At 43.5% G+C, this 228,437-nt stretch overlaps 13 protein-coding genes, 1 long non-coding RNA gene, 4 other non-coding genes and 3 pseudogenes across 44 annotated transcripts; 7 read left to right on the top strand and 14 right to left on the bottom strand.

Moving 5' to 3' along the window:
- Nucleotides 1-8,485: 8,485 nt before the first annotated feature.
- Nucleotides 8,486-12,857, bottom strand: LOC101030394 (ribonuclease 8-like). Its single transcript, XM_003924374.3, has 2 exons — nt 12,658-12,857; nt 8,486-9,777 (listed from the first exon to the last, which is right to left on the bottom strand). The coding sequence occupies exon 2, from the start codon at nt 9,735-9,737 to the stop codon at nt 9,267-9,269; it is 471 nt and encodes a 156-aa protein (XP_003924423.1). The 5' UTR covers nt 9,738-9,777; nt 12,658-12,857; the 3' UTR covers nt 8,486-9,266.
- Nucleotides 12,858-20,987: 8,130 nt separating this feature from the next.
- On the top strand, nt 20,988-21,450 carry RNASE13 (ribonuclease A family member 13 (inactive)). Its single transcript, XM_003945257.3, has one exon. It carries the CDS (start codon nt 20,988-20,990, stop codon nt 21,447-21,449), a length of 462 nt encoding a protein of 153 aa, XP_003945306.2. The 3' UTR covers nt 21,450.
- A 1,331-nt stretch (nt 21,451-22,781) lies between these two features.
- On the bottom strand, nt 22,782-25,399 carry TPPP2 (tubulin polymerization promoting protein family member 2). The gene is made up of 4 exons (XM_003924372.4): nt 25,313-25,399; nt 24,864-25,105; nt 24,455-24,608; nt 22,782-23,711 (listed from the first exon to the last, which is right to left on the bottom strand). Exons 2-4 carry the CDS (start codon nt 25,034-25,036, stop codon nt 23,526-23,528), a joined length of 513 nt encoding a protein of 170 aa, XP_003924421.1. The 5' UTR covers nt 25,037-25,105; nt 25,313-25,399; the 3' UTR covers nt 22,782-23,525.
- Nucleotides 25,400-30,353: 4,954 nt separating this feature from the next.
- On the top strand, nt 30,354-39,258 carry NDRG2 (NDRG family member 2). 16 transcript variants are annotated; one of them, XM_039468686.2, is made up of 17 exons: nt 30,354-30,423; nt 32,011-32,077; nt 32,804-32,884; nt 33,207-33,248; nt 33,619-33,724; nt 33,920-34,040; nt 34,213-34,275; nt 35,246-35,306; nt 35,501-35,587; nt 36,089-36,145; nt 36,323-36,426; nt 36,903-36,947; nt 37,224-37,275; nt 37,535-37,582; nt 37,804-37,839; nt 38,002-38,053; nt 38,278-39,258. In XM_039468686.2, the coding sequence occupies exons 3-17, from the start codon at nt 32,810-32,812 to the stop codon at nt 38,442-38,444; spliced, it is 1,116 nt and encodes a 371-aa protein (XP_039324620.1). In that variant the 5' UTR covers nt 30,354-30,423; nt 32,011-32,077; nt 32,804-32,809; the 3' UTR covers nt 38,445-39,258. The 16 variants fall into 16 exon arrangements, with proteins under 16 accessions (XP_039324620.1, XP_010333416.1, XP_074249284.1 ...); XM_074393183.1 differs by lacking the exon at nt 30,354-30,423 and adding an exon at nt 30,605-30,707; XM_003924367.4 differs by lacking the exon at nt 30,354-30,423 and adding an exon at nt 31,011-31,095.
- A 12,107-nt stretch (nt 39,259-51,365) lies between these two features.
- Nucleotides 51,366-55,685, bottom strand: SLC39A2 (solute carrier family 39 member 2). Of its 2 annotated transcripts, none has more exons than XM_003924373.4 (4): nt 53,671-55,685; nt 53,361-53,491; nt 53,068-53,118; nt 51,366-52,296 (listed from the first exon to the last, which is right to left on the bottom strand). In XM_003924373.4, the coding sequence occupies exons 1-4, from the start codon at nt 53,783-53,785 to the stop codon at nt 51,664-51,666; spliced, it is 930 nt and encodes a 309-aa protein (XP_003924422.1). In that variant the 5' UTR covers nt 53,786-55,685; the 3' UTR covers nt 51,366-51,663. The 2 variants fall into 2 exon arrangements, with proteins under 2 accessions (XP_003924422.1, XP_010333419.1); XM_010335117.3 differs by having other exon boundaries at nt 53,068-53,113.
- Nucleotides 55,686-55,747: 62 nt separating this feature from the next.
- METTL17 (methyltransferase like 17) lies at nt 55,748-62,930 on the bottom strand. The gene is made up of 14 exons (XM_039468689.2): nt 62,660-62,930; nt 62,356-62,509; nt 62,141-62,275; nt 60,555-60,636; nt 60,138-60,219; nt 59,555-59,628; nt 58,723-58,817; nt 58,154-58,224; nt 57,865-57,972; nt 57,626-57,694; nt 56,831-56,881; nt 56,481-56,573; nt 56,064-56,248; nt 55,748-55,989 (listed from the first exon to the last, which is right to left on the bottom strand). The coding sequence occupies exons 1-14, from the start codon at nt 62,732-62,734 to the stop codon at nt 55,884-55,886; spliced, it is 1,380 nt and encodes a 459-aa protein (XP_039324623.1). The 5' UTR covers nt 62,735-62,930; the 3' UTR covers nt 55,748-55,883.
- Nucleotides 62,931-63,348: 418 nt separating this feature from the next.
- LOC141583538 (coiled-coil domain-containing protein 107 pseudogene) lies at nt 63,349-65,047 on the top strand (annotated as a pseudogene).
- Nucleotides 65,048-71,718: 6,671 nt separating this feature from the next.
- Nucleotides 71,719-129,819, top strand: RNASE1 (ribonuclease A family member 1, pancreatic). 7 transcript variants are annotated; one of them, XM_039468912.2, is made up of 4 exons: nt 71,719-72,488; nt 72,707-73,452; nt 116,514-116,725; nt 128,259-128,383. In XM_039468912.2, exons 2-4 carry the CDS (start codon nt 73,252-73,254, stop codon nt 128,344-128,346), a joined length of 501 nt encoding a protein of 166 aa, XP_039324846.1. In that variant the 5' UTR covers nt 71,719-72,488; nt 72,707-73,251; the 3' UTR covers nt 128,347-128,383. The 7 variants fall into 7 exon arrangements, with proteins under 7 accessions (XP_039324846.1, XP_039324845.1, XP_074249280.1 ...); XM_039468911.2 differs by having other exon boundaries at nt 71,719-72,580; XM_003924377.4 differs by adding an exon at nt 129,086-129,819 and having other exon boundaries at nt 71,799-73,452; nt 128,259-128,386.
- LOC120364153 (small nucleolar RNA SNORD35) lies at nt 82,990-83,048 on the top strand. The gene has a single exon (XR_005579496.1). It is a non-coding gene; the product is annotated as a small nucleolar RNA SNORD35 (small nucleolar RNA).
- On the bottom strand, nt 88,308-89,297 carry LOC101031542 (non-secretory ribonuclease). Its single transcript, XM_003924376.4, has 2 exons — nt 89,202-89,297; nt 88,308-88,968 (listed from the first exon to the last, which is right to left on the bottom strand). Exon 2 carries the CDS (start codon nt 88,961-88,963, stop codon nt 88,487-88,489), a length of 477 nt encoding a protein of 158 aa, XP_003924425.1. The 5' UTR covers nt 88,964-88,968; nt 89,202-89,297; the 3' UTR covers nt 88,308-88,486.
- Nucleotides 129,820-137,641: 7,822 nt separating the features above from the next.
- Nucleotides 137,642-138,391, bottom strand: RNASE6 (ribonuclease A family member 6). Its single transcript, XM_003924382.3, has one exon. It carries the CDS (start codon nt 138,389-138,391, stop codon nt 137,924-137,926), a length of 468 nt encoding a protein of 155 aa, XP_003924431.1. The 3' UTR covers nt 137,642-137,923.
- A 628-nt stretch (nt 138,392-139,019) lies between these two features.
- LOC141583537 (large ribosomal subunit protein eL8 pseudogene) lies at nt 139,020-154,181 on the top strand (annotated as a pseudogene).
- On the bottom strand, nt 145,684-146,533 carry EDDM3B (epididymal protein 3B). The gene has a single exon (XM_003924380.3). The coding sequence runs from the start codon at nt 146,531-146,533 to the stop codon at nt 146,039-146,041; it is 495 nt and encodes a 164-aa protein (XP_003924429.2). The 3' UTR covers nt 145,684-146,038.
- A 565-nt stretch (nt 154,182-154,746) lies between the features above and the next one.
- Nucleotides 154,747-157,229, bottom strand: EDDM3A (epididymal protein 3A). The gene is made up of 2 exons (XM_039468914.2): nt 156,837-157,229; nt 154,747-155,204 (listed from the first exon to the last, which is right to left on the bottom strand). Exon 2 carries the CDS (start codon nt 155,176-155,178, stop codon nt 154,747-154,749), a length of 432 nt encoding a protein of 143 aa, XP_039324848.1. The 5' UTR covers nt 155,179-155,204; nt 156,837-157,229.
- Nucleotides 157,230-165,243: 8,014 nt separating this feature from the next.
- Nucleotides 165,244-185,643, bottom strand: RNASE4 (ribonuclease A family member 4). 3 transcript variants are annotated; one of them, XM_074393178.1, is made up of 3 exons: nt 185,553-185,643; nt 180,011-180,095; nt 165,244-167,007 (listed from the first exon to the last, which is right to left on the bottom strand). In XM_074393178.1, exon 3 carries the CDS (start codon nt 166,988-166,990, stop codon nt 166,547-166,549), a length of 444 nt encoding a protein of 147 aa, XP_074249279.1. In that variant the 5' UTR covers nt 166,991-167,007; nt 180,011-180,095; nt 185,553-185,643; the 3' UTR covers nt 165,244-166,546. The 3 variants fall into 3 exon arrangements, with proteins under 3 accessions (XP_074249279.1, XP_010333423.1, XP_003924434.1); XM_010335121.3 differs by lacking the exon at nt 180,011-180,095 and having other exon boundaries at nt 185,553-185,642; XM_003924385.4 differs by lacking the exons at nt 180,011-180,095; nt 185,553-185,643 and adding an exon at nt 179,534-179,617.
- ANG (angiogenin) lies at nt 171,543-185,636 on the bottom strand. Of its 2 annotated transcripts, none has more exons than XM_003924384.3 (2): nt 185,553-185,636; nt 171,543-173,425 (listed from the first exon to the last, which is right to left on the bottom strand). In XM_003924384.3, the coding sequence occupies exon 2, from the start codon at nt 173,405-173,407 to the stop codon at nt 172,967-172,969; it is 441 nt and encodes a 146-aa protein (XP_003924433.1). In that variant the 5' UTR covers nt 173,408-173,425; nt 185,553-185,636; the 3' UTR covers nt 171,543-172,966. The 2 variants fall into 2 exon arrangements, with proteins under 2 accessions (XP_003924433.1, XP_010333422.1); XM_010335120.3 differs by lacking the exon at nt 185,553-185,636 and adding an exon at nt 179,534-179,623.
- Nucleotides 185,644-186,224: 581 nt separating the features above from the next.
- Nucleotides 186,225-186,296, bottom strand: TRNAP-UGG (transfer RNA proline (anticodon UGG)). Its single transcript has one exon. It is a non-coding gene; the product is annotated as a tRNA-Pro (tRNA).
- A 651-nt stretch (nt 186,297-186,947) lies between these two features.
- Nucleotides 186,948-187,036, bottom strand: TRNAY-GUA (transfer RNA tyrosine (anticodon GUA)). Its single transcript is given in 2 exon segments — nt 186,948-186,983; nt 187,000-187,036. It is a non-coding gene; the product is annotated as a tRNA-Tyr (tRNA).
- Nucleotides 187,037-187,419: 383 nt separating this feature from the next.
- Nucleotides 187,420-227,521, top strand: LOC141583536 (uncharacterized). Of its 2 annotated transcripts, none has more exons than XR_012516187.1 (4): nt 187,420-188,439; nt 191,729-191,804; nt 197,228-197,394; nt 227,206-227,521. It is a non-coding gene; the product is annotated as an uncharacterized LOC141583536 (long non-coding RNA). The 2 variants fall into 2 exon arrangements; XR_012516186.1 differs by lacking the exon at nt 227,206-227,521 and adding an exon at nt 217,081-222,369.
- On the bottom strand, nt 188,540-188,612 carry TRNAT-UGU (transfer RNA threonine (anticodon UGU)). Its single transcript has one exon. It is a non-coding gene; the product is annotated as a tRNA-Thr (tRNA).
- LOC141583535 (large ribosomal subunit protein eL27-like) lies at nt 202,169-202,655 on the bottom strand (annotated as a pseudogene).
- Nucleotides 227,522-228,437: the final 916 nt, after the last annotated feature.

Below are 228,437 nucleotides of genomic sequence, written 5' to 3'. Positions count from 1 at the left end.
ACGTGGCTAGCTCGTACGAGCATTCAGTAACTGTGAGTTGAACTCAGCCATTGCTCTGGTCCTCACATTCTCCTTACTATTTATAATACAAGGAATTTCAGTTGAATAATTTCTGAAATGCCCCCTGATTCTGACACTTGTGTGACATAAGAAGAAACATCAAAGTGCTAGTAGCCAGCACCTTAGTAGAATGAAAGAAGGTGCCTTGAAAGAAGGGGATAAGCAACCATCCCCCAAAGACCAATTCTTTGAGGATACCCCAGGAGGGGTGGGTGACGGTGCCAGAGGAGTTTTCCTGGGTTGTTGGCCTGAAGGACAGCAGCACCATGAGGGTAGTTTTTGAATTACAGGTGCCACACCCACAGGGTTTTTCAAGCTTCAACCTTCAAACAGCCTCCTGGTGGTGAGAGACCTGTGGCGTGGACCCTGGTTTATGGCTCTGAGCCGCCATGGAATCCAGTGGCCACACTCCTTTCGGGAAGCCCTGCTCTGTTTCCAGTGGCTAACCTTGTCTCCTGCCAGGTCCATTTTTCTTTTCGATGTAGTCTTTGAGGCCTTCCCAAGGCGCCCATTTGTACTGTGAGCTTGTCTCTGTGGATGGACTGTCCACTGTCCTTTGCCCCCTCACTCCCGGATTCATCTTCACAAGGGAGAGGATGTAGTCTTCAACACAACCAGAGCTGAGGCATGTGGCTCCCTGGATATGCCAGCTCCCCTCATAGGCTGGCTGCCTTTGTAAGATCTCTGACTTCCCACAACAAGCCTGCATATGGCCTTCAGCCCGCCCAGGAGTGATAAGGACCACAATGATAACAACAATCACAGTTAACATTTACTGAGGATTTTCTATGTTCCAGTCACAGTTCCAAGTGCTCTATGTCTATTTTCTCATTTTTCAGCACGAGAATGACCTTTCCAATGCCCCAGCCCCATGACTGTCCTATCTTCCTCACCCAGTTCTTGAAAAGATATACTGGTCAGAGATAGAAACGCACAAAGAACAAGTTAAGGAAAACATTAAAGCCAGTGTACTCTATCCCAGGTGGAACATAGATGTGTGCAGAGGGTACCCAAAGTCACGAGATAAATGTCGTCTTTACAATTTTACTAAAACTATCTTTTTAGGGGGTGAGGAGTAATTTAAGGCATTATTATTATTATTATTATTTACAGGAAATAACATTGTATGATAGAAAAATTCAAGTGAATTACATTTTTTAAAAATTTTAAGTATTTCCACTTTGAAGTAATTTTAAATGTATGTAAAAGTTTCGGAAAGTGCACACAGAGCTCCCCTATATGCTTCACCCAGTTTCCCAGTTGTTAACATTTCTGACCATTTTCGAACAAGTTACAGACATGATGCTCATTACGCTTTAATACTTCAGTGACTATTTCCTAATTACAAGTACTCTTGCCTGCATAACCACAGCGCAGCCACCAAAACCAGGAAATCGACATGGGTCCATTACTGTTACCAAAAATGAAATTTTAAGATAGTGTATGAAACACTCATATGCATGGCTATTTTAAAAGTATTAGTTAAGCGAAAGAAGGAGACTTCAGAGAGCGCCCAAGCTCATTGGGTACTACTTTGGGTGTTTTAGTTAATCTTCCTCTGCGGTTACTAGCACTTCAGGGGAAATTCTGGGAAACATTGCTCTTCAGGTTTTAGTAGACCATGAAGATCCTGTTCTGGATATGCCAACTTCAAGGGTAAAAAGTGGTAACCCTGACCAAAGATAAATGCTTGGGATATCTCAGGTCCACCTGGAGCTCCACCAAACAGGATCTCTGTAATGTTTCACCCTGGTCCTGAATAGCACATAAAAGGCCCTTTTTCTTGTTGCATATCCTTATTTATGTTTCCAGCAGGCAATGGCATGGCCAGGGACATGCTTGACTAGCTTGCCATCAATTACTCATGCACTTTTTTTTTTTTTTTCCATCTCAATACAATACGAGCATTCAGGTGGAGGTCAGAAATGCAACATGTCAGGATTATGGGCACTAAATACTCTTTTGAATGAACACGCTTTTGCCTCAAATCCAGGGGTCTGCCCATTTGCAGATCGATTTGCCAGTCCATGTATGGTAAATTTGATCTTGAAAAATATCTGAGATCCATTTGATACTATTAGTTGGAGTGCCACTTTGGAAATATCAAAGAGCTCATTCAAAAAAAACCTGAGTTCTTGCCTAAATTATCCATGTAATCTTGGGCAAGGTGTTTAAGTCCTTGGGGTCTTACTTTGCTCATTTGCAACATGAGGAAGACAGGACTAGATGATCTCTGAGATCACTGGACAAGATGTCTTGCAGCATTGAATTTTATGATTATCTACTTGAAAGAGCCCTAAAGCCATGCAGATAGGAAGTATCATCTTGTGCTAAATGCCATGACCCAAGCAGGAATTGATACTAATTCACACCACAGTTAGTTTATGTTGTAAATGTGTAGGTTCAACTAAGTTTCTATGAAAATAACCACAGAAAATAATGACCACAATGTTTTTCTGCTATAATCAATCCATTGGACATTAGTCACACGCATTGGTGGAGGTTTTGTGTGATGGAAAATGAGCCAGAAAATGGAGCTGAATTAGAGGGTGGGAAAAATATAAGAGGTTTCCACAATGGAGGTGAGGAGATAGTAAACCTTCCTTAGGACTAATCTAGATATCTCGCGGGGGAAGTTGGAAATGTCACTAGAGCTCTGTCTCCGTTGATTGCTACAATAATCAAATCCTTTGGATGGGAGGGAATACAGAGGGCACCCTAAAAAATTAGTGGTTCTAAATCCTCCAACTTATTTTCTTATCTGTGGATTCATAAATTCACAGAGGGTGGAGAGGAGAAAAACCTTCCTTAAGTAAAGTAATCTTAATAGAAATTCTCCAAAGCCTTTACTTCCCCTTCAATCCAAAGTACTCGTTCCTTCCTCCCAAATTATCTTATCTAGAGAAATTAATATGTATTGTCCTTTTTGTCTGCCCTTGAACTTTATCTACTCTTGGCTAGGAGCTTTTTGGCAAGAAGAGGGTGAGGAGTCTGGCCTCCCTTGTTTAAATCCTTTGTTCTTCTGTCACGGAAGTCAGGCCTGCTCCATTCATCACAGGTTTGGCCACTCAGCATCTGACACCACAATGACAAATATAAATGCTAACACCTCTCAAACTTTCCCTACATGCTAGTCACTGTGCTAAGCACTTTATATGTATTGTTACTTTTAATCCACATTATAGTCCTGTGAGGTGGTAGTGAAGATCCATGTCCCTGAACGTATTCAAGCCCCAAAACCATCTGTTGGTAACGTTATTGCCAGGCACATTGGCTCACACCTCTAATCTCAGTGCTTTGAGAGGCTGAGCTAGTAGATTGCTTGAGCTCAGGAGTTTGAGACCCGTTTTTATAGTTGGGGAAGCTCCCATCTCCCTAAGCTAAGAGGGCTTCTATCACAGTGTGTATTTTCATCATGACCATACATTTTTCTTTACCCCTCCTTTTATGAACTATGGACTTCTTACAAGATCTCATTAGCAATGGTGGGCCTTCTCATGTCCCTGTGGCTCCGTGGATGTTCCCAAGCTTACTGGTTTTGGAGTCTTGCACAGGTAAGCATCCTGGTAAAAGCTATAACTACTCTTCTTTTTGCCCATTCGTGGTGGGGTAGGGGTAGATGTAGGAGGAGGACAGTTGTGCAGGCGCATGGGAGAAATGTGATAAAATGAGTCAAAGCTCTCCTAAGGAGAAGAGAGGCTCCCTGGATGTTGTTGCTACTGATATCTTTTTTGGTGCCATAGCTTGAGGGTTCCCCAGAGCCCTAGACACTGTGAAGAGGGCCAAAGGGTCCTGATCTTAAGGGCAAGATGTAGGCAGAGGAAATCCCTGCAGCTAAGGATCCTTCTCTTCCCAGTGATTCTGTTGGCCCTCTTCATGGTGTCTGGGGCTCATCTACTTCAGTGTGTGGAGAGTTCTGGGAACCAGGGTCATGTAGAAAAGTCTCCTCCCCAGTCTACCCCAGACAGGCTCCCTCCTAGGAGAGCCAGCTCATCTGGCTCCAGGTCTTGGGTTACTGTCTTTACTGAACTCCATGTCCGCTCCTTTGGTCCAATGTTGAAACAATTCTCTTAAGTCCATCTGCATAAGACTTGGCAGAGCTCCCCTGGACACCATCCTCTTCTCTCCGTGCTCCCAGCCCCAGCAACAGAATATCTTATAATTAAGCATTCTCCTTTTCCCATTCTTCAGCTTTCAAATAGGAAGGCATCACAGTTCAGCCGGCCTTGGTATTTGACCTAAATTATTATTTTTTTGTATCTCAGCTTTGGCTTTTGGAAGGCTGAGTTGCCAAATTCCTATTTCATCACTATTCCTGGCATCCTTAAACTTGGCTGTGATCAAGATCACGTGAAGGATTGAGTGACTGTCAAATCTAAACAGGTAAGGCAACAGTAATGAGAATAGGCCAGATCATTTGGATTTATTGTTAATATCAGAATAGTTACTTCCAAATATTTGTGAGCATTCTAGATGTAACTTGGTGTGAAATTTTCCTTGTGAACTTAAAAAAAATTTCTTATGTTGGAATTCTGTCCATTAGTGGAAGTAAAAATGCATATTATTATTTTAAGAAAGATGCTATTATTAATGGTTGTAAAAGCTTATATTATATATGAAATGATTATCAAAAATTTCCACATGGTTAAAAAATAGGAAATTAGTTGACAGGTAATATAAAAATAGGAAATTAGTTGGCAGGCTGCAGTACAGATCATGGCTCACTGCAGCCTCGACCTTCGGGGCTCAAGAGATCCACCCACCTCAGCCTCTGGAGTAGCTTGGACTACAAGCATGTGTCACCACACCCAACTAATTTTTGCATTTTTTGTAGAGATGAGGTTTTACCATGTTGCCCAGGCTGGTCTCAAACTCCTGGGCTCAAATGATCTGCTCTGGTTGGACCTCCCAAAGTGCTGGGGTTACAGGTGAGAACCACTGTGCCCAGCTGACCCAAGGTATTTATAACAATTTAATAAATAGCACAAGTAGTATTTAATTTAACAAACAGTACAAAGCAGAACAATGGAAATTAAATCTTATCATAATTCTATCAATGATTTAATTATATCATAATCTTTTTAGAATTGGTTGGTGTATTATTTATTATGTAAATAAAATAATTCCTTAAGAAATGCATATTTTTTAAAGATTTTTTTTGAAATTGAGGTATAACTTACGTAAAGCACACAAATCTTTTTTTTCTTATTTATTTGTATGACCACTTGCTGCTTCTTGAAACAAATCTTAAGTGTATAGTTCAATGAGCTTTCACACAGGAAACATAACCAGTCCAAGAACGGAATGTTTCCAGGTCCTCAGAAGGCTCCCCCATGCCCCTTCACAGTCAGTAATTCCCCAAGGCTACAACTATTCTGAACTCTATCACCACAGACTACTTCAGGACTTTCTGGTGATTTAATGCTATTTAGGTCATCAGTCTTTCAAGAAAAAAGTTTTATTTGGAAATTCTTATTTTGGGAAGATGCATTAAAGGCACAATTTTAGCCACTTTAAATTTTGTGAAAAACCATGTTATCCACAAGAAAGATCATCAATACAGCAGATTGTGAAAAAATAATAAAATGAAGAGAAAAATCGGCTGCCTCAAGTATCTTGCTTTTCCATGCACCTCAAGTGAAAATCATCCCTTAGAATGGTGAACGTAGTGTAGTGATCACAGGAGTTCAAAACAAATTCAGATTTTAGATAATTCAGATTTATTCAAGAATCCCAGCAGTCCATTCGATAATCGCAATGTTCTGTTTCCAGGTAGTAATTATTTTTACGCTCAGTCGTTTGGCTGTGGTGGCCAACTCATCAACTTATTGGCCCTCATTCTGTTAGAATTGTTTAATAATCTGCTCTCCTTCTTTCCTTCCGTCCTTCCTTCCTTTCTTTCTTTTTCTTCTTTCTTTCTTTCTTTTCTTTTCTTTCTTTCTTGTTTAATGGACATTTATTCCTTTAGTGGAACAACTTCTACACAATCAAAATGTATAACTTAAGATCTTTTCTTGAGAAGAAATTTAGGTCTCAAGAACTTTTACAAACTTGCCATGAGTACTTCTTGGAAATCAATTAGTGAAGCCTTCTGAAACCCCCAGAGAAGATAGGAGAAAATGGGTTCAGAGAAACGAGCATTTAAATTAAGTCAGCAAAGGCAGAATTTGGAATTGGGCAATTCCTTGTCTACATTTTCTTTATACTCAAATTCACCCTGGAAAACAGTAGCTTAGTCTCCTGAAAGGCATGATGCAAACAGAAATGCAATGTGGTGGTACACTTACAGTGAAAGTGGGTGTATAAATGATGGCACAACTCTGCGAAATGGTAAGGATTTTGGGGGTAGTTTGGCCAGGAACAAGAGAAATTACTGCAGAAAACACATATGGCTGAAAATCATGCACTTGTATGACTTTTCCTGAAGCCTATGGGAGTGGACAGAGTGGGTAACCCAAGATATTTTTAAGACTGACTGGACTAAGAATGAGGTATATAGTCAACTACTTTCCCCCCTAATGTAACTGAAGGGATTCATAATGATCACAAATAAGTGTTAGGCTTAAGTATTTTAGGGTTGACTACTAAGCTCACACTTGAAAGGCATTTATCTAAGGCCACTGGCTTGCCAGCTTCCCACTCTAGCATTGATCACTAGCGTGCCAATCTTAAGGCTAATAATTTTATCTAACATTCAGTTTCCAAATATGCCCGTGTTTATACCACTACCTCTCACCATTGAATGCCATGGAGCCATGACAGTGAACCAGGAGCTGTTAATTTTATGTGAACTTAAAATGGTAATGTGGAGACTGAAGCAATTTTCCTCAGGCTAACTCAGATTTGTGCCCATAATTTTCTAAATATAATCATGACATAGTTAAGATGTCCTCCTCCCACCCTACAATTTCTAAAGCAAAGTGCAATTTAAAAAGTCTGCACCTGTCAAACTAAAAAAACCCTAGGCACTTGAAAGTAAACCAGCAGAGCATTGACCTCACCCCAATAAAGCTACAGATTTCATCACGTACACTAGACAAATCTACAGGGCTAGTTCAGTACTCTTCTTTTAAAGAGTTTATTTTAAACCTATTACACCACAGTGCGTTTTATACACTGACATCTAACTCCCTAACAAGATAAAGCAAAGACAAAAAAGTTTCTTATTAGAAACAAGATACATCATCACATATTGTCTTCAGAGATTATTGCACTTTAAATTTCTTAATTTAACAAAGCATTCACGAAACAATCTGTAGACTAGTTTTAACAATTAACACCTGTAAGCAGACATGACTGTCCTAAATTGTTTACTAGGTATGAATTTTACAAACTTTACTTATATTAGCAGTAATGGTGGAGCTGGGGAGTATCATGTCTTCTCCAAGCTTCACCAGTGAGAACCATTGGTGGTACTTACGGCTCTTTCCAAGGTCACAGCTCTCTGGGCCCAGGACTCTGTCTGCAGGCTTGTACTCTAATCCACTCATGAACAACACTCTGGAAGAAGAAATTCTCTGGGGAAACCTTAGTGGGGAAGTTTGCCTTGGATCTGCATGCTTTCCAAAGATGGATATTGCTACTATTAGTTATCATGATCTAATGCCTGTCAGTACTTGGGGCTGACAAGAGCTTCCTAGATACCATTTCCACATCTTTATCTGCAATCCTGTTTGGCAGGTAGGATTACTCTCATTTTGCTGTAGAGAAACAGACCAGCCAATCGCTAGAGGCAGGGAATCAGGATTTATACCTGATTCTGTCTGGCTCCAAAGCTTACGCTGACTCTGGTCAGTAGTGAAAAAGCACAGGAGCTGGTGGGGAGGGATCGGTAGAGTGGATCCTCAGCAGGGCTGGGAATGTCTTATAATAAATTTCGGTTGGAAATAGGGTGGCGGACACAATGCTTGTTTGAGACTAAGATAGAGGAAGAAAGAAGGGGATGGTGCTGGTCAGGTAATGCTGGAGGGACCATCAGTACTGGCCAATACCAAGCCAAGCCTTCTCCGCCCCACTCACCAGAGAGGGAGAAATGGTATCTGTAGCCCGGGGGGACAGGGAAATGGCATTTTCGCATCTCAACCCCTCAGGCCTTGGCAGACTGCCAGAGTGGAGAGCCAGGGAAGCAACAAGGCAGGGGAGATCATTATCAGGAGGAAGGAAGCTCTGGCAGCTCCCACCAGCCTGTTTGTGACAAGCAGGCTCAGGGCCACGGAAGTCCCTTAAGGTCAAGGGAAATGTGATCCTGGATCTGGGGGCTGAAGCTGAGACACCCACTTTACCTTATATCTTCAGGCCAAGGGGATCTAGCCAGAGCCAGGCCCAGGGCCTAGGTTGGAAGAGCAGTGGGCTAGAGAAGCGGGAGGGGCAGTTAGAGAGAGGAGAGAGAATGAATAAGATGCCAGAGCACCTCATAAACAATCTCTTGGCTAGAGAGGTAATGAGCTTCATTGCAGCCAACACAGGGTAACTGGCTCTTCAGAGCACTCATTCTTCATGGGTGAACTCTCACCTAGTTCCCCTCTTGCTCCTGTAACAGAATCTGCTTTCTTGCCCAACTGGTAGAGTAGAAAGTATGCTCTATTTAAGTAAGGAGACCTAGGTTCCAGTCCAGGTTCTGCTGCTCACTGATTAGACAAGCTATTTAATTCATTAAGCTTTCTAAAATCTCAATTTCCTCATCCATAAAGAAGGCATACAATCCCTGTCAAGTCTATGTCACAAGGGATTAGAGGGTTCACGTGGAAGCACTATATAAATTTGAAGTGGTATTTCTTTATATTTTTCTTTGCTTCAGGTCACCTCACTACCACGTCAGAGCTGGGGCAGACTTCTAGTTCAGGAACAGAAACAAGCTCTATCCACAAATCATAGGCCCCTTTTCCATGTATTTCCTCCCCTTGTCATGCTGCCATAATGCCAGAGGACAAGGGAGACATGTGCAAAGGCAGAGACCAGGGAACCCACAGCCTTGAGCTTGCTCAGCCCCTTTCTTGGGATAAGCATCTGGGAAAACAGCGACAAAAAGATGAAAGGCCATGACTCTAGAGTTCAGGTCACCAGAGTGTCAGCTTCAGCCTCCCAGCAGAGGCTGAACCAGAGTCCCAAGAGATGAGGGGAAGAGAACGCTCTGGGTGTAGGAGGAGTGCTACAGAGCCCAGGAGAGGGACCTGAGGCTCAGCCGAAGAGTGAGGAGATCTGGAAACCTAAAGGACTCTGTCCAAGTGCACAGGAACCAGGTGGAATTGCTGAGGGTCCTTTTTCTGGTGAGGGTCACAGGCCACTATGTAAGACTTGTTCAGGTGCTCCTCTTTGTACCTGCAGTTCGGGTACTTCCCTGTGGTGAGCCCACACATGGTCAGGAACACGGGCCTGTGGCTCTGGTGGCAGTTTTGATGGTTGTTCTTGCAGGTTATGTTGGGGGTCTGGCAGGTGGCGGCCATGCTGGAGAAGGGCTCGTGCAGGAAGGTGTTGAGGTCTTTGCACCGTTTTGTGAGCTTGTTGATGTCTCTCATGGCTGAGTCACATGCTTGAGGGCTGGGCTGCACATGCTGAGTTTTAAACCACTGAGATGGGGTCATGCCCTTGGGCTTGGCACCGACTAGGATCTCAGCCACCCACAGCCCCAGCAGCAGAAGCAGCAGAAAGGGAAAGTATCCTGCTCTGATCGGTGCCATCTCTCTTAGGGGGAGCAGTCAGAATAGAGGGCAGGGGTCACTGGGACAGTGGTCAGTCGAGAAATTAATCCTCCTATACCTGCTCATATGAGCTAATCACCCATCTCCCTACCCACTTATCTCTTTTCCTCCCTTTGTGTCTCATCTCTGCCTCTTCTTCTGTGTGTTCACATCCACTGGGACCCCATCTCTCACCTTGTATTTCTCCTCCCTTCATTCTGGCCCTGCTGCCTGTCGCTCTGTCCTCTCCCCTTTCCCTCAAGTCTCATCTCTTTTGTGTCCCCATGTTCCTGTGTCTGTGTCTCATCCCCTCCCCATCCGCATTCCCATCTCCTCTGTGTTCTCATTCTTCTTCTTCTTTTTCTTTTTTCCCCCAATTATGTAGTAACTTTCAGAATAGGTGCAATATGATACTGAGAAAAATGTATGTTCTGTAGACCTGGGGTGGAGAATTCTATAAATATTCCCTGAGTTTACTTATTCCAGGTCTAAATTCAAATCATAGATGTCCCTATTAATTTTCTATCTGATTGATCCGTCGAATGTTAACAATGCGATGTCAAAATCTTCCACTATTATTGTGCGGGAGTCCAAATTTCTTTATAAGTCAATAAGAACTTGTCTTATGTATCTGGGAACTCCTATACTGGGGACGTATATATTTATGATCATTAACTCCTGTTGTTGCATGATCCTTTTACCATTATATGTCCTTCTTTGTTTCTTTTGGTCTTTGTTACTATTAAAGTCTCTTTTGTCAGAGACAAAAGTTACAACTCCTGTTTTGTTTTTTTTTTTGTTTTTGTTTTCGTTTTGCTCTCCATTTAGTTGGTAAATCTTCCTCCATCCCTTTATTTTGAGTCTTTGTGTGTCATTGTGAGTTAGATCTGGATACAATGTACCAATAGACTTTAACTTTTTATTCCATTTGCCTGTCTGTATCTTTAATTGGGGCATTGAATCCATTTAAATTTAGGATTAATATTTGTGAGTTCAATATTGTAATTTAATGCTAGCTGGTTATTTTGCCCATTAGTTGATGTAAATTCTTCATTATGGAGATACTCTTCACGTTTTGGTAAATTTTGGGGATGACTGATACTGGTTGTTCCTTTCTGTTTGTAGTGCTTCTTTCAGAAGGTCTTGTAAAGCAGGCCTGGTGGTGCTGAAATCTCTGAGTGCTTGTTTGTTCGTGAAAAATGTTATTTTTCCTTCATTTATGAAGCTTAGTTTGGCTGGATATGAGATTCTGGGTTGAAAATTCTTTTCTTTGAGGATATTGAATATTGACCCCCACTTTCTTCTAGATTGTAGGGTTTCTGCTGAGAGGTCTGCTGTAAGTCTGATAGGCTTCCCTTTATGGGTAACCTGACCTTTCTCTCTAGCTGCCCTCAGAATTTTCTCCTTTATTTCAACCCTAGTGAATCTAGCAATTATGTGTCTTGGAGTTGCTCTACTTGAGGAATATCTTTGTGGTGTTCTCTGGATTACCTGGAGTTGAGTATTGTTCTGCCTTACTAGGTTAGGAAAGTTTTCCTGAATAATATCCTGAAGAATATTTTCCAACTTGGATTCATTCTCTTCATGACATTCAGGTACACCTATCAGTTGTAAATTAGGTCTTTTCACATAGTCCCATATTTCTTGGAGACTTTGCTCATTCCTTTTTACTCTTTCTTCTCGAATCTTGTCTTCTCATTTCATTTCATTAAATAGGTCTTCGATCTCTGATATCCTTTCTTCTGCTTGATCAATTTGACTGTTAAAACTTGTGCATACTTCGTGAAGTTCTCGTATTGTATTCTTCAGTTCCATTAATTCACTTATTTTCGTTTCTAAATTATCTATTCTCATTAACATTTTGTCAAACCTTTTTTCAAAGTTCTTAGTTTCTGTACATTGGGTTAGAACATGTTCTTTTAGCTCACGAAAGTTCCTTATTATCCACCTTCTGAAGCCTAAATCTGTTAATGGAACGCACTCGTTCTCCATCAGGCCTTGTTCCCTTGTTGATGAGGAACTGTGATCCCCTGTAGAAGGAGAGGCATTCTGATTCTGGGTATTCTCAACCTTTTTACGCTGGTTTCTTCCCATCATTGTGAGTTTATCCACCTGTCATCTTTGTGATTGCCAACTTTCAAATTAGGTCTCTGAGTGAACGTCCAACTTGTTGATTCCCATCCCGGAAATTTGAGCAACCCACTGCGCTGGCTAAAACGGCAGCATTGAGATTCGTGGTGAGATAGCATGGGGAGAAATGACAGATACAGGTGAGGGGACGGAAGGCAGCAAACCACACTGCCAAGTGTGTACCTATGCAACAATCTTGCATGTTCATCACATGTACCCCAAAACCTAAAATGCAATAAAAAAAAAAAATTCGTGGTGCTTTTCTGCCCGGGAATCTCTGGTCTGGCTTCCCTCTTGAATCCGTTTTCAATCAGGTGAATGAGCGACTCTGCCTTCCCAGAGCTCCAAACGTCGACCAAAAGGGGACTCAGTCCCGTTTACTCTGCACCGAGAACCGCGGCGCCGAAGCGCCGGCAAAACCACCACACCAGCCACAGGAGTTGCGCTGGTGACCCGTGGGGCTCCTCCGCTGGGAATCTCCTAGTCCATGGGCAACAAAAATTCGTCTGAGAGTTTGGCGTCCTCTCTGTGCGCTTTCTCTGGGAGCTAGAATCCTGAGCTGCTAGTAGTCGGCCATCTTGGATCTCTCTCCCTGTGTTCCCATTCTTTTCCATTTTTCACCTCCATCCCCAATATCACTCTCCCTTTTCCCCAATGTGTGTCCTCATCTCCCCTAAATCCAGTCCCTCCTTTATCCATTTTATCACTCACTCGAGTGTACTCTCATCTGATCAGAACCCATCCCTCCTTCTCCGTCTTCACTCCTCCCCAGCTCCTGCCGCAGCCTCACCTGTGCGCTTGGTCTTCTTGCTGTGACGCCTGCTCAGTGGGCTGGGGCTGCATCCACACACTTCTAGGCTGTCAGAACTCTGCGGGCCTCTTCTCACTCCTGAACTCCTTAAGAGCTGGCCTGGGCTGTGCTGCCTCTGTTTGGGGGCGGGCTGGGGAGCATCACCAGATCAGGAAATGAATCAGGTTCATGCCTCTCCACTTACATGTCCCAAATACATGGATACCTAAGGACACCTGTACCTGCCTAAACATGTTCAGCAATGAGGAAGCTTGAATCGTCACATTCAAAGACTATATTTATCCTCTGGTCACATGATTTTAATGACTAATAAAGCACCTGACCCAGTGTCAACTGAAATCAATTTCAGGAAGAGTTGTCATTTATGTCCTCTCATACACACCTCTAGCTCAGGATCCTGAGAAAAGTCAGTCGCTGTGGGGCTAAGGGTTGCTTCTTCTCTGATCTGAGGTACAGATAGAATAGCCTAGGAAGATGCTTTGTCTGATTCCTTGTCATGTGAAGATATTGCTTATTTTTCAGAGGAGATGGAAGAGACACGAGGGAAGTGGATGAATCATCACGGTCATGATACCCAGCACTGTCCCCAATAGCAAAGCCATTCCACAGCGATTCATTCCTCCTCACCTGTCCAGTTCCAGGTACCAACCAAGGCCACACGGCTTTACCTGGAGAAGGCAGCTAACACCTCTCAATTTCACTTGTTCCCTTCCCTCTTTATTGAAAATTCCAAAACTTTCATACTGCTCAAATGTTTGTGCTTAGATGCTGTTGGTGTTGCTGCTCTCGACATCCTGCCTTAGTGCTTCCTTCACCTTGTATGTCCTGTTCCTTGTGGTGGTTACAACTGTGTGGAGTGTCTGGGTCAGTGCTACTCTGGGGGCTCCTGTGAGCTTGGAATATGACACTCAGGAGAACCAAGACACAAGGCAGAGCATCGCCCTCTGTGGGTGAGAAGGCCTGTGAAACTGAGGTGAATAGTATTTTTGTTTTCAGAATTTACCTGTAACTAGTAGATAATCTCAGAATCTCAGGCATGCTTCATTTACATAGTCAACAAACATTTATCAAGCACCCACGCAGTGTCAAAATACTTGGGTTAGATTACTGAACAAAAAAGGCAAAAATGGTCAGGCACAGTGATCAACACCTGTAATCCTAGCACCTTGGGAGGCCAAGGCAGAAGGATTGCTTGAGGTCACGATTTCAAGACCAGCCTGGGCAATGTGGCAAAACCACGTCTCTATAAAAATTTTGAAAAATTAGCCAGGCATAGTGGTGCATGCTTGTGGTCCCAGCTATTCCAGAGGCTGAGGTGGGAGGATTGGTTGAGCCCAGGAGATCAAGTCTGCAGTGAGCCATGATTGCACAACTGCACTCCAGCCTGGGTGACAGAGAGAGACCCTGTCTCAAAAAACAAACAAACAAACAAACAAACAACCACAACAGCAACAAAGACAAAAATCCCTGCCTTTGTGGAGCTTACATTCCACTGGAGAAAGACAGTAAAAAAAAAAAAAAAAAAAAAAAAGTATACTTTGCTCAAAGTGATAATTGCTAGTGAAAAAAGTAGGACGGGATAGGAGTTGATGGTCAGTAATTTTATGTAAGATCATTGAAGTTGCTGACTCTGGGGCAGAGACTTGAAAATAAGAGTGAACTTTGATTATCTGGAGGAAGAATGTTCACACTGGAGGCAGTAGCACTTCCAAAGCCCCAGAACAGATAGATGCCTAAGATGCTGGAGGAACAGCAGTGTGTCCAGAGCGTCTGGAGTAGGTGACTGAGAGGTCCAGAGAGGAAACAGAGACCAGCATGGGAAGACTTAGAGACCATTTGAAGGCCTGTGACTTTTCCTCCAAACACCATAGGGAACCCTGGGAGGGTTCTAAGTAGATGAATAAAGAACTTGTCCGCTTAAAGGATTATCTGACTGTTGTGTGGATTATAACAGTGGAGAAGTCACACAACCCATGCTGATCATAAGGTCGTGTTCTGGTCCAGAATTTATGATTCTGAGTCAGGAGGATGGGGAGTTTGTTTTGAGACTAGGAGGACATTATTTCAGTAGATGGACAGCACAGCTGTGGACTGCAGGGTCAGGATCTTTAGAAGAAAAAGTGATGTTGGAGATGAGAAATGCCACTAGATGGCAAAAGAGAATCGAGAACAAGTTCACACAGGCCTCTGGCTCTTCTGGTTTGCCCTCAGCCAGGCCTTGGCTGGGGGAACAGCTGTTCACTTCTTTGTTAAGGTGTCTGAAGCTTTGCAGGCTGAACTTCTGGATAGAGAATTATACCCCTGCTGCCGCAGAAACATGAATGTTAGGAGAGAAAAGCCACGTTTTAAAGTAGACTGTGTATCAATGTGTATCGGCACAGGCCAGTCCAGCCCTCGAGTGGAGGCCGGGTGGCAGGCTGCTAGCTCATCTGAATGCCTGGCTTGGCCTCCTTTCCACTTCTCATTATCCTAGAGTGAGATGTTTTCAAGCCACGATTTTAACTTCCCTCTGCACTTGTGTTTTCCTGTCATTATAATTATCCTAGTTTGCTCTTCAACTCCAGTATGCTGGGCTGTAGAGAAGGCTGCCTTGAGACTGTGTGAAAGTGAAATAAACATGGCCCTGCTGCCTCAGGTCAAAGGGAAAAGAGAGTAAAGGTTTAAGTTTGCACATGAAAATCAAAATAGTGTGGAACCTACCGTATGTGCAATTCAGCTGAAACCTTTGCTTTGCCTCAATTATCTGGATAAGGGAGGTGATTTTGTTTGTGTGCCTAAACCATCCAGCTTCCAAGACCTACTTCACCTTGCACTTGGTAGGCTAATTTTGCTATTTTGCCTTCACCGCATTCATGGGGCAACAGAAAAAGATGGAGGAAGGGGAATAAGGTTAGGAAGAACAAAAAGATTTAGGCCTCAGGCCAGAGACTGTTTCAGGAGTTTCACAGGAGAGAGAAAGAGAGAGAGAGCAAAAGCAGAAGACAAAATGGTGAGAGAAAAGACAGAAGAAAAGAAAAAGTCCCTTTCACCAGCAGTCTCTACCCCTGCTGCCTTCTCACTCTATCACCGAAGTCACTGCTGTTGGCCCAACTTCTCCCTGGGCTGCTGTTTTGTGTGTGTGTGTGTGTGTGTGTGTGTGTGTGTGTGTGTTTAAGTTGGGGCGGGTGTTGTGAAAATCCCAACAGTGCCAGGTGGACCTCTGCCTGTCTTCCCCACAGGACAACAGCTGCTGCTTCCTCTTGCCTGGCTGGGAGGGAGTGAAGGGGGAAGGGAGGGAGGAGGGCTGGGCCTGGATCGGTGCCTACCCTTCGGAGCCAAGCCTCTCTGTCTTCCGGAGTTCCACACAGCCTCTGGATACCAATGGAAAGCCCATGAAAGTTTCCCTCCAAGCAAGAGCAGATCCAACTTCTGTCATCCTAATTTTGTCGATCCTTTGATAAACAAAGGTAATGGGCTCATTTTTGTAGACTGGGAAAGTGAAACATACACAAGTTGAGGTCAGATGTGGGACTTGCTTCAGGTCCTTGAATTCCCATGACCTTTCCTGGAACAGCTGTGGGTCAGGAGGAGGCAGCACTGACAGAAGTTTGGAATCCTTGGCTCCCAGGTCAATGCCTTTAGACAAACCAGGATGGGGAAAAGAGGAAACTGATTTGGGGGTGAGAGGCTTCACTGGGGCCTTGTCTCTCAAGCCCGCCCAGCTCCCCATTTATGTACAGAGTAAGTATCACTTCCTTAGCCTGGTAATCAGTGTCTGCCATAATCGGGCAAACCTGTCTTTGCAACTTTATTTCTGACTTTTCTCTCACTGAGTGCCTCAACCCCAGCCAGACTGGTTTCCGCCCATTTCTCAAGCATGTCTTCCATAACCCTCTTTATCTCCACTTAACTTCTAACTTCACCATGAGACCCATTCCCAAGCCAGGGTGACCCTTCAGGTTACCTTTCTCTGACCCTCCCAATTCAGAGACATCTTTCTCACCTCTAAATTCCTACAGCATTTACTGACTTCAGAATGTATAATTTTTTCTTCCTTGAATCATTGGTTATTTCTTCATATATATGTATTCTTTTTCTCTTATACTGTCAATTCCCATAAGACGAGGAACTCCTGTTACACTTCTTTTGCACATTTCACAGTACATAGCATAGTACCTTGCACATAAGTGACCCTCATTCAACTTTTAGAAGGCATTCCGTCTACTCCTGAGTGATCCCAGTTGAAGGTGGGACTGCTGCCAACCCACAGAGATGGTTAGCAGATGAGGAACTGACGGTGCAGCTCCTGGACTTCAGCCCTGGGTTTGAGGTGACACTATGGGAAGGAGGTTGAGATGGCTGAGGCAATCCTTCAGGTTCAAGGACAGCTCAGGAACTGTCCATGACACAGTATGTTATTTGAGCAACTTGAATTGGACAGGGCAAAAGTAATGCCACTGAGATCATGGCAAAATTTGGGGGTTCTCCTCAGTCACAGGGAGTCACTCTTACCCCTGCCACCCTAGCTGGTTGTTCTGCAAATGCTTCCCACTGGGGAGGGCAGGGAGAGAATGTGTAAATGATTACATGCAGAGGGTCATCGTTACAGGAAAAACAACTCTGTTATTGTTTCAATGGTGAACTATCAATACACATTTGGCTGGTAGAATCAGCACCATCACAATCAAAATCTGTTTAACAAAATATTTTGAAGTCCCAGATGTTTGTCAATTCTTTTTAATACATAAGACACAAGTAAGTCTGCTTTTGTTAAGAAATTTGATTAGCTAATTATTTAGACCAGGGCTTCTCAAACTCAGTGTTATTTACATCTTGGTCTGGGTAACTCTTTGTTACGGAAGCTGTCCTGTGAAATGTGGGATGTGGAGTAATATCCCTGGCCACAGGTCAGTAGCAACTCCTGGTTGTGACAACCAAAAATGTCTCTGGACATTATCAAACTGTCCCTGGAACTACTGAATTAGACATATGACCTTAAGCAAGCCACCGTCCCTCTAGAACATAGTTTTTTATTCCTAAGGTAATGCTTGTGTATGTAAGGCCCAGTGTAATGGGGTAACAATCCCACAAATCTCAGGCTTGGGGAGCACATGAAACCATGATGAGGATGTCAGAATGGATGAAGTAATCTTATGCATCAGCACCTCTAGGATAGGATTTTAGGGAACAGATCACCAGGATTGCAGTTGGTAACCCAAAGACTCAACATTATTAAATCATTTAAGTCCTGAATGCATTCCTCTATAATGTGCTGTTCAGTTTCTGTAATTGCGTATGCCAAAGTGAGTGGTGGCGGATTGGGGGAGTGAAGAGCGGTGATGGGCGGGTGGAGAGTGAAGGAAGAGGAAGGCCAAAAGGTATAAAAAGTCCCTTTCTATTCTCAAGGAAGCTGTAGCCTTGAGGGACCAGGGAAGAAGTGGCACGATTCAAGGCAGGAATGACAATGCTGTTGGCTTCCTCAAAGCCAGGCGTCCCCAAACTTTTTACACAGGGGGCCAGTTCACTGTCCCTCAGACCGTTGGAGGGCCGCCACGTACTGTGCTCCTCTCACTGACCACCAATGAAAGAGGTGCCCCTTCCTGAAGTGCGGCGGGGGGCCGGATACATGGCTTCAGGGGGCCGCATGTGGCCCGCGGGGGGCCGTAGTTTGGGGAGGCCTGCTCAAAGCAAAGGCTTGAGTCAGCCAGGCTCAGGCACCACCCTGCATTGGTGCCCACCCAGTGTTGCCTTGCTGAGCATCCTGAAGAATATAGATAAACCACCTGCCCGTGTGGGCTTTATCCTCCCTTGCTTGACTGTGCCCACTTCCTTGGAGGTCTGCCAAGCGAAGGCTTTCTAAGTGGCACCTCTGGGTTGACTATTTCTATGAGCTAGCACCGTGGAAGAGATGAAGGTAAGGAGTGGAGCAGCAGCAGCATTCCAGGTAGCGGAGACAGCAGGAGACGGGGCGTGGAGGGGGTGGGGGACAAGGTGGGAAGCAGGCACGGATGCAGATGCGGCTGCACACATGGGCAGGTGCAAGATCATGGGAAGTCTTATGTCCCGTGAGATGTAGTTTGCACTATACCCTACAACAAGCTTGTCCAACCCATGACCCACAGGCCACATATGGCCCAGGATGGCTTTGAATGCAGTCAAACACAAATTTGTAAACTTTCTTAAACATTACAATTTTTTTTTTTTTTCATTTTCTAAGCTCATCAGCTATTGTTAGTGATAGGGTATTTACGTGGCCCAAGACAATTTTTTCAATGTGGCCCAGGGAAGCCAAAAAATTGGGCACACCTACCCTATAAGAAACGAGCTATTGGAAAGTTTTAGACAAAAGAAGGGACTACGTTTTTTTCTCTTGAAGTTGTATAAGAGAAATATTTGAGTTGAGTCTTACTGGAGTTGGAGAATGTGTGGTGTCCAGAAGAGGCAAGAGCATCTACTGAGGAAGAAATAGGAATGAAAGAGATGGGCTTGGGAAAGATTTAAGGTTGTCAGGGCTGCGAGACTGATGAGCTCAGGCTCATATTGAAGACCCACCATGTGCCAGGCACTGGGCTAAAAACTCTTGATATACATCTTAACGAATCCTAATACTGCCGTGAGGTAAAAAGTACTATCCTCATAAAAGATGAAACATGGAAGCTTTCAGTGGGTTAGTAAGCAGATAGATGGTATGCAGCATGTAAGCTGCAGAGCCAGGTTTCAATTCCTGGTCTGTTTTACTCAAAAGCCTTGATCTTAACCACCATGCCGAACTGCCTCCCAGTAGCCGGGATTGGGGAGGTGGAGGGGTCTAGATCACTTTCTGGTTTCCTGCATAGATAACTGGGAAACTGAGACACACAACAAAGGAAGAGAAACAAGTTGTGGGGAGCATGGATTTCATTTTGGACTGTAGTTTGTGCTGTCAGAAAGTGCCAGTTTAGGGGGCTGTGCATGAGGAACACCAATCTGTCTCTGCAGCCTTCCTCCCTCCTCCTGAGCTATACTGGGGGTCTTGGAGCACTCAACTTTCTGTGTTCTGATTCCCCTCTTCTGCTGTCCGGCAAGAGTGAAAAGGCTCTTCTAAGAGGAAGCCCAAAATCTGGAAGACACACTGCAGACAGACAGGGCTGAGTGACTTGTGGAAGTCAAGGGTGAGGGCTAGCAGGCTCCAGGGGGCCAGCTCTTTGATTCTGATGAAAGGCGAGATGTTGATGAAAAAGAGAGGAGTGTGGCCCTTTCCCCAGCATGGCAAACCACTCAGAGACAACCCAACAGCAAGAAATGGATCACCCCAGCCTCTGGCATCCACAGCCCCTCAGGTTCAGGTTATACTTTCAAATCCAATCTGCCAAGTTTGAGGCTTCAGAGTCAGCATGCAGAGATATCCAGCAGTGCTCAGACTCTGACAGGGCCTGAGGTCGCAGGTGAGTGCTGTGGGTGTGACAGGAGTAAGGCTGGTGGGGGCTGTGGGGAGTTCACATGGAGGTCTTTGATTCTCAGCCCAGCACCTTGGTGGGAGGCCCCTGAGTACATGCCCTCCTGGGCTCCCATGAGTGGGATGACAAAGTGGCGAACCCTCTGTTCTCTGAGGGTCAGGAAACATAACAGTGCTTTCCTACTCACCTGACCACGAGAGCAGAGCCTATGGAACAGAGAAAACATCAAAGGAAGCCCAGGCACTTCAGAAGTTTTGGCAAGGAGGTTGGAACTAAGTGTTCTAATGGTGCCGGAGAGGAGGAGACCAGACAGCAATGCCTCTTTCCTCCCACCCATCCAACCCCCTCAGCACAGGGGCCCATCAAACTCAGGGGACACTCCTCCTCCCAGACTGATCTTTACCCAGAAACCTTTCTAGCCTCTCCTCATCTCTTGGCTGTCCTGGCCTCAGGCAAAAAGAATACCTGTCCCCAACCAGCTGTCTTCAGCACCTGTCCTTCCTCCCAGCTGCCAGAGAATTATCAGGTCAGCCTGCTCCTTCTTTCCTCTCTTCATCTTTTACTAGCAGGGAGGCCAGGGGCCCAGGGATAATTGGGAAGAGTCTCTTACCCAAGGGCCAGTTAGAGCTCTTACTCTGCAAATGTTGCAGCTCACAGATTCTGCAGAGGCTGAGATTCTGTGGTGAACCAAGGGCAGGAAAGGCTGAAGGTGGCTGGTTGGCTGGGTGGCCTTGGGCAAGCATCTTCTCTTTCTGGGTCATGAGGACTGGGTTATGGGAGAGCTGATCTCTGAAGTAATGTTGGGTTGGGGATGCTGGAGGCTCTGGGATGGGGCAGACAGCCACTCTAGGCCCACTGCTGTCTCCAACCACCTTAACTCTACCAGCAGGAGGAATGGCACCGGCTGTGACTCAGCTCCTTTTCCTCCAGCTTGTTCTAGGGCCAACTCTGGCCACGGACATCAAGATGCAGTTTGGCACCAGGAACTTCCGTATCCTAAACATCGACTATCCCAAGGTTATCTACCCAAAAGGTTTCCAGGGCTATTGTAATGGTCTGATGGCCTATGTGCGGGGCAAGATACAAACTCCACATTGCCCAAAGATCCATTATGTGATGCATGCCCCTTGGAAAGCCATCCAGGAGGTCTGCAAGGAAAGTGAGAGCTTCTGTGAAAACTACAATGAATACTGCACACTCACCGAGGATGCCTTCCCCATCACAGTCTGCTCCCTGAGCCACCAACAGCCACCCAACAGCTGCTACTACAATAGCACTGAAACCAACCAAAAGGCCTACCTACTTTGCTCTCGCAAGTATGAGGCTGAGCCAATAGGTATCATTGGTCTCCATTAGGGCATTTAGTTCCTGAGCCACTCCACAACCTTTACCACCACAGGCGAGCCTGTCTCCGTTTCCAACATTCTGATCCCTGTAACAAGACTTCCTTCCTGACTTCCAAGACAGGCAGGGTCCCCTCCCAAGACACCAGGTGGGTAGGAAAATGTCCAGAGCTTTGATCACCATGCAAAGTGGTGCTGTCTTCTAGGTTCTTTCCAGCTTGTTTACCCCCTCTTCACTCCCATCTCCTCATCATCCTCCCTCTCCCAGAGACAGTAAAACCCACCCAAGAAGCTGACTCTGTCCAGTTGGCAGTGACTGTCCACCCACTGAGCCAGATCCTAAGTCCTGGATGGAGGCCCAGGGCCTCAGCTCACACCATGGCAACAGGCACCAGCTCTGAGTCTCACCTCGCCATCCCCAACACCCTTCTCATCTAAGGCGCCCCCAGTTCCCTTACAATTACCTCCACGAACCCACTTACACAGGGGGTATGGCTATCTATAGGAACCTTCCTGAGGCCCTTAGACTCATATTAGCCTCATTTTCCCACAACCCCCAGTTTCCAGCCTGCTTCTCTCTGTGAATTCATTGCTTCTCCCTTCATATAACTGTCCTCTCCTCTTTCCTCTTACCACGGAGCCTAGGGCTGTCTCTCCCCGACACTCTCAACCACCTTAGTTACCCTGCCTTCCTTTTTCCAACTTACTTTTCTTCCAGTCTTCTTTTTTTTTTTTTTTTTTTTGAGACGGAGTTTCGCTCTTATTATCCAGGCTGGAGTGCAATGGTGCCATCTCGGCTCACCGCAACCTCCGACTCCTGGGTCTAGGCAATTCTCCTGCCTCAGCCTCCTGAGTAACTGGGATTACAGGCATGCACCACCATGCTCAGCTAAGTTTTTGTATTTTTAGTAGAGACGGGGTTTCACCATGTTGACCAGGATGGTTTCGATCTCTTGACCTCGTGATCCACCTGCCTCGGCCTCCCAAAGTGCTGGGATTACAGGCTTGAGCCACCGCGCCCGGCCTTCTTCCAGTCTTCTTACCTTGGCTCACTGGCATTTCAAGGTATTGTCTTTCACCCATCCCCCAGAGGTTCCTGCTTCCCTTCTCTTCTAGCAGCTCCTCCCAAATCCCCCAGACTCAAGAGTCTGCCCCTGGCCAGGCAGGAAAAGGAGGGAGGCCCAGCTCTAATCAAACATAAATTTCTAAAACCACATCTGAGTATGTAAGATGTAACCATTGAGGGAAACTGGGTGAAGGGCACACGAGACCCCTCTGTACTGTTTCTTTGTAACTTCCTGTGAATCCATAATCATTTCAAAATAAAAAGTTAGGAATGCACATCTGACTCTGTTGTGATTTTAATTCCTTTTTCTTCAGTGCACCGGAACTCCTACTCTTGGAATCTTGGCAGCCTCCCCCGTCTGGTCATCTTCCTGGGCTACCCTTAGCAGTCACTAAGATCTTCTGTCCCATGTACACCATGATGGAGGTGATGTGGAGCAAAACTCAGTGCTGGGCTGGGTGTTGAAAATAGACTCTCCCCTTGCCCCAGCTCTGGAACAAATTTGTAACAGAAGTCAGGCCATGTTAGCTGGCTTCTACTTCTACCCCAGCAAAACCTGAATTGCAACAGATGAGGAAGGTGGCGGGACAGGGAAAGGTCTAATAGGTGGTATCTTGTTCATAGTCCATCACATCAGGAATTGCTACACCCTTTTGGGGGGTGGGGTGGAGAGGTGAATACCAGTCATGTGTGAACACAAGTAGCAAATACTTTTATCTCCACAACTGGTTCAACTCTTAACTCCAAATATATTCTTCCACCCTGTTCTTGGAAGCAGCTGTTGAGGGGGAACGCTAACTGATGGCTGGTAGGCATCAGGCTAAGCAGAGTGAAGGGTGTGTGGTTGAGAACCCACACTCCTGCAGCTATCTCTTCTCCCTCTCCCTATACCGGCAGGCCCATTTGTCCCTCATAGACAGAGTTTTTAGCTGCTGCACACACGCAGATGTTTATTGTTTTTCAAGCTCCCTGGTGTTAAACATGCAGGATTAGGGGGCTAGCAGGCTAAGATGAAGCTCCTCTCTACTTGGTCTTCTTATCATAGGTGCCAGCACCCTTGTAGCCACTCACGTAGCCGGTGTTGTCAGTCGTCTCTTCCCGTCCCGCAATGCCCTTGCCCTTGCCGCTCTCATCAAAGCGCTCCTTGTGGGTGCCGGTGTACTTGCTGGTGTCTGTCAAACGGTCCACTGCACCCACTGCTGTTGCTTTCTGCAAGCCAGAGGACAGATTTGAGCCCTCTTCCTTCCCTTACACTGTCACATCCCTTCCCCAAAGATGGCCAGAGATACTTAGAACAAGTGCTCGGAGCTCTTGCTCTGCTGCTGGCATGGGTGCTGCTTTCTTAGGGCCCAGATGCAGCTGTGGGCAGGAACTCTGGCAAGTGCCATTCACTCACTGGGGAGAGGAGTGTGGTATGGGAATGAGTGTGGTGTGTGCAGAGGGAGGGTGGGTTTTTTTGTTTCCAGAGGAGTTATTTTGACTAGGTTGCTGCCAGAGGACTTATTTTAATTAGGCTGCTGCCAGAGGACTTTACCTCCAACCCCCTACCCAATATCCATTGTAGAAAGAGCTTTTAGTTCAGAGGGGACAATTGAAAAAGGGAGTAGGTGAGAGGCAGGAGGCCTGAGATTAAATCCTAAATAAAAACTGGAATAGGAGTGGACATCAGGTACCAAATCCTCTACATTAATGTCCTCCAAAAGCCACCAAGCCACCAAGCATGGCTCAGCTACTGGAGACTTGGGAATTAGTCTAAATCCATTATTAAAATAGCCATGGACCTTGGGCAAGTCACTTCCCTTCTCTGAACCGCATTTTCTTCACTTCTGGGATATCTAGACAATCTCTAAAGTCTGTTTCTGCCCTGTCTTTACAGTCACAGCGAGGCCAGACTGGAGCAACAGGGATTTAGGGAAGTGGGTCAAGGGGTAGGGATGAAGACTGTTACTCACAGTAGTGCCAGCGGTGGCTGGGTCCTTGCCCCCCATGAGTCCGTAAATGTTCTCTAGGACTTCATCCGGGCTCTTCCCCTTGAAGCGCTTCTGGCCCAGTTCCTTCATTGCCTCTTTGAACTGTTGAAATGTGATGGTCCGGGCGTTCTTGGCCCTGGTCAGTTAGACAGAAATCCAGAAACTTTAGAGCATGAATGCATTACCTTCCAAGGTCCAAGTCATTCCTCACTCAGATTTGGCCCTTCTGTCCCATCAGTGAGTGTCTCAAAGACTAAGAATAGCACAGTGCCAGGTACCGTGCGGTGCTTGCTCGGTAGGCCCACTGCAAGTGTTCCGCCACATGAACCCTTCCAGAGCCAACTACCTTGCACGTCCTCTCACCCCCACCCCCATAGCTTTGGCTCCTCACTTGACTTTGCTGAACACGATGTCCACATCCGTGGAGGTGACCGCCTTGCCATCCATGATGCCACAGTCTTTGCACAGCTTGGAGAAGTTCTTGTTGTTCATTTCAGTGCCACTGCTTGATGATTCTCCGAAGGCAGCGAACCGATGGAATGTTTTCTCTGCCTCAGATTCCATGGTCAGCTAGAGGTGGAGGAGGGCGGTCGTGGGAAAGACTTGGGGGTGAAGGAGGAGAGGGAGGGAGAACTGTGGAGTAATGAGGACGAGTGTTAAGGTAAAATCAGTCAGCAACAGGAACAGCTCCCCTCTTCCCTGTTGCTGTCTCCTCTCTCCCTCCCTGCTCCCATGGCACCTACACAGCTACAACATGAGTCTCCCTTTCTCAGCACTGGAGATAACAGTGTGAATCCTACCTACTGAACGGTCCTCTCTTCCTCCCTCTCTTTTGTGTACCTAAGAGTACCTGGATGGTGGTCCGACCCTTCCGGCCTTTGTATTTAAGTGCGTGCAGATATGTGGGAGCCCCTTGGCTGTGGCAATGAGGAGACAGAGGGAGGAGAGGGAAGCTTCTATGACCTCAGCAGTGTTTATGTGACATCACTTCTGGCCCCAGCTACAGGCCTTGCCTTCAAAGGAGGGAGCTTTTAGTCTCCCTACCTTGCATGCTGAATTGGGCAAACTGCCAACTTTCTGACCTTTTCAGATGAACACATTTCCATCATTTCAGCGCAGCTTACCCATCCTCAGGGTGCTAGTCAAATTGCCTATGCTCTGCCCCACCACAGAAGCTGAGGTGAGCCCAGGGAAGGTGTTTCAGTCTGTTTGGGCTGCTATAACAAAGTATCTTAAACTAGGTGGCTTATAAACAACAGACATTTATTTTTCACAGTTTGGAAGACTGAGACGTCTAAGATCAAGGTGCTGGCAGATTCAGTGTTTGGTGAGGGCTGCTTTCTGGTCTACAGATGGCACCTTCTTGCTGTGTCCTTGCATGGTGGAAGGGGTGAATGAGTTCCCTTGGGCCTATTTATAAGGAATTCCATTCAGGAAGGCTCTGTCCTCATAAAACTTGATCACCCCCCGAAGTGCCCCATCTCCTAATACCATGACTTTGGGAGTTAGGATTTTATTTTATTTCTTTCTTTATTTTGAGACAAAGTCTTGTGGTCTGTCATGCAGGCTGGAGTGCAGTGGTGTGGTCTTGGGTCACTGCAACCTCTACTCCTAGGGTTCAAGCGACTCATGCCTCAGCCTCCTGAGTAGCTGGGATTATAGGTGCCTGCCACTATGCCTGGCTAATTTTTGTATTTTTAATAGAGATGGGGTTTTGCCATCTTGGTCAGGCTGGTTTCAAGCTCCTGACCTCAAGTGATCCACCTGCCTCAGCCTCCCAAAGTGCTGGGATTACAGGTCACCTGTGAGTGAGTCACCGAGTGAGTCACCGTGCCCGGCTGGGAGTCAGGATTTTACTATATGAATTTTGGGAAGACATAAACATTCAGACCATAGCAGTTAATGAAAACAGGTTGGTATTTTTTTCCCCAGTCTCCAGGCCCATGTATAGTGACCAACATGGAGAATCCCACTGGCTTTAAAAGGCCAGACTCAATGGAAACTTTAAATGGCTTCCAATGTTGGGCCCAGTAGGCCTTGGAGTGTAACGGATGTGGACAGATCAGGATAAAACTGGGTCAGACTGAGAGTGAGGCTCAGACTCTGAAAATCTTCAGATAAGTTTCTATGCAGGTCAGAGATGTTCCTCAGGATTTTCTCTCTTTGGCCTTTTCTCTGGCCAGAAGCCCTACAGATAGACGAGCCTCAGGGATCCTAAAACAGAACGAGATTGGTGACTCTCTTCCTCTTCCCATCTAATAATGCCACCAATTTCTGTTTTTTTCTTTGTCTTACAAATCTATTCCTTTCTTTCTATTCCTGTTACTTCCACCCTTATTCCAGTTCTTATCATCTCATATCTGGATGACTAGTCTGGCTTCTAAATGATCTCTTTCCAAAATCTAATTCTTCACTCCCACCCACCCATAATCCATCCCTATTACCTCCTCCCCATCAGATTAATTTTTCACAAAATAGTATTTGTTATTACTCCTGCTCAAGGATATTCTATGGCTCAAGATATATTACAGCTTCTCATTGCCAAACCTTTTTGCTTAGCATTCAAGGACCTGTACAACTAACTAGGCCCCAATCTACCTTACCAAACATCACCCACCTCTCATCAACATTATTCTTGGATGGGGCATGGTGGCTCATGCCTGTAATTCCAGCACTTTGGGAGGCCAAAGTGAGAGAATCGCTTGAGCCTAGGAGTTCGAGACCAGCCTGGGCAACAAAGTGAGACCCTGTCTCTAAATAAATAAATAATAAAAATTAGTTGGTAGTGGTGGCATGCACCTGTAGTCCCAGCTACTCAGGAGGCTGAAGTGGGAGGATTGCTTGAGCCTAGGAGTTTGAGGCTGCAGTGAACTAGGATTGTGTCAGTGCACTCCCACCTGGCTGACAGAGTGAGACCCCATCACATAAATAAATAAATAACAAAAAATCTAAGAACCAGTTTATTCTTCAGCTGGGGTCATATGGCCTAACTGCTACACACTTGACAGGCTACCTGGTAGTGGAAGGAGCATAGTCCCTGCAGTGGAATGGATCTGGGTGGGGAAATAAATCCTAGATATGTCATTTACTAGCAGAGTGGACTTGGGCAAGTCCCTAAGCATTCCTGAGTTTCCATTTTCCCATCTGTACAGTGAGGACAGTAACACTAACGTTATGGTCTTCGGGGATAACATATGGGAAGCTACTGTTCAGTTCTCCAAAGTAACCTGGTGTTTCTGCCTCCACACTGTCCTTCATGCTCTCTGTCTGCCTGGATAGAAGGCCTCTCACTCCCACTCAAATATTCCATGGTTGCACTTCTCATCTGGGTGGTTCACCCTGGGAACAAAGCCCTTTTCCTTCTCTCAATTATAGTAAGATAACGGTTTCTAGACTGTGGGCCACAGCCTCCTGGCGTGAGGATTTCTGAAATCTTGCAAAGGGCCCGAGAATCTGTATGTATAAAGAGCGAGTGTGAACTGAGTAAATAATATGCCTTGCATGTGTAGGTATTACTACATTTACAGGTGTTATGACAGAAACTTACTTCAAAGTATTGATGAATTCATAGTTTGTATTTTCTCCATCAGGAGATACTAAAACTATTATGTGAGGATAGAAGTCTCTGATCTCCCACTTGAGAAGGGTGGGAAACTACTGCTATAGGACTTATTGTCCAAATAATTGATCTTATATATACATACTTTTTTTTTTTTTTTTTGAGACGGGGTTTCGCTCTTGTTACCCAGGCTGGAGTGCAATGGCGCGATCTCGGCTCACCGCAACCTCCGCCTCCTGGGTTCAGGCAATTCTCCTGCCTCAGCCTCCTGAGTAGCTGGGATTGCAGGCACGCGCCACCATGCCCAGCTAATATATACATACTTTTTTTTTTTTTTTTTGGAGTCTCACTCTGTCACCCAGGCTGGGGTGCAGTGGCATGATCTCAGCTCACTGCAGACTCTGCCTCCCAGCTTCAAGCCATTCTCCTGCCTCAGTCTCCCGAGTAGCTGGGATTACAAGCCCGCACCACCATGCCCAGCCAATATTTGATATTTGTATTTTTAGTAGAGACGGGTCTCACCATGTTGGTCAAGCTGGTCTCCAACTCCTGCCTGCCTTGGTCTCCCAAAGGGCTGGGATTACAGGCATGGACCACTAGGCCCTGCCTACATAATTTTTCTTAACTTGTCCTGTGTTTGTACCTTCTCTTGACTACTCCATCACAAACATCTAGAGGGGGTGTGACAAGACTCACACTTTGAATTTCATCTACACGGTGGCTTGCCCATAGCAGATACTTAAAACTGTTGCTTAGCCAAAGGTACAGTTTGAAGCTGCTCTGGCCAAAGAGAAAGAGTTTAGAGAGAGAGAGAGCTTGTCCTTTCGATACTTACACACTGGTCGGGCTGGGAGCTGCCCTGGCATGGAAGAACCCTATCTTGGGGTGGTACCAGCCTTACTTCTGCCTGCAGCAGGCTGGGTGAGACCCCTAGGTCTAGGAAGCCAATGGATCTCAGTGGAAATTTCCCACCTCCTGCCCGTCCCGCGCCCCCGCGTGGTCCCCTTATCAGGTTCCCCCTGAGTCATCCTGACCCAGAGACGAATTTAGATGCTGGAACCTTCAGGTCCTTCCCTCCCCCACTCTAAGTAAGACTACTTTCCGCAAAGAAAAGCCTGCAGGCAAAAGCCCTCCCTCGAGGCGCTCCTTCTCCCCAGGTTCCTCGGGGGGCTGGTGAGATCTCTCATGTCTTGCGCATCTTTGGCGATGACCCTCATTCCAGCAGGCTTTTCCTTGTCCTTGTCCAAGAGAGTGTTAAACTGGCACCCAGAGGGAAGAGGGGACTAGGAGAGGAGCCAGGGTTCCCAGCTTCTGTGCCAGTTTCTGGGGAAAAAGTTATAAAGGGAGTGGGAGAAAGGAACAGAGGAAAAGTTGGATTCTCCAAACTGGGGGACGTAGGGGGTCTCCTTAGATTTGGGGTTGTTGAAGGCTGGGTTTTAGCCCGACCAGTTCTCCTACTCTGGGTCACCTCCTCCCTCTTGGCCTCTCCTTCTTTCCAGTAGACCCTGCCAAGTGGGGATGAAAGGGGCATTGATGTTCCTTGGATGGGAGGGGTATCGCGGGTGGTGAGGGTGGCGGTGGGAGGGTGGTTCCCAGGCAGGAGGGGGCAGGGAAACTTGGGGGTCTTGGGGGGGCAGTCGGTGCTGGTGTTGCAGTTGGCAGCTCAAGTTCCATTGGCCATTGTTCCTGACTGGCCTGGCGCCCAGCCCCCGAAATGGCAACTCAGGAACCAGGCTGAAGGGGGATGGGGTGGATATGATCCTGGGACTGGGGAGCTACAAGGGGGACAGGTGGGGAGAAATTCCCTCAGGTTTCCTTTCGCCTAAACAGCTTCGAATTCCCTTAGCCACATCATCTAATCAACTATCCCATTCCAGGGAGCCTTCCTCTGAGGGGCACAAGGAGGACTCATCTGGGGTGGTGTGTATGTGTGTGTGTTTGAAGTCTGGAGTGGCATACCCACTCAGGCACCGAGAGGGACGCGGCAGTCCCTAAGACCATCGCCTGGGCTTTGCGATTCAGCGGGTCTGAGCTGGTCTCCTTTTCAGGGCCGGACTGGGAGGGGTTAGCGGCGAAGCCACAGGGTCTCTTGGGTCTCAGCCCGGGACACTGCGTTCTCCCCAAGCCCCTACTCCACCCCCGCAGGGTTAACTCCGCCCTTGCTCCTGTTTACCCAGGAGTCAGAGCCTCTGGGGGTCCCCGGCCCCTCCCCTGTCCCCCCTCGAGGCCTTGACCTCGGAGTCCCCGTTGGCCATCCTCTCCCCCACCCCCGCCTGCGAGCGCCCTCTATTTATAGCGGCCCCCCTCATTCCCCGCCCCCCCGCTCTCCTTGTTGTCCAACGTCTCCCGGAGCAGCCCGAGAGCAGGCGTTGGGACGCAGCAAAGAGAGGAGGTACCAGGACTCTGGGCACTAGGGAGTCGGAACTTCTGCGCCCTCGACGTCCCCCCGTGCCCCCTTTCGGCGCCGGCACACCTGCCCTTGCCAGCCGGCGAGACCCCAGCCTCCTCAGCGGCGGTCCCGCCCACCTCCTCCTTCCTTAATCTAGCTCTCGGTGTTCGGGAGGGGGGACTCGAACTCATGGGTTGTCAGTACCCCGGGTTCGTCTCCCCACTACCGGTTCCCACCGCTGAGTCGGGTGACGAAGGAAGGAGCCAGAGTGCGAATCCCAGATCCAGGTCATGGGTGGGGGCGGTGCTGAGGGCAGCCGAGGGATCCCTCCCCAGGCTGAGGGATCCCCGTCCTCCCCACACCGACTCGGTGCGCGCAGCGCGGGATGGGGGGTGGGCAGGATGTTATGGTGAGCGCCGCGGAGCCTGGAAGTGTCCAGCCGCCGGTCCCCAGCCACCCCCCGGCCCCAGCACCACCCCTCCCTGAGCTGCAGTCTGGGCGGGGTGAAGTGGGGGCGTGTTTACTGGGGGTCTGGGGCGGGTCTGCAGGGAGCCCTGCGCCCGTGGGCGGGCTGGGGAGGCTGGGGCGGGCCGGGGGCGGGTCTGCGGGGATCCCGAGTCTGGGCGGGCCCGAGTCAAAGGCAAGTGAAGGTGGAAGCGGCCGCCGCGGCAGCAGGTAGGGGGAGGGGCAGGCGAGGGGCCACTGGGCCTGGAAAGCGCCAGCGGGGCCGGTGGGCTGAGTGATCCCGGTTCCCCTGGAGCTGACGGCTCGGGGGAAAGGGCCCGCACGGAGGAGGCGCTCGGTTGATGCGCACAAAGGCTGAGGCTCCGCGAGCGGCAAGGCGTGTTTGGGGTGCGCGCGAGGTTGTGTGCAAGGTCCGGGTCGCTTGGCACTGGCCGCTGAAGGGTGTCTGTCTCCACGCGGACTGGCAGCCTAGGGACTAGTAGGGACGGGTTCCGGGTGCTGGGCCCGAACAGCCTCCTCCGTCCCACCCATCCCTTCCCGAAGGCGCTTGCCCTCGCGGGCCGTCGGGGGAGACCGGGAGGAGATTGTAGGACCGCCCTCCTCTCCCTTTCTCCACTCGTGGGACCTACACAGAGACTGCGTAGAGGAGAGAAGCGACGGCACCAAGCTTTTTGTTTGTTTTTAAGTGGTGGAGGGAAACAGCCATGCTCTGCTACCCTCATCTTACTGGAGAGCTGTCAAAAATTTTGGGGATCCCCTAGTCCCCCGCGTTTAGTCCCCCTTCAGATAGAAAATTGAGGCCAAATGTAGTAACTAATTGGGGCAAGGCCACACTGGGAGTGGCAGAGCAGGGATTCGAATCCGGAGGTTCTGACACGGCCACCCTCTTTCCTCCACATCAGCACTTCCTTCTCTCCTCCCCGCGGCCTGAACTGATGCCCCTGCAACCTGTATTGATTCCAGTTCGAGCCTAGAGAGGACGTGTTTTTTGTAGATATTGGGGAGGGTTAGTGACCCCGGAAGGTTGGTGACCCTGGCAGTCTGGATTTTGGCTGAAGCTTTCTGTCCCTAAAAGACCCCGGGTCTGTCTCCCATGTCATTCACCCCGTTGCTGTGTTTTCTCAGACCCCAGAGTCAGAAGGAGTGAGAACCCTGACCCCTAATCCCACTGCATCCAGCCAATAGGAGCCCAGTAAGTGACCCCACCCCCCCAGGCTGCAGGCTTTTCCTGTGCAGGTCTGTCCAGGTGCTCTTCTCCTCACCTGCTCCACTAATGTTGAACTTAACGGGAATTTATTCAGGGTTGGGAGGAAGAGTCTTGGGAGGAAGGGAGGCATTGGGTTGGTTGGACAGATGTCCCTTTTATGTTGTCTTCCCCACCTCTCCCATTGGTCATGTTGCTTTGGTCATTTTTAGCCCCCTTTCCTTTAAGCTAACGACCTTGGGGCTTTAACTGAAGGTCATGTTCAATTGTGAACTCTCACAATCCTGTCTTTTGGTACCCTGTCCTTTAGAATACTCAGTCACTGAGCTACGAGTTTCACTCCCTACCTGAGAATGTGGGGTGGCCCCCTAAATATAGCCTAGGAAATCTGAGCTACACTGCTGCCCCACCCTGGTGTTTTGGTCCAGGACAGAGGAGGGAGGGGGTCTGGAGGTGTGGGTGTTGAGGGTGGCAGTGGCGATGGTGAGTATCAAGAGAAGCGGTGTCCTGATTCCTCTTCCAATGCTTCCTCCAATCGGCCTGGAAAGGGAGCTGGGGGCAGGAAAGGCCCTCTGTGTGTTCTGGAGTAGTCTTCCACCCCTGGGTCCCTCTGCTCCCTGCATCTTCTCGTGCTGAAAGAGGAAGCCTGAGGTTTGAGGAGATGTGGGGGTGTGGAGACAACCTCCCAGTCCCGTTGTTTCTTCATCCTGCCAGGCCACCATGGCGGAGCTGCAGGAGGTGCAGATCACAGAGGAGAAGCCGCTGTTGCCAGGACAGACACCAGAGGCAGCCAAGGTTATCAGAGGCCTTTTGACTCCCAAGCCTCAATTCCAGACCTCTAAGCATCCCCCTTGCCTCTGACGTACTGATCTTACTCTAACCCACACCACCGCTTCCTCCACTTCTACCCTAGTCGCTCTCCACGGACACTACAATTGGGAGTCAGGCCCTTGTCCTGTCACTGCACTAACCTTCATTCTTTCCATGTCTCTCTGTCAATCTCTTTCTGTCTTCGGTCTCTGTTGGTCTCTCTTTACCTGCCTCTCTTCGTCTGTCTTTCCATCTGTGACATCACATGGTCGTGTGTTTTTGTGTGTATGTGTGTGTGTCTCTCCAGGAGGCTGAGTTAGCTGCCCGAATCCTCCTGGACCAGGGACAGGTAACAGTGTGGGGGCAGTCCCAAGGTAGGAGGAGGGGCTCTCATGTTCCCCAGTAGAGGACTGGCTCTGCTTGGCCCTTTCTTCTCTGTTTACTTTCTTCCTTTCTATTCTAGTCCTTTCCCTTCCCCATCTCTCTCCTTTCCTTCCTTCCCCTCCTCTTCTCTCTCTCATCTTTATTATTCTTTCTTATCCTCAAACTCATCTTCCAGTGTCATGTTTTCCTCAATTCTTGCTGATGCTGCTTTTAATTCTTTGTTCCATTTTCCCCCTTGCCGGCTCGCCCCCAGCTCCCTGAGCTGGGTGTTGCTCCTTTTCTGGACTTGTCTCCTCTGAGCCTAGCTCCTACCTGATGGTGCCATTTTCCTGCAGACTCACTCTGTGGAGACACCATATGGCTCTGTCACTTTCACTGTCTTTGGCACCCCCAAACCCAAACGCCCAGCGATCCTCACCTACCACGATGTGGGACTCAACTGTAAGGACCTCCATTCATCTCCACTCCTGTCTGGGAAGATGGTGGGGGGAAGGGTAGAAACCCAGAGGGAGGGGAGAAGTGAGAAGGAGAAGTTCTCTCCTAGTCTGACTGTGGCATGAAAGAAAGGGTGAGTTCTGACGGGGGACATGTTTCTGTGTCTGATTCTATTGTTGGGGTGATGTGGGTTCTCTTTAGATAAATCTTGCTTCCAGCCACTGTTTCAATTTGGGGACATGCAGGAAATCATTCAGAATTTTGTGCGGGTTCACGTGGATGCCCCTGGAATGGAAGAGGGAGCCGCTGTGTTCCCTTTGGGGTAAGAATTAGCTCTTTACCGCTTCACCAGACGGTGAGGCAAAGGGGAAGGTTAGACTGGGGAGGAGGAAAGGGAGTGCAGTGGTGATTCCGGGAGAGAATGAGTAGAACATTCGAAGGTGGGGGATGTGAGGGCAGCTTGGTATCTTCCTTAACATGCCTCTCTTTTCCAGATATCAGTACCCATCTCTGGACCAGCTCGCAGACATGATCCCTTGCATCCTGCAGTACCTAAAGTGAGAGGCCTGGGAACCCCTCCAAACCAGAGTTCTCTTTCCAGCACAAGGAGACCCCTAGAACTTGCAGGTTCACCATAGTTCCTGAGCCAGTTTCGGCTTCTGACTTCAATATATCCTCTTCCTTCATGATCCCACCTTGATTATTGAAAGAAAAGGTGGTGGGTTTGGAGACCTGGCCAGAGTCGCAGAGTAGCCCTAGTGGTTGGAGGGAAGGAAAATGGTCCATGCTTGGCCCTGCCTCAGGCTGAGGAGGGTCTTCTCCGATCAGAAAGCTAGGGAGGAACGGAAGGGGGTGACAGCATCCCTGAGGAACCAGATAGACCTGCCTCTTTCCCTCCCACTCCTTCCTCCTTCATGCCCACACCTGGTGGATGGGGAGCTCTGTGGGTGAGAGAGAGTGAGGGAAGGAAGAGAACGCCAGACCAGGTGTCTTTGGGATTCAGAGGGAGGTGCCGACCCCTGGGTGCTGTTCTTAGCTTGGCTTCTAGGCAGCAGGGCTCAGCACCTCTGGTTCACCTCTTTGCCGCTCTTTTCCTTATTCTCTTGATTGTTCGCTAAAGTTCTGTCTGTTTTCACATTTGCTTTAAGTTCCATTCTTCCCATTCCTGTAGAGGAACCAGGAACTAAAGCAAAACAAGTTGAACCAGCTCTTGGAAATTGAGAATACACAAAGAGCTGTCTATGTAGGAAAACAGTGTGTTGGTTGGCTAGTATATGGGTGTTTGTTCTTAAGACAATAGCTCTCTGGGAGAAAGCTGGGGATAGACTTCGGGAATCTACCCTGACTACCCATGCCAACCTTTAACTCCTTGGGCCCTTCTTTTTTACATCCTCCAAAGAAAGGTCCAGGTCTGCCCTTCTTTGTGCCCATGGACTCAGAAGGGAGGACGAAGAGTTTGAAGGGATGGGCTGTGGCAGGTTTTGAACAGCAGAGCCCATGAGGCATATATTTCTTTCTCTCTCACAGTTTCTCTACAATAATTGGAGTTGGTGTTGGAGCTGGGGCCTACATCCTGTCGAGATATGCTGTAAGAAATAAAAAGCCCAGATGAGGGAAATGAGGGTCCAGGCTGATTAGGAAAACCTGTTTATTAGTGCTGTTTGGGGGAGGCAGTGGGCACAGGGTGGGGAGTCAGGCCCTGTGGGAGTCCCAAGAGTGGGTAGAGCTTAGTGGGGAGGACCATGGCCTGCTTCTCATTTCCTTCCTTCTGCTGTCCCTCAGCTTAACCACCCGGACACAGTGGAAGGTCTTGTCCTCATCAACATTGATCCCAATGCCAAGGGTTGGATGGATTGGGCAGCCCACAAGGTTTGGAGGGGCCTGTGTACTGAGATCTGGGGTGGCGGTTCCCCTCGTATGGATCCAGTTAGGCTCTACCAAAGTAACTGATGGACTCTGAACTTCAAGGAGGGAGTGAAGGGGCAGGAAAGTGAAGCTGTCACTTTGCCCAAGTCTCTTATAATATCCTGAACTAACTTTCTTTTTTTTTAAATGGAGATGGAGCCTCACTCGGTCGCCCAGGCTGGAGTGTAGTGGCGTAATCTTGGCTCACTGCAACCTCTGCTTCCTGGGTTCAAGTAATTCTCCTGCCTCAGACTTCTGAGTAGCTGGAATTACAGGCGCTTGCCACCATGCCTGGCTAATTTTTGTATTTTTAGTAGAGATAGGGTTTCACCATCTTGGCTAGGCTGGTCTTGAACTCATGACCTCGTGATCCACCCACCTTGGCCTCCCAAAGTGTTGGGATTACAGGCGTGAGTACCACACCCGGCCAATATCCTGAACTTTCTCACCTGCCTTTTCTCGTAGCTGACGGGCCTCACCTCTTCCATTTCAGAGATGATCCTTGGACATCTTTTCAGCCAGGTAAGTGGTTGTAGAAGAAGTGGAAGAGTCGAGGGGAACAGCAGGGAACTTGAATGCTTGGGGTAACTTCCTTAGCTGGGACAGGATTTGGGGAGGGAAGAAGGCTTACCTCTTTTCCTCTGGTAATTGTTGGTTTCTCTTTCCATCTGTAATTTTTCTCCTTGCTCTCTCCTTCAGGAAGAGCTCTCTGGAAATTCTGAGTTGATACAAAAGTACAGAAATATCATTACACATGCACCCAACCTGGATAACATTGAATTGTACTGGAACAGCTACAACAAGTGGGTGGGCTGCGTGTGTATGCATGTGAGAGAAATGTAGAAGCAGTAATCGGGGGTCGTGGGGAGGCACAGAGGAGGAGAGGGAAGTCTGGGTGGTATGCAATGTGCAATGAATGCAGGATTTAGTGTGCAACGCAGGCGGCTTCAGGACAGAGCCAGTGGGAAGGATTGCGAGGGGTTGTCCCCCTTCTCTTGTTTACCTCTTCTGGATTTTTGGACTCCCAGAAAGAAGATGAACTTGTATCCTGTGCCCTTCCTCCCCCTTTGCTGCCCTCCGACTAGGGACTTAGAGCACAAGTGACTGTAAGGGCTGTGCATGGGGCCTGTCTGCCAACTTCTCCTTTGGTTTCCACTTTTAATAACCAATATTTGACTGTAATTTTGGGGACGAAGGGTTTCCTCATGGGGGAGACAGCTTGTATCCGGTTAGATAGCCTTGCCCACCTAAAATTCCGACTCTTTTTACCCCTTTCTAGCCGCCGAGACCTGAACTTTGAGCGTGGAGGTGACATCACCCTCAAGTAAGACTAAGAAATAATGCATTGCCCGTCTCCCTAGATCTTCCCTAGGAGCTTGTATCCCTTAGAAGAAGGAGGATCTTTTGCCAGGGAACTTCCTTGACATGTCCCCCATCCTATTTGGTAAATCACTTCCCTCTAGGCCTTCCCCCTTTGAATCCTCTTGCTGGTATCAGCAGGGAGATACGGAAGGCTCTTTCCTCTTTGGAGCCAGACATTTTTTCCAGCTGTACTTCTAGGAAGAGGCTCACTGCCTTCTCCTCAACGCTATGCCTTTAGGTGTCCTGTGATGCTGGTGGTAGGAGATCAAGCACCTCATGAAGATGCAGTGGTTAGTAGGGAATTTTGGGCTGAGTGAGGGAGGAGAGTTGGGGTCCTAGGGTGGTGGTCAGAGAGTATCTTGCCAAGGGGGAATGCCCTGTTTGGCACAGGGAGATCAACTTTGGGGCACTAAGAATTTGATTCCTGGTACGGAGGAACTGGGTAGGGAGCTGATAGAAAAGGGACTGGGGTTTGGATTCCTGGGTCCCTTGCAGGGGAGGGGCCACAGTAGGTGTGACCTCATTCATTCAGCCTCCTGCTTACTGCAGGTGGAATGTAACTCAAAACTGGACCCCACCCAGACCTCATTCCTCAAGGTCAGTAACCTGCTCCTGGCCCCCTGTCCCTCTAGAGCCATGTATCCTCTCTAGATTCAGCTGCTAAGCCTCCAGGGCCCTGCGTGGGAGCAAATGGGGTGAATGAATAACAAAACAAAGGGGCTAGAGTGAAGAAGCTAGGAAAGAGAGACCCTTCCCACCTCTGCACATGGCTCATTTATGTATGTATCACTTTTTCTGGGTGGCGCTCTCCTGAACAGATGGCTGACTCCGGAGGTCAGCCCCAGCTGACTCAGGTGAGTACCCCTGCCGTCCATGGGATGGGGACGCGGCATAGGATACAGGTGGCACTGAGCTCTGCCCTTTGCAACACACCCCGTCCTCACACTGCCTCAGCCTGAGGCTCCAGCTCTGCTTCTAACCTCATCTGTCTCCCTTGCCTCTTCTTACCTCTATAGCCAGGCAAGCTGACCGAGGCTTTCAAGTACTTCCTGCAAGGCATGGGCTACAGTGAGTATGGGGACAAGAGACTGCTGCACTAGAGGAGAGACGGGCACTGAGTGGGGTGGAATCATTTTAGGTTAATGCCTGGACTCACCACCATCTGCCCAATTGAGCTCATTGATCCCTTGGCTTAGTTATAACTAGTCATAATCCAAGGACTGTGCACTGAGTCGCCAGCCCCCCTTCCCCTCTTTCTCTCTGACTGCTTGTGCCCCCTTCTGTCTCCACAGTGGCCTCATCCTGCATGACTCGCCTGTCTCGGTCTCGTACGGCCTCTCTAACCAGTGCAGCGTCCATTGATGGCAACCGGTCCCGCTCTCGCACCCTGTCCCAGAGCAGCGAGTCTGGAACTCTTTCTTCAGGGCCCCCGGGGCACACCATGGAGGTCTCCTGTTGAATGACCCTTGTTGCCCTAGTGTGGGTCCCAGCCCTCACCTCCCCCAGAACTAACCTGGGAGGTGCTGAAGGGGTACTGGGCCAGAGTAAACAAGGAAAAAAGGGCAGATCATGTGGGGAGATGACCTTGATCTTTGATTGCTACCCTAACCTTGACCTTTAACCTGTGATTCCCCCCAGCTCCTGGGAGAGATGTCCTAATATCTCTTAGGGACCCAGACCCCTAAATGATCCTCCTCTCCCATTCTGGTGTTAAGGTGGAGAGGGCATGTATCTTCTGTCCTGATCTAGGTGTCTGTAGATGAGGGATAAGAGGTTGTTGTAGCCGTCATGGTGCCTCCATCAGATTCTCCCTGCTTTCCCCATATTTGCAAGGGGAGAGGATTGAGCTCCGTTCACCAAAGCTGATATGGCTTCTCATTAACCCTTTAGGACTCTGAAGGGTGTGGACCTACATGAATGTGTGTCAGGGAAGACTTGCTGGTGGGTTAGCGGGCCTCAGGATGTGATAGAAACATCCAGTGTGTAAAAAGGAAGTTGGAATGGGAGGTGGTGGGCAATGAATGAGTATGGGGGAAGGATTGGTGCTGGGGCAACAGGAAGGGGCCTGGGGCCATTTGGCTGCACTAACTTTGGTAGCTCTCAGCATCTAGAGTGGGGCTGGGAGGGAGCTAAGCTTGGGCTGGGCTGCTTGGGGCTTGGCATAGGGGTGGAAAGGGCTACCCTTGGGCTCTGACCACACTGTGTTATGTGTGGAGGGTGCCCTCCTGTCTCCCACAACTTCTGCTCTAACAATAAACTGTAGAGGAATCTGAGTACCATTATTCTTCTTTGTCTAGGTATGCCTGCATCATGCTATCCTCTCCCTGTCCTAGTGTCATGTTCTGTTCTCAAAGTGATATAAACCCTGGGGGGCCTTCGTGGCATAGATACTTCACAAAATATGACCACATAGAAATAGGCCCTGTTCCAATACAATGGTGTTGCCTTGATATTGTTAATATTTTTAAGATTGGGAGAGAGGAACCATTTAGATCTTAGGAGACTTCCTTACCAACTATGGGTAACTGAGAAAGGCCACAGGGTTTCAGAGATGCCACCAACATCACAACCTTCGAGAAAGAATTGAAGAGGGTGGACATGGTGGCTCACATCTGTGATCCCAACACACTTGGGAGGCTGAGATGGACAGATCACTTGAGCTCAGGAGTTTGCGACCAGCCTGGGCAACATGGTGAAACCCTGTCTCTACAAAAAATACAAAAATTAGATGAGTGTGATGGTGTACACCTGTGGTTCCAGCTACTCGGGAGGCTGAGGTGGGAGGATCACTTGAGCCCAGGAGGTGGAGATTGCAGTGAGCCAAGGTCACACCACTGCCCTCCAGCCTGGATGACAGAGACTCCATCTCAAAAAAAAAAAAAAAAAAGTTGAAGAAGGCTGATGACAGAAGTGCCAGGATATCTTGAGATTCACCTTCCTGTAGAATCTTCCCTAGGGGGTCACCTAGATTCCATTTTGGATGTTTCAGTCCAATCAGTAGACCAGGGCACATGAACTTATTATAAGGATTGGGCTGCTCATAGTTCATTCCGATCTGAAGACTCTTTCAGGAAAGGTGCAGCAAAAAGGGGATTTCTCTTGGGAATTCCTCTTCCCTCATGGAATCCAAGGGATCTGGGAGCTAATTAAGTCTATGTTTGTGGTTTACTAAGAAGCTTTTTAATAAATGCGAACAACAATCAAGAGGAATTCATATTTTGCAGCTTGATCCTTAGGATCTGGAGGCACAAGAAGTAAAAACGAGGCACCTTGTAGCATTATTGGCAACACTACTGTGAAGGAATATTTCAAGGTCTTTTCCTGTTTTATAGAAACTCCACGGGCAATTACACCCTTGCCTCAGTGAAACTGAGCTGAGGACTAATGCAGCTTGAAGCCTGGTGCCGACATACTAATTGACCTGGAAATAGGACATGGAATATGCTCTTGATTCTTGAGCATTTTATCACTATCCCCCATAGAACTGGGTCTATATTAAATGTGGTAGGCCAAGGTCAGAAGGGGAAGTGGAGGTACTGGGTAACAAGGAGGGTTATGGAGCTCGCTATTGGATGGTGAGGGTTCGGGGTGACCACAAGCAGGGCAGGCAGCAGAGTGCTGAAGTACCACACTGAAGAAAAGAAGTGGCATAATTGGAATCATTGGGGACCAAATAGCTTTTCAGAAAAACACAAGGAAAAGGCAAAAAATTACAACCAGCATCAATCTTTGCTGGCAATAGCTGCTCTTGTGTATTATGGACGGGAAGGCAAGTCTTTTCTGCATATCTGCCTACATAGGTACTACTGTCAGCAGGACAATCTCTGGAAATGGGGGCACATTACATGTATGTGTACATAGCTGAGTGTGTGCATACATATGTATCATGTAGGTGGGCGTGTCAAATGGGTGATGGTTGTGTGTGTCTCTCCTGTAGATGTCTCTGCATAAGAAATCTGAGTTTTGTAGAAAGAAAGATGCCCTCTGCTGAGAGCTAGTCGTGGGGTGGGGGTTTTGTCCCTGACTGACCTCCCTACTCTGTTGGAGAGTGACGAAATGCTCAAGAATCAAGAGCATGTTCCATGTCCCATTTCCATGTCAATCAGCTGAACATTCTAGTTTAGCCCATGAGGACACAGTGCCCCCCTGTGGTTGACATGGTTCTTAATAACTTTCTTTAGTTCCCATGTCCCTTGCTGTTTCCCCAGTCTTACAGCTGCACTGTACTTTGTGGTTCTGTTTAGTAGCTCTGTGGGAGGTCCTAATATCATGGTTGGAGTCTCCTGTCCATTTTCAAGATCAGAGCCCGAAGGCTCAGAGGAGAGGGGAGGTGATTTTACAGAAGCAGAACCACAGACTCCCTACTTTTTGTCTCTGCTTTAGGCTTAAGACTCCTGTTTCTCTCTTACCCTTAATGTAAAGGAATTTGAGCATTTCCCAGACTTTAGGAACAGAAGTCAAAGATAGCTAAGAGAAGATTCAATGGGAAAGAGAAAAAAACAAGAACAGAGTGATAAGAGGCTTATAGTTTCAGCTTAAAAATTCTGGATCTCATAAAGAGATTTCAAAGGGTGAGTCTCTGAAGGTACACACTAAACAATGAACTTGCAGTGGGAGGGATGAATGTGAAACATTAGAGAGGATATAAGGGTGGGAGACACCACCTTTCTTTCTTTCTTTCTTTCTTTCTTTCCCTTTCTTTCTTTCTTTCTTTCTTTCTTTCTTTCTTTCTTTCTTTCTTTCTTTCTTTCTCTTTCTTTCTTTCTTTTTCTTTCTTTCTTTCTTTCTTTCTTCCTTTCCTTCCTTTCTTTTTTGTTGAGATAGAGTCTCACTCTTACCCAGGCTGGAGTGCAGTGGCACTATCTCAGCTCAGTGGAACCTCTGCTTCCCATGCTTAAGTGATTCTCCAATCTCAGCCTCCTGAGTAGCCGGGACCACAGGTGCATGCCACCACACCTGGTTAATTTTTTATATTTTTGATAGAGACAGGTTTTCACCATGTTGCCCAGGCTGGTTTTGAACTCCTGAGGTCAAGTGATCCACCCTCCTCAGCCTCTCAAAGGGCTAGGATTACAGGCTTGAGCCACTGCACCTGGCTGGGAGACACCCCACCTTCCTTCCTCCCTCCCTCCCTCTTTCCTTTCCTCCTCTCTCTCTCTCTCTTCTCTCTTCTCTCTTCTCTCCTCTCTTCTCTCTTCTCTCTTCTCTCTCTCTCTCTCTCTCTCTCTCTCTCTCTCTTTCTCTCCCTCTCTTTCTTTCTCTCTTTTTTTGAGATTTAGTCTCACTCTGTTACTCAGGCTGGATTGCAGTGGTGCAATCTCAGCTTACTGCAACCTCTACCACCCAGGTTCAAGTGATTCTCCTGCCTTAGCCTCCCAAGTAGCTGGGAATACAAGTGCCCGACACCACTCCTGGCTAATTTGTGTGTGTGTGTTTTTTTTTAGTAGAGATGGGGTTTCACTATATTGGCCAGGTGGTCTCCAACTCCTGACCTTGTGATCCACCCGCCTTGGCCTCCCAAAGTGTTGGGATTACAGGCGTGAGCCACCGCGCCCGGCAACATCCTACCTTTCTAGAGCGATTTTAGGACTAACTAGAAAGTGAGAGGCAGTTCTGACTAGAGGCCAGCATATGGTGAGGGCAAACAGTGCCCAGAGCAATGTCATTTGTACCTTCTCACTAACATCAGAATTTCCCACAAATTGGATAAATATATAGTAAAAGTAGAATCCTTTGTGTATTTGACATTCAACAACTCTAAAGACAGTAACAAAGAGCACAATTTAAAATTTTAAAAAATCAACAACAAGCCTTTTGTAAGCATTCCCATACTGGTGCCTGGGGGCGTCATCCCTCTCTGCACCTCTTTTGCTTCCCCCTTGCTAGTGGCAATGGGCTTCCCCTCAGGTCAGTGGGGGAATGTGAGGGTGTCTGGCTGGTTGTCACACTCCCATATACAAACTCACTCAAACTCTGGCAGCTGTTCCTTGTACCTTATCAGACCAGAGGTAGGAGCAAGGGACTGTTTCCTGTGGTGAGGGTGAAGTGGCACAAACTCTCATAAGAGTTTGTCTGGGGCTTTTGGTTTTTTGTTCCGAGATGTGTCTTGTCCTTGTGTGTTGATCTCTGACTGACCTCCCATACTGCGAGAAACTCTGGTTTCTTGCCGATGCTGTTCCCCATCTCTCTTTCTTTACACATTGTCATCCTACAACTGCAATATTCAAATCAAACCCTCAGCTTGAAAGCAAAGGGAAGATGAATTTCAAAGGGTTACTTTAGAGAAAAAGGTACTTGTGGCAGAAAGGGAAAGCTGGCTCTAGGAGGGAACTGGAGGTATCATTGTTCTATTTTCTTCCTCTTTTAAGCATATACAAAATACACTGTGTGGTGGAGAATGAGGGGTAGGGATGGTGGACAGGGATTGCGGAGACTTGAGAATTGCTCTACAAAAATCCTCTCCTATTTCAACTAGTTTTCTCTCATCCCTTTTCCCATCTTGCATGCCCTTCCTCTGATTATTTATTTATTTATTTATTTTTGGGAGACAGAGCCTCACTCTGTTGCCCAGAATGGAGTGCAGTGATACCATCTCAGCTCACTGCAACCTCCATCTCCTGGGCTCAAATAATCCTCCCACCTTAGCCTCCTGAGTAGCTGGGACTACAGGTGTGCACCACCATGCCCAGCTAGTGTGTGTGTGTGTGTGTGTGTGTGTGTATATACACACATATATACATACATACATATATACATGTATGTATATATGTATACATATATACATACACACACACACACATATATATATGTGTATATATATATATATATATATATATATATATATATATATATACATTGCCACGTTGCCTGGGCTGCTGTTGAACTCCTGAGCTCAACTGACACACCTGCCTTGGCCTCCCAAAGTGCTGGGATTACAGGTATGTGCCACTGTGCCTGGCACTGTGCCTGGTCTTTTCCTTCTGTTTTTATTTTTTCAGTGCTCATCATTCTAGTTATTCTTTGTTATAATCTATCTCTTAGGGCTGAATGAATCAAGGCTTACTCCTGAATCTGGTTTGTAGTCACCATACCCCAGGCATCTCAGCTCTCCTTCCTGTCCTATGGTTCTTATGCCTGTTCTTATTCCAGCCTTTCTTGTTTTAATCTCATTCAGAAATCACATTCATCTTCTGTTCCCATACAGCCCCCTCTGGCTCCTTGCTGGGAATTCATATCTTCTGAAAACAATCCAAAGATTATTTCAGTTTCCTGGTCCTGATGTTCTCCTTGATATTCTCTACATGGAGCTGTTCTCTAGCTCTGTTCTAGCTCTTAAAACAATATGGTTCAAACTAAAGATTGTTCTGTTCCTGGTTGGTAAGAATTTTTGGAAAAGGAAAGGAAATAGCCATGGAAAGGAAAGAAAGCATTGAGGGCTGAGGACAGAGGAGGCTAAAGGGGGAATCCAAGTGCTTCTGGGATAGAAGGAGGCAGAAAATTCATAACTCATCCACCTATGCTTGACATATCCCAAGCTCTGCCTCATTTACTTCAAATGCTGATAGCATCAGTGACTCAGAACATGCTGAAGAGCTCCAACAGTCTAATGTGCTTCTTCTTAAGTCTCCTTTCTGTATCCATACCAATCCTCTGTACTAGAAATAGCTCTCTAGCTTTCACTTAAATTTGTACCTTTCAATTCATCCCTCCCAAAGTCCTAGTAAGGTCACCCAAGTTGAAAGTAGCAGAGAACGGATGGTACATGCAACATCTTCTGTTTGCCCCTTTAGATCTGGGTACTATGCTCTGTGCCCTGTGAGGCTTACCTGGCTGCAATGCACCAACAGATATTTCCATTATCTGGCTTCTGTTTGGGTTTGGCAGGAGATCAAAGAGTAGAAGAGTCAACTTTTTCCCCTGGTTTGTGCTTATTGGGTCCCTGCAGGCTGGCTGCATCCCTCTACTGAAGGCCACAGTCCTTACTGGCCGGCCTCTCTAGTTTCTGACATCTGCTTCCTTCTCCTCAGCCTAGGTAATAGCATTGTTTTTATTCAGTCCCAGGGTGTTGCCCTGTGATTTGTTGCTCTATTCAAACCCACACATTCCTAAATATTCCCTTTATTAATCTCAGCTCAATCATCTAATGTACTATCTACTTTCTTCTGGGATCCTTTCATATAGGTTGGGGAGATGGTAAGGAAAAAGTAAGGAGGGAGAAGAGAATCTACATTGAATCTACATTAGAATCACAGAAACATGAGCTTGAAACCCAGCTAGCTATATGACCTAATTTTTTAACTTTTCTGAACGCCAGTTTCCCTGGACTTACTGTAGAAGTAATGTCTACCTGTTGGGGTTATGAAACATTGAGTCAATCAGGTACCTTTGGGCATTTGTCCATCCATTTACATTCCAAACCCCCAGATACTGTGGATTGCCTAAGAAAATTATTGCTTTCTAAGAGTTTTAAATAGTCTTTCACAAGAATTAAGGCAAGAAATGAGTGTGTAGCTGTGTGGTATTTAGCATTCTATACACAGGGGATTATCCCCTTCTTTCATTATTTTATTTTAGTTCTATTTTTTTTTTTTTGGAGACAGGGTCTCACTCTGTCACCCAGGCTGGTGTGCAGTGGCACGATCTCGGCTCAGTGCAATCTCTGCCTCCTGGGTTCAAGCACTTCTCCTGCCTCAGCCTTCCAAGTAGCTGGGACTAAAGTTGTATGCCACTATGCCTGGCTAATTTTTGTATTTTTAGTAGAGATGGGGTTTCACCATGTTGGCCAGGCTGGTCTTAAACTCCTGATATTGTGATCTGCCTGCCTCGGCCTCCCAAAGTGCTGGGATTACAGGTGTGAGCCATCACGCCCGGCCCCCTCCTTTCTTTAAATAAGCACCTGGTTTGGTGTCATTCTCAATGATAATGTATGTGAAAGCAATACTATAGTGTTTCTGGACCAAACTAAGGATCAGGCTGCCATTTCTTGTGGCCCAATAATGAAATGCAGATGAACTGCGGAGAAAGAGAGTTTTTATTTCTGTAACCGGTTACAGGGAGGCCTGGAAATTGTCTTTCGGATCAACTCAAAATTGCAGAATTTTTCAGAGTTTGTATACTTTCTAAGCTATAGAAAGTGGTTTTATAATCAGCTATAAAGCTCTAACAGGGCTAGGCATGGTAGCTCATGCCTATAATCCTAGCACTTTGGCAGGCCAAGAAGGGTGAATCACCTGACGTCAGGAGCTCGAGACGTGTAAGTGTGCATTCATCTAAAGACATAAGTGATTAATTTCTTTTAATCTATAACTAAGGATTGAGTCCTGAAGACCTACTTCTGGAGCCTCAGGAAGTTTACTTAATCTAAATGGGTCTAGGTGCTGGGGTGATTACCCTTATCTTGCCTCCTGCTAAATCACAGAGGTTTGGAGAGTTCCTTCAGAGGTCCAATAAACTTGTTTGTGAAGGCCTGTAACTATGTTATTGGTATGTGTTCCAAAGTTATGGGAGATTCCTACAATTCTGATATATCTTAGTGTATGTTATCAGTAATAATTATAATTGTTATGTTAAATTATTGTGTGCTATAGAGGTAACAGATTTCCTTGTCAATTGCGTTTCTTTCTCTTTTTTTTTTTGAGACAGAGTCTCACTCTTGTCACCCAGGCTGGAGTGTAGTGGCATGATCTCGGCTCACTGCAACCTCCGCCTCCTGGGTTCAAGCAATTTTCCTGCCTCAGCCTTCCAAGTAGCTGGGATCACAGGCATGTGCCACCAGGCCTGGTTAATTTTTGTATTTTTAGTAGAGACAAGGTTTTGCCATGTTGGCCAGGCTGGTCTTGACCTCTTGACCTCCTGATCTGCCCGCCCCAGTCTCCCAAAGTGCTGGGATTACAGGCATGGGCCACTACAGCTGGCCATCAATTGTGTCTTTAACTATGGCTACCCCAAAACATTTTGTTATCTGTAAACAATTGTCGTCTTGTTTTGATCCTCTTTAGAAGGTGGTTTTATAATCAGCTATAAAGCTCTAACAGGGCTGGGTGCAGTAGCTCATGCCTGTAATCCCAGCACTTTGGGAGGCCAAGAAGGGTGGATCACCTGATGTCAGGAGTTCGAGACCAGCCTGGCCAACATGGTGAAATCCCATCTCTACTAAAAATAAAAAATCAGCCAGGCGTGGTGGCATGCACCTGTAGTCCCAGCTATTCAAGAGGCTGGGACTTGTTTGTGAAGACCCTCAATAAGACTTGTTTAATCCTAAATGGGTCCTGTTAAGAATTTTTTGGTTATTTTGTTATGCTTTAAGTTTTGCCAGGAAAGGTGTAGGCAAAACTCTTGATGGGCTTTTGTTACATTACAGCATTTGTATAAGGACATTGGCTTTTAACACTTAACTTAACCACCCAGTTAGTACTAAAATAGTTGTGATAGAGGCCTGCATTAGTGAAGCCTGGCCTGCCACAATCCCCACTGTCAATTTGTGCATGATTTCTATCATGCTTGTATTTTTGTTTATCCTGAGGATCATAGGGAGATGGGGCATTATAATCTTTCTGGCTACTTCCTGCTGAGAGAGGGTCATCGATATGAAGACCAAATGCAGCACTGGAGTGGAAGAGGTCTATTTGTTCCCAGTAGCCCTGAATGTTTTTCCTCTATTCTGATGTCACTGTCTCGGCTCACTGCAACCTCTGCCTCCTGCATTTGAGCAATTCTGCCTCAGCCTCCTGAGTAGCTGGGACTACCATGCCTAGCCACCATGCCTAGCTAATTTTTATATTTTTAGTAGAGATGGGATTTCACCATGTTGGCCAGGCTGGTCTCGAACTCCTGACATCAGGTGATCCACCCTTCTTGGCCTCCCAAAGTGCTGGGATTACAGGCATGAGCTACTGCACCCAGCCCTGTTAGAGCTTTATAGCTGATTATAAAACCACCTTCTAAAGAGGATCAAAACAAGACGATAATTGTTTACAGATAACAAAATGTTTTGGGGTAGCCATAGTTAAAGACACAATTGATGGCCAGCTGTAGTGGCCCATGCCTGTAATCCCAGCACTTTGGGAGACTGAGGCAGGCAGATCAGGAGGTCAGGAGGTCAAGACCAGCCTGGCCAACATGGCAAAACCTTGTCTCTACTAAAAATACAAAAATTAACCAGGCCTGGTGGCACATGCCTGTGATCCCAGCTACTTGGAAGGCTGAGGCAGGAAAATTGCTTGAACCCAGGAGGCGGAGGTTGCAGTGAGCCGAGATCATGCCACTACACTCCAGCCTGGGTGACAAGAGTGAGACTCTGTCTCAAGAAAAAAAAAGAGAAAGAAACACAATTGACAAGGAAATCTGTTACCTCTATAGTACACAATAATTTAACATAACAATTATAATTATTACTGATAACATACACTAAGATATATCAGAATTGTAGGAATCTCCCATAACTTTGGAACACATACCAATAACATAGTTACACAAATATAGCCCAAAGAAAGCCAAACACTATTTCATATTTGACAATGCTTCCTATATAATTTCATACCAAATAAGCCCAATTTCACCTTTACTTCAGTGTACTATTCATGTCAAACCCAATTCTTAATAAATCCTTATAGACATATTTACCCAATTTTAATGTTTGACCATAAGGTAAGATTTTTACAGACTTTTTATAACCCTTTACAATTTTTGTTAGAGAGCCAGTTAGTGCTCTAAGAGAAACCCATTGTGCTTTTATTTCAATGCCCAATTTACAGGAAAACTGGATGATACCCCTCTAACTTTAGCCAGTATGTTTTATACACAGAGTTTTCTCTACAATTAACCTTCTACAACTTGCTTAAACCTTTATTGTATCCAACTTAAAACAATCCTTTAACCTTTTAATCTAGGCAAAAATTCACATTCTCATGCCTCCTTATAACCTTTTTTTTTTTGAGATGGAGTTTCGCTCTTGTTACCCAGGCTGTAGTGCAATGGCACAATCTCGGCTCACCGCAACCTCCGCCTCCTGGGTTCAGGCAATTCTCCTGCCTCAGCCTCCTGAGTAGTTGGGATTACAGGCACGCGCCACCATGCCCAGCTAATTTTTTGTATTTTTAGTAAAGACGGGGTTTCACCACGTTGACTAGGATGGTCTCAATCTCTTGACCTCGCGATCCACCCGCCTCGGCCTCCCAAAGTGCTAGGATTACAGGCTTGAGCCACCGCGCCCAGCCTCCTTATAATCTTTTACTAAAAAAGCATATTTTACTTTACTTACACACCTTGCATATAGATTATTTCTTCAGCAGTCCCAAATACATGTTACGTTGTTAACTCTTAGCAACCTTTACTATTGGTGAAAACCTTGGTAAGTTTGGGATTTTAGCTATGTACTAGGTATGGAGCCTAGGACCGAGACAGAAGTGCAGATAAGGTCTGACTTATTCCAGCATCTAACTCCCATGTGTCCCAGGCCTTACCTAGCTGTAAAGCAGGGGTGAGTACCCTTACCTTTCTTTTGAGAGAATTTCACTCTTGTAGCCCAGGCTGGAGTGCAATGGCAGGATCTCAAATCACCACAACTTTTGCCTCCCAAATTCAAGCAATTCTTCTGCCTCAGCCTCCTGAGTAGCTGGGATTACAGGCATGTGCCACCACATCCTGCTAATTTTTTTCTTTTCTTTTTTCTTTTTGTATTTTTAGTAGAGACGGGTTTCTCCATGTTCATCAGGCTGACCTCGAACACGCGACCTCAGGTGATCCATCCGCCTTGGCCTCCCAAAGTGCTGAGATTACAGGCGTGAGCCACTGTACTTAGCCTCTTTTAGCTTTTAATACTTAACCACTCAGTCAATACTGAAAGTTTTGATAGAGTCCTGCATTAGTGAAACCTGGCCTGCCACAGTGGTACCTAGCACATAGCAGTTGTTCAATGCAGAAACTATTACAATAGAAACTACTACACACTTGACAACTGTTCTGAGTGTATTACATGTTACTGCATTTTTTAAATAGAAAACAATACTTGGTACTTTAGGGAAATGATTTCCAGTGTTAGGCATTATCTATCTATCTATCTATCATCTATCCATCCATCATTTTTGCCTGAACCTTGCCTTCTTGCTGATCTCTGGGTGTGTAAACTGGGCTTGTGAGGAGGCTTGTATTTCTTACTTTGTAGGGAGGGGAATAGTATCAAAAGGAGACAGAGACTGAGAAGAAGAATGAATATCCATATTAAGGCTACTTGGACTTTCATGCTAAAAATACTAGAAAGGGCCAACTTGTGGGGGTAATTGAACTCACAGAACACACTTTCTCTTTCCCCATTTCTCCACTAAGTTTGAAATATTCCTTCAACTCATGAGCTGGGGGCTACACAATAGCTATCTTGTTCCTACTCAGTTTCAGCTAACCTACTTTCGTATTTGTCCTCAGCAGTTTTTTTTTTTTTTTTTTTAGATGGAGTCTCATTCTGTTGCCCAGGTTGGAGTGCAGTGGCATAGTCTCGGCTCACTGAAACCTCCTCCTCCTGGGTTCAAGAGATTCTTCTGCTTCAGCCTCCCAAGTAGCTGGGACTACAGGCATGTGCCACTAAGCCCAGCTAATTTTTCTATTTTTAGTAGAGATGGGGTTTCACCATATTGGCCAGGCTGTCCTTGAACCCCTGACCTTGTGATCTGCCTGCCTCAGCCTCCCAAAGTGCTGGGATTACAGGCGCGAGCCACTGTGCCCAGCCATCCTCAGCAGTTTTTAAGGGAAGTAACACATTGTAGGGGTTACTCAGATGGAAAGACAATTTGTAAGGCAGACACAAAGAAAGCCAATAAGTCCTTCCAGAGCCAAGTAATTGCCCCAGGACTTTATTTTAATATCTGGCACCTTTCTCCCTCTCCAAACACACTGCTTTTTAACCCCTCAATACAAGGCAGCTGGAAGGAGATAGAAACTCAGAGAACAGCAATAGTGTCCCTGAGGCCACACAGGGCTCAGTGTGAAGAAATAGAAACCTGATGCAGATGGGCTGTATTCCGCCTGATCTCCATTTAGCCTGGACGTGTCATGGGTGGCTGATAGTAGGAACTGGGAGTGGAGTGGGTACGTTAAGTGTAGGAACATAATCGATCCACATCATTTTGGTTTCTAACTTTCTTTCCTTTTAAATGCTGGGAACTGGCTCATTTTCTCAACTACAACGGGTAAGGTGGGAGGAGGTTGTTGGAATTTTAGCAAGGCTCCATGTCTGGAGCTGTGGCTGGCAACTGACAGAATGGCTAGGGGTTCTAATTCCAGAAGAAAACACTACCTTCAACATTCATTCTTCCCATTCCCTATTCCATGGCTTCATGTGCCAGATAGCTTCTAGGCAACCAGGAGAAATAAAATCCAAAACGGCTGAAGGAGGGAAAAATGGGCATTTTATTACACACAGTAGCATAAATGGACAAGAACAGAACCTGAAGGGTCTCTGTACCAATGCTCCAATTCATAGCTGCTCAACCTAAATATCTTTTTCTCAGTCCTGGGTGAGAAATGGGATCTCAGGTAAAGGAAAGCTGGGGTCCAGTCCAATTCTATTGAATGTTATTTAGTCTCAGTAAAGAAATGTCTGAGGGTCAAAGCCATTTGGGAGGTGTCCCTGGGGATAAAGAGGTCATCGCATCGTAAGTAGGTCCATCAGAAAAGCCAGGACTCTCTCACGCCCATAAGGCAATAAAGGCCATGAAGGCAAAACCAGCGGCTACACAGCTCCACTTAGTTAGAGGGGCCTCAGGACTAGCTAGCTCCCGTGGAAGAATTTCTAGGAAGGTGACATACAGGAAGGTGCCAGCTGCCACACCCTCTAACACAGCCTGGGCTAAGCCCCATCCTCCTTCAGAGTCCCCTCCAGTCACAGCCAGCCCTATGGCTAGACCTAGGGGAGACATGAGAGCTAATAATAGTATGGAGAACACAGCCCATCGTGATCTAGTACCTAACTGCACCAGCCGCATTCCTACACCAAATACCACAAGCCCCTTATGAGCCAGGACCGCAAGGCAGAGCTGCACGGTAGCTGCTACTGTCGGCTGCAGCCCCACAGCTAGCCCTTCAAACACTGAGTGAAAGGAGAGTGAGAGCAAGAGGACAAGGGCTCGCAGGGGACTCTTTGAGGGTGAGGGTATATGTCCATGGCTGTGGAGTTCGAAGATATGAGCCCCACCCCATTCTTCCTCCTGCACTGTTGATCCTCCAGCAGCCCCAGGACAGCACTGCAATGCCAGTGACTCCAAAAAGAAGACAAAAAAGAAGCCCAGGGAGATGATGAGCTCTCCATAGGGATACTCCGTCTAGGAATAAAAAGGAGGGCTGTGAGATGAAAAGGAAGAGTAGGCAATGCATTGGATGGACATGGAATTGGGAGATTGAAGAGAATGAGACAATGTGGTAACTGAACACAAAAAAGAATAGGGGAAATAAAGCTAAGAGCAGACATGGACATGCAACAAGAATGCCAGAGTGGGCAGGACACAGTGGCTCACGCCTATAATTGCAGCACTTTGGGGGACCGAGGTGGGCAGATCACTGGGGGTCAGGAGATCAAGACCAGCCTGGCCAGTATCGTGAAACCCTGTCTCTACAACAAATACAAAAACTAGCCGGGCATGGTGGCATGTGCCTGTAATCCCAACTACTCAGGAGGATGAGGCAGGAGAATTGCTAGAACCGAGAAGGCAGAGGTTGCAGTGAGCCGAGATTGCATCACTGCACTCCAGCCTGGGTGATAAAGAGGAGATTTTGTCTCAGAAAACGAACAAAAACAACAAAAGACCATCAGAGGGACTCAGGGACACAATCTCAATAGAGTTAAAAATATGGGAAAATGATGTGAGGTGTAGCAGAGGATCTAGGGAAAGAATGAAAGAGTAAAGCAAGAGCTTTTTCTAGGGTTCTATAAACTCAGAGGGATTGCGTTTGCTGCCCTTTTCCTCTACAATTTCTGAGCTAGGGAGCAGGAGGGATTCTTGGTACTCCTCACGTGATCCTCCCAAAGGGGTCTGGATATGAAAGGCCTCTCTGGTTCTCCTCACCCTCCAGAGGGGATGGTGAGAGGTACTTACCTGAGCTGAATTGGCATCACCAGAAGAATTTCCCTCACTTGCTGATCTGTTCTAAGGAGAGAACGGCAGAAATTAGACTTGGGGTGGAGCAGCGAAGCTTCCTGTCCTGTCCCTTCAGCAATTCTCTTTTCCTTAAAGCCTAATCTGACTTGCTTTCATCATTGCACACAAGAGCTTCATCTTCCCTGTCGTTCCACCCATGTCCTTGGCTCCATCCCTTTCCTGCTCTCTTCTCTTTGTTCTGTTTATCCTTTTGCCCTCAGAGGTCCGCAGCTTGGCATCTTTGCTCTCACCTGCACAATGAACTTCTGGATCTGTGATTCAATTTCTTCCAGGGCTTCAGCAGTCATGTGCATGAACCCTGCTCCCAGGAAAACACCAGCAGAAATACAGCCCAGGAGTCTGAGGACCCGCCTGCGATGACCTAATAAAAAGCAGAAGTTACAACCCACCTGGCACTGAGGAGACAGACGAAGGTGAGTAAAGAGCAGCAGGCAGCACTCAATATCCCAAGGTTGGGGGTGGTGAGAGAATCAGAGCAAGGTATCAGGACAGGGTTGAGGTGAGACTCAGGCTATGGAACAAAGATGGGTAGAGCTGTACCTCCGGCTGCATCAATCTGGAACCATTTGAAGCAGATAGGAATAAGGCCACAGCCCAGAGTGAGAGCCAACAGGGCAAACAGGCAACCAAGTTTTACTCCTAGTAGTTGCTCCATCTCTGGGGTATAGTGTAAGTCCAGGAGTCAGAATGACAAGGGAGTTGTCCTCTTTGAAGCAGTATCTTAGGTGGTCAACACTGGAGTGTCCACTCTTGCGAGTTTCAGGAGGCTATTGGTATCTTCTGTGTTGCTTCTCCTTGTGCAGCATTGCAGAGCTGATGGGTCCTGCCCCAGCTTCCAGCCCTCCCACTGCATGGAGGCCCCTCCCCTGGCTCCGCCTTCCCGAGCTTAGAAACCAGAAACTCCGGACTCCCTGTCAGGCACAGCCCAGTGGCGTCTTCTCCTCCTCCTCAATGCCATGACTAATCCAGGGGCTATGGATAGTCTCAGTTCGTGTGCCTAGGGTTGGTCTAATCCAAAATAGGAAAGTCTATGGTAGCTGCTTCCCAGCTATTTTGTATTGGGGACAATCTGGTCCTGTCTTACTCAGGACATCTGATCTAAGCCTTCCATACCCTCTCCACCCTACCCCAAGTCTTACAGGTTGCAATGCTGATACTTGAACCACCCCCTTTTATTTGGGGCCACCTGGATTACGTTTTCTTGTAACCAGAAAAATAGCTCCAGGCATGGAAATGTCTAGCGGTACTGATTTACTTTTTCTTTCTCTTTTGATTGGACCAGTTTTGAGAGCGATGAGTTATTTCTGGTATTACACTGATACTGTCACAATTTCTGATTGTGCCTGTTTCCTGCTAAGAACTGTGGAAAAACAGACATTTAAGTTTTAAGACAAAGGAAGCTGCCCTAACCCTGAAACAGCAAGGCCTAGGGAAAAACAAATGAACTGAGTAAATGGGAGGATTCTACCTGGATATAGAGGGGTCGGGGGTAGAAAATTCAGTTCTGATGGGAATCATTCTTGATAGAAATGTATGGGAGATTTCCCATACATACTCTAGGGTAGCTGAGGAACCCCGGGAAAAACAGAAGGGAAGGCAATAGTAAAAGACAGTCCAGGCAGCTGCTGATTCCCCTATTCAGGTGGCCCACATAACAACCCTGAGACCTGTTGAGCCAGTTCTCAGAGCTCTGGAGGCGGCTTTCCTTGCAACTCCGGATTATCTTCCTAGGGAAGTCCTGGCCTATGGTAGAAGCACTATTCTTACAGTGTTTCTGGATGAATGGGGTCCAGCTGCTTGTTCTTGTGGTCTAATAATGAGATGCAGACAGACTGGGAAAGAAGGCAGTTTATTTCTACAACTGATTACAGGGCGAAGGCTGGAGTAGCCCACCAGACCAACTCAAAGTTACAAGTTTTTCTTTAGCTTATATATACAATTAACTCTATTGTACACCTGTGGGCATGTTTCCTAATCTATACAAACTAGGGATCTGCAGATAGAAAGGTTTATCAATCTTAAGTTGGTCCTGGTATGGGTCTTATGTGCAGGACTGCTTTTATCACTAAACTAGATCTGAGGTCGATAAAGTACAGGTGGGGCTTGCTTTTTTTGTATTCCAGCCCTCTTATTCAGGCACTTGATTTCCCCCAATTCATTATCCATTTTCTTGCTTCTGCTTTAATGTACATTCATCATTACAGCAAAGGGCTTATGGAAATCTGGTTTTTCTCCTTCTGCTTGAATGATGAGCGTATACATTCATCATTACAGTGAAGACCTTACAGAGATCTGGCCTGTCACAATAGGAGAAGGTCAGCTTGGGATTTGTGTGGGAAGAGTGGCACCAAAAATCTGAGGAAGCTCTTCATTACAGGATAGGCCAGGTTAATTAACTACACCTTTTATGTATTCTTCTTCTTTTTTTTTTTTTTTTAAGAGAGGAGGTCTTGCTGTGTCACCTATGCTAGAGTGCAGTAGTACAATCATAGCTCACTGCAGCCTTAAATTCTGGGCTCAAATGATCCTCCCACCTCAGCTTCCTGAGTGGCTGGAAATGCAGGCACGTGCCACCATGCCTGGCTTCTACACTTAAGAATCACGAAATCCACTTTCATTCTTTAAAAATTTATTATTTATTATTAAAAATCTCAAACACAGACATATGGGGATGCCAGCATTCCCCTCCTGGATACCAGGTAGCTTCAGCCCTAGAAGGCATGATAGAAGAAAATACTTGTTACACATCCTTGTCAACTCTCAGAGGGATCTTGAGCAGGGGACGGAGGAAACGCAGATGGAGTAAACACAGGTAAAAGATCTCCCCAGGAGCTGACTCGGGCACAACGATACAAATCCCTGTGGAAATGAGATGTTAATGTGGGCTGCAGGGTCTTGCCACATCCCATTAATTTTGGTCACATCCCCTATACCTGCCATGCCGGCGGGCTGTGATCACAGCATGCTGCATATGCCCATCTGGACAGCACAAGTGACAATGCACATGGCGAGGCCGTTTAAGGACAGGTTGAGTGATACGGGGCCAGCGATTAGCCTCCTCTGGAGACCCCCGAGCAAGGATCACCATAGAGAACTTTTCTTCCTTTGGTTTGTTGTTCTAAGATAAGGAACATAGAGACTGCTTAGAAGAAAAGATATAGGGAAAAAGTTTGTAAAGCCCCCGTTTTCCATTCCTGCAGTCCTTTTTTACAATGTATAAATCATATACATGTAGGCCCTAAAGTCTGTAGCCTGTTCTATTAATTATTCAACTCCTCCTAACTCTGATTCTTTTTCTTTCTGTTTTTCCAGGATGTTTGCTCCCTGCTGCAATAGCCCCAGGTACATACCCAGCTGAAGGGAATGGGATGGTACGCCTGTGAGAAGCTACAGGCCAGGGGCTTAGAGGTTGTCAATTGGGGACAAGGGAGTTCATGGGGACACTGTGAACACAGAAAAAAATGAGGTAAGACAAAAGAGCCATCAATCACAAAACTTAAAAACTAAGAATGATAGAGTCAAAAGGCACCAGGGAGAAGGGAGGACAGGAGCAGAGGGTAGGAAGAGCCAGGGGAATCATTAGGTAGGAACTGGATAGGAACACAAAGTAGTGGAGAATGGCTTAGCTTTACCCTTTTACTTTTCCTGGCCACACCTGAGTTCAGATCTGTGTGGTGGGACAGGTAGAAGTAATACTCACTGGGGCAAAGACAAAACCAGGTCGAGGGTCCAAAGGTGACTTCTCATTTCCCTGAAATCAAAGGAAATAAAAGAAATAAAGCTGGGCCAGGGGTCTATTTTCATAACTCAATCTCTGCATTCAGTAAATTGAGGACTCCTGTAATATTCAACACTAATAACGATTAACTATGTCCTTTGAGTTAAGCTGGCTGCATCTTTAATACTCTGAACAAAGAACTTTCTCTTTGCTGTAGGAGAAAGGCAAGAACTTGGCACATAGTACGGTGCTCTTCCTTGTCAGCAACCTCCACTCTCAAAAAAAATCCCACTCCAGGACAATTAAATTTATGATTATACACCGGCTCATACTCTTCCCCCAGTGACAAGGTTTTTAGCTCAGCAATGCCGTAGATTAGGAGTCAGCAAACTTTCTTTTAAAGGGCCAATAAGTAGGCAAAAATCTCTCTCTGTCCCTACTACTCAATCTTGCTCTTTGTAGTTTGAAAGCAGTCACAGACAACAGAGGCACAAATAAGTATGGCCTATATAAAAACAGGTGGCAGGTCTGATTTGATCCACAGGCTCTCATTTGCCAACCACTGCTCTGTATCATATGACTTTATATGCTAAATTTCCTGAGAGTTACCTTTGCCAATATATGACAATCTCTTTAGCTTTTTCTTTTATTTTTTTTTTTTCTCCAAATCTCATCTTGAATTGTAAAGTCCTGAATTGTACAATCTCCTTAGTTTTCAAGGGAGTAATAGTAATTGGTGACATATGGGTCGCGGAGTGAGGGAAGAAGCAGCCTTACATTAAGGACCAGATCCCTGGCATCCATGAGAAGGCTGTGCCCAGCTTTTGTTCCATTCTCCACCAGCACCTGTTTACGAAAGGGAATAATACGCAGAAGTCTTAAATTACATGAAGGTGTAAATGTCAGTAGCTCTGTAAGAATAAACATAGATGGAGAATGAAGACAATGAGAGAAGAAAAGGCATGAAATCCATCAAGCTGCTTTAAGACTTAAGGGAACAAGGAATTTTAACTCACCAGGAAATGATGTGTCTTACGCCATAAGGTCTGAACTACTTCATTACGGTCAGCCCTGCTGGGCAGTTCACTTAAGGAAAAGGCTGATACGACTATATCAAACTGCACCTGAGGACCAAGACAAGGACCATGACAGATCCAACTTCTCTGCATCCCAAGAATACAACAAAGTCCTAGCCGCTAAATTTCTTTTATCTTCTAATACTCAGTGTGGGGTTGCAAAAACTCAAGCCACAGTTTTCTATCTGCCACATTCCACGTTTAGAATATTCTAAGCACTGCCACTTGCCTTGGGTGATACAGGTAGAAACTGTCTGAAAAAGACCCCTGGAATATAAGGCTCCCCAGATTCTGAACCACCTGTGGAGAAAAGAAGAGGCAACTGTAGTGTGTAGGAAGTTACATATAAACTGAAGAGATATCCAGGTAGGAAACATGGCCCCAAGAATAGGGAAAGTGTATATCAAAAAGGGCAGAGATGAGCTAGGCATGGCGGCACATGCCTATAATCCCAGCTACCCTAGAGGCTGAAGTGGGAGGATGAGGATGGCTTCAGGCCAGGAGTTTAAGACCAGCCTGGGTAACATATGGAGACCCTATCTCTAATCTAAAATTTAAAAAAGTCCAAAAAACCAAAAAAGGCAGGGAGACTATTAGGCTTCCTGTCTTTTGAAACTTACCCAACCCATCCTCAGTCCAGCGGAAACCTCTAATACCACCCTTTGCTTGACCATAACTTTAAAATAGCCCAGATTCATCTTAATTTTTACCCTCTTCTCTAATTCCCAGTAAAATGCTTTTACTAGTACCCCTGTGCTTTCTTAACTCCCTCAACTGTGGAAGTGCTCTTGCACTCACCTTTCAGTAGCTTTTCTGCCAAAACCAACATGGCAGTTGATCTGTCCACACACATATATTCACGTAGGGTCTGGCCCCAAACACTGTGAGCAGCCCTAAGATGGCAAAATTATTATAAATCATCAATTCCCATGACCAAGAGTCATCTCTACAAGAGACCCATTTATACCCAACCCCATCACTGGGAAAAGAGAGTGTTATGTTAAAATAGTTGGAAAAACTAAGTGTTATTCTCTTGTTTTATTTATAACTCCTTAAAAAAAAAAAAGGTAGACTTGGTTGGGTGCGGTGGCTCATACCTGTAATCCCAGCACTTCGGAAGGCTGAGGTGGGCAGATAGCAAGGTCAGGAGTTTGAGACCAGCCTGGCCAATATGGGGAAGCCCCAACTCTACTAAAAATACAAAAATTAGATGGGTATGGTGGTGGGTGCCTGTAGTCCCAACTACTTGGGAGGCTGAGGAAGGACAACCGCTTGAACCCAGAAGGTGAAGGTTGCAGTGAGCCAAGATCGCACCCCTGCACTCCAGCCTGGGTGACAGAGCAAGACTTCGTCTTAAAAAAAAAAAAAAAAAAAAAAAAAAAAAAAACTTTGAAAATTCCTTTTCTTTTTAATTTTTCTAAAAATGGGCCTTTTTTTTTCACTTGACATTAAGCTCTGGCCCCAATTCATATACCTTCTTTTGCCTTGCCTAATTTGATGGAAGAAACATTATAGATTCCCAAGTTGCCTATTCTCCCTCTGGTTTTCCAGTCTCTTGATTTTGGAGTTGTGTAAGTATGGTTTTCTAGAGCTAAAATTGACCAAGACAGGGCTGAAGAAAGTTACTTACCAGGTGACAGAACCAGTACCCGAGCCAAAGTCCATTAAAGTTTGTGGCTGAAATGTTGGATTTCGAGCCCGGATCTGAAGAAATATACAACATCCCACAGTAGGGTAATTAGATACTTATTTAGGACCTTGGTAAATATGAATTAGGAGCTATCACAGAGGATATGAGATGTAAATGCCTTTTGAAATTCAATGTAAATATCTCATGGAATAAGAATCTCCTAAAATAGTGATTCTAAACCTTTCTTGGGTCACAGAATGCTTTCACAGGATAAAGAGAATGTCTTTATTTTGTATTTTTTTTTAAGAGATAAGGTCTCACTCTGTCACCAGGCTGGAGCACAGTGGAGATCACAGCTCACTGCAGCCTCAAACTGGGCTCAAGAAATCCTTCTGCCTCAGCCTCTCAAATAGCTGGGACTACAGGCAGGAGCCCACCATGCCCAGTGAAGATCCTCTTTAAACAAACAAACAAAAAAACCAATGCATATGCAATGTCCCAAGAATTCCCATCCCAGAAAACTACTTTATGAATAGGGAACTGATGGTCAAAAAGTTCAGGTTGGAAGTTAAGGGACTTTCACCTCATGGAATGCTCTGGAGACTGCTGCAAAGCCACCATCCAGTCTTGCTGCCATATATACCAGGCTCAGTCCCTCACTGTAGCTGCCATTAAAATCAGAGAGTCATATATACTGGTAAATAATCTTAATCCCATAGTTACCTTCTAGATTTAGAAAATGACATCTTGGAAAGGGCTTTTCCTGCTCAGGCCTTTCACTCCCCAATACAGAAGGGTCCTGGGGAGCCTTACAAATACTAAATTTTCAAACTTTAATGTTCAAAACTTTGAACTTTAGCTTTTTCAAATACTAAATTGATCCTTTTAAGGTCAGGTGATTAAAAAAAAATACTACATTGATTGTGTAATTGTATTCCCCCAACTCTCTTTCTAAAGTCCACCTTTTCCTTCTTGTGCACATTTTCCAGTCCCCCCTTACCTCAGTTCTTGCCAATGGTAGGTAGTTTTACGTAGTGCATGAAGCACTGCTTCACGAAGTTTCGCCTCTGTCTGAAATAAGTCTGTGGTGAGAACAAGGACTGGAAGTCAGGACCTAAGGAGAACAGGGTTCAGATCCAATATTTGAATATACTGCCCACCCAGTCTTCCCCGACTCCCACCTAAGAAAAGCCTTAAAGCTCAAGAGAGAAGACAAACCTAGAGAAAAGCTTCAGGTAAGAATTAACAGTAGCAACTACCACTAACAGAATGTATCGGATAGCATTTTGCTTCTAAGAATGGTTTATTCAACTTAACCAATTCTGTCCCACGGGTTTGTTTTATATTAAAGGAAACTATGATAAAAATTTAAAGGGTAGGACAAGCACATTATTTTTTGGATTTCCTCACTTCTCCAAAATTTACGGTTTTAATGTTCTCCACTATTCCTATGGAGAAGAAAGGAAGCTGAAAATCTAGGTCTCATGACTGTGTTCAGTTCAGTACAGTTTATGAAGTATCTACCAATCACCTACTGTGACCCAGGTACTGTGAGGTGTGCAGGGAATGTAAGATGAATAAATGGCAGTTCTGTAGTGTCAAGGAGCTCACAATCATGAAACTAATTGATGAATTATATTTATCCTCTTATCCCGGAAGAGGGTTTCAGTACTGGGCAGGGGCCATCCAGGGACTTTATTTCACCTGAATAAAAACTTAGAAGGTCCTAATCCAGTAGACTTGCAGGAAAAAAACAAATATCTAGATTTTAACAGTATATTGGCTGGGCGCGGTAGTTCAAGCCTGTAATCCCAGCACTTTGGGAGGCTAAGGTAGGCAGATCACCTGGGGTCAGGAGTTCAAGACCAGCCTGGCCACCATAAAGAAACCGTCTCCACTAAAAATCCAAAAAGTAGCTTGTAATCCCAGCTACTGAAGAGGCTGAGGCAGGAGAATCACTTAAACCCAGAAGAAGGAGGTTGCAGTGAGCTGAGATTGAGTCGTTGCACTTCAGCCTGACAACAGAACAATACTCTGTCTCAAAGCAAAAACAAAAACCAAACCAAACCAAACCCAATATAGTGGGACACTCTCTAGCAATCTCTAGAATAATCTACCTTCTTTTATTAAGGAATCATTGTAACAACTGCTGCTGTGGTCAGAAAGTCAAATAGGGACTTCAGTATCTGTTTGAGAGACTATTTCTTGCATTTCATTTCTCACTGATATTTCTTTTCTTTTCTTTTTTTTTTGAGACGGAGTTTCGCTCTTGTTACCCAGGCTGGAGTGCAATGGCGCGATCTCGGCTCACCGCAACCTCCGTCTCCTGGGTTCAGGCAATTCTCCTGCCTCAGCCTCCTGAGTAGCTGAGATTACAGGCACGTGCCACCATGCCCAGCTAATTTTTTGTATTTTTTAGTAGAGACGGGGTTTCACCATGTTGACCAGGATGGTCTCGATCTCTCGACCTCGTGATCCACCCGCCTCGGCCTCCCAAAGTGCTGGGATTACAGGCTTGAGCCACCGCGCCCGGCCTCTCACTGATATTTCAATCTGGCCTACCTTTAAATAATTCTTAAGTCCTACCTGGGTTTTCTAGGAATTTTTTCTCAAGATGCATAGCCCGTCTTTGCAACTCCTCTGGCTCTACAGGCAAATGTCTGCTCCAGAGATAATTGGTCAGTGCTTGCACCTGATTTTCCATATTGGGCTCAGCGATCTCTGTGGGCCAAAGATTAAGAGAGGAATCACTTATATGCAGGTCCAGTCCTGTTTCTTCTCCCTTTCCTGCCGTTACTCACCACGTAGCAGTAACTGGGCACCGTTAGACAGTGCCTGTGGCAGCCGCACGTGCGGTAGTTTCCGGATGCCAGGGTGCTGGCGATGGGGCCTCTTCTGCAGGAAATCGGACTTGTTATCTACCTGGGTCACTCCAGGTACTACGGCGGCGAGCGCCTGCAAGGAGATAAAGAAAGGCTGATTGCCTGGCAGAAAGGCAAGTTGCGGGCGCTCGCTAGGGCGGGGACTGCTGGGAGCGCTCCTCCTCCGCGCGGAGATGTCTCTGGAGATCCAGTCTCTCCGAGAGCAGGGAATGTAGGCACTCACCCGGGTCTGGGGAACTACTCCAAGGCCGGGGAACAATCTTCCTAATGTCGGTAGATACCTCAGAGTCCCCGCCATGGTTCTGGAGGCGAACCGGAAACGGAAATATAGATGTCCGCGACCTTCAGTCCCAACGCCGCAAGGACCAGCCTTCGCAGAACATCTCCCGGAAGTTTCAGCCAACGAGAAGAGCGAGTGTTTGCCAGCAGCCAATAAGCAATGGCTATGTAAATATTCTTGAGGCGGAAACCATGTTTGGGCTGACTTGGAGGCTGGGTTGGGCCTGGTAGCCGGCGCCAGACGTTAGGAGGATGGGGCGGGACCGGGGCGGGACGGGGGCGGGATGGGGGCGGGATGGGGGCGGGATGGAGTTGGGTTGCGAGCAAAGACTGGCAGATTGTTTCTCGGAGTACTGACTTCTGTGTTCTTTGGCTTTCCTCCGCGGATAACTGAGTCTTGGGTTGTTTTCCCTGTGTGAAAAGGGAGAATGCAGTAACGGAAAGAAGAAAAGAGGAAAATCGGATTTCAGCGACTGAAGATAACAGAAATTAATAGTTAAATAATTATTGAATAGTTAATAGTTTGATAAATGTTAAACCCAGTTAATAGGTTTATTTTTTAAATATTTGTTATTTTCTCTTCAAATTAGACCAGTCTTCTTAGTAATAACATAACACTTACTGAGAACACCTATGTGCCAGGTACTTCAGGGAAAGGGAGTGATCCTCATTTCACAGAAAACATGGTTCTGACGCGGAATCTCCTGCGTCTGCTACTAGATCAGACTGTTTCTTCCTGTCCCAGGATTTCTACAGATGCCCTCTTGACTACCTGAGGTGCAGAATCCCAGGTGGGTTCAGCCACTATTGTGGCGTGATAATGTAGCATAGAGGAATGGTCTCCAGGGTCTGCAAGCCCATCAACACCTTCATTTACCAGAGCATCAGTAGGATAAGTGGCATATGTAAGGCCATACCTACTTTCGGAATCTGGCAGTGGACAACTGCTACCTCAGTCTCTGAATGCTTGAGCTCACCCAGTGTGCGATCTCTCTGGGGTCCTGGCCCCTTAATTTCCATTGCATGTTTAGGATGTTCTCCCAACACATCCACTTGAGCCTTACGCGTCTCATTGACTAATAAGTTTGTGAAATGATGTGACAACCTACTTCCCAAATCAATGGTAGAAACAAGGTGTGGTGCCTTATCTACTGATCAGAACATTCCTGGAGAATTTTATTCTTCTCACAGAACTGCCTTAAGAGCACTATATGTTGAGTAAAGCAACCAGAGAAAACTATGCGAAACGGGGCTGACTGAAAAGACTGAAAATATTAAACCAGAAAAAGAATCAGGAAAGGGGGCAAGGGTATGCCCGTTGTCTTTAAATTCCTGAGGAACTATCATTTTGAAGAGCCATTATTTTGGAAGGCTCTCATCAGCACTATGAAAAGAAGATACATGAAGGACAAATTTTAGATTTGTGCATGAACTGTCTAACAATCAGAGCTCTATCAGACTGGAGAGAGCCGCTCATTCCTGGAGGTGTTTCGGCAGACTGAATGACCACGTGTGGGACATGTTGGCATGTTGCTTCATGTGCTGGGTGAGGAACCACACTAGAAGTAATTTCGATTAGCTGAGGTAAAAACTTAATAGCTTTCTCTACCTTAAATTACACCCCTCTCCTTACTGGCTTTGGAGACTGAGGTGATGGAGCAGAACTATTTTGCTGCAGTATTGCCCTTTTCTTCTTCCACAATAGGGAAAGATGAAGCTGCAGTTCTTCCAGAGGAGACAGGCAAGAAATGACCACCGCAGTTGGAGCAACAGCTGATCCAAATAGAGCAGCAGCTGGACAATTTGATGGCCCAATTGGACCCTCTTTTTGAGTGAGTGTGTGACTAGTCTGGCTGGAGCTCAGTAGGAGCTTCTGAACATGCAGCTCCGAACCATGAAGCTGCTACAAGATAGTAAACCAGATAAGGGTATGGTGGCCTCAGAACCAGAGGCCAGCATACCTTTTCCTGAGGACTTCATATAAAGGAAGACAAGGAGGAGGCTGCTGACGGTCCGACCTGGAAGGAGCCCATAAACTGGAGCACAGAGACATGGAAACTAGCTACTTCCTGGCAGGTGGAGCAGGTGCTAAGGAGAAGATGCAGCAAGGCTGTGGCAAAGGCCAGTCACAGCCCCAGCTGGGAAGGAGGGACAACAGCTGAAGGTTTAGTAAAACAGAGTCTGTTTTTTTTTTTTTTTTAAACTTCTGTTAATAGGGTGCAAAGTTCAATAAAGTTTGTTCTTGATTAAAAATAAAAAAATGAATATCTAATGTATAAACAACTCCAACTTAGGTTTCCAAACTCTTGCATTCATTCACATTTGTGCTTCTTTTTACACAATTGTCATTTACATTCCTAGTACTCGAATTTCATTATTTAAAATGGGAATTTAATCTTTGTAAATGAGGCATTTATATAGTGTGCACTCTATTCCTGAAATGGTGTTAGTCACTGGGTATGTTAAGATATGTGAAACATAGTATTGGTCCTCAAGTAGTTTATGGAGAAGCAGAGAAACTAAATATGTGATAGAAGCAATACTACTTATATAAATATGGCTTTTTGGGAGCACAGAGACAAAGGAAGTTACTTTGCCCATTGGGTCTAGGAAGGCTTCTAAGTCATTAGGGTGAGTAGAAGTTTGCTGGGGCATTCAGGAAGGGATGGACATTGTATGCAAAAGGATTGGCATGGGAAAATGCACAGAGGTGGAGAAGTGTATCGAAGGTAAGGAAGGCATGGTTAGAGGTGTTAAATCACTGGGTCAATTTCTAGGTGAGAAACATTGGAATTAGACCCTTGAACTGATATTATGTCATCTTCCAACAAAAATAATTCACATATTTTTTCACTATCATTTTACATTCTTGTCATATGCAAATGCAATGTTATTGTTGATGCCCTTTAATATAAATATGGATGCAAATATTGACCTGAATAGAACTGAAGGCAGAGCTAACAGAACTTAGCCATCTCATTCTGTGGCATTCCTTAATTCCTTAAGTTATTAAGCAAGTATTTATTTGAGACAGGGTTTCAGCCTGTTGCTCAGGCTGTAGTACAGTGGTATAGTCATAGCTCACCGCAGCCTCAACCTCCTGGGCACAAGTGATTCTCCTGCCTCAGTCTCCTGAGTAGCTGGGACTATAAGAGCATGCCTCCATGCCCAGATAATTCTTTCATTTTTTTGTAGAGATGGAGGTCTTGCTTTGTTGCCAGGTGTCTCAAACTCCTGGCCTTGAGTGATCCTCCTGCCTTAGCCTCTCAAAGTGCTGGGATTACAGGTATTAGCCACCATACCTGGCTGCAAGTTTTAAAATATATGTTGTGTGGGATGCAGTTTTACGGGTGAGGAGGATGTAAACAGGACTTAGATGTAGTGTGGTCCCTCTGTGACGCATATAGTTTCAATGGGTAGAACGTAGACAAACTCTGCTTCTTAGGAAAAAATAAAATAAAATAAAAGCCAGGCCCAGTGGCTCATGCCTATAATCCCAGCACTTTGGGAGGCCGAGGCAGGCAGATCACAAGGTTAGGAGATCAAGACCACCCTGGCTAACACGCTGAAACCCTGTCTCTATTAAAAATACAAAAAAAAAAAAAAAAATTAACTGGGCGTGGTAGCATGTGCCTGTAGTTCCAGCTACTTGGGAGGCTGAGTCAGGAGAATCACTTGAACCAGGGAGATTGAGGTGAGCCAAGATGGCGCCACTGCACTCCAGCAGCCTGGGAGACAGAGTGAGATTCTATCTCCAAAAAAAAAAAGAAGATGACTTAGGAAATCAAATATATATTCTATCTCCAAAAAAAAAAAAAGAAGATGACTTAGGAAATCAAATATATACTGCTAGGATGTGAGGATATGGCTCACATGTAATTTGAGCTATTCCTATTTGATCACATAATGACACAGTAATGGAAATATAGTTACACAGATTTTCATCTTCTAGAGCAGTTTTTTTTTTAAAGTGATTTTGTGGTTTTGAAATTTCTAGAGATATTTTTGATAACAATAAGTGGGGAGGAGATCAGTGCTAGTATTTAATGGATAGGGTACAAGTCTGCTCAGAGTATAGCAAAGTAAAATAAAGAATTAGTGAGTGACCTACATAACTTATCATTTTTTTTTTTGGCTACTGATGTTGGTAAGAAAACAGCTTAGAGTTGCCTGGGAGGAAAAAAAAGGAAAGAAAAGAAAACTGCTTAGAATCATCTGAGCTTCTACCCTAACTCCTTTTATTTTGCATGGTTTTAAAATGCAAAGAGTTTGCTGGTTATGTAACTATCACGTAAATTGAGGAAAATCATGCCTGTCTAGGTCGCTGGAAGTTCTTTTATAGACTAGGGGTGGCTGGCAAGCAAAGGCCACAAAACAGGTTTCATCTTCCTTTTTACCAAGTCCTCGTTTGGTTGACTTGAGATAGGTTAGTCATTGGCCCCTATTTGTTGGGAACACTTGCTAAATCTCAGACAGAGAAAATCACTTCTTTGTTTATTTTTGAATTGAGCAGCCTCCTGAGCCCTAGTGGACTCAGAGAGACTCCCAGAAAATCACCTCCTTTTTTTTTTGGAGATAAGAGTTTTGCTCTGTTGCCCAGGCTGGAGTACAGTGGTGTCATCTTGGCTCACTGCAACCTCTGCCTCTTAGGTTTAAGGGATCTTCATGCTTCAGCCTCTTGAGTAGCTGGGATTACAGGCATGCACCACCACACCTGGCTAGTTTTTGTATTTTTAGTAGAGACGGGATTTTACTATGTTGGCCAAGCTGGTCTCGAACTCCTGATCTCAGGTGATCCCCCCACCCAGACCTCCCAAAGTGGTAGGATTATAGGATTACAGGCGTGAGCCACCATGTCCAGCTGGAAATCACCTTTTAATATACTATTTTATTCAAGGAATCAGAGCAAAGAGGAAAAACAAGAATTACTTCTTTTGTTAACTCCATGAAAAATATGAGCAGTTGTCCTAGTAAGCCATTTGATCATTTTCACAATGATGTGTATATAGAGCCTGCCTGTTTAACCTTTCTTTTGAACAGAATTGGATAAATATGACCAAATCTTTGGGGTTAGGATTCTTTAATACTGTCCTCGGGTCCTTTACTGTGAAAACATTTTCCAGGTAGAATTTTTTAAGTTAAAGTTCAAGAAAAAGCTATATGTGAAAAAATGACACACGTACATCTGAAGGTAGGTGAGATGACCGATGTTAGGGCACACAGATACCCATTTAAAGTGCTTATTGTTATATATTTATTTTAATGTCATAAAATCTGTGGTTTCATGAAGAATTGCTTGAGCCTGGAAGGTTGAGGCTGCAGTGAGCTGTGATTCCACTACTGCATTCCAGCTTGGGCCACACAGCACGACTTTGTTTCAAAAAAAAAAAAAAAAAAAAAAAAAAGACATAATCAGAGTCTGACTCACAGCTGTGAATTTACCTCACAACCTCAGACTCAGCCCTTGTTTTCTCTTTTCTTTTTGAGATTGAGTCTCACTCTGTTGCCCAGGCTGGAGTGCAATGGCATGATCTCGGCTCACCAACCTCCGCCTCCCGGGTTCAAGTGATTCTCCTGCCTCAGCCTCCTGAGTAGCTGGAATTACAGGCATCTGCCACCACACCCAGCTAGTTTTTGTATTTTTATTAGCGATGGGGTTTCTCCAGGTTGGCCCGGCTGGTCTCTAACTCCTGACCTCAGGTGATCCACCTGCCATGGCATCCCAAAGTGTTGGGATTATAGGTGTGAGCCACTGCTCCAGGCATTTTCTCTTTTCTACAGTGGAAACATTAAAACCCTTCACAATATATAATCATAAGTCTGATGGTGGGTCACTTTAGATCGTGAGCACAGGTGAAAGCTTGTATCAGCTCTAGAAAAATATGGAGAGTGTTACCTACAGGACAATGTTGTTGTGAGGCTTAATCCCATTACTTTATATGAAATAGGTGCACCAAAGAGGGAGTGGCTTTCTTGTTTATTTCCAACACTCTTTGCAAAACCATGGGGGATAAATGGTTTGAACGATGCTGAGATATTTTAGGCTGTTAAGCACTCATCAAAGTTTCCTTTTAGATGTAATGACTTTTAGGTCATTAAATGAGGTAGGTAGGTTGATAGAGACAGCTGAGGATGGGAATGACTACATTTATGTTTGCTGATTGACTGATATCCCCCAGTGTACTAACTTCAAACCTAAATAGTCTCAGAGGTGTAAGATCATTCTATTGTCTTTTGTGGTGACTTTTTCTCTTGCTCTATTGAAGAACAGAAAAGAAATGGAGATTTCTGTATTGACTGAAATGTAATAGTTAAATGTTTTTCTTGACAGTCTTAAGGTAGCAACAACAATAATAAACATACATACATACATGTATATCTAGGACAATAATTTTAGTTAATCGGGTGATTTTTTCTAGATTTAGGCATATTTTAAGAAAAACAGATTTACATTGAAAAAATTTCAAAACTGTAGATTGCATTTTTCATAGACATTCCTCTACACACACATACATACATACATACACACACACACACACACACACACACACACACTCACTCCTTTTCAGGGCTTCAAAGAACTACAAGCGTCTGAGCTAAAAGGAATTTGTGAGGTCTTTTATTCCAAGTCCTTCATTTCATAGCTGAGGATCAGAATGGTAGTGAGCAGAGAAAACTAGTTCTAGAACTGAGAATTAAACATATCACTCTTTAGTATGAGGATTTCCTTAGTACTGTGTGGCAGTTAAAAAAATAAGGTGGGTCTGTGTGTAAGCTGTGGAGCTCTCCAGGTGAATGTGCACTCAGGGTAGAGGGTGGAGGCATTGGCGCCAGGTGCGTCAGAGGAAGGAGGACCGACAGAGTGAGTTCCTCAGGTGAGTACTTGGAGGAATGAGGAGCGATGGGGAGAATGTGGTCCTGAGGATCTGGGATCTGGGAAAATGTCTGGCAAATCAGAGGAAGGGAGCTTCACTTCATCTGAAAGGATGTAGATGCCCTCCTCTCCATCTCTTCAGTCCCTCCTTTAGAACAGATAACACAGCTCATATGTGGGCCCTTTTTCTAATCATCTCCTGGACAAGATTCTCTTCTTCTAGGTCCAGCACTTAGAAAATCTTCTCAGGCTGGAGACGGTGGCTCCTGTAATCCCAGCACTTTGGGAGGCCAAGTTGGGAGGATTACCTGAGGTCAGGAGTTGGAGACCAGCCTGGTCAAAGTGGTGAAATGCTGTCTCTACTAAAAATACAAAAATTAGCTGGCTGTGGTGGCACACACCTGGAATCCCAGCTACTGGGGAGGCTGAGGCAGGAGAATCACTTGAACCTGGGAGGCAGAGGTTGCAGTGAGCTGAGGCTGTGCCATTGCACTCCAGCCTGGGCTACAAAGTGAGACTCTGTCTCAAAAAAAAAGAAAGTCTTCTCAATGGACTCCCCAGCCTCCTCAGCTCCATCATTGGCAGTTATGAGGGTTATGGGGAGCACTCCTTGCATTGGAAGTAAGACCTCCCACTTCAACAGGTTGATTTTCCACAATCAGCAGCATTAGGCACAATGGATCATTCCCTCCTTTTTGATGAGGCCGACCTGGGAATGAGGCTTTTTGTGACAGAAATAGGGATGAAAAGCATTGTGAGATCAGTCCTGGTCCCTCAACGCAGGCAGTCATGTCGAGGCTGTGTGATGGTCTCTGGGATGCCCCTGTCTCCTGGCTCTTCCCTTACGATCCAGACCTTTCATTCTCAGGCTCTTCACACATTTTTCCTCTTGTCTCCGGTAACTTGATGTTGGAGGTCCCCAGGAATTAGCCAGGGTCTCCTTCTCTATCTGCACACAATCCCTTGGTGATCTTATCCAGTCTCAAGGGTTTAAATGTTGGTGATTCTCCAACAACTCCCAACTACATACCTCCAGCCCAGCTCTCTCTCTTTGGATTAGTACCTCGGACTATCTGACATCTTCACTTGGAGGTCTAACAGACCCTTCAGACGTATCATGTCCCACATTAGCTGGGTGTGGTGGTGTGTACCTGTAACCCCAGCTACTTGGGAGGCTGACGCACAACAATCGTTTAAACCTGGGAGACGGAGGTTGCAGTGAGCTGAGATCGTGCCACTGCACTCCAGAGATCGGGCCACTGCTCTCCAGCCTGGGTGACAGAGCCAGACTGTCTCAAAGGAAAAAAAACCCTACCCATTGCTCCCTCATTCTCCTTTCTGCTTTATTTTTTCCATAGAGCTTATCACCTTGACAGTCTGTGTAATTTACATGTATGCTTATTGTCTGCGAGTACAGGTTATGTGTCTAAGTCACTGGAATGTGACCTCCGTGAAAGCAGAGTTTTTTTTTGTATGTATGTCCTGTGTTCTCTGATGACTCCCACATACCTCTAACCGCGCCTGGCACACAGGTACTCAAGAAATGTTTGCTGAATAAGACTCCTCAAATCAAGAGCCCCTGTAGGCCCTAGGAACGCTGCAAAATAATTGTACTACAGGCACCCGTTTGTGGGAATACTCACAGCACTAAAACCTTTAATTAAGAGGGATCTGAACACCCTAAGACGTTTCTGCAAAACTCCAGGCAGCAACTCCGCAAAGCACCATGGCCGCCACACACTGTCCCTGAGATGTCAGAGTCACTGACGGATTTGGGCTCCAGGACAGCCTTCACCAAGATGCTGACGTCGCTGAGTCTCCGCCCACGACAGGTTCACCACTGGCAGGTTCACCAAGGTGTGCAGACACCCCCACTCCTCATGTGACAAGTTACTGGTGGCCCAACCCCTGTTTATCGGTGGGAACTTCAGCCCTCCCTGACGAAGCAGCTGTGAGAGAGGCCGCTGGCTGAGGTCGGAGAAGGCGGGAATCCTCACCCCTGTCCGACCTCAGCCCGCGCGCGGCCCCCCTCACAGCGGCTCCAGCGGCGGCAGAGCTGCGCCGGCGGCCCTGGAAGGTGTAAGTGCGCCTTCCAGCCAGCAGAGGGCAGGAGCGGCCGCGAGGTCCAAGGCCGGGCTTGCGCGGGCTCCGGCCTGGCGCCTTTCCCCGCTGGTTCCGCCTCTCCCCTCAGCTCCCCGCTTCTTCCTGGGCGGGAGTGAGGGAATGGAGGCGGGCTGGGGGAGTGAGCGTGTGCGGGTGTGGAGGTGTGCGCGTGTGTGTTGGTGTAGGGAAGCCTGTGCTTCGGGAAAGCTTTCCCGGCCGGCATGAAGCTCTCTGGGCTCCCGGGTCCGATTTTCCCACAGCAAATGTCTGTACTATGCGGACATTGAAATAGAATAAGGTCTACTCACCACCCGATGGCGGCTCACAGGCTCTAGGGAGGGGATCTGAAGCCACTCCACCGAGCCACCCCGCTTCCATCATAGAGACAACCCCTAGACTCGCCTGCACCGCGCTGGAAAGAGCCGCCTGGAGGGAGGACGCCGAGCGGAGGCAACTCCTCCGGTGCGGCCCTTTAAGTGCTGGGGCCGATTTCAGCCGCCGCCACGGTGGTCGGCAGGGGACGCTGAGCCGCCGAGACCCCGCGGGCCGAGACGCACCAGAGCTGCGTCTCCTGGTTCTTAGCCGAGGCGGACTTGAGCTTCCAAAAGCCTCCTTAAGCACCGAGGAAGCAGGAGAATAAACAGCCTTCAAATAATGAGCACCTGCTGTGTGCCGCGAGCTCTCCATCGCGGAAGTGGCTGGGTGCGCAGGAGGGCAGGGCGGTGAAGGAGGGACGGCGGCCCCACTCGCCGCCTGCCAGCCGCGGGCTCTGCTCAAGTCTATGCTGCATCGCTAGGTTAGTTTACAGTTGAATTTCAGAGCTTCATTCTTTAAACTTTCTGTTATCAGAGACCATTCCTTAGCAGGCGCAGAAAGGGCTACAGTGAGGTAGGCTGTTTGATTTTTCTTTTACATATACAGATATGTTGTGCATACAAACGGCAGAGGTAAATTCAAACACTGGGAGAGCAAATGTAGCGAAAAGGTTGAAGACATGCTACTTGTCTTTTCCAGATGCAACACTTTGCAGTGCTTTGATATCCTTTTACAGTCTATGCATAGCTACACGCTATATTCATAAGCTCATTGACATGTATATAGATTAGTTTTTATCTCCCATTTTCCCCCCACAAATAGTAACATTCTATACACAACATTCTACAACATTACCTCTTTCCCACTAACAATGTATTTTAGACATATTTCACACCAGTAACAAGAGTATACCTCATTCTATTTTAACGTCTGCATAGTGCAGGCAAACCTCAGAGATATTGCGGGTTTGGTACGAGACTATTGCCATTTTTATTTTTAAAAACACACTTTTTTTTTGTTTCCCAGTGCATGTAACAGTTATGCTGAAGGTGGCCATTGAGACTTGAGAACTCACAGGAAATAGAGTTTGTACATCTTGTACATTGGCATTTGTGTAGACAAAAACTTCCTTGGCGCAGTGCTTGGATTATGGACAGTGTTTTGAGGGTTCCAGTCCTAAGTGTATGATACAAATCAGTCAGCCTTTATAAGCAGGTAGGGCACAATGGACTGAGGGTGAAGCTATGGTCTGGGCCTGGGGTATCAGTGCAGTGATGGAAAGGCACATACAGGGAGGTGACTGGCGGGGTCAGTTTGTCGGACAGGGACTAGCCTTAGGATGCTGGCTTCCTGGAAAAACAACAGAGGAACTCAGACATGATTCACAAGCCTGGGGCCATGGCCATCTGGAAAGACCAAGCAGAGACTGGTGTGGTCCAGTGAAGGTAAGTTTGATGGCTGTGGATGCAGCCACAGGGGAGTCCCTTAATCCCTCCTACAGGTCACGGAGGAGAACTACAGTAAGGCATTTCAAGTAGTCACTTACCGAAGACTGCTCCAAGCAGGTCACCCTGCCATTAGCAAGGACATGGAAGGTAGGGTGGGTCAGTGGCTCGGCCTCCCTAGGTAAGGCTGTTGCATGGGAGGCCTTGTTAGAGACGTCTTGGGAATTTTTCTTGCCAGTTTTTCATCATTTCCTATTGGCCTTTTTTTGGGCAGAGGTCACATATATCTGAGGTAATGAAATGTGCAAGAATAGCCTGCAAAAGCAGTATCATTCTCCATCCCATAGAGCTTCCAAAGACTTCTTGATCTTAGTAATTTTTTGTAGGAGGAAATTTCATTCATAATTAGCTAACTGCATTATTTTCTGCAGTTTTAAGAGAACGCCAGGCTTGAATGTCTGTCTAAAGCACATTGCCTTTATGAAAGGACACATGGGAGTTAGAATGAGAGTTCTGCTACTCACCAACCACATCACCTCAGACAAGGAGCTTGCCTGCTCCGTTCCACCAAGGAAACACTAAAACCCGTTACGAATGCAGCAGATAATAAGCCTGCTGTTGTATCACTAGCATCTTGAGCACGGGTGAACACGTGTGCCATCTCAGTAAAGATGAGAAGAGTGTTATCCCCCTGGACCATACCTTTGTGAGTTTGAATCCCAATTGCCTTGTATGAAATGGGTGAACCAAAGTGCTGGTGGTTTCTTTATTTTTAAGCCTCCTTGTTAAACCATAAGACACAAAAACAGTGAATAGTGTTGGGACCTTTTGACGGTTTAGCACCTGCCAAATAAATCTTCATTTTAGGTTTAATGAGTTTGATGCCTCTTGTTCTCCTGAAACCAATAGTAGGTTACAGAAGGAACCTCATTAGACACGGATATGGATGGGATGCAGTATGTGAATGTCTGCTGACTTAAAGGTTCTCCTAGCATACTGGGCAGTCCTCTGGTCTAGAGGCATGACATTACTGTAGTCGTTTGTGCTTGCTGATATTTTCCATTGGACAATTGAATGATAGTTCTGAGGGACAGTCCTTGGTCATTCCCTGCAATAAAACTGGTTAGTTTTTGCTGGAAAGTCTTAAACTAATTATGCAATTTGCGTGTAGCAATAATTTAATCACACAATATTTCACTTTATCTAAATCCACAATATTTTAAGAATATTTGACTCTCAGGACCTATCAGCACAGAGATATGGAGGACATTACATTTTCTGCAGAGAGTTTGCCACAGACAAACACACGCATAGGCACACACCCACACCCACACCCACAACCACATCAGGAACTCTGCGGAACACAGAGAGTCTGAGCTGGGAAGAGGCTGAGAACACTTTTATTCTAAGCTTCTCCTTTTCCAGCTGAGAGAAAGATGAGGTGATCTGCCAAGCTCCCACAAAAATTAATGGTAGATTTGGAATTGTTCACCTGTGCCTTTCTCTTCAGGATTCTATATGGACTAAGTGGAAATAAAAAGCAAGGTGGGCCTCTAGGTGTTATGAAATGAATTGTGTTCCCCCAAAATTCGTATGTGAAGCCATACCCTTGGTAGCTCTTAAAGTGACAGTGTTTGAGGATGGGGCTTTTCAAGAGGTAATTAAGTTAAAATGAGGCTTTTAGGTTGGGCCCTAATCGAGTTTGATTGGTGTCCTCATAAGAAGGAGAGATTAGGACACACAAGAGACACCCAGGATGGGAACATGCACAGAGGAGTGACCATGTGAGGACACAGTGAGAAGGCAACTGTCTGCAGGCCATGGACTGAGCCCTCAGAAGAAACCAGAACTGCCAATGCTTTACTTTGTGTGATGGTTAATACTGAGTGTCAACTTGACTGGATTGAAGGATACAAAGTATTCATCCCAGGTGTGTCTGTGAGGGTGTTGCCAAAAGAGACTGACATTTGAGTCAGTGGGCTGGGGAAGGCAGATTCACTTTTAATCTGGTGGGCACAATCTAATTAGCTGCCAGCGAATATAAAGCAGGCAGAGAAACAGGAAAAGGAGAGACTGTCCTAGCCTCCCTGAGCCTACATCTTTCTCCTGTGAGGGATGCTTCCTGCCCTTGAACATTAGACTCCAAGTTCTAAAGTTTTGGGACTCTGACTGGCTCTCCTTGATCTTCAGCTTACAGACAGCTATTGTAGGACCTTGTGATCCTGTAAATTAATACTTCATAAATTCCCACACACGTGTGTGTGTGTGTGTGTGTGTGTATCCTTAATATTCTGTCTCTCTAGGGAACCGTGTCTAATACACCTTGGATTTCTAGTTTCTAGAACTGTGAGAAAATAAGTTTCTCTTGTATAAGCCACCTAGTCTGTATTTCATTCTAGCAGCCCCAGGAAGGAAATAGAATGGGTAATCTACAGAGGTCTCCACGAGAAAGGGCAGGGCAGAAGCGGGGGATTAGAGAGAAGGAAGGTGCTGGAGAGGGGTGCTTGAGAGGGATGGAAGAATTGTTAAGTAAGTTGAACTGATGAGTCTGTAGAAGAGTGAGGAGAGATAGAGACAGCCACAGTTCATTTGAAGTATTGAGCTGGGGTAATGGAAAAGTAGGACCAGTGTCTCAGGGGAAGGGAGACATACATGCTCTATTCTCCTCCTTTTCATTCCCTCCTCTGGGAGGAAAATATGACTCTGGGGTGGACCCTCTTTCTTCTAACCTCCTGGACAAGACTGTCTTCTCTAGGTCAAGAACTTTGAAAATCTCCTGAATCCTCTGCCCAGACTCCTGTCCTCCAATAATTTGAATCATAGGAATCCCTGACATTTGGAATGAGACAATTTCCCCCAGCCCCAGTCTCTTTCTGGGTCAATTTTCCATTCTTACTTTACTGATCTATCACAAGCATTTAACATAGTATCACTCCCTCCACCTGGGATGATCTGGGAATGAGCTTCCTGTGACAGAAACAGGGATAAAAAGCATCATAAATTCAGTCGTGGTGCCCTCAAGGGAGATAGTCAGGCTGCCTCTCAGTACGCAGGACACTTCTATCTCCTGGCCTGTCCCCCACCCTACAGGGCTTTCATTCTCAGTCGCCTGTGTGAATCCCTTCTCTTTCCCCTGGAAACTTGTTGTTGGAGCTCCCTAAGGGTGAATGGTGGGCTTCTTCTTGATCCGTATGATATCTCTTGGTTTTCATCAGTGGGATCAACGGATGAAATGCCATCAACTCCCAAACCAATCCCAAATCTGCAGCCCGGCTCTCTTGGTTGAGCTATAGACTCTTGCATCCAATTTGTTATTTGATAACACCACATGGAGGTATCATATATGTTGCAGACTTTTTACACCCAAGTGGAAACACTGAACTTCTCCCAAAATCTCATCTACCAGTTCCTATCTCAGTTGAAGAGAATTCCATCATTTTCAGTGAAAACCAAAGTGGTTTGAAGTAATCCTTTATGATTTCATTCTCTGACATACTCCAGCTAATCTCTGGAAAAAGACTGTTGTACCTTCAAAACGTGCCTGGATCTGATTACTGATTCCTGTTTCCACTGCAACCACCAAGTCAAAGACACCAACACCTCCCTCTGGCAGAACTGCAAGACCTTGTCACTGTGTCCTGCTTTCATCTTCACCGCCCACAGCGGCCAGAGTGATCCTTTACACCATAACTCAGGTTCTGCAGCTCTGCTGCAGGCATTTCACTGAATAAAAGCTGGGATCCCTACAATCTCCTGTGCCATAAAGTAATCTATCTTCCTACACACTTTTTAGGACACATCTTCTATTCTTTTGACTCTCAATCACTCCCCTCTAGTTTCCTGACCTTTTGCTGTTCCTTGAGGACACCTGGCATGTACCTGCCTCATGGCTACTTTAGCCCACCCACCTGCATGTGCCGGGCTAAGTTCTTCATCCCCTGTAAGTCTTTGTTCAAAAGCAATTTTCTCAAGGAAACCTATATAAAAATGCTTGTCATATTAAAATGAACAAATAATGGAGCATGGACTTCTATCTTAAATTCATTATAACTTCTTTCCTGATTTTTAGCACCCTGAAACACCTTCCCTCCAAGTACTTGGTCTTTCTCATTACCTAAGAATCTGAAAGTACAGTTAAACTGTTGCAAGCAATAAGGGACAGTTATGGCTTAATGAGCAGCTTATCAGAACTCAGATGATGGAAAGAGAACCCAGTTACTCTTTCTCCATACCCCTCACTGCTCTATCTTGGTTCACTTTTCAGGCATATGTCCTTTACATATTGGCAAGATGGTTGCAACAGCCCCAAACCTTATATTATCTCAGAAATAGGTAGAGGAGAAAAAAATCTCCTGCTTTATTCCCCCAGCATTCTCAGCCAATCTCTCTAATTGTTTCAAAGTCGCATCTCAGAACCCACAAGGACCTCTGAAATGGGATGAATGCTCTATTTGGTCAAGTGTGGCCCAAGAATGCTGGTGGTCTTCAAACCCTTTTTGGGGTATCTCCTTTCCAACCACTCATTTATGTGAGGCCAGATTCTCTTTCTATAATTCAACAAAACATCGTAAAAAAGATTGAATACCAGGCAGACGTGAACATCCAGATGTCTATATAGACTCAGACATTAAAGAGATTTTGAAAATGCAAAACAATGCCATTCCTTTTTAATTTTTTTGTTTTAAAAAATAGGATTTCTCTTCAAAAAGTGTGATCTTTATGTGTAATTATATGAACTAATTTATGATTAATAATTAAAAATGTTTTAGTTCTAATTTCTAATGAGAAAAATATGAATCATCAACATAAACGAAGGTTTTTTTTTGTGGTTCTTAGAGACTCTCAGGCAGTAAAGTGATCCTAAAGAACGTTGGGTGGAGGGTCAGGGTGTGTGGATGAGGTGGGATTTGTCCCCCACTAAAACAGGAGTCTTACTCACCCTGCAGCTGCTGCTCTGCTTTGACTTTGTGATGGATTGTCCCAGTATCGGGCTAATATTTTAGGCAGTGGGAAGGGAATATTGGTTGGATTGATTTATCATGTCAAAACATCTGCATTTGGTCACTCAAGCAATGACCCAGAATTATTCCTCAGAATCTCAGAATGGGGCTCTCGTACTAAGTGGTCTTATAAGGTCACATTGAGTGAGGATTTTCTGTTTTATCTATTAAGATGCCTTAGAAGAAACTAAGCCTATGTGGTGACAACTGATAGATCATTCTAGTGTTCGACTCAGTGAATCTTGCCTATGCATTTGCATTTAGCAAACTGTAGAATTTGAGATCCAAAGAAGTGTTTTCTGTTATTGCCTGCCATCTCTACGTATGAGAGACATCTCATTTATGATGCCCCCTTTTTCAATCATCACTTTGATTTTAATCTATTTTCTGTATGGTGAGTAAGCCCTGTTATAATTTGTAACATCAGGTGCTCAGAGCATCCGTCAATAGGAATCCAATCACCTGCTCGACTGGGATCAAAAAAGTGAGGGTAGAGTCTTTAGTGATAAGAGTTGAACTTAAGCAGGCTGATTCTTGGAGCCAGAGTCAGTATTCTTGCCCTATGCTATATCCATCCTTCATTGCCAAGAGAACCATAAATAGAGCCTGTGTTGAGAGGGACTGTAAAGTAGGGCTGGGGTGCACATAGGGTAATGCATAATAACATATCCATGGTCAGACATGCTAAACAATTGGTTGGACTCAGTGCAAAATAAAAATCTGAGTTCTCTTCTTTAAAAATTTTTAGGAACTTCAAATGATATTGGAACATGAAATCAAGCATGGGCTCCTTCTAAGTCTGAAGCCTCATGTGACTTCACTGTTCACACATCCATGAAGTTGACTGAGTTGTTGCAAATTATTACAGAGTGGCCCCAATCATTAATGCCTCCCATCATCCATCCCTTTCGGTAATTTTCTGTAATCCCTTTCTGTAATTCTCTTGTTACAATGACCCTAGCCTGGCTTTGTGACTTACCCGGACCAAAACACTTTGGAGTTGCTTTGACTTCATTAAAGAGTGACCATGTACACCCCTAAGTATAGTCCTTGCTGCTGCTTGGACTATTCCAAGCTGCCTTGGCTCCTTGAGCAGCATGTAAAGGAAGATGGGCTCTGTTACCGGAGGGACCACATGGAGGGAGAGGCTGCTATGGTTTGGATGTGGTTTATTCCTGCTAAAACTCATGTTGAAACTTAACTACCATTGTAATAGTATAGACAGGTAGTGGGTCTTTTAAGAAGAGTTTGGGTCATAGGGGCACCACCCTCATAAACGAATGAATGCATTTTTGGAAGACTACGTTAGTTTTCCCAGTAATGGATTAGTTACTATGAGAAAGAGTTTTAGTTAGTTTGTCTGTTTTGAGACAGTGTCTCACTGTCTCCATGCCAGAGTGCAGTGGTGTGATCCCCCTCACTGCAACCTCTGCCTCCTGGACTCAAGTGTTCGTCCCACCTCAGCCTCTCAAGTAGCTGGGACTATAGGCATGTGCCACCATGCCTGGCTAAGTTTTGTATTTTTGGGGGCAGAAGTGGGGTTTCAACATGTTACCAGATGAAACTCCTGGGCTTCCAAAGTGCTAGGATTACACGCATGACCACTGCACCTGGCTTCAGAAAGAGTCATTATAAAGCCAGGTTATAGGGCCGAGCGTGGTGGCTCAAGCCTGTAATCCCAGCACTTTGGGAGGCCAAGGCGGGTGGATCACGAGGTCGAGAGATCGAGACCATCCTGGTCAACATGATGAAACCCCGTCTCTACTAAAAAAAAAAAATAAAAAAAAAACAAAAAAACAAAAAATGAGCTGGGCATGGTGGCACGTGCCTGTAATCCCAGCTACTCAGGAGGCTGAGGCAAGAGAATTGCTTGAACCCAGAAGGCGGAGGTTGCAGTGAGCCGAGATCGCGCCATTGCACTCCAGCCTGGGTAACAAGAGCGAAACTCTGTCTCAAAAAAAAAAATAAAAAAAATAAAAAAATAAAGCCAGGTTGTGCCTTTTGTTTTATCCCTTTTCCAGCATGCTTGCTACCCCTTTCACTTATCTGCCATGTTGTGATGCAGCATGAGGTCCTCACCAGAAGCCAAGCAAATGCTGGTGCTATGCTTTTTGAACTTACAAGCCTCCAGCATCCTGAGTCAAACCTCTTTTCTTTTTAAATCACCAAGTTTCAAGTATTCTGTTATAGCTGCAGAAGAGTCTAAGCATAGGCTCTGGATGGTGAAGATAGAGTAGATGGAGGCCCCAGTGTTCTGGTCATCCCTGTAGATCAACTAGACATACAATGAGGTTCTCTTGAAATCTGTAGCCCAGATTACTAGATTACTACCTGCTGTAGTCAGTGCAGCTGATACTATGTGGAGCCAAAGCAAGTTGAGTGAGCAAACCCAGAGAACAGTGAGAAATTATATGATAGACTTGGTGTACTAATGGCATTTTCCTACTCTTTGTAAAATACCATTATCTTTTTAGAATCTTGGTTACTCCTTCAGAATATCTATTATAAATTGTTTGACAGTAGCTGTATTTTTTGTTATGCTTTGATCTTTAGAGATGGAGTCTCACTATCTTGTCCAGGCTGGAGTGCAGTGGCTATTCGTAGGCATGATCCTACTACTGATTAGCACACAAGATTTGACCTGCTCTGTTTCTGATTTGGGCTGGTTCATCTCTCCTTAGGCCACTTGGTGGTCCCTTCCTGCTAGGAGGTCACCGTATTGATGCTTAATCTAATGTGGACACTCCCAATAAGCATACTTATAGCCCACATCTCCTGGGCTCAAGTGATCATCCTGCCTCTGCTTCCTCAGTAGCTTAGGCTACAGAAGCCGGCAACAACTGTCTTTTGACTGTTCAATCCAGTTCCCTTGATTATTATTTTTTTATTGCATTTTAGGTTTTGGGGTACATGTGAAGGACATGCAAGATTGTTGCATAGGTATACACATGGCAGTGTGATTTGCTGCCTTTCTCCCCATCACCTATATCTGGCATTTCCCTCCATGCTGTCTCTCCCCAACTCCCTTTTTAATTTTTAAGTTTTGTGTGTACATAGTAGGAATATATGTTTATGGGGTACATTAGAAATTTTGATACAGGCATGCAATGTGTAATAATCATATCAGGATAAATGGGGTACTCATCCCCTCAAGCGTTTATCCTTTGTGTTGTGAACAATCCAGTTATACTCTTTTAGTTATTTTTAAATGAACAATAAAATTATTATTGATTATACTCACTCTGTTGTGCTAACAAATGCTAGGTCTTATTCTTTCTTTCTATTTTTTCCTCTGCATCACCCCATTACCCTTTCCAGCCTCTGCTAACCATTCTTCTACTCTCTGTCTCCATGAATTCAACTGTTTTCATTTTTAGCTCCGATAAGGAAGTAAGAACATGCAGTTTGTCTTTCTGTACCTAACTTATTTCACTTAACATAATGGTCTCCATGTTCTATCCATGTTGTTCTGTCCATGTTGTTGCAAATGACAGGATCTCATTCTTTTTTTATGACTGAATAGTACTCTATTATGTATATGTATCATATTTTCTTTATCCATTCATCTGTGGCTGCACCCTTAGGTTCTTCCAAATCTTGGCTATAGTGGATAGTGCTGCAATGAACACCAGAGTGCAGAATTTTAAGACTTTTTTTTGTGTGTGTGACCTAACACATGGTCTGTCCTTGAGAATGATCCATGTGCTGAGAAGAATGTGTATTCTGCAGCCATTAAATGAAGTGTTCTATAAATATCTACTAGGTCCTGTTGGTCTATAGTAAAGATTTGACCCAATGTTTCTTTGTTGATTTTCTGTCTGGAAGATTTGTCCAGTGGTGAAATTGGAGTGTTGAAGTCTTCAGCTATTACTGTATTTGGGGCCAATCTCTCTTTTTAGCTCTAATAATATGTTCTTTATATATCTGGATGTTTTAGTGTTGGGTGCATATATATTTACAATTGTTATATCATCTTGCTGAATAACCCCTTTGTCATGGTAGAATGAGTTCTTTGTGTCTTCTAATAGATTTTGTCTTGAAATTTATTTTGTCTGATGTAACTACTCCTGCCCCTTTTTGGTTTCCATTGGCATAGAATATCTTTTTCCATCCCTTTATTTTTCAGTCTCGGTGTGTCTTTATAGGTGAAGTGTGTTTCTTGTAGGCAATAGATCACTGAGTCTTGTTTTTTAAATCTATTCAGCCACTCTATATCTTTTGATTGGAGAGAATAGTCCATCAGCATTCAATGTTATTATTGATAGGTAAGAACTAACTCCTGCCATTTTGTTATTTGTTTGCTGGTTGTTTTGTGATCTTCTTCCTTCTTTGCGTCCTGTCTTTCTTTTAGTGAAGGTGATTTTCTCTGATGGTATAATTTAATTTCTTATTTTCAATTTTTTTAGTATCTGTTGTATATTTTTTGATTTGAGATTATTATGAGGCCCCCAAATAGTATCTTATAACCATTATTTTAAACTGATGTCAACTTAACACTGATTGCTTAAACAAACAGACCAATAAACAAGCAAAAAGAGGCAGATGATGTCCTTATCTCACGATGGTCTGCAGATGTCCCTGTGGGAATGTCAACAAGCAAAAAGAAAATTAATAAGAACCCTACACTACATCCCCTCACTTTTTGCCATTTTGTTTTTTTCTATTTATGTCTTATTGTACTGTGTCTTGAAAAGTTGTCATAATTATTTTTGATCAGTTTGTGTTTTTTCTTTCCACTTACGTAATAGTGATTTATATGTCACAATTACAGTGTTATAATATTCTGTGTTTTTCTATGTACTTAACTATTGCCAGTGAGTTTTATACTTCCAGGTGACTATTGTTGCTCATTAATGTCTTTTTATTTCTGATTGAAGTATACCCTTTACCATTTCTTGTAGGAAAATTTTGATGTTGGTAAAATTTCTCAGCTTTTGTTTGCCTGGGAAAGCCTTTATTTTTCCTTCATGATTGAAGGATATTTTCACTGGATATATTATCCTAGCATTAAAGTTTTATTTTATTTTTTTCTCAGCACTTTAAATATGTCCTGCCTCTCCTGGCCTGTAGGGCTTCCACTGAAAAGTCTGCTGCTAGACATATTGGAGCTTCATTGTGTATTATTTCTTTCTTTTCTCCTGCTGCTTTTAGGATCCTTTCTTTACCCTTGACTTTGTGAATTTGATTATTAAATGCATTGATGTAGTCTTCTTTGAGTTAAATCTGCTTGGTGTTCTCTAATCTTTTCGTACTCAAATATGGGTCTCTTTCTCAAATATTGATAGCTTTGGGAAGTTCACTGTTATCCCTTTGAATAAACTTCTACTCCTATCTCTTTCTCTATTGCCTCTTTAAGATAAAGAACTCTTAAATTTTCCCTTTTGAAGGCTATGTTCTAGATCTCATAGGTGTGCTTCATTTCTTTTTTTATTCTTTTTTGTTTTGTGTCCTCTGACAGTATATTTTCAACTCACCTATCTTTAATCTCACTAAGTTGTTCTGCTTGATCAATTCTGCTGTTAAGATATTCTCATGAATTCTTCAGTATGTTGATTACATTTTAAACTCCAGAATTTCTTCAGAATTCTCTGGATTACAAGACAGAGACTCTTGTTTTCTTTCCTCACTTTCTCTCAAACCAGTGATGTCTCTCTCTGTGTGTTGAGCTGTCTGGAGCTGGTGGTTGGGTGACACAAGCACCCCTGTGGTCACCACCACTGGGACAGTGCTGGGTAAGACCCGAATCCAGCACAGCGCTGAGTCTTATCCAAGGCCCTCTATAACTACTACCTGGCTATTGCCTATGCTGCCCAAGACCCTAGAGTTCTACAATTAGCAGGTGGCAATACCAGCCAGGCTTGTGTCCTTCCCTTCAGGTTGATGAGTTTCTCTAGGCCCAGGCATATCCAGAGGTACTATCTGAGAGCCAGGGACCGAAGTAAAAAACCTGAGAAGTTTATGTGGTGTTTTGTTGTACTGTGGGTGACTTGCACTCAAGCCATGAGACGGAGTCCTTCCACTTTTCCCTTACCTTTCCACAGGCAGAGGAGCCTCTCCCTGCAGCTACCTCCACCACAGGCCCAAAGGGAGTACGGCCAGGCTGCCACCAACATTCCCTTAAGGCCCAAGGTCTCCTCAGTTAGCTTGTGGTGAATGCTTCCTGGCCTGAGACTCATCCTTCAAGGCGGTAGTCTCCTCTCTGACTCAGGGCAGGTCTAGAAATGCCAACCAAGAGCCAAGATCTGGAATTGGGGACCCTAAGAACCCGCTTGGTGCTCTACCCTACTGTAGCTGAGCTGGTATCTAAGCTGCAAGACAGTGTCCCCTTTACTTTTCCCTCTGCTTTTCTCAAGTAGAAGGATTCTCTCTTCATGACTACCACAGCTGTGAATATGGTGGGTTTCACCTGAAGTCAGTATATCTGGGAGTCTCACCCAAGGCCAAGGGAGTGTACTACTGAATATTGCTGCTGGTTATTTAGGGCCTGAGGGTTCTTCAGTCAGCAGATGATGAATCCTGGCAGGACTGGGTCCTTTCCTTCTAGGCAGTGGGTTTTCTTCTGGTGCATGGTGTGTCTAGAAATGTCCTTCAGGAGCAAGGGCCTGAAATAGCAGCTTCATGACTGATTGGTGCCCTATCCTACTATGGCTGAGCAGATGTTTACAATGTAAGACAAAGTCCAAGTTACTCTTTCCTCTCCTCTCCTCAAGCAGAAGGAAGGAGTCACTTCCATTGCTGTAAGCTGTGCTGCCTGGGTTTTGGGGAGGGGTTGGGCAAGCAGTCCCTTAGCTGCCCTGACAGGTGTCACGCTAGTGGTATCCGAGTCCACTGGCTCTGAGCCCAGCGCAGCACTGAGACTTGCCTTGTAGTTGTAGTTCTTGTGGCCTAGATTGCCTTTCCAATGTATTTAGGACCCCAAAGCACTTTATCCTGCTGTGGCAAGGCTTTCCCAAACTCAGGTTCTGACCACTGGGATAGGCAATTCCCCTTTGGCTAAGGTTGGTCTAAATGCTCCCTCTGTGGGTGGGCTGTGACAGGACAGCACTGAGTTCAATGCAGATTTCTGGAATTGCTGCATTCTCCCTCCCCCATGCACTCAGGTTCTCTCTCAGCTCCATGTGGTGGCTGCTGGGAGATGGGGGAGTGGTGGCCTTAGTGATTCAATCTTGTTTTCCTAACCACATCAGTGCCTCTTTCAGTGATATGAAGTTTAAATCAGATACTATGATAGTTGACTTGATTTTCGTTTCCTATGTAGGTGGTTTTTTCGTGTGTAGACAGTTGTTAAATCTGGAGTCTCAGTTGTCCAGACACAGGGAATGATTCTGCCAGCACATAGTTCACATGTTATCATAATGAAGCTATAGCCTCCTCAGGTGGAAACTTTAGCATGGTAATGAGGAAATTTCGTGGCAGTTTGTAAGTTGCTGGGTTATGCCAGGAGTTGATTCCCACCAGCAAGCCTGTAAAACAGGGTGATTGCTCAAGTTGGTTAAATTCTTATAATCCCTGGAGACCCTCCCTGCCTACTTATACAACAATTAACTGCATTTACTCCTGCAAGACTTCCTGAAAATTTGATATTAAAAGAGTTTTATAAAATCAGACATTGGAGGTTCAAGGAAGAGAAGTGGACTCCAAGGATCATGTCTTTGGGATGAGGACACAAGGTGGAGAGGGTGTGATCCCTCTATCCTATGGTTTTAGACATGAGGCATCCCTGACTGTGATCTGGTACCTGAAGCGAAGGTCTGCTCCATCTTTCTTTACAGGAAATGTGGCTCCAGCTTTCAGTGTCCCATCTTCTCCTTCTGCCACTTTGAGCTTCTGAAAAGAGTGGACTCACTTCCTGACATGCCCTATTTTACCTACAGTCAGTGGATTCTGTTGGGCACTGGGATTTCCTGAACCCGGTATCCCTGTGCAAACTTTTAAGTTCACAGCCCCTCCTTGGAGAAGCAAGATCTCAGTAGCTTCTCCAGAGGAGAGACTTAAATACAGCTGCTTTCTGGTGCCACTACTGACACGGAGTCATCCGAGGAATGGAAATTACTATTTCTGAGGGTCTGGAAGAGGAGCAAGAATATAGAAGTCAGAAATCGCAGACTGAAGGACCAAGATGTAGATCTGATGGCATCATATCTCTGTTGTATTGTGAGTCAGGCCATCCAAAAAGACCCACTCGGTCCCCAAAACAATCACTTGATTGCTACACTTGTCTATAACTTGCAAGAAGGGGCTTTCCCTAACTGTTACTCATGGATTCTTGAGTGAAGCCCTGTAATGGAGGCCAGGGCAAGGGCTCTCATTATCCATTTCTTCTCTCTCTGGGTCCACAAATCCCTAATTTTAGAGGCTGTGCTTTCCTGACAGGCGTTGAATGAACCCCTTGACTCACCATTGGGGACAGCTGTGGAGGGCAGAATGGGCAGGAGCCAATCACCTTGATGAGTGCTTGCAATTCTCTATCCTCCTCCTTCCCTTTCTCCTTCCCAAGTGACCAGATGCTCCCCATCTCCGGGACATGGAAATTTTGGAAAAGATGCCCATCTTTCCTCCAGGCAGTATTACAATCTGTCCATATTGCTGTCTGAACAATTTATCTCATTCCACATTTGACTCAAATGCTGGATCCACCTCTAGTACAATTGCTGATAGCTGGAGATTTGAAGCGCTCATTTAAAAGAAATCTCTCTGAGGCTAAACTTTTCTTAAATCTTGGTTTTACAATATTTAAAGCATTCTTGACTTTTTCTGCTTTTTTTTTGTTTTCTATCATAATGTTCAGTTCCATAAAAATGTATTATTCATAATCATAATCAAACACGTGCATTTTCAGTTTATTCACTGCAGCCTCTATATCTCTTGGGATAGAAATCATGCCTATAAAAATCAGACTTGTACCATAAAGCATCAAATGGGACCTCAGTATCAAATTGGGCTTTATTCTGGAATACAACTAAAACAAGTGGAGATCTATACACAAGTTATAGGTGGGTGTAGGGGGAGGGGTCAGTGGATGGAAAATTACATAGAGGAGATATCAAGGCCAGGGGACCAATACTAAGTTGACTCAATTGGATATATATATATATATATATTTTGAAGGCAGACCAGGAATAAGGTATCACATGGAGGATGATGGGGGAATTAAGGAATTTGGTCAGATATTGAGGGTGAGAGATTCATGATAAACCAAGTTAGGAGGACTTCTTTAAAACCTGACTCTTGTTAGGCACTGGTAGCTCATGCCTGTAATCCCAGCACTTTGGGAGGCTGAGACAGGCAGATCACCTGAGGTCAGGAGTTTGAGACCAGCCTGGCCAATATGGTAAAACCTGGTCTCTATTAAATTGCAAAAATTGGCCGGGTGTGGTGGCACATGCATATAATCCCAGCTACTTGGGAGGCTGAGGCAGGAGAATAGCTTGAACCCAGGAGTCAGAGGTTGTAGTGAGCCAAGATCTCACCACTGCACTCCAACCTGGGTGACAAAGCAAGACTCTGTTTCAAAAAGTAAATAAGTAAAAATAAATTAAAATATAAATATAAACCTGACTCTACAAGAAAGGACTAGGAATGAATGACCTAGTTGTGGAGAGGGCTCAGAGGAGATGACTAAAGTTTGGTGAAGGCAAGAGTCTTGGACAGTTGGTAGATGTCAGTTGAGACCTTAGTTTTTCAGCCTAAAGCAGGGAGAAGGATAAGTCCGTGCTGCTTCATGACAGAAAAAAGTCTCTTATCCTGAAATCTATTTCCTGCAAATCTCAGGTTAGAGGAAGGAAAAAATCTCTAGAGTAGATTGTCAGTAAATGACAGCAGAGCAGCTGGAGTAGACACACAGACACTTCCAGATGAATTTCCAATGCAGTTTATTGCGAGGTTCACAAGGCACTTCAGCTCAGGAAACCTGAAGGGGTATGGAGACTGATGAGGATAGATGCTGATACCCAGGGTACATGGAGGAATGGGATCTTTGCTATGATTGAAGAGCTTGGTAGATGAGTGATGATGAGGAGTGCTGATACAGGAGCTTAGATGATGGTATCCAGGTGAACCGGAACCACTGGATACTGTGGAGAGTCTCGTGGATCTCTGTTGTCACATGCAACTACATAGAACATGTTTGCTTGAGTCGAGGAATACACACAGTTTGAAATAGTCGGTGGACCTGTGAGGTTACAGTAGGTTAAAGGCACCTGGACTCTACTGTGATGACAATTGTGGAGAGATGCATTACGAGGGCAGGTCATATTTGTGTTACCACAAACATTAACTACATCAGCAAAAGTTGTATGAAGAAAAGTATTTTGGTTTTTGCATCGACGTTCATACTTGTTAATTGCCCGCATTGCATAGGTGCAGCGGAGGGGTGCCATTTGGATGTGCTGGATGCTAAACCACTGAGCCCAGGAAAACTGCCGGGGTTTGGCATGGAGTGAGCCCTCCACACCCAAAAGCCCCAACAGAAGAAGCAGACAAATTTGGGAAGTGAACAGTTTTGGAACCATGTTTCCTGTGAGAAAAGAAGAGAAGAGAAGTAACTACTCCCTGATCTGGTCTCGGTTATGACTCACTGTGGTGTCTCACCCCACAGGCCCCTCTGCTGCCACGTGGGGGTTCCATTTCCTTTTTGTTCTTGTCTGCAAAGTGTGCCACATCTCCTAAGCCCTAACTTCAGTTCACCTCTCCCTCAGTTGCTGACCAATCGCTGCCCCTCCTGTCCCAGCTTTGGAGATGTTGACTTACCCAGTCTCTGCACTGCAGCTCCTGCGAGAACTGATCCAGTTGGTCTTTCTGGGGTTCGGGGGCAGCTGGTCTTCCCTACTTGGAACTGTTTAAATAAAGCAGCTCTTGGTGGATTGGGCCAGCAGAGCCAGGAGGGAGGGTCTGACTCTTGGCCATGCAAAAACCCGCAGATTGGCACATGGTCTACTGTGCAATCAGCCTTTTTATCTGATGACTTGGCTGAGCAACAGATACCCAAGGACAGCCCTATTGCTCTTTCTGCCATAAGAACTCTAATTCTAAGTCATCCTGTGTAAGACAGAGTTTTACCAGTTGAATTTGGACTCTGGATGAAAACTATGCTGCCTGCAGAATGACCACAGATTTTGTAACTGTCCTTTGGGCAGACCGCTAAATGAACAAAGTACATGAAGGAAGGCATAGTAGGGTAGAATAAATAAAGCCACAGAGGGCTGTTAGCCCAGGAGGAACCCAGCTTCCCTTTGATTTTTAGCAATATCCTTGCTCTCTCTCACAAATGCTCCCTATCTCATTCACCACTCTTTGCTGGAAACTTGAGCTATTAATTTCTTGGGGCAGAAGAATCTGTAGATAATTAAAGCAATCTGCTCCACATATTTGAGGGATTTTTTCTTTACTCTTCTTGCATTGGATCCACTTTCTCAGTCTTGCCCTGATTATTGCTTTCACTTCGTGTAAAGTTACACAACCTAAAAACACACAGAGGAAGGTTGTAAAATCTGGAAGAGAATGAATGAACATTTGGTGTCATGAAAGATTCCAATTTAGCACTCACTATTCCTGTGTTCTTTTCAGTCTATGGTATTTTCTACAAAACAGTGTGTTGTGGGGTTGTCATTTATCTTCCTGGTAAGTTTCATTTTTGTGATATTAACAAGAAACTGGTTCTGTATTTACAAAATGAACATTTAAGGACAGAGCACTATATTTCTGAAAGTATAGAAGTCTTCCAAGTTAAAGTGATTCTCCTGCCTCAGCCTCCTGAGTAGCTGGGATTACAGGTCCCACCAAAATGCCTGGCTAATTTTTGTATTTTTACTAGACATGGAATTTCACCATGTTGGCCAGGCTGGTCTCAAACTCCTGACCTCAGGTGATCCGCCCCCACTGGCCTCCCAAAGTGCTGGGATTATAGTCATGAGCCACTGCTCCTGGCCACTAAAATTGTATTCAGAACATGCTCATAAGATTTTTATGATTGTTCCTTGCATAGATTTCCTATGTACACTTCCAACTACTTCATTTGCCTGTAGAACTAGTACAAATGACCTACTTTGATATTTGTGACCTTTGGGAGAAGACCGCTTTTTATGAAGCAGGAATAAAGTATAAGCCAATGTTAAGCAAAATTCTCTGTAACTTCAGCATGATTTTGTCTTTGACAGACACAAGCCACTTCTTCCAGGTTCTTTATTTTATTAGCATAACTTGTCTTGCAGCCTAATTTAATGACACATTTTCAGACCTGATCCACACTTCCACTGAGAGGAATAGTCAGAATTAAGCCCTAGTATTAAGTGCCCTAGTATGAAGTCATTTTTTTTTTTTTGAAAACTGATGAACATTGTAAAATATTGTCCCAGAAAAAGACTTTGCATTTGTGGTAAAAACCTCTGTTGAGGCTATACTTGCAATTTCTTCAGCCCCAGGTTACCCTTGCAATATTGCTTTTTTTTTTTTTTTTTTTTTTTTGAGACAGAGTTTTGCTCTTGTTGCCCAGGCTGGAGTGCAATGGCCTGATCTCAGCTCACTGCAGCCTCCACCTCCCAGGTTCAAGCGATTCTTCTGTCTCAGCCTCTGAGTAGCTGGGATTACAGGCATGTGCCACCATGCCTAGCTAATTTTTTGTATTTTTATTAGAGATGGAGTTTCACCATGTTGGCCAGACTGATCTCAAACTCCTGACCTCAGGTGATCTGCCCGCCTTGGCCTCCCAAAATGCTGGGATTACAGGTGTGAGCCACTGCACCCAGCCAGTATTTGCTCTTAACCTGCTGACAGGGAGGTACCAAACCATCAATACCTTCCTGTACACAGATTTCCCTAATGCAGCAGTGGCTATCTATGGGAAAGACAATGCACACTATTTATTAGGTTGGTGCAAAAGTAATTGTGATTTTTGCCATTAAAAGTAATACATGATTGTCATAATAATATGGTGCAGGTTAATTAAATTGCACAAATGGAGTAATATTTAACTTAGCTAAGTTCTAAAGATATTTGGTGTACTGAGCTATTCCTGGTCTCTTGAACCTCAGAAAGATAGTCTTAACCCTTCCTTCCTGTGTGGGACCTCCTGCATATCTCCTCTGAAAGCCATTGAACAACTAGATCTGATCCCTTTGATCAAGTTTCTGGCATGAAAGAGGAAAAGACTAAGCCTTTCTTCTTTTTCCTCAACTATAACAAGTTCTTTCCCTCCCTGGAAAGGGAAGAAATGGAAATAGAGCTCAGATGGAATTATGGAGAGGTATGTCTTAGAAGGGATGAAATAAAGTGTGTTTTCCAAGAAACTGGAAAATTGCATTCATGTCCCATTGCATATTTAAAAAGTCTTTCTTCTCTTCTTTCCTTCCTTCCCTTTCTCTCCCTTCCTTCCCTACCCACCCCTCCTCCCTCCCTTCCTTCCTTTCTTTCTTTTTCTTTCTTTCTCTTTCTTTCTCTCCTTCTTTCTTTCCCTTCCTTCTTTTCCTTTCTTTCTCTTTCCTTCTTTCTTTCCTTCTTTCCTTTCTTTCCCTCTTTCTCTCTTTTCTTTCTTTCTTTTCTTTTCTTTTCTTTTTTTTCTTTCTTCTCTCACTCTGTCACCCGGGCTGGAATGCAGTGTTGAGATCTTGGCTCACTGTAACGTCTGCCTCCCGGGTTCAAGCGACTCTCCTCCCTCAGCCTCCCGAATATCTGGAATTACAGGCATGCCCAGCTAATTTTTGTATTTTTAGTAGAGACAGGGTTTTATCATGTTGGCTACATTGGTTTCAAGCTCTTAAACTCAGGTGATCTGCACACCTTGCCCTCCCAAGGTACTAGGATTACAAGGCATGAGACACTAGGCCCAGCCTTACTTCTTTTCATTGATACATAATGGAGGTACGTATTTTCAGGGTACAGGTGAACATTTAATACATTCATATAATGTGTAAAGATCACATCAGGGAAATTGGGATATCCATTACTTTTCCTTTATGTTAGAAAATTCAAATTCTTGTTTTCTAACTATTTTGAAGTGTTCAGTAGATTATCATTAACTATAGTCATCTTCCTGATCTATCAAACACCAGGCCTTATTTCTTATACCATTTCTTATATTTATACCCATTAATCAACCTCTCTTTATCACCATTGCATTTTGAGCACATAGATGCATTTGCTGAGATTTCAGGGCTCACAGGAAATGAATTATTATATAGGTTAGTGTTTCTATAAATGAATTTATTATATAAGTTTTGTGTCACAGTGATGTCGGGTGTAGATTTATTATAGTCTTGTCCAGATACCAGCTCTGACTTTTTCTATTTGAGATTCTTACCATAAGAGTTGTCCAGGGTCAGGAGCAGTGATTCATGCCTGTAATCTCAGCACTTTGGGAGGCTGAGGCAGAGGTATTACTTTAGGCGAGGAGTTTGAGACCAGCCTGGCCAATATAGTGAAACCCCATCTCTATCAAAAACATAAAAATTAGCCAGGCATGGTGGCATGCACCTGTAATCCCAGCTACTCAGGAGGCTGAGGTAGGAGGACTGCTTGAATCCAGGAGTCAGAGGCCGCAGTGAGCTGATATCGTGCCACTGCCCTCCAGCCTGGGAGACAGGGCAAGACTCTGTCTCTTAAAAAAAGAGTTGGACAGTTATTCATCCTCTCTATGCCTCTGTTTTATAATTTGTAAAATACAACAACACATACATTGGTTTGTAGGGGAAATTTGATGTGGTAATTTGTGTGTGGGGGGGGTATGAAATAATGAAATATGTAGCATAAAACATTGCAAAAGGAAAAAAAAACTTGATAAGGATGATCAATCTTAGGCATCAAGGTGTTAGTGTAGTATGTGTTACTGCTTTATCCCCTCTGTGGTGTTTACAATCAGACAGTATGCTTGCTTCTTTTCCTTACTCCCCAAAGTGAAGGCACTGGAACTAGAACTCAGAGTTTTATCTTTTTTTGACTAAGCGCTACTTAGGTGGACAGCAAGTCATTTTGATAGAGCCTCTGTTTCTCAGGAACCCTTACCCAAATTGAAATAGAAAAAAAATCGCCTTTTAACATCTTGCATTTACTTGTGAAGTCAGAAAAAAGGGAAATAGATCATCATAAAAATTATATTTTCCATCAGTTTAGTGGTAAATTTGAGAAACTGTCTTAGCAAATAATTAGAGCAACTTTTCATGATAACAAAATATAGTACCTGCATGATTTAGTCTCTTTTTGTACAGAATTTGATGAATTTGGCCAAATCCTTGACCTTGAGCTTCATTTTTTTGCCTACTGTCCTTGGATCCTTTATTCTTCTGTGAAAATATTTTCCAAGATAGAATTAATTTACAGCTCTAGATGAAACTGCACACAAATTATGAAATATGTACAATACAACAGGTGGAAAGTGAAGTGACTGATATTAGAAAGTACACATAAATATTTAAAATTGTTCCTTGTTATGCATTTCTTTTAATGGGAGTGAATAATTAACACATTAGTCCATAATGTTATGTATATTATTGCTTAGGGCTATGGTTGTATAAATGCAAGAGTTAGTGAAACTGATAATATTAATTAATAGCACAAGGGCCATGGTTCAGGGATGCTTGATGTCTGGAAAACCCTGAGATCAAGAGTCAGGCTTGCTTATGTCAACAGCCTACTTGTCTAAATTTCTCAATTTGTGATAATTCATTTATTGCTTGTCAATAGTCACTATGACTGACATTTTTAGTAAATGGTACCTTTTCTTCAAAAGGATTCTTGGCCTCTTACCCTGTCAAGATATGCTCTTCCTTTGAAACCAGGATATTTCCTTCATGGAGCATCATCCTTTACTCCATCTATTTGAATCTCCTATTTGGCTCACATCCTTCCCTTAAGAGGAGCAAGCTTGGTTGTCCATCTAAAGTAATGGACTTAAAAAAAAAGATTAGAGTTTGACTCCAAACTCTGCTATTCACCAACATGTGACCTCAAACAAGGCACTTATCTTCTCTCTTCTACCAGGAAAATGTTAAAATTCTTTATCTCTTATATCACAAATACACAGACCTAATAAGTCTGATGGTGGCACACCCTGCATCCTGAGCACAGGTGAGAGTCTATGATGTCTCTGAAAAAGTAGAGGCAAGGGTTACCTAAAAGACATTCCTGCTGTGAGTTTTAATAACAATGCCTTGAATGAAATAGCTACCCCCATGTGGTGTTGGGTTCCTTTTTTTTTTTTTTCCAAAGCTCAGTGAAAAATTACAATGTATGTAAATGTTGAGTGATGCTGAGATTTTTCTCAGCTAGATAGTACCTGTCAAACAAAGCTTCCTCTTGGGTCTAAGGAGTTTTGGGCCCTTTGATCACATATTAGACTAGAGGTAGGCAAAGGGAAGGAAGATAGCCAAGAAGAGGAAGTACTACATTATTGTTTGTTGACTCCCAGGCCATTAACCAGTCCTCTCATCTAGATCTCAGGGGCTTGAAATTATCCCATAGTCTTTGTGCTAATGTTTTCTCTTGCTCCATTAAATGACAGTTCTAAATGTCAGGACCTCACATCTTCTCTACAATAAAATTGGTTAGCATTTTTTTTTTGCATAGTTTAAAAGTAATGATGTAATCTGTATGTAATAATTTTATTTCAGACAATTATGCTTTTTTCTGCCTAAATTAATAATGATTCCAGAAAATCAGATTTACATAAACAATGCACAAATGTCAACCAAATTTCCTTTACATCTTTTCCTATGCACGCATGCACACATGCATGCATGCACACACACATACCTATGCTGCAGAGTATCAGATTTCTAAATAGTCTGAGCTGGAAGGAACTCCTAAAGACATTTATACCAAACCCCTCACTTTCCAGCTGAGGAAGAGTAATGGTAGAGTGATCTGTTAAGCACACTGAAAAAATTAATGATAGAACTGAGTATTAGAAAGCATCTTTTTGCGGCTGGGCACGGTGGCTCACACCTGTAAGCTTAACACTTTGGGAGGCAGAGGTAGGTAGATCACTTGAGGTCAGGAGTTTGAGACCAGCCTGGCCAACATAGTGAAACCCTGGCTCTACTAAAAATACAAAAATTAGCCGGGCATGGTGGTGGGTGCCTGCAATACCAGCTACTTTGAAGGCTGAGGCATGAGAATCACTTGAACCCAGGAGGTGGAGGTTGCACGAGCTGAGATCATGCCACCGCACTCCAGCCTGGGCGAGAGAGAGAGACTCAGCCTCAAAAACAAAAACACATCTTTTTGCTTTGAGAATTATATTAGTACTATGTGTATTCTATTATTACAATTCAAAACTGAGATGGGTGACCTCAAACCATCTGGAGGATTTGGAGATGTAGATGTAGTGTTTAGCAAGATGACTATAGTTAGCAATACTGTATTGCATACTTAAAATCTACTAAAAGGGTAGACCTCATGTTTTCTAACCATGAAAAAGAAAAGAAAATGGTAACTATGTGAGATGATAGATATGTTAATTAGCTTGATTGTGATGATTATCTCACAATGCTTTTGTATATCAAAAAATTGACTTGTATATCTTAAATATATACAAGTTTTATTTGTCAATTATATCTCAAAGCTGTAAAGAATGAGATGAGTATATCTGTAATCTGTATAAAATTCCAAGAAATCCTGCTGGGGCAGAGTAGTGAAATGGGAAGAAGGAAAAGAGAGAGGGGCCAAGTGTGGTGGCTCACCCCTGTAATCCCAGCACTTTGGGATGCCGAGGTAGACAGATCACTTGAGGTCAGGAGTTTGAGACCAGCCTGGCCAGCATAGTGAAACCCCATCTCTACTAAAAATATAAAAATTAGTTGGGTGTGGTGGTGGGCACCTGTAAACCCAGCTACTCAGGAGGCTAAAACAGGAGAATTGCTTGAACCTCGGAGGTGGAAGTTGCAGTGAGCCAAGATGGTGCCAGTGCACTCCAGCCTGGTGAGAGGGCGAGACTCCTTCTCAGAGAGAGAGAGAGAGAGAGAGAGAGAGAGAGAGAGAGAGAGATGACTATGTAAGAGGGAAGGAAGATGTGGTGAAGTGAGTTACTCAGATGGGTCCTTAGAGAAGCGAAGAGAGATGGAGACAAATGTGAAAAGTACTGAGGTCTGGGGTGTGGTTAAGAGGAGGACAGTATCTTAGGGCAATGAGACACAGATGCCCACTCTTCTTCTCCTGATTCCCTTCATGATGAAAACGTGACTCAGATGTGGACCCTCTTCTTGTTCACCTCCTGGACAAGATTGTCTTTCTCTAGACCCAGAAATTTGAATATCTCTTCAATGAATTCCCCAGACTCTTCCACCCCATCAACCGTCGTCATGAGGGAAGCCTTTGCACTTGGAATAAGACATTTCTCCCCTGACAGAATTAACTTTCCATGCTCAGCAGCATTTGACAGAGTTGATTGCTCCCTGCACCTGATAAAACTGACCTGAGAATGAGCTGCTTGTGACAGAAACAGGAGGAAAAGTCTGGTGAGCTCAGGCCTGGTGCCCTCAAGACAACAGTCTCATCAAAGATGTCTGCTGAGTTAAAGCATCCCACCCTTTCCTATGTCCCTGTACTCATGTTCTCAGTCTTCTTCATTAGTTCTTCCCCTTTCTCTCCAGGCTGTTGATGTTGGAGATTCCCAGGGGTTAACTATTCTTTCTTTTCTATGAACACATGCACTCTCTTCATGATCATATCTAATCTCACGGCTTTTGCTGGACTTCAGCATACTATACTCCAAAGTATGGCACTTTGGTATGCTGAATGCTTTGAAATAAAGGAGACTGGAAGGGCTCAGATGCAGCCTCCAGAACCGTCTCTCTGACCTTCTCCTGGCTTCCTGTCTCTTGTTTCCCTCTCCCCTAAATTGGTCATAAAACCTAGAAATATTACTCCAGTTTTCCCTCTGCTGTTCTATGTAGGATCTGGCCATAAAGAAATTATCTGACCTACTTTATCTGATAGTAGGTCACAAGACTGATTCCAGAGGGGGTCTTGTCCTATAGCTGGGAAGGAGAATTGCTATTCAGGGAGACCAAGAAAAATCTAAACAGACAGTCCATGCCAGGTTCCTCCCTCAGTCTATTACTATCAAATCATACCCTTTTTGTCCAATTATGTTGCTACATGGCTGTCTATCCTACATTGAACCTGAGCATAAAAATGGACAGTTTTCCCTGGATCTTTGAGTCTTCATTTCTGAAGTCACATAAAACTTTAAAGTTTTGTTATGCTTTTCTCTTGTTAACTTGTCTTTTGCTATAGGAGTGTCAGACCCTTATGGTGGAGAGGAGAGATACCATACTTCTTCTACCTTTATACTTTTAATATCATCAATTTTCTGACAATGCCCAAATCTTTACTCACTTCTCTCTCCTGAACCCTATACTTGTATAACAACTTCCTATTTGACACTTCTTCTTAAATGTCTAATAAGTATGTCAAATCTAGCATTCCTCAGTAAATACTGATCATCTTTCCTATTCTTCACCTGAAATTGTTCCTCCCTCAGTATTCCTCATCTCAGAAGGTCCATTGTCTCTAATTCTTGAAGAGTCTTCCTTTCTCTCACATCCCACATCCAACCTGTCAGGGAAGTCTGTTTCTGCCTTCAAACCACACACAGAGTCTGACCACTTCTCATTGCTTTCATGGCTATCACCATTCTGAGCCACCATCACCTTTCACTAGAATTACTGGAAAATCATTCTCATTGGCCTTCTTGCTTCATCATTGATAGCCCAAGCAGCTAGAGGGTCCTTTTAAAACATAAATCAGATCATGGAACTCTGCTCAAAATCTTTTAGTGCTCTTTATTTTGCCTTGAGTAAAAGCTAAATTCTTATAAAATCTCATGCACTCTTACATGACCCATATTCCCAAATCATTTGCTTTTCAGAACTAATCCCTTACTCTTCTCCTTCCCTCTCAGTTTCCTCTAGTTCCCTGGCTTCTTGGCTGTTCCCTGACCTCTTGGCTGTTCCCTGAAGACACCAGGAATATCCCTACCTTAGGGCCACCCTAGCCACATTGCACCCTCAATGTGCATAGCTAACTTCATCTGTGTCTCTCTCAGTCTACTTAAAAATAACTTTCTCAAGGAGATCTATTTTGAATACTTTATTTTAAAATGCTACCCATGGCCAGGTATGGCGGCTCATGCCTGTAACCCCAGCACTTTGCAAGACCAAGTCAGGAGGATCACTTGAGCCCAGGCGTTCAAGACCAGCCTGGGCAGTATAGCAAGACCTTGCCTCTACAAAAAAAAAAAAAAAAAAAAAAAAAAAAAAAAAAAAAAAAAATTAAAATAAAGGCTACCCATGTGGAAATAAATAAATTACACTCATGGATTTCTAATCCAAAATTTACTAATCCAAAATTACTTCTTTTGGCCACTTAGCACAACTGGTACCCCTTACCCTGAGTACTTGATCTTTTCTGATGGCCTAAGAACTTGAATGTACAGTTAAACTATCGTAAGCAATAACGAATTGTTATGGCTTAGTAAGCAGCTTATCAGAACTCAGATGATGAAAACAGAAGTGGGTTTCTCTGTATTTTCCTGTTTCTTTCTCCTTTATCATAGTCCCACTATCAGGCAGATGTTCCTCATATATTCTTAAGATGGCAGCAGCAACTCCACACCTGACATTCTCTCAAGATGAAGTCCTGCCTCCATCTCCCAGTATTCCAAGCAAATGTCTCTGACTGGGTCAAGTGCCCATCTCATTTAATGAGACACAAACACAGAGTAGCTCATTACTGGAGCTAGGGTGGAGCCAGTCCATCCAAGCCACAAACTGGAGCAAGGTGGAGAAATGGTTTTCCACTGTTGTCCATAAAGTTCTTGTTTATCTTTTCCTAGTTTTTCTCCTTATGAACTTAATATTTTTAATAGTATTGCAAATTGTATCATTTTAACATTTCAGTTTCTGCCTGTTGCTGGTGTAGGGCTCAGAAGGCACCACTCCAAAATATTCCTTTCTAGCATATTGATGACTATTTATTTAGAGAAACTGCCAGCACAGAAGTTAGCTCTGAAAAGCTTCCCTTTTGTAAAAGAAACTTAGATCTATAAAAGAAATTTTCATTGGTAAAGATGTTTCTGATCAGGAAGAGAGATGCTCCAAGACAATTTTTATCACATGAGAGACTCTTATCTGCATAACAAGGACAACCTTTGTTTACCATATATTTGCTACATATTTCCTCCTCTCACACTCCCGTAACTTGCACCACCACCCTCCAGAAGCCCCAAGCTCTGTTTCTTTCTGTAGCTTAAGATGCTTTATAAGCTTTGTTCATCTGTCCCTTCTTTGAGTCTTATATCTGTGTGGGACTCCTATGTATACATACATAATTAAATATAGTTCTTCTCTCGTTAATCTGTCTTATGTCAAATTAACTTGTAGCCCAGCCAAAATACACCTAAAAGGGTGGAAGGAAGTCATTTTGTCGTCCCATGTGCTGAAATACAAAAATAAACTATATGCCAATTTTATATCTAGCAGTTATTAATCTAAAGTAATTTGCATGCGTAGGGGCAAAGGGGAATTTCCCTTTCCCTTTGAAGGTTTGGGTCTGCTGAAATAAACTGACGGTAGATTAACTGGAGAAAAAGTGAAGTTTGGCCAGGTGCGGTGGCTCATGCCTGTAATTCCAGCACTTTGGGAGGCCTAGGCTAGTGGACCACAAGATCAGGAGTTGGAGATTAGCCTGACCAACATGGAGAAACCCCATCTCTACTAAAAATACAAAATTAGCCAGGCATGGTGGTGCATGCCTGTAATCCCAGCTACTCAGAAGGCTGAGGCAGGAGAATCCGTTGGAGGCAGAGGTTGTGGTGAGCCAAGATCGCACCACAGCACTCCAGCCTGGCATCTGGCAACGGAGCAAGACTCTGTCTCAAAAATAAATAAATAAATAAAAGAGTGAAACTCCATCAAAAAAAGATAGAAAGAAAGGAAGGAAGGAAGGAAGCAGGAAAGAAGGGAAGGAAGGAAGGAAAGAAGGAAAAGAAAAAGGCAAGTTTATTGTATTCATGGGGGAATCACGAAAGAGTAACTACCCAATAACCCAGTGAGGTTCAGAATCTTTTTTTTTTTTTCTTTTTTTTTTGAGATGGAGTTTCGCTGTTGTTACCCAGGCTGGAGTGCAATGGCACGATCTCGGCTCACTGCAACCTCTGCCTCCTGGGTTCAGGCAATTCTCCTGCCTCAGCCTCCTAGGTAGCTGGGATTATAGGCACGTGCCACCATGCCCAGCTAATTTTTTGTATTTTTAGTAGAGACGGGGTTTCACCATGTTGACCAGGATGGTCTCAATCTCTTGACATCATGATCCGCCTGCCTTGGCCTCCCAAAGTGCTGGGATTACAGGCGTGAGCCACTGCGCCCGGCCAGGTTCAGAATCTTATACACCCTTCTTTATAGGAGAGAGAGAGAGAGAGATGGGGGAATGTAGGCAATTTGAGGAGTAGGAAATTATTTTTACCCAATAACCCAGTGAGGTTCAGAAACTTATATACCCTTCTTCATAGGAGAGAGAGAGATGGGGGAATGTAGGCAATTTGAGGAGTAGGAAATTATTTTTAGGAGAGTTGAATGGGCCCAAAGAACAGACCATAGTTTGTAAGTTATACTCTTTGAAAACTCTTTGGGATATGACCAAGGAATAGACAACAGCTTCTGACAAAGTCTGCCTAGGTGTGGGGACATCCCTTAGTCTTACTTTCTGCCATGAGTTTAATCTTCCTTGGTTAAGAAAACCTCAGGGAGTTGATCAAAGACTACTGGGTTCTTTCTGGAGGAGCTTCAAATAAGGTAACTTCAGAGAGGAAGAGTTTCATCTTGCACGTGAGGGCAAAACAGGAGAGTTAAGAAAGTCCTTGATTCTGAGGCTGCTTCTAACACCATTTAATTTTCTTTAGTTCAAAGTGCTTAGCATTGAAGGGTGAGAAAGAAGTGAATGGTTAATGGGTAAAAAAAATAGAATAAATTGGCTGGGCACAGTGGCTCACACCTGTAATCCTAGCACTTTGGGAAGTTGAGGCAAGCGGATCATCTGAGGTCATGAGTTCAAAACCAGCCTGGCCAACATGGTGGCCCATCTCTATTAAAAATACAAAAATTAGCTGGGTGTGGTGGTACATGCCTGTAATCCCAGCTACTTGTGAGGCTGAGGCAGGAGAATCACTTGAACCCAGGAGGCAGAAGTTGCAGTGAGCCGAGATCATGCCACTACACTCCAGTCTGGACAACAGAGCAAGACTCCATCTCAAAAAAAAAAAAATAGTAATAATAATGAATAAGATTTAGTATTTCATAGCACAAATATAGGGTGACTATAGGATACAATAATTTTATTGTACAATTAAAAACAACTAAAAGAGTATAATTGGCTTGTTTGTAACATAAAGGATAAATGCTTGAGGGGATGGGTACCCCATTTACCCTGATGTGATCATTAGGTATTGTATGCCTGTATCAAAATCTCATGTACCCCATAGATACATATACCTACTATGTAACCACATGAAGTTTTTAAAAAAAATTTAAAAACAAGTAACAGAAAAAGCCCACAGTGCTCAGCATGCCAAAGCACCAACTTTGGGGGATTGTTTCTGAGTTCCGACACATGTGCTTTCAGATTTTTCAACATACACTATTATATCTGTAAATAGTGACAGTTTTGTTCCTTCTTTTCCAATTTTAAAACTCTTATGATGGCTGGGCGTGGTGGTTCATGCCTGTAATCCCAGTACTTTGGGAGGCTGAGGCGGGTGGATCACCTGAGGTCAGGAGTTCAAGACCAGCCTGACAGACAGGGTGAAACCCTGTCTCTACTAAAAATACAAAAATTAGCCAGGCGTGGTGGCTCATGCCTGTAGGCCTAGCTACTAGGGAGGCTGAGGCATGAGAAACTCTTGAACTCGGGAGGCAGAGGTTACAGTGAGCCAAGATCACTGCACTCTAGCCTGGGCAACAGAGTGAGTTTATCTCAAAAACAAACAAACAAACAAAAAACCTCAACTCTATGTGTTATCAGAGAGGGATATAGTCTTATTTACTTTTAAATGGATCACCAATATTCTAAGTGCTATTGATTGGACAATTAATTATTTTCTCTCCAGTTAGAAATGCCACCATTATGAGATTTACTAAATTGCCATTGTTCGTAGTTTACTTCTGAAGACTCTCTATTTTAATATTTTGTCTTCTGTGCTAGTAATACACAGTAATAATGGTAAGGATAAGCCAGTTATCAAAATACTGTATAAAAATTATTTAATCAGAGTAAAGAGAAGCATGTGGCCTTGAGGGATGTTTCATCAATGCCCTGGAAAAGCTTTATGAACTAGCCCATGCCACAGTGACCAGAAAGCTGAAGGCTGTCAGATACAAGGTCTCTCTCTTTCAGATAGTGTTGGACAAATACTGTGAAACTGCTCTATAGAGTCTTATTCCTGCTTTCATGACAAGTCTCTCTTGAATGGATTGGGAATTTCATTGAATGTTGGGATTATATGGTATTTTTCTTTAATCAGTTAATGGGGTGAATTAGCTTAGTTGATTTTAGAATACTAAGCCAACCTTGTATTCCTGGAATGAACCCATTTTGGTTATATGGTATAATCTTTTTTATATAAGACTAAATTTAATTTGTTAATATTTTGTTAAGGGGTTTTTTTTTTTTTTTGCATTTATGTTCGTGAATGACATTGGTGTGTAATTTTTTTGTACTGCTTTGTTGAATTTTTGTATCTAGGTTATATGTTAGCCTCCAGAAAGGAATTGGGGAGTATTCCTTCTTTATTTTGTAACTGGAACAGAACTCACATGTGAAGTCCTGATATTTTCTTCTTTTTTGAGACTGCCATTTTTTTTTTTTTTTTTTTTTTTTGAGATGGATCTTTCTACATTGCCCAGGCTGGGATGTAGTGGCTATTCACAGGTATGATCGCAGAGCATACCTCTAACTACTGGTCTAAGTGATCCTTGAATATTTGGTCTCAAGTGCCTCAAACTCCTGCTCTCGAACTTCTGATCTCAGATAATCCTCCTGCCTCAGCTTCCAGCGTACCTGGGTCTACAGGTGTACACCACCAGGTTCAACTTCAAACTATTTTAAACTTCTGTTTTAATTTCCTTAATGGTTACAGAGATGCTAACTTTTCAATTTCTTCTTAAGAAAGCTTTGGCAGATTGTTTTTTCCCACGTAGGAATTTATCCATTTCATCTAAAGTTTCAAAATATATTAGCACAAAGTTATTCATAATAATATTTTATTATTTAATATTTAATGTTTAATGTTTAATGCTTATAGCATTAATTTAATGTCCTATTGTTATTCTGACTTTTTTGGTATGCTTTTTATGGATAAAACTTTTGAGGGAGGTCTCTCTTATTAGATGAAAATTTTTTCGGACATGTAGAAGCAACTACTTACTCGCTCGTGTAGAGACTGTTTTAGAATGGGTCCACCTCTTTTTTTTTTTTTTTTTTTTTTGAGCCAGAGTTTCACTCTTGTTACCCAGGTGGAGTGCAATGGTGCGATCTCGGCTCACCGCAACCTCCGCCTCCTGGGTTCAGGCATTTCTCCTGCCTCAGCCTCCTGAGTAGCTGGGATTACAGGCACACGCCACCATGCCCAGCTAATTTTTTGTATTTTTAGTAGAGACAGGGTTTCACCATGTTGACCAGGATGGTCTCGATCTCTTGACCTTGTGATCCACCTGCCTTGCCCTCCCAAAGTGCTGGGATTACAGGCGTGAGCCACCGTGCCCAGCCGAGTCCACCTCTTTTATGTTTTTCTTTCTTTCTTCTCTCTCTCTCTCTCTCTCTCTTTTTTTTTTTTTGCAGCTAAAGGCTTGTTTCATTTAAATGGCTGATCTATGTAATCACGGAGGCCAGTATGTACAGACAAAGGGGGAGCTTTTATTTCTTGGTTTCTTCCTCCTTGGAAAATGTCTTGACGATCTCCTCCTACTCGGCCTGGAGGTGCTCTTCACAGCGCTTGAGTGCTTCCTTGATCTTAGACCTGCAGGCCTCAGCCTGGTCAGCCAGGAGCTTCTTGCAGGCCTTGTCTGCCTTCAGCTTGTGGATGTGTTCTGTGAGCATCCGCTTGTTTTTGAACACATTCCCCTTCACCTTCAGGTACAAGCTGTGCTACATGTGGCGATCAATCTTCTTAGATTTAGTTTTTAATATAATCAGCAAAAAACCTGGCTGGAAACCTGTAGATATGAAGAGTGTTTATTTTTGGCTGGTGAGATTATGGCTGACTAATTTTTTTAAATTTTGTTTTTAGATTTGTGATTTTTCCAAATTTCCTAACATTTCTGCATTTTAAATGTGTTACTTCTCTAATCAGAAAAAAAGTTTAAAGTGTTATTTAAAATATTGACTTCTTAAATCAGACATTCTGAGGTCGTCTCCAGCCCTGCAAATACCCTCTCTTACTACAGTGGAGGTGGCACATTCACCTAGAATTTTGGGCTCTTCTTCTGAGTAGGTGATACTGATAGAGGAATACTTGGAATTCCCAGATTTGCTCAGAGAATTCTTGGCTAATTTTTACGGGGTGAATCTACTTCTTTCTCCCAGAGCATCCTTCTAAAGAAAAATGCTTTACCCACTGTATAGATAGAATTTCCTCTTTGTTGTCTTTCAAAAGGCTGCTTGGTAACACACACTAGCCAGGAAACCACTGCTTTTGAAACAATATTTTTCTCCAAGAATTATTATCATTGACTCTTTCCTTTGCCCTCTGCCATTCTTTCTTAAGAAGGCAAAGCTAGGTTTTAGGAGGAAAGCTTGGGTGTTGTCTGAAAGCAGATACAGATATCATTAAATGTTCTGTGGGACCTAAACAAGGTGCTTGTCCCATCTGAGCCACTAGGGAGCAATACAAGGCTAAGCTTATTGCCAGACCTGATGCATTTTCAACCTTTGATACATATCAAAAATATAAACTTTCTTTTTACAGGATTAGGAGATAGAGAGAGGTAGCTACAGAATATGCCCATTATTCTATAGGGCATATTCTATAGACCTCTTTCGGTCTGCTGTGTCCAGAGTCTTAGCTTTAATGTAATTAAGAGATCATCAGGAAAAAGATCCACACATATTCATCCATGTCTCCCTAGCACCTGGATCAGCATTTGACATGAGGTGGGCTTCTGTGCTTATTATTCCCCATCTTTCTATCTAGCTAGAAAGTGGGTCTTACCTCTGTGTGTAAAACAAGATCTATCACACCACAAACCACATGTATACACACACACACACACACACACACACACACACACACTCTCTGTCTCTGTCTCTGTCTCTCTCTCTCTCTCTCTATCTCTCTCTCTCTGAACTGAGCGCCCACAGGAAAGATGCTTATTGGCCAGTAATCCTTACTCAGGACACGGGACACCTGGATTTAAGTAAGTTCATGATGATGGAGAAAGTGAATTGAATTTTTTTTTTTTTTTTTTTTTTTCTGAGACGGAGCTTCGCTCTTGTTACCCAGGCTGGAGTGCAATGGCGCGATCTCGGCTCACTGCAACCTCTGCCTCCTGGGTTCAGGCAATTCTCCTGCCTCAGCCTCCTGAGTAGCTGGGATTACAGGCACGCGCCACCATGCCCAGCTAATTTTTTGTATTTTTAGTAGAGATGGGGTTTCACCATGTTGACCAGGTTGGTCTCGATCTCTTGACCTCGTGATCCACCCGCTTCGGCCTCCCAAAGTGCTGGGATTACAGGCGTGAGCCACCGCGCCCGGCCGAATTGAATTTTTAAGAAGTCCATGCTTATGGAAAAATGAGGAAAGAAATCGAATTATTAGGTCTGAAGCTCAGAAAATAAGTGGAGACTTTAAATCATACTTACCATGCTTACAATTGTGATTATAGGATTTAATATAATGAACAAGAATAAATCTTTGAGACAGGGACAGATAGTGTCTGAACATGTTATTTAGGTGAAGAGATCTCCATCTTCATTACAGACAAAAGGAGAAGAGATGACTGCAAACCAGGGAGGCTTAGACAAACCCAGGAAGTTTCCAGGGAATCTGCTCTCCCTAGACAATTGACAAAGGGGCAAAAAACACCTCTGTCTTTACTCTTCTGATTCTTTGTATCCCTTGGCGGTGGAAGGTGGACCTTGCCACTGACGACCTTTTATCTTTGAGTCACAGTAAACATCCCAATAAAGCAGTCCAAAATGATATCCAGAGAGGTCTACTTGATGTCAAGTAAAATAATAATTAATCTATACAACTATATCCTAGGCTTAATCTCAAACATTTGTAGCAAAATGGGAGAGTTAAGAGAAGGGAAAAAAGGTGAAAATCATACTGTGTTAGCATCTGGCCTCCAAGTAGAGGCAAATAAAGGAGGTATGGTCTTGGCTTACTGCAACCACCACCTCCTGGGCCCAAGGGATCCTCCCATTTCAGCATCTCAAGTAGCCAAGACTACAGGTGTGTGCCACCACACCTGCTAATTTTTGTATTTTTAGTGGCGATGGTTTCGCTATGTTGCCCAGGCTGATCTGGAACTCCTGGACTCAAGTGATCCTCCCGCCTCAGCCTCCCTAAGTGCTGAGATTATAAGCATGAGCCACTGCATTCGGCCAAAAATAACATGAAAAATTCTTCTAGTTCTCTTTCCCTCAGATCAGCATGAAAGCTGATTAGTTCTCTTCTCCTGATAAAGGCCTCTATGCTTCCTCCGAGATGGAGATTGTCGGAACAATGGGAAGAGTTTCAACTGAGTCATTCTGTCATTGATCATGACCTGCGCAGTCTGTTCACACAGTCTGTCCTCTTGGGGTGTGTGGGCACCACATGATAGCTTGTTCTCAGCATGGGTTAACTGAACCTTCTCAATTTCACAGACTGTGCACATGTCCCTAATTAGTAGTAAGGCTTTCTTCTCAGTTCTCCACCCTTAGCGAACCCTGGAACTACCCCCACTCCACTCCTCTTGTCTACAGCAATGGCTTTAATCTCCTGAGGTCACCCATCACTACCTCCCTTTAGTTACATTCCAGCCACAAATATGGGATAGGATGAGGCATGTGGCTGTCATGCAGAAAGCCCACAAGTACAGACAAGGACAGACCTGCAGAAGTCTTTCTTGTGACACCTGCATTCTCTCAGTCATGTACCATATTAGGACCTTGCCAACAGTTCCCTGTCACCTGATAAATGCCTACTCATATGTCAAGCCTGAATTTAAGTATGAAGTACTCCATGGAGCCTACCTTAGAATAATCCCTGTTATTTCTTTTATATTCCTTGCACATTTAAAACATGCTATTTATAGTTTGGCTCCCCACATAGAACTGTAAGTTCCTTGAGGATAGGGACCACGTCTTATTTATCTTTGTATACAGACAGTGCGTTGTAGGTGCTTAATAAATAATTGTCAAATAAATGAAATATAGTGGATGTCTATCATAGCAAGGTCTATGAGGTAAAAGGAAGCATAAAGCAACATTCCCTTTATCAGTTTGATATGTTTATAGAGAGAGACAATTGAGGGTACAAGACTAAAAGCACAAAGTCAACCGTGTAGAAACAGGTTCTGTGAGTTCAGAGAAGGACTAGATCACTCGGGGCTGAAATGTTTGGGGAAGTCTTCTGGGTGGTCATGAGTGGTTAGGTGAAATTTGAAGGTGGATAGGATTTGCATAGGTGAGAAAAGGCACTCCAGGCAGTGGAAAAGGCAAATGTGATTCAAAAAGAAAATTCAGACAATGGTAAATAGACAAATTTGGCTAGAGCATTACATTTAACACTGATGCCATAATCGTATCAAATGTACTGTTTGTGTTCAAATTTGTCAGTTGATGCACTAATCTTTTTATGGAGTATACCTTCTCCCTCCAGTGCAGGCTCCAGGTGAGCATCAGGAAACAGTTTGCTGCCATGTCTCCTTAGCCACCTTTAACCTGAATCATTTCCACAGCCTTCCTGTGTCTTTTTGATCTTTGACATTTTTGAAGAAATCACAAAAGAGAAGACCTTTCCTTCCTCCGATCTTTTTGATAGATTTTATCTTTTAGAGTAGTTTTAGGTTCACAGCACCCGCACAAGCACAGCCTCCCCCATTACCAACATCCCCCCAACCCGAGTAATACAGTTGTTACAACTGAGAAGCCTACATTGATACAGTATTATCACCCAAAGTCTGTAGTGTCCATTAGGCTTCACTCTTGGTGATGCACATTCTGTGGCAAATGTATAATGATATGCATTCACCGTTATAATATCATGCAGAGCAGTTTCACTGCTCAAAAATCTTCTGTGCTTTGCCTGTTTGTCTATCCCTTCCCCCCAACCCCTGGCAACCACTGATCTATTTACTGTTTCCATAGTTTTGCCTTTCCCAGAATGTTGTATAGTTGGAATCATATGGTACATACAGTGTGTAGCAGTAGCTACATACAGTGTGTAGTATTAGCTACTTACAGTAGTAGCCTTTTCAGAATGGCTTCTTTTACTTAATAATATTTGTTTAAGTTTCCTCTATGTCTTGTCATGACTTGATAGCTCATTTCATTTGAATGCTGAATAATATTCCATTATTTGGATGTACCACAGTTGATTTACCTATTCAGCCACTGAGGGACATCTTGATTGTTTCCAAACTTTGACAATTATGCATAAAGCTGTTATGAACATTTATGTGCAGGTTTTAGTGTAGACATAAGTTTTCAATTCATTTGTGTAAACACCAAGGAGAGAGACAGCTGGATTATGTGTTAAGAGTGTGTTTAGTTATTTTTAAAAATTTTTTGAGATGGAGTTTTGCTCTTGTTGCCCAAGGCTGGAGTAAAATGGCACAGTCATGGCTCACTGCAACCTCTGCCTCCTGGGTTCAAGTGATTCTCTTGCCTCAGCCTCCCAAGTAGCTGGGATTACAGGCATGTGCCACCAGGCTGGACTAATTTTTTTTTCTTTTTTTGTATTTAGTGGCAGGGTTTCACCATGTTGGTTGGGCTGCTCTTGAACATCTGACCTCAGGTGATCCACCCGCCCTGGCCTCCCAAAGTACTGGGATTACAGGTGTGAGCCACCTCACCTGGCCTCCCTGGCCTGAGTGTGTTTAGTTTTATAAGACACCTCCCTTTTTAATATTCTTCATTTTGGGTTTGTCCGATGTTTCCTTATGATTAAATTCAAGTTATGCATTCTATTTCAGAATACTGCATAGGTGATGTTGTGTCATCAGGGCAGCAAGTCTTCTGGGGGCATGAAACATCCATCTGTACTGCAATGGTCATGTCAATTGTGCTCACCCACGGAAGATACTGTCAGTTGTCTTCATGATATACTTGCTATTTTTTTCCTCCATTTCTACTAATAAACAGTTTGTGGAAGGGGATATATTCAGGTTTTGCAAACATCCTGTTTCTTTTCAAAATTTTCCCTAGATTGGCTGGGTACAGTGAATCATGCCTGTAATCCCAGCATTTTGGGAGGCAGATCCCTTCAGGTCAGGAGTTTGAGACCAGCCTGGCTAACATAGTGAAACCCAGTCTCTACTAAAACATGCAAAAATTACCTGGATTTGGTGGCGCATGTCTGAAGTCCCAGCTACTCAGGAGGCTTGAGGAAGGAGAACTGCTTGAACCCAGGAGGTAGAGGTTGCAGTGAACTGAGATTGTGCCACTGCACTCCAGCCTGGGTGACAGAGCAAGACTCCATCTCAAAAAAAAAAAAAAAAAAAAATTCCCCCAGATTTAGCATCCACTGATAATTCTTGCTTAATCCACTCTTTGTTATGTTAGTGACAAAATGATAATTTTAAAGTTTCTGCATGCCACATCTAACAGTTGGCTTTTAGCATTCTACTGTAAGCAAAACCCTCCCTTCTTCACATTGGTTTATTTGTGTTTATATTTATTACCATTATGAACTCATAAATTTCTATTTTTTCAGTGGCTTAGAATTCATTATTGTAGTTAATATTTTGGTGCCCAAATAGTCCCAGCATTGGCCCCTGAAATCCCTTTTAAGCTGCTTTCCGTATCTCTGTGATATGCTTTCTTTTCTGCTTTCTCAGCACTTCATTATTTTTTGGCGTAACACTATGTTCCCGCCTCATCTTGCACCTGCTCCACCTCCGTCATTTTCCTAAGGTGCTCTGACTTCTAAGTGAAGGATGGTGTCAGAGACCAAGATCTGGGCAGCTGTGCTCTTTGCTGCAAAGTGTCTTCATTTCTAGGCTTTTTTAGTGAAAATAGTTAATAAATATATGTCTCCATAAATGCATATATACACAAATGAATGTAACATACATAAATATATATGCATATGTAAATGACAACATTTTAAAAATTATTAGTTTACAGAGATACCTTTAATTCAGTCCATCCCCACAGGGTTCTTCTTTGCCTTCCTCCCTTCCATAATTGTATGTCCTTTCTTCCACAGCGTGATTAACATTAACCCTTGTACTTATTTGCTCACTCTTATAATAAATCAATCGTAGTTTGAGAATTGCTTTGCTCATACCACTATAATAAACAAGATTGCTAAAAAAATTTCAGGATATGAACTTTTTCCCCACCCCCACTCACCCTGGTTAAGACTAAAGGTTTATACTTAAATAATAAAATCAGGAGAACTAATAAAAATATTGTTTAGTAAGGCCAGGCAAGGTGGCTCTCGCCTGAAATCCCAGCACTTTGGGAGGGCGAGGTGAGTGGATCACTTAAGGTCAGGAGTTCAAGACCAGCCTGGCCAACATAGCAAAATGCCATCTCTACTAAAAATACAAAAATTAACTGGGCATAATGGTGTGTGCCTGTAGTCCTAGCTACTCAGGAGACTGAGGCAGGAGAATAGCTTGAACCCAAGAGGCAGAGGTTGCAGTGAGCCAAGATCATGCCACTGTACTTTAGCCTGGGCAACAGAGGGTGACTCCATCTAAAAAACAAAACGAACAAACAAAAAAAGTATTGTTTAGTAAGTGTCTTATGTAATAACAGATAACCAAAATTATGTTATTAGCTTTAGGTTATGCAGTGGCATTGGGGCTCAAATTCATGCCTAAATTGGGGCCAATTTCCCTAAAGCCCATGCCTTTTTTCGTTACATTATGTTCCACAAAGTCACAGTTGACAAGTTAAGTGGGCAGAGAATCAGGAGCAAGGAAGTGGTTTAGAGACTGAGATGATAGGCTGGGCGCAGCAGCTCATGCCTGTAATCCTAGCACTTTGGAAGGCCGAGGAGGATGAATCACCTGGGGTCGGGAGTTCAAGACTAGCCTGACCAACAGGAAGAAACCCCATCTCTAGTAAAAATACAAAATTAGTCAGGTATGGTGGTGCATGCCTAAAATCCCAGCTACTCGGGAGGCTGGGGCAGGAGAATCACTTGAACCCAGGAGATGGAGGTTGCAGTGAGCCGAGATTGTGCCATTGCACTCCAGCCTGGACAATAAGAACAAAACTCCATCTCAAAAAAAAAAAAAAAAAAAAGAGAGAGAAAGAGAGACTGAGATGATAACAGACAGACAGACAGACAGGCAGGTAGTTTTAGCCATCTCGAAGAGAGCATTCTCTTTTCTCCCTTGAGGCTGGCCATTGGGCATGATGGACAGATGACAAGGAGCATGCCCTAAGGAGCTGGAAGTTCAGTGAAAGTTCACTGCAAACCCAGAACTCCGCCCCCCCCACCCCCACCCAGCCAATAGCATTATTTCACCTACTCCTTACTTCCAATCCAATTTTAAATACTTTTCTTTAGAAGGGGACACTTTTTGGAACTTGAGCAGCAGCTCAGAAATGTTAAACAAATACCCCACTGTTTGCTGAGAACTTAAGTCAATACTGATTTTATTATTCAGGCAAATAAGAGCTGCAACTCCGGTCATCTGAGCTGGCTGACCAGCTTCCAGCTCTGAAATAGCAATTTCAATGGTCTGTTTTTCTGGGGACAGGGCAAACTGGGGAGATTTGAAGCTGCCCAGTGAAGCTCCTCCAGGAGCCTGACAGGGATTAAGGGTTCGAGAAAGAGTTCAAAAGAAAGGGCACTACAGGGGACCACAGGCAAGACTGCTACGGCCTCTCTCAGTGGTTTCCTTCCTCTTCCTGGCCACCCTCTGTCTACCACACAGAAGGTTAGTACCCAAAGACAACCTTCCAGTGCAAGAAAAGCTGCATTGTTTAAACACTTGTTCCTCAGCTTTCATCCACCTCCTTTGTTTCCTTTCCACAAATTTCCGTGTTCAGTGTTTCCCCTGGAAGTTTCAGGCGCTGCTGTGGCTCCCACAGTCACCCCTGGGGAGAGATGATTAATTGTACACAGTGTCCCAAGTCTCTCTCAGAAGCATCACTTTGAGCTTCTCCATTGTCTGCTGCACCTTCCCCCAGTGTGACTCTCAGTGTGTCTGCAGTGACTCATAACCTTTGGCAGATGCCTCAAAGCAGCCTCTGCCCACCTGGTATTCCTTGATACATCCCCTTCCTTTCATGCTGCTTTCCAGTTCTATATAAAAACAGAATGAGGGAACAATCAGTCTATCCTTCCTGCCCAAACAAAAATGTCAATCATTTTCACTCCTACTAATTCAGAACGTAAACTTAACTGTTCATTGTGACCTTTTCAGAAGCCGTATTAAACTGGTAATAATAACAATATAATGATCTCTATGGAGGGCTTTGTGCTCTGAATAGAGTGCCCATCTAATTTGCTGTCTGAATTGTGATACTTTTGAGAGCAAAAAGGAATATTATTAGTAATTAAGCCAGGACAGCAACATACATAGGGATGGTCCTGGGTAACTCTGACATATGGTTTCATAACTGAGAACTTAATAATGATATCATTATTCAGGCAAATAAGGCTGCAACTCTGGTCATATGAGCTGGCTGAACTCTTCTAGATGCTTTACTTGGATCATTTTATTTAGTTCCCACAAACTGATAAATACTTCAAAGATAGAACTATTTTCAAAAAGATAATCATATATGTACCTTTATATCTAGTCATTTCTATACTCTTGCTATAATTCTAGAAGTTAAAAAGTGATCTATGTTTTTTTCTTCTACTTAATTACTTACAGAAAATGCTACAGTGTTTCTTTTGTTTCAAATTCCCTAACCACTGTTTTCTCTCACATCTTATTGATTTGGCCAGGATTTCCAAAACAGTATCAAATAATAATAAATATTACTGTTATCATTTTCTGATTCTAATTTTATGAGGATATGTCTAGGTAGATAAATGTTGGTAAGTCCTAGATACTCTTTCTGACTTTTTCATGATCAGCTTGGCTAATTGATTATAGAACCCTATGGGTAACTGCCTGACTGATTAGATTTGGCTCATAAAATGAAACCCACTAGTCTCATATATCTAAGTCTCCTTATTATAGTAAGAAAACTTTTTTTTTTCTATTCCTTTGAAAGTTCAACAACCCAAAGCCCCTGGAGCGCTTGGTGTTTGGATCTCTCATTACCACACAGTCTGTGAGCGTTCCCCATTGCTCAAAATGGCTCCTCAGGCTCTCATTGGTTGTTTCAAAGCTCAACTCTCCAACGAAGAGCTTCCTCAGCTGTTCCAGCTCTTTAGGAGACTAAAGTGGGGGAAGGAGGAAGTGTTAAATGGGCTACAACATGAAACAATTTCCATCGAGGAAAAGAAAAACTAGACAACTGTGTATGTAGCACTCATTGTTCATTCAGATTGCAACAAGCCACGTGCTTCTCCCTTGAGACCGGGTTTTACCATGTTGGCCAGGCTGGTCTTGAACTCCTGACCTCAGGTGATCCACTTGCCTTCCTCCCAAAGTGCTGGGATTACAGGCATAAGCCACCGTGCCCAGCCTGTGAAAGTAAATTTCAACCCTGGGTGAACATCTAAATTACTAGGAGAGATCTAAACATAATGATTAGCAGGTCCACTCCTGACTATCTCAGGAATCTCTGGTGGTGGGATCCAGGCTAGGTAGTTTGTTTGGCTGTTGTTTTGTTTTGTTTTGTTTTGTTTTGTTTTGTTTTGTTTTGTTTTGTTTTGTTTTGTTTTGTTTTGTGATAGAGTCTTGTGCTTGTCTCCCAGGCTGGAGTGCAATGCCACAATCTTAGCTCACTGCAACCTCTGCCTTCTGGGGTTCAAGTGATTCTCCTGCCTCAGCCTCCCGAGTAGCTGCTATTACAGGTGCCTGCCACTGTGCCCAGCTAATTTTTTGTATTTTAGTAGATTAGGGGTTTACCATGTTGACCACGCTGGTGTCAAATTCCTGACCACAGGTGATCTGCCCACCCCCACCTCCCAAAGTGCTGAGATTACAGGTGTAAGCCATTGTGCCAGACCGACACTGGTAGTTTTTAAGAGCTTACAAAGGAATTTATCAAAAAATCTCATCAAGTTATAAGTGGCAGAGCTAGAGAAAAAACACACTTTTTTCCCTGACCTTTTATATTACCTGAGCTATATTTACTACACCACTTCTCTGTTATTTATAATTTACCCCATTCTACAGTAGCAGTCATTAATTTTTGCCTCTTTATTGGAGAGCTAGGCTTCTTATTTATTCTTTTTCAGATAATATTGTACACATCATGACAACTTCTTGAAACCACCTTTGCAAAATTATGACTGAGAATGTGAAAGAGATCTAACCTAACTGACTCTATCTTGCTTTTAAGCTTTAAGCTGTCCTTGTTCATTCCTGGGCTAGGCTGAAATAACTTTGGGAGAAACCTAGTTTATAGTTTAAAACAAAGACAATAATAGCCTTTCCCCAAAGCAGACCTCCTCCTTGCCTGGGGACTAGATTGCCCTTGTAGGACTAACTTAGCCACAAGATGAGAAATTATGCTTTAGGAGTCATGCCGCTGGAGGCTACAAGATTCTGAGCCTCCCTAAACTCCTTCTAAGATCAGTGCTTGAGATATTTTGCAGACCCTGCACTGGTCTCAAACTCCTGACCTCAGGCTGTTTTTTGTTTGTTTGTTTGTTTGTTTGTTTGAGACAAGTCTTGTTCTTGTCGCCCAGGCTGGAGTGCAGTGCCACAATCTCAGCTCACTGCAACCTCTGCCTCCTAGGTTCAAGTGATTCTCCTGCCTCAGCCTCCAGGAATAAATAAGAAGCTTAGCTCTCCAATAAAGAGGCAACAATTCAGATAAACCGGCTCATTAGATCTTTTGGCCCCCTCCCAGGAGCTGACTCTGAGCAAGAGGACAGCTTCAGTTCCCTATGATTTCATCTCCTAACTGACCAATCAGCACTCTGGCTCACTGGCTTCCTCTGACCCACCATGCTGTTGGTAAAAACTCTGCTGCCTGACTGCTTGGGGAGACTGATCAGCTCTGTGTGAATTACTCTTTCTCCATTGCAATTCTCCTGGTGTGATAAATTGGCTCTGTCTAGGCAGTGGGCAAGGCGAACCCATTGGGTGGTTACATTCCTCCTCCATGAAAAACACATTACATTTCTTCCACAATCACCTTTTCATTCTCAACCATGACTAATATTTTCTTTGTGGTATTATCTATGTTTCTAGTCAGTTAATCTTCTCTGACTTCCTAGTTTTCTACAATAAGACATTAATTTACTTAACACATATTAATTGGGAACTGTTTAAACAAGGTTTAAGACAGTTTCTCTTCAAAGAGTTTCACTTTGTTACAAACAAGGTCTTCTTCTCCAAGAGGTTTTTACTTCCTTGTTCTATCTGTCCTGAAGTCTTATTTCCCTGCTCTTTGTCAAAATTAATCTTGCCTGCCAATCTATCAGGCCCTCCCACCCTGCTGTGCTCACACATGCCCACCAAGAAATCACCCCCTCCCTGCTGTAACAGCTTTTCCCTGCCGAGACTGATCCTCCCAGCTTCCCACTGATGTGATCGCATTCCCGCACTTTTTAAGTTAACCAATTGGGTTGAGCTTAGATTGTGCAGTCCAACTCCAGCCAATGGAGGCAGGACACAGTAACAGGGTCAAGCTGTGTTAAGAGATAATAAAAACTCTTGCTTTCCTTTGTTCTATATGTGCTCGCCATCACACCATTTGCGAGTAGCACTCTTTCTGCAGAAAGTAAATTTGCCTTGCTGAGAGATCCTTTGTCTCACTGCTGATTCTTCTTTTCAGCACCGAGCATTTGTTCCCAACAAATTTGGTGGCCCATATGAGGACTTCATTCTTCCCCTGGGAAAAGGGTCTCTGATCACCTCTCATAAGGAGATACATCCAGCTGCCTCATTGTGGTGGCCTCAGGAGAAAGGAATCGGGACTTACCCTGTGATGAATAAACCTGGACTCAGCAACAGGGGAGAAAAGGCTTGCAACACCACAGTGACCAGGTAACTCTGTGCACACACCAAGGTAAGAAGTGTCACAGGAGTGACAAAGTATTTCCTTGGTGGTCAGGAGGTTGAGTGGGGAGGATTCTGGAGGTTGAAAGTGCATGTGGAGTGAGTGAGTGAGTCCAATTTGTGGTTCCATGGTCATCTCACATGGCTCCTCGAAGCAGTCTGAAGCAGTACCACGAGGGAAGTGGCCAGAGCAGAGGAAGTGAAGAGAGAGCTGTGCAGGAAGCCTCCATCAGGTGGGGTCAAACCTCCAGAGAAGGAAAGGCAAGAAACCTAATAGGTGAGGTTGAGCTTTAACAAAACTTTGAGGGAAACGGAAGGCAAGAAACTTCTGATAGGAGAGGCTAAGCCTAGGCAAGCTTCCAAGGGAAGGCAGGGCAAGAAACATCTAATAGGAGAAGTTGAGCTACCTTCCCAACCCTGCAACCAGGAGTGTTAGACACCTCCAGTAAGAGGCGTTGAAAACTCCACAGAAAAGGCCTATCCTAGTTAGGCATCACCTCAAACCTTCAAGATGGGATATGTTTCAAGTAAGACAGGGAAGATAAAGAGCCAAACAGATGATGAAATTCCTCCTGTTAATCTTCTGGAACTTATGTTAAAATATTAGAAAGATATAAAAGAAATCAGCAAATGATAAAATATTGTTATTTTATTTGAACTTGAGAGCCTATCCTCAAACCCTCAATTTTCTGGCCAAAATTTGGGTCCAATGAGGAATGGATTTGTCAGCTTTTAATAGAATGTGTTAATGACAAGAGCCCTGTCTCCCAAGAGGAGAAAGACTATGCTCTCTGTTGGAGGCAAGGACCTGTCCTCCTTTACCCTTTAAAAACTGGAGTGAGCAAGTCAGAAACAGACTCTTCCGAAAATGAGAGTCTCAATTCCTAAACAACCCACCAATACATGGGATCCACTAGATCATCCTCCTGCAATCCACTAAAACTTGCCCAATTACTGCCTTGGCATACATTCCTAGATGTGTTTAGAGAACATGGACTTTTGATAAGGCTTTAGATATTATCAACTGCCCTCTATAAAAATGATATTTCACTTCTAATAGGAGAGCAAGAGACCATTTTTTTTCTCCTCGGTCAAACAATAGCATGCCCTTGCCTGCTCTTTTATCTATGATTCCACAGCATTTCACACCTACTCTATTATACCACTTGTCATATTCAGTGGGAATTCTTTCTTCTCAGTCTCCTAAATTACACTGTTTTCAAGAACAGAAAGAGTGTTTTATTCACACTTACATCTTCCTGATTTTGTGCAATGTATACATTTGGTTTCTGTTGGGAACAAATGCTCGGTGCCACAAAGAAGAATCAGCACTGAGACAAAAGATCTCTAAGCAAGGCAAATTTACTTTCTGCAGAAAGAGTGCTACTCGCAGATGGAGTGATGGCGAGCACACATAGAACAAAGGAGAGCAGGGGTTTTTATTATCTCTTAACACAGCTTGTCCCTGTTACTGTGTCCTGCCTCCTTTGGCTGGAGTTGGACTGCACAATCTAAGCTGAACCCAACTGGCTAACTTGAAAAGTGCAGGAATGCGGGTTATATCTGTGGGAAGCTGGGAAGATCAGTTTTGTCTGGAAAAAGCCGTTACAGCAGGGAAAAGCTGTTATAGCTGAGAGAGGGTGATTTCTTGGTGGGCATGCCTGAGCACAGCAGGGTGGGAGAGGCTGATAGATTGGCAGGCAAGATTAATTTAGTCAAAGAACAGGGAAATAAGACTTCAGGACAGATACAACAAGGAAGTAAAAACCTCTTGGAGAAGAACACCTTGTTTGTAACAAAGTGAAACTCTTTGAAGAGTAGTTGTTCAAACTACTTGTTTTAACAATTTTCCCCCTCTTGAATGTATACACTTTCTTCTTCAAATGTATTTAATGTGGCTTGAATTTGTTGTTCTTTTTGATTATCTAGAAGGAAAAGTTTGTCTGAATAGAATGGGGGAGAATTGGGAAAGGTTTTAGTGAGAAAGGTTTTAGTGTTTTTACCTTGGGCAGCAAGAGACTGCTACATTGTGGTGTGTTGGTGAGACTGTAACAGTGGCAGAGAACCATCCTGCTAAAAGTAAAGCCTCTTCCCCAGGGGCAGTCCACATCTAATAAATGTTGAGGGGATATAAAGGCTTGATCCCTTTACCTTAATTCAGGACAACTCTGAAGGTCAATCTAGTTCTAGAGAAAGCTAGCATTCCTATGGGATTGGCCAAGACCTTTATTGTGACTGCATGAAAACTCTACCTCCCCTGCCCAATTATGCTTCCTTCATTCCCTCTGCAGGTATTGCTCCAAGATTTCTCCCCAGTAAACATCTTAAATGTACATTTTAATCTCAGGGTTTATTTTCATAGGAAATATGCCCTATGACACAAGAGTATAAATGCAAACATATAAGAGTTTTTACTGACGACAGTGTACATGTAAAAAGTTGTAAATCTTATAAATGTCCCCCAATACAGATTTTGTTTAATGAATTATGATATATCCATAACATGAAATACTGTAGAACCATTCAGAGTAATATAGATACATGTTGACTTGGAATAGGATGGATTTTTGTTTGTTTGTTTTTGTTTTTGAGACAAGGTCTCACTCTGTCGCCCAGGCTGGAATGCAGTGGTTTGATCATGGCTCACTGCAGTTTCACCATCTTGGGCTCAAGCCATCTTCCCACCTCAGACTCCTGAGTAGTTGGGACTACAGGCATGTATCACCACACCCAGGCAATTTAATTTTGTTTTGTTTTGTTTTTTGGGAGAGACAAGGTTTCTCCTACGCTGCGCAGACTGGTCCATGTGCAAGCCACCATACCTGGCTAATTTTTTAAATTTTTAGTTGGGACAAGGTCTCCCTGTGTTGGCTAGGCTGGTCTCGAACTCCTCGGCGCCAGCAATCCATCTGCTTCAGTCTCCCAAAATGTTGGGATTATAGGCATGAGCCACCACACCCAGCCTAGGACACATTTTTAAATAAACTTAAAAAAATTGAAATGTACACACAGAAAAATCATAATTACATAGCTCAGAAAGTTAACTCAAAGCAAACAGCTCTGTGTTCACCACTACCCAAGTTAAGAAATTAAATTTTACTAGGACCCCAGATGCATTTGAAGAGAAAAAGCAGAATCTGAAGCAGTGTTATAGTACTTCATATTTTATAAAATCATACACATAGACAAAAGCGTGGAGAATTACACTGTAAAATGTTAATAATGTTATTGTAAGTGATGAAAATACAAGCAGTATATTCTATTAGTTTAGCAAGAATTTAAATATTTTGTATCTTTTTCAATATCCCATATCTAGATCACTTCATAACTTAGAAAAATATATACTGCAACTTCCCAATGAATATTTACTAACTGTTGACTTGTATCCAAAATTCATTAATGAGCACCTCCTAATTCTGTATTATAAGCTCCATTACTAGATTTATCTGTAATTTTTAGGTATCTGTTAATACTATATTCTTGAAGCTTTCTATTTAACCTAGTGAATTAATGATGAAACCACAGACAGACCAAAATTCTTTTTTCCTACTATAGAAATCAACATATAATAAATGTATACATTCAATTACAGCATTTACTCTTTATGTTGCCTTAGCTTTACAATGAAAGCTTTAAATTCCTGTAAGTGTGAATACACTGTGGCATTTAATTTTTTCATAGAAAGATAGGACTTTGTGAATTTTATTTAGTGTGAACATATACGAAATCCACGTTGGGGTTACAATCCCTTTTTTTGCTGGTCTTTAATTTGAATTTAGGAGGAGGCAGAAGAAGTATAGGTGAGAACTTCAGAAAACAAACCCTACACTTTAGTGCAGAAACACAGACACCCACACTTTTCCTCACAAGTGTATGTGCTGCATAGGATACCCTCTTCTGCTCACATAAAACAACTATAGCTCTGCTGAGGTCTGCTTTTCAGCTTCTGTGTAAGAGATATAAATAGCTAAAAGAAAAAGAAAGAAGAGGAAGTAGAGTTGAGTTTGGGGCAGAACCAGATAGGCAGAGAGAGGTTAAAGACTGGCTTTTCTGGAGAAGTAAGAACCATGTTCAGCGGGTAGGAACTCAGCCAGATCGGATTGGAGTGAGGGAAACAGGTCAGATAATGGGTTAGAAGACTGAATTTAGTGACAGATAACAGGGTCTATTGAAGAATATGTGAAACTTATTCTCTAAATGAGATAAGACCGGCCTCTCTTCACCTTGATGGGCCTGATAGACTCCCCCATCCATGTGCTTTGTCCCTTGGCAATATGTCCTCCTATGTGAAAAGAAGCACTGCCCTGTCATTATGACAATCCTCAAGATTAACAAAAGGAGGAGGCAGAAGATGGAAGATGTGATAAGAAACATTGCCTTTTTTTTTTTTTTTTAGAGTGAGTCTTGCTCTGTCACCCAGGCTGGAGTGCAGTGATGCAATCTCAGCTCACTGTAACCTCTGCCCCCTGGGTTCAAGCAATTCTCCTGCTTCAGCCTCCCCAATAGCTGGGATTAAAGGCATGTACTACCATACCTGGCTAATTTTTGTATTTTTAGTAGAGACAGGTTTCACCATGTTGGCCAGGCTGGTCTTGAACTCCTGACTTTAAATGATCCACCAACCTCGGCCTCCCAAAGTACTGCGATTACAGGCATGCACCACCATGCTCAGGTGGAAGCATTTCTAAGCAAATGATTTTCCTCTAGACCTTGTTTCCTTGATGAAACCAGCATGTGAGGCCTCTTCAAAGAGGGAAGCTACTGCTTGGAGCAGCTGTCCTCCTAGAGGCCTCATCCTCCTAAGAGGGCTTCCCTTCCTCCAGTGTCTCTGTGGAATCAACAAATGCTTCCATGGACTAAAGAGCAGGGGCCCTGACCTGCTCACCCACACTCCAGCTGCCCCAGTGAAGGGCCCCTAATGAGACCTCAGTAGGAGTCCCCAGTCCCCCAACTCCTCAGAAGGGATCAGCAGCACAGCCATCTCTGTGTTCTCCCACCATAATTCCCAGCAGGAGGAGCTGTGGGAGGACTCTAGGGGAAATCTAGACCTAAAAGAAGAAATCGGTTTCACCATAAGTGTAGCACTTTGAGTGCACATCCTGGAGGCAGCCTCCCCGCTCAGCACACCCAGCAGCATGATATAGTGAGAACACTGCCACACACAGAGTGGGACAGAGGCTGCTTTCCACCTCTGCTGCCAAGGTGCTGTCTGACCTTGGTCTGCCCTGGCCCTCAATCTCCTGTGTACAATGGGAGGGAGTTACTTTCCATTGCTTGTGTCTTTTTGTTCCTTGAATTCAAAAGTAAATGTTCATATTTTCTTTCACATGGGAGTCCTGGTCAAAAGTGCATACCTTGACGACCTCAGCAATACGCTCTTAGAAGAGCTGGGGCAAGTAGGCTGTCTCTTAGGAAAGGGCTGCTAGGCACTGGCGCCTGCTCTGCAGGGGAACAGTGGTGTTGGTGGGTTGAGTCAGGGATAGGAAAAATTCTCAAAAAATGGGCGAAGTCAAGAGACCACTGAACAGCCCAGGTCGAAAGGGAATCCGGTCTTCTGTAATCAGCAACCACAGACAATGAAGTCTCTATCTTTCTTTAGACACCTAGCAACATCTGATTTACATTATGAAAGACCCAGGCTGGTCTGTGGGGTGGGAAGGGACATATGGAGAGTGAACCCTGTCCTTGGGGCTGAGGAAAACCAATAGTGTCAGGAGAATGGGATGGTGGTGCCAGAGCAGGTGGAGGCCCCCTGTGTGTTCTGGAGACCAGATTGTTGACTGCACCTGGTGGGCTCACAGGCCAGTCAGGGCCACTGTCTGGGAAGGTAGAACCTGTGCCTGCTGGGCCTCAGCCAAGGGCTTGGCATCAGAACCTCTTCCTCTCCCAGTTCATGCTGTGGGGTTGGGGTGGGGGTAAGAGGCTAATGGACAGAGAGGTGGAGAGTCTTATAAAAGGGGAATAAACAACAGGACTGATAGCCAGCATGGCCATGGATGCATTTTCCCCTTCAGTTGTTGGTTTGTCACATGAGGCAAAATGTTGCAGTGTGGACAGGAGACAGAAATTGGGAAAAGACTGCGCAATGTTTCACCGGGGAGGAGGTTTCTCAGTTGAGGCCTATTAATGCTTAGTTTTGGATCGGGCTTCAGGGCCTATACTGTCTCCTAAGAGACTCTTTAGCCCATAGTATCATAAAATGTCCCAAGTTCCTACAATTCAAATTGACCTTTGCTCCAGTCAGGAAAACTGTGTAGACTTGAACGGGGGCATATGTGTTACCTGGAAAAGACAGGGCCTTCCCACAACCTGTCTCTAAGGAGGCTCCTTGGGGCCTTGAGTTTTTGGGTGTGGTGTAGTTCTAACCTTCTAAGGCTGCCTCTGGCTTTAGGAGGATTTCAGGGATTAATTCCAGGCACTCTGTGAAAAGGGCAAAAATTTACTTCCCCTTATGTCCCCACTGAAGCCTGGGAGCAGGCTGTGGTTTCCTGACGTGACTGTCACTGGTGGCCTTGAACTCTCAAGTTTGTCCTCTTGTGAGAAAGTCAAACTTGGGACCTGGGTAGCCCAGCCATGCTCAGTGACAGAGAAGTTGGCATTTTGGGAAAAGTGTTAAGAAATCTGATGTCTTCACTGCAGAGTCACTTTCTAAGGAGGACAGGTTCAGGCTCCCAAGGACTTGAGGTAGGCCAGTTGCACTCATAATTTCTGGACCCCCCCAGGCTCCATCTCCTTGTTTTTCATCTTCATGCAATTGGATATTTCCACTTCACACCAATTCCTTCACACTCAGGTTAGTACATGTTTCTGCAGAGAGATTTTGGGGAGCCAGGAGATGCTCTCCCCAAGAAAATGATTCAGTTACATCCACTCTCATTGAGTGAAGTCCTTTTAAAAGGAACTAAATTTTTTTTTTTTTTTTTTTTTTTTTTTGAGAAAAACTCACTCTGTCACCCAGGCTGGAGTGCAATGGCACAATCTTGCCTCACTGCAAGCTCCGCCTCCCGGGTTCAAGGGATTCTCCTACCTCAGCCTCCTGAGTAGCTGGGATTACAGGAGTACGCCATTACGCCTGGCTAATTTTTGAATTCTTGGTAGAGATGGGGTTTCATCATGTTGGCCAGGCTGGTCTTGAACTCCTGACCTTGTGATCCTCCCACTTAGGCCTCTCAAAGTGCAGGGATTACAGGTGTGAGCCACTGAGCCCAGCCTGGAGCCAAAACATTTTATTCTATATTTAGAAATAAAGCTTAAATATGTATATTCAGTCTGACTATGGTCTAAATGATTCTGGATTCTTTTTTTTTTTTTTTTTTTAATGGCGTCTTGCTCTGTTGCCCAGGCTAGAGTGCAGTGGTGCAATTTCAGCTTACCGCAACCACAACCTCCTGGGTTCAAGAGATTCTCCGGCTTCAGCCTTAAGAGTAGGTCGGATTACAGGCGCCCGCCACCACGCCTGGCTTATTTTAGTATTCTCAATAGAGATGGGATTTCACCACGTTGGCCAGGCTGGTCTCGAACGCTTGACCTTGTGATCTGCCTGCCTTGGCTTCCCAAAGTACTGGGATTACAGGAGTGAGCCACCACACCTGGCCAATTCTGGATTCTTAAGAAGAAAAGAGAGAGAGACAGGCAGAGAGGTGGGGTTGGGGGGTGGTCAAGGAGTTTCTATGTAGATGTGTGGAAGACGAGAGACAGGGAAGGAACTCAGGAAGGAGAGGCTGAGACCTGAAGACGAAGCACTGCTTTGCTGAAGCAGCATTCCTGCCCCTCACATGCCCTCAAACGCCCTCAGACTCAGACATACTTCCTCAGACATGACTGAGAACTCTTAACTGTATCTGTCCCAAATTCTTTAATGTCTGAGGCCACTGAGAGAAAGAAGAGAGGAAGAGTGCCCAGCTGGAGGGAGCTTAAAATGAAGGTCTCTGACTCTGCCGCTGTAGCTTCTTGCTCAGTTCTGCTCCTTGATCTGTCATAGGTCAGCATTAGCCAGTAAGTGGCCTAAGTATGCAAGGGAAGAGGACCCTGCAGGCCAGAACCGAGCTTTCTACAAAAGAGGAAGAGTTGGCTAGGAGCAGTGGCTCATGCCTGGAATCTCAGCACTTTGGGAGGCCGAGGCAGGTGGATTGCTTGAGGTCAGGAGTTCAAGACGAGCCTGGCCAACATGGCAAAACCCCGTTTCTACTAAAAATACAAAAAGTAGCCAGGCGTGGTAGCAGGCACCTGTAATCTCAGTTACTCAAGAGGCTGAGGCAGGAGAATTGCTTGAACCCAGGAGGCAGAGGTTGTAGTGAGCTGAGATGGGCAATAGCTGTCTTGAAAAAAAAAAAAAAAAAAAAAAAAGGAATGAGTTGAGGGATGTCATCTTGGCTGTTATCCTACTTTGTCTTCATGGGCATCCAGGTTGCAGGGAATAGGTGGGAGGCATGGGACAGCATGGGCTTTGGATCTCTTTAGGCTAATTCTTCCATCCTTTTCCCTCACTTCCCTCCACTTTCAAACACCACTCCCCTCCCTTTGTCTGCCCCTACTTTTCCATCTCTTCCTGTTCTAATTTTCCTTTGCTTTCTCACTTTCTGGGCTTCAGCAGGAATCCCAGAATACCATCTATTTGTGTGTGTGTGTGTGTGTGTGTGTGTGTGTGTGTGTGTGTGTGTGTCTGTGTGTCTGTGTGCATATTGTACATATGTGCATATAGGGTGTGTGTGTGCTTGTACATGTGTATTTGGGGGACTGTGCCGAGCTTTTGGTGCCAGGCTAATGACAGGACATCCTTCAGATTATCTGAGCTTTTCTTGTAAAAACATCCTTACCCTGTACATACCCAATTCCTTATTCTTCTCAAGATCTTGTGGAAATGAACACAACCACCCAAATGAGAATAAGCAAAGGCTATTTATTCAGAGTTGGCCAAAGATGGCAGGCAACTACCATCACTTGCATTTGGCAGACACTCACAGCAGGCAGGAGAGTGAGAATCTTTACAATGGAAAACAGGGAAGGCTTCAGGGATGCTCTGGTTGCAGGCAGCAGCATGGGGAAGCTGTGGGTGGGCATCCTATGTGATGGATTAAGAATGTATATTGGCTTTTCTTTGATTGGTCCTAATTTAGGAAGTGGAAATAAATATTAGGGAACTTTTCAGTTATCAATCAACTTCATAAGAGAGACTTTCAAGCAAGGAAAAAAATAAAATAAAATAAAATAGGAATAGTCAAGTCCTAGCTGTCTGGGGGCAATTGCTACAGGAGTTGTCTGGCTTCCTGGATTGTTTGCTGTACATAGTAGGTTGGCTTCTCATACTTTTGGCTGGAGACTACAGGTCAGAGTTCCAGCTTTATACATGGTCTGGCCATTGTTCATTTGTGTGGTCAGTCTTTCAGTCCCCACTTTTGGTCATTCTCTGACTTCTGAGAAGTTTACTAACTCAGGGAAAGCTAGAATTTCATATATTCACCATTCCTAAATTGTTCGGTCATCTTCATAGTGCAGATCTTCTTGATCTTCTTTTGTATCATTATGGCAATCATCTGATGAGAGAGTGGCTGCATAGAAACATTTAAAACTCTGGATAAAATGGAACAGACTAGCATCATGACCACTATCACAAAAACAAGAACAACTGATAGTCTCTCTGAGATGCTTTGGAACCAGTAACTCCAATTGCTTAACCTAGGCCAAGAAGACGAATCCCATAGGCCATGAGGACCTTAGAGATAGCTTTTTTTTTTTTTTTGAAGCAATGTATGGCTTTTTTTTTTTTTTTTAAACCTTGCCTGTGTCCTTGACCTAAGTATCACAAGAAGCATTGGCAATGGTGTAGACACAATTGGAGTGGTCTTCCAATTGTGTGGAATTTTGAATCTCTTTTTTGGTTGTGAAACATGAACTCAAAGATTGGTTCCTTGGAGTCTCACTGCTGTATCTATTGTTAACAGATTCTGACATAGTCTCTTCCTTATAAATGAAGTTCAAAGTTCAGCAGGTTTTCTCTGATTTTTCTTCCAGTAGACAAATCCCCTAGGTGAGGATCATGGAGAGGTTGTTTAGGACGATTTTGTAGGAAGCAGGCCTTCACCTGTTGGTGATAGGACCGGATACAATAGATGAGTTCCTTGCAGTATTTTGTCATGTCTGCATGGAGTAGGACAGACTCTAGTATTAGAAGTGAAATCTCAAAATGCTTGGACCTTCCAGGTATCAATTCATAGGGTGATAACCCATGTGTCCCCAAGGGAGTGGCCTGTATATCCACAAAGGATAGTGGTTATAACCACTTTTGGGCAAGGGAGCTCAAGAATTTCTGAAATTTTTGCTTATTTTAATTTAAGGATGCCATGGGTCCTTTTAGCTTTTCCAGGAACTTGTGGTTGGTAGGGATGGTATAGTTTTTGAGTAAGAGTTCTTTTATAAAGGTTGCTTTAAAATGTGTGCCTCAGTCACTTGATATAAAAGGTGGGATGCCCCAGGTTGAAAACACAAACTCAAGCTGCTTGTTCATGGCTGTAAGGGCTTTAACTTTTTGGCAAGGAAATTCTTCAACTCATCCTGAAAACAGACATGCAATATCTAAAACATGGTCAAATCCCATGGAGGGTGAAAGCCAGTTAAATGTCTTGTGAAAAAAAATTTATGGAAGGCCATTGATTTGGACTAGGCTCCTTCACTAAGCCTAGCAGATTAAACCAATACGGTAGTTTAATGATACGTTGTAGCTGAGCTTTGGTTAACTGCAGGAGACTCTGTAACCAATGACGCTGCCTCTGCACCATGCTTCTTTTGTCTCCTATAGATGCTATCAGATTATGTCATTGGTTGGAGTTCTCTGACCTTGCTCTGGTTCCAAGGGCTGCCTGATTTTTGAACTGTTTTTGTTTGCTCTGTTTTGTTCTGTTCTTCTTTGCTCAAATAAACTCTGCTAAAATGTACACTTGTCTAAGGTTTTATTTCATGTACACTTGTCTAAGGTTTTATTTCATGTAACAGTCTGAAGTTGTCTAAAGAGGCTTTGGTTTCCAGCCATGTCCCAACTTTACAGTTTTTCCAGAGTTATATTTTTGACAGGTGACACATGACCCCAAAAGTAAGCTCAGTTATCTTTTCAAAGTTTTCCTACCAATGTTGAGTTAAGATAGTAACCAATTTGTCTCTGCCATGATGTTTCACGGAGAAATCTAGATAATGTAGGGGAGGAAATACCTTTCTTATCCGTCTTAAGTTTTAAGGTGGGGCTCTATAACAGAAGGCAGATTAAAAAGTGAAAGACATATACATTTATTTAATATAAATTTATCACGGTCCACAAGGAGGTAACAAGGACTTTGTCACAAGTTTGCCAGGTTTGGGCACCAGTGCTGTAGTGGCTTTCTCTGCTGCTCCTTGTGAATCAACAGACAGATGTGGTTCACATAGAAAGAATATAGCAAAAATTTACTCTTTCTCCAGCAGCTCTGGAAAGATGGTGGCCTGAGTGATTTACCACTCCTTCCTCACACTGTCCTTGATTTTATTTGAATAGAGCCCGAGATGCTCCTCCCACCCTTTTCCTCTCGGAAGCCAAACCCCTTTGTAATCTGTATAAGGTCCACACTTCAGCAGCTGAGTGACTGCAGAAGCTGACCTTCCATCACCAAGCTGGAGATCCAGGTAAGCAGCCCAAGAGGTGGTCTCAGGTGATGCTTCTGCTTCAGCTTCAGGGTTGGAGAGGTGGGAGCCAGGGCCAGTCCACAGCACTGAGAAATCTTGGATGGTGCTAGCATTGACAAAATGTGGCCCAGGCAACATCAGCTGGGGGCAGGTAGGTCAGGGTGGAATGTGCGGGCTGCAGGGCATCCATGAGACTGGAAAAGAAGGAGCCCCCAAGTTGGGGGCTCGCCAGCATTTCTTGTTGGAATACAATGGAATCCTTTATGATGCCGGTGTCAAGCACTGGTCTGAGTTCCCTTATGCTGTAAGACAACAAGTCTTTGTCACCCAAGGTCCTGGATGTTGGGGATACAATTTTGCTCATGATTTATTCAAACTGATGTTTCGATGAGCCATTTGAGCACAATGTATTTTGGATCAAAGAAACTCCAGTATTCAAAGATAGTAACTGGCAGGATTTTAGGTCACTTCATAGATCACCACCTAGAAGGGAGGAAGAACTTGCTTTGGAGAGTGGGAATAAAACACTAGTGGAGAAGGGTACACGTGAGTGTCTCATTACACGAAAAACCTCAGGAAGAGGGACAGACTCCTTTCTGGCTGACCTGAAACAGAAACTAAACCAGGGAAGCCATAGGTGGGAGCTGGAGTTCTTTTTTTAAGAGGCCTCTTTCCCTTCTTTCTCCTTTTCCCAGTTAGGTTTTTCCAGGAAAGTGAGGCCACCATGGCTCTGGAGAAGTCTCTCGCCCTGCTCCCTCTGCTAGTCCTGGTGCTGCTGGTGCTGGGCTGGGTCCAGCCTTCCCTGGGCAGGGAATCCCGAGCCAAGAAGTTCCAGCGGCAGCACATGGACTCAGATGGTTCCCCCAGCAGCAACCCCACCTACTGCAACGACATGATGAGGCGCCGGAATATGACACAGGGACGGTGCAAACCAGTGAACACCTTTGTGCACGAGCCCCTGGTAGATGTCCAGGATGTCTGCTTCCAGGAAAAGGTCACCTGCAAGAACGGGCAGGCCAACTGCTACAAGAGCAGCTCCAGCATGCACATCACCGACTGCCGCCTGACGAATGGCTCCAGGTACCCCAACTGTGCATACCGGACCAGCCAGAAGGAGAGACACATCATTGTGGCCTGTGAAGGGAACCCGTATGTGCCTGTCCACTTCGATGCTTCTGTGGAGGACTCCACCTAAGGTCAGAGCAGTGAGATACCCCACCTCCCTCAACTTCTTCATTTCCACAGCTGCCTCTCCCCTCTTCCCTGCTGTGAAAGAAGTAACTTCAGTTAGGGCTCCTATTCAACACACACATGCTTCTAGCTCCTGAGTCCCACCCCTGCGTGATTTGAGGGGTGAAGAGTGGGTTGTGAGGTGGGCCCCGTGTTAATTCCTCCACTCTTCCTTTTAATAAAACATAGTTGCAAACACCTGATTTGTGATGCGGTTCCATCAGGTACTGTTTCTGGCATAGCTTTTCAGCAAGGGATAAGAACTGTAAATCTGATTAGCTTTGGAGAACGGTGAATGGAGTAATTAAATGCCTTCCCTTCTGACTAGGCTTTTAGGGGCTTGAGAAAACTCCTTTCCCTGTAGATTCCTTGATGCCAAACATGAAACTGTTAAGTGTGGGCTTTTTTAGACAAAAGGGAGCTAAAGCCTGGGACACTGCCATGAAGGGTGAACTGACAGAGGGGTGAAGCTCAAATAAGATGATTCTCTGGCACAGAAGGAAGGTGAGTGCAACCTAAGAAAGATCCTGCTTAGCCTCAGGATGGGGAAGAGGAATCAATGAAATTATGATCCTAAATTTCTATTTTCTTTTTTTTTTTTGAGTGAGCTATTACTAAATCAGAAAAATGGGCACCTCTTAGTTGGAAAGTCAGAACTTTACATTGTAGAGCTGGAATTGACTTTGGAGAGCATGGAATTGAGGGTAGATTTCAGTTTGCATGCCAACTCTAATTGGAAGTGCCGATCGGGCGGCGTGGCTCACACATATAATCCTAGCACTTTAGGTGAGACGGGTGGATCACCTGAGGTCAGGAGTTTGAGACCAGCCTGGCCAGCATGGTGAAACACGGTTTATACTAAAAATACAAAAATTAGCAGGGCGTGGTGGCAGACACCTGTAATTTCAATTACTAGGGAGGCTGAGGCAGGAAAATCACTTGAACCCGGGAGGCAGAGGTTGCAGTGAGCTGAGATGGTGCTGCTTCACTCCAGCCTGGGCAACAAGAGCAAAACTCTATCTAAAAAAAAAAAAAAAAGGAAGTGCCTACCCAAAATACTATAGAAAAAGATTCTGGTAAGTGATGTAGTTGAATAATAGCCTCTGTTGAAGGCATGAGAGGGGGAAGGGTGTATGTGTCACATATTTGCCATCCCTGACCAAATGTAACTCTTGCCTTTCAAGTGACTTGTGCATGGCCTGTTGCTAGTTAGTGGCATAGCTGAGACAAGACCCCAGGTTTCCTGACTTCTTAGTCATTGTTGTAACTCAGGAAGAAAGCTCCCCTCCTTCACTGAGTGCTGTGGAGCAGTAGCTCTCTCTTGGATCTTGCTAGTTGGCTCCCAGTGTACTTAGCCTGTGAATCCACTCCATTCTGGACAATCCTTCCTGATAGCCACTGAAAGACTACCTTTGGCATCTGTCAACACTTTATCATTACATTTGATCCCCTGTTTACAGTTGTATCTGGCTCTAGATAAGGTCACAGAACTAGAGAAAGGCCCTATTTTTGGCCAACATGTCTAGTTCTGTCCTTATCTTCGTATAGGACATTCACAGTTGTTGGAAGAGGCTGCGATTTTCTAATGTAGAGTGAGTCCTCAGCCCTGGGGCCTCTGCATAAGGAAGAAAACCTACAGGCGAGAAGGTCCATTCCCACACTTCTGTGGCAATGAGGATCTCACTCCTTACTAGAAGTGAGAATGGAGGACAAAAAAAAAGAGGAAACTTCAAGTTTCTAAATATGTCTCCCTTAATCAATTTTTTTTCTTAACTTTATCTCACCCTTGTTCTTAGCCCCAAATCTTCCCAGTTTTCCTCCCGCTAATCTTATGAGAACATTCAGTGAAGCTTTTACAAACACTCACTTGGAGTTTTGCTTCCTCCATATCTGTACATTCACCAGCTCGGGCTTCCGGCTCCCCTCGCCTTCCCTGCCATAGGACTCCTTGGGCCCCTCATCTGGGGCATAAAGCAGAAAGTGAAGATGAAGCATCCAGGTGTAGCCCTGCGTAGCCAGGGAAACTCTAGGGAGGCACAGTGCCCTGAATAGGAGGGCAGAGGGAGGAGAAACAACACTAGGTCCTTGAGAGGACCAGGCACAATCAAGAAGAGAAGCACCACAGCTACCTGGGGACACATAAGACATCTCTGACCTGTGGAGAGGCCATTGTTACCCCATAAATAAAGGAGTGCTTACCCTTTCTAGAAGATAAACTCCAGCAGGTGAATCTGTTAATCTGTTTTTGTTTTTGTTTTTTTTTTTGGAGATGGAGTTTTTGCTCTTGTTGCCCAGGCTGGAGTACGTGGCTCAATCTCAGCTCACCGCAACCTCTGCCTCCCAGGTACAAGTGATTCTCTTGCCTCAGCCTCCTGAGTAGCTGGGATTACAGGCATGCACCACCACGCCTGGCTAATTTTGTATTTTTAGTAGAGACGGAGTTTCTCCGTGTTGGTCAGGCTGGTCTTGAATGAACCCCTAACCTCAGGTGATCCACTTGCCTTGGCCTCCCAAAGTGCTAGATTACAGGTGCCACTGCACCCAACCTGACCCCAATATTTTTTAAAATTTTATTTATTTTAAAATATTAAGTAAATGAAACACTTAATATTTATTTCTTTTGTATGCCACTAGTGCATTGTATTTACCTGCATTGTTTAATTTTTGAAAAGTAATTAATCTCATTAAAAATGAAGTGAGAGTGAGCAAGGGAAAAACTTGACAAAATCCATCAAGTATGAAGAGCTCCCGAAGGATCCCCATCCCCACGAGCTTCTGCTTCTCCTCCTTGTGAGGCTCTTTGGCTCTGCCATTGCCATCCCCGCGCCCGGGTTTTTGTGGGGTTTTTTTGCAATCTTGCCTCAAATGTGGACAAATGCCTTCTTTTGTGTATTAGCACTGTCTAGATAAGATGGCATTTTCAAAAATAACTTTACAAATTAAAAAGATGACTTGCGGAAGTATTTACAGTATCAAAAATAAATAAAATCAGTTTTAGATTGTGTTATTTCTTTTCAGATGGAATTAATTAAAATATTAGTTTTAACCAACATGACTAGGTCTGTCCTTGTCTTTCTATACTACATTTAGTAGTATACCTAACTCACTAAGTAAAGCTGTAAAAGTGGTTTTAATATTTTTACTGGTCCCATGTCCTCCAGTCTTAAAATAAGCTTTCCTCTATTCCTCAAGAGTACGTTGTTATTCAAATTCTGTTTCCACACTGTGTGGTTAAAAAAAAAGTATTGTCTGGGCATGGTGGCTCATGCCTGTAATTTCAGCACTTTGGGAGGCCAAGGCAGGCAGATTACGAGGTCAAGAGATCGAGACCATCCTGGCAAACATAGGGAAACCCCGTCTCTACCAAAATATAAAAATTAGCTGGGCGTGGTGGCGCACACCTGTAGTCCCAGCTACTCGGGATGCTGAGGCAAGAGAATTGCTTGAACCCAGGAGGTGGAGGTTGCAGTGAGCCGAGATCATACCACTCCACTCCAGCATGGTGACAGAGTGAAACTCTGACTCAAAAAAAAAAAAAAAAGAAAGAAAAGAAAAGTATTGAATTGTCTATCTAGCCCAGGCATCCCCAAACTGCGGCCCATGGGCCGCATGCGACCCCCTGAGGCCATTTATCTGGCCCCCTGCCGCACTTCAGGAAGGGGCACCTCTTTTACTGGTGGTCAGTGAGAGGAGCACAGTATGTGGCGGCCCTCCAATGGTCTGAGGGACAGTGAACTGGCTCTCTGTGTAAAAAGTTTGGGGACGCCTGATCTAGCCCATCTTCTCTGGGAACCATGAGATCTCTAACCAGGGCTAACTCTCCTGGAATCAGTCCTGGCCCCAAGACAACACTACAGACATGAGTCCTGAAGCTCCTCAGGGCTTCCTGTGTGGGAGGAAAGGTTGAGGGCGGGAGAAAGTCCCAAAGGAGAGAAACAGAATGGAGCCCATGAGGATCTCAGTCCAGGCACTGCCAGCCTCGGCTGACTGCAGCCACTCATGGGAGACTTAGATAATGTTGAGAAGGGTATTTCAGGATGCAAGGGGGTGCCTAAGGAACAGGCGAGGCCAGAGACCCCATTTGCCCAGTCCTAAGGGCAATTCTCTCTAACCCATTCTTCTGCATGGTCCACAAGAAAGGCTCCTGAAAGCTATTTTTTGCAAAGTGGCTCTGTTCGATCGGTCATGTCTGATCTATATGATCAGTCAGAATCCCTTAAAAAATAAATAATATTTAAGAGAAAATTAGAAAGTAAGATGAAAATAGATGTCTACTTACTGTGTGAAAAAGAAAAGCAGAAGAAATGAGTATTGTTCTGCAGAACAAGACTGAAACAATGCACAAAAAGGAATATTCATAGAAGACAGGGGGAGGCCAAATATATATGTTTTTTAGTCCTGATTTCATTACTTTCATTACTTTCCTGAGGCCCCAGTTCAAAATTCTCAGCCTGCCAGATGTCTTCCCTCCTATTGAATTCTAGCCACCTGCCTCAGACACAGCCAAAGGACAAGATCCATTTAATAGTCTGGAAGACCACACATCAACACATTTTATCCTATAAAGCAGGCGTCCCCAAACTACGGCCCGTGGGCCACCCTGAGGTCATTTATCTGGCTGTGGGGAACGTTCCCGTATGAGACCCCTAAAAGGAGTGGGTCTCACTATACGGTGAGTTTGATTCCAAACACAGTTTCCTACTGGAGGCAGTCGAGCTATCAGAAAGAAGGAACTGAAAGATGACTGATTAGTTTCTAATATTAACCACGATATTGTTTGGGCTGCTAGACTGAGTGACTCCCTACCAGCAACCAGTTTCTGCTTTTAACTTTTATGACTCTTTCTTTAAGAATAGCTTTAACCTTTTCTTTACTTGAATGACTGCCTTGTACCCTAGATAATGGTTTAACTGTGGGGATATTTGCAAAGCAAATGCCACTATAGGGATGGCTGTGATCCCAGACTCAGAGACTCCTGAATAGGGGGAGTTGAGATAAGTTGAGTCAGGAACAGACAAAAGAGAATCTGGTTAAAAGATATTCTGATGAGCAAAACCAGAAAACGTTTTCACGTGTGAGTCCTAAAACAGGATCAAACCAAAAATACCTGCAGCCATGAGGAATAATGTCTGGATGTAAACAAGCTTTGTGATCACAGGAAATTCTATTACTTTTTACAACCACTGATTGTGTATCTGACTTCTCTATTGTACAGGCCATTTAAGGTATAGATTTGCATTTCCTCTTGCAATGACCTAAACCAGAGCAAAGAAAGTGTATTAATTCCTGGCCTTTTGAAAAATAAAATTGCTGTTTTGGCACTGCCTTCTCAGCCCTCCAGACCCCCACTCTCTTTCTGTCTCCCTTTATTTCTATAAGCGCACGCTCTCTCAGGTTTTGGGACCCTCTTGCAGGTCGAGAGCCGTCACGACCGTCCCCAAAATCCGGCCCCCTGCCACGCTTCAGGAAGGGGCACCTCTTTCATTGGTGGTCAGTGAGAGGAGCACAGTATGTGGTGGCCCTCCAACGGTCTGAGGGACAGTGAACTGGCCCCGTGTGTAAAAAGTTTGGGGACGCCTGCTATAAAGGATTCATCCACAAAAGTATTTACTTTGTTATTGTAAATAAAAATATGTGACCGAGATTGCACCACATAGTTCTTTGTCACTTCCTCTTCTTCTTCTTCCCCTTCCTTCTCTTACCTCACCCCCTCTCCCCTTTCCTTCCTCCTGTTCTTCCCCCTTTTCTTCTTCCTCATTCATATTCTCCACCTAAAAAAATAAAAGCTTGCCAGGCATGGTGGCTCATGCCTGTAATGCCAGCACTTTGGGAGGCTGAGTGGGGTGAATCACCCGAGGTCAGAAGTTTGAGACCAGCTTGACCAAAATGGTGAAACCCCATCTCTACTAAAAATACAAAAATTAGCTGGGTGTGGTGGTGCATGCCTGTAATCCCAGCTACTCAGGAGGCTGAGGCAGGAGAATGGCCTGAACCCAGGAGGCGGAGGTTGCAGTGAGCTGAGATTGCACCATTGCACTCCACCCTGGCAACAACGAGACTCTTTGTCAAAAAAAATTTTTTTTTAATAAATAACAATTGCATAAGCAATTGGGTTGTTTGGTTTTACTAGGTTACCTTTAAGAATTTCTGACAATTTCCAGGTAATGTTCATATGGTATATAAATTCATTCGACCCCTTTCCTTTCAGAAAGTATGCTTTCCTATACTTGTTCATACCAAACATGAGCACAGATCCTCCCCGCCATCCCACCACACTTTACTTGAAGACCCTGAGACAATAAAATGTAAATGCAGCACAGTTTAAAGCTGAATTCAGTTGAAAGCTGCTTTGAGTTAGAGCACTCAAATACTACTGTAGGATTCCCTCTATAGGTTACCCACCTTCCTAGGTGTCATATTGCCCTGGCCTGCTAATCTCTTCTCAATGGGAGGGCCCTTGATCAGTCATCACCCTGGAATCCAGGCTCCTGAAACCTTATATTCCATTCTTCGTGCCTAAGATATGACATAAATGTGTGGCAGAAAGGAAGGTGAGCTGAGTTAGCACATCTATTAAACTAATAGTCTGGTTTGGAAAGAATCATTTTGCAGCACAGGTAATTAATACACTTCAATATGTAGCTTTTCCAAACTTTATTGTGTTTGGCAGCTACTTAAAGACTCATCACTCTACAAAGCACTTGCACTTAGGATTTGTACCTGACCACTAGCCCAATAACTCTAGAAGTTGACAAGGAAACTGAAGTTCCCTCTGTGAAGGTGACTTAGTTCAGGTTCTGTTCCGAAACCCCAATATTTCTGTGATATTTCAGTATTGACATAGGACTAGAATGTTTTTAGTTTTCTAGTGCTTTTTTCTTTCTTTTTTTTTCTTTTTTTTTTTTTTTGAGACAGAGTTTCACTCTGCCGCCCAGGCTGGAATGCAGTGGCACAGTCTCGGCTCACTGCAGCCTCCGCCTCCCAGGTTCAAGCAATTCTCTTGCCTCAGGCTCCTGATTAGCTGGGATTACAGGCTCCTTCCACTACCTGCAGCTAATTTTTTGTATTTTTTAGTAGAGATGGGATTTCACCACACTGGCCAGGCTGGTCTCAAATTCCTGGCCTCAAGTCATCACCTGCCTCGGCCTCCCAATGTGCTGGGATTACAGGTGTGAGCCACTATGTCCAGCTTCCTAGTGCATTTCTCTCTCTCTCTCTCTCTCTCTCTCTCTCTTTTTTTAGAGACTGGAGTCTCGCTGTGTTGCCCAGGCTGGAGTGCAGTGGCATAATCTTGGCTCACTGCAACCTCTGCCTCCTGGGTTCAAGCAATTCTTCCTCAGCCTTTTTTCCCCTCCTTCCAATCCATTCTGTGCCAGCTACAGGCACTGCCACCATGCCTGGCTAATTTTTGTGTATCTTTAGTAGAGACGGAGTTTAACCATGTTGGCCAGGCTGGTCTTGACCTCCTGACCTCAGGTGAGCTGCCCACCTCAGCCTCCCGTAGTGCTAGGATTACATGTGTGAGCCACCAAGGCCTACTGCTTTTTTCTTGATCAATGCTTTCTATTTGTCCATTCCAATAGATAATGGGAGGATCGACTCTAAGATTACTACAGTGGATTATTATCCCTACTACTACTACTACTATTACTATTATCTTACATTTAAAACATTATCTGATTAAAAATAGAAACAAATAGAAAGATACAGCATCTTTCAGTTGCCAGTGTTTGAATCTATGTGAGAAAGTATCATCAACTATCTTTGAGATATCAGTACTACCTCCAATTAAACACAGACAATGGTTTCCAAAAACCATATATAAAGTCAGGAGCAGTATATGCCATATATGCTGAATTGAAGAAATGCTACAAAATCCCAAACACTCTCCTTTCTTGTGGGGAAGGAAATGGTAGAGGCCCCAGGGAGGCCTCAAAAGTTTTCTAGTGATGAAAAACAGTATTCCTTTGAATACCAGTAGACAGTGCTTTGAAAGGGGATCTCAAACACACACACTCTTTAACATGCAGCAGGAAGTGGTTTTATTGCTATGAACACAGGGCAATAAAGCTTGGCAAAAGTTGCAGGGTTAGAAATCTGAATCTTTCTTTGCTCTCTTCCCTATTCCCTTTTCTTAAAACGTACAGAACTACAAAGCACAAAATAATCTTATTTCTTTTTGTCTCAACTCTGGTCTGATAACCTAGGCACTCTCATTCTCCCAACACCTTTCTTCTTTCTTCTGCAGGAACAAGGAAATTAACAAAAGAAAAGAAAAAGTGGATGTAATTGTAACAGAAGTTACGTCTAATGAAAGGCCCTAGGCAATACTTTATCTAAGTGTACAGGAACCAAGTTGTAGGGGGGATCGCTTTTCTGAGGGGGCTCACAGGCAATGATGAAGAGTTTGTACTGGGCCGCAGTACTATAGCGGCACTGGGGATAGCTTCCTGAAGTGAGTCTGCAGTCAGTCATGTTGACAGGCTTTAAGCTCTGGTGGCAGTTGTGGTAACCATTTTTGCAGGTGATGCTGAGCAAATCACAGACAGCAGCCACATTCTGGAAAGAGTCATGCAGAAAGGTATTTTGAGGCTTACAGTGCTGCGTATAATTGTTGATGCCATTCATTGCCCTGTTGCATTGGAGAGGACTTGGCCGTATATGCTGAATTTCAAACCAACGAGCCTTGGTGAGATGCTTAGGTATAGCATGAAGTGGACACACTTGTCCCCATAGAACCAGCAGCAATAAAAGAAGAGGAAAGTGTAGCACCATCTTTTCTGTGTAGAAAGAAAGAAGATAATTATAGTAGAAAGAACAGTTAAGAGTAAAATTTTTAATCATAACTATTTAGATTTTTCTTTTGCCTTTTAAGATTTTACAGGTCCCTTTTAAAAACCATCTTCTTTTTCAGAGTCTCATAATTCTATGAAGAAACTGAAGCCCAGGTAAGAGAAATATGACCTTCTCCTTTGACTGGCATATCCCATTTTCTTTCACCTGTTCTCATGCATTTGATGGCTCTCATACCAGAAACAGTTTCTTCCCTTTTCCCTCCTGAAATATTTACGATCTATCTGACCACTAACTCCAAGCCATCTTTATTGCTCTACTCACTCCAGCCCTGAGCCCTCCTTTCTTACCTGGTCTCAGTGTTGGGGCTCCTGCTGAGAACAGAGGCTGTGATTAGTTCGAAGCTCAGAGGCTGTTGTCTGCCTTTCTTCTCTAACCCTTCCAGCACCGTGTGTGTAGGGAAGGGGAAGAAATATTCTGAGCTTTCAGAGAGAATCCTAAGGCTTGGCAGATTAACTTCTTGTGCAGAGTTTGGATTAAACTCTTAGACTTTCATACCTGTTCTTTAAAACAGTGTCATTATCACGTGTATACAGGAAGGGAGCCTACTTAAAGAAACAACATGACTGAAAACTCACAGTTTTGAGGAACTGATCACTTCCTGATATGGGTTGAGTGCTTTCTTCCTTATCTGAGGCTTCAGTTTTTTTTTTTTTTTTTTTTTTTTTTGAAGCTTTATGATTTCTGTTTCATAAGAGAAAATATATCACATAAATCTGATATAATACCTGCCACATACTTGGTAATGTTGTGAGTTCTTACAACAGATGTGAATGAATTATTCATTTATGTATATACTTATTGGGCCTAGTACTGGGCTACAAAAATTCAGGAGCTTATGATTTAATGAAAGAGCTAGAGTTAGGCAGATAAGTATATAGACAAGTAGATTATATTAATACAAATAGCACTTACAGTGTGATAGAGGACACTACAAGAGACTATGGGAAGATAGTAGAGGGGAAGGATCACTGGAAGGCACAATACCTGAACTTAATTTTGAGGAATAATTAGAAGTTAGATAAAGAGAGTGTTAAGGGCCTCTGAAAGAGGTAACTGTGTATGAAAAGACCTGTAAGACTGAAGGAGGAAGACAAATTTAAGGTATTTGCCTGTTAAATCTATTCTTACCTTTTCACTGGTACTGCAACACCCTTATTCAGAAACTCATTGTCTCATGGAGGGCTCACATAAAAGCCTCTCCTATGGACTCCTTTTCTTTTTTTTCTCTCCTTCCAATCCACTCTACACATAACTTCCAGATTACTCTTTCTTGAGCAAGATATAATTAATAGTATGACACTCTTGTTCCATGCTTTTATGGTTCCAAATATCTTCAGAATAAACATGATGTTTGTTTATAGCAAGGTTGCAGGATACAAGATTAATATACAAAAATCCGTTCCTTTCTTATATACCAGCAATGAAGAATTGCAATTTGATATTTAAAACACAATATCATTTATATTGCACCAAAGAAAGTGAAATACTCAGGTATAAATCGAATATATTATGTAAAATTGGTATGAGGAAACATTTAAAACTCTAATGAAAGAAATTGAAGAAGCATAGATATTCCATATACATGAGTAGGAAGACTCAATATGTTAAGATGTCAGTTCCCTTCAACTTGATCTATAGATTCAGCACAATCCCAGTCAAATTCCAGCATATTATTTTGTGGTAGTGACAAACTGACTCTGAAGTATATATAAAAGTAAAAGATCCAGAATAGTCAACACAATGTTAAAAAAGAAGAGCAAAGTCAGAAGACTGACATGACCCAACTTCAAAACTTACTATAAAATTACAGTAATTAAGACAGTGTGGTATTGGTGAAAAATAGACAAATAGGTCAACGGAACTGAGTAGAAAGCCCAGAGATAGACCCACACAAATATAGCGAACTGGCCTTTGACAAAGGATCAATTTTTAATTGAGAAAAGGTAGTCTTTTCAACAAATAGTAGTAGAACTGCATGTCCACATGCAAAAAAATAAATGTTTCCATAGATGTAGACTTCATACCTTTTTCATAGACCTAGACTTTCCACCTTTCACAAATATTAATTCAAAATGGACCATAGACCTAATGCAAAATGCAAAACTATAAAAATTCTAGAAAATAACACAGGAGAAAATCTAAGCAACCTTGAGTTTGGCAATGATTTTTTAGATATAATACCAAAACCACAATCCATGAAAGAAAAATATTGATAAGTGCAACTTCATTAAAATTAAAAACTTCTGCTCTGCAACAGATACTATTAAGAGAATAAAAAGACAAGCCAGAGATTGAGAGAAGATATTTGCAAAAGATATATCTGATAAACATTATCCAAGATATACAAAGAACTGAAAAAACTTCAACCGTAAGAAAACCAACAACCTAGTTGAAAAATAGTCAAAATGAGCCGGGCGCGGTGGCTCAAGCCTGTAATCCCAGCACTTTGGGAGGCCGAGGCGGGTGGATCACGAGGTCAAGAGATCGACACCAACGTGGTCAACATGGTGAAACCCCGTCTCTACTAAAAATACAAAAAATTAGCTGGGCATGGTGGCACGTGCCTGTAATCCCAGCTACTCAGGAGGCTGAGACAGGAGAATTGCCTGAACCCAGGAGGTGGAGGTTGCAGTGAGCCGAGATTGTGCCATTGCACTCCAGCCTGGGTAACGAGAGTGAAACTCTGTCTCAAAAAAAAAAAAAAAGAAAAAGAAAAAAAAAAGAAAAAAAAAGAAAAATAGTCAAAACATCTGAATTGGTATGGGGCAGACAATTTTTCCTCTCCCTCTGAAGGGTCAAATCTTCTGAAATGAACTGACGATAGACAGATTAACAGGAGAAAAAGGCATACAAATTTATTATTGTGCATAATCATGGGAACCACACAAATTATGAGACTCAAGGAAAGACTGAATAGTTGAAATTCATATGCCTTCTTCATAGGTGAGAGGGACATGATGGAAATGTAGGCAATTTTGAGGAGTTTTAATTTTTTTTTTAGGGAAATGGCCCCAAAGAGTAGACAATAGTTTGTAAATGAGTCTCTTTGGAAGCTGAATGGAAGGGTGATAAGTTATGGGAAAGTGAAGAGTAGAACTGCACTATGAACAAAGATTGTCTTATTAAACAGATAAAGTCTCTTAGGTACTCCTTTAGAGCTGTTCTTGGAAGAACAGATGAAAGTCTATCTGAGTGTGGTGTGGACTTTCAGTCTCTTTTCTGGTGACTCATATTTCCTGTTTATCTGATGAGATTCCTAGAAAGGGGGGTCTTAAGACAATTGCATTTCTGGGAAGAAGTTTTCCTCACCCAGACAAGGGAACTCCCAGAGAGTGCTCCTCTCTGCATTTGAGGGGGAGGAATGAGAGATTAGAAAATGTTTGGTTCCAAGGCAGCTTCTAAGAACTTACTAGTTTTCTTTAATTCAATATTGCTCAGAATACCAATGCATCATAGTTTGTAGTATGATTCTCTGCACCCCAACACTTCACCGAAGAAGATATACAGATGGCAGATGAGCAATGAAGAGATGCTCAGTGTCTCATTGTTTGGAGAAAAACTTTTCCTCTCTCATTTTAGGTTTTAAAGGTGGTGGCAAAGGAGCTTGTAAAATAGAAAAAGATTAACAGGAGAAAATTCAAAGTTTATTTACACATGCACACAGGAGTATTACATAATGAGTAACTTGCTGAATAACCAGAGGCAAAGTTTATATACCAACTTTTTAAAAAAGTGTTTTTGGCCAGGCGTGGTGGCTCATACCTGTAACCCCAGCCCTTTAGGAAGCCGAGGTGGGCAGATCACCTGAGGTCAGGAGTTTGAGACCAACCTGGCCAACATGGTAAAACCCCATCTCTACTAGAAATACAAAATTTAGCAGGGTGTAATCCCAACTACTCGGGAGGCTGAGGTAGGAGAATCACTTGAACCCAGAAGGTGGAGGTTGCAGTGAGGCAAGATTGCGCCACTACTCTCCAGCCTGGGCAACAAGAGCGAAACTCTGTCTCAAAATAAAATAAAATAAAATAAAATAAAATAAAATAAAATAAAATAAAAGATTTTTGGTGGGGCTTCAAAAGGAAAATATGTAAGGTTTTAGTAAGTTTTTGATGCTAATAGAAATAGTTAAATTGATTATCCTGGCTGGAAGATTCCCTGTATGGAGGTTTATGGCAGCTAAATTTATACTTACCAGTGCTAAGGGGCTGTCTGCTTTCAAACAAGAAAATACCGTGGAAGGGGATCATTGGCAGCTGAATTTTTAGGACTTGGTTAAGTTTAGATGGTGTTTCTTTCTGCAGCTTCTGTCTGTCCAGAAATTTTCAGTTTAAAATAATTTTCATGCCACTATAATCATAACAGGTTTGTTACTTGATGCACAGCAAATGGATATACTAAGACAATAGGAATTGAAACAGAGAAGAATTTAACATTCATGGGGCAGCCAAATAAGTAGATGGGTGGTAACCTAAAATTTACCTCCCTCAAAGGTTTGGGGATAGGGTTTTTGAGGAGTCTAGACAAGGGCTAAAGTGTGAAGATTTCTGATTCATCAATAAGTGAGGGAGTGAAGTCATGGGACAGGGAAATGAAGAAACTCAGCATTCTTGTGCCAAGCCACTTCCTTGGTAGGGGTCTTCAGACCAGTTCGCATTAGCTGTTGCACTGGAATTCAGAATCAGAGAAACACCTTCAGCAATTTTATTTTTTTGAGACGAAGTCTCCCTCTGTCACCCAGGCTGGAATGCAATGGCACGATCTTGGCTCACCACAACCTCTGCCTCCCGGGCTCAAGCAATTCTCCTGCCTCAGCCTCCCGAGTAACTGGGACTACAGGTACAGACCACCATGCCTGGCTAATTTTTGTACTTTCAGGAGAGACGGGGTTTCACCACTGTGTTGGCCAGGCTGGTCTCCTCCTGATCTCATGGTCTTCCCGCCTCTGCCTCCCAAAGTGTTGGGATTACAGGCGTGAGCCATTGTGCCTGGCCTCCTTAAGCAATTCTTAAAGCCAAAAGGTTTCATGATTCTAGTATCAGAGATTCTACCTATAGGAACAATTGGGGAGCAGGTGATCAGCATGCTACTTGGGAAGTTAGCAGCTACAGGGAAGTGGGTTGAAGTGTTCCATACTATGATTAATGTGTAATTCTGCCTAGAGCCTGGCTTGCAACACTTCATAATCCTGCAAGGGCAGTTTTGCCATATTGGTGGGCTGTAAATCCCTTCAATCTATCATTAGAAAATTAAAAATTAAAACAATGAGATAATAGTACACATCTACTTGAATGATTAAAATGCAGTGAAAACTGACATCATCAAAGCTGGTAAGGATGCAGAGCAGCAAAAACGCTAATCGACAGGACTTCGAATCTGGAGGCCTATTTTGGGTGACATATTTTTGTTTCCTATGAGAGTTCAGTTAGGCTAGCTTAGATCTCATAAGCTTCGCTTGGCTCAGTAGACAGGACTGCAGACCTTAGTGAACAGCCTCACCAATACTGCACACAAAAGAGGAAGAGTAGATAGATACCTAAGAGGAGTCAATATGCCACTATTTAAATAAGGAGTGGATACCAGGAAAGCCAGAGAAACAACACAAAGTTATTATACTAATTGCACTTAAATCTACTTTCCTCCTATACTGTTTTGAATAACCATCGGCTAACTCCTTAATAAAAGCAAGCTTTAAAGAGTTACTTAAATGAGGTATTTGTGAGAACCTAGTATAGGAGACCAGAATATGCCACCCCAAAATATGCTTCTGTAGTATAAACATTATTTTGAACTGCTTATTTTGAGAAACAGTATACATAAGACAAGCTCTGAAAATAGAGTGCACATTACCCTTTTGTAAGAGAAATTTGTGTTTATAAGGGAAACCTTCATTTTTAAGGATGTCTCTCTCTCTCTCTGTACCAGGAAGAGAAAGGTGACTCTAAATCACAGGAAACCCTTGTCAGTGGAGAAGGTACTGACTTAAATCTGCATGAGGAACCTTTCACTTGTTTACTATACTTTTCCTGGTCATCTCCCTGTAAGTTACTCACTCACATGCTTCTTCCGTTGCTTTAGCTGAAGGCATTTAAGCCCAAGTTCTGGCCACCTCTTTGAGTTGCTTTCTGAGTTTCTCCCATGTATACATGAGATGCACATGTTACTAAACTTCCGATTTTCTCTTGTTAATCTGACTTTTGTTACAGTGGCCCCAAGGACCAAAAGGGTAGAAGGAAAATATTTTTCCTCCCCTATATACATTTTGAAGAGCATTTGTCAACTGAGAGAAACAATCAGTATTGTTTCTTCTCATATGCATATTGATCCTACATGCAGAGCTGCTGGTTTAATACTAGTGTCTTCTGAGGTTGGTTGGTAGAGATGATCATCCTCAAGTGTCTGCTCATCCCAGGTGCCCTCAAAAATTGCAAAGCTGAGGAACTGCCTTTGGAACATGATGACCAATCTAGATACACTAGCTACTCATTAATGCCAGAGTTCTAGGAAAGTGTGCAGTGACTTAATAAATAATGTTGACACTTTGGTCTTTTCTTTAATTGCTTCAAGGCCAGAGTCATTTCACATTGCAGGAGTCTGAAGAACACAAGGTACTTCAATGTTTAGCATTTTCCCGGCCCATACTGCTCTAGGCAAAATTGTATGAAGTAAACATTTCTTACTTTGCATCTTACTTTTTTTTTTTTTTTTTTTTTTGGTGTTTTGAAACAGTCTCACTCTGTCACCAGACTAGAGTGCAGTGGTGCAATTTTAGCTCACTGCAACCTCTGCTTCTGGGTTCAAGCAATTCCCCTGTAATCCTATTAAATTCTTTCATCTTTTTCCTATATAATTAAGAACTTAACTTTCAGCTTTGGAGCACTGACCCCATTTCTCTGGAGTCTGTGTGTCACAGAATGCCCATTACTAGCCTTTTGCTTAAATCAACTCTTTAAAACTGGATTCTGACTCTTTCAATTATTTCAAATTGATGCTGCAATCAATGCCTACATCACAACTTGTCTCGAACTAAGCACACAGTCATTTATACTGTCGTCATATACACAAACATATTACATACATTAGACATACACCCATGAAATACACCTTAAATCCCTTTCACAGCATCAATCACATGCATAGTCTAGATCACACACATCCATACCAATCACACAGTACTTGCTCTGTGGACATAACATGTATGAATGCCACACACATTGGAATCATAATTTTATTTAGCAAAGGGAAGATTGCTTAGCTTGGGTACCTTTCAAGAGAGCCAGTATCAGGAAAGTCTTGGGTTAGTCAAGAACAGATGCCATATGAGCTGAATGTTGACAAAAGTTTAGGAGTAAATTAAGTAAATGAAGACAAAAGAGTATTCCAGGCAGAGAAACAACACAGGCAAAGTTATGGGATCAAGAAATCATGTGATTCATAACCCTTAAGTATTTGGAAAACATTAACAAATAAATGCAAGTGGGGAATGGTAGGGGCTATTGATGGAGGCAGGGGCCACCACTTAGGAAGCACTGGATACTCTACCAATACCTAAGGTTGTGCATAGACTTTCTAGTTGCTGATGGGTTCCACCATCTTTAAGTCTTCTATGCTATCAACATATCCATCCATGCTACAATGGAATTCAATGTAGTTGAAGCTCCTGCTCTCTGTGTAGTTATTTTTGGAATTCTCCTGGTGACACTTGAGTACTTTGAGGGGATTCTGGACCCATACATATGCATTTCGGAAGCGATCCATCCAGATGTCACTAATGCATATATGCTCGATTTTATACCATGAGACATAGATAAACATGTGAGAGCTCTTGCCTTTCAGAGCTTCTTTTTCTCTCATGAGGACATCACATTTGTACTCTTTGAATTCTCGACTTGGACTTAAGTAGTGCAGTTTCATGAATTCTCTCCAAGAAACATTCTTGCTGTGTACCAGCAGTGTGCATAGGATGCAAAGCAGGGCCAAGAGTGTGCCCCAGATCTTTAAAGACGATGCCATCTCAGTCCCCAGGGCCACCTGTGTGTCCACAGAGAAGAGAAAGGAAAGCATTATCCAGACAATGCCCGGAGAGCTGAGCTCCACCTTAAAATTCCTTACTCACTTGGATGCAGTTTTACTATTTAGTTCCCCAATGAGAAGATGATAATTCTCATTAGAGGATAGAGTTTCTAAGAATTAAATACATGCTTCAGCCTGTGGGAGCCAAACACAAAGTTAGAAAAAATAAATGAATTTCATTTTGAGAATTCTAACCATCTCCTGTCTTCCCTCTCTTTCACCCAACCTGAGGAGCCAATCACGCCCCAGCTGGCTCCTTTTTACCAGATCAACTCTCAGGAGATCATGTGTCCAAAGGAGAATGGTATTTTAAGGTTTATGTCCTTGAAGTGGAAATGATGGTCACACTTTAAGGAAATGTAGAAGATGAGTAACTACTTGGGAGGTGGTTCCTAGGCAGGAAGGCTTCGATTCTCTGAGTAGACAGCCCAGCCTGCAATTACACTGACTTGCAAAATGACACTTCTCCAATCTTGACTTCCTTATAACACTTCCCCAAAGCCTGCGTGGAACATATGTTCATTACTAACTACCCATATTCTTTCTCAGGGGCCAGTCCCCTAATTATCGCTTGGTTTGTCAGAGCTGCTTATTGAAAATATCATAAAAGAACTCCAGTTTTGAGGTTTTTATTTGTTTTTGAGACAGAGTCACACTGTGTCACCCAGGCTGGAGTGCAGTGGCACAATCTCAGCTCACTGCAATCTCTGCCTCCAGGGTTCAACAGATTCTCAGTCTCAGCCTCCCACACAGCTGAGATTACAGGTGTGTGTCACCACTCCTAGCTAGTTTTTGTTTTTGTTTTCATTTTTAAAAAATTGTACTTTAAGTTCTGGGGTACATGTGCAGATCTTGCAGGATTCTTGCATAGGTACAGGCATGCTATGGTGATTTGCTGCCTCCATCCCCCCATCACCTACATCAGGCATTTCTCCCAGTGTTATCTCTCCCCAACCTCCCCACCTCCTGCTGTCCCTCCTCTAGCCCCTCACCCCCCAACAAACTCCAGTGTGTGATGTTCCCTTCTCTGTGCCCATGTGTTATCATTGTTCAACACCCACCTTTGAGTGAGAACATGCAGTATTTGGTTTTTCTGTTCTTGTGTCAGTTTGCTGAGAATGATGGTTTCCAGATTCATCCATATCCCTACAAAGGACATAAACTCATCCTTTTTTATGGTTGCTTAGTATTCCATGGTGTATATGTGTCACAAGTCTATAATTTTTGTTTTTTTTTTTAGTAGAGACAGGTTTCTCCTGGCCAAGTTTGGCCAGGCTAGTCTCAAACTCCTGGCCTCAAGTGATCTACCCACCTCGGCTTCCCAAAGTGCTGGGATTACAGGTGTGAGCCACCACACCCAGCCAGAATTCTAGATTTGAAACATTCCTGTAATCAATCAAGTACCAAGGCTAAAAGAGCCCCCACAGTGGCTTCTCTGGTGAAAGCATGGAGTGTGGGGTTTTTTTTGAAAGAGCCTACCCTTTAAACCAGTGTTCTGTCCTCCCCATGAGAAATGTTCCTGTCCTTACTGAATCTGTAACCTGATTTACAACTCTGAGCACTGATGTCCTCAGGTGAAACTAATAATAGCCCCCAACAGGCCTGAGAGAGTCTAATGAGATGCATGTATGTGAGAGCACTTCTCACGATGTCAAATGCCCACATCAGACACAGAACAAAGGGTCAATACTTCCCAACTGTGGAACCCTGTCCTGGTCATAAAGACCTACAGAGGAGAGAAGAGCAGGATGAAAGCAGCTTAATGCATTGTGCTTGAAGAGACTGGGGTGAAGGAAGGGAGAGGCAGGGAAAAGTCTGTATCAGTGGGATTGAGGCTGACCGGAATTCAGGCCTTTCTTTTCCATGATTTGGATCCTTCTCCGTTCTTTGCTATTTAAAAGTTCAATCAGTCTCCTTCCAGTGCTCCTGGTCATCGCCCAAGCATCCTCAGCAGACCCCTTCTTACCCTACTCAGACTCCGAGTTCAAGTCAGTGGTTGTAGTGCGGATCAGTGTGTGGATCTGAAGAGCAGAGTCTGCGTCCTCCTCCTTTTTTCAGAGCCCAGGAAGTCTGCAGCAGTGGAGAAAGGAATAGCAGGGGGTGATGCAGCGCTCCAGCTGACTGGCAGCAGCAGTGGTGATGGGTAACAGCCTTATTATGTGAATCTGTTCCTGAATCATCTCATCTGGAACACTTGAGTTTATTCGGACAGTGGCCTCAAGCAAAGGCTACAAACATCAAAAGACTGACTCCGGGGCACAAAAGAAGTGCAAGACCCTAAAGTGAGGTGACCCCAGAAAGGGGTTATCTGGTGCTATCAGTAGACAACAAGAGACCTGGCTTCTCCATTCAATTTCTGACAAAGTTCTGGGAAGTCCCTGATTGTTATGCTATGTTGCACGGAAACTTCTCTGAGGAAAGCGACTTATAACACCGTGAACTGTGTGAACTGTGGGACTCTCATTGAGAGGTGAAAGAGTATCTAGCGAATCTGTTGGCCAGATAGTTATGATTAGGTAGCCAGTATCTGAAGTTTAACCAAGCAGCTTATTATTTTCGATGAGAAAAGTCAAACTCTGTAAAATATTTGAAGAGATTTATTCTGAGCCAAATGTGAGTGACCATGGCCTACGACACAGCTCTCAGGAGGTCTTGAGAAAAACATGCCCAGGGTGGTCAGCGAACAGCTGGTTTTATACATTTTAGAGTGGCAAGAAACATCAATCAAATACATTTAAGAAATACATTGGTTTGGTCCAGAAAGGCAGGACAACACAAAGCTGGTGGGAAGCAAGGGGGCCTCCAGGCTATAGGTAAATTTAAACACTTTCTGGTTGGCAGCTGGTTTTGTCTAAAGACCTGGGATTGGTACAAAGGGAATGTTCAGGTTAAAATAAAGATCGTGGAGGCCAATTGTTTTGAAGTCTGCCCTTAGACACAAGAGATGACAATTTTTTTCCCTCTCTGATCTTAATCTCTTTAGGATTGGAAAGGCCTGGAAGACAAAGATCTAGCTATGCTATTAGAGATTTTGTGTGTGTGTGTGTGAGACAGAGTTTCCCTCTTGTTGCCCAGGCTGGAGTGCAATGGCACGATCTTGGCTCACTGCAACCTCTGCCTCCCGGGTTCAAGCAATTCTCCTGCCTCAGCCTCCCGAGTAGCTGAAATTATAGGCATGTGCCACCACATCTGGCTCACTTTGTATTTTTAGTAAAGACCGGATTTCTCCATGTTGGTCAGGCTGGTCTCAAACTCCTGACCTCAGGTAATCTGCCCACCTTGGCCTCCCAAACTGCTGGGATTACAGGTGTGAGCCACTGCGCCCAGCCTGAGATTCTTCACAGTTGCAGATTTCCCCTACAAAAAATAGCTTTGAGGGCAATTTCAAAATGTGGCAAAGAAACATGTTTTAGGGTAAGATATTTTTTCTTCTTTGTCTTGTAATGTTATGCCAAAGTCAGGTTGGAAAGTAAAACCCATCAGATGGGTTTTATTTAACCCTACAAATTGTGACAGATTGCACTTCTATGTCTGAGCCACCCATAGGCATCTGCCTAAGTGGGAATTGCCCTGCTCCAGTCACAGAATTGCCCTGTTCAAATTGAGTGCCATGTTGGGTCTTGGAGGAACAGAGCATTCCAACTCCCTCATCATATTGAGGTGGGGCAGTAGCCCCTTCCTCCAAATTTAGAGCTTCATGTGGTGATGCTGAGGCAGCTGAGTAGTTGTGGAGACGGTGGTGCAGCAGCCATGGCGTAGGAGTTGCTGGGGCAGCTGCGTTTAAAGCATTTGAAAGAAATCTTCATCCCTTTGTTCTTGCATCTGGATATCTGGCTTATGAAAGACCTTCTCATCTCTTTGTACAGCCATCAGAAGCCCCTTGCCCCATCCTGAATCCTGATTTTGCAATAATATGAGAGCTTGGAATGAGGTATTTCTTCCCATTTCCCAGATCTCTGACAAAATAATATGCCAACACAAAGTATATATGCTCTGTAGCACAAGAATTATTTTAAACTACTTATTTTGAGAAACAGGATACACAGGAAAGCTCTGAAAATAGAGTACACATTACCCTTTTGTAAGGAAAATGTGCATTCACAAGGGAAACCTCCATTCTTACAGAGGTCTCCTTCCCTGTGCCAGAAGGAGAGAGGTGATTCTAAATCACAAGAGACCCTTATCAGTGGAGAAGGTATTTGACTCAAGTCTGCATGATAAACCCTTCCCTCATTTACTATGCTCTTCCTGGTCATCTCCCTATAATTTGCTCCCCACTTGCTTTTTCCTTTGCTTTAGCTGACAATGGCATTTAAACCCAAGTTCTAGCCACCTGTTTGAGTTACTCTCTGAGTCTCTCCCACATACACATGAGCTACACATGTTACTACATTTCTGTTTATTTTTCTCTTGTTAATCTGACTTTTCTTATAGGAGCCCCAGTTAAGATCCTAAAAATGTAGAAGGAAAATATTTTTTCTTCTTCTACATTGTAATTTGAAGAGCATTTATCAAATGAGAAAAACAGTATTTTTTCCCCCAAATGTAAATTGATCATTGCTGCGGAGCTGCTGGTTTAATACTAGTCTCTTCTGAGTTTGGTTGGTAGAGATCGTCAACCCCAGGTGTCTGCTTCTCCCCAGGTGCACTCAAAAACTGCAAAGCTGAGGAACTGCTTTTGAAACATGATGACCAATCTAGATACACTGGCTACTCATTGAGGCCAGAGTTGTAGGCAGGTGTGCAGTCACCTCATGAATAATGTTGATACTTTGGTCTTTTTCCTGATTGTTTCAAGGACAGAGACTTCAACACTGTAGGAGGGTTAAGAACACAAGGTACCTTAATGTTTAGCATTTTTCCTCCCCATACTTAACCTAGACAAAATTATATAAAGCAAGTATTTCTTACTTTTTATTTTTCCCCTACAATTAGCAAACAATTTCTAATGGTTCCTACCAGCCTGTGAACCCCAAATTTCTTTCTCCTATTTCCTTCCTTATTCCATGAACACAATACAGGTGTTAGTCACCCTTGTTGAGGACTATTGCATTTTAACATCCTCTAACACCTTCCTTATGTCTCTATGAAGCGAACGTGTTTATTATCAGATAAAATCATTTGTGCTAGTATCTTCTACTTGATGTGTCATCCTTAAGAAATGTGATGCCTTAGCCCGTCTAACATGCATTGACCTTCTTAGAAACATTCTTAAGGAATTGAGTCTAGTAGAGACATCTGTAACTGTTCTTTTTCATCCTGGGTCTGTATGGCTTGTATACAGATGACAGCCTACTGTATTTTTGTTTTAGAAATTCCTGTCTCTAGGGTCAGGGACAGCAGATGATTGACGGATACTTACAACGATTGTTTGTCAAAATCAAAATTAAAGTACAAAACCAGTGGGTGAGACGGGAAAGAAAATAATTATCACTGAGTACCTATTATAAGCCAGAAACCATGCCATGTGTTTTATACCGTCGGCTCTGACTATACCCAGAAATCTGAGTGAAACTTAGAGTGTCACACTGTTAAAATCTACAGTTTCGTCTCTCGTCCCTCCCCCAAGATGCTGAAAGGAAAGAAGGCCAAGGGGAAGAAGGTGGCTCCGGCCCCTGCCATCATGAAGAAGCAGGAGGCCAAGCAAGTGGTGAATCCCCTGTTTGAGAAAGGGTCTAAGAATTTTGGCATTGGATAGGACATCCACCCCAAAAGAGACTTCACCCTCTTTATGAAATGGCCCCACTATATCAGGTTGCAGCGGCAGCAAGCCATCCTGTATAGGCCGCTGAAAGTGCCTCCTGTGATTAACCAGTTCACCCAGGCCCTGGACTGCCAAACAGCTACTCAACTGTTTAAGCTGGCCCACAAGTACAGACCAGAGGCAAAACAAGAGAAGAAGCTGTTGGCCCAGGTGGAAAAGAAAGCTGCTGGCAAAGGGGACATCCCCCCTAAGAGAACACTATCCTTTGAGCATGAGTTAATACCATCACCACCTTGGTGGAGAACAAGAAAGCTCAGCTGGTGGTGATGGCACACAATGTGGACCCCATTGAGCTGGCTGTCTTCTTGCCTGCCCTGTGTCGTAAAATGGGGGTCCCTTACTGCATTTTCAAGGGGAAGGCAAGATTGGGACATCTAGTCCACAGGAAGACCTGCACCAGTGTCACGGTCACACAGGTTAATTCAGAAGACAAAGGAACTTTGGCTAAGCTGGTGGAAGCTATCAGGACCAATTACAATGACAGATGCGATGAGATCTGCCGTCACTGGGGAGGCAATGTCCTGTGTCCCAAGTCTGTGACTTGCATCGCCAATCCCAAAAAGCCAAAGGCTAAAGAACTTGCCACTAAACTGTATTAAAAGTACACTGTTGAGTTTTCTGTGCATAAAAATAATTAAAATAATACAAATTTTCCTTAAAAAAATCTACAATTTCAAATCTAAGTTATTGGAACTCTAAATTATTTGGAACCTTAAAGGAATGTGATTATGGTGCTTGAGTCATGTACCAGGCAGCTATAACCAAGGCAAGTGTACCTTGGTTTCTCTGATTAGAGATTAAGCCTCTTTCTTACCTGCATTTGTGAAATGTTATAAATGACTGAAGGGGGCCAGGGACGACATCCTCTCTCAACTGCTGATGTTCATTATGAATTAACTCCCCTCTTCCCTTTCTCATGCAAAGACTTCATCACTTTTACTTTGGCTTTTTTGTTTTGCTGTTGTTATTTTGTTTTTGTTTGTTTGTTTTTGAGACAGGATCTGGCTTTGTCATCCAGGCTGGAGTGCAGTAGCACAATCTTGGCTCATCGCAATCTGTCTCCTGGGCTCAAGCCATCCTTCAACCTCAGCCTCCTTAATAGCTGGGACTATAGGCACATGCCACCATGCCTGACTAATTTTTGCTTTTCTTTTGTAGAGACAGGGTTTCACCAAGTTGCCCAGGCTGGTCTCAAACTCCTGAGATCAAGTCATCCAACCACCTCGGCCTCCCAGCTTTCACATTGTCTTAAGATGGAACGTTAAATACATTCTTTTGAGTTGGAAAGAATTGAAAATAACTATAAATAGAACAAGTCATGTAGTGGGGGGACAAAACTGTAACCAATTAATTTGTTATAACTCTTGAACCAGTCTGGTATAGAAAATGTAATCCTCTCTCATTTCTTTCTCTTTTTCCTACATAAAAAAGAATTTAATTTTCAATTTTGGAGTACTGACCCCATTTCTCTGGAGTCTGTGTACCACAGAATGTCCATTCCCAGCCTTTCACTTTAATAAACTTTTTTTTTTTTTCTCGAGACAGAGTCCTGCTCTGTCTCCCAGGCTGGAGTGTAGTAGCGCAGTCTCAGCTCACTGCAACCTCTGCCTCCCAGGTTCAAGCGATTCTCCTGCCTGAGCCTCCCAAGTAGCTATGACTACAGGCGTTTACCAGCAAGCCTGGCTAATTTTTGTATTTTTAGTAGAGACAGGGTCTCACCATGTTGGCCAGGCTGGTCTCAAACTCCTGACCTCAAGTGATCCATTTGTATCAGCCCCCCAAAGTGCTGGGATTACAGGCATGAGTCACAGTGCCCAACCTACTCTTTAAAACTGGATTTTGACCCTTTTGATGGTTTCAAATTGATACCACAATGAATACCTACATCACTACTTGTCTCCAGTTTAGCACACAATCATTTATATCCACATGATACACATAAACATATCACGTACATTAGACACAGACACATAAAATGCACCCTAAACCCCTTGCATAGCCATAGGAAAAATAGGCTAGATTACCCATACCCATACCAGTCACACAATACATACTTTGCATACATAATATATATAAGTGTTACATACATTAGAACAATATAATTTATTTAAGAGAAGGAAGGTTGTTCAGCTTGGGTAGGTATAAAGAGAGTCAATATCAGGAAAAGTCTTAGGGTAGTCAAGGACAGATACCATATGAATTGAATCTTAGAAAAAATGTGGATGTAAATTAGGCAAATGAGGACAAAATTGTATTACAGATACAGAAACCATACAAAGATTTGGTGTCAAGAAATCACAAGATACATAACTCTAAGTAGTTGGAAAACACTGACATATAAATGCAAGTAGGGAGTGGCAGGGGATATTGATGGAGGCAGGGCCCGCTACTTGGGAAGCACTGAATACTCTATCAATACCTGAGGATGTGCATAGACTTTCTAGTTGCTGATAGGCGCTATAATCCTCAAGTCTTCTATGCTATCAACATACCCATCTATGCCACAATGGAATTCAATGTAGCTGAAGCTTCTGCTCTCTGTGTACCTATTGTTGTACATCTCCCAGTGACACTCGAGTACTTTGAGGGTACCTTGGGCCCATACATATGCATTTCTATATCGGTCGCTCCCCTTCTTATTAATGCATATACGTTGAATCTTGAACCATAAGCTGTAGATGAACAAGTGAGAGCTCTTGCCTTTCAGAGCTTCTTTTTCTCTCATGAGGACATCACATTTGTAATCTTTGAATTCTCGACTTGGACTTAAGTAATGAAGCTTTATGAATTCTCTCCAGTGAATGTCGTTGCAGTGTACACACAGCCTGCAAAGGATGCAAAGCAGGCCCCAGATCTTTAGAGAGGGTGTCATCTCAGTCACCAGGGCCACCTGCGTGTCTACAGGGAAGAGAAAGAAAAGCATTATCCAGACAATGCTCAGAGAGCTGAGCTCCACCTAAAATTCCTTTCCATGCCAAGCAGGCACTTGGGCACTATATTGCTATTTGGTTCCCTGATTAGAAGATGATGAGTCTCATTAAAGAATACAGTTTCTGGGCCAGGTGCAGTGGCTCATGCCTGTAATCCCAGCACTTTCAGAGGCCAAGGTGGGTGGATCACTTGAGGTCAGGAGGCAACTCTGACCAACATGGTGAAACCCCATCTCTACTAAAAATACAAAAATTAGCTGGATGTGGTGGTGCATGCCTATAATCTCAGCTACTGGGGAGGCTGAGGCAGGAGAATCACTTGAACCTGGGAGGTGGAGGTTGCAGTGAGCTGAGTTCATGCCATTGTACTCCAGCTCCGGCAACAAGAGCAAAACTCCGTCAAAAAAAAAAAATAAAAAAATATATATATATATATATGTATATATATATATATATACACACACACACACACACACACACACACACACACACACAGTTTCTAAGAACTAAAAATATGCTTTAGGCTGTGTGAGCCAAACACAAATTTAGAAAATATAGATGAAGTACCGTTTGAGAATGTCAAATATCTCCTGTCTACCCTGTCTTCTACCTAATTTGAGGAGCCAATCACTACCTAGCTCCCTTTTACCAAATACATTCTCAGGAGATCATGTGTCCAATAGAAAATAACATTTTAAGCTTCTTGTCTGCAAAGTGGAAAGGGTTGTTGCCTTTTAAGGAAATGTAGAAGATTAGTAACTACTTGGGAGGTGGTTCCTAGGCAGAAGGCATTGATTCTGGAAACCACAGCCCAGGCTGCAATTGCACTACTCTGAAAAATGATGCTTTCCCAACCTTGATTTCCTTATACCACTTCCCCTAAAGCCTGGGTGAAACGTGATTATTGCTAAGTATCCACATACCTTTTCAGGAGCCATTTCCCTAATTATTGCTATTACAAATGATCTTCATTTGTTAGAGCTTATTGGCAATGCCATCGTAAAAGGATATCAGTGTAGAACTGTTGCTGTAATCAGTCAGGCAACAAGACTAAAACAGTTCCACCCTCCGCTGGAGCTACTGTGGTCACAGCACAGGCTTTATGGTTGTTTGAAAAAGTTACCCTTTACCAGCTCTCTGTTCTCATTTGCCAGGAGGAGCGCTCTGGCCCTACCGAACCTTTAGCCTGATTGACAACTCTGAGTATCGGTGTCCTCAGATGGGCCTAACAACAGCTCCCCACAGACCTGCAAGAGTCTAATGAGATGCATATATGTGAGAGCGCTTCTAACAATGTCAAATGCCCACATCAGACACAGGGTTCCTCATTTGCGGAACACTGTCCTGGTGATAAAGACCTACACAGGCTAGAAGAGCAGGATGCAAGCAGTTTTAATGCATTGTGCTTAGGAAGAGTGGTGCTAAAGGAAGGGAGGAGCAGGGAAAAGCCTGTATCAGTGGGACTGAGGCTGACTGGAATTCAGGCCTTTGTTTTCCATGATTTGGATCCTTCTCTGTTCTTTGCTATCTAAAAGTTCAATCAGTCTCCTCCCAGTGCTCCTGGTCATCGCCCAAGCATCCTCAGCAGACCCCTTCTTACCCTACTCAGACTCCGAGTTCAGGTCAGTGGTTGTAGTGCGGATCAGTGTGTGGATCTGAAGAGCAGAGTCTGCGTCCTCCTCCTTTTTTCAGAGCCCAGGAAGTCTGCAGCAGTGGAGAAAGGAATAGCAGGGGGCGATGCAGCGCTCCAGCTGACTGGCAGCAGAGGTGGTGATGGGGAACAGCCTTATTATGTGAACCTGTTCCTGAATCCTCTCATCTGGAACATTTGGGTTCACTTAGACGGTAGCCTCGAGCAAAGGCTACAAACATCAAAGGCTGAGTCCAGGGCACAAAATAATGGCAAGACCCTGAGTGACCCCAGAAAGGGGTTATCTGGTGCTATCAGGCAACAACCAGAGACCTGGCTTCTGCACTCAATTCTGAAAAACTTCTGAGGAAGTCTCTGGAGAGTTATGCTATGTTTCATTGGAACTTCACTGAGGAAAACCACTTTTTTTTTTTTTTTTTCAACAGGGTCTTGCTTTGTCACCCAGGCTGGAGTGCAGTCACACAAACACTACTCCCTGCAGTCTCAACCTGCCAGGCTCAAGCAATCCTCCCACCTCAGCCTCTTGAGTAGCTGGGACTACAGGTATGTAACACTATGCCTGGCTAGTTTTTTTGTATTAATTTTTGTAGAGACAGGGTTTTACCATGTTCCCCAGGCTGGTCTTGAACTCTTGAGTTCAACTAACCCTCCACACATCAGCCTCCAAAAGTGCTGGAATTATAGGCATGAGCCACTTTTACTGGTTGAGCTGGAAACCACTTTTAATGTGAACTGTGGGACCTTCATTGAGAGGTGAAAAAGTTCAGTCAGTCTCCTTCCAGTGCTTCTGGTCATCCCCCGAGCATCCTCAGCAGACCCCGTCTTACCCTACTCAGACTCCGAGTTTATGCTATGTTACACTGGAACGTATCTAGTGAAAACAGTGGCCAAATAGCTATGAATGATTAGGTAGCCAGTATCTGAAATTTCTCTACTCACATTTTAAATTATACCTGTTTGGTAGAAAAACCCACAGTCCTCCATTTTGTCCCTCACTTCCTGGAGTCCGCCTGCAGACCCTATTCTGCCTGGTAGCGCAGGGCGACCAATCACTGCTCAGCCTTAACCCGCCAAACCTAAAGTCAACCCCCATCCCCCACCCCTTGGCAGTTGCAGTAGTCTGCCTAGAAACAAGACAGCCAATAAAATTCAAACCTAAGCCCGCCAAGAGGTGACCAATCCCCTTCTGGCACGCAGAAAACCCTCCTCTGCTCTCCCTTCCACCAATCACTCCGCAACACCACGCCTAAACAGGCCGCTGCCCCTATAAAAACCCTCTCCGGCAGCTGCTGGGTGCAGCTCAGCTCCCCTCCCGCCTTGGTTGCCCGCAGATCCCAATAAACCTGGACTCGGCTTAACAACTCCTCGCTCTCATTTGCTTTGGGAAGGGTCTCTGCGGGTCGCACAATACCCTTTAGCTCTTTGCTGACATTCTACTGCTTACTATTGAAATGTCACATAGCCCAGCCATAGTTTCCACAATGCTGCTATACATAACACTGGACCATGAAGTATAGGTCACAAAGTGTTGGCTAAATTGTTTTTCAGGAACTCAAGATTCAATCATGAACTCAGCTCAAACCAGACAAGACCACCAGCCTGTGTGAGTGTCCAAAAGGTGACCTTTCTACACCACAGCCCAGATTTTTCACCGTATGTTTCATAACAACTACCCTAGAATTGGCAAACATGACAAATAGTGGTTCATTAACAGTAGCCAAAGGGGCAGTTTATGAATAAAGTAAGATACTTGGATGTGTTTTCTATCGACATCCTCTAGGGTTGCTCCTAGCCACGCCATCTTGGTTGATTTTCTCACTGGGCCACTTCGTTGTTGGAATGTCAGAATGTTTACATCCAGAACCTGTCTTCAAAGTGCAGCTCTCAAGCAGTCCTTAAACTACAGGGAATCATGTGCTGAGAGACCGGATGGAAGGCGGATAGTCTTAGAGCAGGTTCTGTGCATCCTCCTACTCTCTAGGTCTTTGGGCAGTGGGCAAGAGCAAAAAAGAAACAATTCTGGGCATCTGAATTTGGATGACTTGAGAGGCAATTCTTTGGGAAAATCAGTTGTTTGTCATATCACATCCAGAGTTCTTTTCAAGTGTGCACTATTTTTTTTTTTGAGACGGAGTTTCGCTCTTGTTACCCAGGCTGGAGTGCAATGGCACGATCTCGGCTCACCGCGACCTCCGCCTCCTGGGTTCAGGCAATTCTCCTGCCTCAGCCTCCTGAGTAGCTGGGATTACAGGCACGTGCCACCATGCCCAGCTAATTTTTTTTTTTTGTATTTTTAGTAGAGACGGGGTTTCACCATGTTGACCGGGATGGTCTCGATCTCTTGACCTCGTGATCCACCCGCCTCGGCCTCCCAAAGTGCTGGGATTACAGGCTTGAGCCACCGCACCCAGCCAAGTGTGCACTATTTATTGAAGACTTAAATTCAAGCAATGACTCAATGAATGTTGAGAGAGGTAGGAGAGAGAAGCCAATGTGTGAAGAAGCAAGCTAAGAAAGAAATCTATGTGAAAATAGTTTGTAAGCAGTATAGCATTATGCTGATCTCTACTGCTGATAACATTGCATAGTTGTACTACCTCAGCTATGTCAACTAGTTAATCCAGTGTTTCTCAAGTCAGTGATATCCCACTTTCTTTTTTTTCTTTTTCTTTTTTTTTGAGACAAGGTCCAGGGTCTTCCTCTGTCACCCAGGCTGGAATGCAGTGAAGCAGCACTATCTTGGCTCACTGGAATCTCCACCTCCTGGGCTTAAGCAATTCTCTCACCTCAGCTTCCCGAGTAGCTGGGACCACAAGTGCATGCCACCATACCCAGTTAATTTTTTAACTTTTTGTAGAGATGAGGTTTTGCCCAGGCTTGTCTCAAGTGATCCACCCATCTCAGCTTCCCGAAGTATTGGATTATAGGAGTGAGCCACTGCACCTGGCCAGATATTCCACTTTCAATGTGGAAAAAAATTTATTGTGGACTCCAAGGGTACATCCACGAACTCTCCTATGAGCTAAGCCCAAAGTCCTAAAGCTTTTGGATACAAGACCAATTAGGAAGTAATCTAAACTACTGAGGGGAACAGTATTCTATTATATTTTCAGAAATTAGCCACTACCAATGCAGCCCAGAAAGTTAAGCTAGCTGGTATTTCTGGAAACTGTTTAATGGGTCTACTTCCTAGAGTTCTACTAGTTTCTACATTAGGAGGTCCTTGGGTAGTGACTACTGATTTGAGTTCTTAAGGAGATACTCCTCTTTGAGTATAAATTTCAAATCACTTGTTAATCGTATTTGTTCTTTAAACATTGTCTTTGATTTTGACTGCTTTCTATTAATTCCTTGATATTTCATTTTGTTAACCCCTATTCAATTCTTAAATTTTTGTGTACTACTGTTTCACAAAACCGTAATAGTGACTTAGGTTTCTTTGTGCAGAGAATGAACATGTCTATGGGTGTTTTAACTCGTAATCCATGAGGTTCAAAAGGCTCCGTGAGTAGAATTCATAAGATCCATGCAGTAATGCAGTGCAGAAAATTACATCTTTTCATTCACCCATAAGGAAATTTAGCAATTCCTTTACCAATGAATGTAGAAAAAACATAGAAATCATAGACTTTTTATATCCACTTATATTTGCTGCCAATATCTCAAAATATTACTTCATATTGACCACTGCCTCAAAATTATCGGAGTAATTAGATCTAAATGTAGGTCTTAGTACTTAATGTATTAATAAACACATACAATACTATATCATACATTTTAAATGCTTGATATTTGATTTCCTTTGAAATCCCATGTATTTTATTTTTGTGCAATTCATGATATTTTTCAGAGAACAAGTATTATTGTTCTCTTTTTCTCAGTTGTTATTGTTCTCAATGACGTTTGGCTTCATCAGAATGCTGAAGGGGTGCGTGACACAGAAAAGCTGAACACCCTTCTCGTAGGGGATGGCAGAGTAGCACAATGAAAGAAATCCGGATTCCTGAATAACTTGCAGTGCTTAGAGAGGAACTGTTAGGGGAGAGGAAAATAAAATATTTTGCTTTTAAGCTACCGAGCTGTGTTCGCAGCTCGGCCTTATCCTAACTAAACCCGTTGTGATTATCTTGATAGTAGTGTTAAATGTTTTCGTTTACTATTAATGATGTTATAATTCAACTCTGTCTTAGCAATTTTTTTTTTTTTTTTTTTTGAGACAGAGTTTCGCTCTTGTTACCCAGGCTGGAGTGCAATGGAGCGATCTCGGCTCACCACAACCTCCGCCTCCTGGGTTCAGGCAATTCTCCTGCCTCAGCCTCCTGAGTAGCTCGGATTACAGGCACGTGCCACATGCCCAGCTAATTTTTTGTATTTTTAGTAGAGACGGGATTTCACCATGTTGAGCAGGATGGTCTCGATATCTTGATCTCGTGATCCACTCACCTCGGCCTCCCAAAGTGCTGGGATTACAGGCTTGAGCCACCGCGCCCGGCCCTGTCTTAACTATTTTAACTAGAAATTGAATATGAATATTTCAACTTAAAAAAAAAAACAATGCCCTAGTTTGTTTTTGTTATGCTTTGGGTGACTTTCTAAAGTACTGGTAAAGCTGCATTTAGGCACTTGTACCCTCATAATTCTCTAATCCCCAAGGTCAGCTCTAGTACTGCCTCTCTCTCCCTCTCTCTCTCTCTCTCTCTCTCTCTCTCTCTCTCTCCTTCCCTCTCATTCTCAATCTCTCTCCCTTGCTCTGGTTCTCACCCTTGCCCTCAAGAGGTCAAACAGTTTGAAGGAATTTAAAGAAAGAACATGACCACAGACCTCCTCTGTAAGTTCACTATTGACAGAATACAAAGAATTATCGTGGTAGAACAATAGGAAACAACAAAGCTCACCTGATTAGGTCAGGCGTATTAAACACGTGTGTATCTGATCAATTAACCACTTTCTGCTAGAACTTGAAGAACCCAGCAAAAATGCTCAAATGTCCTTTTCAGACTCAGTCAGGACACTATGTACAAGCCTTGGCTATGTTACAATTAAAAGTACAATACAAGGGAATATGACCGCTGGAGGACAGACAAGTTTATTTCACCCAGATGCCCAAAACACTCGGAATGATAAATGCCATGCCTACTAGTGTTTGTAGACACATTTTCTAGGCAGGTTGAAGCTTACCTGAGCAAGAGGGTGAAGCCTACCTGAGCGAGTCTGAGAAAGCTGCAGAGGCAGCTGAACCTTTGTTAAAAGAAATCATTCCTTGATTTTTGGACTTCCTTGATCTATATCAAGCAACAATAATCCTTCTTCTATTTCTGAGATCACAAAGGATAAGGGAAGTAGTACAGATCAAATGGAAATTATGCTCTTCTTGGAGGCCACAATCAACTGGAAAGATTGAAAACATGGTCCACATGCTAAAAGAAAAGAAAAGAAAAGAAAAAAAAATAAAATACCCTGGCAAAACACTATTATACAAGGTTTTACCCATTGCCCTGCTTGAATTAGGGTAACACCCTGAAGTGGGCTTAAATTGAGCCTTGTTCAAATTGTGTATGCAAGACCCTTCTGAACTTCTTGGCCAGGGACCCAACCCTTGGACTTAATAAGTGAATCAAGAATTAAACAGTATCTACAACAACTAAGACATACATCATTAACCCTGCCCCAGTTTGTTCTTTTTGTTCTTTCCAGTTTTTTTGTGTGTCTTATAAACAAGTCTTTCACCCTTTCCATCCAGGGATAAAGTGCTGCTAAAAATCTTGGTAAAAACAAGACTGGACCAACAATAGCTAACCATGTCTCCCATAGACATGAAATAGGAGGCTGGGCATAGTGGCTCACATCTGTAAACCCAGCACTTTGGAAGGTTGAGGCAGGAGGATCACAAGGTCAGGAGTTCAAGATCAGCCTGGCCACTATGGTGAAAACCCATTTCTACTAAAAAAATACAAAAATTAGCCAGGCGTCGTGGCACATGCCTGTAGTCCCAGCTACTCAGGAGGCTGAGGCAGGAGAATTGCTTGAACCCAGGAAGCAGAGGTTGCAGTGAGCCAAGATCACGCCACTGCACTCCAGCCTGGGTGACACAGTGAGACTCCATTAAACAAAAAAAGAAAGAAAGAAATAGGAATTGGCAGTGGAGAGTTTGTAACTGGAATAATAAGCCTGCTTCAAAAATGAATAGCCTTATTCTTTGCTTTATTCAATATCTAGCCATATCCTTGCTTAAGAAAGCCAGGAGCTAATCTTGAAATAAACCAGACATGAATTTGAGATTCTGGAATCCTACATTCTCAGAAAAATCACTGGACGGCGGGGTGGGGGTGGGGAGTGTTAATCCATAACTTGGTTGCAGTCATGGTGAGGCCAGCCAGACCTCCAGGTGATCCATTACTGAAGATGGCCATCAGAATAAGACATGCAAACCTGCACCCTGCACCACTCCTGCTCATAGCTTCCATGCTTCCTTCTTCTTAAAATCCCTTTAGCTAGCCTAAAAAATTTGAAACAGTCTTTGAGGCACTAGTCCACCGTCTCCTCAGGTTGCTGGCTCTTGAAGAAACCTGCTTTTCCTTCCACAAACGCTTGTCTCGAAAGTCTTACTTTTGGGCAATGAGCAGCTGACCCTTAATTTGGTTATACTATCACTTAGGAAATTTCAAGGGTTTTAGGAGCTCTGTGGCAGGAACCAGGAACAAAGTTCAAATTTATTTTATATCATACCACAGGTACCAACTCCCATGACTACCTGGATGGTGACAAGGACAGAATTCTCTTCTCATCCTTCTTTCTCACTCTAAGTATACCTACACAGATATGCTATTAGGAGGGAAAACTTTCCCTCTACCAACTTTGGTTCAGGGGGTGGGAGCTTGTGAATTAACTATAGACAGGTTAACAGGAGGAAAGTAAACAAGCTGTATTCATAACCTGTGGAGGCATTCAGATGAAGAGGCTTGATGAAGAGCTAGAGATAAAAGTTTACTTATCAACTCATAGGTGAAAAGGAGGGAGAAATGGCTTCTATAGGAAAACAAATGACTTTTGAGAAAGACAAATGGAAGCTTTGGATAAAGCTTTACACAATTTTCTCGGAATATCTCCTGTCTGGGTGAAGCTGTCCTCACAGGGTTAACAAGAGTCTTGGACAGAAATACAGTTATAAGTAAGCATTAATCAAGCTACACTTTGACCCACTTCCTTGTAACCAAAAGTCACGAACACCAGATACTGACTATTTGCATTCTCATGGTTCCCATAGAGCAGATCTCTGACATTTGAATCATAAGGCTTTATGCAGATTCTGAATTCCAGCAGAACAGCTGATACCACTCAGTTTAAACAGCCCCACAGATTAGCCGGGCACGGTGGCCTGTAATCCCAGCACTTTGGGAGGCCAAGGCGGACAGATCACCTGAGGTCAGGAGTTCAAGACCAGCCTGATCAACATGGCGAAACCCCGCCTCTACAAAAAACAAAAAATTAGCTGGGCATGGTGGCGCACCTGTAGTCCCAGCTACTAGGGAGCCTGAGGCAGGAGAATCGTTTGAACTTGGGAGGCGGCATTTGCAGCCAGCCGAGATTACACCACTGCACTCCAGCCTGGGTAACAGAGTGAGACTCTGTCTCAAAACAAAACAAAACAAAAAAGAGCCCCACAGATTAACCGCATCAGCATGAGAATACTATTTTTTCATCTTCTTGTCCCATGACTTCACTTCCACCCACTCCAAAGCCCTTAAAATCTTTAACCTCAAACTCTTTGGGGAAATGGATTTGAGGTGTCCTTCCATCTTTTGGTTTGACAGCCCTGCAATTAAACCTCTTCCTCTGCTGCAACCTGGTCTCTTGGCATAATGATATGCTATGCACATCAGGCAAAAGACCTATTACAGTTACATAAGGACTCCTTTGGAGGGAGCTAATGGTAGGGGCATTTCTGGGAGGCTCTACTATAGTCAGGTGAGAGAAGTTCAGATAAGATTTTTTCTGTATCTGTTGTAATTCTAATGTTTTCAGTTTTGTCCTTACACATGCACACACACACACACACACACACACACACACACACACTTCCATTCTTAAGCAGCTAGCATCTTCATATATCTTTGCTCCCTAATTTCCTTCTAAACATTCAAAGGGAGAAGGAAGGGCTGCGAGAATTGCCTTTGAGATGAATCATTCTCTCTGGAGAAATTAAGACAAATCTTCTGTGTTGTGGTCACAGATATGATGGCCATTAGTCTTTGACCAGAGTTTATGAGGTTATTAAGGTACATGCATGTTTATAAACTAGAGAATTAAAAAATTGGAGAAAAGGAAATAATATCATAGCACAGTCTTCTCAGGAACCTGCAGTTTAAGTCCTTTATTACAAGGAAAACATAAACAATCTTTCAGTCAGTAAGAGCACATGAGTCTTAATGATCTAGTACATTTTTTAATACCTTGACTTACTAGTGTGATTCCAAGGTTGGGAAAATTCCCAATATCACCTTCTTAATCTTGTTAGACCCAAACATAACAGCAATGTCAAAAAATACAGAGTTCGCATTTTGCTGGCATACATTTCCAGATTTTTAATGCTTCCCCCGACAGGTGAATTTTAAGGATAACAAAAAGCAGACACTTTCAAAACATTCCTTGTGATGAAGCAGAAAATGTAAGGTCAGCCAACAGAAAGGACAAGTAGACCCAAGGTCAGACAAGCAAGTTTATTGACCTGTGGGGCAACAATCAGAGGAGGCAGCCCCAAGCTTACAAAACGAGGGGTCTATATGGGATAAGAGGGGCTTAAGGGAGTCTTTGGACCGAGATAATCTATCAGCTTGTAACAAGCACAAAGATAGTTTATCAGCTTGTGACAGACTTACAAAATACATCACCCTGTGACTTTTGTGGCAGCAGTTTAAAAAAACCCCAGGATTTTACAGGTATGTGTAAAACAGGAATTTACAAGTATGTGTAATAAAAGTTTGTATCTTATGACCTCCCCCGAGCTGCCCAGATGGCTGAAAGCAGGCTGTGCTCATTGTAGCCTGTCTGGTAGCCTTGCTGCAGTGCCTAGATAAGAGTTTAGGAATGCAGCTGCAGAGCAACCTGGGGAGGGGGGCAGTCAGCTAAGGGGATTTTCTGGGGCAGCTTGTCCCTAACAGAAAAAGCCCTGGATTGGTGTCCAGCTAAACTGGATTTTTGTCTCAATTATTTCATTAACTTTATAGTCTTCGGCAAATCCCTTAACTTTGAGCTTCTATATGTAATGATACCATTTTAAGTGCTGTGGTATTAAAATGTGATAATATAGATGAAAGCATTTTGAAATGTTTGAAATACTACATAAATACACACAATAACTAAATTCCAGAGGAAAGGATATAAGAGAGCTAAGCTGACCAGTATTATAAAAGGAAGTTTTTTTATACTGACCAGTATTATAAAAGGAAATTTATTACAGAAAAGCCCAGCCTCATTCATTATAGGTTTATGTCTCCATTTCTCTTTGATGCAATGTATTTAATAGAATGAGTTATATAGAGAAAAAGAATAAGAAATGAGCTGTGGAGACAGAACCTGGGCCAGCTCAAATGCATTACTAACAGCGATTCAAGGAATAAGTGTAAGGCCAACCACTGGCGATAATCCTTACAGGGTGGCATCTAACTGTCAAAGTGCACAGGCACCCCTGGGTTACCCTCACAGGCAATGACAACACGTCTAGTGCTGGCCGTGGCTCGATATCTGCAGTTGGGTACCCTGGAACTTCCTGTCTCTCTGCAATCTGTGACCTTCACTACACCCTCATGGCAGTTCATCCTGCCATTCTTGCATTGGATATTGGCAGTGCTGCAGATACTACGAATGTTCCAGATATCTTCATGGATGAAGGTGTTGAAGCGCTTGCAATGATTCGAAGTCATCTTCCGTCTTTGCATCATCAAGTTGCAGTAGCCATCATTGCCACCTGTCTCCTCAGGGTGCACGTGTTGCCGCAGGAATCGCTGGTACATGCGATCCTGACCATAGGAGGGCTGGACCAGCCCCAGCCCCACCAGGGTCAGTAGCAGAAGCAGAAGCAATGAATGGGTCCTCTGCAGAGCCATCAGTACCTTAGAGGTGCCTAGAAAGGAAAGCAAAGGCAGGAGAAATAAGGTAAGAACTGGGCACTGGAAAGAGGTGTTGAGAATAGCAAGCTGACATCTTGACTTCATGGTCTCCCCTTTCCTCCTTCTTGTATGGACCATCTTCCCACTCATCTCTGCTACCTTTCCCATCCCTGCTTCCCCAAGAGTTTGCAAACATGATCTCTTCCAAAAGCAAGACCTTTCTCTTTGACAGAGAGAAGTTGCTATAGGCAGTATAATGACACAGGGCAGGGACTGACTGGGTGGCTGCCAGGCTTGTACAGTCAGAGTATAAAAAGAGAGAAAAGGTGAACCTACATGAAACTGTAGCTGTGTGTCTCTTGGGGGAATTCTGCAGGTGTATGATCTTTGGGGAGTGTTTGGTTCCTGGGAGGCTCCAATTCCCAACAGTTTGGATAGAATCAGGATATGTCAAAGAAAGTTTATAAACTACTTTTAATACCTTACATCTGGGAATCTAGGTGGAGGAAGAGGATAGAGGAACATTTAGGGTTTGCCTTTCCTCTCATATGACTATTCTTATTCTTTTTTGTTAATTTTATTATTTTTCTTTTTTTATCATATGACTATTCTAATGTGATTTAAAATCTATTAGTATAATTCTAGAATAATATATGTAATACATTAATCTAAAATGTGTTATTCTAATTCTAATGTAAAATCAGGTTCTTTTGGAATTCCTTTTAATTCTATTTAAAAGAAAAAAAAAAGAGTACCCAGTTATAGTACTTAGAAGACAGTTGAAAATAGCTACTGTTTGAATGAACTAATAAATGAAATGAGTGAGCTAATAAACAAATACAATTAAATGGATAGAGTAAAAGTGTTTCCCAGGCTTATGAAATTGACTAATAAGAAAAGCTAATAAAGATTTTAAAAATAAACTTAAACAGCACAGTATCCTCCAAAGAAAACTTGGATTGTATCTTCTCCTTGCTGTTTCTATGTGTAACATAAATCCTCCAGGCCAGGAGATACACTGCTTTGTCTTGCATCTATTCCTGATGTTCCTCCTGTCTTCTCAGTATTGTCGGCAGCTGTCTGTTTTCTCCGGTTGCAGCCTCACTGTGTTGTCATCTCTTGGCAATGAAAAATAAGCCTATATTTTATAGCATTAAAAAAAATCCAGAGCAGCAACAAAAACAGTATTGTTATACAGTTTCAGAACATTCATTGCTTTCACTAAAAGATTAAAGAAAGGAATCCAGGCCTATCTTAGTCTACACCTTGTGTAGACTATCCTCTACTGGCTCACTCATTCCATGCCCCAAATATGCAGGATGTCTAAGACATTTATGTTCAGCATCGCTGTTTCTCAGCAGCAGAGTATAATCAAGATTAGAGGCGAAATCACTCACCAACCGATTAGCCAAATGCTGCCATCTGGCTGTCACTCCTGGAACTGACATGAATTGTGAATCTGCTGGACTCTTGGAGCAAAGCAGGGTTGATTCACTAAGGCGCAGAAAAATCATCCCTGATTCAACAGGAAGTGAGCAACCCAAATTAGCAAGGGCAATGTTTTGAGAGTCAGGCAGCCCAACTCTACGTGTGCAGTCCAAGGACTGGGCCCAGCTGAACTCCTAGTTTGATGTATACGGGTACTATTGTCTTTTGATTTCAAATTCTGCTTTATAATGGTGGATTGCATTGTGTGAATGACTGAAATGGCTTCCAAGGGACCTGTACTTTATCTTGTTCTACTGAAAGCCTATCTTTTGATTACTGATAATGAAAACAGTATCAAACATGGCTATTGTTCTTTTAAATGTCACCTCCTATATCCACAGCCACCTTTTACCTTTGCCCAGAGAGATATAAAGCTCTATGTCATATTCGTGTGCCTACAGCTGTAGATGTGAGATATGGTGTTAGGAAGAGAGAGAAGTAAAGAGGTTGTGGGAGGAAGGGCAGATGTTTGACTGATTTCCTCTTTGCCTCAAGAACAATGCATGCAACTTCTGAAGGTATACTTAGTACTTGGATTATAGCTTCAGCAGATCAATATACTTTGGGTTATTTTTCCATTGGCACTTCCAGTTTATATGGTTTTATCTACTTTCTCTTATCCTGATTCTTTGTGACCAAGAATATGGTTTAGCAAGATAACTGGCTACAGAGAAAACCTTACCTATTCATGCAAGAGCAAACCCAAGACATCAGCTTTTCTACACTAACCAAGTAAACAGGACATAGAAAACATTTGAGGACAGCAGGCCAATGTAGACACCAAGAGGTTCATGGCAAAGCTCTAGCTACAAGAGAAAATTGAATCATCTCCACATCATCCCAACACATACTTTTGGATCAGGATTTTCCCCAAACGCTTTCTCCACTGCACCACCCTGACTCACAATAAGAACATCTTTTGACATTGTGGTCTAAAACATTGAGGCTGTGACCATGAGAAAATTGCTTAACCTTTCTCAGCATATTTCCTCATAAGTAAAATGACATATAATACCTACCTCTTAGGGATGTTATGAAGAAAAAATGGGAAAGTCAATGTAAAGTGCCTATAAAAAGAAGGCCTAGCACATGCTAAATGCTCAGCAAATGTTGGCAATTACTGTATTAATTTATTACTATTTCCATTTTTCTTGGTTCCCTCTGCTTCTGTCAATCTGGATAAAATAATGAATGGCTACACTGAGTTGCATATATTATTGACCCCTTTTTATTTCATAGAGCTAGCTGTATTCCCAACAAATTGGAAGTCTGTTTTTAAACTATAAAATATCTCAGCCACTAGATCCCTAGAGAATTTTTTCCTCTCCAAATTGCATAGAATTTTCTTCCTTGTATGTCACTATCCTTCAAAGGACTTGGCATTTTGGAGTTCTCCTTTTCTTTCCTTGCAAAGCCAACAATCACAGCTGACCAGGACTTCCAATTCTTCACGATTTACTTACGATAAAATGACCTGCCTGTGACTTGATATTTTATTTTATTTTATTTATTTATTTATTTTTATTTTTATTTTTATTTTTATTTTTATTTTTGAGACGGAGTTTCGCTCTTGTTACCCAGGCTGGAGTGCAATGTTGCGATCTCGGCTCACCGCAACCTCCGCCTCCCGGGTTCAGGCAATTCTCCTGCCTCAGCCTCCTGAGTAGCTGGGATTACAGGCACTCGCCACCATGCCCAGCTAATTTTTTTGTATTTTTAGTAGAGACGGGGTTTCACCATGTTGACCAGGATGGTCTCGATCTCTTGACCTCGTGATCCACCCTCCTCAGCCTCCCAAAGTGCTGGGATTACAGGCTTGAGCCACTGCGCCCGGCTTGATATTTTATTTTAAACAGCTTGTGGTTGTGATAGAACAAGAGGCCCAGACCAAAAGGGACTAGGAATGCTTACCCAGCTGCCAGGACCATCAGCAGGTCAGGAAACACCCCCATCCCACTGCCATGTGATTTCCTGTGAAGCAGCCATTTCCTTTAACACCAGAGCAGACTATGCAGTGACAATGCTCCAGGCAGATGTTTGGAGATGTGAGTTTTCACAGCTTATGCTGTGATCAGTATGATAATGGTCCATGCCTTTGACTTGCCATGTGAAGGCCTTGAGTGGGGGCAATGATCTTGAGTAACATCGTCTCGCCTCAAGGAGCTAGTACTGGATGGAGAATTTGAGAAAAGGGCCCACACAGTTCGCCAAAAACTGTGACTTTCGCTACCCCAGGCTGAGCAAGAGTCCCACATTGGGTGGCTCTAAAAAAAAGATAAAAATAAAAAAACTGTGACTTTCTCATTTTCTGAGAGGCTTTTGAGATTTTGTAATATGGCAAATTTTCTAGTAAGAGAGGTTTGGAATACTTTTTTCTATTTTCTTAGGAAATGACAGTGTTTTCCATTTTGAAATAGACTAACCCAAAGAGGAGAGATCCCTGTGCTGAGCACACACAAGCAAGCTACTTCTCAAACCCATTTCTAAATGTAAATATCTGCAGTGAGGCTGGGCTCTCCGAGGTGGTACCTGGACCATGCTCTATAACCTGAGTACTGGGGAGCCAGGGCTTTTGGCCCACTGTAGGGCAATATTGGGAGCAGGAGAGGCCACCACAGGGAATAATGAGATCACAATAATTATGTGTTCACAAGGCAGTGAAACTGCTGATTTATAACTAATTTATTGGCAACCACTTTCTAAATAAAATATCCAGGCACTTATTGACAGAAATTAGGTAACAGGAAGCTAACCACTGATTGAACAGTGTATTTTACAATGAGAGTATTAAGTTGTATTTACTTAAAAATAAATCTTGAAGGAGAATAAGGGGTAAACTTGGAATCGTTTTTTTGAGATGAAATTTCCGTCTGTCACCAGGCTGGAGTGCAATGGAGTGATCTCGGCTCACTGCAACCTTTGACCCCCAGGTTCAAGTGATTCTCCTGCCTCAGCCTCCTGAGTAGCTGAGACTACAGGCACACACCACCACGTCCAGCTAATTTTTGTATTGTTAGTAGAGATGGGGTTTCATTATGCTGGCCATGATAGTCTCCATCTCTTCTTCTTCTTCTTTTTTTTTTTTTTGATATGAAGTCTTGCTCTTGTCCCCCAGGCTGAAGTGCAATGGTGTGATCTTGGCTTATTGAATCCTCTACCTCCTGGGTTCCAGCAATTCTCCTGCCTCAGCCTCCTGAGTAGCTGGGATTACAGGTGCTTGCCATCACACCGGCTAATTTTTGTATTTTTAGTAGAGACAGGGTTTCACCATGTTAGCCAGGCTGGTCTCGAACTTCTGACCTTAGGTAATCTGCCCAACTCGGCCTCCCAAAGTGCTGGGATTACAGGTATGAGCCACTGTGCCCAGCCAGAATCTTTTCATAACTTCCCCAAAACATCACACTTGCCTGACATTAGTTGATAAAGTAAAAGATTACAGATAAAATAATGTAATTGGTTTTTGAAATTTATATAAAATAACCATGAAAAGAGAATATCCCTGAAGCATTCCATTCAAACATTGAAATTATCTCTTGCTACCCTGAATGAATTTTGGTACTTATGCTGGATTACGTGTGTGTGCGTGTGTGTGTGTGTGTGTGTGTGTGTGTGAGAGAGAGAGAGAGAGAGAGAGAGAGAAAGTATAATAATCTGTTGCTATGTAGGTACTTGGTCCTTAGAAACTCCTCCTGAAGGTCTCATATTTGTAGAAGTAATATTAGTTTACTATTTGACAGAAAAAAACAATTTGCCTCTCTTGAAAATTCTGCTTAGTGGCTATGAGCCCTGGATTTTTTTCATCTCTCTCTGTAGATCAATTTACCATTCTTTCCCTCACAGAGAGGTAAAGTCTACCTCCCTAATGACTTGTAAAAAACTGACTAATAAGGAAAAAGGTGGCCAGGTATGGTGGCTCAAGCTTGCAATCCCAGCACTTTGACAAGTCAAGGTGGGTAGATCACCTCAGGCCAGGAGTTCAAGACCAGCCTGGCCAACATAGTGAAATATTGTCTCTAGTAAAAAATACAAAAATTAACCAGGTGTGGCAGTGCATACCTGTAATCCCAGCCACTCAGGAGGCTGAGGCAGGAGAATCACTTGAACACAGGAGGTGGAGGCTGCGGTGAGCTGAGATTGTGCCATTGCACTCCAGCCTGGCGACAGAGTGAGACTCCATCTCAAAAAAAAAAAAAAAAAGAAAGAAAGAAAAAGGCATTTCTATTCTATGCAGTCCTCGCAGGGCGCAACCAAGAAGAGAAAATGGGGGAAAGATCAATACGCCCAGAATCAGTGAGAAGACTCTGATTCTTATTGATTTCAGAGACATTTTTATTTATTAAACATGTTGTCAAACAGAAAACAAAAGGTCAAGGTGGCTCTTTCTTTGGGCCCTTGGCAATGAATGTTGCCACCACTGTTATGGGGTGCAGAGGAGAAATGTCAGGCAAGGACAGTAGAGCCAGCACTGGACCAGTGGCCCATTGGTTACGGACGGAAAATGGACTCATCTAAGTGGACAGGTAAGCCATTTTCACAGGCAATAACAATGTTTCTGAACCCTGCTGTGGCTCGGTACCGGCATGGAGGCCGGGGGGACCCTCCTATATGCCTGCAAATGGTGACCTGGAAAGCAGACGTGCTTATTCTTTGGTTTCCGTTGTAAGGCTGTCCATTCTGATTTCCACAGATGGCCTTGATGCTGGCCTTGTTGCCATGAATAAAGGTGTTGATTTCTTTGCAGGGTGAGATCATGTTCCTTAACCTCATCATTTTTTCACAGTATTTGTCATTCCCGTTCTTTGTTTTGGGATCATAGTGCTGGTCCAGGAACTTGATGTACCTGCTGTCATTTTGAGCCAGAGTCGGTGGGGTCAGACCCAGACCCAGAATGAAGACCAACAACAAAAGGTGCGGGCCCATCACCATCTCTTCCAACACAGGCTCCTGCCAAGGGCAAAAGGAGACGTAGTAGGGGCAAGAACAGCATTGCCAAATTAGGCTAAAGGATCAGGAGCTTTGCTCTCTGACATGGCATCATGAATCAGATCTTTGCTGCCACCAAATTATATCTTTTCTTTTCCCTTCCTCATTAACCTCACACCTCTTGTCAATCCATTCCTCTGGAAATTTAATAGTGTCCTGAGCACAGCCTCTAGCTCCGACCATTCTTTCCTATCCTTTAGAATCACTGAGTATTTCTCTATCAGTCATGACATTACAAAATCTACTCTCTCCTTAATTCATTTATTAATTAATTGAATAACAAACCTTACATAAGTCTCTACTGGTATCAAGGACTGTGCTAGGTCCTGAGACACAATGACCATTAAGACACACCAAATGCCTCCCTAACAGGAAATGAGGCAGCCATAGGGAAAGGATGGGGGCTTCAATGTATTGAGATGAGATGTAACACAGGAGGTAAGAGCTAGGAAGAGAGAATTTTAAGGGAGTGGTCCCCAACATTTTTGGCACCAGGGACCATTTTCATGGAAGATAGTATTTCCATGGAAGGGTGGGAGATGGTTTCAGGATGAAATTGCTCTAGCTCACATGATCAGGCATTAGATTCTCTTAAAGAATGCACAGTCTAGATCCCTCACATGTGCAGTTCACAATAAGCTTCCAGCTCCTATGAGAATCTAATGCTGCCTGTTGATCTGACAGGAGGCGGAGCTCAGGCGGACAGGCCACAGATCGGAATTTGGGGACCCCTGTTTTAGGGAACCCTGAGCCCAAGGAAGGGTCAACCACAGAATTGTTTACAACATGATTCTCGTTAATTAGTCAGCTAATGCAAAGAAAGCAGTTGAAAGCAGTTTTATCCTGAGTTGAAAGGAAGCAGATCTACTTCCCCAAGAAGTAGGTGGTTCATGGCCAAAGGTAAATTTCTTATGTACTATTTAGAAAGAAGAGGGAGGAGCATAGAAGAAGACACACAATGTTTGGAAGATGGGTCTGGATCAACTCTTTTTTTTTTTTGAGATGGGTCTGGGTCTATCACCCAGGCTGTAGTGCAGTGGTGCTATCTCGGCTAACTGCAACCTCCACCTCCCAGGTTCAAGCAATTCTCCTGCCTCAGCCTCCCAAGTAGCTGGGATTACAGGCACACACCATCATGCCTGGCTAATTTTTTACTTTTTTGAAGTAGAGGCAGAGTTTCACCATGTTGGCCAGGCTGGTCTTGAACTCCTGACCTTGTGACCCGCCTGCCTTGGCCTCCCAAAGTGCTGGGATTACAGGTGTCAGCCACTGTGCCCGGTCTGGAATCAACTCTTACAGAGAAGAAAGAGGAATTCATGCTTATTCTTAGGAGCTTCTCGCATTGGAAGCAACTGAGATTATTCTAGAGAATATTTTCTAGTTTCTCCTACATTTGTACTTACGCTGTTACACAACAGGCAAATGCTGCCACCATGTGATTAAAAAAAATGCCTTAGACTTTTTCATCAACTCAACGGCCTTAAAATTTGCTCTAATGATTTCTTAACATCTTTTCAAAAGAAGAATGAGAAAAAGAGGATTCCTGTCATCACCTCTCAAGAGCTGTCAGTCTCAAACTGTAGAACACACACAACCCAGGAATGGTGCATCAAACACATCTTTAGGTAAATACAATGCTTCTTCATGGAGCATAATTTTAACTCAATGACTGATCACTGAAAATAGAACTAAACAAATATGAATTATAACAAAACAGAAAGCAAATTTCTTATGAACTTTAAATATTCTATTGCTTATGAAATTTCAAGATTAGAGAATTGAAAGGTACCTGGTATTTGTGACAAGCAGTTTCTGACTATATATATATATATATATATATATATAGGGTTTTTTTTTGCAACTACATCTGCATTTTTTTGCAACTACATCTGCATATATTTTTAATTCTTTGGACATTTTTTTTTTTTTTTTTTGAGATAGAGTCTCTGTAGCCCAGGCTGGAGAACAGTGATGTGATCTAGGCTCACTGCAACCTCTGCTTCCTGGGTTCAAGTGATTCTCCTGCCTCAGACTCCTGAGTAGCTGGGATTACAGGTATGCACCACCACACCTGGCTAATTTTTGTATTTGGGGTAGAGACGGGGTTTCACCATGTTGGTCAGGTTGGTTTCGAACTCCTGACCTCATGATCTACCGGCCTGGGCCTCCCATGCTGGGATTACAGGCATGAGCTGCTGTACCCAGCTGAACAAAATTTTAAAGACCATTCAGAGCCTTTAAAAACCACTACAGATCTAATCCACATTATGTCTAATATATGTGAATATCCCTATACATTTGACAATAAAAATAACTTTTCACTGTAAAATTTTACCTGATTTTTAGAATTTTTCTTTTTAAATTGTTTCTGAGTAACTCACTGACTTTGTGATTGGCCATGATTTCTTGGTAGTCATCACACATACTGAGAATTTCTCACAAAGGGAGGAAATTACATTTAATTACATAATTACATTAAATTACATTTAAGAATGTAATACAATTCTTATGACCCCTAATGTAAAAATAAATGGTACATTTCATAGACATTAAATTAATTGTTAACTTTTTATTTTGGGCTTCTCTTGTGTGTAAGTCAATGAACATCTTCATATCAAATAGTTCTGTAGCCCTAGCAGGAAGTGCCAATGTTATACAAGTCGTGGAGATATTGCTGTTCACAGAAGGGAATCTGAACTTAAAAAGTCCTAGCACTAGGCCTGTGGTGTGGCTAGTTCCTTCTGAGAGCATGACCATGGATCTAGAAAGACACGGGACTCCAGTGTTCTGTGGTTACATGGGAAGACATGTGACTGGGTGAGCAAAGTCGGCTCTCTTTCTAATTCGCATTTGGTATTGATTCCATTACAAATGATAATCTATAAACTTAATGGAAACATTTCCAGCTGCTATTTACTTCAGTATTGTGGAATGAAAAAATTCCTTAGCATATAATTTGGAATTCTTCAGCAGTGTATCAAATTTGTCTGCATTGACATTTGTCTATACTTGAGAGAGTTGCTACGTCTAAAAGTCTGAAATTCCATGGTGAAATTGTGTTCTTGGGAGTTTATCAAGAAAGTGGTATATGATTGCAGAATGGAGAGCCAGCCCTAAAGGTGTAACAAGTATTCATTAATGCAGCTGCTCTAAATACAGCTACTGGGCTGCCATGCCACCCATTTGCCACGTTCTTCACATTTACATCATGCTTTTCAGTCTCCTGCGTGTGTTTCCTGTTTCTAGTTTTTTGGAAGATCACATCAAAGTTTTATTAATTGGTAATCAACTAAACCTCTTGCTCTGTAATAAACAAATACTGACTTCTAATGTTAAAGGTCTCCCTTACATACTCAATATCCTTCTGTCTGGTGACAGAATCCCAGAATTCAAAAATCAGGAAGCAGAACCAGGGCTGCCATTACCTAAAAGAGTCATTAGGTGGCAGTGGTGGATAGGAATGTTACTAATGTCTTCTCCAGGGCAGACAGTACTTGCAGGAGGTGCCAATGCTGTACAAGTTGTGGGGATACTGCTGTTCACAGAAGGGAGTATGAGCCGGTGAGCCTGTTTAGAATCTCCATCCAAACTCTCTGCGACAGATATTAAGACCAAGAACACCTTACTAGATATAAGTGCTAAAGCAAAAGCCACAAAACTCAGGATCTACCCGTAAGGATATCACAAAATAAAGACCGACCTGTTGTCAGGTTTCACGGTGCCATTTCCAAACATGCCACTACCCATGTGACGCTGGGCAAACAACAGATTATTCACTTGTTAGTGTTTCTTAGGGGTGTATATTCTACAGAACTCATATTATTCACCTTGAGTCAACATGCTTGCTTCACAATAACTCCTCAATAATATTTTTTAAATAACTGATTCCATTTTTCTCTCCAGGCCTAGGTTTGTTCATCAAAAAAATAAGAGAGTTGCTAGCTTTAAAAATCTGAAGTTTCATGGTTCTCATTAAGAATAATAGAGGCCCTGCTAGTTTCAATAGTAAAGGTCCAGTGACTCTCAGTTACAGAGACAAGTTTTGTATAAGTTTTGTTGGGAGCACAAGGCACCAACTGGAACAAGTAGATGACAGGATGACCTGTAGCCCAATCTCACTAAGATGCATCATCTCATAAGGCTCAATGTGTAAGCCAAGCTCACATAACACCTCTAAATAAGTTGCTGGACATCACAGGGGCTTTGCCTCCTAAAAAGCCACTTGCTTTTTGAGTATGAAAGCTCGCACGTTCCAGTCTGCAGAGGTAAAAGAGTATCTTTACTTCTGATTTGCAGAATATGCACATTCATTTTGCAACAAGTCAATTAAGTTTTGCTCGGGCTTACTGTAATCTTGATTTCCTAAGACATCCAGGAACCAAATCCCAGCAAGCATACACCAAAACCACCAATATCTAACATCTGCTCCCTCACTCAAAACTTTCTCAATATATTCAATTCTAACTTTCTCAAAAGCAAGGTAAAATGGAATTGGGAGAAAGCCAGTAAGAGACAGATTATTTGTGGTGTAAATGTGAACCTGCCTAAGCCAAGGGTACAGAGTCCTCTAGAAATATCCTTCTAGGCATATCCTTTTAGATACCTTTGGTATCCTTCCATGCCCAAACATGTAACTGTCAGTCAGCTCAGCTTTTTGTCAGTGGAATTAGTCCCAGCTGGTTTTTGTTTTGTTTTTGAGAGATGGAGTTTTCTTGTTCTGTTGCCCAGGCTGAAGTGCAGTGGTGCAATCTTGGCTCACTGTAACCTCTGCCTCCCAGGTTAAGGCAATTCTCCTGCTTCAACCTCCCGAGTAGCTGGGATTACGGGTGCCCACCACCACACTCTGCTAATTTTTGTATTTTTGGTAGAGATGGGGTTTCACCATGTTGGCCAGGCTGGTCTCGAACTCCTGACCTCAGGTCATCTACCTGCCTCAGCCTCCCAAAGTGGAAACACATCCTGAGGTCAAAAGAAGTCTGGGATTACAGGCATGAACCATTGTGCCTGGCCCCAACTGTTCTTTAGAGTAACTTTATCTTCTGTCTCAAACTAATCTGCTAGTTTTCACAAGAATTAATATTATCTCCCACTCCCCACAGGCAAGGTCCAGTATTCAAGAGATTCATCAAATTTTACACACCAGGGAGTTAACTTGATAGTTTATGATGAGTAACTATGGTTATCATTTTAATAAATGTGGCTTCACGCTTTTATATAACCCAGGGAAAAATCTCCCAAAGTGAGAGCCTAACACCAAAGGCATATTCATCCTTTTATCACTTTTCCTTCTTTCTTCCCTTCAACCTGCCATTGAGCCTTCTTTTGATCTTGGGACATGTTCCACTTTGTTTTCAAAGAGCATCCAAGCCAGACACAGTGGCTCAGGCCTTTAATACCAGCACTTTGGGAGGTCAAGGCAGGTGAATCACAAGGTCAGGAGATCAAGACCATCCTGGCCAACATGGTGTGAAACCCCATCTCTACTAAAATACAAAAAATTAACTGGGCGTGGTGGCATGTGCCTGTAATCCCAGCTACTCAGGAGGCTGAGGCAGAGCAGTCGCTTGAACCCAGGAGGCGGAGATTGCAGTGAGCCAAGATGGTGCCACTGCACTCCAGCTCGGCAACACAGCAAGACTCTGTCTCAAAAAAAAAAAAGGATCCAAAACTTTTCTGAGAAAAGAAATCAGCAGGAGTGTTAGAAGGAAACAGTGCTAAAAACACACTTTCTGTTTCTGTCCTTGTCAAGCCACACATATAATGACTGTAGCAGGGGTGAAGGACAGAGGATGGGGGAGGACTCCAGATGCCCTTTGGCAAATGGCTCCCCCAGACCTTTGTGGATTTTATCACAATTTAGAAATCCCCCCTAAACTTCCACTTGCTGCCTGTCTCACTAATTTCCCGTTATCCACATACTGACCATCCCAAAGGAAACTTTAGAATCTGATCCATTTTCTTTTTAATTCATGAGCTTGAGCCCAGAGGCTTTAAAGGGAGGAAAATGGTTTCACTGAAATGGATGGACGACTAGAAATAATACATAAAACAAATAGAACAATAGATTACCCAGGAGGAAGAATCTGATGAAAATCTGGCAGTTTCCCTTCAATGGGAGATGGGTTCCAGCTGTTTGTTCCTTGAGATGGGTTCCAGCTGTGTGAACCTGGAGGCCTCTCCAGGTTCTGATTATATAGTGTTCATAATAAGGGGGTGGAGAGAATAAAGCTAAGGACTCCCAATCCTAGCAGGGACATGAAAACTCAGGACACTGCCCTTGAACAAATGAAAAGGGTCATTCACCTTTTCCCTGGGCATGATTGGGTTAGATATTAACCAATCTGAATGGACTAGAGATTTGTCTGGAAGGAAAAGTTTGAGAAACATGGCCTTCTGTTGAAAAGTTGCCTTTTTCTGCTGTCTGTGGTGCTTACTCTTGTCTATGGCAGGACTGAGGTTTCACTATTCACATGTAATAGTCTGGATTAATAATATAGCATCTCTGGCCAGGTGCAGTGGCAGACACCTGTAAATCCCAGTACTTACAGGTACTTATGGAGGCTGAGGTGGGTGGATCACAAGGTCAAGAGATCAAGACCATCCTGGCCAACATGGTGAAACCCCGTCTCTGCTGAAAACACAAAAATTAACTGGGCATGGTGGTGCATACCTGTAGTCCCAGCTACTCAGGAAGCTGAGGCAGGAGAATCACTTGAACCCGGGAGGTGGAGTTTGCAGTGAATCAAGATCATGCCACTGCACTCCAGCCTGGTGACAGAGCAAGACTCTGTCTCAGGAAAAAAAAAAAAAATGTATCTCTGATCTTCTTGGGCCAACTCCAAGAACTGCTTTGGAAGATGTCACAGAGTAAGATATGGTCTTCCAGTAGGATACTTTTCCACTGTGCTTTCTATTTATCGTTTATCATATCACATCATTTGGTTTCATGAAAGGATGCTAAGCAGGTTATTCCATCGATTTTAAAGAGCCAGGAAAGCACTTCTAGAGAAGGTCGTGTGACGGCTATTAGTACACTGCCTGTGGTTGAGGTTGTACCCACTCAACCGCTGAGCTTCAAACCCCCCGAAGTAGGCTTGCCATGTTTCCTGGGCTGCTTCTTCCATCTTTACCTGTCCGCAAGAGACTAACCCTGAACATTCAATCTTCTGATCCTTGTAATTACAAAACGGCTTATCTCCACCATCACAGCAGGGCTGTAGATCCATTGCTTGCGTAAAACAGTGGGCCAAAGGTCACCAGGATCACTTTATAAATCTTATAGTTCCCGATATCAGACAACGGCAGGATACCAACTGTTTCACAGACCCCCAGCGTTCACCCGCTGTGGTGTCGGATCTAGGACGGTGTTACCTTTTTAAAAATCCTCAATCCTCTGTTGTCATCCACCTACCTCCAAGTATTCAGTCTGGTTGCTCTTGAGAAGCTGTCAAGAAAAGACAGCCTGCCTGCCCGTAAGACAAATGCTCTTGAAATCACAATAATTATAATATTCAGTGTGATCTTTCATTTTGTGAAGCTCTCACATACATAACTACCTTTAGCACCAGGACTGTGTGAGCCAGGCATTATGTAAATATGTTCTGCTCATGAGGAAACTCCAAGATCAAATAACAGATGAATGGTAGAGTCAGACTTTGAACCCTTCATATGCAAGGAGAAAACTGACCCGCCTTTCCAGACTCAGCTCAGGCAACGCCACCTCTGAGTCCCAAATGACCCTCCTATATCCCATCCAATTCCCGGAGGGGTTGCTCACTTCTTTCTTGCAGATTCACTGTACCCAGTACATATCCCCAATGAGACAAGCCTGGAGCAGGGGTCCCAAGGTGACTGCATTGACTTGGTTTCAGGTATGTCAAGTTGTGTGTTTGAAAAGCTGGTGAGTCCACCTGAGGGAAGCCTATTTGCATAAGAGTCTGTGATGCCCCTGGGAAAGGATTCATCCTATTGGAAAAACATGATGAAGGGCAGGAGAAAGATAGGAAGGCCAGAGAGCAGCGTTGGGAAAGGGGTTCGGTGTGTGTGTCATTCACATCCCCTTCTTATGCAGCTTCCTGGGTCCTAAGAGAGGAAACTTCAATAAAAACTGGAATAAATAAAAAGGTTGCTTCCTGAAATCTCTTTAAGATTCAGAAAACACATAGAAAGTCAGTGTAAAGAAACAGACCACAAGGTTGACAGGGGAGGATGTAGGGGAGGGGCAGAATAAAGTACTTTCCCCCACATGAGGGTCCTCTTGGGATGAGGCAAGCCTGGACACAAGAGCTACAGCACGAGGCCAAACCATCTGCTCTCCCAGAAAGGAAGAGGACGTGGGCATCTTCAGATGTTCTCAGCAGCACTGGTCCTTCTGTATGGCAGGGACAGGTCTCCCACAGGGAGCTGGAGCAGAAAGGGAGTTAAAAGGCAGCTTCACTGTGTAGGCTAAAGGGGCTAATTTGCAGGTACTTTTACATCCTGTGGGAACTTCAAGAGTGCTCAGAGAAGAGTGTGAGCTGATCTGGAGTTCTCATAACATGGCTGGGATCGATCTACTTTGACTTCACCTTGCTGTAACCAGAGAAACCGGCCATTAACCAACACTCCTTTGCTAATTGATCTCACTGACTCTGTATTCTCAGAATTTAAAACAGTGACTAACACTTCATCCCAAAGTTGTTTTTTGAGATTTCAATACATTGCCAGGGCTCATCTGGAACTCCTGGGCTCAAGCGATCCTCCTGCCTCAGCCTCCAGAGTAGCTGAGATTACAAGCACACATCACCACACCCCACACTCAAACTGCTTTTGTGATGCCTTGTTTCCAGGATGCACCATCTGATCTCACTTTAGAGACCTCGCCCATGCGAAGTCTCCTGGCTTCTCTTAAAGGCTTAGAGACATAATTGGGTTTGGTAGTAGTTACAAAATAAGGCCATCATGATTCTCTGGCAGAGCAGAGAGCTTCCTAGATTCCCAGCAAAGTGCTAGTTTTATGAAATCCCACTGATATGCTTTCATTCTTGAGGTATTGGTCCTCACTCCAAGGCAAAAATCCTTAGGAGGGTAAACTCTTTCAACAGCTGTCTGTCATTTACACATCTTTAGGCATGTGCTTTAGAGCTCATCCTTAAGAACACGTTTTGGTAACTGAAAGGCCCTGAGGATTTGAGGAGAAAGAAAAGTGGGCAGCATGGGGAAACTAGGGAGGGATGAACTTCACTTGTTTTTCAGCTTTGTTGGGGCACCATCCTGCCTGAGCTTCACTTTTTTCCTTGTCCTCTTTCTTTCTCTCTGCAGCCCCAAGCAAATGTTGAGCTAAAAAGAAAAAGGTCAGCAGTGAGAAGAGGACTAAGCGAATGGCCTTAAACTGCTTTCCCTCAGTCCCCAGTGCCTCAGGGGTACTGGAGTCTTCTGGGAAGGAGCAAGCTTGTCTCTGACCAGTACCTGTAAACACTAAAGGTTGTTTTGCCAAATGCCAAAGTCCGAAGTGTTTCCGGAACAAAGAAAAGCAATGGTAGGTGGGGCCCAGGGTGGGTCTCCTCCTGGCATCTGACAGACTACTCAAATGCTCAGTTTCCTTCTGTGAGCAAACATAGCACCCGTGAGTGGTAACTATTTTAAATTAATCACACATCACTTTTTAAACAGACTTTGAAGAGCTGAGCTCTGAAAAGTTATCAGCCACTCATTCGTTAGGGAGGAGAGCTGACAGGCTCATTCAACACCCAACTGCCTCAGCAGTCATGAATGGAGGCGGCAGCCAACTCCTACAGCCTAAGATAACTTGGTCAACAAAAACACCCGCTTTTGAGTGATTTACCAGAAAAGGACTGAGGCAGGAGAATAGCTTGAACCCAGGAGGTGGAGGTTGCAGTGAGCCAAGATCACATCACTGCACTCCAACTTGGGTGACAGAGTGAGACTCCATCTCAAAAAAAAAAAAAAAAAAAAAATTGAGACCACTTTAACTTGAAAGTTACCCCCTTTTCCGGAGATTTTTTTTTTCTCTCCCTCCCTCAAGCCAATAATGTCCCTCCACACAGACATGGGATGCATGGGTACTCTTCCCTTTCCTTCTTCATACAGAGTGTATACGTTTCATTCTGTCTTAGGATTAATTATCAAATTAGATGATGAGAGGAATGGACTAAATAATTTCTAAATTTCTTCATTACTCTAACATTTTTTGTCTATAAGCATAAACTTATTCAATAACAGAAGTCACAGGTGAAGAAGGAAAAGCCCACGTGAAAAGCAGAATCATGGCTCCAGGAAGCAACGACACTACTGATTGAAAGAGAGTGGGGACAAAGTCCTGCTGACATGCCTGTATTTCCATCAAAGGCAAAAATTAAACGTTTACTTTTTAGCCAACTCCAGGCTTTGTGCCCATTCCCTCTTTGTCCTTATTCCTTCTTTCCCAAGTATTTCAGGGAATTCTTCTAACTGTTTATGGAGAATTACTGAGAATCTGCTTAAATACAGATTAAATAAGAACTTCTAAAGAAGGGTTTCATTGGCCTGCATTGGTCCACTTTTTTATCCATCTACTTTAATTTGAGTCTCGTTGGCAAATGCTTCCAACAACAACTTGACAAACCTCTTACTCTTGCCTGCTTATAACCTGATTATCTGCTTTGAACAATAGCTAAAGCCATTCCTCTTTTCCTGGAATGGGTTTTTTCCATCCTCTCTGCCAAACTATAGTTCATCTACACATTACTGGAGTACCTTGTGTCCTGTTACTAACATCACACCACTCCGTGCAGTCATAGAACAAGAGTGGGAGGGGACCTCTGAGACTGTCTGTCCAACCCTCATATTAAAAAAGAGGCAACTGAGGAACAGAGAAAGAGACATGTATTGCTTAAGGAACTCATAGCATTTGTGGGACTAGAACCTTTATATGCACCATACAACTTTTTTTTTAGGAGTCTTGCTCTGTCACCCAGGCTAGAGTGCCCATCTAAATATTGTATTTTCAGTAAAGACAGGGTTTCACCATCTTGGCCAGGCTGGTCTCAAACTCCTGACCTCCTGATCCACCCGCCTTGGCCTCCCAAAGTGCTAGGATTATAGGCGTGAACCACTGCACCAGGCCCACACAACTTTTATATTCCATACTAGTACTTCCTAGAAAATCAAAGCTAACTTTCAAGGTGCCACTAAAAGTTGCTATTTAAAGGAAACCTACATTGACTATTACCATAAATTCAAAACATATTTTACTCTGCTTGTCATCAGTAAAAGAATTGCTTGAAGTGTATGGAATAAACCTATCCTCTTGCAAAACTAGTTAATGGCTCTTCAACTCACTGAAGACCTGAGGCTGCTTCTTGGAAGGTGGTCCTGTGCTGCAGATAATTATGTCACTTGGGTTTCTGGTGATTACATTATGACTTGATTCTAAGATTCTTACTCTCACGAGGGAGGGTCTTGGCTCTTTTGAGAGTTCCCTAGACCCCTGAGTGGTGATAAAATTGTTTTTACTGTCCTTCCTTAATAAAGATGTTGCGCTTTACCCACGTCCTGCTGTTAGCACTACTTGATGTGCCGTCTCAGAACGAGAAAAAGGAGGATCCCAACCTTCCAGCAGGAAGGCTTAGAGAAGAGGCTGTTGGCAAGTGTCTCTAAGAATTGCACAACACTGGCTGAGGGTGGGTTAAGGGTGGGGAGGCAGAGGAGAATAAACAGAAAACAACAATCCCAATGTTAGTTAGGCTTGCAAAAACTAAAGCCTGCTTCAAAAGTCGGGTGATTAACCTGAATAAGAAGCAAAGCTTCCTTAGTTGTGGCAAGCGCAGGCCTCCCAGGGCCTCCCTTAGCTCCCCCTCCGAGCCTACTAACCAACAGAAGCGGCATCTCTGCCCAGCTGCGCAAAGTAAAAATCGGAGTGGGAATGTAAAGTCGTTAACTCATACAAATACTGGACTTTCGCCTCCCTCCCCATTCCTCCCTCTCCCAGCCCAGTCCCGCAAATGCCTCCCAGGGGAGACCCAAACTGCCTCTACCAGGAAGGGACTCCCCGGCCAAACGCCCCTGATGAAGCTACCAAAGAGGAGGAAGAGCAGGAGGGTGAACCCACCTCGGCCTCAGAACAAGTCGGCAGAAACGGGCAGCACAGTGGAAAGAAGTTTTGTTTCTCAACCGCTTCTTCCTCCCTAGTTCGATGCTGGGAAGCTGGTAAGAAAACGCAAAGATGTTCTTTGGAAACCTGCTTTGCATCTGGGTGGGGTTGGCGTGCGTCCGCGGGGTGAATGTGTAGACACGGACGCAGAGGGGTGTGGCGTGAGGAGGAGGGTCGGCCTGCGAGCCTCTGCGCAGCTGGGACCGCGCCCCGCTTCTCCGAGGAGGCCCCTCCCTCCTGGATCCGCCTTTGGAGCTGGCGCGGCAGAAGCCCCCGCCCTAAGGCCGCAGAGGGACAGCCCGGGCAAAAAACGAACCTGAGACCCACGTGCCCCTTCCTCAGCTGGAACCCAGAGGGCAGCAGCCGCGAGGGCACAACCTCCACGGACAGCAGATGGCGGGAAACTGGCTTCTGTTTCCAAGAGCCAGGCGGCCCTTCGCAGACGACCCCTGGCTGAACGTCCAGGAACCCTTGAAACTTGGTCTTGACACTGGTCGGCAGCCCATCTGCCACGTATTTAGTGCTGCTTTCTTTGGCAGGACAGGCCAACGCGAGGCAGTTTGTGTTTCAACTCTAACTGAAACTTTTTTCAGTACTTGCCAAAATGGTGTGGAAAAATGGCATCACCTCGGGCTCGTCCGGGATTTGAACCCGGGACCTCTCGCACCCAAAGCGAGAATCATACCCCTAGACCAACGAGCCATTGTGAACTGCTATGGCTTCTTGTCGTGCTGAATTTCTCTTTTCCGCCAGCAGCTGGCCACCTCTTATTACGAAGGGTTTATTTTTATTTTTTTATTTTTTTTCTTCCCTCTGTAGTGACATTTTCCTTTGGCCTTATTTAGTTATTCCTTCCACCTTTACCAAGTTTCACGTGTGGCTCTGGCCTTACCCTCGCTTATTCTCCTCGATACAGACGCAGGATGGGGTGAGAAGGGGCAGCCTTTTAGACTTTAGGTCACATGTTTGAGTCTCACCGAGCCCGGGGTAGAGATTTAGGCCCCGCTAGAGCCTGGAGGGAACCTGAGGGGACTGAGATGGAGATCGAGGGCCAGAGCGGAGCTCTCAGTAGGGTACTGAGCCTGAGGACAGGCGCGCGCTATGTATAATCCAGAAGCCAAAATATAACACACTTCAGTAAGATAATAGTGTATCCCCCACAAAGGGGGGACCATTCTGGTCTACTGTCTCACAGAAGGGTATCCGACTTTTCAAGACACGACTAACGCAGCTCAACTCGTGGCTATTTCCTTCGGACAAGGGTTAAGGGATAGCAAGAGATTTCATCATGTCAACATACAGAGATTAATTGAGCAAACGGAGAATAACTGTAAGCCCCAAAATAGCAGCTTCTCCTTCGAGCCGGAATCGAACCAGCGACCTAAGGATGACAACACAGCAAGTACTACAGTCCTCCGCTCTACCAGCTGAGCTATCGAAGGGAGCGCGGAGGAACGCTTCCTAAAAATCCCTATTCAAGACATCCTTAACCAGAGACGGGAAAAAAAATCTCTTAACATCTGGAAAGTGATTACTGCAGCGTCGCAAAGCCAGCTCGTAAGAACGTCCTGAGTCCGGGGTTCTGAGGACAACCTTTCTAAAGCTGGATTTCCCTGCTGCGCCGAGGGGCTCCCGAGCAGAGCAGTCGCCCCCGGAACCTGGGCATCCCCAGGCTGCACATCCTCTGGGCGCCCGAGGGTTGTTGGCCTCACTGGGCGGGGACCCAGGGGCCTCGCGGGCATGGATGTGTGTGTTTGTGTGTAAGCGGGGGACCGGCGCCTGGGCTTTGGAGAACCGGGGGCTGCGGCGGGGGGACGCACACAATTCTGACTGCGCAACTGTGAGCGCCGGAGAGGGCGGGCCTCCAGGCTCAGGCCGGGGCTCCCGGGTGTCCTCACTTCCTGCGCTCCCCTCCCCATCTCGGCTCTTCCGCGGACACGTCCACAGACCCGGGAGGGAGAGGGTGTGGAATGGAGCAGCGGTCCCCACTTTTTTGGCGCCAGGGACCGGTTTCGTGGACGACAGTTTTCCACCCACAGTGGTTGGGGCGGTGGGGTGGGAGCTGGGGGATGGTCTCGGGTTGAACTGTTCCACCTCAGATCGTCAGGCATCACTTAGATTCTCTTAAGAAGCGTGCAGTTTCGAACCCCGGCATGCGCAGTTCACAATAGGGTTCGCTCCCGTGAGACGCTGAGGTCACAGCTCATCTGGCAGGAGGCGGAGCTCAGGCTACCGGTGCTGGTCGCGCCCCAGCTCGCCTCCTGCTGTTCGGCCCAGTTCCTAACAGGCCGTGGACCGGTACCTGTCCGCGGCCAGAGGGTCGGGAACCCCTGAAACGTGTGGGCAAACCCAATGTTTCTGTGAGAATTCGCTTTTGGAGAAGATTTTAGCTCATTCAAAAGGATGGCCACATTTTTCTGCATCAGAAGCAAATTTAGTGACCCAAGTCTCGCCCCTGAAGTCGGGCCCTTGATTTCCCAAAACCCCACTGGCACATGAAACCTTGCCGCACAGCGGGCATCTATCTTCCAGACGCCTAATCCGAGCAGCCCCCGCTGCCTTTTCCCGTTTCAGTAGGGGAACGTCGATCTCCACTCCAAATATCCCCAGACCCGGGGCTTAAGAATAGCTTAAGGGGCTCTTCTCTTGCCTGGCCGCCCCCATTTCCCGCTCGGGGCACTGGTTCCGGCAGCCAAGGCTCTCGCCACCAGTCCGCAAGCCAGGGCGTCGCAGAAGCTGACGGCGTTTCCCACCGCTGGTGTAATGGATTCCGCCCATTCCAGGCGACAGGGCAGCGTTACTACCGGAACCTAAAGGTAACGGCGTTTCAAAGCTCTGGACCGAGGTAAGAAGCTATAATTTGCCACATTTCCTGAGGCTTAGTTCAGAATGACGAGCAGGGGGATTTTTTAAAGAAAAACCTGATTCAAGAAAGTAAACTTATAAGGCCCCAGCGAGATTTGAACTCGCGACCCCTGGTTTACAAGACCAGTGCTCTAACCCCTGAGCTATAGGGCCTCACGGAAACCTCCTCTCTCCCTTTCATAGAAAAGGAAATGATTTGCAGGGCCTCTGCTAATATGAGTATAGAAACTAAGCAAAACCTTGATATTTCAATCCATTTCCCAACCACTGGAATTCAGTTCGCAGCCTCAGTGTTTTTGCTAGGGATGGTGCAAAGTGAAGGCCAGTGACAGCGACCAGTACTATTCTAAGACTGGAGAAGTTTGCCCAACGCGACACAGTCTAACACACCACAAGATTCTCCACTCCCCCACTTCAGACTGAAAATTAGGAACGGAAAATCAACCGAGGAAGAAGCCCACCACAGGCCTCACTTGAAATTGCTGACATCCGCATTTTGCTTCCTGCTTGACTCAGGGCTTCGTACCAGCAGCTGCCTGCCTCTTCCAAGTTCCTTGGACGCAGAGACCTTTCTCACAGCTACGAGTCTCAGCGCCAGAGCAGGCATTCATTACTTCTCAGTTTAATTTATTCCGTCATTCAGCAAATACTGCATTCCAATTCTGTGCTAGGCTCTGCACTAAGAACTAGGGATCCAGATATGATCTTTATCCTGAAGTCACTGTCACAGTCTTGTGGAACAAAAGAACTTCAGTTTTCGTGAAGGAAAACAATGTAAATTAGCTGTGCCAGGTGTAAAGGAGCAGTGGCCATGCCAAGGTCCGCACACTTAACAAAGTGAGCCATCCGGAGGGGTCTTGAAGAGAGCATTGGCCTGAGCTGCACTACGACGGGAGGTTAAGACAGACAAAAATGGGAGCAGGGTGGTCCCTGGTAGAATAAAATTACGGGCAAAGTCCGAGAGAAAGACTGAGGCATTCAAGGGAACACTGGCTGGGGCAGTAGGTGAGAAGAAAACAGAAATTAACCAAACATTGATGAGTTTGCGGAATGAATTGAAGGGAGGAGCAACCGGAGTCAGAAACACCAGTGATTGATTGGCATCGTGCAGGCGCTCCAACGTAAAGCTGCATAAGGGTAATCGTTATGGGACTGGAGAGGAAGGGATGAATGAGAGCGATACAGCTAAGGGAGATTCTGCTGAAAGTAAATATGAAGTACAATCAAAAGGAAAGAGAGGGGACCCTCAAAGGTGTCTTGAAGAAGCAAGATAATACTTGCAGAAAAAAAGAAGCCTACCTCTTCAGGGTACCTGGAGAGGCAGAGGGGTGATGCTAGGATTTAGGTAAGATGAAGATGGAGCGGTTGATGTGAATTATGTGACAGCCAAAATACTCTTGTGTCTAGAGTTCCATGAATTGATAAATGAATTGATCAAATTGCATAACTCATCCATTAAGTTAGGAGTTCTACAGGTTATGCACTCTTGAAGCAAAAGAATACAGAGGAAACAGCCGAGAGTAGAATATAAACTTTGAATAGCCCTGTTATAGGTGTTTGTTATATTAGTGTGTTTCCAACATATTTTAAAAATTCTCCTTACATATGGCTATTTCACGTATTATAAGTAAGTCTGTCCTAGAACACTTGCTTTCCCAGCTTGCAGCTGGGAATAGGCATGGGACCTAGGCTCCACCAATCAGATGCCTCAGCCATCGAAGCTTGACATTTAGAAACAAAACAGGAGTACACGATACCGTAGGGAAAACCCATGTTTTTCCAAATACGGTATCAGTGTCAAGTTTTTGAGTATGGGTTTTCTTAAATCCACATACTGTTGTTTTTCTTTAGTTCTGGAAAATTCTCAGCATTGTATTAGTTTGCTAGGGCTGCCATAATAAAATACTACAGACTAGCTGACTTAACTGAAATTCATTTTCTCATAGTGCTGGAGGTCAAAAATCCAAGATCAAGCTGTTGGCAGGTTTTGTTCCTTCTGAGGCCTCTCTCCTTCACTTAGAGATGGCTGCCCTCCGCACATGGCTGTCCCTCTGTTGTCCACACCCCAGGGCCTCTCTTTGTGTCCAAATTTACTCCCCTTATAGTGACACTAGTCAGGTTGGATTAGGACCCATCCTGAAGGCCTCATTTTAACGTAATCACCTATTTAAACGCCCTATCTCCAAATTCAGTTACATTGTGAGGTACTAGGGATCAGGGCTTCAACATATGAATTTAGGGGGGGGATACATTTTAGCTAATAGTAGCCGTTATCTTCTCCTATATTGTTTGTTTTTAGGCTAGTCAAGTGAAGCAGTGGAACTGGAAGGAACAAAGAGATCTGTAACTGGTTGTGATCAAGTAGTTGTAAACACCACTGCACTCAGAACAGCCAGCCTCTTATATTGCTTTTACTCTATTTTTTTCTCTTTTTTGGAACTGAGATTAAACATCTATTAGAGCTTCATACCTTGTCTTCCATTTCTTTTAACCTCTCTTTCATATTTTTTTTTTTTTTTTTTGTCTTTTTCTCTATATTGCATTCTGGATAACGTTTTCTTACCTGTAATACCAGTGTCCGGGCATGGTGGCTCATGCCTGTAATCCCAGCACCTTGGTAGGCTGAGGTGAGTGGGTGAGTTCAAGACCAGCCTGGCCAACATGGTGAAACCCTGTCTCTACTAAAAATACAGAAATTAGCTGCCTGTTATCCCAGCTACTTGGGAGGCTGAGGCAGGAGAATTGCTTGAACCCAGGAGGCAGAGATTGCAGTGAGCCGAGATCATGCCACTGCACTGCAGCCTGGATGACAGAGTGAAACTCATCTCAAAACAAACAAACAAACAAAAAACCCCACCACTAATCAGTAATTCTCTCTACATCTCTGCTTAATTAGCTGTTAGATATCCCCATTAAGTCATTTATTTTGGTTAAAATGTAATTTCCCGTTCTAGAAGTTCTAGTTGTTTTTCAAAACTACTAGGCCAATTTTTTTTTTATTTCCTGTTTTTTGCAGATATTTTCCAGCTTGTCTTTTATTTCATTAAGCACAGTAATTATAGTCATTTTAATATCTATTACTGATACTCCTAATATCTGAATTTTATGCCATGTTTTGTCAATTCATGTTCTTTTGTTTTCTTATAAAATTGGTCATCTTTGAATGTGTACTGCTTGATATCTTTGCAAAATTACATGCAATGAGTTTTTGAGGACAAGATGAAGGTTATCTTCCTTTAAAAAACGCATATTACTTTTTTTTCTCCCAGACACTTGGTGCCGTATCAGCCCAAGAGGACCCAAAACAACGTTCATGGCCAGGCATTCTCTGGACCTCCAAGATAGGTAAATACAAGGTGCAAATCAGAATACTGACCTGTGGTCACAGTTTCTCAGAAAAACTCATCACGTTTTCTATTTTCCTTTGCTAAGCTCAACTTATTTCTGCTGAACTCCACAACAATTACTAGAAGTAAGAGAACAGATATAGATCTACTTCTTGTTTGGCCTTACCTTAGGGCAATATCTCTTTGGAGTCCCAACTTAATATTGGGAGGGTCTTGCTTTTTAAAATATCAATTTCTGATAGCTCATTGCTAGTACATACAATTATACATATGTATATACAATTTATAAAATAATATATGCCAAGCCTGGCCAACATAGCAAAGCTCCATTTCTACAAAAAATGTTTTTAAAAAATTATCCAGGTGAAGTTGGGTGAGATGGCTCACGCCTGTAATCCCAGCAGTTTGGGAGGCCGAGGTGGGTGGACCCCTGGAGGTCAGGAGTTCGAGACCAGCTTGGCAAACATGATAAAACCCCGTCTCTACTAATAATACAAAAAATTACCTGGGCATGGTGGCATATGCCTGTAATTCCAACCACCTGGGAGGCTAAGGCAAGAGAATTCCTTGAACCCGGGAGGCAGAAGTTGCAGTGAGTTGAAATTGCACCATTGCACTCCAGCCTGGGCAACAAAAGCAAAACTCCATCTCAAAAAAAAAAAAAAATAAAATAAAAATAAATTATCCAGGTGTGGTGGTGAGTGCCTGTATTCCTAGCTACTCAGGAGGCCGAGGCAGGAGTTAAGACTACACCACTACACTCCAGCTCAGGAAACAAAATGAGAATCTGTCTTGAAAAGAAAAAATATATATACACACTCACACATATGCACACAATTTTTTTTTTTTTTTTTTTGAGACAGAGTCTCGTTCTGTCACCAGGCGCCAGGCTGGAGTGCAGTGGCGCGATCTTGGGTCACTGTAACCTCCACCTCTCAGGTTCAAGCAATTTTCCTGTCTCAGCCTCCCGAGTAGCTGGGGACTACAGGCGCAGGCCACCATGCCCATCTAATTTTTTGTATTTTTAGTAGACGGGGTTTCACCATGTTGGCCAGGATGGTCTCCATCTCTTGACCTTGTGATCCGCCCGCTTCAGCCTCCCAAAGTACTGGGATTGCAGGCATGAACCACTTTGCCCGGCCCACACAATTTAATTTTTAATATTCATCTGGTATCTTGCAACTTCACTAAATTCATTTTTAATTTTTGTCTTAGTCCCTTCGTGCCACGGTAACAAAATACCCGAGACTGGGTACTTTATAAATAATAGAAATTTATTTCTTTAGTTCTGAAGTCTAAAATCAGGGTGTAGCAGCCCCCTGGCCCACCCTGGCAGCTAGCGACCCCCTGGCAGCCCCCAGCCCCCTAGCCCGGGGGCCCGGAGCAGGACCCTCCCACCCCCGGCCCACCCTGGCTGCTAGCGACCCCTTGGCTAGGGGGCTGTGCCAATGTTATTTTGTTTTGTTTTGTTTTGTACATTAGGAACAATAACACTAGTTCTAGTTACACCTGATATTGACAAAAATATCATCCTCACCACCCTTGACATTAGGATTGAAAGCACAGGGGGTTTCATCCCATGCAATGTTTAATTCAATATAATTGGTTTTTTTGTGGACATTAGTGACCATATCAGAGCTTGGTGTACACCTCTTGCCATATTCAGAGTATTTCCATATGGGCAGTAACATCATCCTCTCCTTCCCTGGATATTAGGAACAATATCACAGGACGAGTGTACAGCCCCAGTCACATCGTAATATCATCTGTAATCCCCTAGTTATTAGGAACAATATCACTGGGGGTTGTGCACTTCCTGAGATATTTGGAGTAATATCCTCTCCGTTTTTGGATATTAGAAACAATATTACAGTGGTAGTGTACACTTCCTGCGATATTCAGGGTATAATCATCCTCTCTCCCCAGGATATTAGAGAACTACATCACAGAAATGTTGTACACCGCCTGTGATATTGGAACAATCACAGAGTGTACACTTTCTTTCATAATGAGAGTAATACCTACTTAGGATATGATGGATAATATCACAAAATGTACACACACATGGATGTATACCCACTTTGATATTAAAAGTAATTTTTATCTAATATACTAAAAATAGTATCTCAGAATATACTCATAATGTGTACATTTATTGCGATATTACAATAAATGTATATAATATGTACCATATGTACATTTACTGCGATGTACATATGTGTACACAATACATATGTACAATAAATGTACATAATGTGTACAATATGTACATTTATTGTAATATCACAATAATATATATGTAATCACAATAATATATATAATATGCAATATCACAGTAAATGTACAGATTGTACACATTATGTACATATAATTTATTTTGGTATTGCAATATGTAAATGTGTACATAATGTACACATTATGTACATATATACTATATATACACGTGTACATATGTACGCACATTATGTACATTATGTACAACCGTACAATATATACATGTGTACATAATGTGCACCTTTATGTACAGATGTACAATATGTACACATTTACATAATGTTTACATTATGTACAGATGTACAGTATTGCACATGTACATATTCGTGCACATTATGTACATATGCACAGCCCCCTAGCCCAGTGAGCAAGAGGACTCTGCATTGCCCTAGTTGCCAGTAGGAGGCATGTTGCCACTACAATGTGAGCAAGAGGGCCCTGCAGTGGTCCGCCACCAGGAGGGGGCACCCAAGCCCGTCTTTTCAGATTTCTGAGGCTCCGCCGCCGATGTGCATCGCGTCACGGCACTGCCCTTTGTCACATCACAGTGCCCGGTCTCCTTAGTATTGACCTGGGGGGCACTTCGAGGATGGAGTTGCGTCCTCTTCAGCACAGACCTTGGGGCTTGGGTCTTACTGTGAGAGGGCCTTGCAGTGGCCCTAGGTGCCAGAAGAGGGCGGGGGCACATCACCGAGAGCAAGAGGGCCCTGCACTGCCCGGCCGCCAGCAGGGGGCGCCCGAGCCCGCCTTTTCAGATGGCGTCACGGTACCGGCATGCATTGCGTCTCTGCGGTCTGCAGAGTTTCACTGTCCTCACTGGAGACTTGGGGGCCACTGCTAGGGCGGAGCTGTGTTCTCCACAGCATAGACCTAGCGGGCACAGCCTGGGCGGCGTCCGCAGTGAGTAAAATCCTTCCTGTTTGCAGCCTGACCACTTAGGGTCAGAGACTAGTAAGAACATGTACGTGTGGAAACCTGGACACCAAAAGGCCCTCTGAATCCTGCGCGCCAAGGTTCTCCCGAGCCAAGGCCATGTGGCTGCAGTGCGAGGTGCACACCGCAGCCTCAGAACACAAATAGAGCATTCCTAAGGCAGATACGACGACATCCGAAATGCGAATACAACACCCGCAGTGCTCATGTAGAAAACAGCTGTGATGCTAATGCAAGGCCTCAGTCCACAATGTTACTATAAAATCCGCGTTGCTCAAGCGGCCGGGCCGATACAGCAGTTTGAATCGTCAACCCTGACATTATCAGTGCAAACGCAGAAACTAATGTGTGGTTAGGGCTTAGAGTGAGGATTAGGGCTAGGGGTTAGGGTTAGAGTTGGGGGTTACCAGTTAGACGTTAGGATTTAGGGGTTAGAGGAATTTTAGGCAAAATAAACAGTTTATTTAAGCAAAGGAATGATTCGTGAATCACACGTGAAGCACCAGAACGGAAAACAGGGCTCGGGACTTTGAGCTCTTAGTGGTGGCAGCTAAGTGAGGTTTCTCCTTGGCTCCAGCTAGGCGACCGCCTGTTGTGGGGATGGTTCCCTCAGCGTCCCTAGTCATAAGGCCAACTGGCGGCTGGGCTTATTGTCACTGACTGGTTGGTTTGCTAATGTTTTAAAGTCAGTTTTAATGCCTCCAATTCGGTTTCCGTTTGCTTTGCAAGACCTAAGGCTAACGGCTTCCTCCTGTTTTGCTTTAACATGTCAAAACCATAATTCATTTTCATTTTACTTTACTGGCATTAATAGAATTAAATTCACATTTTTATTGTTATTCAGAAAGTCAGTTTAATTGACAACCTATTTGTGATGGTGCATAAAATAATGTCTGTTAATCATTAGCATCTTAGATTAGATGAAATATGTTAACTCTATTAAGCTTTGTTATTAAACCAAAACAGGAGTTGAGTTTCTTTTTTTTTTTTCTCTCTCCTAGGCTTTAACCATTTAAAATATGCTCGAGCATCTCCTAATGATGTGAATTCTTTCTGAGAAATTTGTCCTTGGTGATTTCATCCTTGTCTGAACACCATAGAGTGTCCTTTTAAATCCTAGATGGTGTAGCCCACTCCACACTTAAGTATATGGTACAGCCTATTCTCCCATGCTACAAACCTGTATAGCATGTCTCTGTAATGAATGCTGTAGTCAACTGTCACACCATGGTGACTGTGGATTGTGATCCCAAAATATCTGAGTCAGGTCTCAGTCAATTTAGAACACTTATTTTGCCAAGGTTAAGGACATGCCCATGACACAGCCTCAGGAGGTCCTGACAACATGGGCCTGAGGTGGTCAGGGTAGAGCTTGCTTTTATACATTTTAGAGAGACAGGAGACACTGATCAATATACATAAGATGTACAGTCATTTGGTTCAGTAAGGTGGAACAACTGGAAGTGGGAAGTGGGGGTGCTTCTAGGTCAGATGTAGGTAAAACAAAAGGTTGCATTGTTTTGAATCCTTGATCAGTCTTCCACTGAATACAACTTAATCTGGTTCAGTGAATCTGCATTTTTACATATACAGGAGGGCAGAGGAATGGTGTGATCTTGGCCCACCACAACCTCTGCCTCCCAGGTTCAAGCGATTGTCTTGCCTCAGCCTCCCGAGCAGCTGGGATTACAGGCATGCACCACCATGCCTGGATAATTTTTGTATTTTTAGTAGAGATGGGCATCCACCATGCCCAGCCTACTATCGGTATATTTGCTGTGGTTGAGTATCTGTTCAGATATTTACTCAGTTTTAAAATCACGTATGTATTGTGTAAATATCTTCTCATGTCTGTCTTGTCTCTTTGTTCTCTGAATACAGTTTTTCACAGTAGAATATTTAGTTTTATAAAGTCTGTTATCAATATTTTCATGAATTGGCATTTGATATTGTGTGTTAAAACTCAACACCAAACCCAATGTCATTTAGATTTTCTTTTAGATTTTTTATGGTTTTGTATTTCATATTACAGTCTCTGGACTATTTTGAGTAGGTTTTTGTTTTTCTTATTTTGTGTATATATTCGTTTCATTGTACATGGCTTCCAAAGTCTTCCATCACCATTTTTGGGAAGGATATGGCTACAGTGGGCTTCATTTTGGCTTGAGTTTCCAAAATTATTACATTGAATAAACGGAATATTGGATTTTATAGGTATTTCAGGACAGCCAGGCGGGGATGCACATCTGCTGAGAAACTGAGCAAGAGTGTCTGTGCTGAGCTCTGGTGCCACCAGAGGGCGTGTGAACCCACCTCTGACCAACTTCCCTCTGAGGTGCCAGGGCAGCATGAGGGTGATATCAACTAAGTCTCGTTCATTGGTGAGTAAAAAGCTTCCTTTCCACAGCCCTGAGTGCAGAGAATAGAGTTTTTAGAGTACTCAGCAAAGGAAGAAATTCATCTAGAAAAATGAAATCCCCAAATCCCATCATTACGACTACACCCTGATATCATCATCAACATCCAGACACAGTGGCTGCTAAGATATGTTCTCACAGTGGCCTCTAATATAATAATCACACCGTGCCCTAACATTACTATGATATCCATACCATGCCCTAACACCACTATAATATCCACACCATACTCTAGCGCTAATCTGATATCCACACCGTTGCTTCTAATACTAATGTGATGCTATCCACATGGTTTCCTAATGTTAATGTAATATCTGCACTGTTCCCCAACACCAATATAATATGTACACCATGCCCTAACACTAATATCCACACTGTGCTGTAACATTAACGTATCCACACAGCAGCCTCTAATACTAATAAGTATAATAATATCTACTAAGTAGAGTCTGTTGACATTGAGGCTTTTATAAGGGTTCACAGCTTTGGATAAAGTGTAGCCTCATAGTGGATTTTGTTGATGTCTCTGCTTTTCTGGCATAGTATCGATATGGTTGTTTTAAAAAGTAATTTACTTTTTAATAGTGTCATACTTCTAGGAAACTTCCAGGAGCAGTGCAAAATATAACCTGTTTCTTTTTTTAGAGTCCCCAGCAGTTATTGCTGTACCAGATTTGCAGCGTCCCACAAAATACTCCAGTATATTTTACCCAAAGCATGGAAACTCTCCTAGGTTACCACCACATCACCCCTAGATCAGGGAATCAGCATAGTTCCTATGTGATAATTCAGTTCACAAACTCATTTCACTTTTACCTCCTGCCCGCTTTGGACTATAATGTGTTTTTTCATTCTGATCCAGTTTTCCTGACACTGTTTCCAAGTCTTTCCTGCATATTTATGATCTTGACACATTTAAAGAGCATACAAGTTTTTGTTTGAACACCTGTTTTCAGGTCTTTGGGGTATATAGCTAAGAATGGAATCACGGAGTCATAAGGTAAATCTACTTGCAACCGTTTGAAGAAAGTCCAAATTATTTGACACATATGCTGCACCATTTCATATTGTCACAAGCAGTGTTTAATAGTTCAAGTTTCCTCACATCTTTGCTGACACTTGTTTTTTTTTAGTATGACTATTCTAGTGTGAGTTAAGGGATATCTCTTTATGGTTTTAATTATGACTAATGATGTTAAGCATCTCTCAAGTGCTTGCTGGTCAAGTGTGTATTAAAGTGCTTCGTTAGTTTTTAGATTGGATTGTCTTTGTTGTTGAATTGTAAAAGTTATTTCTACATTCTGGATAACAGACACTTATGAAGAATCTACTGTGCAGATTTTTTCTTCCATTCTGTGGGTTATTGGAACATAGTAAGAGTTCGTGTGTGGTCTCTGCCCCAGTGTCCTGAGGCAGAGCACTAAACCTTTGTAATGTTTGAAATGATGTGTCTTTGTGTGCTAATGAGATGACTGATGGCTGGGGGCACCTGGACAGCCTCAGTGGGGCTGGTTGCCAAAGAAACCAACCTTGCCGTTAGAGGATTTGAAATTTCAGCCTCCCTTCCATCTCTGTGAAAGTTAGAGGTGCTGATGGTTGAGTTGAATACCTAAAGGCACTGTTGGGAACATGCTAACACAGTGGTCCGCAAACTTTTTGGCACCAGGGACTGGTTTTCTGGAAGACAGTTTTTCTATGGCCCAGGGTGGGGTGCATGGATTTGGGATGATTCAAACACAGTATGTTTATTGTACATTTATTATTACACTGTAACATGTAATGAAATAATAATTTCAGATTGTCTTCTTGCAACTGGACGGTCCCATCTGGGGGTGATGGGAGACAGTGACAGATTATCCGACATGAGATTCTCATAAGGAGCATGCAGCCCAGATACCCCACATGCGCAGTTCACAATACGGTTCATGCTTCTATGAGAATCTAATGCCACTGCTGATCTGTCAGGAGGTGGAGATCAAGCGGTGATGCACGTGATGGGAGTGGCCATAAACACAGGTGACACAATGCTTGTCTTTCCTCCTCTCACCTCCTGCTATATAGTCCGGTTCCTGAGAGGCTTCAAACTGGTACCTGTCTGTGAGCTGGAGGTTGGGGGACTCCTCTAACAGACCAGGTCCTTGTCCTCATGCAGAAAGCCCAAGATGATAAGCGTGGCAACATTTTGGTCAGGCTGGAAAAAAGCATCATTGCAAGCCGAGCACGGTGACTCATGCTTGTAATCCCAGCACTTTGGGAGGCCGAGGTAAGCAGATCATGAGGTCAGGAGTTCGAGACCAGCCCAGCCAAACTAAAATACAAGTATTAGCCAGGTGTGATAGCGTGTGCTATAATTCCAGCTACTCAGGAGGCTGAGGCAGGAGAATCACTTGAACCTGGGAGGCGCGGGTTGCAGTAAGCCAAGACCATGCCACTGCACTCCAGCCTGTGCTACAGAGTGAGATTCCATCTCAGAAAAAAAAAAAAAAAAAAGAAAGAAAGGAAAAGAAAGGAGAAAAGAAAATAGCATCATTGCAAGCATTATTGCATTATGAGACTCTCCAAACTCAAGTTACTTGGGCTTGCCCCTCCACCCCATCCTTTTGTCACCCCACAGACCAAGCCACCCTCCCCCTTGTTGTACTGAAGAACCTTGGCAAACTGTGTACCTGAAAAACACTCACCTAGTGGTAAAAAGCCTAGCCGATGGCATTGGACTGCCCAGGTCCAAATCCCAGCCCCAGCACTGACTAGCTGGTTGATCCTGACAAGTAGATCATCTCTCTCAGCCTCTGTGTTTCCATCTGCAAAATGGGCATATCAATCATCACAGCAGCTGATTGTGAGAATGGATTTAGTGAATCTGGGCTGAGCCCTGAGAGCTTTGATTTTTAGAAAATTTTTCAGGAGATTCTAACTATGATCTTGATCCTTAGATCAAGAACCACTAATCTAATTACACTTGTCACAGTGACATGTTTATTACTGATTATAAGGGTTATGATAATTATTATAGTTATATAATTAAAAATAAATATATAATATATTCTAATAAGTATTTGCTATTATTTGAGATGGAGTCTCACTCTGTCTTCCAGGCTGGAGTGCGATGAATGGTGCAATCTCGGCTCACTGCAACTTCCCAGGTTCGAGCAATTCTCCTGCCTTAGCTTCTTGAGTAGCTGTGACTGCAGGCACCCACCACCACACCTGGCTATTTTTCATACTTTTTGGTAGAGATGGGGTTTTGCCAAGTTGGACAGGCTGGTCTGAAACTCCTGACCTCAAGTGATCCACCTACTTCGGCTTCCCAAAGTGCTGGGATTACAGGTGTGAGACACTGTGCCCGGCCACAGTGAAATTAATAACACCCCCTTCACTCTCCAGGAAGACTGAGATAGATGATAATGTGTATCAGAAATTCATTAACTTTTTCATAAATGACCAGTTGTGCATATTTCAGGCAAGTGAGCCAGACAGTTTCTGTCACAACTGCTCAAAATGTGAAATATAGAAATAAATGGATTTGGCTGTGTTCCAGTAAAACTTTATTGATAAGAGTAGGCAGTAGGCAGGATTTGGTCTCTGGGCCATGATTTGCCTTCCCCTGGATTGTTAGCCATGGGACATGGAAAGAACAAGACCCCTGCAGGGTCACACAGGAGCCAGTGAGAAGCAGGACGGTTTGTTCAGTGGGAGAGATTTCCTGCTGCAGCTTCTGCCTCCGGCCTCCCCGATGCAGAGGCTGGCCAGGTCAGGGGTCTCCTGGAACTGGCCTCTTGTGCCCTGCAGCTGCCAGGAGTGATGGCATCACGATACACGGTGCTACCTCCGCCTGGTTCCGGGAAAGCCCTCCCTGCCTCCACAGGTACAGAATGACACCCATGGAAACCAGCCTCATGTTTCTAGGAAGAAGCTGTGTGGGGCTCCAGCCAACTTCCACCTGAGGGGTAGTGCAAGTTTCCAGCCTGGGGTGGGAGGGTGGGTTAGGTTGGGCTGGGCCTCTGCCAGGAAGGTTCCCAGGATGCTCCTGTACCTCCTGCAGGTGGGGACCTGGACAGCATAGACCTGCACTTCCTGCAGATGGGGACAACGGCATTTCCACAGTTCAGCCTCATCAGCTTTGCTCAATTCTGTGCCACATATATCAGTCCCAGATCATTATCATCTACAGCCCTCAATTCCATGGCTTGGTCTCTGTGGCCAAAAAATCTCAGCTAGCCCTGAAACTCCATAAGAAGGGAGAGAGTATATATCCTGGGCAGTATTTGTATTGGTTGTCATTCACTCACTTCACTGATGGAGCGCTAGCTATGGGCCATGCTCTGTTCTAGGTACTGGGGATTAGGTGAAAGAAACAGACAAGGGCCCTGCTCTCTTGGGGTGATGTGCTGATAGAGGTGAGGCCCAAACAGGAATCCGGGGCAGGGGGACAGAGCACGATGGCATGCCTAGTGAGGGAAGGCTTGGCATCCAAGCTGAGATCCTAAGGAAAGACAGTGAGCCGTGCAGGTGTCTGGGAGAACAGTTTTGGGTTTTTTTTGGAAACAGAGTCTTGCTCTGTCACCCAGGCTGGGGTGCAATGGCACAATCTTGGCTCACTGCAACTTCCACCTTTGGGGTTTAAGCAATTCTCCTGCCTCAGCCTCCCGAGTAGCTGGGACTACAGGTGCGCCCCACCACACCCAGCTCATTTTTGTATTTTTAGTAGAGACAGGGTCCAACATAGTGAAGTTTTTTTTTTTTCTTTTTCTCTTTTAATGACCACAACAAAGCATCTAAAACCGCAGCTTCTGGAAGAACCACTTGTTCTTGCCTGTCTTGTATCTCTCCTCAAACTTGTCCTTGGCCTCTTGTCGGGCCTTGCGTTTAAGGGCAGGATCTCTGAAGACATCCTTATTGATGACAGTTTTGTCCAAGGGGATGTCCAGAGTACCTTGTGGGCATCAGGTGATTGTAGTTATAAACTTTCACAAAAGACTTGATCTTTGACCTCTTGGCGATCTTCTTGCCCATGGCAGCTGTCACTTTGCAGGGACAGCGGTCAATTCCAGCCACCAAAGCATGGCTGTAGGGGCGATCTGAGGTGCCATCATCAATGTTCTTCATGATGACGGCTTTGCGTCCAGAGTAGCGTCCAGCCAGGACAAGCACCACCTTCCCGGGTTTCATGAACTTGCCCATTTCGGCAGCACCCACTTGGGCCTACAGCAGCACCCACTTGCCTACGGCAGCACCCACTCAGGTCTCCAACTCCCAACCTCAAGTGATCCACCTGTCTCATCTCCCAAAGTGCTGGGATTACAGGCATAAGCCACCATGGCTGGCGTGGGAGAAGAGCCTTCTAGGCAGTGGGAATGGCATATGCAAAAGTCCTGGGTCAGGACTATGCCTGGACTTGGGTTTTTCAACCTCAGCATGGTTGATATTTTGGGCTGAAACTTCATTGTTGCGTTCTGTCCTGTACATTATGGGATGTTTAGCGGACCCCCAGTTTCTACCCACTAGATGCCAGCAGCACCCCCTACCAGTTGTGACATCCAAAAATATCTCTAGATCTTGCCAAATGACTCTTGGGGGATGCAGTCATCCCCAGTTGAGAACCTCTGACCTATCGTGTTCAAGAAACAGCAAGGAGGTCAGCGTGCCCAAGAAAGAGCAGCCGAGGCACAGAGTGGAAGGAGCAGGGATGTCGTTCATGATGATCAGGACTTTAGCTTTGACCCTGAGTGAAATGGGAGTGCTGATGGGTTTAGCTGGGAAGTGTTAAGAGCTGACTTGGGTTTTTTGTTTGTTTGTTCGTTTTTTTGAGATGGAGTCTCGCTCTGTTGCCAGGCTGGAGTGAAGTGGTGTGATCTCAGCTCACTGCAACCTCCACCTCCCGGTTCAAGCAATTCTCCTGTCTCAGCCTCCCAAGTAGCTGGGACTACAGGCATCCGCCACCACATCCAGCTAATTTTTGTATTTTTAGTAGAGGTGAAATTCCTCCGTATTGGTCAGGTTAATCTTGGACTCCCAACCTCAGGTGATCCACCCACCACAGCTTCCCAAAGTGCTGGGATTACAGGCGTGAGCCACTGCTGACTTGGGTTTTAACAGATCCCTCTGGTCATGGGGTGGAGGATGGGCTGTGGGACATGGACAGGAGTGGGGCGGGACCAAGAGCAGGGGCAGGGAGGGGAGGAAAGAGCCTATTTATTGCAGGAGCCAAGGCAGGAGGCCAGGCTGGTGAAACCCTCAGGTTACTGCCAACTCTGTGTGCACATGGGTGGACGTGCATGTATGTGTGTGCATAGTGTGAGTGTATGCACACATGTATGCATGTGAGCATGGATTGCTTGGGTATGCACATGCGCTTGTGTGCATGGATGTGTGCCTACCTTGGTGTGTTGCTCTGCACGCTAACATGCTTGTATGAGTGTGCAAATGTGCATGCATGTGTGCACACTTTGTGTGTGTGTATGCGTGTGCGCATAAACAGATGTGCACAGGATGGTTGCTCAAATAGCCAGACAAGGACTGGGAAAGGAACAGCCCCACAGGTGATCTTAGACTCCTGGAGCAGGAAAGCTCAGCTCCATCTGGGGCTCACTCTTCCTCAAAGATGAGGGCTGGGCCCTAACCAATGTCTTGTCTCCTTTCTTGCATTCAAAGAATAAACCTCACCATGCCCCAGGGCTGTTTCCTGGCTGTAGTCGATCCAGTGGGGACAGGGAAGTCCTCCCTGCTGTCCATCCTCTTTGGGGGAGCTGTCAAAGGTGGAAGTGTTCGTAAGCATCAAAGTGAGGCCACCCTCTGCCTGTCTGCTAGGATGTCCCTATCATCCTGAAAGTCCCCCTTCCTCTATGCCCTTCCACCCCTCTCCATCTCAGCCAAGCTCACTTTCATTCATTCTCTCAACCACCCACCCACTGAGGGCCCAGCTCCCACTGCTCCTTAAAACCTGTCATACCTCTATCCCCATCATCCTTATGTGACCAAAGTAAGTTGTATTTTAGTGTTCAGTGGCCTGCATGCTCCAGGAGGCCTGGGTGCAGAACGCCTCTGTGGTGGAGAAAGTGTGCCTCAGGTAGGAGTTGGACCCAGCCTGGCTGGGGAGAATCCTAGAGGCCTGTGCCCTGTGGGCCAGATGTGGATAGCTTCCCTGGGGGAGTCCACACTTCAATTAGGGAGAAGGTGAGAGTCTCAGGGTCTTTTGGGTCAGGGAGGCATTGCAGTTGGGAGTCATTTGGATCTCTGACTCATCATGGGCAGTATGATAGAGAAATGCAGGGAGTGATCAGGGAAGTGGGGAAGAAGAAGGGCTCAGCTCATGGTCAAGCACATACTGGGTGCTCAATAAATAGAAATGGACACAAAGAGAGACTCAAGGAGTTGTGGTAGGGATTGGCTGTGAGCGTCTGTCTGACAACTGAGAGTGAGATGGCTAGACTCCTGTCTTACTCTGCCCTGCCTTGCTGGGTGACGTTGATCTAATTGCTTCCCCTCTCTGGGCCTCACCGAAGGATCTGGACAGAGATGTCCAAGACACAGGATATATGCATCTAGAGCTATGGCTTGGGCAGGAGCTGGCAAACTGTGACCCCCAGGCCAAATCCAGTCCTCCACTTTGTGTGTGTGTGTGTGTGTTTGAGATGGAGTCTCACTCTGTTGCACAGGCTGGAGTGCAGTGGTGCAATCTTGGCTCACTGCAACCTCCCCCTCCCACATTCAAGAAAATCTCCTGCCTCAGCCTCCCGAGTAGCTGTGATTATAGGTGCATGCCACCACACTTGGCTAATTTTTGTATTTTTAGTAGAGACAGTGTTTCACCATGTTGGCCAGGCTCATCTCAAACTTCTGACCTCAGGTCATATCCCCATTTCCTCAGAGTCAAAGCCCAAGTCGTGATGATCCCTGGCAAGGTCCCTGTTACCTTGATCCTTTTACCATTATGTAATGTCCTTCTTTGTCTCTTTTGATCTTTGTTGGTTTAAAGTCTATTTTATCAGAAATGAGAATTGCAGCTCCTGCTTTTTTTTTTTTTGCTCTTCATTTGCTTGGTAAATCTTCCTTCATCCCTTTATTTTGAGCCATTGTGTATCCTTGCATGTGAGATAGGTTTCCTGGATACAGCACACCGATGGGTTTTGGCTTTTTATCCAATTTGCCAGTCTGTGTCTTTTGATTGGGGCATTTAGCCCATTTACATTTAGGGTTAATACTGTTATGTGTGAATTTGATCCTGTCATTTTGATGCTAACTGGTTGTTTTGCCCATTAGTTGATGCAGTTTCTTCATTGTGTTGATGCTCTTTACCATTTGGTATATTTTTGAAGTGGTTGCTACTGGTTGTTTTTTTTTCTGTGTTTAGTGCCTCTTTCAGGAGCTCTTGTAAAGCAGGCCTGGTGGTGATGAAATCTCTGAGTACTTGCTTGTTCGCAAAGGATTCTATTTTTCCTTCACTTATGAAGCTTAGTTTGGCTGGATATGAAATTCTGGGTTAAAAGTTCTTTTCTTTAAGGATGCTGAATATTGGCCCCCACTCTCTTCTGGCTTGTAGGGTTTCTGCTGAGAGATCTGCTGTGATTCTGATGGGCTTCCCTTTGTGGGTAACTCAACCTTTCTCTCTGGCTGCCCTTAGCATTTTCTCCTTCATTTCAACCCTGGTGAATCTGATTATTATGTGCCTTGGGGTTGCTCTTTTTGAGGAATATTTTTGTGGTGTTCTCTGTATTTCCTGGACTTGAATATTGGCCTGCCTTGCTAGATTGGGGAAGTTTTCCTGGATAATATCCTGAAGACTATTTTCCAGCTTGGATTCATTCTCTCCGTCACATTCAGGTACACCTATTAAACGTAGATTAGGTCTTTTCACATAGTCCCGTATTTCTTGGAGACTTTGTTCATTCCTTTTTATCCTTTTTTTTTTTTTTTTGCACAATGTTAAGCAGATTTCTTATGAGGCTTCTCAAAGTTTAAATAGTTTTGACAAGTAAATTTCTTCATGGGGTGTAAGTTATGTAACATTTAAAAAATTTATTTGCTGAGAAGATTTTTTTTTTCTTGGAGTGACTTGAAGTGTTGTTGTTCTCTTGGAAAATTTTATATTAGTCAGGGTGGGAGTAGATTTAGGCAATTGAGACACTAGCTTTGCACAATGTGAGAGGAAGTGCCTCCTTAAATTGCACACACTGGGTGCTTCATTTGCCTTGTGCTAGTCCCAAACCTGGCTCTAACCCATGGGCCGTGGCACAGGCTAGCCAGGTAGAGAATTCTGGGTTTATGCAAAAAGCTATACCACAACGTGCCTGCTGCAACTCAAACATTTCTTGAACAAATGAATTCAAACTAAAATGAAGAGATATTGTTCCTGACTACCAGCATCAGTAAACAAACGGATAACATGGAGAAAAATGAAATTTTGTTCTTACCATGCTGTGAGATTGCAAAGAGAGCTGCACTGAGGCTGGAAAACAGGGGAACTCAAGGCGACAATTTTATGTGAGTTTTAAGGGCAGCTATGATTAGAAATGTGACTGTAAAAATGGCATTTCAATGTTCCAAATATATTCCCCTTGGGTGACTTCCATGTCAAATTCACTTAGTTTACAAACATAAACAAAAGATTCCCAACTGTAGCTCTGGGAGCTCAGGGAAAGACTTGAATAGAGAAGTGACTTGCCCTGCACTTTCCAGCTGAAGAGCCCTGCTCCAGCAGGCGAAGGAGGGGCAGCCACTGAGCCACAGAGCGGGTGAGGACAGGTCTCACAGGTGGGAGGCTCGGCGGGTGTAGCCCTGGTGCCCAGGCCTTAGGGTTCTGTGGTGCCACTAAGTGCACAGCATCTTAGTCACATTTGAGGGAGCCCAGCTTTGTCAATGAGTGCTTTTGAAAGGACAAAAAATGCATTGCCAAACTGTAAACAGCAGTGTGTGTGTGTGTTTGTGTGTGTGTGTGTGTGTGTGTGTGTGTGACAGAGAGAGAAAGAGAGAGAGCAAACAACAGATAAAACAAGAGTAAAACCAAAAGTAAATTACTCACTGTGACAGGCAATGTGTCAGGAAGTGCTAGTCATCTATATTTTTGTGGAAAACTGGCCATTATCTGGTGTATATTAATACGTCCAAGAAAATCAGACTCAACATCACCCCAGGTGCTATGCTTTGTGGATAGGATAGGGAAATGTTATCAGGACTATTAAAATGTTTCTTTTCTGACAAACACAAGTAATGCGGAAAAGCCTCCCTATTCAATAAATGGTGCTGGGATACCTGGCAAGTCACATGTAGAAGATTGAAGCTGGACCTCTTCCTTACACCTTATACAAAAATTAACTCAAGATGAGTTAAAGACTTAACTGTAAAACCCCAAACTGTAAAAAACCCTGGAAGACAACCTAGGCAATAACATGCTAGATATAAGAACAGACAAAGATTTCATAACAGACCCTAAAAGCAATTGCAGTAAAAGCAAAAATTGGCAAGCTGGATTTAATTAAACTTAAGAGCTTCTGCACAGAAAAAGAAAGTATCAACACAGTGAACAGACAACCTACAAAATGGGAGAAAATATTTGTAAACTGTGTATCTGACAAAGGTCTAATATCCAGCATCTGTAAGGAACTTAAATAAATTTACAAAAGAAAAACATACAACCCCATTAAAAAGTGGGCAAAGGACATAAACATACACCTTTAAAAAGAAGACATACATGCAGCCAACAAGCATATGAAGAAGAGCTCAATATCACTTTAGAGAAACCACAATGAGATATCGTCTCACACCTGTAAGAATGGCTATTACGAAAAGGTCTAAAAGTAACATACTGGTAAGGTTGTGGAGAAATGGGAACACTTATTTACTGTTAGTGGGAGTGTAAATTAGTTCAACCATTGTGGAAAGCAGTATAGTGATTCCCCAAATCGCTAAAAGTGGAACTACCATTTGACCCAGCAATCAATCCCATTACTGGGCGTATACCCACAGGAATATAAATCATTTTACCATAAAGATGCAATCTTTATGGCAAATGTTCACTGCAGCACTAGTCACAATAGCAAAGACATGGAATCAACTTAAATGCTCATCAGTGGTAGACTGGCTAAATGTGATACATATGCACCATGGAATGCTATGCAGCTATGAAAAAGAAAGAAGTAATGTCTTTTACAGGAACACGGATAGAGTTGGAGGCCATTATCCTCAGCAAACTGAAGTAGGAACAGAAAGCCAAATACCACATGTTCTCAGTTATAAATGGGAGCTAAATGATGAGAACTTATGAACACAGAGAAGGAAACAATAGACACTGAGGTCTACTTGAGGATGGAGGGTAGAAGGAGGGAGAGGAACAGTGGAGCAGAGAGGAGCAGGGTTGAAGGAAGGAGAGGAGCAGAAAAGATAACTATTGGGTCCTGGGCTTAATACCTGGGTGATGAAATCATCTGTAAAATGAACCCCCATGACATGAGTTTACCTATGTGACAAACACTCACTGTACCTCTGAAAAAATAAAAGTTTTAAAAAAGTTTCTTTTGACCTGTAAAATATCACATGCTATGTACTATCCTGTTGCACAGCCTCAGTGGGCCGAATCCTCCTAGAGCCTGGCCACAAACATAAAGCATGCAGGGACCTCAAAGTAAAATTGCAAGAAGTGAGACCACACAGCTAAGGAAAGCAGAGTAAGGTCTGATGTATTAAATTAAATGGAAGAAATGCCCAATACGGATGGTTGCCCATCAGGTGTTTAGTCTCTCATTGTTTCTTGTTTTGAGACACACTACTTTTTGGGGGTGCAGCAACACCCATTCCATTCCTAGGCATGATTGTGCAAAAACACTTCTGATAACTTGGTTCCTAATTTTCCAGCTTCCCTTGCTTCGGTGGGATGACTTGCTGCCCATGGAAGTCTGCTGGGAAGTGGGAGTGAACAATAGATGATCTATGAAAATATTTGCTTTCCTGATTATGGAAAATAGAATGTCCTCCAAGAATGCTTTTCCATTCCATAGTCTTCCCATCTTGTACAGGACACAGATAGGATGGCTTGAGTGGCAGCAACCTCCATGTGACTAGGAGAGGAAGGCCACCAAAATGAAAGAGACCTCGGACCTAGTGTGATAGAGCCACTAAACTAATCATAGTTGCCTACCTCCCTGCTCTTGTTTCAGAGAAAAACAAAGCATTATTCCTTAAAGGTCCTATCATCAGATTTTCTAATTCAGGCAGCTGAATGTATTTCTAACTAATATGGCAGAAGGGCATGGGGCTGTTCCATCTGCTTGGAGGAACACTCAGCCATTCCAAGCACCTAGTCCAGGACATAAGAAAGTTGAGAGTATCCCAAGCCAGTATCACTCTCAATGGGGATGGAGAAAGCAAGGTAAGAGGTTTTGAAGCAGCAGCCATAGTTCTAAGGATTGTATTGAAATCCATTAAGTATTTCTGGAAAGTGCTAGGTTTCAGTTATGTTAATATGGCTCTAAGAATCATCAAACAAATGCCTTCTAGAAGCTAATTGGTATGCTGCAAATTTTGAATAATTTACACTTAACCTCCTATGAAATCATGGAAAAAGGGACTTCTTTCTATTATTCCAGGGTCATCCATTCAGAAGTATCATTCCCTTAGATCCCTCCATACCACTGTGATTAGCATATTTCTTTAACTCTCGTGATAGGCATCTGTATGTAATGAACATTCATTCTCACTGGACTCCAGCAATGCTGAACAACTCCAAATCTACCCCAAATTCAGCTCGCAGACTTGTTTTGATCAGCATTTTTATCCATGATGAAATAAAGAAGTTGAGTTTAGGTTAAGCAAATTTGCCAATGACATGGATTAGGGAGAAACCAAACAGCCAATTCATTTGACTCTTGGTTATAATCCTCTGAGGTGCAAAATAGCTGAATCTAAGGAAGAAAATATAAAACCATAATCAAGACAAAGCTGTGCTATTGGTTCCAGAATGAGTAAACCTATGAAACAAGAAGAGTGGAATCAGAATCAATATGTGTAAGATATAGGAAGGTCTAAATATGGCTGAACATAGGGGAACCTTTCTAAGAATATAATGCATAGACACCATAAGGAGCTAGGGCTCTTCTATCACCAGAAGTGTTCAAGCAAAATATTGTCTGCTGGACGAATAACATGATGCAAAGGTTAATGAATAAACTGGATCTTAAAGGATAAATTATAAGAAAGTTAGTTTAGTGTAAAGCATGACCCTCAGAGGAGCAGGCAGAAGCCCCTTTAATCATCATTATACAAGAATACAAAAGAGAAATCAAGAAGAAAAACTAGTGAATAAACAAAGTTCTATGATTGCTGACCGGGTTGGAGAGGAGGTGCCCTTGCTCAGCTTAATTGCAATATTGATTTCCATTAGCAGGCATGCATGCAAGTAGGACAGAAGTAGAAAAGGCACAGTTCACAGAGATGCCTTGTATGTACACTTAGGGAACTAATTGTGCATAATTTATCTGAGAAACATTTTCATGGAATGGTTCTAAGAATTGCTGTTGAAATTCCCACTTCTTTCCCTCTCTCCTTCCTTCCTCCTTCTCTCTTTTTCTTTCCTTCTTTCTTTCCTTTCTTCCTTTCTTTTTTTTCTTTCTTTCTCTCTCTTTCTTTTGTTCTTTCTTTCTCTCACCTGTGAATTAAAACTAAAGTCTCCAACATAGTTTATTTGTGTGATGAACTCCTCTCCCTGATGCTGGACACACTGTCAATCTCTGGCAAATGGACCCAGATGCTGAATACTGTGCAGATGCTGAACACTGGGCATGGAGCTTATGCCAATGGTATGGTAATGAAGGGAAGAATCAGAATTGCACAAAGAGAGAAAAGGCCCTGCTTCACAAGCTCAATGACTTCTAAGAAGAGAAAGCAGACCTGTCATTCTCCATTCTCTATTGCCAGGATGTCTAGAACAAGAGAAATGGGGCTTAGGTGGTAGAAGAGACTGGGTTAAGCCAAGGGAGAATTTCTTTATTACAAAACAAACAAACAAACAAACAAAAACTGATATTGCCCCATGTTCCTGGGTGCCTTAGGTATACATTATGAGCTTATCTGGATAAAATGCAGACCATCTCTTAGGGATTAATTTCTTGAAGTTTGCACATTCCTTCAGCATTGTTTGTGATATGCTAGGATTCTGGCTCAAGGGCTCTAAGAAAGTAGATGATTTCAATATAAGCCTCTTTTTTTAAAGGAACTTCTAGAGAATAATTCTGTGTCCCCTGAGATCACATGAGATGCAGCTTAAACCATTCCTCCTCTGGAAAGAGAGGGGTAAATAAATTGAATCACAACCATTTGCATTTTTTTTTCCAAACAGATGATTCCATAAGATTGTATATAAGAGGTTTTAACCAGGAAGTGTGAGGAAGAGAAGCCATAAATCACAAGCAGAGTCTATACACCAGGATCCTGAATAACTTCAGCCTTGTCCTCGGAATGCCTAGAATTCAATACACTGAGTGTGTGTGTGTGTGTGTGTGTGTGTGCATGTGTGTGTGTGTGCCTGTGTGTGTCTGTCTGTGTGTCTGTGGAAGATGGAGGATAGGAAGACAGATAATGGGAGCATCCCTAATATGGTTTGGCTGTGTCACCACCCAAATCTCATCTTGAATTGTAGCTCCCTTAATCCCATGTGTTGTTGGAGGAACCCAGTGGGAGGTAACTGAATCATGGGGGTCTTTCCTGTGCTGTTTTGGTGATAATGAATAAGTCTCATGGGATCTGATGGCTTTATAAAGGGAGCTCCCCTGCACATGCTGTCTTGCCTGCTGCCATGTAAGACATGCCTTTGTTTCTCCGTCTTCTACCAAGATTGTGAGGCCTCCCCAACCATGTCAAACTGTGAGTCCATTAAACCTGTCTTTTCTTTATAAATTATTCTGTCTCAGATATGTCTTTATATTAGCATGAGAAAGGACTAAGACAGTTCCTCAAAATTCTTATATACTTCTTTTTCTGGGAGGAAGGCACAGGGAGGAGAGGGAGTGCTGGACCTCCTAGGTAAGCATCAGTGCACATATTGCAAGATGATCCTGATGTGTGTGACAGTGTTGTAACTGGAAGCAGAAAGGATGTAGCAAAGAACTGTGGCCCTATGGAGCAGAGTTGGCTCCCTACAAGTTATGGGCAGCTCAGGCAATTCAGTCATAGTGAGAGTCTCAGAGGATCTGGTCTCAACAGGAGAATCTGCAGTTCTAGGAGGCCTGTGTCTTCAGGGGTGTTTCTGTGTGCAATCCTTGGGAGATTCCATTGCCATGCTTTCCCAGAAATATTCTATCTACTGAATAAAAAAGAAAGTGGGGATTCCCTTAAGGAGCAAGCAAAATGTCCCTCAATATACTTGGTCAGGGCTACCCTGGAAAACCCTGACCTGAACCTTATGGTATTGTCTAGGCTAGCAATATCTATTGAGATTCCTTTTTGCAAAAGGAGATAGCAATAATATACATATAGATAGATAGATAGATATGTCTATAATATGTGTGTGTATGTATACATAAGATGTATATATATTTATATATAATTAATGTATACATGTAAAAACACATTTTTACATGTAACTTTTCTCTGCAAAAGGATTATTCATTCTATTTAGCAAGGAGAGTGACAGGTTTTTTGGAGAGAAAAGTTACATGTAAAATGAGTAAAATTACAACCACACATAAAATGTAGGTGCCTTTCTTTCCCATGGAATATCCCCGGCTCATGTAAAAATGTATTTTGAGGCATCTGTGACCATGCCTTAACATCAGCTGTATTCCTGATTTTTTTTTTCTGTGTATTAAATATGTTCACGACTCTTAAGAGAGCTAGGGGTTGCAAAAAAATTAAAAGTGTGCACTTGTTCGAAAATGATTTGAAAGATAAGAAGAAATCCCGAAACTAATGATCATCAGTATGATTTTGCTTTGGGGTACAAGAGCCTGAATTATTGCCTGTCCTTGAAACTGATGCTTGAGTGTTTACTATCCTGAGCAGGTGCATGCTCCCTGACTAAGATGTTTCCTGAATGCCAAGGAGTACAGTTGCCTGTGCACAATCCAATCTCCCCTCATTATTCCTAGAAGATCCTTACAATCACCTCAAGAGCTCTTGTGTTTCTCAGCCCAGCAGCTCTGATTTCCTTGTTCTGTCACAAGTCAGATCTCTTCCCTGAAATGACAGAGTCGGGGCAAGCCATGAGGCATGTTGATAAAAGGGCACGTTCCTATTTGAGCAGACAGGATGAAGGTGATGAAATAGAAAGGCATCCATTCTGCTCCTCTGAATACCAAGCAGCAAGTCAGAGAGGATCAAAGGCAAATGAAGTCCACAGGATTTATGACAGGCATGCTCAGGAGAATAGAAATCAGGAGGAGGAGGACACTTCTTACTGGGCTGCAACGTTGGGGTCAACAATGGAAACAAAGAAAAAGCCAGAATGGGTCGAATGCAGTGGCTCATGCCTGTAATCCCAACACTTTGGGAAGCCGAGATGGGTGGATTGCCTGAGCTCAGGAGTTCATGACCAGCCTGAGCAACACAGTGAAACCCCATCTCTACTAAAATACAAAAAATTAGAGGAGCATGGTGGCAGGTGCCTGTAATTCCAGCTACTCAGGAGGCTGAGGCAGGAGAATTGCTTGAACCTGGGAGGTGGAGGTTGCAGTGAGCTGAGATTGTGCTATTGCACTCCAGCCTGGGCAACGGAAGGAGACTCTGTCTGAAAAAAAACAAAACAAAACAAACAAACAAAAATAAATAAATAACACAAAACCCAGAATGAATACTGCTAGGCAGAACAATGGAGGAGATAAAGATGTTCTTATGAGCGAGGTGACCTTAAAAGAATTTGAATTGAAGATACATGAGGATGAGTAAGGACTCATTCTCCTTATTGGTGGATGAATGGGGAAAAGAGAAATGAACCATAGACTCTCTCGGTGGAAATAAAGTAACAGTGCTGTTGGTATTAAGGAAGAGGAAGGAGTACAGGCTCCTGACTTTAATTCCAACAAGGAAATCCTGGAAACATTACCAGGATTTACATTTCTTTCTTGGTTTGCAACCTAAGACGCTAGGATGAGCTTGAATATATCCTAATTTCTCCATACAATTATGTAATCTATGTCCTGTTTAAGGTTTGAACGTTCCTGTGTGTGTTGTGGAGGGCATGTTTTACTCGTTGAGAAAATATTCTTCAGTAAAAACACCAGTTTGCAAACCACATATCAAATAGCAAACACTACAGCACCAGTCATGAATAAGAATTCTTGCTTTAGGCCATCACGCCAATCAATAATTGTGAAGGATCTGAGTTTTTATCCTACTTGAAAGCTAACAAATTTGCCTGCACAGTTTTATGGATATTGACAGAAAACACAAGACTCTTGGGTCAGACACAAAAGACTATTTAACTCACAGCACAGCAAGCATCAACATCAGCTGCATTATTTGCACCAGTTTCCCTTGTCCACCAAGTTCCATGGGGCAGTGCAAATGAGACCAGATGGCTTCCTGCATATAAAGTGCCCTTATCACTGGAAAGAAACCCTGAGCTGAAGATACCTAAATGTTTTATAATAAAAAGTAAGCATGTCTGTGCTTCTGAAAAGTTACTATCTCTTTCTTCCAAGGCTGAACAAACTTCCTATCAATGATAGTACAAAATGAAGACACTCAATGTTTCTTCTCACGAGATGTGCAGAAATGCAAAACTCATGCAGGATTGTCTTCTAAAAGCTCTTATGTTCGAACTTTACAGAAATTACTTCCTGTCCCGGGATCTTATATATCTTTAAATAAATAAAGATATTAAACTGGATTAAACTTAAGGTCATTTTATGGCAACAAAAATAAAATGATTGTTTCTTTAATTAAAGATTGTCTTTAATTAAAGACAATCTTGCAAAGATTCTGCTCTTTAAAGTCTTATAATCTCAGAAGGTCATGTTTACTTTCAAATGATCACTGCTGGTTGGCATTTTAAACATGCACACACAAATTCAAAGTATCAGTACCTCCACAAGAGTGATGTTTCATTTCTAATTGTTTTGTGGGAAAACCCAGTGAAGTGGAAGATGATATTAGAAGGAAACCTGAGCTGTGATTGAAGCAACATATATAGCTTATTTCTTCTTCTACCATCTCAGATTAATTGTAAATTCATTTTCTTTAATCCAAAGACATGGAAAATAGTCTGTGAGTTTAATTTCTGTTGAAAATTTCCTTACTTTTAATCTTTCCCCTCACTCTCATTGTGAACTTGTTCTGGCGGTGAAATAATTTGTTGAAATAGAAACTTTGCAAGAGAAAGTTTGCTGATTCTTGCAAAAGAAGCCAGGTCATTAGGCAAAGACCTAAAGCATCTGCTACCAGTGGCCTCGGTAGCCTGCCAGTGTCAACCACAAAGTACTCATGATGGCAGCGGCTCTCTGATACCTGTAATCTGGATAGCCATGTAGCCTGCTGACACTGGATTCACAAGGGTCACCTTTTATGTCTGGGTTTCCTCCACAGCATCAAAAATGCCACTGTTCCAGCTTTTATTTCCATATAACCCTTGTCTATTAGGATTTCAAAGCTCAATAGAAATAATTCATATTGGCCAGGTGCAACGGATCATGCCTGTAATCCCAGCACTTTGGGAGGCTGAGGCAGGTGGATCACCTGAGGTCAGGAGTTCAAGACCAGTTTGACGAACATGGTAAAACCTCATTTCTACTAAAACAAAAATCAGCTGGGTGTGGTGGCAGGCACCTGTAACCCCAGCTGCCTGAAAGGCTGAGGCAGGAGAATTGCTTGAACTTGGGAGGCAGAGGTTGCAGTGAGCCGAGATTGCACCACTGCACTCCAGCCTGGGCAACAAGAGCAAAACTCTGTTTCAAAAAAAAGAAATAAAAGAAATCATTCACATCTGTCATACCTTTCCCCAAGGGAAGATTAGCAGAAGGTTACCTAGAAGCAAGCACTAAGGCCTCTGAATACATAACATTGCCAGAACAGCTCTGTCCTTTATAATTCTCAAGCTGAGCTCAGATACACCAGCCCATGAGGCCCGTGTTTCATTTTTCTGCTCTAGCTCAGTATTGGTGTGGGTGGGCCATCATTTTACCTCCTACCACCCAATTATAGCCGTCTTCTCTCTTTTTTCTATGTTTACTCTACTCTTATAACAAGTTTCTGCCTGTCATCCTCACAATGGATACCAGTTATCACCTTCTTACTACATGACTGCCAGAGCCAACATATACAGATACGCAGATTTAGAACTTCAGAATTCAGCAAGGCACTCTCAGACTCCTCCCAGGGTTTTACAGTGCCCAATCTACAGAACCACACCTGGTGGCCTTCCTGGCATTTGTGAAACAGTTTACATGGCTTTGCTCATATAATCCTCACAACCACCCCATTAAGATAGGCGTTATTATCTAAATTCTCACAAGGGAACACTAAGCACAGAGAGGTTACATTCCCCAAGGATTCATAGCTACTAGATAATCAAGCTAGGAGATATGCCTGGACAACTACATCTGAGACTTTCAAAAACTTTTAAAGCCAAATCAACTTTTGCTCAATGAAGCATAAGCAAAAACACAACTAAAATAGAACAATTTTGAGGAGCTTCCCTCTGATTTTTCTCATCTTCTCTTCTTTTCCCAGGCCATGCTTTGGAAGTCCACCAAAGATTCCCAGGGACTCCTATGTGATCCTTGGTGGCTGGCTTTTTCTGGGCTAGACAGAGGAATCCACTGAACCCTTGTAAGGTTATTGTTACAAGACTATGTGTACAGCTCTTGATAATCGCCTTTCTATACCGTCTAGAACTTTCTACCTTCTCCCTACAATCAATGCTTCCTGTCTCCCAGTTGCTGGCTGCACCTGTTCAATAGACTCCTTTTGTTGAGTTTCACTGAAGCCAAGATAAAGGTGCTTCTTTGTCACCATCATCTCGTTACAAATCAGACAGAATTCTCCAAGCTCCTTTGAACATGAACATCTGGAATACAGCCTACTCTCCATGCCCGGAGAGTGGCCTTTGAGGATACAGATCTCTCTAATTCCAGGCGTTTGGAGACCCAACTACATCTTTCTTTGCTCCTTCTCTTCTTGCTTAAATCTAAACAAGCCTCTTGGTCAAAAACAGAGCCATAGTATATCAGCACCAAGCTCCTCACTAAGAGAAGGCCATTTTACTAATTCACAGACCTCACTTAATGGTGAGGTAGCCCTTCTGAAGTACATAAGGCATGGAAATACTTTCCCCTTCACTTGGTTATCTCCTGACAACCCACAGACCCAAACAGTCCACTAGTCTATCACTTCTCTGACTCTGCCTGATGGGCTGGGTGCCCCTTGGTAAACTCAGTCCTTCTTTCATCATAGCAATTAACTCTCTGTCTTGTGGCTCTCTGCTTATTTATTCCTCCGTAACTAGACTCCCAAATATGGAGAAAATGGATTTTATCTTCTTTGTTCAGCACTCTAACTATGCCCCTTGCACTGAACCTGACATATCATAGGTTCTTATTAAAGATCAGTTGAGTGAATGAATTATTGTGAATTATTGTCTTACAAAGTACTAGCTGATTACTTATATCTCTCGTGGTAATAAGAACTATGTATTTAGATTGGATTTATTTTTAATTTTTAAACTTGTATTAAATTTGAGAAGATAATTTTAACTCTTCTCAAAAATGTAAGTAACGTTTGTTCTTTACTGTTAAAAATAATATAAATGGGTTTCAATTCAGTTTGCAGTTCAAAAATTGACCACCTGTCTGCATCTGGTTGTAATTTTGAATTTGTCAACCATCTAAGCAGACTTTAGTAATCCTTTCATAAATCTTTAATTTGCTTTAAAGAAAGTGTTCTGTTAAACTTATTCTATCATCCATTTTAAAATTTATTTAAATGTTGATGTAAATGTAATGTTTGTGCTTTATTTAAAGAGTCACCACTCAACATTTCACTGTCTAAAAAACAAGTCTGACAGCAAGTATCTATTTTTATTATCAAAGGGCTTCTTTTTACTTTAAACATATTGAACTTAACTACCAAAATTGTAAGTAACTTTAAATTTGGCAACGTGTACTTTTGTCTTGATGTCACGTAATTTTATCTCCTTAAGTTTCTAAAATTCCCCAAACTAAAATCCTAAGGTTTTCTTCCTCTACCAAATGTGACTGAGGTATACAGTTTGAATCTGGAGTTACAGTCTTTGTTCTTTGCAAAAGGACCACAGGTGTTATAGGTACTCTCTTTGATATGTTCAACTCGTAGCCCCTACTTAGGCACCCATAGGGAAAAATATTTGAGAATTGAGTTTTGTCCACTTTGACTTCCCCTTGACAAACTCGTCCTCACATTATTTCCAGAGACAAATATTTTGAAAGTGAAGAACACAAGAGGTTACCAAATATTAGCTTTCAAAGACTACTAGTCACATGATATTTGCTTGGGTTACCTCTTTTTGGAATCTACATAAAAATGATGTTTACTCTTGAACACTCTTCAGTGCTGAGGCGCTGCTGGGCTAAGAAATATGCAGAAAAGAATGTAAACATGGTTGGGGCTTGCTTGGTTTTGTAGATGCAGAAACTTTTGCTTGATTTAGGCAAGTCAGAACACTGAGAAGCAGAGAATGAGAAACGCATAAGACTTTAAAGACAAAAATGGTCTCGCATAGAAAGCAAAAGAGTAAACCATAACGAACATCCTCCTTAGCCCAGATTTTACACAGGCCCGAGTTGGGGGCTCACTACAACTTAAGAGTTCAACTACAACATTTTCTGTTGGTCTAAAATAACTGAGAATTATTTAATTTACCTTGTCCAACAAGCATGAATTCATAGGCCTAGTGAATCAGTTTTAAGTCAAGCGTAATTTGTAACTGTCAGCAATCTAAATTAATCATTCAGCCCCTCTCCCTGAAAGTGTTAATGGTTAAGGTAAACTTGAGAAGCTTCCAGTAACTGAATTGTCCCAGCTTACCTCAATGAACATGGCAAGTGTTAAATGCTTATGAACTTTTACCTAAGATTTTTCTAAGGTGGTATGTGCGTTTTGCTGTCTTCCTTACACATAGCATTTGGAACATAAACTTAACCTTTTATGACAATTCAAGCCTAAACTGGTATTGTTCTACTGAAGGCAATATGTTAAGATCTCAAATGGGGTCCGGTCTCAGAGATTTCTCAGCTGTGTGATAGTTGACAAATTATTTAATTTCTTGATTCTCTACTTTCGTCTTAGTAAAATGAAAAATACACTTGCTTGCCTGACTGCCAAAATGTCTGTGAGGACATGAGGCAAAAAATGTGAAGGAAATGTACAAACAGGAAAGTATTGTGCAGATATGAGAACAGGGAAGTATAGGGAGAAGCAAGTACATGGAAAACATTATTACAGATAATATTTTGACAAAATTTTCAACTATTTTTTGACTTTCATTGCTCTATGTAGGATTGTTTTCTTGATAATGTTACATTAATTTTGTTTAACAATTATGCCTTTAATTAAAAGAAACCTTCCCCTATGTTATTATACTTTTTCTCATTTGTCAACAAACATGTTTGTGTTTTTACCTAAGAATGATGAAAATAAGCATCCTTATCTTGTTCTAGTTCTCAAAGAGAATGCTTTCAACTTTTCCCCATTAAGTATAATATTGGCTTATTAATTTACATATGTTGAACAATCCTTACATCCTTGGGATAAATCCCACATGATCACAATGTATTATCTTTTTGATATGCTGTTAGGTTTAATTTGCTAGTATTTTGTTGAGGATTAATCCTCAAGAAATTAAAATTAATAATTAAAAAAATTATTAATTTTGTTGAAATAATCAGCAGAACAAACAACCTACAGATGAGAAATGTTGTCTATGTTCATCAGGAATATTGATCTGTAGTTCTGCAGCATTTTGTGTGTGTGTGTGTGTGTGTGTGTGTGTGTCGTGTGCTTGTCTGGTTTTGGTGTCAGGGTGATGCTAGTCTTGCAGAATGAGATAGGCAGAATTCCCTCCTCTTCAATTTTTTTGAATAGTTTCAGAAAGATTGATATTAGCTCTTATCTGTTTGTTTTGTAGCATTGAGCTGTGAATCCATCTGGTCCCGGGCTTTTATTCTGTAGGGAGATTTTTTATTGCTAATTCAATCTTGCTACTCAATATTGGTCTGTTCAGGAGTTTCTTTCTTTCTGGTCCAATCTCAAGAGGTTGTATGATTCCAGGAATGTATCCATTTCTGCTAGGTTCTCTAGTTTGTGAACACATAGTTGTTCATAGTAGTCTCTGATGATCTTTTGTATTTCTGTGGTATCAGTTGTAATATTTTCTTTTTCATCTCTGATTATGTTTCTTGGATCTTCTCTTTTCTTTTCTTGGTTAGTCTGGCTAGTGGTTTATCAATTTTGTTTATCTTTTTGAATGACCTCAACTTTTTGTTTCACCAGTCTTTTGTATGGTTTTATAAATCTCTGTTTCATTTAGTTCTGATCTGATCTTTGTCGTTTCTTTTATTATGCTAACTTTGGATTTAGTTTGTTCCTATTTTCTAGATTCTTGAGGTTCAACATTAAGTTGTCAATTTGTGATCTTTCTACTTTTATGATGTAGGTATTGAGTGGTATGAACTTTCCTCTTAACAGTGCTTTTGTTATATCCCACAGGTCTGGGTATGTTAAGTTTTCACTTTCATTAATTTCAGATATTTTAAAATTTTTCATCTTAATGGTCTATATCTAGATAACCCTGAAGACTCTGCCAAAAAAAAAATCATTAGATTTCATAACTGAATGTAGTAAAGTTTCAGTATACAAAATCAATATACAGGAATCAGTAGCTTTTTTTAAATTGCATTTTAGGTTTTGGGGTACATGTGAAGAACATGCAAGATTGTTGCATAGGTACACACATGGCAGTGTGATTTGCTGTCAGTAGCATTTTTATACACCAATAAGAATCTAGTTGAGGGTAAACTCAACAAGGCAATCTCATTTGTAATAGCCAGAAAAAAAATGTATTAACCAAGAAGGTGAAAGATCTTTACAAGGAGAACTGCAAAACACTGATGAAAGAAGTTTTAGATGACACAAACAAATGGAAAAAGATCATAGGTTAATATATTAGAAGAATACATATCATTAAGATAATCATACTGCCCAAAGCAATCTAAAGATTTAACACACTTTCTATTGAATTACCAAGGTAATTTTCATGGAATTAGAAAAAAATTCTAAAATTTACATTAGACCAAAGCAAAGCCTGAACAGCCAAAGCAATTCAAGGAAGAAAAAAAGTTCTAGGTATCACATTACCTGACTTCACATTACTATACCACAAGGCTATAGTAACCAAAACAGTACTGATATGAAAATAAACACATAGTCAGTGGAATGAACTACAGAACCAGAAATGAAGTGGCTATCTAATAATCCCAGCACCATTTATTGAATAAGGTGTTCTTTCTCCACCATATATTTTTATTTATTTTGTCAAAGACCAGCTGGTTGTAGGTATGTGGCTTTATTTCTGGTTCTGTAGTTCATTCCAAGAAGAATCAAATCAATATATCAATCAATTCATCAAATGATATTATATGGTGAAAAGGTAGATTAAAAACCATCATATGGTCGGCCGGGCGTGGTGGCTCAAGCCTGTAATCCCAGCACTTTGGGAGGCCGAGGCGGGTGGATCACGAGGTCGAGAGATCGAGACCATCCTGGTCAACATGGTGAAACCTCGTCTCTACTAAAAATACAAAAAAATCAGCTGGGTATGGTGGCGCGTGCCTGTAATCCCAGCTACTCAGGAGGCTGAGGCAGAAGAATTGCCTGAACCCAGGAGGCGGAGGATGCGGTGAGCCGAGATCGCGCCATTGCACTCCAGCCTGGGTAACAAGAGCGAAATTCCGTCTCAAAAAAAAAAAAAAATCAACAAAGTCAAAAGTAATGCTTTGAAATGATAAATCTCTAGAAAAATAGAACAAGAATAAAGCACAAACTACATAATAAGAAAGAAAAAATGAACTGTAACTACAGATCCTACAAACATTAAGAAGATAGAAGAATATTATGAACAAATTTACTCGATAAAAAGTGGCTATCTGGATTACATCAACAAATTCCTGAAATACAATTTACCAATTCTAACAGAAGAATAAATAGAAAATGTAAATAATCTGATATATATTAAATAAACTGAATTATTATATAATTTACAATGATTAATTTATTATTTAGTTTATTCAGTAGATTATTTGTGAATTTATTATTAATATTTCCACCAAAAAAAAAACCAGGTGCAGGTGGACTTTTCATTTTCACAGGAAGAAATAACAAGTAATATATTAAACCATTAAAAGACTATACGGAGAGGAAAAACTTTCCAACTTTTATGGATGAATCTCTCACATAAACATATACTCAAAAATTGTTTTAAAATATTAGCATACTAAGTTCAGTGATATATATAAAAGATACCATAACATGAAAAAATAGGGTTTATTTCAGGACTGGAAGGACAGTTTTGCTTTTGAAAGCAATCAGTCTAATTCATAACATTATCAGAAAAAAAAACAAAAGCAGGAAAAATCATGCTTTTATGTTAATGAATGCAAAAAAAACTTTAAACAGAATTCAACACTCAGTGATGATTTTTTATAAAAACTCAAACTAGCAATAGGGACAATATATATGGAGATTCTTCAGGAGAAAATGGCAAAGGTCTATTTCTTGCTATGAATTATCATTGCAAGGGCTTCCACCTTGAAAATTTCACTAAGCTATACATTTATTATGAGTGGGTTATTTCTGTATCTATGATTTATTTTACAATAAAAATATAAATAAAAAAGGAAGGAGTTGAAGAAGTTAGCAAGATAAACTGATTATCATGAATCCCATTAAGAACTTATTTTTTTCAAGCTGTGATGAGTATCTGTACCTGTGTTCTGAACTGAAAATTCATGCATATGTCCCATCTCATCTTTAAATGTAAGTGAAGCAATACTATGCAGTCTAAATCTATAAAATGACTTATTATCTTTAGATGATTCATTTACAGGTTTAGTGGGGGGAAAATGTGTTACATTCTTCAATTGCATGCCTGGAATGCTGAACAAATAAGATTCCAACATTATAAATTTATTTAACCTATCACAAAAAAAAACCAACAACAACAACAACAAAAAACCATCATATGTGTTTGTAAAACAAACCCCAAAACTATGAAAACTCAGATTTGCATCTTTATCTCATATTGATATGTTTTTATATGCACAGAACAAGTCTGAAAAATCACACACAAACTTGTTACCATGATGAGAGGGAGGGGGAGCATTGCAAAGGAATATTAATTACTTTTTATGGTTTATAAAGTGTTTATATATTCTTTGAGGTTCCCTGACTTCTTGTCCCCAAGGGGCATGTTTTACTTTAATAATCAGAAAAAGTGGCAAATTTCCAATATAGACAAAAAGTTAAATGAGTCATCTAGAAATATTAAGGCAATTATTACTTAAGAAAATATTTCTATGGCACAAGTAGAAGCATGATTCCCCCACCAGTAAAGCCAAGGAAAATAATCTAAGGAGATGTTTTAATACTATTTAAAAATTCAAATAGTGGATACTTCTTTTGCAGACTCCTTTGAATAAAACAATACTTCCATTAAAATCTGTGTTCTCTTATGATGATGAGTGTTTGAGGGATTATTTAAATGTACTTTTCCCTGGGAGAAAACCAAAGGTAAACACTGTTGCTGTCCTGGCCCCCAGAGATCCCCTTCTGACCCCTTCCAGCCCAACTTCTGGTCTTCCTAACTCCTCCAGGAACACAGGAGCTGCTAGCTGGCAGGCCAAGGTTGAATTTGGCTCACACTTGTATTTTGTTTGTCCTGCTGTAAATTACTGGTGTTAATTGCTAATATTGGACATTTGGGAGACTCCACAAGAAAATATCCAGTCTTCTTAAAAACCTGGAGACCACTTTGGGAGGCCGAGGCGGGTGGATCACGAGGTCAAGAGATCGAGACCATCCTGGTCAACATGGTGAAACCCCGTCTCTACCAAAAATACAAAAAATTAGCTGGTCATGGTGGCACGTGCCTGTAATCCCAGCTACTCAGGAGGCTGAGGCAGGAGAATTGCCTGAACCCAGGAGGCAGAGGTTGCGGTGAGCCAAGATCGCGCCATTGCACTCCAGCCTGGGTAACAAGAGCGAAACTCCGTCTCAAAAAAAAAAAAAAAAAAACCAAACCTGGAGACTCTGGTAGGGCTGACCCATAGTCTTGCCTGGGTTGGTCAGAGCCCTGGGCGAGCGCAGCTGGCTCAGCTACTGATGTCTTTGGTCCCCTGATGGACCGCAGGCTTGAGGAATGGATTTGTGTCTTACAAATCATTACGAACCTTTCAAAGCCTACATCTAGCCCTCCTCTGAAGTCACTAACCATTGACAAGGATGGATTGTGTCATCCTATTCATGGAAAATTTTCATTTTATGAGAAAGCAAACCTGTATGCAACATTTCTGCTCACATTTCAGGTACTAACCTGTCAAGAGATATGTTTTACCTGAAACAATGCAAATCCCATAGTGGATGTGATCTTTTAAACAGTCACCTTTAGAAAATTCTGAGAAAGTAAAGCTTGCTTTTAAATCAACTTGGGTTAGGAGGCTTTTCAACTAGAAAAACAGTCTTTTTAAGCAGTTTTTTGAGCGGCTAGTCAAGTCAGATCCCCATGCAATGCTGTCACCTTGCGGCTAAGTCCATGAAATAGTCCCAGCACCATTTTATGAAGTCATGTTGCCATCTTCTGGTCTATTCTAAGACTGCATGATGTGTACTTAACAGCTGAAAGGCCCAGAACTTAAATTGACTATAGAAATATCTAGCAGATTGTTTACATGTAACTGCAAACAGTGGTTAATTATCTGTGGATAGCTGCAACATTACCAGTTCAATGTCTATGACGTCATAGAATCTTGGTGCTACAAACAAATGCAGATTTTTACCCAATGAAGTTGAAAACCCATTATCAGGAATAAGATAATGCAATTGTGCATCTGAGATGGATTAATGATCCTCAAATGTTTTTTGCTGGCTGCTTGAGAATCAATGGGGGTGTTTGTTAGAAACCCATGTCTTGAATTCCAGCTCAGAAATTCTGATTCAGTGTGTCTTGGGATAATCTCCAATATATGTATTTTTAAGAACGCGTTTGGAAGCCGGGCGCGGTGGCTCAAGCCTGTAATCCCAGCACTTTGGGAGGCCGAGGCGGGTGGATCACAAGGTCGAGAGATCGAGACCAACCTGGTCAACATGGTGAAACCCCGTCTCTACTAAAAATACAAAAAATTAGCTGGGCATGGTGGCACGTGCCTATAATCCCAGCTACTCAGGAGGCTGAGGCAGGAGAATTGCCTGAACCCAGGAGGCGGAGGTTGCAGTGAGCCGAGATCGCGCCATTGCACTCCAGCCTGGGTAACAAGAGTGAAACTCCGTCTCAAAAAAAAAAAAAAAAAAAAAAAAAAAAAAAAAAAAAAAAAAAAAAAAGAACGCGTTTGGTGACTTGATGAGTACTCTGATTCGTGAAACTGGGTGACATGCTAGCCAGTGGCATTAGATTATATTCTTTTTTCTTTTTCTTTTTTTTTTTTTTTTTTTCAGAATTTGCTGAGTAGGTGCAATGTGCTGAGTTCATTTTGATTTCAAATTAAAGAGACCAATCTGCTTCAAAATGTGCACTCTTTTTTTTTTTTTGAGACAGAGTTTCTCTCTTGTTACCCAGGCTGGAGTGAAATAGCGCGATCTAGGCTCACCGCAACCTCCGCCTCCTGGGTTCAGGCAATTCTCCTGCGTTCAGGCAATTCTCCTGCCTCAGCCTCCTGAGTAGCTGGGATTACAGGCACGCACCACCATGCCCAGCGGATTTTTTGTATTTTTAGTAGAGCCGGGGTTTCACCGTGTTGACCAGGATGGTCTCAATCTCTTGACCTCGTGATCCACCTGCCTCGGCCTCCCAAAGTGCTGGGATTACAGGCGTGAACCACTGGGCCCGGCCGATGTGCACTCTTGAATGAGGATCTACAAGCATGCAATTAAAGTAAGAAAGGCAACTTTGATTATGCAAGAATGTCCAAAGTGTAGCAGAAGAGAGATCCCCACAAGCTTTCTCCAGTGAGAACACAGTGGCTTTCAAGGGACATTCAGTTGACCATTGATAGCACAGGTTGGAATTACATGGATTCACTTATCTGTCGATTTTTTTTTCACCTATGCCACTCATGAGACAATAAAACCAACCCCACCTCTTTCTTCTCCTCAGCACTCAATATGAAAATGAAGAGGATAATCTTTATAATGATCCTGCTTCCACTTAATGAGCAGAAAATATATTTTCTCTTCCTTATGATTGTCTTCACATTTTCTTTTCTCTTACATACTTTAAGAATACAGTATATAATACATATAATATACAAATTATTTGTTAATGAACTGTTTATGTTATTGGCAAGGCTTCTGGTCAACAGTAGACTATTAGTATTTACGTTTTGGAAGAATCAAAAATTGTATGCAGATTTTCAGCTGCAAGGGGTTTGGTGCTCCTTAACCCCTGCATTGTTCAAGTGTCAGCTGTATATAAAGATCCAGGTACTTGCAAGGCAGATGTGTGGGAATGGAAGGCAAATATCATTCTAAGTAAAGAAAATAAATGCAAAATGGTATAAACGTATCCAGGAGCATTTTATTTCTGAGAAACTGTAAGGACTGCTATACTTTTAGCAAACAAAAATGGAAACAGCACAAAGAAGCAAGGAACAACATCCATAAGCCTGTAGACCTGCCAAAAAGTGGACATTTCATCATGTAAAGGAGCCACAGAGCATTTGCACAGAGAGAGACAATATCCCACTCAGGTTTACAGTGAGTATAAACATACCTTGTTCTATCGGACATCACTTTATTTTGCTTGACAGATATTGTGTGTATGTGTGTGTGTGTTTTACAAATTAAAGGTTTGTCACAACCCTGTATTGAAAAAGTTCATTGGCACAGTTTTCTTTTCTTTTTTTTTTTCTTTCTTTTTTTTTTTTTTTAATTGTACTTTAAGCTCTGCAGTACATGTGCTCATCCTGCAGGATTGTTGCATGGGTACACATATGCCTTGGTGGTTTGCTGTCTCTGTGCCCCCACTGTCTACATCAGGCACTTCTGGTGTTAGCACTCCCCAACCCCCCCCATCCCCTGCTATCCCTCCCCTCCCCTGGTCCCCCACCTACTAACTTATCCCTGTGTGAGATGTTCCCCTCCCTGTGCTCATGTGTTCTCATTGTTCATCACCTGCCTATGAGTGAGAACATGTGGTGTTTGGTTTTCTGTTCTTGTGTCCATTTGCTGAGAATGATGGTTTCCAGATTCATCCATGTCCCTGCAAAGGACATGAACTCATTGTTTTTTATGGCTGCATAGTATTCCATGGTGTATATGCATTGGCACCACTTTCTAACAACATGTGCTCACTTCATGTCTTTGTGTCACATTTTGGCAATTCTCATGTTATTTCATTCTTTTTAATTATTATTGTATCCATTATGGTGATCTATGATCACTGACTCTTGATGTTACTATTAAAGTTGTTTTGTGGTGCCACAAACCATTCCCATATAAGACAGCAAAGATGATTAATGAATGATGTGCATTGCATGTTGTGATGGGGGTTGTTGCCCCCTGTATCTCCCTCTCCGCAGGCCTCCTAATTCCTTGAGACTTAACAGTTTGGAATTAGGCCAATTAGGTGTTCACGCTAAAGGAAGAGTCCTATGTCTTTCACTATTTTTTTAATTTTAATTTTTTAAATTTCTGAGGTACATGTGCAGGATGTGCAGATTTGTTACATAGGTAAACCTGTGCCATGGTGGTTTGCTGCACCTATCAGCCCATCACCTAGATATTAAGCCCAGCCTGCATTAGCTCTTTTTCCTAATGCCCTCCCCACCCTCTAGCCTCCCCTGACA

This window comes from Saimiri boliviensis, chromosome 2, assembly GCF_048565385.1.
Source record: "Saimiri boliviensis isolate mSaiBol1 chromosome 2, mSaiBol1.pri, whole genome shotgun sequence".
Lineage (NCBI taxonomy): Eukaryota > Metazoa > Chordata > Mammalia > Primates > Cebidae > Saimiri > Saimiri boliviensis.
Note: the sequence above shows the minus strand (reverse complement) of the source record. Positions and strands in the feature narration are given on the sequence as shown.

What these genes read in the sequence shown, in the direction of transcription:
- LOC101030394 (XM_003924374.3), bottom strand. Translation starts at nt 9,737, where the DNA reads ATGGCACCGATCAGAGCAGGATACTTTCCCTTTCTGCTGCTTCTGCTG.
- RNASE13 (XM_003945257.3), top strand. Translation starts at nt 20,988, where the DNA reads ATGGCACCGGCTGTGACTCAGCTCCTTTTCCTCCAGCTTGTTCTAGGG.
- TPPP2 (XM_003924372.4), bottom strand. Translation starts at nt 25,036, where the DNA reads ATGGAATCTGAGGCAGAGAAAACATTCCATCGGTTCGCTGCCTTCGGA. An exon ending in ATCGTGTTCAGCAAAGTCAA is followed by an intron (nt 24,609 to 24,863) that starts GTGAGGAGCCAA and finishes CTAACTGACCAG; the next exon opens with GGCCAAGAACGCCCGGACCA. An exon ending in CAGCCACCGCTGGCACTACT is followed by an intron (nt 23,712 to 24,454) that starts GTGAGTAACAGT and finishes TCTGGCTTGCAG; the next exon opens with AAAGCAACAGCAGTGGGTGC.
- NDRG2 (XM_039468686.2), top strand. Translation starts at nt 32,810, where the DNA reads ATGGCGGAGCTGCAGGAGGTGCAGATCACAGAGGAGAAGCCGCTGTTG. An exon ending in TTGGACATCTTTTCAGCCAG is followed by an intron (nt 36,146 to 36,322) that starts GTAAGTGGTTGT and finishes TCTCTCCTTCAG; the next exon opens with GAAGAGCTCTCTGGAAATTC. An exon ending in CCCAGACCTCATTCCTCAAG is followed by an intron (nt 37,583 to 37,803) that starts GTCAGTAACCTG and finishes TCTCCTGAACAG; the next exon opens with ATGGCTGACTCCGGAGGTCA.
- SLC39A2 (XM_003924373.4), bottom strand. Translation starts at nt 53,785, where the DNA reads ATGGAGCAACTACTAGGAGTAAAACTTGGTTGCCTGTTTGCCCTGTTG. An exon ending in CCAGATTGATGCAGCCGGAG is followed by an intron (nt 53,492 to 53,670) that starts GTACAGCTCTAC and finishes GCTTTTTATTAG; the next exon opens with GTCATCGCAGGCGGGTCCTC. An exon ending in TCCAGAAGTTCATTGTGCAG is followed by an intron (nt 53,119 to 53,360) that starts GTGAGAGCAAAG and finishes TTCTCTCCTTAG; the next exon opens with AACAGATCAGCAAGTGAGGG.
- METTL17 (XM_039468689.2), bottom strand. Translation starts at nt 62,734, where the DNA reads ATGGCGGGGACTCTGAGGTATCTACCGACATTAGGAAGATTGTTCCCC. An exon ending in AAAATTCCTAGAAAACCCAG is followed by an intron (nt 60,637 to 62,140) that starts GTAGGACTTAAG and finishes TTCTCACCACAG; the next exon opens with ACTTATTTCAGACAGAGGCG. An exon ending in TCTCCAGAGCATTCCATGAG is followed by an intron (nt 59,629 to 60,137) that starts GTGAAAGTCCCT and finishes ATATTTCTTCAG; the next exon opens with ATCCGGGCTCGAAATCCAAC.
- RNASE1 (XM_039468912.2), top strand. Translation starts at nt 73,252, where the DNA reads ATGGTCTGGGCCTGGGGTATCAGTGCAGTGATGGAAAGGCACATACAG. An exon ending in ACTGGTGTGGTCCAGTGAAG is followed by an intron (nt 73,453 to 116,513) that starts GTAAGTTTGATG and finishes TCTTCTTTTCAG; the next exon opens with CACCGAGCATTTGTTCCCAA. An exon ending in TGCAACACCACAGTGACCAG is followed by an intron (nt 116,726 to 128,258) that starts GTAACTCTGTGC and finishes TTATTTGAATAG; the next exon opens with AGCCCGAGATGCTCCTCCCA.
- LOC101031542 (XM_003924376.4), bottom strand. Translation starts at nt 88,963, where the DNA reads ATGGTTCCAAAACTGTTCACTTCCCAAATTTGTCTGCTTCTTCTGTTG.
- RNASE6 (XM_003924382.3), bottom strand. Translation starts at nt 138,391, where the DNA reads ATGGTGCTACACTTTCCTCTTCTTTTATTGCTGCTGGTTCTATGGGGA.
- EDDM3B (XM_003924380.3), bottom strand. Translation starts at nt 146,533, where the DNA reads ATGCTTTCCTTTCTCTTCTCTGTGGACACACAGGTGGCCCTGGGGACT.
- EDDM3A (XM_039468914.2), bottom strand. Translation starts at nt 155,178, where the DNA reads ATGACACCCTCTCTAAAGATCTGGGGCCTGCTTTGCATCCTTTGCAGG.
- RNASE4 (XM_074393178.1), bottom strand. Translation starts at nt 166,990, where the DNA reads ATGGCTCTGCAGAGGACCCATTCATTGCTTCTGCTTCTGCTACTGACC.
- ANG (XM_003924384.3), bottom strand. Translation starts at nt 173,407, where the DNA reads ATGGTGATGGGCCCGCACCTTTTGTTGTTGGTCTTCATTCTGGGTCTG.